Source organism: Panthera pardus, unplaced genomic scaffold (genome assembly GCF_024362965.1).
Source record: "Panthera pardus isolate Hobbes unplaced genomic scaffold, ASM2436296v1 HiC_scaffold_11, whole genome shotgun sequence".
In the NCBI taxonomy this organism is placed as follows: domain Eukaryota; kingdom Metazoa; phylum Chordata; class Mammalia; order Carnivora; family Felidae; genus Panthera; species Panthera pardus.
This window is the reverse complement of record NW_026526666.1, coordinates 93,454,601-93,737,277: the sequence shown is the minus strand read 5'-3', so window position 1 is coordinate 93,737,277 and position 282,677 is coordinate 93,454,601. Positions and strand designations below refer to the sequence as shown.

Below are 282,677 nucleotides of genomic sequence, written 5' to 3'. Positions count from 1 at the left end.
GTGTCCTCCCTCTCGTGCCAGGCACATGTAGTAAGCACTCAGTAAATAGTCACCCAATGGATTCCTTCCCGCTTCTCCTTGGATCTGCTCCCTGGGCTTTGTACTGGTGAACTTTTCCTTCCAGAGCCTCTCACGAATGATTCTACTTCAGCGTCTCAGCCTTGCTGTGCAGCCAAGAGCGTGGGGGCTGAATTGGCCTTTGCCTCTGCCATTAGCGGTCTTCCCCTCTCAATTACATGGTAATCCCTGTTAAAATTACAAATTTATTTATAGTTTCTTTTCCCCCCTTTCTTTTTTTTTCCCCACCCGGCAATTTTTATGGCTCATCGGCCATAACAAATTCTACTTCATAAAGCAAAGGCGCACGTTATTATTACCTTATGGAAATAGGCGGCGGCAGCTGACTCCATTCCCGGCCGGCGTGTTGTCTCCACGAATCCGTAATGGTTTCAATCAATACCCCTGTGGGATTTGTTCCGCTCTTTGAGGCCGAGAGCGTTTGGACCTGCATGTGGTGTCTCTGCCTCCAAGCCAGCTGGCGGCAGTAACCCCTCCCAGGGACTCTGGATTTGGTGGTTGTCCTGGTGTTTCCATTTTGTCCAGGAATAAAGAGATCACACTTGGCGTGTGATATTTACCGAAAGCTCTCCGGAAGCATTGTTTTGGTCACCATACGAAGCGGGGGCCGATTATGACCCCAGGGTACAGGTGAGCAGAGTATGGCTCAGAGAGCGTATGAACCGAACTGAAGGTCGACGTGACATGAGCAGGGGCCTCTCTGAGGGGAGGCACGGGCCACCTTCTCCCATCCGCTTGGCTATGGGAGGCGCTACAAATGAACCCTGCTAGAACTCTGCTAGTCTGTCGGCTTCTCCCTGCCTCTGTCTCCAGACCTGATAGGACTGGGAAGAAGACACATCCTCAGAAAATGACAAGGCATCCTGACAGTTGGGCACAGAGCTAGAAATGACTAGCCTCTTCCGGCCTCACTCGGATGCCTCCGAAGACAGGGAACTCACTAACCGAAGGGCTGGCTCCCTCCTGAGAAGTCCCCCTCGCACATAGCTTTCCTTCCATGGGGACCCGAGCGGGCACTTCTGTAACTTGTAGCCATAGGTCCTCGTTGGGCTTTTGGAAGCCGCAGGAGCTGGTTTAATCCTCCTGGATGGAACATCAGAGCTGGAAGGGGTTCGCAGAATTCATGCCTCCCCCCTCACCGGGCAGTGGGGCTGTGGTTATCGCAGCCCCAAGCCAGTCGACGGTGCCTCACTTCCCTCACCCACTGGGCAGGCCCTGTCACACACCACACTTGTCAGAGACCTGACCCCAGAGCTGGGGCTCGACCCCCAGCCTCCAGTCCCCTCATTCACTGCCTTCGGTGACCACAGTCTGCGGAAAGTAGAGTGGAGCCGGGGTGGGTTTGACTCCAGCATTCGCCCCTCCCCCTGGAACCCCTGGTTTACCCCCCGCGCACACAGCGTAGCCCCAGCCCGGCCTGTGCAAAATGTCCAGTGCTTTGTTTCAACCACATCTTTACCCTCCTAAGTCTGGTGAACCTGGTGGCTGGAGGGGGTCCAGCGTGCTGGCTCTGGGAGCCTTGGGAGCCATAAGGTAAACGTGGGATTTTGCTCCGGGATGCGGAAGGGGCGTGCCGACTCCCAGGTCCCGATCACCCCCCAAGCCAGGCTGGGAGCCCTGCCGTCCCTTTCCCGGCCCACAGAGGAAACCCTCGTTGAGTCCTGAAGGCGGCCCGGCGGTGCAGAAAGGAAAGGCAGGGACTCCCGAGATAGAGAACGCCAAGTTCCAGCTCTGGTTCTTTCAGTCGCCAGGTGTGTGGCCTGACTCGAAGCTCTCCTCTTCTCTCGGTCTCCATTTCCACCCGTAAAAGAGAGAGAGAAATATCCCAGTCGAAGGGCCGCCGTGGGGCCTCGAACAAGAGAAGTTAAGGGGTGCACCTGCTATGGTGTCTAGAGCACACCCGGCTCTCCCGAGCGGCACTGGCCTCCCCCCTCCCGGCCCCCGACACCCGCCCCCTCGTCCTCGCCGCACCCCCTCAGACCTCGGCCTCCTCTAGCTCACACGGGAGGATCGCGGTTACCATGGCAACCCGAGGGCAGCTCGGCTCCTGGTCCCTCTGGGTCCCTGCACCCAAGCCTCCCAAACCCAGCTCGGGCAGCTGCCAGGGCAGGGGGACAGCGCCGGGGGCCACGGGCTCCTCTCGGAACAGACCCTCGACTGAGAGATTTTAAGGGGTATTGGACTCAGGGGGGCGCTTAATGGCTTTTCTTACTTGGCACAGGCCCTCCCGCCCCCCTCCCTCCCAGATCCCACCCGGATCCGCTTTGCTCCCTCACGAGGAAGCCTGGCCAGGGTCCGGGCTGGTGTTCAGAGAGCTCTTTCTGGTGGCAGCCCCCTTACCCTCATGCCCTGCTTCCTCTAAGCATGGGCTCAGCAAACCCTTTCCTGGGCCGGGCAGGCTGGGTCTGGGTGAAGACATGTCTCAGCTCACGGAGTAGTGGCAGGAACTGAAATCGGAGAGGCCTGGGTTCAAGTCCTCACTCCACATTTACCAGCTGTCTGAGCCGCCATAACAAAGCGCCACACGCTGGGGCCTCAACAGCGGACTTTTGTTTCTTACAGTCTGGAAGGCTGGAAGTCCAAGGTCGGGGCACTGGTTCCCTCTGAGGGACCGGAGGGAGAATCTGCTCCAGGCCTCTCTCCTACCTCCTGGGGTTTGCGGGCAACCTTTGGTGCTCCTTGGCTTGTGGCCGCGTCACCCCGATCCCTGCTTTCATCTTCAGAGGGTGCCCTCCTTGCATGGTGTCTGTGGTCAAATTTCCCCTTTTTATAAGCATCCTGGGCATAAAGGAGTAGGAGCCCTCGCTTCTCCGGGCTGAACTCATCTTAACTAATGGGGTCTGCAACGACCCAAATAAAGTCACCTTTGAAGGTAGTAGGAGTTGAAACTCTGACATGTGCATTTTTGAGAGACACAGTCCAACCCGTAACGCTAGCCAGGTGGCCTTGGGCAAGTCACATCACCTCTTGGGGCCTTAGAAGGGCTCGTCTTGAAAATGAGAAGAAAGGGGCGCCTGGGTGGCTCAGTCGGTTGAGCATCCGACTTCGGCTCAGGTCACGATCTCGCGGTCCGTGAGTTCAAGCCCCGCGTCGGGCTCTGTGCTGACAGCTCGGAGCCTGGAGCCCGCTTCGGATTCTGGGTCTCCCTCTCTGTCTGCACCTCCCCCGCTCGCACTTTGTCTCTCTCGCTCTCAAAAATAAATAAGCGTTAAAAAAAATTTAAAAAGAAAAGAAAATGAGAGTCGGCGTGGCGAAGTCCTCGTGCAGTGGTTGAGAGGACCGGATGGGACAATGCGTATACATCGGTTAATCCAGGACTAGAGGAGGGTAGAGTCGGTGACCGGTGACCGTCGCTGTTGCTGTGAATTCCGGTTTGGGGGAGGGTTCCTTGCCCCAGGGAGCGCACTCATTGGTCCCTTTTGGTCCTGATTCGGGGAGCAAAGACACGCACTGGGGTCTCCTCACTCCCATCCAGCCTCCAGGCGACCTCCGTGGGGCCACACCGTTGGCATTCGGCCACCAGTTAACGCCACCAAGGCCAGGCGCTCTGTGCCCATTCTTTCATTTCATCTTTACAAAATCTTTGCGTTTTCCTCTTTGTATTTTGTTCCCATTCACTGGATGAGGACACTGAGGCTTGGCCAGGTGGTGTGGCTTGCCCGAAGTCACGCGGTAAAGGGAGCAAATGGTGGGCGCCGGGCTCACCCGTTCAGAGCCCGCATGCGCCTGGCCGCGGGGGGGTTCGTGCCTGGCGCGGCTTCACTTTTCTCTCCTGCGTGAGCGCTTCGCGGGGCTCCTGTGGCCCATCCCCGGAGGAGCCCTCGTGTGCTCCCATGCTGTCATCAGCCCGCATGCAGCCCCTGGTTATAATTTTTTGTATTTATATCTTTCCTTTGCTTGTCATCAGGCTGTTTATCGGCACGCAGCGATGCACCGTGTTAAATATATATGCGTCTGTGTGTGTGTGTGTGTGCGCGTGCCTTCCCAGTTATATTTATGCAGCTCCTCGGAGGATTAATTTAGCCAAATAACCGAAGCTATTTAGGTAGTTGACATTCACACTGTGAAGGAACGCGGGCGCTAAGTCAGCCAGGCACTGGCTTTGCTCCCAGGCCTCCCGAGGACTCAGTTTCCTTAACTTGGGGTGAGCGTGGCGGAGAACGCAGGAGCTCAGCGAGTCCAGGGTTCGAATCTTGACTCCGCGATGGGGAGCTGCACGACCCTGGGGGAAATCCAGCACGGGCCGCAGTCTATTCAGCTGAAAAAGAGGTCTTCTTCTCACTGAGCTGTCGTCGCAAACTTGAATCAGTCCGATGAATTTAAAGTTCCTTTTCCACAGCAGGTGCTAATTTGTTGGTGGTTAGCGTCCTTCTCTTTTTTCTCCTTTCGAGCCCTCCGTGCGGCTCCAGGAGGCTTGCAAGGTGCAGTTAAAATGCCCTGGCTTGGTCCCTGAGGCCCTCAACCTTGTGGTCTTTGCTGATCTTCCTTCCTCCAAAAGGTACCCTTTCGCTGTGCCTGGAAGTGTGGTTCAGTTGGGGTGGCTGATGCTGTTCGTGACCTTTCGATCTCTCTCCGGTGCTCACCGTTCCTGTGCGTGCCAGCCTCACAGCGACCCCCGACCAGCATGCAGGAGGCTTTTCTCTGGGTTCCAGAGCCCATTCACTGGCCGGTGGGGGGGGCAGGTGGGCAGGGTGGAAGGGGGTGGGGCAGGCCAGAGGTGGGAGCAGCCCTCAACCACACACCAAAGGGAAGGGGGCGTGTAAATACCCCAGCTCCCTCGCCCCTTGGTCGGAATAACTCATAGGTCTGTTCTACATCCTCGCACACTGTGCCCCAGCGGGCTGGACCCCTGCTGGCCCACAGCAGACGCCGGCTCCACAACACTCCTGGCTGGCTCTCTCCTCTTCCTTTCCCTGTCTCCCTCCCTCACGCTCCTAGAAGTATGTGTCCAGGATGCCCTTCAGAATAAATTCTATGCACTCCAACTGTCCGAGGGTCTCCTTGTAGTAAAACCCAACCTAAGAGCAGGTGGGGTGGTGGGTGCTAAAACCTGGGCTCTGGGGTCCCCCCGCCTGCCTTTGAATCCTAAGCAATGACTTAAATTTGCTGAGCCTCACCTCACCCGTCTGTGGTGTGAGGGGTGGTGGTCCCAGTGCCTGACCCCAGAGGCACGAGGTGATGGAGTGAGATGAAGGCTGCAGCTTGGTCCACTGCCCTCTTCATCCATCTTCATGGAGCTTCTACTGTCGATCGACGTGCATGCGGTCTTTCTTCAAGGAGACTCCCTACCCGTCCAGAAGATCAGCTCCGTGGGCCTCTGATCGTGTTCCAGCTGTTCCCATCACCTTGCATGGCCATGCTGTCTAGCTCTATCCATCCTTTAGGGCCCAGGGGGCTTCTCAGGTCAACTGTGGCCCCTGATTGGACCCTGCTTCCTCCCCGATTGTTCGATGAGGCCCATCCTTGGGGCGGTGGGGGGGACCAGGCTGAGGTCTTGGGCCCCCGGCCCACATCCGCTCAGTGTGCCTCGCGTGGTTCTCCCCTCTCTCCCTCCTTGTCAGGTTCCAATGAGACGCACCCAGGGCACCTGCAGCTCGCGCCCTCCCTGGCCAGAGGCGGCAAGCGAGAGTCCAGCTGACGACCTCTCCCGACCTCACCACGGCTACGTTCACAGGCCCCCTCCCCTCGGCCCTGACTTCCTGACACATGGTGTGGACTCGTGCCCAGCCTGCCTGGTGCCGTACCTTCGCGTCTTCGGGCATGTCCGGCCTCAGATGTGGAGAGCAGCATTGTGGCCGTGGCTTCCTTTGAAACCTCCCTCGAAGTGACCGAGACAGTTCTGGACGCAGCAGGGGAAAATCAGAGCGTGTCGAATTGAATGGAATTAGGAACCAAGTGTCAGGGGGCGGGGAGGGGAGGGTGGTCAGGAGACCCCAGGCCAGGCTGACTTGCCCCATGGCCTCAGGGAACCCCTTGCCCTCTCTGGACCAAGCTTTGCCCATGCACACTTGAGAGGGGTGGGCCGGGTGACCTCTGGGGAGCCCCGAGCGGAGCAGAAGGGGCCTCTCACGGAGCATCTAGCTTTTGCCGATGTGTTCAGAGACGCGGTCTCATTTCACCTCGGTCCCGCCAAGTGGTTATGAATTTCCCCATTTTGAAGCAGAGTTTCTGAGGCCAGAGTGGGTGGGAGTGGGGTTTGGAAGGCCTGAAAGTCTCTGCCCTCCAGCTGGGCCTCTGGGAGAGGCCGTCCTGCGTGGGAAAAGGCAGGAATGGCTGGGGGTGTGGGGGTTGCACAGCAACTGGGCCTGAGGGAGCCCCTGCAAGCAAAACCCTTCCCCACCACCTTCCACTGCTGTCCTGGTGAGAGCTCTCGCTCACCCTGCGCCCCCCCACCCGGTTTTTGGGTTTTTTTCTAGGTTGCAGATAGGAATAATAATGATACCTACCCCACTGCATTAACGTGAGAATTCAGTGAGTTAACACCAATGAAGGACTCAGCCTTGGGACTCAGGCTCAATAATTACCAGGTGCTATTATTATTTAAGTTTTATTTCTATCATTCTCTGCCTTCCTCCGCATTGCATTCTTCCCCACGAGTGCGGGGCCTCAAAGCTGCAGTTTCCCCCTGTACCTGCCCGAGGTCCCCCAGCCTACAGCAGGGCCTGTCCCCCAGAACCAGACCCCGTCCTCACACGGCTCAGCTGCCCATGGAGTGCCCGCCGTGCACCGGGAGGGTGGCTGCACTCAGGTGGGGCGCTGGGCTTTGCCCCACGGGTCCCACACGGGGTCATGGCCAGCTGGATCTGGGGTCAAGGCCGGCATGAGTCTGCCCAGCCTGGGAACACTAACAAACTCGTGTTGACCGTGTCCCGTGCATCCAGCACTGAGCCTCACGGACGTCCTCTGAGGCCGGGGCTATCATCATGCCCATTTCACAGATGCAGAAACAGAGTCTCGAAAGCAAGACAACCTGCCTCACATCAGGACGTGGCCAGATCCGTGGGACCCCAGAGCAGGCCCTAGGAGCGCACCCTGTCCTCCCCTTCTGGGTGGTGATGAGGCGACAGGCACAAGCACGTCCTCCTTATTGATCCCCTCGGCTCTGAGGACCGCTGCTACCGCACCTGTGGAGAGGAGCAGACACGGCCCAAAACGGTGGCCGGCAGGCGGCGGAAGCCGGAAGCCGACAGAAGCCTCGGGGGCAGGTGTCAGGGGCCATGTGCTGGGCGACAGCGCTTGACGAAGCTCCCTTCTCCGGGAGGCCTGGGTCCACAGCAGCTGGGGCGGCTCTCTGTGCCCCGACGAAACCCAAGCGCGTCTCCTTCCCTTGTGAGCTGAGCGAGCCAACCGGACGCTGCTGTGACCAAAGCACCCGCACGCGGCCCTACCGCTCAGCGACATCGCCCCGGGCCACTGCTGTCCCCGTCCCCGCTCTCGTCCCATGGTGCTCACAGATGACTTCCCACCCTATCATCTGGGCAGAGGGAAACTCCTCTTTACCGGACACACCCCCAGCTTTCCCCCTCAAAGCCTGCCACTGGGTGTGGGGTGGTCTGACCTACTTGGAAATCTTTTACTGCAAAAAGAAGCTGATGCTTTAGCTCAGAGGCAGCTGTATTTCCCCAGAGCAGGAAAGGATAGAAGACAAAGACAGTAGCTTTCCGGAAAAAAAAAAAAAAAAAAAAAAAAAAAGAAAGAAAGAAAGAGAAAAGAAAACCCAGGAAATGCCAGCGGAGGGGGCTGAGGAGAATTCTGGGGCTTGTAAGGGCCCCACAGCCTCTGACCACAGCAGCACCTCCTCGGCAAGACCCTCTTAAGGAAGAACTGATAGGCCCATAAGGGTATGTGGGTGGGGGGCAGACGAGCCTTCATTCTCCGGCTGCAAATGGGCCCATCCATTCACCCACTCGGCTCCCCCCCAGCACCGGCTTCCTCCTGACCCGGCACTTCGGATCACAGAGGGTTCCATCCGCTCCCGGGGCTGGGATTTCTGTAAACGGTGAGTGAGCCGTGTCACCAAAGTGCGTGTTAAGCCATGTTTATTGCAATCAATAAATCACGGTCCCGTATCTGATCCAGAGACGGAAATAGCTCACGAGCCCTGGCTGCAGGGGACAGCGAGGGTGACTGCAGGCCCGGAGATAAGGCGAGCCCGAAGGAGGCCGCCTCTCCATAGCGACAGCGGGAGGCTGGCGTGCCCCACAGCCCGGGGCCCCTCTCCCCTGACGGTTCCTCCCCTGCGGGGTCCCTTGGAGGAACCTGAGGAGAGTGGAGGGCCCCCCTCTCCTCCGCGAGAGCAAGCGTGTGCCGCGGAGGGGCAGGGAGGCTCTGCACAAGAGCAGGACCTGGACGAGGAGTTCGTGGGGTCTCCTCTGCTGCTGTCTCTTCTCGTTGCGGGTGGAAGTCTGGCTCTGTCCCCCGCAGGTCCGGGAGGGAGGCAGGGTAGTGAGTGAGGAGATACAGAAAGTGTGCGGCTTTGGGGCGCCTGGGTGGCTCAGTCGGTTCGGCGGCCGACTTCGGCTCAGGTCATGATCTCGCGGTCCGTGAGTTCGAGCCCCGCGTCGGGCTCTGGGCTGACAGCTCAGAGCCTGGAGCCTGTTTCGGATCCTGTGTCTCCCTTTCTCTCTGCCCCTCCCCCGCTCGTGCTCTGTCTCTCTCTTCTCAAAAATAAATAAACATTAAAAAAAGTTTTTTAGAAGGTGTGCAGCTTTGCCCGGGAGCGGGGGCACACCATGGATGTTTCAGATCACAAAGAGCAGGGTTCAAGTCCCGGCTTCGCCACTTCCTTGATGTGGTTGCCTAGCCTCTGCGAGTGTCCATATCCTCGTGTGGAAAGGGGGGAAATAGTACCCCCTGCCTCCCAGGGCTGTTGGGGAGCACAAGGAGGTCATGTGCATGGACGTACTCAGCACGGGGACTGCAACATGGTGTATGCTCAGCAAATGGCACCCTGTCCTGGGAGGCTGAACGATGGCCCCAGAGATGTCCTCGTTCCAATCCCCACAGCCTGTGGGTGTTACTTCCATGGGGAAAAGGACTTGCAGACGATCTTCAGATGGGGAGACTATCCCGGCTGTTCCAGGTGGCCCTGATGTAGTCACAAGGGTCCCTATAAAGGGCTGGGGGAAGGTCAGAGTGAGAATGCCACGTGCAGCAACAGAAGAGCCAGAGAGAGAAGGTGCTAACCCCCCTCCCGACCCAGAAGGTGGAGGAAGGGGCCCCAAGCCCAGGGATACATGCAGCCTCTAGAAACTAGAAAAGGTAAGGGAACGGATTCTCCCCCGAAGATTCTAGAAGGAACCAGCCCTGCCAGCACCTTGGTTTGGGCTGCGTCCGACTCATTTCCAACTTCTCACTTCCAGAACTGTAAGAGGACACATTTGTGCTGCTCAAAGCCCCGGGTTTGTGGTAACGTATTACAGGAGAAACAAGAGAACTGATACACCTGTGAAGTCAAGGGTGTCTGTCAGTGAGGCTGGTGCCAACTTCCGAGATGCTTCCCAGGGTCCCCTGGGTGGTGCACGTCACCGTGTCAACCTCGGGAGGTGAAATCCGCCTAAGGAGGACTCCGCGTGTGCCTGGCCCCTGGCAACCCCCCTAGCTCGGATCAGGATCAGTCCTAGGCTCCGGGGTACGGTGCGGGTAAAGCAGCCGACCGCCGTGGCCGTGGCCGTGAGCTCCAGCCCCGCCCAGCAAGAAAGGCTGGGGGGTTTGTTAAAATGAGGAGGTTATCTTCTCCTGACTCACGTTCTCCTTCGCACTGATGCATGGGCCCAATCTCAGGACCTACTCTGTTGAGGGAAGCTGCTCCCCCTTCCAAATCAGACAGACAAGCCATCTCAGCAGAATGACTCAGGCTTGTGGGAAGCAGTGGGCGGCCGCTTCCTTTTCCTTCCCTGGAGCTGCCGGGCGCTCCCGGAGGCTCCTTGTCTACACGGGGAAGGACTGTGCGGGGGAGGGCGCATGGGATGGGCACCGGGACCCGCTCAGGGGAGACGCCAGGGAAGAGAGGGATGAGAACATGAGCACAGGCACCAGTCCGGGGTCTCTGCCGGTGGCTCCCAAACTCTGGTACCCAGATCAGCCACGGCAGAGTCACCCAGGGGCCACGACCAAGGCCCGGAGATCTCTGCTCGGTGGTCTGCGGGGAGGGGCACTGCGTTGTTAGGCAGTAGGCTTGGGAGCGCTGGTTTGCACACTGGTTTGGAGAAGCCGTGTCTACGAGGCCCACAGGAGGCTCGGGGAGAGAGAGAAAGGAGGCAGGAGACGTAGACATGAGAAGGAAGCAAGGGAAAGAAGAGGAACCAGAACAGCAGGCAAGGTCTTGAGTACAGAAGCCGAGGGGGCCTCTCTGGACGCCAGACTCCTTTACTCCTCCCGAGCCCCGTGATAGGCATGCTTCCATTTACCACGACTCACCGTTGTTCAGTTCAGGATAGCGGGACCCGAGGAGGCTGTGTGGCTTCCCTAAGGTCAAGGTCACGCGCAGACAGTGGTCTGGGATCTGACCACATTCGTGGTCATCGTGCTTCCTGCGTGGCCCCTTGAGCGCTTCTGTCCCCTACGTACTCGGGCTGGATGACTCCAAAGAAATGGAAACGATTGTGCCCTTGGGTCCCTGGGAGAAGGGACCACTTTCCAGCTGGAGTCAAGGCTGCTGCCGTGGCTCCTGGCCGCCCTCCTAATGGACTTCACCAAGAAGATGTGAAGTGTTATTCTCCAAAACAGAGCACCTGGGGAGCTCGCCAGAGAGCCTGCCCCTCTCTCCCCCACCTCCCGGGGCCACCCGTCCCCAGCTGCACCCAGAACCACCCAGAGCATTGGCCTCTGCTCCCTTTCACGTGTCCCAGACCGGTTCCCCCTCCGAGCCAGCTTCCTTTGGCCGCACATCTCAGCTGTGTGTCCTTCAATTATGGCTCCGGATTTGACATTGGGAATGGCTCTTCCCCATAAGCCTCTGTCCCCTTCCCCAAGGACTTGCCTCCAACCCACCCAAAGGGCTTGTTCTGCTTCAGGTGATGTGCCCAACCAGACCTTCATCCCCGCCTTCCTGCCCAGAGTAGCGTCGAGGATAGACGCTGGGAGATTTGAATTTTTTGTCAGTAGTCCTTGTACCCAGGACGTGATGTGGGAACTTGGGAGGAGAAGAAACTTGTCTTATCCACTCTTTTTTTTTTTTTAATGTTTATTTATTTTTGAGAGAGAGAGAGAAAGACAGAGCCTGAGCAGGGGAGGGGCCAGAGAGAGAGAGGGAGAGACATGGAATCCGAAGCAGGTTCCAGGCTCTGAGCCGTCAGCACAGAGCCCGATGCGGGGCTCGAACCCACGAACTGTGAGATTGTGACCTGAGCCGAAGTCAGATGCCCAACGGACGGAGCCACCCAGGTGCCCCTATCCTATTGGTCCTTATCTTGGGTTTGGTATTGAGGGGTGATTCCGCTCACCTCTAACCTGGAGCTCCCGGCGTGTGACTGGCGGGAGTAGAGCCCATCCAAAAGAGGTGTGATGATATCTCATCAGGAGATTCCAGCGGTGGGGGGGGGGAAATAGGGCTGCTTCTCTCCCTCCCCCACCCCCTTACAAACCACCCTCAGCATGGCAGCCAGAGCCAGGATGATGATGCTCAGATACAAAGATGTCTACCTATTGCAAAGCTTCTCATTGACGTTTGGATGGGATCCTCTTGTGCTGTGGGTCTTTTTCTGTGCGTTACAGGGTGTTGGGCAGTATGTCTGGACTCCGCCCGCTAGATTCCAGGAACGCCCGTCCCCAGTCATGACAGCTACAACTATCTGCAGATCTTGCCAAATGTCCTGGGGCAGAGGCGGGGGGCAGCCCTGTCCCCCAGCTGAGAACCAGCGCCCAAGGACTGCAAACACCACAGAGGCTTCTCCGGCGGATTGCATCGTTGCTCCTAATCCTCCGTCTGGATTAGCTATAGGGCTTCGTAGTCCCTTCCTTTAGAGACAGTGCGATTCCCCGTGGCCGCGATGTGGGGCACAGCCAGACTTGCCGCGGCCCGTGGAATAAGATTGGAAGTGACATCGTGCCAGTTTCCGAGACTAGACCTGAAGAGACGGCACCCGTTCCGCTCAGCCATCGCCTCGGGAAGCCTGTGCCCGGAGCCCTCCCCTGGCCTCCCAAACACGGCGTGTAGTGTGGGGCAGACCCGAGCCCCGGCCACGGCCCGTGCCAAGGCCAGCCCAGCCCAGGCTACTCCCCGCCAACCCGCAGACGCGTGGGTGAGGACAGGCGATGGCTGCTTCAAGCCCTTGGGCGGTTGTTATGCAGCCTTTTGCGGCAAGAGCTGACTCACAGAGCTTCCCGTTGAAACCAGGAGAAACCCTGAGCTCCTTGCTCTGACCCAGGTGGCCCTGCATGATATGACCTCTGCCTAACTCTCTAAGGGGTGGGGGGTGGGGGGCGCACACCGGGCACAGGGAAGGACACACAAAAAAAGACTCTGAGACAGGACCAAGTTCAAGGGACAGCAGCGTGCTCTGTGTCAGCCGGAGACCCGATGACAGCTGCATGCTCTGCCCTCAGAGAACCCGGGCTATTCCAGGTAGAGCGAGAATCGAGAGTCGGGACACTGCACCGTTACGCGCCGTTGGTGGGGAGGGAAGTGGGCGGGGCCGTGGCGGAAAACGGTGCAGAGGTTCCTCAAACAATTAGAAATAGAAACGCCATATGATCTGGTGATTCTGCTGGGGGGTATTTCCCCCAAAGAGAAGGAAAACGCTAATTTGAAAAGATACAGGCACCCCTGTGTGTATTGCGGTATCGTTTACAGTAGCCAAGGTATGAGCAGCTCCAGTGTCCGTCGACAGATGAATGGATGGAATATTATTCAACCGGAAAAAAAAGATTGGGACCTTGGCATCTGGGGCAACGTGGGTGGACCCACAGGGTAGCATTGCTGAGTGAAACAAGTCAGACAAAGAAAGACAAACACCATTCGACGTCAACCGTTTGTGGAATCGAAAAAGCAACAAAGCACACAAAAGCAGAAACAGACCCACAGATTCAGAGAAGAAGCTTGCCAGAGGGAAGGCAGTCGGGGGCACGGCCGAAATGGGTGAGAGGGAGCGGGAGGTACAGCCTTCCAGTTCTGGAACGAGTAAGTCACCGGGATATGAAAGTTCCAGCAGAGGGAATACAGTCAGTGATGCCGTATGGTGACCGGTGACAGCCTACGCTTGTGAGCACAGCGTTAACTTACGGACTCGGCTAATCGCTGTGCTGTGCCCCTGACTCTAGCGCGACCTTCTCTGTCGACCCTGCTTCGGTGAAAAGGCAGACCATTTGAGAAAATAAAAATAAAAGCCAGGACAGGCCAATTGTCTCCCACACCATAAACAAAAATTACTATTATTATTAATTGCTACTAAGCTCTTCGTCTGGGCCAGACACGCAGTATCTAACTCAATCTTCTCATGCTAATGAGATTCTATCACTGCACCCATTTTGCAGATGGGGAAATCGAGTCACGGCTTGCCAGAGCTCACACAAGGAGTGGTGACGGGGCAGGAATTTAAACTCAGATCCTGGGGCGCCTGGGTGGCTCGGTCGGTTGAGCGTCCGACTTTAGCTCAGGTCTTGGTCTTGCAGTTCGTGAGTTCTAGTCCCGCATCGGGCTCTGGGCTGACAGCTCAGAGCCTGGAGCTTCTTCAGATTCTGTGTCTCCCCCCCTCTCTGTCCCCTCCACCACTCTGTCTCTCTCTCTCTCTCTGTCTCAAAAATAAACAAATATTTAAAAAAATTTTTTTAACCTCATATCCACCTGAGCCCTGAATTCAAGCTCTCAAGTCCCTGCCTCATCTCTCCCTTGATTAGGTCTGCATGCCCAGACACATTCCGGAACAAATTTCCCCTCAGGGGGCGGGAGAGATCCGTTACTTTTCAAGTGCATGTCACCTTCGGGAGACAAGTGTCACCATGGTGCCATTAAAGCCTTCAGTGACTTTCGAGGCCGGCCACACACTCTCCGGGCTCAGTGTCAAATCCCCTCCTTCTGCGGAGGAGGGGGAGTTGTTTATTTATCTGGGGACAGGCCTCTGGGTTCACCTTATGGGACGGACTCCAGGAAGATTTTTAGACTCTGGAATCGGATCCCCTGCCCAACACCGGCGGAGGGGGGGTAGGCTAGGCGAGGTGAGGGGTTGGTTTTGCAGGAGGTGGGCCTTGGAGGAGAGGTCTCCAGGCGGACTTGAGGGCAGAGCGGAGCCTTAAAGGGTGTACAGGCTGGGCTCCACGCAGCCTCTGATTTACAGCTCGGGGCCGGCTGTGTTAGCTTTCTGTTTTCTTTCATTCCCGGGTGCTTCTGATTTCCACCCCCGTTTAACAATTTCTGCCTTTGTGCCACCTTCCTTTCCGGTCGCGTTGTGCGGTCGGAACCTCTGGGATCCCCTCCTCTTCCAAGACGCCTTCCTGGGTTTATCCGCCGCAGGCGAGCACTTTTCCTCGACGCCTTTCTCCATACCTGCACGTTTGACCCTGGCAAAGTCCCTCAAAACCCACACACCCCAGGGTGGGGACTCATCTGCCCCCCTCTTGAGTTTTCTGTCTTAATAAAGGACATCTCCAAACCTCCAAAAGCCAGAAAAGGAAGGCCCTGCTGATGAAGGGTCGAGGCCCCCCCGGGGCTGTGCGGTCAGGCTCTCGGGTATGCAGCTCGGCTGCACCACCCCCGGCTGTGTGACCATCAGCAAGCCCTTAACCTTTCTGAGCCTGTTTCCTGAACTGTAAGATGGGGCAACGCCCCCGCCCCCCTGCATCTTAGGGGTGTCCTCAGGAGTCAGTGAGACAATACACGGAGGGTGCTTAGCACAGCACTCAACACACCGTCTGCGCTCAATCAATGTTCACTGCGTCCCCCTGGACGCCTCTCTCCCCGGCTCCTTGTGTGCCATCCATCGCTGAGCCCTGTCAGTCTGTCTCCTAAACATCAACCGCATCCGCCTTTTCTCCATCTCCGCGGCCACCTACCGAGTGCGGGTCACTGTCATCTCTCCAGGGCAGCTACACCTGCCTCCTCATTAGCCTCCCTGCTTCCTTCGACCCGCCTTCAATCTATTCTCCACGCAGCAGCGGCAGGGCGATCTTTTCAAAACCATAAATGGAACAGTGGGATCCTGTTCCTTTCCTGCTTAAAACCTTCAGTGGCTCCCCATCGCCCCCCGGGATTTTAGAAGGCAGTCCTTCGGCATGATTCCCTCTCTCCACCCGCCTCGGTCTTCTCCTGACTCCTTCCTGCTCAGCATCAAATCTCCTGGGAGCCCGATTCCCAGGTCAGGTCCCTGGCTCTGTGCCCCCAATGGCGTGTCCCGGGTGTCCGCGGTCACAGCACGGTCCGCACGGGGCCACGATCGTCCCCGCTCCCCCAGCCCCGGGGCCAAACCCTCTGCGGGTGTGACCGGCTCCTCCTAAACAGCCCTGGGGGGTGGGGACTGAGTCACCGCTCCGCTCCCCACGCCCAGAGCCCCCCTGCTCTGGCGTTAAGGCCCCCCCCCCCCACTTCCTGGGAAAGGGCCTCCCAAGCTCCCTGCTGAAGGCTTCTCGCGGGCGTTTGTCGCTCATTGCTGGCTTTGCCTCTCGGGCGCGTGCAATATAGCCTTCCCTTCCGTGCAGTGAACAGTGCCCGGGGAACTCTTTCTGGCCTGACTCTGGGTCCCCTCTTGGTTGCCACCTCTGGCCGGCCAGTGTTCAGGCGGGTGTCCCCTGCCCACCCACAGTCCAGGGGACAATGGAAGAGAGGCTTTTGAGAACTCAGCACTTAGGTGAACACTCTTTTTCCTTTCTTTCTTTGAAAGAGGGAGAGAGGGGAACCTGGGTGGCTCAGTCAATTAGGTGTCAGACTCTTGATTTCGGCTCAGGTCGTGATGTCGCGGCTCATGAGTTCGAGCCCTGCATCAGGCTCCATGCCGGCTTGGGATTCTCTCTCTCCTTTTCTGTCTGCCCCTCCCCTGCTTGTTCTCTCTCTCTCTCTCTCTCTCTCTCTCAAATAAATAAATAAACTTTAAAAAGAGAGAGAGAATGAACAGGACGATTTTTATATGGGGCGATTTTTTGCACCTGTCTGCACCTGTTCTAGAAAACTGTCATCCCTGGCATCGCTGTGGGAAAAGGAAAACTGTCTCTGCCTTGAAGCCACCAACCTAGCAGAGGGGCGGCCAAGGCATGAGACCTCCCAAACGTTAGAAAATCTAGCCACCCCCCCAAAATAAAAAAAGGAAAAGAAAAAGAAAAGAAAATCTAGCCCCGTGTTAGCCCCAAAACACATTTAAAATCCAAAGAGGAGTGTCTTTCAAATGTTCCCGAATGTTTTAAAATTTCCCAGACAACCCTTCCATTCTGAGGACATTGTGGAAAGAGCTGTCTGCTCCCTGAAGGCCCCAGGGAAAACCATTCCCCTCTCCAAGGCTGGAGCCCACGGCGGTGTCCCCGCGGGGAAGGCAGTGTCTCTGTCAGCCTCGGACAAGCTGGAGCGCAGGCCTTGGTTATATATCCAAAGAATGGAAAGCAACGTCTCAGAGAGCTCTTGGCACCCTGTGGTCGTAGCAACGTTCTTCACAGAACGTGGGGGCAATCCAGATGTCCATCGACGGATGAACGGATCCCCCAAATGTGGTGCATACGTATCACGGAAAACTAGTTGGCCCTGAAAAGGAGGGATATTCTGACATCTGCTACAACAGGAGACCCCTGAGGACATTATGTTACATGAAGTCACCCAGTGACCCAGAGACAAAGGCTGCGTGAGTCCACTCCTCCGGGGTTTCTGGAGGAGTCGAATTCTCCTAGCCACAGAGGGCAAAACGGAAGGTGCCGGGGGCTGGGGGAGGGAGAAACGGGGAGTCAAGGAGTCGGTCTTTAATGGGAACAGAATTTCAGTTTTGTAAGGTGAGAGCCCTGGAGATTTGTTGCACAACAACGTGAACATTCTTGACTCAAAGTGGATGTTTAGAAATGGCTACGATCGTAAATAAATCTCGTGTCACAGGTTTTTTTAACCGTAGACCGTACAGAGATTCGATCTGTTAATGTACAAAAATATAAAGAAAAAAGAAAAAAGAAAAAAAAAAAACGAAAGAGGCCCTTAATTCCCAGAGCCTGGACATCCATTTTTGAACAGTTATAAAAATAAATGTGATGTGCCCGAGTTGTTAGAATTACCTACCTACACATTATAGGGGTTCCCTGGGTGGCTCAGGCGGTTAAGCACCTGACTCTTGATTTCGGCTCAGGTCATGATCCTACAGTTCGTGAGATCGAGTCCCATGTCAGCACAGAGCCTGTTTGGGATATTCTCTCTCTCTCTTTCTCTCTTTCTCTCTCTCTCCCTCCCTGTAAGTAAATAAACATTAAAAAAAAAGAATACCTACAGGCAAAGCACGATTTATATCTCCTTGTTAAAATTTACGCAGAAAGGATCTTTTCATACCGTTCTGGGTCTTGCTTTTCTCCGTTAATAACATACCTTGGAGATCTTTCTAAATCAGCACATCTAGCTACAATGTTCTTTTCAATAGCCCACAGTTCCAGGAAGAGGGTCCTTGTCTCAGCCCTTATTCTGGGTCAGGTGCTATTTCAAGCGATTCACATGTGCCCACTCATCTAATTTTCCCAAATGTTCTAAAATAGGTCTTATTATAACCCCCATTTTATGCAGTAAGAAACGGGCCCAGAGAGGTTAAGTTACTGGCCCAGGTTCATATAGCTGGAAACGGACAGAGCAGGATCAAAACCCAGAGAATCAGTCTCCAGAGGTACGCTCTCGGTCACGCTGCTACCCTGAACCAACCGGTATTTTCTTGGACAAATGAACTATGCTTTACTAACCTGTTTCCCTATCCGTGGCATTCTGGGGGTTTTCATTATTTTCCCATTATTAATAATGCTGCATTGGGGCGTCTGGGAAGCTCAGTCGGTTAAGGGTCCGACTCTTGATTTTGGCTCAGGTCATGCTCTCACGGTGGTGAGATAGACCCCCAAGATGGGCTCCACACTGAGCACGGACATGTGCTTTGGAATCTCTTTCTCTCTCTCTCTGTCCCTCCCACTCTTGCATACTCAGAGAGGAAGGAAGGAAGGAAGGAAGGAAGGAAGGAAGGAAGGAAGGAAGGAAGACTACATATATATTTCTGTGTGTGTGTGGTATCTTGAGCACAAATACAAGAATGAGCCTATGGGGTAAATTCCTGGCTATGGAATGGACCGGCTGAAAGGTTTGTGCACTTTAAATTCTGATGTGACCACCAAATCGGCCTCCAAAGGGGTAACATCGATAGACACTCTCGCCACTGACGGACCAGAGGGGCTGGTAAGCATCTCTTTTGAGGCACACAGCTCTCTCCTTCGAAAAGCTGGCTTCTCACACTTCAACAGGATGCCGGCCACCTTGACCAGCTCCTTCTGGAGATCGGGGAACTTGGAGCTGGACCTGATATGGGGTGCCACCCCAAAACCAGGACGGTGGAGAAGCGGTAAGAACCACAAGGCAGTCACTGAATGCAGACACGCCGGGCCCTGTGCTCGGCACAGGACATGCCGTTGCCTGGCTTTCCCTCCCTCAGGATGACTGCGCCCCAATAGGATCCCAAGGTTGCAGAGGATGAGAGGAGACCTAGGTTTGGGTCCCTGCTCTCCCATCAACGTGCTATGGAAGCTTGGTCAAGTGCCCCTTCCCCCTGGGACTCAGTCTACCCATCTATACGATGAGAAGGGGTACCCAGTGCCCTGTGATCTCTTTCCAGCGCCATCATTCTGTGATTCTCTGGTTCTCAACACAGGTGGGGGCTTTCCGTAGACTCCTTCCAGCCTCAGGTGTTTCCACGAAGCCTGGTGAAATAAATGGGGAAGCCGGACGGCCTGGGTACAAAGCCCAGCTCAGGGTCCTATGGCTGTGTGTCCTCAAGCAGATTACCTGTCTGAAAGCAAAGCTTCCACACCGCCGTGCCCCGAGTGTCTCCGAGGGGTGGGGAGACGTGTGTGTGGTTGCCACCGATGCTGATGAAAGGTTTGGGGGTCCAGCAGGGAGAGGGCGCGCTCCAGGAGGCGAAGAGGCAGGTTTACGGTTCCCGGAATCGAGGCCTTTGGCGCCCTGGGAGGCAGCTGCCGGTGGGGAGAGGTGGAGAGAGACGGCGAGGGCCTCCCTTCCTCTGCTTTGGAGCAAGAGCAGGACTCGGGAGAGCTACCGGCCTGGGGCCAAAGGCTAGGTCTGACCCCTCGTAGCTGAGTGTCCTTTGAGCCTCAGTTTCTTCATCTGTAGAGTGGGGATGATAGTTGCTTTGCCAGCTGTAGGAGGGTAGGTCACATGGAAGGGCGTGGCACAGAGTAGGTGCGCAGTCACTGCTGGTGAGCCTTCCTCTTCTCGAAGCTCAGGAAGCCCTGGGAGCAGAGCCTCGGTGTGGGCGCCATTAGGAGTCCGTGGGGAACGGCACGTAGCCCGGGGTCTTGGGGGCCTCCCAGTCCGAGGGGCTTGCCGAGCCCCGCCCTTGCTGAGCTTCAAGGTTTTGGCCATCAAGATGGCACTCTTGCGTCCTTCCCCTGCTCCTCAGGGTCTGGTCCATGGACCGGCAGCAGCAGCATCCCCCAGGACCTTGTTAGAAATGCAGAATCAAGCCCAGCCCGGGCCTCTCGGATCAGCATTCTTGCACTTTAACAAGATCTCCAGGGACTCCCGAGCACAGCCGAGTTTGAGAAGCGCTGGTGTGGGCGCCCAGTCCTCGTCCTCGCTCTCCCTGCTGGGCTCAGCGCTGCCGGGAGGGCTCCCCATTCCTGGGCGGAGAAGGCGGCGAGGGGTGGATAGGGTGCGGCCGCCTCAGACCCACGGACGACGTACAAGATGCTCCCATTCAGGGTCGCAGGTGCACCTTCCAGGATGGACGTCCCCCACCCCAACCTCTGCCCCTGGGTCCAGAGGGCCGGCGGGGACGGGAGGCCGCGTCACCCCCCAGCCCGCGCTCCTCAGAGGTCAGTCTGGCAGGCCACAGCTTCTGCCTCCCCCGGGCGTGTGTCCCTTAAACGTTCTCTCGCTCCCCGGTCCCCTGTGTCTGGGGCGGCGAGCTGGGGAGACTGAGGCAGCCGGGGCCCGCCGGCCGGTAACGAGGCAGACTCACCAAACAGCCGCCACAGAAGGCGCATTAAAGACGCTTGATCCCACTTTAATAACCTGCCAGCCCGCGCGGCCAGACGCGGCTCAGAAGTTGTGGAACAAGAGGGCCATTTCTTATTATTTTTAATAAAGAGCTTTTCATAACCGACTTCGCCGGTGCTATTAACATGCCGTGTGTTTAATAAGACTACACGGTAACAAGGGGACTGTCTTGTTACTCACGTGCCGAAGAAGCAGGAGCAGCTGTGGACGCATCCAGGCTCGCACGGCGGGCCGCACCTCACGCCCGCAGGCAGGTTGTGCCAAGCACGCGAAGCCCGCATGCGTGCGGCCCCACCCACGCAGGCGAGCGATGCCCGGGCACGCGTGAGCACGTCCTTGGCCACACGCCTGCCCTCGCCCCCAGGCGCACTCCCCCGAGTGCAAGTACGTGAACCTAACGTGGGTACCCGTGGACCTGGCCGCATGAGCTGTACAAATTTGCACGTTAAGAAAACCGTGCCTAGGTGCACACGTCTGTGATTTTCCAAGTCGTGGCGTGGAGGGGGGAAAGGCACGTTGGAGAAGTGTTTCCCGTGGAGCCACAGGAATATTCTCCCAGGAGCCCCGCAGAGCAGTAGGCCCGAGGATGGGAGCACCGGGGGCCCTCCTCCCCTGCGTGTGTCAAGGGGGAAAAGAGCGAAGCCGTAACCCCCTAGGAGGGATGTGGTCGGAGAGGAGAGAGAAGCCAGCAAGCAGAGGGCCTGTAACAGCCCCCCAAGTCTGCTGGCCAGGGCGGGGTTCAGGAAGGGGAAGGCTGTGGGCTAGCCAGGAGCTCCGACACAGGAGAGGGAGACGGGCCGGGGGAACGTGGGGCTACTTGTGAAAATTCAGGAGGGTGTCAGGAGGGGGAGGGCGCAGTGGCAGTCCTGCCTCTGTTTTCCAGAGATTCCTGGTCCACTCTCAAGGGTCTGTTTCTGGATTCATCGTGTTCTGGCACACCCACACAGGGGGACACACACACACACACACACACACACACAGAGCGACACACACGGAATGAACGCAGTAACAAGGCTTTTGCAGTACCCACAATGTCCCAGGACCCTCCTCTTAAGCCTGGTGCAGCCATGAGCTCATTCTGGCCTCCCTACAGCCCCCTCAGACGCTCCATGACCACCTGGTTCTCCATTCGAGGAAAACGAGACACACAGAAGGTGAACAGTCACAGGGGCGCCCGGGTGGCTCAGTCAGCTGGGCGTCTGACTTCGGCTCAGGTCATGATCTCACGGTTCGCGAGTTCGAGGCCCATGTCGGGCTCTGTGCTGACGGCTCGGAGCCTGGAGCCTGCTTCCGGTTCTGTGTCTCCCTCTCCCCTGCTTGTGCTCTCTCTCTCTCTCTCAAAAGTAAATAAATATATATTTAAAAAAAAAAAAAAAAAGGTGAGCAGTCACTTGGGGGAAGGGGCGCCCGCAGCCTCAGCCGAGCTGGGTGTCCCATCCCCTCTGACAGCTGAGAGGGGAAAACAGAGGCAGGTGAGAGTGCAGGGCTGAGGATTCCACAGGGAAGGGGGGAGGTGCATGCACGGCCTGGGGGCAGGGGTGGCGCTGAGCCGGAGGGACAGGGACGGGGAGCATGTGAGCACCCTGTGAATTGCACCCATTGCCCCACTTGGTCTTAGCGTCAACCCCGGGAGGCAGCAAGGGAGGGAAGAAGTCGGGGGGGGGGGGGGTGGCCTCCTTTGCACAACTGAGGCCCGGGAAGCTGTGCAGCGTGTGCCCCAAGTGACTTTGCAGGGCAGGTCTGCTGGTCCCCGTGGGCGGGGCGTTCCGGGACTCAGCTCACATAGTGTGACCACACCCCTTCTGGCCGCTGGCCGCCCCTGTCCTGCTCCTTTGTTGGCGAGCTGGAGCACCACGGTCAGCATCTTCCTTGCAGCATCCCAACGCTGGGCCACTGGTAACGAGACACCTGTCAGCCTTCTCATCCCCAGGCTTCCGTGCAGAATGGATGAGAGAAGCTCTTTGCAGAGTCGCGCTGAGCGGGAATAAAGAGGAGGAGAAGGGCAGGAGCGAGGGGAGGGGGTTGAGGACGATGAATAAAACCATCGACGTTTGCAAAAGAACAGACGCAGCGTTTTTTTTTTTTTTTGCCTTCTGATCTGTAAGCCTCTGGAAACTGGGGGTCTGCGGGGGTCCCTCTGTGCGACTGTTTTAATTCTGGCCTCTCTGCTCCACGCGGCTTTCTGGAGCCATCATCGAACGGGCTCCCCAAAGGAGGCATCGATAGGCCCGGGAAAGACAAAACGGTGAATCCCTTACCTTCTCCAGGGGTTGGGGGGAGGCGGCAGGCGGATGGGGAGCGATCGACATTTTAATAGACACAGCCAGCGTGGCACTGGGCAGCCCAGGCCCAGACAAAGGCTCCGGGTCCCTCGCCCCCACCCCACCTTGGCCTCCTTCCGCTCGACCCGTTCAGAGTTGGCCTTGCTCCCACTGGGCCCTCCGAAAGGTCAGAGGCGCCTGCCGCCAGGCTGAACTTGGGCCTTGGACTTTAAAGGGGACAAGAGAAGCTGTCAGGGGGCTGTGTGTGCAGCTGATGGAGAAGGCGAATTGATTCGGGCGGGGATGTGGGGCTGGGGGACACTGGGAGGATGCTAGAGACAGGCCCGCAGAGGCGGTGTGGACCGCAGAGCACTGTGGTTAATCAACTCCGCCGTCAGGTGGCGCTGCGTCGGCCCCTCCGGCTTACACACTGACCCACTTTCCTTGCCCTCCATCTCCCCACTGCTTCCCAGGCCCCGCCCCCCGCCCCCGGGCGCCCCGCTCCACGGACTGAAACCAGCAATGCTAACGGACGTCTCACTCCGACGCAGCCCCAGGACCCCCCATTACTGCCCACTGTTCTGATCCGCATCCCTAACCAGGCTTGGCAGGCCTGGCAGGTCTCAGACAAAGGAAAGGAAACAACGGTCGGAGACGTGCTCTGCGAAGGGGCTGCGCAAATGCGGGCAATTCTAATTACGATGGGAAGGGAAGGGTTTTGAAGGCACATCACCAGCACGGCAGAGGCTATGCTGTACTGAGCACATAGTCCGTTCCAGGTATGCAGGGAAGCAGTTTGCACGAGAGATTTTATTTGGTGGGTACGATGACCCTGAAAGGTAGGCATTATGATCTTCCTTGTACAGACAGGGAAACTGAGTCTCAGAGAGGCTTAAGTGGCTGGCTCACCGTCACACACAGGATGGAGCTGAGTTCAGACTGGAGTTCTGGCTACCCGGGTTCCAGCCATAACACTTCTTTATCTTCCCCGGTCAGTGGCGGTACAGGAAGCACAATGTCCCTCCCTACAGTCTCCCTCCCCTGTCCTGCTGTGGATATCCTCTCTGCTCATCATCTGTCCCCAGACTTGCGCCAGCTCAGTGACCTCCAAGGGTCTCTGGACTCACTGTCCCCTTCTGTAGCGCCAGTTTTCCCAGAGCTCTAGAAGGTCTCCCTGCAGGGCACTGACAGACAGATAACAATGATGATGACCTTGTCGCAGCAGGGCCCCAAATAGCGTGACCCCAGAGCCTGCCGGGAACACTGAGGGTGGCTTTATAAGCTCAGCCGGCTGCTCAGCCATGGACCACTTCCAGAGCTTGGGAGCAGGGAGAGGACAGGGTCTTGCTCTGGGTGGTGGAGGCCAGCAGGAGGAAGGGGCCATCACAGCATAAAGTGGGTGAGCCTCCGCATGGCTTAGAAGGTGGGTGCCTCTCTGGCCCCCAAACACACACGGAATCGACCTTCTTCACCCACCTCCATCCATCTGGAGGTTGAGGGCCACCCACGGGAGACGGCATGGGAGACCCAGAGCCCAAACTTGGGAATCAGACAGACAGGAGTCCAACCCCCATCACAAATCCTATCGTGTATCAGTGGTGGGATTTTGGCAAGTAGCTTCCGCATGCTGGGTCCATATGGGCCTGAGTTTTCCCATCTGTAAAAATGACGATAATAAGGCTGACTTCACAGATATTGCAAAGATTGAGGATGTCTGGTCCAATCTCTGTTCCATCTTTGGAGAACAGGACTGGGAAGAGGAGGTGGGCATTTGGGGACATTAACAACAGGGAGAATGATCATGGCAGGGGGTAGTCAGTGGGCAGAGGCTGGCTGACCCCCGGTACAGGTGCTTTGAAGGGCTTCTTCATAGGCAGAGAGGGCAAGGGAATGGCTTCAGAAATCCCACTCTGTCTTCACAGCCCTGCCCCATCTGAATCACCTCTGTTTTTCCCTGACTCTTCGATGGAAAAGCAGCCTCTGAATGTTAATGTCCACGCAAGTGATGTGGATCGGATTGAACGGAGGCCTGCAAACACCCAGCTGAGGCTCCAGAACGCGGTTGTGTCCACAGTGGGCACTTGGCAAAGACTCTGAATAGTGATGATGAGGACAGACTGACAGAACAGACCAGAATGAGCTGGGAAGAAGCGGCAATGATTCCTCCAGGTCAGTGTAAGAGCAATGTACTGAACCCCCGCCATGTCTCAGCCAGAGCCGGAGGCCCCGGCATGGCCCTGAACGACAGAGTTCTTTCCAGGGGCCAGTGGGACACAGGCATTGTTTGGCAGGTCAAGGTGGTGAGGCTGAATCAGAGGTAGATACGGAAGCCGATGGGAGCCAGAGGAAGGACCGGCCTAAAGGGGACGACCCCTGAGACCGTCTTACAAGACGAATAGGTTAGACAGAGTGAGAGCAGAGAAAGATAAGTAAGGCATTGTTAGAGAAGGAAGAAAAGAGAAGAAGAAAAGAGAAAAAGAAAACAAACGCGTGGCTCATAATCTCTGTTGTTCGCCGTAATACTCTGGCACTCAGCCCAATGCCCGGCGATCGTAAATTGGCTCCGTAGACATTTGTCAAATGAATAATAAAGCTAATGCTACCTACCGCTTATTAATTTAACTGACGCAACAGCTCTATGAGGCAGACGTTATTACTGCCCTTGCTTCACAGATGGGAAATAGAGGCACAGTGAGACTAAGTAACTTGCTCAAGGTCAAGTGACTTCAAGAAGCTAACAGGTGGCCAAGCTAGGATTCTAACGGAAGGAGCCCAAATGCAAAGCTACGCTCTGAATCCCTCTGCTAGAGTGGCCCTACTATAATCCCCTGCTGCTCGACAGTGTACTGTGAGCAGGGACCACGGAAAGGGGTGCGCTGGTCTGCTCAGGCTGACATAACAAAGTCCCTCAGCCTGAGTGGCTTAAATGACAGAACTTGATTTTCATAGAATGCTGGGGGTTGGAAGTCTGAGATCAAGACGTCAGCAGGGTTGGCTCCTTCTGAGGGCTCTCTCCTTGGCTTACAGAGGGCTGTCTTCTCCCCATGTCCTCACATGGTCTTCTGTCCGTTTCCGTCTGTGTCCCAATTCCCTCTTCCCATAAGGATGCTGGTTGTATTGGATTAGAGCCCTTGCCAGTTCACTTTGTTACCTCTTCAAAGACCCTGTCTTCAAGTACAGTCACATCCTGAGGCACCGGGTAGTCAGGATTTCAGCATATGAATTTGGTGGTGGCGGGAACACGATTTAGCCCATCATAAGGGGGTTCGGAATATAGGTGGCAGACAGAGCTAGAGGGACGGGCAGAGTCAAATCCTGCTGGGTCTTTGCATGGAAGGAACACATCTGGACGACATCTGGGGGCACAGCAGAGGGCAGATACGCCGGGATGACTAGGCTGTATCAGACCCTCCCCCCCCCTTCTCTACACAGATTACTCCACTGGGATAGAAGTCTCCTCTGGGTGCCCCCTTTGCAGTTGCTGATAACGGTAAAGCATCACTGTGCATGCAATTCTATACATTTGCTTTGGCCAGGGGTGCCTGGATGGTTCACTTTGAACCGTAACCCGTGCACATCTGGAAATCCAGGAGACTCAACTGAACACGGCAAAATGAACCAAACCTCTAACAAACTAAATTGATAAATGGTGATGTTGAACTAGAAGGCATCGCTAATTACAAAGCAGAAGGAGCAGCCATTGAAAACCGCGACTCTCTGGAGCCCACCCTGCTGATTCGCTGATAACAGGGCATCCTTCCGCGGAGACGAGGGGTTGACATGCTCGGCATGAGCACGAGCACAGTAGGAGCTGTATGAAGCTGTCAAGTGTGTGACGTACCCAGATCGCTTAAAAGAAAGACAAATCTCAGCTCTGAGTTGATGGTCACTGCTAATAACCCACTGAGCAGGTTAGTAATAAATAGATCTTAGTCTCATGTCAAAACACAAGCTCAAGGAAACCTGAGCCATTCGAGAGAAGGAAAGACCTGTGTTATGAGTTCGTTCATGGCCACAAGTGACCCCCATGGGCCCCCAGAGAGCCACAAAGAGTATCATGGAAATCCCCATGGCACGGAAATATCTCAGAGCCACCACACCTGACCTGCACCCCAGGACTGTCCAACATAATACACGTTCTGATACAAACAGGAAATATTTAAATGTATTAAACACATCCTCGGCGAGAGATGCACGCATTTTCCAAAGCCGTATTTAAAATCTCAAAGAAATTGAGCGGCAACCTTCCACAGTTCATAGGCCAGCCTAGAGAGTGCTGGACAGAGAGACAGAAGACCCAAGTAGCATTTATCTGTCCGGTCGCAGCTCAGCTACAAATCAGCTACGGGGATGTATTTGTCTTCCCTCTACATGGGCTCATTCGTGCGGAGTGTGGCCATGGTCCTTTAAGGTCCGTGCTCCTGTAGAATATCCTCTGTTATATGTATACTTCATCTCCTGCATTAATCGTCTACTGCGATTGGTAAGTCAGCCCAACACGTACCGGCTTAGAACTGAATACTTTGGGTCACGGGTTGTGTGGGGCAGGAATCCACGTGCACCTGAAATGGATCCTCTGGCTGAGGGTGTCAGCTGGGGCTGTGGTGTCATTCTAAGGCTCAGCTGGGGATGGATCTGTGTCTGAGCTCCTGCCGCTGGTCTTTGGCAGGAATCAGTTTCTCCAGGCTTTTGAACCAAGGGCCTCAGTTTCTCATGAGCTGTTGTCCTAGCCGCCCCCGCACCCCCCGCCACTGCCCAGTTCCTTGCCATGCGGGCCTCTCCATCGGGCAGCTCACAATATGGCGGCCGGCTTCATCAGAGAGAGCAAGGGAGGGGCCAGAGGGAGTGCCGGCAAGTCAGAAGTCACGGTCGTTTGGAGGCTAATCTCAGAAGTGACGGCGCATCACCCTTGCCTCTTCCGTTTACTGGAAGCCAAGCACCAGGCCCTGCTCACGCTCAAGGGGAGGGGGTTACACAGGGGGTGTGAAGGCAGGAGATGGGGGTCATTGGGAATTACTTTAGAAGCAGCCTAACTCCCCTCTCCACCGTTCTCTGTGCTTTCCTAGGGCATCTGAGACCACTGTTCCCCTCTTAGACTTTCATAAGATGCTCCATTAAAGAGACCACTGTTCCTCTCTTAGACTTTTATAAGACACTCCATTAAAAAGGGATTGAGGTGCTGGGTGGCTCAGTCGGTTAAGTCCGGCTCTTGATTTCGGCTCAGGTCATGATCTCACGGTTTGTGAGATCAAGCCCCGCCTCGAACTCCGTGCCAACAGCACAGAGCCTGCTTGGGATTCTCTCCCTCTCTCTCTCTCTCTCCCTCTCTCTGCTCCTCCCCCACTCACACACTCACTCCTGCACGCTCGCTCTCTCTCAAGATAAATAAACACTTTTTTACAAAGGAGGATTTGAGATGTGGGAGTGGTAACTTGGAAGAAGGTGGGGTTGATGCACCAGGAATAGGACGAAGGGGACGCTGACAGCAGATGTGACCCCGTTACCATTACTGGGAGCTGCTTTAGCCAGTTGTCCCCATGGGAGCTGCACCTGAATACTTTGCAAAGGACTCGAGGGAAAAGGCGTTGTCCGAGGCACATGAGATTTGAGTCTTTCCTATGCCTCACGAGACCCCTTGGCCCCCAGTCCTCCAACTCCAAGTGCCGAGGGGGACATGACCACCAGAGTGAAGCCTTGGTATTTAATCTGTTCTCTTGAGCTCGGTGGCCATTATCACCTTCCGGAAGAGAAAAACCAAAAAGCCAAAGCCTCTTTAAGAAGGTTAATGGAGAATTATCTCCATTCCATCAGAATGTCACTTTCTTGCTGTGGGGAGTTAAGGAAAAGTTAGACGCTTTGTGGAATGTGGAAGGACAAGATGGCACACGTTTCAAGGTCTTGTGTCTCGCCTCGTCTCGGCCAAGCACAGCAAGGAGCCGGGAACTTGGGGCGTGGAAAGCCCGATGCTGGGCGATGGCTGAGTTCTACTTGACAAATGCAAATGTTTCGTCGTGGGTTAGACTCAGCCCCGAGGTCTGGTCTCATGAATAGGGGTTTCACCCCTCTACCCCTCCAGAGGGCAGACCAAAGGTAGTTCCAGGGCTGGGGCTAGTGAGGCATCCAGGGGACGGGGGCCCAATTTACGGGGACCCTCGCTCTCAAAAGTGCGACACGACCCCTGTCCTGGCCCTGGGGTGGACTAATGGGTCGTGTGATTGCTGTTCAATGTCAGGCTCTCCATGTCTGTTTTTGTTCACCAGTGTGTTTGCAATGCTCCCCATGGACTCTGGCACTTATTGGTGGGATGAATGAATAAGTCGTTGACTGAATCAATAAACCCTCCACTGGGTGAGATTCCATTTATCTGTCAAGACCTAGCTCAAAGGCTCTTCCTCTCTGAAAGTTTGCCTATTGCCCAGGCAGCAAGCGGCCACTTCTTGGGTTCCTATCACGCCTTGAGCCCCTCATCCCGACCCCCTCCACCATAGGCGCATTGACCTGCTGTCTTAGGGTGGTGCTTAGAAGCTTGGGCTCCGAAGCTGCACTGCCAGGTTCACGTCCTTGCTCCATCTCGTGAGCTCTGTGGCCCTGGCCAATTAGCTTAACTTCTCCATGGGGCGCCTGGGTGGCTCAGTCGGTTAAGCGTCCGACTTCGGCTCAGGTCACCATCTCGCGGTCCGCGAGTTCGAGCCCCGCGTCGGGCTCTGGGCTGATGGCTCAGAGCCTGGAGCCTGCTTCCGATTCTGTGTCTCCCTCTCTCTCTGCCCCTCCTCTGTTCATGCTCTGTCTCTCTCTGTCTCAAAAATAAAGAAACATTAAAAAAAAAATTAAAAAAGAAAAAAAAAACTTCTCCATCCCTCAGTTTCCCCATCTGTAAATCGCGGCCCAGAATAGTTGTGTTGTAAGACATGCAAAGCACTTAGGATAATGCCAGACACATAGTAAGTGTTCAATAAATGCTGGCTATTCCCTGCATCCGCTCACTTATCACCCTGCACTGTAATTATCTACTTAATTAGACGGTGAACTTCTCAAGGGCGAGGACTTCGAGCATCCTGTCTCCTGGCACACAGTGGGCTGTATGTCCTGACTCACTCAGGGGGCCATCTTGCATCAGGGGGACAGAGCACAGCCTTGGACTCTGAGCCCGGCCTGTGACCTGTGACCTTCTCACCGTCATCCTTCAACACTCTGACCTGGTACAGACCCCTCATCTGGTTCCTAGAGACCCACGGAGGGCTCTGGGCCCCACGTTCCTCCCTCCCAGCCCCTCATTAATCTTGATTAGGGAGTCCTTGCACTGGAGTTAATTTTCTTGTAGATGCATATCAGTCATGTAGCGGGGAACCTCTCCCCAGCTAATGAGGAATCACAGTCTTGCCACGTTATTACTTAGGTAATTAGTACACAGACTTCTTTGGTGGGGGGTGGGGGGAGGTCAGGGAAGGTATCGGGAGAAAAGGAGAAAGTTGGAGTCTCCAGGGGACTGGGCGTGGGCGGTGAGTCTCTCAGGATATGGGGGAAATGCTGGGCTCCTGGCCTCTCCTTCCCCTGGTCTGGTCCACGGAGGTCAGGCCAGGGCAGAGAGGGTGTCCCCGCCTTGAGCCCAGGGCCCGATGTGGGGGGGTGCCCCACACGATCCCCACCCCATCCTGTGCAAGTTGTGAGAGCCTCTGGTGTGCAGACCCAACATCCTGGTCGGAAAGCAGAGGCCAGCGGGCGGTTCCCGAGGACCCAGTGCGACAGGAGGGTTATTTCATGGCAAAGAGAGAGGACAGCCAAGCCCGGCCAGGAGACCAGGAAGCCAGAGCAGAGGCGGGGCCCTCCCTGCATCAGCTGCCTTCTGGAGGAGCTTCGTTCTTCTGTTCAAGATTCAAATGCTAAAGAGGGACTGGGTTCCCTGCTTGTCCCGCAGCAAGTGGAAGGTAGGGTCCTTGTGACGGCACCACGGATGGCCATGTGAATAACTTCTCCAAAGACAGTGGGGCACTGCTGGGGAGGGGAAGTTACTCTGTGTGCAGACAGGGAAATGCTCTCTCCGCCTGTCCGGTGAGCAACTTTTCTCCTTTGTTCAACAAAGATGGATCGGGTAACCGCTAGATGCTGGCGTCTTAGACTGCGCTTCAGGGGCTAGCGGGGAGATCAGAGACCCTCCCCCGTGCATCTCCCGGGCCTGACATACTCTGGAGGGCTCGCTGGTCACACGGTCCCTCCAGGGATGGGAAGAGGCCTGCAGTTTGGGGGTTGTGACACCCAAGACAATTTCAAACCCCAGGGGGGTCAGGACCAGAAAGCCACGCGGATTCATAGGTCCGACAGGTCTTGGCTCCGGGCCGCCTGACGTGGCGGTTGCCTCTCTGGGCCTCAGTTTCTTCACCTGCAAATGGGTTGTTTAACGATGGACTAGGATGATGTGCACAGTGTATAACAGAGGCCCGGCATGTGGTGGGGACCCAGGACTTGCTGGACCCAGGATAGATCCAAGGGGCAAATTTGAGGCCATAGCAGGAACCCGTGCAGAAGATCAGGCTGCAAGGAGCAACCATAACGAAAGACTAGAAAGTGCGGCCCGAGCCAGGAAGAGGCAAGATAGTTCTGGAAGGTCCTTCTGGCGGGGGTGCGGGGGGGGGGGGTGGTGTACTGGCCGACGTCAGGGCGAGTGCAGAGCAAGATGATAGCGCCGTCTTCCCAGCCAGATGGCGGTGCCCTCAAGGGGAAGAGTGTGCCTCCTCCTTCAGACTACGTGCTCTCCAGGGAAGGGATTGGACCTCCCTCGTCCGTGCGGTGTTTATCAGCACAGACTCTGGAGCCAACTGCTTCTGTGTGAGTCTTTTTTTTCTGACGCTTCGTAGCTGTGTGGCCTTGAGTAAGTTACCTAGCCTCGCTGAACCTCATTTTCCTAAAAAAACGGGAACGATGGTGGCACCTGTGCCATAAAATGTGTGCCTGTAAAGCCCACGTTAAGGGCTTGGTAAGTGTTCACGAGTTCATTACTTCTCAGTTGCCTGCATTACAAATGTCCCCCCCCAACTTAGTAGCTTAAACGACAACATTTACTCTCTCAAAAGAATGAGGGGTCAGGAACCCAGGTGTGGCTTAGCCGAGTCCCCCGGCTCAGCGGGTCTCCCGGGTGGCAATTGGCCGAGGTCTTGTGAAGCCCGGCTGGCGGCGGAGCCTGGGGCCTCTCCCAAGGTCACTCCCGCAGTGGCTGGCAGGTTGGGCTCCTCACGGAGCCCCTCAGGGGCCGCCATCCCCCGGTGGGCCTCCCTCGGCCCCTCACCACAGGGGCCTCTCCACAGGGCAGCTCACAATATGGTGGCCGGCCTCATCAGAGAGAGTTCCAGCAAGTCAGAAGTCCCTGTCCTTCGGAGCCTAATCTCAGAAGTGTGACAGCCCATCACGGTTGCCCATTCCGTGCACTAACAGCCAGTCACCAGGCCCCGCCTGCGCTCAAGGGGAGACTGCCCGGGTGTGAACACCAAGAGTTGGCCACCGTACCCAGACTGGGCACCGCCTATGGGAAAGGGCTGGGAGGGGAGACGTGGGGCTTTCCCTTCGCCGCTGCTTCCCCAGAGCCCAGAAAAATGCCTGACGCAGCCATTGTCCAGTGCATCACAGAGGGGGCTCCCTCACGGCAAGGGCTCCCCTCTGTCCTCCCAGACAGGATTCTGTGGCCCAGAGCCCAGGCGAATCCCCGCAGGAGAGCCCTCCCCACGCAGAGAAGGCTCTGGTTGCATTACAGCGTCTCGCTCTGACCTCCCTCTTTGAGGGGAGGCGATTCCATCCAGAAGGAGATGTGCGAAAATTGGATTTGCCGTCAGGGTCAAGTTCCATCCCGGCTGTCACCTGCTTTTGAAACAGAGAGTGTGTCTGTCTCCAAGCGGCACCTCTCACTTGGGCCCTCCCCGCTGGAATGAGAGCCCCTGGCCACTTGCACGGCCGCCGCCCTGGCCTGGCCATCTTGACCCCCCGTGGCCCTGGTGGGGGGGCCCCCCCTCCTGCCCACGTTTCACGAGGCAGCCAGAGACACCCGTCAGAAACGCAAATCAGGGGCGCCTGGGTGGCTCAGTCAGTTAAGCACCCGACTCTTGATCTCGGCTCAGGTCGTGATCTCATGGTTCATGGGATCGAGACCCTCGTCAGACTCTGTGCTAACAGTGCAGAGCCTGCCTGGGATTCTCTCTTTCTCTCTCTCTCTCTCTCTCTCTCCTCCTCCTCCTCTCCCTCCAGTTGCTCTCTCTCTCTCTCTCTCAAAATAAGTAAAAATAAACTTAAAACAAATTGCAATTCAGATCGCACCATTCTCCAGCTCAGAGCCTGCCCGTGGCCTCCCCTCACTCTGAAATAAAATCCTAATGCGACTGTCCCCAGCCCGGCACCTCCCAGAGCTCATTTCCTAAAATTCACCACGGGCACCGTCTGCCATTTCCTGGAACACACAGAGCACGTCCTCAAAGCTCTCCTCCTGTTCTTCCCTCCGCTCTTTGCAGGGCTGTCTCCTTGTGATTCTTCTTATCCAGCTTAATTCCCACCTCTTCAGGGAAGCCTTCCCTGACTGCCCTGTGCTCCCGTTATTACCGTTCACAACATCTTGTTTCTTTATGTCCTGGTACAGATTCTCGTTTCGGTTTGGCTGCCAGCCTGTTCATTGTCTGTTTTCCCCTTGACATCAGCTCCGTGAGGGCCGAGAATCCTTGATGGGTCACGGCTTTATCCCCTGGGCCTAGGAGGCTCTGGGATAAATGAATTCCTCTACCTGGAGGACCGCAGGGCTGTCCCAACCTCCGTTTCCGCCTGCAAGTATACTTCCCCCCCACCCCCCCTGCACACGGCCGCCGGAGGGATCGAGGCAAAGCTGAGCTCTGATCATGGCCACCGCCATGTCGGCCGCCCTGGGTACCTCCCCGTGTCCAGGACACCTGGCCTCAAGTTCAAGGCCGGGCCCAGCCAAGCATTTCCTAACGTTCCCATCATTGTTCCTTCCGCCCAGAAAGCCTTTCTTGCCTTTGGAGGCAGATGTGTGCACTCCTCTCGACTCAAGCCACCTCCTCCAGGAAGGCGTCCTGGCCACCTCTGTCGATGCAGAGGGAAGAAGTTGGGATTTGGAGTCAGGCTTGGATTCATGGCTCTGTGCTACCACTTTCCGGCGTGTGACCTTGGGCAACTCAGCCCATCTATCTGAACACGTTCGGCGGGAACCGTCCCGGCTGCCAGAATTGCCAAAGGAAATACATTATAAGAAAGTGCCTGGTCCAGCGTGGATGCGGGATCGATGTGGGGGGCCCTTTCCAGGCTTACTGGTCGTTTGTACCCTCCTTCACTCTTAATTCTTCCCACAATGCACTTGGTAGTAGACTTGTCTCCCTCTGTCCCCACGGGTCTAAGAGCCACATCTGGGCAGGACCGTACCTTCTCCCTCCCCATTCCCTCACCCTGACCACCAGGGGACTTGTGTGCACCAAGTAGGGTCCACAGACAGTGCGTGGAATGTTCTTGACTTTTCCTCTTCTCTGGATACTCCACCTTTGTAGAGTAAAGCAACTTGATGCAATTGTAGGCCCGTTCATTCACTCCTTGACTCAGCTTCTATCCAGCAAACGCGAGAGCCACCCTTCACCCCCTGTGGAACCTGCTTTCTAGAATTTTGGAACTTGAGTCATTCGTTTGGTCAACAAACACCTGCCCGCCATGTCGTGTGCATATTGGTGACCCCAGCAGAATCTCTAGCTTCCAGGACATTGTTAGCTGCCAGGGACACTTGGGCCTCTCTTCCCTGTAGCTCCAGTTTCTCTGGGCACCGTCCCTCTGAGCCCCGCTCCGTCCCTCCAGGGAGGCCCGTGACACACAGGACCCATGGGGACAGAGGCTATGAAGTCGGCCCTGATCCACGGCATCCGGTCATGGTGTTGGGAGCTCCCTGTCTCCCGGCCTCCCGCGTGCATTCCAGCCTCTCTGACCAGGCTCCCCACCTTCCGAGGTAGCTGAGGGGCGCATGGGGGACGATCCGACCGGGCCCCCGTCCTTAAAGAGGAGCCACCATGTGGTTCAGCGAGGATACCTCCCAAAGAACTAAACGCAGAGTCCCGAGGAGACACTCAGGCTCACCGCAGCGTAGTCCCGAGAGCCAGTAGGCGGACCCACGCTCAGATGAATTCGTGAACAAAATGCGGACTACCCGTGTAATCGGATATCGTCGGCCTTAAAAAGCAAGGGAATCGTGACACATCCCACAACACGGAAGAATGTGAGGACGTTATGCTAAGTCACCAAAAGACAAACCCGCTTCATTGAGGTGTGTCGTAGCAACCGGGAGCGGATTGCCAGGTGCCAGGGGCTGCGGGGAGCGAGACGGGGGAACTGCTGTTTCATGGGCACAGAGCTTCAGTTTCCCAAGATGAAAGAATTCTGGACACTGGTTGCACGACGACGTGAATGTATTTAACACTACAGGAAGACATGGGTGGTAAATGTTACATTACATGTACTTTACCGCAATTAAAATAATTTTTTTTTTTTTAAACAGAGAGGTAGAGGGGAGCCGAGAATCCCTCCCAGGAGAGAACACCGGGGCAGCGGGGAATGTCTCTGTGGGATCTGACCTTGGCCTCTGAGCCCCGCCGCCTCCCGACAGTCCTCCAGCTTTTACGTCCACTCCCACCCGACTGGCCAACTCCGGCCTCTCTCTCAGTGGCCTGAGTGTGGAGGCACCTCCTTTCCCCTCGGTGCTCCTTAACACTGCTGACTAAGGCTAAGGCTGGTGCTTCCCGCTTTCCTGAAAACAGAAATAAATTAGAAAGGAAATAAAGCAAGAAAAATCAAACTGGAAAGAACAGGTTTCTGATCTGGCCATTGCCATCCCGCTTCTCGGGATTTAGAGTCCTGCTTGATTCCACAGGGGCCACCCTCTGACAGCCTCACTTAATTCTTCATTTACAAATCAACATGGCTTTTCCCATCAGCAAGCTGTGCCTGGCCGTTGCTCAGTATGCTTCTCACCGCCACGGTTCCTCTCCTTCCACAGACCACCCCCTGCCTCAGGGGTCTGCCTCTCCTTCCCTATCTTGCCCAGGGCTCTCCCTTCTGACACACTGATGTCAGGGGCTCTGGCCAATTTCCTTATCCAATCCAACCTGGCCTCTGGGCCCTTAAACTTGGTACTTGCCCTCATGGGCCGTGCCTCCACTGGACCTTCACAATCCAGTTGGGGAACGTTTCCTCATCAGATGATGGGGGCCGGGGCGGGGGGAGCCCTCTGGGGAGAGGAAGGCAACAGGCGCCCAGCCCTGGACCCTTGGCCCTCTGGCCGGCCTCAGGGGTGACCTAGCCCCTGGGAAGAGAGCCGTTGGCTTCCCCTCCGGGTCTCCCATGCTGGGATATGAGTTCAAGGGATGAGAGGCCAGGGTCGGCATCCTTTGACCTCCCTCCCCTGACCTTGGCCATCAGAGAGTTATAATTGCTCTAAAACCCACCCATCTTCTATCGGGACACATCCCCACCAAAGCCTTGGTTTCTTCCTCTGACTCTGGGGGCCTGGTGGATGAAAGCCATCCTCTCTCTGCTTCAGCCTATGTGTCTCTGCCTCAGTCTGAAAGCTGGATCGGGTTTCACGATGGCTGTAAGGTCACAGTCTCACGAGCGCCCTTCGGGACCACGTGTTTGGTCTTCCGCCAGGGTCACCGTGGTGAGGCTGCTTTGAGGGACACACCACAGCCTGGCACACCCCCAGGCCCATCTCTAGGGGCAGGCAGTCAACCCAGAGGCTGCCATTCCCTGTGGCCACGCTGGGCAAAGCTTTGCACGGCCCCCGCCTTCACACAGGGCCTCGAGGCTCACTCACTAGCCTCGTGACCCTGCACACATTCTGCAACCTCTTTGACTTCAGCCTCCCCATCAGCGAGCAGGAGTGGTGGCCCCCCCCCCACCCACGCGGTGTTCCGGTCATGTTCAAATACAATAACATATGTAAAGCCCCAGCCCTGGAGCAGGAGGTCAGTAAATGCTGCCTCCTTCCTCCTCTCCGTGATGGGTGAGGACTCTTGTAACACCTATGGCATCCATTGCCTGTATTACCAGATCCTGTCTTGTTCCTTCACGAACCTGCTCCAAATGAACGGCTGGGGAGGAATAATGATAAGTCTCTCACGGTTGTATATGACGGCTCTCAGAGGCCATTTCAAATTCTTCAGCATATTTGTGCTTTTAGGGAGACCCGGGAGGCTGACGGGGAAGGCACGATTAACCCCATTGTATAGACAGAGATGCCCGAGACCCAGAGGAAGAAAGGGCCTCATCTGAGGTCACGCAGCTGGGAAGTGGCAGAGATAAGCTGGGAACCCTGAGCCATCCCTTGTTCGTTTGTTTGTTTTTTTAATCTTGTTCTGGAAAGTTTGCCGAGGCGCCACCCTGTTCTAGGAGCCGATGGGGGCAGATGTAACTCCAGGGAGAAGAGAGCCAGTGATGCTGGGGGGTGGGGGCAACACCCTCAGACCTGCCATGGCCTGCGTGTGCCCTGGTTGAACTAATTGCCATGCTCCCTCACACTCGCGCTGAGCCTGCCTTCCACAGAGACCCTAAAGTGCTTCTGAGCTCCTCGTACATATTTATATGCCTGCTTGCGTGATAAAAATAAAACCACTTCACCCACCGCTGAAATGCAGCCACTCGGGGTGTGAAATATGGGGCTTATCGAACAGCCGCGAAGAAAAGCTCTCGGGGAGAGGCTCCTGTCCCTCCTGACATTGCAAAGGGGCAGCTGGAGGCAGGTGGAATTTAATTGTCGTGATAAGCAAGCCTTGGACTTGGAAGCAGGAACCAGAAAGAGAACGGGTCCCCAGGCTCCCTCGGGCCTCCCGGGGATGGAGAGATGGTCCGGCAAAGGAGACAGCAGCGTCCAGAGGGGAGTGTGAGCCCCTCAACATAAACGTCCTCACGCGCACCCCTGAACCTCACTCCCTGAGACCCGGCCTCCGAGTATGGTGGACTCCGGCCCTTTGTTCTCCTAAACCCAATGTTCACCAGGCACCACTTCTTTCTCGAAAGGAAGCTGTCAGGAGCCTCCAGCGATCTGAATATCTCGGAGCGAGGACGAGCCTCTCTGCCCGCGGGCCACTCAAGGCAGTCCTAGTTAAGAAAGGCGTCGTTCTGGAGGAACTGAGCATCACTGGCGGCCGTTCCGACCTTCCAATGACTCTGTTCTGATTCCCGATTCTGAGCCTTGCTCTCGATTGACATTCCTGGCCCCCTGCCTCCTGCCCTGCCTCCCTCTCCCGGGACTTTGCACCTCCTGCTGCCATGCTCTTAATTCTCTGGGCCAAGCACAGACAAGGCACCTAACACAGACCTCCTAGACTAGCTGGACAGCGAAAGCCGAGCCTTGGGGCATGAGCGGGAGCTGGCCCGCCTCCAGACCGTGCGTGGGGTACAGGGGACAGGGTGAGGGGGGGTCGGGGTGGGGGAGGACGGAATTGGGGAGGGGAGAGGGGGGAAGGGGGTTTCAGGCAGAGGGAGCAGCACAAAGGCCTAGAATTAAGAGTGTAATGAGCACTAAGGCGGAGGCAGGCCCAGAGTGGCGACAAAGACCCTGGGGCCGTCCCAACCAGCCTGTCACCCTAGTGTGCCCAGGTGACCTGGGGGTGGGTGTGGATAGGTGGGGGTTGCACTTTACGTGCTGAATAAAGTCCAGGGAACTGTGCCATTTTGGGTTGTCATGCCCCCAGTGCCTGGGCGTCTTCTCCTGGAATCCTACAAAGCTTTAACAACACCCGGGTGTTTCCCGTGGTCCATTAGCCATCAGCGTCCCTTCCAAGGGACAGATAGCTTTGAGGGTTGAGGGGGGACTCTCCATTTGTGCTTCCCAGTATCCTCCAGGGCCAGGGCAATACAGCAGCCTGATTTCCCAGCCGCCCTCCTGCCATAGTAAATGGAAAGAAGGATGGGAGGCTGGGCACGGGCAGAAGAGAGACAACCCAGGAAAGGCAGGGAGTCACGCGGCCGAGGAGGGGATTGAGGGGTCGGTGGGATTGTTTCCTCGGTCAGTAGTTGGGGAGAGAAGCAGGAGGAAGGAGAACACCTCCGCAGAGGTGCTGCGGCTCCGATGATGATAACGTTCCCTCTGGGGGTTGGGAAGGGACTGGTCAGTGTAGGAGTCGCAGAATCTCCAAATGGGGAGACGGTCGCTGTGTTCACTGCGGGCCCTTAGAGCAGTTTCCGTTGCTCTCCCTTGGCATTCGTTGCCTTCTGGGATCGACGAAGACCCTGCCTTGCCTCAAAGTTTCTCCTCCCTTCACGCCCCTGGCCCCAGCCGTCCGAGATCACCTGCTGCCTCCCGGGGACGCAATCTCCACCGTGTGTTTGGATGACTGCGCCCAGAGGCTCTGTCTCAAACGTCCAGGGCTTCAGGTCTCACCTCCTCCAGAAAGCCCGTCTCCCAAGGCTCAGCTCAGTGCCAGCTAGCTCCGCCAAAGGCACGGGAAAGGAAAGACAAGAGGAGAAAGAAGGCGGAGGTGAGTGTGTGCCCAGGTAAGACATCCTCCTCTGTCAGGAGCCTCAGGGAGCTAACCAGCTTACAGGTGGGGACTCAGAAGCCCAGAGTCATGAAGTTGGCTTCCTATACTGTGTGAGTCAAATTGGGACTTTCTCAAAGGTTTGGGGAGCTAGAAACTCCCAAGACACTAACAAAGCAGGCTGATGGGAAGAGGAGGAAAGTATCAGTTGTCATCAGACGGCTTTGTAATTAACAAAATCTGTTGCACTTTTGCAACAGATGCTTTTCCGCGCCCTGCTGAAGGACTAGTCTAGCTACCTGGACCTTCCCTGTTTGCTTCCTGGCCCTTTTGGAACCATGAAACCCAGGCCTGAGCAGGATGGCATTGGAGGTGCCAAGGGGGAAAGTGAAATGCTTTTGTTATAACCTGGGAAGACAAGGCACACAAGGGAATCACCTGGAGAGACCCTACTTCACCGTGTGGTACAGACCGCATGCACCTCCAGCAGTGAGAATGCAGGGCGCTGACCATCTTGCTCTGGGTCTCAATTTCCTCATCTGTAGTACTATGGACCCATCACCCAACCATGACTCACTAGGGAGTTTAAGCGCACATGTTTTCCGACAGCGTGCCTGACTGTGAATATACTAACGCTTAACAAATTGGCAAAACAGGAAGCCGGTTCCTTTGACGGAATATAGGCCCTCAAGCTTAAAGGCTGTAAAAATGGAACAAATCACATATTGGATGGCGCCACCTGTTGTCTGTGGATGGTATTGCACTTTGGCAAGGAGAAGAGGAAAGGGGCGGCTCCAAGGGTGACCTCAGAAGATCCCACCACCAACTTGACAACCGTGGACTCAAGAGTCCAAAGGCAAGAATAGACGGATTGATGCTGTAGAATGTCACAAAACAGAAGTGAATCGCAGATCCAGGTTGCACTGGCCTTTTTCTTTGGTTCGTGGTCACGGCAACCATCGGCCGAATCCCTCGAGATCTTGACCCTGGAGTCTTCATCCACCCCTCTCCTTCAGAGCGTAGGAAGCTAAGGATGAAAACAAGGAACCGCAGCACTGGGGTAACTATAGCATTGTGTGGCTGCCTCCGTGGGTAATAATTGTTACAGTTAACATTTATTGAGTGCTTACAGCATTTAAAGCACTGCCTTATTTAATCAGTGCAACTCAGTGAGGTTGGTACTCTTATTCCCATCCCCATTTTACAGATGAGGACATCAAGGCACAGGGAGGTTAGATGATGGGTTCAAGTTCTTACAGCAGTTCCTCCCTCCTTTCCTCACTGCCTCCTTCCTTCCTTCCTTCCTTCCTTCCTTCCTTCCTTCCTCCCTCCCTTCCTTCCTTCCCTCCTTCCTTCCCTCCTTCTCCCTTCCTTCTATCCATCCAACAGTCATTTTCTTGAGTGTCAAAGCTGAGATTTGGGTCTAGACAATCCAACTCGAGAGCCCACGCTTTTAGCCACTGTGCCCGACTACCTTTGGTGGCACCTTTTAACTATGACTGATACCCATTAGTCCGGGTCTCTCATACTTAGCAAATTCAGTGACACAGGAGAAAGTTAAATCTTACTGATACTTTATTTTTTTTTTTAATTTTTGTTTAATGTTTATTTATTTTTGAGAGGCACAGCACGAGTGCGGGAGGGACACTGAGGGAGAGAGACACAGAATCTCAAGCAGCTCCAGGCTCTGAGCTGTCAGCATAGAGCCTGACGTGGGGCTCAAACCCACATACTGTGAGATCATGCCCTGAGCTGAAGTCAGACGCTTAACTGACTGAGCCACCCAGGCGCCCCCTTGCTGATACTTTCTAATCTTGATTCATTTATCCATTCCTCCATCCATGTGCTCATCCACCCATCAGTCTTCTACACACTCACCCACCATCATCCATCCATCCACCCACCCATCCACCCATCCATCCATCCACTCATCCATCCATCCACCCATCCATCCATCCACTCATCCATCCATCCATCCACCCATCCATCCATCCACTCATCCATCCATCCATCCACCCACCCATCCATCCACTCATCCATCCATCCATCCATCCATCCATCCATTCATCCATTCATCCATCCACCATCTACCCATCCAGCCACCCATCCATCCATCCACTCATCCATCCATCCATCCATCCATTCATCCATTCATCCATTCATCCATCCACCATCTACCCATCCAGCCACCCATCCATCCATGCACTCATCCATCCATCCATCCATTCATCCATTCATCCATTCATCCATCCACCATCTACCCATCCAGCCACCCATCCATCCATCCACTCATCCATCCATCCACCCACCCATCCATCCACTCATCCATCCATCCATCCATCCATCCATTCATCCATTCATCCATCCACCATCTACCCATCCAGCCACCCATCCACCCGTTCACCATAACTCAATAACTCTCACTTCCAGCTATCCATTCATCCACCCACCCAATCATTCTCTCAGCCATCCATCTTTCCATTCATCCATTCTTCCTCCCTTCCATGTATCTAGCCAACGCTTTCATGAACACCTGCCACCTTCCAGGCACAAGCAAATGTGGAGACAAATCAGCTGTGGTCCTCATCCTCATGTTGGCTGTAGTCTCAAAAATACACAAAAGCAGTGTGATCTAGGCAAGAAGCTTCACTTCTGTGCCTGTGTCTCTTTGTCTTATTCTGTTGGGGTTCAAAACAGAACCTGCCTCATAGGATTATGGAAAATGTTCAATAAATTAGTTCAAGCAAAACACTTAGAACAGCCCCTGGCAGCTAGTAAGCCCTCAATAAATGTCATCACGTGGTGTGGTTGTTATTGTCCTTCGTATGATTATGGTTATGATTATGAGTGCCACCATTACTACGATGGCAACCCAGGACGCTTGTCCAGGACGGAAGCAGCAACTCCCTCCATCCATCCCGGGTCTCCACCACTCTTGCTTATGAGATGTTTATAGGTATTTATGCAAAGAAGATTCCAAGGCCAAACAGTTTGGGTTTCAAGGAAATAAAACTGAAAAGCTCTGCAGGATTTCTCATAGCCTTTAATATGCTCATGTGAATTGTAAATCTCCAAGAAGGGGGCGGGGCATGACCTAATATGCAGCATTTCAAGAAATGTTTCTTGCAAACTTGCAAAACAAATGGTTGGGGGACCCAGCCATTGGCCTCCTTCTCTCTGCCTGAGCGGGTCCCTGGGCCTGCATTTCCTGTCCCTCACTCCTTCACGAGGCCCCTGAGTCTCTGAGCTTTTAATACTGAAGCCCGTTCAGCAACCCACAGCCTCAGATTCCCCACGGAAAACCCTCTTGGGTCCACCTGGGGCAAGAGTTGCCAGGGCGGGCGTTTGAGAGTTCAGGTGGGGCTGAGGTGCATTAAGGACACAGCGTTGAAGTTCATTCCGAGCCGCTGACTCCATATCGATTTGGGTCACCAGTGTTAAGGCGTCACTTTCAGTGGCGTTTAATTTAAACAAACAATAAAAAACTCAGCCCTGTCTGACGGATGTTTAATTCCCAGCACGGAGAGGCAGAGGGCAAGGAAGGAAGGAGCCTGAGGATGTCGGGCATGAGTGTGTCGGGCAGGGGGGAGGGGTGGGGCGAGGAAGAGGGAGAGAATGTGTGGATCTTGGGGTGGAGGCTGGGGATAGCCCACCCTAGATGTCTGTCCCCAGAACCCAGCATCCCTCTACCTTGGCTGCTTCAGAGCGTTCTTTTCACCGCTGAGTCTCAGTTTACTTATCCATAAATTGGGCATAACCGAAGCCGCCACAGAGGGCTCTTATGAGGGACGAGGGAGGTGGAATACTCTGGGCTCACGCATCTCATTTCCCAGCCAAGTACCGGCTCCCAGGGTGTGCGCGCGGGTGTGCGTGCACGCGCACACGTGCGCCTACGCGTGTCTCGTGTGCACTCGTGTCACTTGGCCCAGAAGGGCTTCGAAGCGCTCTGGCCTCTCCCTGGGTTCACATCCGGCTCGACAACGAACCTTGTTGTCCTGGACAAGTTGCTTCGCCTGCTCGTGTCTAAGTTCTGTCATCTGTAAAGTATGGATAATGATAGAACTCACTTTGTATGTTACTGTAAGCATTCTTATGCTCCCTGATTACTTTAAGGGTGCTTGGCTAAGAGAAGCACTTACATAAATGCTTACCACCCTCACAGTTACTACAAATGCCATGCGGTGTCATTCCCCAAACCAGCAGAGCCCATCCCCCTGGAAGCCAGGCTGGGGGAGGAAATGATACGCCGTGTTCCTCCCCCGCTCCTGGAAATAAACAAGCTAGAGGTCACAGAGGGGTCTCTTTGACCTCTGGGGTTGTTCCCTAGGGTCAGGAGAAGAGAAATTTGCTTTGTGCTGCAGTGCCCTCTGTTGGGAGAGCCTTGATCAGTAACCGTGGACAGAGGGAGGTGGCTGCTGAGGGAAGTTTCTGGGCTCCTGCTCTGCCCAGGGCCCAAGGAGGAGGCATGTCCCGTCGTGACTCATGGGTCTGAATGCCAGGACTGCAAAGTGGAGGCTTCGCGCTGGCAGGCAGTCCATTAAGAGTCAGGAACAGAGGGACGGTAAGTGAGTTAAAAGCCTGGGGCTGCCTTGGGTGAGTCACCCTGTGCCCTCTGCTAACCGTGCCTCTCGGTGCTTCAGATATGCCTTTCTCTGGGGCGAAAGGAAAAGCTCCTAAACTGTGTTTATGAAACAGGAGCTGGAGGAGTGGGCTTCCCCAGGAGAAGGTGTGCAAAGGTAGCGGGATCATTAGGAACAATTACCATATGGTAATAAACACACACTTCGCAGCCCAGCCCCTTTGGGAAAACCAACTGTGCACGCGGGCACCATGTCCTGTCTCTGAACGCACCATCCAGGGGGCTGTTGGTTCTTTGAAAAGATTCACTGCCACAGGATGCCTCCTAGCAACTGCTAAGTGCCAGCCTCGTGCCCGAGGAGCTAAGGAATAGAGCGGATCAGACAGAGTGCCCTGTCTTCATCCATTGGTCCGTCCGTCTGTCCATCCATCCATCCACCCCTCCATCCATCCTTCCATCCAAGAAATATTTATTCTGAGCCTACTGTGTGCCAGGCCCTGGCCAGGAAGACGAGAGATTATAATAATACAGGGTGATGTTACAAGAGAGTGGAGATGATTTGGAAGTTCTGGGGCTGAAGGAGGATTAATCGAAATCTCTCCCACTCTGCCCCAGCCCAATCCTTGGCCCGAGGAGGCAACCCTCCCTTGGCTCTCAGACCTCCTTTCCAGCCTCTTTCCAAGTATCATTCACAGCTGGCATAACGGAGGTGACTCCGGACCCCCTTCATGCTGCTCCCTGGGGATTTCTCTCCCAGCAGGTATGGGCCAGGGCTGGAAAGACGCATCACCCAGGCCGGTACAGGAGCTGGATCATCACTGATCCCTGGATCCCCTCTCTAGTGGCTGGGCCCACAGTGAGTGCAGACAGGAAACCCCACCTATTCAGGCTTTCACCTGGCCACCTGCTGCCAGTGCCCCTGCCTGGCTGTGCTCTGATCTGCTCTGGGCCAGCAGAGCAGGAATGCCCACACGGTGAAGCCTGGCATTCATGCCCCGTGGGACTCACGGCAACACGCCAACGTGAGGATCCTTCCAGATTGATGCTGCTCCCCAGCCTGGAAAGCTCTTCCATGGGAGGGCTTAGCACATGGGAGGGAGTGGGTTTTCCTGGCTTTTTCCTAGGCCAGAGGTGGGGAGGTAGAGGGGAAGGCAGAAAGCAGGGAGGGACTGTGCCCCATGGCATGGCTGGGCCAGCCCAAAAAGAGGGTTTGGGGGCGAGGTGACCTCAAGCTGACTCTCAGCAACTCGGAGAAGAGGAGACCTGGGGGGGGGGGGGCGCGAGACAGAGCGAAGAACAGCCAGCCAAGGGAGAAGGGTCTTAAGACTCCAGCGCTGGAGCCATATCCAGCCCAATCAGCCCGGCAGCCAATTAGTCTGATTCAAAAAAAAAAAAAAAAATACCCACGTAGGGACAAACTGTAATCAAACACCTATTTATAAGGGTTTATTACGATCATTATTATTATTTTACTGAGAGGATCATTCTAAAGCCTGTCAGGTGAACGTATGCTTTCAGATCTTCATAAATGCAAATCGCTCCTTCCCCTGGGCGGGTAGGCGTGAGCTGCAGCGAGGTTGCCTCGGGAAGCCCTGTAGTGAGGCTTCCAGAGGGCAGATGGAGGGAGCCGCTCCCTGCCATGGGGCATCGCTGCGAGAGGCTCGCCTAAGAGACAGCTTAGCAACCACCTACTGCCCATCTCACTCCCTACATGCCCTCGAAGGGCTGCTGGAGATACACCTGGCTGTATACCCATTGCCCATCCAGGTAAACAGAGCAAAAGCCTTATGCAGCAGCCTGACAAAGCTGGGAATTCTCTACAGAAATGGCAGCTGGAAATTCTCCATAGAATGTCATAGAAAGAACACTGGATCAAGAGCCCAGAGGCCTGAGCCCCAGTTCTGAGCCCCAGTTCTGCCCCTGGCTGTGATGACCTTTCTGGGCCTCAGCTTGCCAGGGGTGAAATTCCCTGCCAGATGCCAGGTTCCTTGCTGGGAACTTCCCCATCTAACCTCCACCCCCGCCCCCAGCCCACTCCAACAACTGGAGTACCTCTCCCCTCCCAGGAGACCTCAAGGCTCATAGCCAGGCCTGAGGCTCAATGGTGTGTGTGTGTGTGTGTGTGTGTGTGTGTGTGTGTGTGTGTGAGAGAGAGAGAGAGAGAGAGAGAGAGAGAGAGAGAGAGAAGATACACAAATCCCGAACCGCACTCCTCGGGCCTGGAGAAAAAGTGTCAGGCCTGCCAAAAAGGTGAAAATGTGGTCTCTGCCAGGAGGAAACAACCAGTTCCTTAACCATTCCTGGCTGGATTCAAGAATGTAGCTATTTTTGGAAGAAGAGAAAACACAACATTCCTGTCGGTACCTGGGGGAGGCCATCCATAATTTGGGAAGTTTCAGATGACTGATGCCCCTAATGCTTCCCACTGAGAGCATTAATAGGTGGCAAGGCCAGTCCTCTGGGGCCACACCCTGCCTGCTCCTCTGGGGGGGGGGGGGGGGGGGAGGCAGGGCTTGCTCTCAAGGGAGGCTGCCTCCCTCCATCAGGCTAGGGGGTGGGGGGTGGGGGGTGAGCCCAGGGACGGGATTAAGTGGAGGGGGACCGGGTGGATCCCACTTCTGGAGGGCAGGGGTGCTCGGTCAGCTGGGGGAGGGCTGCGAAGCTAAGGACTGCGCGGCGAGTTGCGAGTGAGGAAGGGAACCTGGGGTAAGGAGAGGGGGTGGGAGACAGGGAGGAGGGGGCGGGGGGCGGGGAGGGGGTGAGCTCTCCTTCTCCCCGCAATAAATCGGCTTAGCGGACGAGAGCCGAACAGCCCAGAAAGGATTAAAGAAAAGTCTGTATAATACAGCGGAGAGCGCGGCGAGGGGGAGGGAGGGAGGGAGGGCGGGCGGGGGGCGGGGAGAGGGGGAGGGGCGGAGGGAGGGCGCGGGGAGGGGGGCGCTCGCGCCGCCGGGAGAGGCGAGCGCGAGGCAGAGGGAGCGCGGTTCGGCTCCAAACTCCGGCGCTGCCGCCGATCCGACTCCGGGGCCGCGGTGGGCGCCGCGCGCAGCCGGGGGAGCCGGGAGCCGCGGCGCGCCGGGAGGACGCCCGGAGCGCAGGGTCGCGCGGCACCCCGCAGAGCCCGAGCCGAGTGGAGCCCGGCGCCCCGGCGGCCCGGCCGCGGCGGCATGGGGGCGCCCCCGCGGCGCCCGGCGCTGCCCGCCACCGTCGCGGCCGGCGGCCGGAGGCAGGAGCGCGCCTGAGCCCATGGCGAGGGGACCCGCCGCCTCCGCCACCGCCTCCGCCTCGCCACCGCCGCCAGCTCCCGGGCACCATGCGAGCCGCCCCGAGCCTCCGCGGCTGCGTCTGCCTGCTGCTCGCCGCGATCCTGGACCTGGCGCGCGGTGAGTGCGCGGGCGCCCGGCCGGAGCCCGGGGTGGGGGACGCGCGCGGGGGCGGGCCGCCGGGGAAGGGCGCGGGCCCGGGGCGCCCCGGAGAGGCTCGCGGCGCGAGCACCGGTCCTGGCGTGGCGGTCCGCGCGGTCGGTCGGCTCGGCCACGGAGGGAGGAGGTCTCCTCCGAGGAGAGCGCGCGCGGGTCTGTGCCAGGGTGTGTGTGTGTGTGTGTGTGTGTGTGTGTGTGTGTGTGCGCGCGCGTGTGTGTGTGTGTACGAGCGTGTGCCTTTGTTGCGTCTGTGGGTAAGGGTGTCCGGGAAGGAGCTGTGTGCGCAGAGGGTGCGGGAGTGTATTTAGAGATGTGAGTGTGCAGATGGGCTGTTTGAGTGTCTCTGTCAGTTCCACGGAGAAGGTGTGCGTGTGAGACGGAGTGAGCCAGAGTATTTGGGGGTGTGAGCGGGTGCCGGCTTCTCGGTGAGGTGTGAAGTGTGAAAGCTTGTGTCATTGTATGTGTGAGCGTGTTAAAGGGTGGTGAGTATGTGAGGTGTGGCGTTTCTCGCGGGTCCCAAGTGTGTGAGTCTCTTCAGGGGTGTGCGGCGGCAGATGACTGTTTCGGGGGGGGGGGCGTGTGTGCATAGGATGGGGGGGGAATGTGACACTTGGGCAGGAGTATGCGTGTATGTGGGATGTGTGGCGGTGCAGGCGCGTGGGGGTTGTGTTGCTTCGTGGTCCGAGAGCGTGTGTGCCTGCGATGGAGCGTGTGGTTTCAGTGAGGAGGCAGGGATGGAGGCGCCCGGGAGCCCAGGAGGTGTGACCAGTCGGGTGTGTGTCCCGCAAGGACTTGGTCCTGGCTGAACCAGCTCAGAGAAGCTGGAAGCTGAGCGGGGTCCCCAGAGCGAAAGATGCGTGGCTCCGCAGCTCCAGGGTCCGGGGCTCGCGGCCGCCTTCGGTGCCTCGCGCCCGGCGCCGCCGCCTGGTGGGTCTTACGTGCTACCGGAGCCCATCCTGGCGACCCCGGCACCTTTCGGGCAGTGAGCCGACCCACGGGCTAAGAGCCCAGCAGGGGGAAAGCGGGACCAGCGAACAGCCACGGGCGCGGAGACCAGAGGGTCCGCGTCCTCGAGTCCCAGCCAATACCAAATGCTAAACCTGGGCGCCCGGAATCGGCCCCTCTGGAGTCACAGCCGTGAAGGGGGCGGGGGAGGGGGGGTGCGGGGTGCCAAAAAGTAGCCATTGTGGCCAGTAGGATCTCAGCCCCTAGCCCAACTCAATAATGATGGTAGGGGTCAACTCTGTTTGCCTTGCCCTACCGGGAGGTGCCTCGCCAGGCTCTGAGAGTGCCTGCCAGGAATGGGTGCTCTCCCCCCACCCCGCCCTAAAATAACCCCGCCCACGAGGTCTCGGAGAGTGCTGGGTCTGCAGATGGGAGAGGCTGCAGAATTTGAGCCTGAATGGTGGTCTCGCTGGCAGAGAGGGGGAGGGGTTGTGTGTGACCCAGAAGAAATGTCAGCCCCATACTTTGTCCCCTACCCTTTGGAGCAAAAGACTTTCCAAAGTGGATCAGAATCTCCCCCCAACTTTGGGGTGAGGGCTCCCTCCGTCGGATGCCTCTAGAGGGAAAGGTTATATGGGAGGGGGGAGGTGGAGGGGGTGGGTCCCGGTTCCAGCGCTCGGCACTGGGCTTTGTTGAAAGGCACTGGAGCCCTCACCTGGACATTGCAGGGAGAAGGGATTGGGGGTTGGGGGCAGGAGGGGAGCATCGTTTCCCCCACCCCGGAATGTGCAGAACTGACGCGGCAGGGGTGGGGTTGGCGACTGATGGTTTAAGCCAACGTTGGGGAACCCGGCTCCGTCAGGACCCCACCCTGCGAGCTCTCCCCAGAGCCCGAGAGCGGCGTTCTTCGGGCTGCCGGGCTGCGGAGAGCTGACCCGGCGTCCTGGCGTCTCCGCTCCCCTTGCCCGCCTCTGCAGGCTGCAGGGCGCAGTGGGGCTCGGGAGCCGCGGGTGAGCGCGTCTGGGCCGGGGGAGCCGGCGTGGCCTAGAGCTCGCTGCTCAGGGTGAAGGGAGGAGCGCTGACTCGGATCACGGACGGGAAACTTTCCGAGCCTGGGGCGCAGGCAGGGTTCCTGGGCCGCCGGGGGGCCCTCTTCTCCTCCGCAGAGGAAGCGAGCGTGCGCGAGGGTGGGGTCCCTCTTTCCCGGTTCCAACTCTGTGCCCACGAGGGGGCGGGGGTACGAAAAGGGTCAGCGCGAGATGTAAGAGGCTCTCTTGCCGGAGGAGGGCGCCCTTCCGGGATGCGACCGCAAGCCGTGCACCTAGCAGTTGGCTTAACCGGGCCACCTGCCCGGGGCCGCCCGGGAGGGCGGAGAGGGTAGAATCCAGGGCAGGCATTCCGAAACGCGCCTGCCAGTAGTGGTGTGGAGGGGGCGGGGAGAAGGCGATGGCGGTCTCTGTTAGGTAGGGGCATGGCTAGCGTCCCCTTCCCTGTTGTACCCCTAAGGATCGCAGACAAAAGCGTTCAGCTTTGCAGAGGTGAGTCTGTGCCTTGGGAGAAGGCACTCCGCTGCACACAGGCCTGGCTGGGCCATTAGCCCCTGCCCCTAACTACCCCCCCCCCCCCCAATATCTGACTCTGCATTGGAGAAACCCACATTTCTCCGGCTTTCCGGATCACCCAGGAGCGCCCCGAGGCGTCTTCAAGTCTTCGGGCCCCAGTTTCCCCTGCCTGGGCACTTCTGGGAAGGAAGTCCTGCGGTTGTCCCTGTGCAGTGGCCCGGGAGAGGGGGCACCGGGGATGGGGGGTGGAGGTAGGGAAGAGAGTGGTTCTTGGTCCTGCCTCCTTTGGCCCCAGGAACTTCTCCTGGAATTGTAGTGGGTAGGCAGGCCCAGGTAGGGCGAGCCAAAGGCCCCAGCCAGCGGCCCTGCCGTTCTCTCTCCGCAGCCGCGTGTCAGCAGGTGGGTGGGTGGGAGGGCTGCCTGGGGAGGGCCGAGGCTGCCGCAGCACTGAGACTGCGGGGGCTGCGCGCGCGAAAGCTGCTGTGCCGACTTTTAAGTGTTTATCCTTCCTCCCCACCCCCACCCAACACTCTGGGCGCGGGGCGGGGGGTCGGGCACCGCTGGGTTCCTTCTTAGCCCCCGCAGGGCAGTGACGGGCCGAGCCGAGAGCCGGCGGCTCCGCCCCTGCTCCCCCAGCCGCCCCGCCCCCAGCCTGGCCCCACCCCACAGCCATAAGCCCCACCCCTTTCCCACCCCAGCTGCACACTAGAGTTTTTCCTGAGAGGTTGAAGTAATTTTTTGCCTTTTGAGCGCAGAGAATGTCGGAGCTGGAAGCGACTTCCGCGATCATTTATTCAGTGGTTCTGAAACTCCTGGTTTTTGTTTTTAGCAGGAGGACCCTCTTAGAGTAGGAATTGATTCCCACCCCCCCCCCCTGCAATCCTAACGCCTGGGGCAAGACGACAGGCGCAAAAGGAGAGCTGCCCGGGCTCACGCGGGCGAGGAGGCTCCACGCCGCGCGATCCTTACACACGAGAGTCTCCCGAAACAGCCTGAGATTGCTCGTTTCCTAGTCTCTGGCTGGGATTCTGGTTTTTCAATAGCCACGATTGTGTGCATCAGCTGCAACGTGTCACGCACGTGCTAGCCGCTTCACAGGCCTCATGCAGCTGCAAGATGGGTTTAAGCTCCTTTTTTTCACGGATTAGGAAACTGAGGCTCAGAGTGTTAAGATTTATTGGTGGCAGGACATCTGGCTCCGACCAGCTCCCACCTGGCCCAGCCCCAGGCTCCCTCCTTGTTTCTAATGTTCCCTCTATGTGGGGCACAGAGAATCCCTTGGGCAGGGGCCGCCGGCCACCGGTGAGGCCTTAGGTTGGCCTGGCTAACCCGACTTTGCAGAACATCTGTCGCATGCATTCTTGGGCCACTTTAAGTGACTTTCTCGGGTTTCTGGGTTAGCAGTCATGAATTGGAAGGTAGAGGCCAAACAAAGACCGAACAAAGAAGAGACTGGTTAGTTCTGTTAGCTGGGTTTCCTGGGATCCACGCAGGTGTCTGACTTGCCTTACCACCCTACCCACATCTGCAGCATCCCCAGGCTGCTTGACATGTTTACTCGGGTGCCCAACAGATGTTTATTGTATAGCGTCTATGTGCCAAGCAGAGTGCTAAGCACTGGGAACATGACCTTGAACACAGTAGAGAGTCCCTTGCATGTATGGTGTTCACAGCTTAGCGGAAAATTGATTTCTTCACTCAGAGGGCAGGGGCTGTACCTCTGACCCTCACCGAAGGCTCACTGTGTGCCAGCATTCCTCCCTGAGCTTCATCATTCTTGTCCCGTCTAATCCTTACTAGCACGCTGGAAGGTAAAATTAGCCCCGTTTTGCTGATGAGGAAACTGAGGCAGAGGGAGGTTAAGTGACCCGTCCAAGGCCATCCAGTGAATAAGTGAATTGGCGATTCAGACACAGGACTGACTCCTTCCCTCTGTGCTCTGGTGTCTGCTGATGAGAATGGCCGTCAGGCACTTTCTCAGCTCCGGCCACGTGGAGGGTTGCAGGGTATGCAATTCCCTGTCTGGATGTTATCCTCATTGAGAGGGAATTAGCCAGTGTTATTCCGCACAGATGGCGGAAGGGATTGTCCCCGAAAGCCCTCGCCATCATCAAGACAGTGAATGGTCATCCGTTGTGGGCAGGGCATGTCAGAAAAGAGTAACACCGGGACCCTCACCCCCGCAGGCCGAGAGGTTGGGCAAGTTCGTGGAACACTAATAGCTATCCAGGCGGACATGTGTCCAAGTGATTGACATCCCCTCCAGGAAGTTCTTGAGGAAGCGTGATTCCTTGGGGGTGTCAAGGGGAGGCTTCAGAGAGGAAGGAGAACTCGAGCGAGACCTTGAAGTAAAGAGAGGACATGAATAAGCCAAGGGCTGAGGAAGAAAATGTGCCAGGGGGGAAACCTGGCTGAGCAAAGAGCTGGAGGTGAGATTGTACATGGCAGGACTAGCTCAACTCAAGACTGGTCTCCCCAGAGTCTTTTTGAGGACTGGGAGAAACGAGAGTGATATTACGGATAGCTACCATTTATTCCACACCTATTAGATGTTCCTGATGCATTAAATGCTCTTAGTAATCTGGGAGGCAGTGTCATGAGCCGTGTTTTGCAGATGAAGACGAGAGGCCCGGGATCTTTCTCTTTCTCTCTCTTTTCCTTCTTTCTTTTCTTGTCTTTCTTAAATAATGAATGAGGCTCAGGATCTTTTTTTTTTTTATTATTATTAAGTGGAACAACTGGGAGTTTCAAACCCAGGTCTGAAGCAATCTGGAGACACTGCTGCTCCCGGAGGAGAGGAGAAACTATTTATTTTTTCATCACTGGAAGAAGGAATACAACAGTCTCTACCACTTGCTAGAGGATGCAGAGCCTTCTGTTTTAAACGACAAATGTCGGTGGTGGCAAAACACACGCCATCACTTCCTAAGGGCTATCTGTCTTCAGGATGAGGTTCCTGGGAGGCAACAGGGGATGGGGGATGAAGTTCTGGGACCCACTTTACAATTTCGCTGGGGTCCAGTAGCAGAGGGGGCCCGTGATCACCAAGACCTACTGGCCAGGATTTCGTGGCTGGAGTGAATAAATCCATGGGGCTGGAGGTGCACAGAGTCGCAGCCCAAAGGAACAGGAAAGGACATGGTGGCACCCAGGCAAAGAATCTGATCTGTCGGTCCTTTGTACATCTACTGTTCACATACTGGATTTGCTTTGGGGAATTATGCATGCGCCCCGCCCCTCCCTATGGTATGTCATCTTGGTAGGTGGCATAGACAGGTAAGGCATCCCCAGACGAGCCCATCAGACACTCTCCCAGGGATCTGAATCCAGAACAGAGGAAGACTGAGAACCACCAGAAAGTACTCCTTGCCACTGGGGGCCCCCGTGAAACTGTACTTCCCTAATTCCCTGAGGCCAATAATGACAGGACCTACCTCCCGGGCTGTTGACGGGATGGGACGAGTCATTACATACATGCAAAGCTCTTGGCTCATTCCTATGTGCTCTGATGATTACCAGTATGAACCGTGGTTATGCCAGAACTGTTACAGCACAAAGGCCGTGGGTCCTTATAGCGCCTGGAGCTTCGGCTTGCCCTCCTGTTCCGTGAACTTCCAGAATGTTCCACAAGTTACTTTTTTGGGGCTTGAGTTATCCAGAGTTGGTTTCAGTTGCTTGAAAAAAAAAAAAAAAAAAAACCCTCGCTAGGCATGGGGAGCCTCATAGTTGCCAGTAACACTGAAGGTGACTCATGGTCCCCTAGCTCGAGGGTGACTGATCCCCCCACCTGTGCCCTGACTTTCCCTGGAGGCCTAAGGCATGGCCAGCACCCCTCCCCAACCCTGCGAAGCCCCATGAAGGCAGGGGCCCTGGCCGGGTCTGCTCGCTGGTGAATCTTCCCCACAAAGCCCATGGTGGGTGCTCAGTAAACTTGGCTGTTAAGATGCAGGAACCATCTTTGGCCTTTAGACGTGGGTGTCCTGGTTGAACAGAGACTCTTTGCAGAAAAATGTATGGAAAGGCTTACAGCGTGTGGAATTTAGGCTGGATTCACAGGTGGACTTTCCGTTGGCTCAGTTCTGCTCGTGGACCTACACTCTTGCGTTTCTCGCGGATAATCAAAGGGCTGGAGGCTCGGGCTCCAGATGCTCCCGTCTACCTGCCGGTCGTCCTTGAGAGTTGACACAATGCTTCCACACCCATCATGTCATCGAGTCCTCCCTCACATAAGACACAGAGGCAGCTACTCTTGTGCCCACAGAACAGGGAAACAGGCGTGGGGAGTGAAAAGACGGGGACAGGAAGTGGCAAGAGTGGAATCTGGGTTTGGTGGCTGCGTGCCCAGCCTTCCTTCCATTCCCCCTCACCTCCCGCCCACCCAGTGTTGCTCCATTCAGCTTACAGGGTTCTGGAATGGGACAGGCCATTCAAAAGACCAGGCAACGGACCAAGAAGCATACACTGTGGACTGGGTGCTGTCATGGCCACTTTGGGCAGCACTCGGCTAGACGGACCCTCCTCTGGGGCTGGAGAGGCTCGAGAGTTGGTCTCCTACCGAATTGAGAGCTCTTGAGGGCTGGCATCCCTGCTCCCCCAGCCCTGGACAAGGCCTGGCTCTGGGCAGATCCTCAAGACATGTTTGTTGAACGAATGAATGATTCCCACCCCCACCCCCACTCCCGCCCCCACTGAGCCTGAGGTTCAGTCCGGACACCAGGCCTGGGCCTGTTTCCCGGCCCTGACCGGTCACCTCTGGAAGCACGTCCTGGTGTGAGAATGTGTCCATTGTCCAGCACTGCTCACCATCACTCACACTGGCATCACGGCTGGCATCTGGGGGACGAGCCAACAGGGGGATGTGGTAGGAAGACCAAAGGGTTCCCTGTTCCCTCTGGCTTCTCCTTGTGTGTGTGGGAGGGCGGCCCTTGACTGGTGATGGGTGGGAGCTGGGGAGAGAAAGGACGGAAGGAACCAAGGAAGGAAGGAAGGAAAGAAACATGCTTTGAGCTGCTCCTATGTGTCCAGGCCTGTGCCAGCCTTGTTCACGTGTGATGTCCTGTTAAATCATCCCAGCAACTTTGGGAGGTGATGGTCTGTCCCATGTTATAGATGAGGAACAAGGCTTAGAGAGATTGTGTGATTCGCCCAAGGTCCCACTGCTGGTGATGGGCAGAGCGGGATTCATACCGAGGCGTTGATTTGCACCTCTCTTTCCAACTCTGAGCTGATCCTGTCTGTGGCTTGAGAGTGACCACGGCAGGAGCATTTACACCGCGGAAATTGGCAAACACTCCGGATCAGAGCTCCCTGCAAACCCGGAGCAGGTTGTTCACATCGGCCGACACGGCGCCGGGCGTGCCGGTCCTTCCTCGATCACTGCCTCCGTTGGACAGCCACCTGCTGTTAAGGGACTTAGGTTTCCATCTGAACTGGGTTCAAGTCCCAGCACAACGACTTCCCAGCAGAGCACATTTGAGCCAGCTGCCACCTCTCTGAGTCATGGTTTCCTGTCTCTTGAAAGTGGAGGGTGTTGTGTGGATGAATAGAACGATGCATGACAGCACTTGGCCTGAAAGTGGTCCCCAGCCACTGGCGCCTCCCTTCCTCCCCACCCCCGGGGGTAGGATCATTTGGCCTTGGAGTCCCTCTGATAGGCCAAGTGGGCTCACACTTTCTTCTCCCTCTGCTGGAGGCCGATGTGGGAGCCAAGTCAGAGGATCCATTAATCGAGCGGCGGCCCTCACCTCAAGCTGGACCAGCAGAGACGTCCCTCGAGGAATTTCAGCCCCACACGACACAGACTCATTTGAGAACAATAAACGATCATGTATAATAAATGGCCAATACAGGGATACCAAGGATAAATCTTTGGGGATTAAAGGAGTGGCCCAGGAAGGTTCTGAGGGATTGAAACACTCTGGGTGGGTGAGGAGGGCATCCCGGGCAGGGGAAGAGCTCATCCAAAGGGTGGGGGAGGGAGTCAGAGTGCTGTGTAGGTGTGTGAGGGGTGGGAGGCAGTGAGCCAGCTGACCTCCCTTGAGCAGAAGGTGCTCATCGAGAAGCTAGGGATGAACCTGGCTGGAGCTGTTGGCGGAGGCCTGTGTGCCCGGGGCCAGGGGCCTGGATTTGAGCCCGGGGATTGTGGGGAACAGTTGAAGAGGGAAAAGTGACACTCCCAGGGCAGTGTTCTAGGAAGATGAATTGGTTTTTCGGGGCCACCTGAAGCTGGCAACTGTTTGGAACCTCCACTGGGTTATAAATGGCTGTTCTGGGTGCCCCCAAAGACGCAACGGCCTAAAGGAAGAGATGCCATAATTTGGGGGCTGGTATCTCACCCAGAGTGTCACCCAGAGTGTCCAGACCCGGCGAGGGGGAAAAGCAGTTATGGCCGAGACGGCAAGGCTGCCCCTAGGCGGAGCGTGTACCTTGGGCCTGAACGGAGAGCGATGGGGAGAAGCTTCTAGATCTCCAGGGAGCATGGGCTCCGGAGTCTGACCAGGGTTCACCTCCCCTTGCCACCACCCCTCCAGCATGTGAACCCAGGTAACCTCTTCATTGCTGTCAGCCTTGATTTCTCCAGCTGAACACGCAGCTCGTCGCTGGGGCCTGGTTTGGTGAGGGCAGCTGGGCAGGGTAAATCACCTACTAGGCGGGGTCCACACGCACGGTGCCTAGCACATGGTAGGCATGTGAGAAGGGGCTGCTGCTGTTCTAATGAGGCCTGGCTCGCGCAGCACCCCCGAGCGTGAAGGGGAGGGAGTGTTTGCAAGCCTCAGTGCCCCGCTGAGGGGGCGCATTATAGGTGTCCCCACGTAGCGAGTCCTCAGGCCTGGAATTACAGAGCATCAGAGCCAGAAGGGAGCTGAGAAATTATGTGCACGATCTCCTTCCTCCCATTGGAAGTCGGGAAAAGCGAGGCCAGAGAAGAATCTCACTGCACACCCTGTGTGTGATGTGGGGGACTGGTCTTCTCCCTCCGAGTCCTGGGGGCCATCGCGGGGGCTCAGTCAGGGGGACCCACCACCCTCATAGCCTTCCGTGGGGAAGCATCAGGGTCCCCCGGACTCGGGTGGGGATCTCGGCAGCACTCCAGTGGGAGCGACCCCCCCCCCCAGCCTCATAAATCACGGGAGCAGCTTGGGAGGCGCCAGGGAGAGAAGCAGCTGAACCACTGGGTTTCTTGTTCCCTTGCCAAGATGTTCCCTTTGCCCTTTTGTTTCTCTTTCTGCAGAGGCACTCGTGCCCCTCCGATGGGGTTGTCTGTCACCAGTCGTCGCCTCCTTTATGTCCCCAGCGCCATCTCCCGAACGCTGCCCCGGAGGAAGGCGTCCATCACAGGCTGCCCTGGCGTCGCGCTGGGCTGGCAGGGAGGGGCCACGCGGGGGGCTCGGAAGCACCCGCAGGGTGAGGAAGGGCTGGCACGGCCAGAGGGTGGACGGCGTCCTCACCTGGAGCTGGTGCTCGCTGCCCCGGGCACACAGGTTGTTGTCAAGAGAGCATTCAGGTGGCACAATAACCCAAGGCCAGGTGCCCAGTTAATACACGCAGGTGATAAACTAACTGTTCGTTGTCACCAGGCACCTAATGTTGCAGGTGGGGGCACGGGGTGGGGGTTGCGGGGCGGAGGGAGCCAGGTGGGGGGCGGGGAGCGACAAAAGCAGCCACATCACAAAGACTTCTTTGTTCGCTGGGGCAGCAGAGAAGTGGGCTGGGGCCCAGCTCAGAGGAGAAGAGGCTTGGGAAGGCGAATCCCTGGGCCCCCGTTGCCCGACTGAGGGGCCTGGTCAGCGGAGAAAGGCAAGCCCCGGCAGGAAGGGTGCCTAATGGGGAAGAGTTAGTGGTTCCCAGGATGGTTTGAGTTGCAGAGAGGGCACGCTTTCATTGCAGGATGCAACGTAGTTCATTCATTCATTCATTCACTCACTCACTGACTCCGTCACTGGTGCAGCCAATGGTAATTGATCGCTTCCTGGGGTGGGGGGAAGCCCTGTGCTGTTCTAGAAATCCAGAGCAGAATGAACAGGCAAGTTCTTGCCACCCCTCCCCCCTACCCTGGGGCTTACCGTCTAGGACTGTACTATTCACTACTCGGCGGCCCGTGGCCGTGGCTGTGACTGAGGACTGACATTTACATTTACAACTAAACAGAGTGTCTCCGCTTTTATGTAACTGAATTAAACAGAATTCGGTTCTGCAGTCACACCAGCCACATTTCAAGCGCTCCCGTATCGGACAGGACGGATGGAAACGGGACGTCGTTACAGAAAGTTCTGCTGGACCGAGCGGACCTGGGGCCACTCTTCCGGTGGGGCCTGCGCATTGGCCACAAGTGACAAGGAATCGGGGAGGGAGGGTCTCTTCCCCTGTCTCTTTCTCATCCCGTCCTTCCAGTGGTGCCAAGGAGAAAGCCTCAGGCTGATGATATCATGTCTTTAATGCCCTCTATCGCGTGCTGATCTGCCTTTCCAACAAAAACAGGTCTGGGGCAACAAACCTTCAGTGAGCCCAAGGGAGCCAGAGCCGTAGTAACAGCGTTTTGTTTTCATTGTAATTCTCTTTCAGTTACCCTCTGTTTAAGGCGAGGAAGTCTGGTTTGCCATTTGGGGCAGTGATTTAAATTCTCTCTCTCTCTCTCTCTCTCTTTTTAAAACGGCTTATTTAAGTAAAAAATGAGTCGAGTTAAAGAAAAATGTTAAATGCGCTGCAGAGCAGGTGGCACAAGGATAAGGCCAATCTGTAAAGGTGGCGGGTAAGCATGTCAGCCGCGGAGCAGCCCCCGTTCAGATGGGACAACGCAGGCTTTGGAGGCAGAGGAGGGTTCAAGTTCCAGAGCCGCTGTGTGTGTGTGTGTGTGTGTGTGTGTGTGTGTGTGTGTGTGTGCATGTGTGTGAGCTCTGTGACTTTGGGAGGAGTGACTTCCCTCCACATCAATCAGGTGCCAGTTGGGAAACACCAAGCTCAAGCGGGGAGTCTCGGAGGAGGCGGGCTTATTAAGGGGACAGTGTACATGGGGGTTGGGGCAGGCAGCAGGGACTGGTGTCGCTCTGGGCTTGGCGCAGTGGGTGGCCGTTACCACCCGTAGACTGGAGAGGGCCACACAGGGGGGAGCTCGAGGGAGAAGTACCCACCATTCCCCCCCCACTCTTGCCTTTGAGTGTTTTCCTGGTGCCGCCCGTTGGCCAAACCCAGTTGGAAGCCCAAACAGGCGGGTGTCTCTACGGAGCGAGCGGAGAAGGGAGGAGCATGAGCCCGAGTGCAAAGAGCAGAGATCTAGCACCATCCCGCTAAGCCTCAGTTTCCCCATCTATAAAGTGGGGATTGTGCTTCCTGCCCAGTAGCGTTGCTGTGACCACGAAGGGGACCACGTGCAGTGCTAATGATGGGTGGCTGTGTATACCAAGGACCATGGCAGTAATAAAATGCCCATCCTTGTGCCCAATCCTGGGCTGGATGCTGGATTTTCCTGAGCTGAAAAGCAGCATATGAGCATGGGGGTCTTCGGGAAGGCGGAACCGCCTTTTCAGGAGCACGTGGGCTTGAAGCAGCAGGTAACGCGGGGACAATGTCGCAACTTGTAAAGAGAAACTGCCCGCATTCTCCACTGCGGGTGTCGACCTTTGCAATGCGTCATCTCTGCCCTAGACTATTCAGTGTCCCTACACCTCCCTGTCCCCTGGTCCAGCTCGCTGATTGATGACTCCACCCCAGGGCACACCGATTCGTCATTCTCCAGTCTATTTTCCACCCTATTTCCCACGGAGAGGTGCTTTCTCCTTACATCCATTTAGGTCATCTTTCCTGCCATCCGCACTGGCTCCTACCATGGGCAGCCTGCTTGACATCCATCATGAACGGGCTCAAAGCTCCCTGCTTCCGAGTGGAAAGGCAGGTGCCCTCCGACTGCCAGCCTCTCTCACCGGAGGCGGCTTCTACCCTTGCAGGTGGGGGAGCGGTGGGGCGGGGGGAGCGTTAACAGTGAGTGAGTTAGCCCTCTGGACCCCCAGCCGGATCTTTATCCTTCACCCGAAGGCTCAAAGTGCCATCGCCACCTTTAGAGACATCTTCTCTGTGGGCCGTAGCTGGAGTTCAGGGAGCACCTGGCTTCAAATCCGATGACTATTTCCTGGGAAACCTTCCACCGACAGCCCCCCTCAGCTCACAGCTTCCCGGTTGGCTGAGGTGGCTTTCTTTAGGCCCCTCGATTCTCCTTTGTCTGGCCCTTTTCCCCCGTCTACCTTGACTGCTCAGAATGACTTTGATGGGGACTAATTCTGCCAGTTGAAATTCATGCGACGCTTACACATTTGGCGCTTTGCTGAAATTGCTGTGACAAATACCAGTGGCAATTTCTTCCCTGGCTCATTCTCTAATGTGCTCCGGGCAAGACGGAGGGCCCCTGCCCCTCGCCAGCGTGCCATCTGTCAACACTGCCATCGTCCGCCAGCCCCTCGGCGCCCCCTGCCCCTAGGCGCAGGCCGGTCTCAGCCCTGCCTACTGGCTCCGCGGCAGAGTCACCCTTCGGGAGGGGACAGGTCGCTCCCTGGGGTTAAGTATTCATCAAGAAGAGCTTCACCAACGGCCCCCTTAGGCCTCGGTTTCCACGTTGGCCAGAGTGACGTTCTTTCGTTCTGGCCCCTTCTCATCTACCTGACTGTCCACGTGGGCTTTGGTGAGGACTGGCTTTCCAGCTGAGCTTGGGGCCATGTCCCACAGGCTGGGTCTTTCTCTGTGCGGGCCATATGGCCCCCACCTTAGCCCCAGGATGTCTGTCACTCTGCCTTCTTGGGCTGGCCCCGGGGTCTCAGAGGTAGCTTCTGTCACCCATGGGACCTCACTCCCTGGGTGCTGGTGCCTCCTGGCCGGCTGGCTCTGAACCTCTCTCTGCCGTGATTGCCCAGCCCGTCACCCCCTTCGCGATGTTCGTCGTCGCTGCATCCCATCCCTGCCATTGTTTGCGTTGTCGTTCTCTTACAATCACATTTGAATTGATTTCCTCTCTCTTGACTTGTTTCATGTAAAGATACACTGTCTAGGTTTGTGATGGCGAGTCTATACTTTTTTCTTACTTCATAGTAAAATAAAATAACATGGAACTATTTGAATTTTTAAAAAGCTTCCCCATACGACCCAGCATCGTCACGAGCCGCGGTGGAAAAAGCCAGTTGGGTCAAAGGGGCACCAGCCTCAGCCTTAACGAGCCACGGGATCTGATTTCAACGCTTCCATTAACTTACTGTGTGACTGGCTTACCCCCTCCTCTGAGTCTTGGGTCCGTAAAACAAAGGGGTGGGTCTGGACGGTTCCAGGTCTCAGATTCTGGGATTGGTAAAAGGGTTGGGAAGGAGGGTCTCATCTATGTCCAAAATATTTCCTTTAAGACGTGTCGTTACCCTAAAATTCCCACCTTTGGGAATTTGGAAGCATCCAACGGAGCTTACTAAGGACCAGCGATGTCAATGATGAGGGGCCCCCCACTGGTTACTCAGTGTGGGGTCCACACTGACAGCCTCATTGTAACTCCGTGCAGCTGCCATTTGCTAAGCGCCTGCTCTGGGTTGGGCCCCGTGCTGAGGCTGGCACTACATGGAAAAGTAAGACCCAGTGCTGGACTTCAAGGGGTTTGCAGCCTCCCGGGGCAGAGAGGCAGGCAAACAAATAAATTGTGGTTATGACAGTGGAGACTTTACAATTGAAATAGCTGCCAAGTCCTTGCAGGAATGCAGATCAGGGGATAACCCATCTGTCTGAGGTTTGGGGGAAAGTTCTATATCACGAGAAGTGGTGACACCCAACTGGGTCTTGAAGGATGCGTAGGAGTTTGCCGGGCTAAGAAGGAGATGGAGAGATTTTAGGAGGAAGTAATAGTAGGGACAAAGATTCATAGGCTGGAAAGGGCCTGGGTCATCTGGGAGATTCTGGGAGACAGTGGTGAAGGGGTATGAGTTGCAGGAAAGAAGCGAGGCTGGAGGTGACCCAGGGGATCGATCGAGTGCATTTGCCAGAAGTGGGTTAGTCCTGCAACGAGACAGATTTTCCCAGTCCGGACCCCCAGGTCCCTGGCACTCACAGTGGCCAGGAGGAGCCTGCTTTCCAGTTGAAAACCCCCATGGGGCCATTTGCCCCCTACAGCTAGGGGAAAATGCTGTGGGGGGTAGGGGAGGGGACAGAGCCGCGTGTTAATCTGGCTTGATCTCTTTAAAAGATGCCCCCTCCTGTAAACCTGGGACAGCCTCTGGTTACAAAGTGGCCTCTCTCAGCTATGTGGATCCAGGGAAAGACTCCTGGGCTTGAAGTCAACAGAGCTGTGTGGTCAGGTCCAGGCTCTCTGCCTGGGCCTCCTGGACGTCACCTGCCAAGTGGTATTAGTAGGAAACGTGTACTGAACGCTTGCTACGTGCGTGCAGGCACTATGGGAAGCTCCTGCTTGTGTGATCTGTTCACTGCGCCATCTGCATAACCCCTCGGAGGTGTGCGCCCTAGCACCCCCACCTTACAGCAGCAAAGACTGAAGCACAGAGAGGTTAAGCCACTTGCTCAGGGTCACACAGCTACTAAGTGGCTGTGCTGTTTTGAACCCAAGTTGTCTCGCATTTTACCCGCTTTCTGTTCTCTCTGCTTTCTTGCTTCTCTGCCAGAGATCCCTTCCTTTTGTGCCTCCGGGACTCTCCAGACCCCCCATCGTGATCCTACACAGCTCTCAGGGGCTCGGGGACTCCAGCTGCAGCCAGAGCTGGGCCCGGGCCCCATGCACGGCTGCACGATGACTGTGAAGGCCACGGGCCCGGCCCCTCCCTGCCCTGGCGGTCACGGGGTGGCAGCCAGGCTCTGCTCTGGTGTTTCTGGCCTCATTATTATTATTCTTTCTTTCCAGCGTGCCGCTAAAAGCTTCCCGCAGAGAGCACGCATCCCAGCTCTTTAAAATTTTAAGGGCTTTACTTAATGTTATTTCCCTCGGAAAGGAGACAGAAGAGGCATATGTGATGGTTATATTTAGTGCAGTGTGTGGGTCTGAGCACATGAGTGTTCAGTGGGCCTGGAGGTGACGAGGGAGATGTGTCTGTGGCGGTGGGCGGGTCTGCAGCTGGTCTCCCCTCCCTCCCGTCTCCCAGCAAGTGTGGCCTCGGCGAGAACCTATCGTGTGGTGTTCTGGAAAGAGGAAGATGGATGCCACCCGAGGGGAACCACCGAGGAGACAGAAAGCTGGACCGAGACCCCCATCCTCGTGCCGTCCCCCTCGGTACTGAAGACACGGTGGTCCTAGCTGCCCCAGGGCCTTTGCACATGCACATGCTGTTCCCACTGCTGGAACCCACCTCCTTCTTTGGACTAAGCCCTGTTCATTATTCAGGTCTCACTTGCACGGCACTTGGTTTATTCATTCCACAAGCATTTTCTGCGTATCTACTGTGTCCACAGCACTGGGGGGGCACGCCGGCCATTGGTGACCAATCTGGCACAGGTCCTGGTGCAGAGAAGGCACCGGCAAGTGTTCACGGAACTAATAAAAGCCGCACAGATGCTGTGGGATCTGGAGAGAGGATGCGGTTGCCCTCCAGGAGCTTACAGCCTCTGTTGGAATTCATACCAAAGACGCTGTGAAATGCGAGTGAGCCCCTTGGGCCTGGCGGAGCGGTACCCGTTCGGGCCAGGAAGGGAGACCTCACTCCCTTTTGAGCATCCGTCCGTCCGCCTGACAGATTGGGCTCTTGCTGTGCTCCAGGTACTGTGCGAGGCCCTGGAGACGGGCTGGAGGAGGAGCGATGGGAGTAGAGACGGAGCCCGCCCTCCGGGACCTTCTGCAGTGTGCGACTGGCACAGGCGTGAGGAGGAACGTCCGCGGCGAGGCAGGGCGTCATAACTGCAGTGAGGGGGGAGGAGGCTTGGAAGGAGCCATGGCTACCTTGCAGAGGTGTGGGGTCAGGGCGGGGACATCTCCTCCGGCCCGGCCCTGCAAACAGGGGAGATGCCTCATCGCCGACGGCAGTAAACGCTGACATGGAGAGAGAGCCATCGTGCGTGTGGCAGTGACCGGGGGAGCCCCACGATCAGCAGGGCCCACACTGAGGTTCTGGGAGAGAAGCTGGGGCGGGGGGGGGGGGTGGTTTTCAAACGGTGTTCCGTGGAACCCCAGCCTGCCACGGAGGTACCCCCGGCTTTGGGAGGCCGGAATGTGGGTCGGAGTGCGAGTCCGGGGGGCCCTGCTTTGCCCGTTCTGGGTGATGGAGGGAACCATCAGGGCTGGAGAAGTTTCTGGAGCTTTCCTGTTTAGGTTCAACCCTCCTTTCCCTCTACCTGTGGGGAAACGGAGGCCAACGGGCAAGTGACTGGTCCCCCATCGCCAGCAGGAGGGGGCCAGGGCTGACGTGTGTCCACCCAAGCTGGAAGAGAGGCCTAGGGAAAGGCCACCCTGAGCCTGGCCAGGAGGCCTGGGGCTCCTGCCCCCGGCTTGTGCCTGCCCGTCCCCCAGCCCAGCCTCAGGTCACCCCCCCCTATAAACCTGTCTCCTTTGCCAGCCCAACGGGCCTGCCCCACCCTCGTGAGGCCGGGAATTAGATGAAATAGTTTACGATCCCACGCTTCGTTATGTTTTATTAAAAGTGCCCGTGCTGGCTTCCGCTGGCACATCTGCTGGGCTCAGTCCTGGGGCTTCCTCTCCCTCCCCGCCCCCACCCCTCGCTGCCAGAGGAGACAGACAGCTGCCACCCTCCCCCCCACCCCCTTCCCTCGCCGAGCAGGGCCCCAGCCCGGCTGTCAGGTGTCTACGAGATAAAGGGGAATCCCGCAGGCGAGGACAGATTGGGGGGATGTCGAGCTGTAATCCTGGGTGTTCACACATCCCCGACCCCATCTGGTCCCACAGGTGCCCCTGGGGGGGATTGGTGCGGAGAGGGGGAGGGGCAAGTCCAGAGCTCCTCACGCGTTCGAGGCACCTGGGCCTCTGTTCTTGGTTCTCCCCGTGTGCCCTGTGCCAATGCAAGATCGGGCTGACGTCCCTCCCCAGGCTGGCCGCCGGTGACCACAGGGAACGGCTTGCTCTCAGCAGGCTGCCGGTTTCAATCCGGGTGCCAGAAGGAAAGCCCGGGCGTCCGGGTGCTGCCAGTAGAGAAGCAGCCCTCAGGGTCCGTCCTGGTGGGAGGTGCTGGGCCGTATCAGGGGGGCAGATGGAGTGCTTCGAGTGTGGCCCACCTGGCTCTGAATGGCACCTGAGTGACCTGCTGGATGTGTCATCTGGGGCGAGGCATGTAAGTGCTGTGAGCCTCAGTTTCTCATCTGTAAAATGGGAGTGATTGTATCTGTTGCTGAGAGGGTCTTACACCTCGTAGACGTTTCGTTCACGGTGGCAATTTTTTTTTGAGCTTATTTATCTATTTTGAGAGAGAGCGAGAGAGCAGGCACGAGTGGGGCATGGGCAGAGAGAGAGAATCCCAAGCAGGCTCTGTGCTGTCAGCGCAGAACCCGACTCGGGGCTTGAACTCACAAACCATGAGATCACGATGGGATTCCCCCATTAAAGGTGAGAAGGCATTTAATCAGATCTTCATTCGAGGAAGAAGGACGTAGTAATCTTGCTTATGACGATGATGATGGTTAGCAAATGCTACTGGGGAACTTGTTATTCATTTATTAAATACTTACTGACCTCCTACCGTACATTTGAAAAAATGCCATCGAACAAGACAGAGCCGTGCCCTCCTGGGACTGACATCACGATGGGGGAGGCAGAAATGAACAAGCAGATAAGTCGCCTCACTCCGGATGGTGCCGTGCTGTGAGGAGAATCCCACAGGGTCCCGGTATACTGCGGGGCTTGGGAGCAGAGTGCTTTCTCTAGGTTGAGTGGTCAAGGATGGCTTCTTGGAGGAGGTGGCCTTTGGTGCTGGAAAAGGAGGGGAGGAGAAGCAGGGCGAGTTGTGTCTCCCGGCCAGTCCGTACATTTGTGTTTGACTCCTTCTCCTGACGGGGCCTTCTCTGGAACCAGGAATTGGCCACCCGCACTCCCTGCCACCAGCACTTGCCAACTCAGCTGGTCCATGACCGTACCCCCTTCCGCCCGGGCCAGAGACCCAATGAGGCAGGAGGCAGAGGCCTGCGTTCGGCACCTTCCTGACCTGTTCCTATTGAATTGTTGCCCATGTAGGAGGTGGGTCTGTGGCTCTCTGCATTCTGTGGGTGACGAGCCTGAGACTGGATGAAAACCTCATGGGTGGTTTGAGGAGGGGTGGCCTGGGTCTGTCCCTCCTGAGTTAGCCACCGCCTTGTGCCCGCTGGCCGTATGCGTCCGTGTCTCGTGGAGGTCGAGGATTGGGAAGCTCACGCCCCTTCTCCTGTTCCCCTGAGGCCCCAGAGCACCTCTGGGCTGGGGCTGGGCTGGGCTGGAGCCTGAGCCAGTGGGGTCACGTGGGCTTGGGGGGCAGGGAGCCCAGAGTATTGATGGCCCTCAAAGCTGGCGGGTGTCAGGAGGCAAAAAGGTATTAATTAGCAGTTATTCCCCGGCAGTGAAGAGATGGATAGAGATTAAGGTGGCAGCCCGCGCATCCGTTTTGTAGCAGCTGAGAAGTAACAGTAAATCAGTGCTATGAATCGATACTGTAAGAGGGAGATACGTTTTAATCTTATTAGCAAGGAGGGAGAATGCCTCACTCTCCAGGCTGGGTGGGAAGTAGGGAGTGAAGAGACAGGGGCTTGGACCTGCGGGGGGGGGGCACCATTGGAAAAGGCAGGGGCTGGGAGGTGGGGAGGCAGTTCTGAGTCAGTAGAGGGGGGGACCCCTGCCTTCTTCCCAAGGCTCTCTGCCATAGGCGTGCTCCCCTCCCGCCCCTCCCTGTGAGCCAAGGGCTCTGGGTTGGACAGCGGTTCAGCTGCGGGGCACGGATGGGGCTGTGATGCCATCGCTCAGCCTAGCCACGCCCACACCGTGGGGAAGGTCCGGAGGCTGGGAGCCGGGATAGCACCTCTGGGCAGGTGTGAGCTGTGAAGAAGACAGAGCTGGGCGGCGATCAGGGGTGCCGTCTGGCGAGCACCCCCCACGGCTGGCACCGAGCGCATGGCTTTCATTCCTCCAGGCGACGGCCATCAGGATGGGCGCTTTGTCCCTACGCACTGAGGGGGACAGGTGCAGGGGAAGGGGCCTGCTCAGGAATGGCCATGCCGGGATTTGACCCCATCTCCGGGCGGCCAAAGCCTGTGTCCTTCCCACTGGAGCACCAGACCTCCCCCAGCCAAAACTGTGGGAAAGCCCATGAGGTCCAGCCTTTAGTTGTGACTAGAGGCTTAGATTCGGGACACCTTCTTTCTCCTTCTCTCCCCGGCTTAGTCCCACTCTCCGCACCAGGACAAGAAGCGCCTGTAGGAAGGAGCCAGGGATGCCGAGGAAAAGGTGGAAAGAAACAAAGCAGTCAGGATAACTCCTAGCACCCACCTTTCTGTTCCACCCAGGGCAAACAACAACTACTCCCTTTGGGCCTTGTTTTCCCCATGAGATCCTTCAGGGCCCTGCGAGCTAGAACGTTCTCAAAGGCTGTGTTTCTCCCTCCTTGAATGATCAGTTGCCTACTATGTGATTTAATCCCCTCCAGAGTCCCTATGATGCCAGCATTATTAGCCCCATTTTACAGATAGCTAAACGGAGGGGCTCGTCTCTGACGGCTTCGATCTGGCCAATGGGGATGTCTTGGAGGTCTGCCTGGGCCTGCCAGAGACTGGACTAGGCCTTTGGAGGAACCTTGTGCCTCCCGGGGGCGGTAACCTGGTATGTCTACATCCTTGTTTCCTCTTGTCCTGGGAGGAAAGAAGGGGGCTCCTCGTATGGATTGAGAAAAGCCCCCCAGAAAGATAGCAACTGCCAGAGGAAGGAGGCCCCGCCTGGGGAGCTCTTGTCCCTGCTTGGGGAGGGGAGACACCAGGGGCAGGTTTTTTTGTTTTTTTACAATTTTTTAATGTTTATTTATTTTTGAGAGAGAGAGAGAGAGAGAGAGAGAGAGAGAGAATGAGTGGAGGAGGGGCAGAGAGAGAGGGAGACACAGAATCTGAAGCAGGCTCCAGGCTCTGAGCTGTCAGCACAGAGCTGGACATGGGTCTCGAACCCCCGAGCCATGAGATCATGACCTGAGCTGAGGTCAGACGCTCAACTGACTGAGTCACCCAGGTGCCCCACCAGGGGCAGATTTTTTGTGTTGTGTGTGTGTGTGTGTGTGTGTGTCTCCATGCATCTTGTAACAGAAACCATACTGATGGCTCAGGGATAAACACCCAGTCCCAGCTTCTTCACCCAGAGGCAGACAAGGACTCCGCCCCCTCCTGTCCCACCCTGTGGCTCCCTGTCTGTTTCTCCCAATGAGAAACATATCGCCTTGTAAAATAAGTGGATGTCAGGGTTCAAATCCCGGCCCACCAGCTACCAGCTGTGTGACTCTGGGCAAGATACTTCACCTCTCTGAACCTCGGTTTTCTCCTCCATGAATGGGGGCAACAATTACCTACCACATGTGGTTATAAAAATCAAATGACGTGATTCTGTGCCTTCATTCACCTACAGAAAAGTGCTTTGTCAAATGTTATTGTATCGGGGCAGCACTTGATGATGTAACAAGCAAGCCCCCCGGATTTCACGGCACAAGCTCAGTAGAAAGTTGGTTTTAGCAGACGCTGCAGGCATCTTTCTAGGCAGGAGGCTTTCCTCCATGTGGAGACTCAGGGAGCCAAGCTCCTTCCGTCTCCTGGGGCTTCGTAGTCCTTTCCAGCCAGTGGGAGAGGAAAGAGAAAGTAGAGAAGCATCTGGGAAACGTTGTCTATGGGGAGGTGGCATTTGCATGCTGGAGTCAGCTCTGTGTTGTGCGGCGGGGCCGCTGTGTGTGTGTGTGTGTGTGTGCACGCGTGTGCGTGCATGGAATTTTGGTAGCCGGCTGCTGTCTCTGCTTTAATAACTGTCCCATTTACTTACCTTCCTCACTTACTCCCTGAAATCAATAAGGATAGAGTTCTTGTTTATCTTATTTATCCTGTCCTATTAATTTCTGTAACAGAATTCTGTGAGCACAGAATGCATTTATTAAATATTTGGATTGATGGATGGATGAATGGAAGATGGCTGTATGGAGAATGGATGGATAGATGATGGGTGGGTGGATGGATGGATGGATGGATGAAGAATGGGTGGGTGGGTGGATGAAAGATGGATGGATGGATGGATGGATGGATGGATGGAAGATGGATGGATGGAGAATGGATGAATAGATGATGGGTGGGTGAATGGATGGGTGGATGGATGAGTGGATGGATGAAACATGGGTGGATGGATGGGTGGGAGAGGGGATGGATGGATGGATGGATGGATGGGTGGATGAAGGGTAGGTGGGTGGATGAGTGGCTAGGTGGATGGATGGGTGGATGAAGGATGGGTGGGTGGTTGGGTGGATGGATGAAGGGTAGGTGGATGGGTGGATGGATGGATGAAAGATGGGTGGATGGATGGATGGGTGGGTGAAAGATGAGTGGATGGGTGGATGGGTGGGTGGATGGATAGGTGGATGGATGAAGGGTAGGTGGATGGATGAGAGATGGGTGGATGGATGGATGGATGGAAGATTGATTATGGAGAATGGATGGATAGATGATGGGTGGGTGAGGAGATGGATGGATGGATGGATGGATGGATGGATGAAGGGTAGGTGGATGGGTGAGTGGGTGGATGGATGGATGGATGAAGGATGGGTGGATGAGTGACTGGGTGAGTAGATGAGTGGGTGGGTGGGTACATGGATGGATGAAATGATAATTAAAAGTCAAACCACACTGACCTATGACTAGGGAATCCGAAGATTGATGGTCAGTCCTGTGGGGCATTCCTGCTTTGTCAACTGTTAGATTCCCATCTCTTAGCGTTATAAGTGGCAAATGGTTTTCAGTTGAATGGAATTCTTAGAAATCCTCTGGAAGGGTCACTATTTGAATCTGGGCAGAGCCTTGGAAGCCTCAGCAGGCAGGCAGAGGGATGGCCAAGTAGACCTGTGTATGCACTGACTCCCCAAGTTGGGAAATGACTGCAGAACTTTGCCCCAGCAGTGGATTTTGGGCCCCGACTGCTTACTGGAAGGGAGATTTTGCAGATCTCCCCAGGGATTCGTTGAAAAGTGCCCTGCCCTCACTTGAGTGGCCCCTGGTGTTTCCAGGCCTCATGGTGAGGCCCCCGGTGTTTCCCTGCTTTCTCCCCTGGCAGAGTCTGGGCCTGTGAAGCAGACAGGGAGGCTCTGAGCAGACAGAGGAAGGGCGACGGGGAGTCCACTGAGACAGGGTTAAGTGCATTTCTCTCTTCTTGCCAGGCCAGTGAGAATTTGGCTTTAAATTTTTAACCTAAATAGAGTTATATTCATTCTCTCTTTCACTAGATGCAAAGCGCTCTTTTGGAGCAATTAAGGAAAAGCATAAATCAGTCCGTTTTTAAAAGCTCAGGCTGACTTTGTGGCTGCCTAAAATTAGTGTCTCCATAAAGGAGGAGGGGGGGGGAGGAGAAAGCTGGATTTGGCTTCAAGACATCCATTCACTGAGGCTGGGGGTGAAGCCAGTCCTCTGCCCTGCGTCGGCCAGATCACGGGGAGCCTGGGCCTCCAGCCCCATCTGGCTTCTGCCGACCAGCACACCCTTTCTGCTCCAAACCCTGTCTCGGGTCTTTCCCGCTTCCCGGATACAGTGGAAGGAGAGTGGGTTTGCAGAGCGGCTGGGCTTGAACTCCAGCCCCACCACACACCCGCTGTGTGGCCCTGGGAAAGTCACCTCACCTCTCTGAGCCCCCAGTTTCTGTGGCTGACAAATGCCACCTTCTCATCCTCAGACCTTCCCTCTTCCACCTGACTGTGGATCCACACAGCCCAGAATATGAAGTAACAGCCCTCCTCCCATGACCCCCATCTCACTTTGTACTCACACACGGTCAGGTCAGGGTATTGGCTGTTTGACCACAGCCCACTCCTCTGCTGGGCTGGGAGCCCCTGAAGGGCCTGGTCTGCTTGCTCATCATTGTAGGTGCACAGCCAGGATTTATTTCTTGATGAATGAATTCATAATGACCACACGGACCTGTCCCTTTACCTCTCAGAGCCTCACTTTCCTCACTGTAAAAGGAGAATAAGAATTTCTTTTCTTTGCGGGTGAGTGTTAAGTGTGATAAATCCCATATCTGGGAGACCTTTGTTAAGCTCTTATTACATTCTGGGCTTCGGGGAGAGGGCAGCGAGCGGGACAGGTGTGGTCCATACCTTCCAGCATCTGCCAACTAGTGGGAGAGGTTTTAGCACCTAGGACAGCGTCCCGCCAGATGCTCTTTGTTGAATAATGAGCGAATGAGTGAACGAATGAATGACTGATGGAAGGAGATTCCTCTCCCACCTGTGGCACTTCCACTACACATCTCCTGGGGAGTTGCCTTTTATGCTGACAGCCTAGAGACTTGGTTCCACTCCGGGGTACCCGGCCCTCTCTGGGCCTCATTTTCCCATCTGCAAGGTGGGGGATGGGGCACTCATCTCAAACTCCCTTTGACTGGGGAGGAACCGTTTGACTGGTTCCTGTAGATAGGACCTCCCTTCTGGTCCGGTTCTTCCATAGGTCTGACTCTGACGCCAGCTCGGTTCCCAAGGGGGAGGGTTAATTACTCACGGGCACTATCTGCACATCTCCCGGGCCTCTTATCTGGGACATAAGCGTTTAGGCAAACACATTAGGCCAGGCCGGGCCGGGCACATGGGAACCGGAGCCTTTTGATAAACATCTCTGGGCTTCTCTCGGCCGTGGAGGACGGACGCGGGTGCTGGCCTCCGCTCCTCACTTGCCCCTGACCCCGAAGGCCTCTCCGGCACCCACACCTTCAGGATGGACCCACAGCTCCTGAAACTTCCAGGCACCCGAGTTCGGTCCTCCCCCGGGACCGTGTTCAGCAAGACTGAGCTCTGCACCGGCCCTCTCCCCACCAGCCCGCTCAGCTAGACAGCTCAGCTCCAACGGGGCCTCAGTCCATCACGGCGAGGCAGAGAAATCCTACACAGAGCTCCACGGCCATGCCTGGGAGATTAGGGGATTCTCGGTGATTTAGATTGATCAACCGATTTTCCTGGAGGAAAGCAGGGCTGTCACTGAACATATGCCGTCCCCCAGGCCTGGGCTCAAACTCTCACGTGTACCAGTCTCACCCATGCTCCCACCAGCCAGTGAACTGGCGTCTCGGGCTGGAGGAGCTGAACCCCAGAGATGCCAAGTGACTGCCTTTCGGGGATCTGGGGAAGGAAGGCCGTGCTGCCCGGGCCCCTTGTGGGCAGACCCTGGGGCAGGTGGCTCCCTTCCCTGTCTTCCCCGTCATGTTCACCTGACCCTAAGAGATGGATGCCATTATTACCCCAGAGGCAGAAACTGAGGCTCTGAGGTGTGAAGGCGGCTGAGGTCCCACGGCGGCTGAGGGGACAGCACCGTATCTCCCACCTGCTGCCGGGGGACTTCAAAGTCCCTTCTCTGTGTTCTGCACTACAAAGCCCGCGGAGGGAAGCCCCTTTGGGGAAATGGAGATAGAAAGAGAATTCATAACTACGAGATATTTGCGTGGATTTCTACCACGTACAAGGGATCTTCACATATTTATCGTCTTGTGATTCCACCACAACTCTTTGGGGTAAACAGTATAGGTGTTTATTTAACAAATATTTACATAGTACGTACCGGGTGCCGGGCATTCTTGTAAACGCCTTATAAATATTAAGGTGTTTAACCTGCATTCAAAAGCCCCTGAGTTAGGCTCTATTATTTTCCCCATTTTGTAAATGAGGGAGCCGAGGCACAGAGGGGGTGAGTCACCCACTTGAAGCCACACAGCGAGTGAGTGACTAGCTCCTGGCTCTTCCCCCTTGTTCTGAGGCTCTCTTGTCCCCATGTTTTCAGGTTGGGGAGGTTTAGCGCAGAGCAGGGAGGGACCTGCTACAGGTAAGTGGCAGGGCTCAGCCTTGAATGAAGCCCCCGGGTCCCCAGCGTGGAAGGGCCTCTTTGTCCCGCAGCGAGGTTGATGCGCTTAGATCTGTTTTGGGGAAGCTTTCCTCTGCCCCAGGGTTGAGGCTGAAGAGAATGGGGCCCTAAGTGACAGGCAGGGCCGAGCCGGGATTAATAGAACTAGAGACTGTGCCTGAGCCTCACACGCCGGCTGCAGAATCAGTGAGCTTTAAGACCCTTATCTCACCACGGAAATATAATAATCCCTCCCAGGACATGTGGCCTCGCTTTCTTCTATTCCTCATCTTTGTCCTGCTGTTTATCGCACTCAATCCCCGAACGGCCTGAGAAGTAAGCAGGAGCAAGGGCGTTATTGCCTGTCGTGCACTTCTCAGGTATTTAGTGCTGGGGGCTGTATCATTTGCTTTGGGGGTTCCCATCAAGGCAGAGCCTGAGGCAAGGATTCGGGTGCAGGTAGTGTATTTGGGAGCGACCTCAGGAAACACCAGCGAGGGAGGAAAGGAGCGAGACAAGAAAAGGAAGGAAGACGGTACAAGATGCAGCCAGGCCGGCCGAGAAGCTGTGCAGCACGTACCTCAGGATCGCCCCCCGCCCCCCGCCCGCCTACAAATGTGGAAGCTGGGGTATTTATCCACCAGTTCCCTTCCCTCATTGAACGAACATCTCTTTGGGGCGTTGTTGCTCTGGTCTACACATGTGGGCCCAGTACGGCCATGGTGGGGTCTCCTCTGCAGTGGGGATGCCCAGGATGCCAGCCCAGCATCCACTTCCTCACCCCATTAGTGTGTTCCTGCTCCTGCCACCGCTGTTAACTGAGCACTTATTATGAGCCAGCCTCCTGCTAAAGGCTTTTTCTGAATTATGGCACCTAAATCCCCTTTCTGTGGACTGTAGGACTGACAGGTGAGGAAACTGAGGCACAGTGAGGGCCCCTCACAGAATCTGTGGGAGGGTAACATTCAGACCCAGACACTTCATTATCAAGCACTTGAGAAACACCTGTCGTGTGATCGGTCCTGGCTGGGACTACAAAACCCACGTCCACAACCGTTGACCTTGGCACCTCTCTGTGTGGTCCCAGTCTCGTCCCTCCAGGGTACAGAGACTGTATTTTCTAGATTCTCTGGGATGGCCCCAGTTGCAAGTACTTTTTTTTAAATTCTTTTCAATAAAGACAATTTGTGAAATATAGAATCAAATGCATGCTAACGTTTAAACCTTTGTAAGACTTTTTGCATGAATAAATACACTCTTCCTTCTCCACGGGGAAGCCGTGTCTAACAAGAAATTCTAGTTTGGGCTGGGAAAACGTGGCCATCGAACCAAAAGAAAGAAAGCCTAATTCAGCCTCAGAACGTAGGGGTCCAGAGAGCCCCTGTCTGGGCCTCACTGACTGAGGTCATTGGGGTTCCCCAGCCCCTCCCTAGGGCCTGGAACATCTCAGGGCTCCCTAGGCAATGTACCTCACCCCCTCTCCTTCCAGCAGTCTCGGCCTTCGGTGCCTCCTGTCAGGAGTAGGCCGCTCTTGGGCATCGTGGCTCCATGCTTAGGATTGCAGGCCCCGGGTTTGAGCCCCACAGTGTGCTGGCTTGTCATCCGGCCCTGGTTACCTGCATGCTTCCGTGCTGCCGTCTCGTCTCGTCTCTGTGCCTTTGCTCCTGCTGTTCCCTCTGCCTGCTCTGCCTTTCCCTTCCTCCTGACCTGGCTCGTGCCAGGCTGTGCCTCCGGATTCCGTTCAGAGGTCCTTGACCACCCTTTTATTTACACTTGCCCGGTGAGGGGATTCCCTACTCTGTGCTCCCACAGGCGTCCTCCCTTCCTGGCGTTTACACCCGGGATTATAATCCTCTGCGGACTCTCCCTTCTCGCCATCCATTCTTCGAGGCCAGAGACCACACGTCCTTGCTCCGTGGTCCTTTGGGGAAGGAAGGTGGGCATGTGTGCATGTGTCTTACACACTGTCTGCTCCTGGCAGCCCTTGACACGTGTCTGCACAGACTAGGGACCCAGCAGACACGGAGGGACGGTGGCTTCCAGCCCACACGGGAAGGACTCCGGACCCTCAGCTCCTCTCCCCCCGCTTCCCCCCTCCCCACCACCTCCTGGGGTCACCATGAGGGACAGGATGCTGGGGCAGCCGGACCTCGGAGAAGAGACGAACATCCAGGATGATGAGAACCGGCTTTGGGGAGGAAGGATCAAGGACCTTAAGGTCAGGGCGTCCTCTGGTGAGGAAGCCGGAGAGAGAGAGACAGGCAGAGAGGGAGCCGAAAGCTTTGAGGCCTGCTTTGTTTCATTTCTATTTTGATGATAACAATGGCTATTTAATGAGGGGGATGCTGAGCCAAAGTTTCCCCCATCTGCCCAAGATAAAAAAAAAAAAAAAAGGATACAAGTTGGTTTTAAAGCAAGAGAAATTGCAGTCGGACACGAGAAGTAACTTCCCGCTCTCTGGTTGGGCGGGACTGGCCGTCGCCACGTCCTCCGCAGGCAGTCAGCAGAATGGCATACGCAGCGACAAGAGGGCCTGGAACAGGGAACGTGGGGCAGGATGACGGCCTGAGAGGTGCGAGAGAGGCGGCAGGGAGGACGGGGCCCAGAGGGGCAGGGTGGGTGCCGCGGCTCCCCGCCAGCCGCCGTGGCCAGAAAGGGCACGAGAGGGAGGGGCCTGGAGACCGAATGCCCCTTCCTGCTGCCAAGCTGCCGGATGACTTCGGGCAAGTTGCTTCACCTCTCTGGGCCTCAGTGTCTTAATCTGTGAAATGGGGACACGCCCCCCCAGCCAGCTTCACGGGCAGTTTCCTAAGGCGTCGGGGTAGAACTATGCTTTACGCACAATTTAAAACACTGTCGAGATCAGAGACGAGCGAAACAAAACCCAGCGGAGTGAGGGGAGGAGAAGCTGGAGATAACCAAGTATATGCTTCTTGTTCTGGTGACAAGGGGATGCCTTTTAATGAGCAACGATTCTATACCTGTAGCACTTCCCCTCCAAGGACTGGCTTTTTTAAATGTTTATTTATTTATTTTGAGAGAGAGTGAGCATGAGCCGGGGAGGGGCAGAGAGAGAGAGAGAGAGAGAGAGAGAGAGAGGGAATCCCCAGCAGGCTCTGCAATGTCAGTGCAGAGCCCGATGTGGGGCTTGAACTCACAAACGGTGAGATCGTGACCCGAGCGGGGATCAAGAGTTGGGTGCTTAACCGACTGAGCCACCCAGGCACCCCTCTAAGGGCGCTTTTACTCCTCTCAAGGGCCTGGCGGGAGGCATGGCCTCCATTTTACAAATGAAACTGCTGAGGCCCAGAGAGGTCAGTTAACTTAGCCAGAGTTACACAGCAGCAAATGGTATAGAGTGAGGATTAGAACTCAAGCTTCTCCGAGTCAAAGCCTCAGCTTCTTCCCCTTTGCCGTATTTGCAGAGCTGGGATGGTTGCACGTCTCGTGTTCAGTCCCAAGATGGCCTTCTCCCTGTGTCCAAAATAAAAGATAAGAGGCCAAGAGCCTTGGGCCCTCCCTGCCCCTCTCCAGAAGGCCCTGCACAGGCTCATTTGCCCTCTGGAGGGGAGCATCAGGCCCAATCTGGGACTTGATCACCTATCCACCCAGCCGGGCCTCAGCTGAGAAGAAGCCAGGCTCCGAGCCCAACAGATAAGATCCCAGGCACTGCGGCCAACCCTGGTGGCCTGGCCAGGCAGTAGGCAATGCTAATTGCTCTGTGGACGGTGGAGCCTTGTTTGCATATATGCAAATTGGGGGGCTTATTAGCTGTTCTCCCAGATGGGTCAGTTCAGGCCTCGGCCTGACCCCTGCACGGCCCGGTCTGAAGCCTTTACTAACCAGTGGGACGAATGCCCAACCAGATGGAGGGCCCAGCAGGCAGGGGTGGCCCGTGGCCTTGGCAGCTGAAGGCTCCAATCAGGACCTGAGGATTTGGATGCGGGAACCAGAGGCTGTGGTCTGATGTTTCTCTGGCTCTCCCAATCCGGGGGACCCTGGGATATCCTTGTCCAGCTTTGAGGGCTCCCACAGACCAATAGGCATCCACAGAGGAGGACCCTGGGCCTGTGTCCTTGAGTCCAGCCAGGCAGCCGTGCAGACGCAGTCATGGAACCTCATCACCCCTCTGTCAGGTGGGGCTCAGGGGGCAGAGCTTCAGGACTTCTGTCCAGCGTCCCCCACCACCAGGCCCTCGGGCTAGTCCCTGAGTCTCCTGCCTCTCTACTCCTCCCCATGCCCTCCTCCTCCTGGCAGCCCAGCTGATCTTTTCAAATCACAAATCTGATCGCTCTCCCCCCTGCTTAAAACTTTCCATGGCTCCCCAGTGCCCAGGCGTCAGGTCCAAACTCCCAACCTGGCCTGTACCCATTACATGGCTGTCCAATCCCTGCTCTCCTTGTTAGTGTCCAGCACCCTCCTCCTCCACACGGTGAATTCCTTGGGGGACAGGGAGCCAGTCTTGTTAGCTGCCATCACCGGAGAGGCTGGAAGAGCCGGGTTGGACTTTCAGGGGCCGGAGAAATCCCCTTCTCAGGGAGGCCTTCCTGGATGCTCTTTGTGCCTTTCCCTCTTTCTGGGTTTTGAGTCCCTCAGGAACTCAGTAAAACAGATACTCCAGCGGGCCTATGCCTGCATTTCTGTGTCTATATTAAAGATCTCTTTTCTGGATAAGGGTCTTCTCTGTTAGATTGGAAGTTCTCAAATGGTAGAGGGACACGTCTCCCCCATCAGACTCGGGACCTCCCGGGGAAGGGTTGTATCTCTCCCATCAGACTCAGGACCTCTTCTGGAAGGGCTGTGTCTCCCCGATCAGACACGGGACCTCCCCAGGGAGGGCTGTGTCTCCCCCATCAGACTCGGGACCTCTCCAGGGAAGTGTGGTGTCTCCCCCATCAGACTCAGGACCTCCCAGGGAAGGGTTGTATCTCTCCCATCAGACTCAGGACCTCTTCTGGAAGGGCTCTGTCTCCCCAGTCAGACACGGGACCTCCCCAGGGGGGGCTGTGTCTCCCCCATCAGACTCGGGACCTCTCCAGGGAGGGCTGTGTCTCCCCCATCAGACTCAGGACCTCCCCAGGGAAGGGTGGTGTCTCCCCCATCAGACTCAGGACCTCCCAGGGAAGGGTTGTATTTCTCCCATCAGACTCAGGACCTCTTCTGGAAGGGCTCTGTCTCCCCAGTCAGACACGGGACCTCCCCAGGGAAGGGTGGTGTCTCCCCCATCAGACTCAGGACCTCCCAGGGAAGGGTTGTATCTCTCCCATCAGACTTAGGACCTCTTCTGGAAGGGCTGTGTCTCCCCGATCAGACACGGGACCTCCCCAGGGGGGGCTGTGTCTCCCCCATCAGACTCAGGACCTCCCCAGGGAAGGGTGGTGTCTCCCCCATCAGACTCAGGACCTCCCAGGGAAGGGTTGTATCTCTCCCATCAGACTCAGGACCTCTTCTGGAAGGGCTGTGTCTCCCCCATCAGACTCGGGACCTCTCCAGGGAGGGCTGTGTCTCCCCCATCAGACTCAGGACCTCCCCAGGGAAGGGTGGTATCTCCCCCATCAGACTCGGGACCTCCCCAGGGAAGGGTGGTGTCTCCCCCATCAGACTCGGGACCTCCCCAGGGAAGGGTGGTGTCTCCCCCATCAGACTCAGGACCTCCCCAGGGAAGGGTGGTGTCTCCCCCATCAGACTCGGGACCTCCCCAGGGAGGGCTGTGTCTCTCCCGTCAGACTCGGGACCTCCCCAGGGAAGGGTTGTATCTCTCCCATCAGACTCAGGACCTCCCCAGGGAGGTCTGTGTCTCCCCAGGGAGGACTGTCTCTCCCCCATCAGACTAAGACTTATGATGTCAGGGGTTCTGTCTCCCCACATCAGAGTGGGAGCCCCCTGAAGGTAGAGTCAGCCCTCCAGCACCTTACCACATTTCAATCTAAAGAGAACGTGAATGTCCATTCTGTGTCCGGTCCGTGATGTTTTCACATGGCTGTCTCTGGGAGAACGCATGCAGAGGAAGGAGGGCTGGATATGAGGGGGTCTCTGTCCCCCAGCCCAGGGTCTACGTCATACCCCTTCCCTGGGACAGGGCAACATCCCAGGAAGCCTGAATTGACTGGGGAGGACCGGGACCCCCAGGAAGCCTGAATTGACCGGGGGTTCCAGTCCTCCCCGGTCAAGTCACAGACCACACCTCCTCTGGACCCTCCTCCAGCCAGACCCTGCCCAGAGGTGGGGCTGCTCCCCATTTCCTCCCTGCCTAAGCTGCCTGCACTGAAGCAGCTGATTTGGTGCCACTCCCCATCCCTGAGGGCATCTGACCCCCTTTTCCTTCCACACCCAGCCTCTGCCTCTGCTCAAACGTGACCTGGCTTAGCCTGGGTCTGGAACCTTCTGGAAGCATCTAGATCCCGTCCCCCATACCCCTGAAGACACCACCAGGTTCTAGGTGACCAGAGTCACGAGTCTGACCAGAGAAACCTCTGCTAAACAGCCTCTCGGACCACCCAGGGAGAATGCCAGGGGCCCTCCAAAGTGAAAGCCCCTCACCCCATCTGAGGATTGCCGGCTGCAACCTCCCGCCCCTGGGCCAGCAGGGAGCCTGGACAGAGAAGGGTGAAGGCTGTGCTGGGAGGGGAAGGGTGCTGGTTCCCGTTGGGCCCCTTTTTCTGTGTGACCTTGAGTAAGACGTTTCGATCTCCGTGCCTCGGTTTCCCCATCTTTCAAGCTGGAGAATCGTGTTGCGAACAAAATGAGGTGCCCGAATAGGAGCCCCAGGGATGGGTTATTACTGTGAGCGAATCGTGGCTGCCTCAGAAAACCTTCCTTCCTGCTGCATTGGATTATCTGACTTTTAAAAACCACTTTTTTCCTCCCATTACAAAAGTAATACCCGAAAGCTGGAAATAATTTGGAGCATTTAGAAAGGCACAGAAAAGAAAATACCAGCACTCAGAGATGACCACCATTAACTCTGGGGTGATTATCCTGCCGGCCATTTCTCTGCCCGGAGGCACGGAATTTGGGGGCGAAAACATAAAGGAATTTATGTGAATTTTTCTTTTAAGTTATCATTGGAATGGTTTTTGTGGCAAGATGCTGCCTCTTTGCCTTTGTTCCTTGACCCTCGTGTGAGTGTCTGAAAGCCGCCCATTACCCTGTTTTTGCCACCAATTTCGTCGATTCATACTCCCTATAAACCACCATGGGGAACTTTATAGACCCACAAAGGCATTCAAAGTTAATGGTAAAACCAACCATGTGAAAAGCCACCATAAACCCCGCCTCCCTCCCTCCCCGGTGCCCTGAGTGCCCCAGCACCACCCCCCCCCGCCCAGTCCCCTTGAGGCTCCGGTTCCCTGCTGCCCCAGCAGGCCCTGGGCCCCAGGACAAGGACTGAGGCAGGGAGAGAGTCCTAGGGGTGACCTTCGCTCCGCCAGGACACGGAGCGCACACACGTTCTTGCCAGCACAACCCAGAAGCAATAAATATTGGGGCTATAATTTATGTAGATGTTTTGGAATCCAAACAGAGGGGTGGGGAGGGCCTAATGAAATGGCATCTCTCATGTCGGCTTCTCAGGGCAGAGAACATAGCACGTTCATAATCTGCAGGGGCACTCGCTAGCCTGAGGACGGAGGTTAGATAAATCCCCCCGCTGGCTGCCCTTGGGCTCCCCTGCCAAGGTCAAGGCTCTGTTGTGGGGGGCGGGTGCAGAAGTGGGAAGGACTTCAGCCACTCCTTTGTTCGCCCCTTCAGTAAATATTTGCAGGTTGTGTTCGGTCTCTTGCCCAAGCCCACCCGGGCAGAAAGATACAGAAGCCCAGCTTGGTCTTTAAGTGCAGATATGTGTGGCTGCTGCTAGGGCTTGGCGCGGAACCTGGCTTTGCTGTGTGACCTTGGGCCATTTCTCGCGTTCTCTGATCCCATTTAGACCCCCATCTAATGGACAGAAGGAGAGTGTTTAAGGATTGGGAGCCATACGGGGCAGAGGGGGCCTGTATGATAAATGATAGTTCCTCCTCACCCTCCATCATTTCCCAGTGGCCGGTAAACGGTGAGGGAAGACAGATCCCAGGTTTGGAGACTGCCCCTCGCTCTTTTTTGGCAAGTGACCTTGGCAGAGTCCCTCCAGAGAGCTTGGCTCCAAGGCAAGGAAGGGCTGTGGCAGCCGTGAAGGGCCAGGCTGCCCCCCCCCCGCCCCCCGCCAGCCCAGCCACACCCCTGCCACCTCCCCGTACCTGCAGGGTAGAAGTCCTGCTTTGGGGCCAGGCCGGGGTGGGTCCTCTAAGCTAGAAGATCATTCCGTTTCAGCCTCCTTTGCTGGGCGAGGGACCTAGAACTGGTTTTTGGCCAAAGTCAGAGCCACCGAGGGTCCCAGGTGAGACCGGAATCCGGCCCAACATCCCTGCCCGCCGCCCCCAAGCCCCCTCCTCTGCTTCTCTGTTCAGAGCCTTTGCATCTCTGTGCCTTAATCTTGATTGATCCTCATAGCAAGCCCTGTAAGGGCCCAGATAACATCACCCCTAATTAATAAATGAGCAAGGCAAGGCTCAGAGAGGTTAGGTGACATGCTCGAGATCGCAGAGCGAGTTCATGGCAGGGTCAGAAATAAAATGTGTGTCTCCTAAAAATGTCAAGACAACAACAACAAAGAAAATGGAGTCAGCCTTGATTCCTCTCTTTCTCTCATTCTCCCAGTCCAGCCAGAGACCAAGTCCCGGCCACGCTTCCCCCAGCGCATCCCGAGTCTCTCTGCTTCTGGGCACTGTGGCTGGTACCCCTGGTCCAGGCCACCGTGGGTCTGCACCTGCCGCGGCCTCCCCAGCTGGTCTCCGTGGCCGCCCCCCCTCACCCTCCAGCGCTCAGCTCCTCTGGTGTCCAGAGAGATGTTATTAAAATGTAAATCAGATCAGATTGCTTCCAGGCTTAAAACCCTTCAAGGCCCGTCATTGTACTTGAAGCCAAATCCCACTCCTTACCCTGCCTCCTCCAGCTGTGGCCGCCCTCTCTGACCTCACCTTGTCTCCCTCTCCTGTATGTTGACGTTGTTCAGGCCACTCTGGCCTCCTGCTTTCTTCTCCACGGGCTAGGAGCTGTCCAGCCTGCAGGCCTTTGAACTTGCCCTTCCCTCCGCTTGGATCACTTGTAGCAGGATCTTCTCACGGCTGCTTCCTCCCCTTTCTGCAGGGCTCAATTTCAGTAAAAAAACCTAGGAGATGTCCTTCCTCCCCGGCCACCCCACCAAAATGCTTTCTCTCTCTCTCCCTCTGTCCCTCTCTTTCTCTCCCACTTTCTTCCTCTATGAACACATCTGGGCCATCCTTTAGGGCGCTTTTTGCTATCATTAGTGTTTTGCTTGGTCATTTGTCTGTTGTTGATCATCTGATTCCCCGGAGAGTTTGTTATTATTATTGAAAATGTTCTCCCTCCTACGTACCAGGACTGTTCTAGGCATGGATACACATGACTCGTTTTAAATTCACAACAGCTCTGTGAGAGAGGTACTATTAGTATATCCATTTTACAGATGAGGACACTGGAGCCCAGAGAGGTTAAGTAACTTGCCCAAGGCCACACAGCTAGTTAGTGCTCAAAGTGGGATTCGAAGGCAGCCTAGCTCTAGAATCCTGGCGGTGACCACACCTGAGTATAAGCCGCATCAGGGCAGGATTCCCGATCCCCGTTCCCCGCCCTGCGTCCCCGGTGCTTGGCACAAGGTCTGGCACGGAGAAGGTACACAGCACAGCGGTGGTGGTCGGGTGAAGCTGTGCAGGCCACAGCGAGCAAGAAATCTCATATTCCAGCTTATTTCATTGCTTAGAAGGAACAGGGAAATACACGAAGAAGTAGAGAAAAACAAGCCCGTATCATTTGAAGAATGAACGTTTTATCCTTGAGTGAGTGAGGTGGTTTCTATTCAAGAACAGAGTGGCCCGTCTGCCCCTGTGCAAACGAGTTAATGTTTTCTGCCCATTAAAAAAAAAGCCAGCGCGTAAACCCAATGCCTGAACTACGTGCCCATGAGCTCTTACAGCGACAGGACACACGCTCAGCATCCCGGGGACCCACGACGGGCCGTGCGCGTGGAGAGGGTTCAGGGGTCTGTGCGCTCCCTGAAGCACCCCTGCACCCCGCCTCACCTGAGCCCGCAGCCCGGCCAGCTGTGTACCACCCACGGGCACCCGCACCCGTGTGCCCGGTCTATGGCACAGCCCCTGTGCCAGTCGGTGCTGAGGACCGGTGAGCCTGTCGGGGAGGTGTGTGGACATAGTGGGGAGCACTTGGGGTTCAGGGGAGACCATGGGGCCTGGGACGGTCCCTAAGGCCTCAGGGCGAGGGACAGACTCGAGCGGGCCTTGCCGGGCAAGGCTGACACGCACAGAGGGAGGGGGTGGGCATTCCGGCACGGTCCGGAGGCTCAGGCTCATTGCTGTGCTAATCATTAGCGTCAATACCGTGAGTGCCTGAGAATCAGGAGCTAATGTTGCTAGTAATAAGGGGCGATATATCCTGCCTCCCCCGCCTTGGCTGGGTGCCCAGGGACGGACCTGCCTCCCCAGCGTCACTCAGCTAAATAGCTGGGTCCACGCACCGTGGGCTCTCGGTGGCTGGCCAGCCCCCGCAGCTTGCCCTAATGATGTGGGCGGGTCATGGAGATCTTGGGCGTCTTTGTGAGGGTTCTGCCGAGAACCTGGCTTCATTTTCCCATCTCCCCATCCTGGCTGCATCATTTTCTGGCTGTGTGACCTTGGGTAAGTCATGCTCCCCTTCCGTTCCTCATCTGTAAGATGGGAAATGCCCGTGGCGATACGCGTGTCCGTTACTCAGTGGCAAGAATGTAGGCTGTGGACCCAGGTTGATCTGGGGGTAGAGTCCCCCCGCTGCCACTCAGTCTGAACGTGGGCCTCTCTGAGCCTCAGTTTCTTCATCTGGAAAAGGAGGATAACGGCTGCCGCATGGGAGATTGGGAAGATTAGAGGTAGTGCATCTGTAACACCCAGCACCAGGGCGTGGGGGGAAATCTCGAGATACTTACGGTGGCTTAAAGCTGGGTTTCTGCTGGGCACCACCCACTGTGCCCAGCGCCAGAGATAATTGTCCCAGGATTCCGTTTTAGCTCCGGGCGTTGGAGGCAGTGTGGGGACAGGAATGCTGGCCTCCTTGCAGACTTGTGTGGGACGCTGGGTGGGGACAGGTGCACAAGTACCTAGTTCAGGACCAGGCGGTGCACAACCATTTGGGCCTTCCCTTCTCCCCGGATTCCAGAAGGGTCACAGTTGATGTCTCAGCACTTCCCAGGGGGCTGACATCCCTGAGTTCAGAGTCGGCCGGGTGATCTAGTTCATCCCATCCGGGCCAGCAACACCTTCCTGGGGCAGGTGTCACTTCCCCATGGTCTCAACATGTGGAGTCACGATGCCAGCACATTCTGGGCCATTCAAAATGGAGAGCGTCTGGTCTGCTGGCTGAGGCAAGAGCGGCCTGCCCTCAAAGCCCCCTCGCAGCTGCGACCACATCAGCCCCTCCACCTTGAACCTGCAGGGGACAAAGCAGGGGCGGTGCCTGTCCCGGTTAATGCCGGCGAAGACAAATTTGTGGGCAGGGTGTATAATCCAAGCAATGTGGCCAGATGGTGAAGGATGAGACTAAGCACTGTGCGTCACTGGGGCTTCTGAGTCCCCAGGGCCTTTGCGCGTGCTATGCAGTCCCTCACTTCCCTGAGATCTCTTTTCCCATGTTCTGTCCTCTGAGAGGCCTTCACTGACGGCTTATAATTGTCAGGGTAATTAATGCCAACTGCTGTAATAAAAAACTTCCAAACTCCAGTGACCTAACTCAGGAAGTGTATTTCTTGCTCAGGCAAAGTCAAGAGCGTTTATGCCTACTCAGAGGTTTACTCAGAGGCTCCCCTGAATGACTCACCTCTGAACAGTGGTTCAGGGATCCCAGGCTCTTCTGTTTTGTGTCTCTGTCTCCCCCCACCCGCCCCGTCACCCCAGGCCTCCTGGGGCTCCCCACCAGATGCTTTGCATTCAGCCGGCTGCAGACTCAGGAGAAAGACTACAGAAAGGACCTGGAAGTGACACACGACGCTCAGGACTTCTTTCCGTTGACCACAAATAACCCAGTCACCCGCTCTCCTTGACTGCAGGGCAGCTGGGAAACACTTCTGTCTGGATCCTGGTGGACACGAGCCGTTTCTGCCCCACGACCTAATCCAAGATAGCCTGGTAGTGTTTCCTATCACAAGGGTGGCCGTGGAAATTTGTCATCCAGACGGGACAGTGTTAAGGGGAAAGGGGTCACTAATGGTTATCTGCCAGACACAGGTCTTAAACCACAGTCGGCCCAGCTACCCCGGGATGTGTGGCCACCCTGCTCATCACTCCGGTCTCCTTGACCTGCTTTATTGCTCTTTGTCACCTTGTCTCTACGTGACGTCTCCCACCCACGTACCTGTTCGCTGTTATATTATCTGTCTTTCCCCCTAGGGTGTAGGGTCAGGGAGGGCAAGGATTTTTTTGTGTATGCTTCTATCCTCAGTGCCTGGGCCTGGGCCCGGCACATAATAGGTGCTCATCACGTGCTTGTCGAATGAATGAATGCGTGGATTTACTCGATCATCCCACAGATTTGGTTTGAGGACCGGCTCTGCATTCGCCCACAGTGTCCCTGGCCCTCCCAGAGCTGAACTCCACTGGAGCAAACAGACTTTGCATCGGTGGGGGGGGTGGGGTGGAGGCAACATTCAGGGGCTCCAGGAGGGGTCGCAACAGCCCCGCTGGGGAGGTGATGTTTGAGCAGAGGGTGTCTAGAAAGCAGATGCCACGGACGCCGTTTAGATGCTGTGTGAGCCTGAGTGAGTTGCTTGGCCTCCCTGGCCCTCAGTCTCCACCTTTGGAGAGAGTGAGGCCGAGCATCTATAGCTTTGCAGGCTGGAGGTGATGTCTGAAGGCCATCTTGCCCGAATGAGCCCGGCAGGCTGGTTGGGACCCAGCAAAGTGTCGCGAGTCGTCGCCGGTGTTTCTCTGGCGCAGATTTCAGACTTGGCTTCCATCATCGTGTGTTTTGGCTTTGGGCCACGCAGGGGACACGGAGGTGCTGTTCTGCTCGTTAGGCGTCCCCTCAAAACCCGCCAAGGACAGCTCCCAAGACCCCCGTGCGGGAGCCTTTAATGGGGTCCCCTGCAGTGTCACTCGGCCAGTTAGCGGCTGTGTGCGCCTGCACAGACCCAAACCGCAATGGGCCCAGCCACCCCAGGATGTGTGTCTTACGGGGCTAAGGCGAGGGTTAAAGAGATCATTCAACGCAAGAACCCAGCACGGCTCTGTCCCATAGCTTCAAGGTAGCACGGGGCAGACGTGCCCCGATAGCTGCGATGTTATCTCCAGCAACATGACAGCGCTGGGTCTGGGGATCCTGGGTGAGAGCCCCCGGGGGGGCATAAGGACCCCCTCCCCCAGAAGTGGCAGTAGTAGGGCCGTGTGGCCCTGGAGGGAGAGCGGCACCACCCCACGCGGTGTCTGTGTAACCCCCCATTTACCCAGGGAGCCAGCGTTTATCCCGTTTCATTGGCTACTGACAGGTTAGCAGCCCTCACATAGCATCAGGCCTGTGTGTTCATCTAACAGATGGGGATACTGAGGCCCAGAGAAGGGGAGGCCCTTCCACCGCCGTGTGGTGAACGAACTGTAGTGCCCGTCGGTTCCTAGGTCCGATGGCTTTCAGGTCACTGTTCCCACCCTCTGAGCACACATTCCCCGTTTCGCCCCAGTCCCCACCACTCCCTAATGCCTCTCCCCTGGCCTGATTCTCTCGGTCATATCTCCTGCCTGATAACCGTCTGCTTTTGCCTCCCGGCCTGGGCTCTCCTTCCGGTGGACTTTGATGGCATCTGACCTTGTGCTTTTCTCCCTTACGCTGAGCACACTGTTGCCCTCAAGGCCTGCCAGCCCCAATTTCCACTTTATATCTTTGCTCAAACCTCCCTCTCCCGCAAATACCTTCCCATTCAAAGCCCCCACACCCCACAGCTTCCTCAGATTCTGCTCAGGGATGGAGGAAAGCAGAAGAGAGAAGCTAACGGCCACACAGGCTTCTCTTCTCGGACCTTAATACCTGGACGGGGGAGGCTAGGGTCAGCCCTGTCACCTCCCTGACTCTGTGCTGGGTCCTGCCCTGAGAGAACGTACATGCATTTCTGACCATGATGCACCTGGTGCTGAGAATGCCTCCCTTCTAGGGAGAGCTGAGAGAGGGACTTTGTCCCCAGGGAGGGCCAGCTGTGAGGGGCTGGTGGTGGGCAGGGGTTGGGCAGATGCCCCCTGCAGGTCCCAGCTGAGGCTGTTAGAGCCAAGAGATCAGGACTGCTAGATTTACTCTTCCTCCAGGCAGCCCTCCAGGACCTTTGCCGCTAGATTTACCCTTCCTCCAGGCAGCCCTCCAGGACCTTTGCAGATTCCAACTGGTCTCGGGAGTCTCCAGGAGTCCCTCCCCTAAGGAAGGGAGAGGACAGAAAAGAAGAGAGGAAAGGGGATGGGAGAAGAAGAAGAGGAGTGAGCACCGGGGAGGGGAGAGGCATTTTCTTTGGGCCTAAGGGGCTGAGCTCAAGTGCTCCTGCCTGGAACGCACCCCACCCTAACCACATCCTTCAAGTTCTAGCCCAGAAGCTGTTGCTCTGACTCCCTCCTCCCTTCCCTCTGCTCCCTGGTCCCACGGCACGTTGCCTGTGCCTGGATTTCATCCCTTATCTTTGTCGTCTGCCTCCTCACGACAGCGGGGCCCCTGGAGGACAGAGCTGACCCCTTACCCCAGCACCCAGCACAGGGTTCCGCCAGGAGAGACCCTCACTCGCGCATGGGAGCCGCCCCAGGAGTGATCAGAGTTTCAGTCCCGGCTCTGCCACGTTGGGGTCCTGTGACCTTGGGTGGACTGTTAGCCGCTCGAGGCCTCTGCTCCTGCATCTCTAAAATGGGGATAACAGTACTTACCGGCTCTGTACGGTTGCCGTGGCAATAAGATCTGGCGTCCGTGTGCCATGAGCTTGGCACTTCAGGATTCATGCGGCAGTAACTGTAGCAAAGAGGGAGAAAGCAGACCCGCCCCGGGCCAGCTCCCCCCCCCCCCACTTCAAGGGCGATTCTTCTGGGCCCCCAAAGGGGGAAGGGCACAGGGCATGTAGGATCCAGGCTCTTCGAAGAGCTGGGGTCCCTCACGGAGGGACTTAGCTCCACCCCAAAAAGCAAGGGATAGGGACACACGGGTCATCCTAGCAACCCTGAAATCAGGAAAGACTGACCGGCCCGGGGGCCGATGAGCAGCCCCGGGGTGCAGCCTGGAGTGTGGCGGCGGTGGTGGGGGGCGCGGGCCGGAGCGGGGCAAGCCAGGGCCGGGCCGTAACCTTGGGTGAGCCCTGCTCCCAGCCCCCTCCGGGAGGAAAGAGAAGCTAATAACCACAGTCGGTCGCGGAGGCTGGAAGCTTAATTGATTAATGTTGGTTCATGTTTTGACGGGCCCAGATGCCGTGCTGGTGAAAGGTGAAGTATTAATACATATAATATATAATTACGATGTACCACTGGCCTGGCAGCCTGTGTAAATAGTTACCCAGCTGGGAACTAATCCGGGTAAGTGGGCAGGCCGGCTGCCATCCTGGCGGGAGGGGCCGGGCTCCGTGCACCGCCAGGGGCCATTCTGCCTGGGTGGGGAGAAAAGGTGGTTTCTTTCTCACCGACCTTTAAGAGGCGGCAGCCGGGTTGGCAAGAAGAGCGGGTGGGTTGAACGCTCACTGCTGGCTAAGCGCTGTTCGCACCTGACCCCGCTTCCTGCTTTCTGCGTCCCATCCCTTCCTCTCTGCCCAGGAGGAAACACTTTCAGAGTGTGAGTAACTTGCTTAAGGATGCACAGCCCATGGTAGGGGGGCGGAGCTGGGATTTAAATCCAGGCCCACCAGGCTCCAAGCCTGAGTGCTGTTTCCTGGGGGAAGACAAGAGCAAGGCCACCCCCGCCCCCGCCCCAGGACCCCCTGTAATGAAGATGCTGAGGGAGGTCTGCTGCATCCTGGGTCCTTCTCCCTAACGTAATGTGCAAGCTCAGAAACGAGGTGTCAAAGAGGGAGGTTGAAGGCAGACCTCAAGCCGCTCTGGCCTCCCCGACTAGCAGGCTGCACGGTTCTCATCTCCGAGGGGAAGCACAGCATGGCCAGGAGGCCACAGTCATTGGTGTGAGGGACAGCAGGTGTGGGGCTAGGAGGGGCTGGGTGGGCGGGGCTGAGGCCTTGGAGGGGGTGTGCCCAGAACAACATTCAGATTCAAAAGGACCTTCCTGGCTTTCCGGCTGTGCCTTCCTAGCCCGGAACTCCCCAGCCCTCCAGCCTTCTCTGCCCCTCAAGGACTTTCTGGGGTGTGGAAGGTTCTAGCCTGGTCTCGGGAGCTCCGGCACTGCCTGGCTGGCTGTCTCCTGGCCTGGGCTGAGCAGGAACCTGGTCGCGGTGAGTCCTCTGCACAGTGAGCTCGGGCGGTGAGCTCTCGTTGTCCTTCCAGCGCGCCAGGGCCTTGCTGGGCAGCCCCCAAACCGGGCACTCCGCGGGCAGGCGGACTCACCCCCCGTCCGTGGTCTCCCGTCGTCTTCTGGGCGTGTGTGCGCCCCGGCTTCCTGCCTCTCGGCAGGCCTGGTACTCAACACTGAGGCTCACCTTCAGGGATGCTGCCTGCCGGTCGGGCCCTTCTTCCTCTTCCTCCCCCGGGGGTGCAGCCGAGAATGGGATGCTAAGTGCCTATTTTGCAGATGAGTATATTGCGATTGAAAGAAGTTAAGTAACTTTCCCGGGGTCACGTGTTCACTTTGTCGGCCTCCACACCCCGTGATTTTCCCACTTGCTCAGGTTGCCTCTTGGATGGATGGATCTTCCAGGGGAGGGATGTTTCTCCCAGCCGACCTAGGCTCCCTGGGGAAAGAGCTGGGTCTCCTCCATAGAACAGGCATTTGCTCGGAGCGGGAACTCCGTCTCTGCCAGTAGATTAGAAGTTTCCTGAGGGCAGAGGCTGTGCCTCTCCAGTCAGCCTGGGACTCTCCAAAGGCAGGACCCTGTCTTCTCCGCCGGACTGGGCATATCCTAGTGTGGGGTCATTGCTTTCTCAGCAGACTGAGATCTTCCTAAGGGTAAGCTGGGTGCCTCCTGCATCCGACTGAGAGCTCCCTGAAGGCAGGGGTATGTCGGAAGTCCCTCAGTGTCTCCGCCTGTGCCCTGTCCCCCACCTCACCCCAGCCCGAGGACCCTCTGCCCGTGACTCGCCCTCGGCCCAAGCAGAAGCTGCCAACGGGCCGCTAAGCCACAGCTCACCCCGGGCATTAAGCATTAATTAGCGTTGCCGCTGGTAAGTGTTTCTTCCCATTTATGCAGATCGGCGAGGTAAGAGGCATATAATGAAGTGTTTGTGGTTTAATACTGTGCAGTAGGAAGGAAGATGAATTTTAATTACTGGCTCCTAATTGGATGGACGGCTTGTTAATATCCTTCTGATGGGATGTCTGAGCCCCGGCTGCCCACCCAGCCGGGCCCAGGTGTCTGCCGACCCATCCCAGGGCTGTGCCTCTGGGAGCCTTCCTGCCTTGTCCTTGTGCAGGGGTCATGCCGGCCATCCCTCTGTCTCTGCCTTTGGAATTCTACTGGAGGCTTGTCCTCTCTCCCCCACCCCCCCTCCACGCCCCTTCTGCCTTTTGCAGGGCCCTGGGGCTCAAGCCTCGATCCCCACTGTGCACGTCTTCCCTCTCTGAGCCTTGGCCAAGTGCCGAAGAGTATGGATGAGGGGCAGTGGGAAACCTGCAAGGTGGTGCGGTTAGAAGAGGTTTTTCAGAAGGGTGGAGATCCTGAACCATCAAGAGATGGAGAAGGGGACAGCCCGGGTGGAACCTGGAGGAGAGGGAAGTGTGGGGTGTGGGGCGCGTTGGGACATGGGCGCTGCCCGAGTTAGGGGGGTGCTGGGGCCTGGTTGAGGGTCCCTGCCCTGGGTTACTGGAGAACTCTTGGGTCTGATGGCCTCTCTGCCTGCCCCCTGCCACCTACATCGTAGTGTCTGTCACGTGGTGCTGTCACTGCACGTTTTGCATCCACCGTCCAGGTGTGAGCTCCGTGGAGTACAGGCTGCTCTGTTTGTTCCCCCTGTGGCCCCGTGTCCAGTGTGGCTCTGGGACCCTCTGCTGGTCCAAGGCAAATTTTGCCCGATGAAAGAATGAGCAGCAAATTGGGCCCGGTTCAGGCTGGATCTGTCTGCTGAGGGTGTCCCAAGGCAGGGTACCCTTGGGAATCTGGAGAGGGCAGGCACTGGGGAGCCATGCAGGACTCTAAACAGGGAGCGGACGAAATACTGTGCTGTGGCATCTCTGTGGGCTCCCTCTGCCTCGTCTCTCACCTCCCTCCGCTTTGAGCATCTGACTCCTGACATGGTCCCAAGTCTCCAGGTGACAAATTCGGAAGCACTTAGGGATCCTCTAGGCTGGGCGGAGTGGGAGTGAGAATTGAGAAGGGCAGAGCTCAGCGGGGAGAAGGAATCTCTTCTCACCGGGAATTCTGCTGAACTGGCTTCAGAAGTGTTATCAACAAGGAGAACTGGAGACTAGGTCCCTTGTAAGACAAGGAATAGTCTCCTTGGAAGGAGACGCTGCCATTTGAAACCGGCTTTGAGACCTAGCCAGCTCTGTAGTCTTTCTGAGCCTCAACAGGCTAATCTGTAAAATGGGCTAAACTTACTTGGCAGGCTGTGTTGAAAGAATAAATGACGTGAAGCATTTCCAATCCTCAGGACATAGTAGGTGATCAATAAATGAGAGGTGTTGTGACTAGATCTCGCACAACACAGAGAGAGAGAGACAGACAGACAGACAGAGACAGAGACAGAGAATGCTTACTTAATTCCTGGGAGTCTGGGCTTGCTCTCCTGGGTGCAGCTTCCTGGGGAGAAGCACAGGTGTTCAACTCAGGGCACACCTACCTGGCTCTGTCACGTGCTAGCCCGGTGACCTTGCCTGTTTCCCTCCCCACGTCATAATGTGTCTGTTGATGAGATGGGAGTCCCGTGGCACATACTCACGGGGTCTGGGGACGCTTAAATAAGGAACTAACTGCCCAGGAAGTGCCTGATGTTCGGTGAGCTCCTGTGGCTTAGAGGGAACGAAGCAAGTCGCTTTCCCGTTGCGAACTCCGGCTCCCTCGTTCTACCCAGGATCAGAGTCCCTGCCTAGACACTCGCACGGAACCCTCGCGAAGACCGCAAAAGCAGTCACCATGCAGTCTCCTAAACTGTAAAGTGCCAGGTGTGTGGTTTACCGGGCTCAGGTGGCCGTCCCTGGCAGCCGACTGTGCTGGCTGGCTGGGAGGTGGCTGTGCCCTCCTGGGCCCCCTCCACCCAGCTGGACACCAAGAAGTGATGGTGGGCGCAGAGCCTCGGGTTCTGGCTCTGCTCCCACCACCTCTGCCCTCCGTTTCCCACCCACAGTCCCCGGGGCCCTCCGAAGCGTCAGGAGGGAGGGACAGCCAACATTCACTGAACACCGTCCGTGGGCAGCAGGCGGTAATCGGCAGATAAGGAAACTGAGGCAGCATGTCTGAGGTGGTACAGTGATGAATCTGGAGCTGGGGTGCCGGCCCGGGCCCGCTGACTCCGGCGCAGTGCTCTCTCCTCTGCGCCTGCGGGCGCCTGCTCCGTGGTCCTACCCGAGTCCCCAGGAGCCGTATTCACCTTCGTCGCAGCCCGCCTTCCTGGGGCTTATCAGGCAGAAGCCAAGGCAGCTGCTCGCGTTGCAAACACTTGTTCCAGATGCCCTGCCGGTGACAGGAGAACAAACGAGGCTGAGCCCCTCAGGAGTCCCCTGGCTGAGAGGCCTGCCAGGGTTTTTAAAGGCTAGAAAAGCCATGAAACGGGCGTTAAAAGAAAACGTTTGTTTGAAAGGAAAGCAGATGCCGGACAGATGTGCTCCCAACCCGCACTACAGCCATCTAATGCGGGGGTGGGAACGGGCTCCGTCCTTGTGCAAAGTGGCCAAAGATTCATTAAACACTCGCGGCCAGAGGCGAAGCGATGCGGCCAAAGGCACAGAGACTTCAGGGCCAAGCAGATGAAGCAGGCGTGGGGTTCAATCCCAGCCTCCCGTCTGAGTGCTGTGTGGCCTTGGGTATGTCACTTAACCTCTCTGAACCTCGATTTTCTCAGCTGTAGGAGGAGAGTCATCAGACCCGTCTTATAGGATTTATTAATATATAATAAGGACCTAGCATAGTACTCGGTAACGCACTCGGTACATGTGTGTTCCCTTCCCTGTATTACAGAGGCTTTAGCGATCTGAGGGTACGACCCTATAGACGAGGCTGATGGAAGGGGGGCACGCCCCAGGAATGACGGCGCAAAGTGGGATCCAGGAGGCGGCAGGGCTATGGAGCAGGCTTTGGACTTGGGGTGGCCAAGGCAGTGAAGGTGAGGGCTCGAGAGGACCTCTGATGGTGTCCCGCCGGGGGAGGGGCCTGTCGGCGTGGTAACTGGAAGGTGGGCGTGCAGGAAGTGGACGTGGGGAGGCTATCACTCTGGGGTGACTAATGAGCTGAAGAGGTCCGTCTCCAGGGGGCCGGACGGCATCGCAGCAGAGGCCGGGTGCCGCCTGAGCTCTGAGCTTGCTGGTGGCTACCTGCTGACCTTGGACAAGACCGCTCTAGGTCTCCAAGCCTGCTTCCCAAACTGTGAAACGAGGATAGTACGACGAACCTTGTAGGGTTGTTGCAAAAAAATAAAGAAATAAAGGAGGAAAGGAAAGAAAAGTGCCAGGTGGGCGGTAAATGCTCCGAAAATCGTGGCTATTAGCGTGTTGCTGGTGTTTGATGGCCCCGGGGGGCGGGGAGGTCTGGCACATGGGCTGGTGGATGATAGGGGATGAGTTTCAAAGGGGATGCGGGAGGACGAGGATGTGGGGGGGCGGTGTAGCTGGGTGTGTGGGAGGGTAGATGGGTCTCTGTTAGAGCATCATTTCCTTGGCACTGGAGAGGAGATCCTTTTATGTGAACCCTCGCTCTGGACAAGCCTGCACAGGTCACGCACACTGGCGTCAGTCGCCCCAGCGGGAGGCAAGGCTCCTGAGACCAGCCCCCCTGCTTTCCATCCACTTTGCGTCTGTGTTGAGGGCCGGCACGGTTTTAGTTCCCCTCCAAAACCGCCCGTGCAGCCAGCTTTGCTGTGGGAACTGTGTCCTCACCAGCCACTGCCCCTTTGTTGGGGGGGGGGGGCGTGGAGAGGGGGAAGGAATCGAAGTGTTCACCAAGGTCTTAATTGACGTCATCACCCGAGGAGAGACCGGGGGCGCTTCCTGGGGTTAAGCGTGGAGATCATAACTTCCGGACCCCAAATCGGGGCTGGGGATCTCACGAGAAAAGTTTTATGATTCCTGAAAGTCCATTTATATGGAGAGGGAAGCACAGTGATCGACGTTATTTTTACCAGTTCAGTGTAGTTACGGATTTGGGGAATCACTCTACTGAAAAACAAGCCAAGAAGGTGAAAGGAAGTGCGGAGCCCCCGGCACGAATACCCAGTGATGGCACACAGAAGGATCGTGACAGTGACAATGATGGAACCGTACCAGCCCCGTCTGTGTGGAACATACTACCACCGTTCCTTTATAGATGGGGAACTGAGGCGTAGACAGGGTCAGCAACCGCCCAAGGTTAAACCGCGGCAGGGCTGGGATTGAACCCAGGTTTGACTGACTCCAGGACCCAAGTTTTTCCCTTCTTTTTCTTTCCTTCCTTCCTTCCCTCCCTTCCTTTCTTCCTTTTCTTTCCTTCATTCTTTCCGTTCAATACTGCCAAGTCGCCATCTACAGGCTTGCACGCTTTGACTCCTGCCAGCCACGTGAGCCAGTCCCTCCTTATCCCCCCACAGTCTTGCCAAAGGGGTGTTAGCAGATCTTTGGAAATCAGGTCCACCTGATAAGAGAAAGATGGCATCTCGCTGCAGTTTTAATTCATCATGAATGAGGTTGAGCACCTTTTCGTAGGTTTATGAGCCATTTGTATTTCTTTCTCTTGTGAATACCTGCCATATTCTTTGAACGTTTTTAACATCAGCTTGTTGGTCTTTTTCTTATTGATTTCTAGGAACTCTTTATATATTAAGGCTATTATTCGTAATAGGAGACTGTATTAGTTTGCTTGGGTTGCCATAACAAAATACTGCAGATGAGGCGCCCTCAACCACAGAAATCTATTTTCCCACAATTCTAGGGGCCAGAAGTCCAAGTTCAAGGTGCCGGCAGTTTCGATTTCTTCTGAGGCCTCTCCTTGGCTTGCAGATAGCCGCCTTCTCACTGTGCCTTCACAGGGTCTTTCCTCCGCACACACGCATTCCTGGTATCCCTTGTGTTCCCATTTTCCTTTTCTTCTAAGGACGCCAGTCAGATTGAACTAGGTCCCACCCTAATGGCCCTACATGAACTTAATCACTTCATCTCCAAATTAGTCACATTCTAGAGGACTTGGGGTAAGAGTTTCCCCAAATATGAGTTCTGGGGGGAACAAAATTCAGCCCCTAACCGTCCTCCATTTTTTTTCTGTTTGTCTTTATATATGACCTTGTATATTTTCCCTTACCGTGTTGTAAAGCCTCCTCAAATTCCTGAATATGAGTGTCTGACATCAGGACTGATCCAGAAAAATGAGCGTTCTCTTTGCCTGTTCCCTTGATCTGTCATCCCAGGGAGCGTGGCCCAGGGAGAAGGGTGTGGCAGATTTGGGAGCCACTCCGACCTGGTCTGAAGTCCTGGCACTTTGCAGGGACAGAGTGACCTTGGGCAAGTCACTTCTGCTGGGTCTCAGGGTCTCACTTGTATAAATGACGCTATTAATCGCCAGCTGGCAGGGCAGGTCTGAGGATAAAATGAGGTGATGTCTATAAAACATGGAGCTCCGTGTCTGGCCCAATAACGGAGGTTCGATATACTGTAGCTGTAGCGACTTCCTTTCTGAGGAACAATCCCTGTTGATGAAGCAGCCAGGACATGCAGGGCACGGGGAAGGGCGCGTCTGGGTGACCGGGGGCTCCTGGTCTGGGAGGGGGCGCGTGGGGAGGGCAGCTGGAATACCTGGGCAGGGCCCCGCTCTTCTCCAAAGCTGAAGTGGGGAAGGGAGGCATTCAGGGGTGTGAGGGGTCACATCTGAGTCTTGAAGGTGGGGGAGGGTCTCTGCAGGTGCGAGGGGAAGGGCCCAGGATGCCCACGAGCAGGAAGCAGGAAGGTGGGGATCACCCCTAAGGGGTCGCGTCTCCTTCCACTCTGGGAGGGATCTGGGAAGAAGAATGGGAGTGGGGGCGTCTCTGGGGGAAACAGAACCCCCTCCTCCTGAAGCAAGCCGACCCCACGAGTGTTTGATGGAGTTTGCTTGCTGAGTAAGCAGCCACGTGAGCGAGCAAATGTCTAAGTTGCACATCAGTGCTCAGCATGTGGGCTCGGCGTCCCGGCTGCGGCTGAGCTAACGGAAGGGAGGGCACAGCCTGGCACCGGCCGCTGAGGACCCGACAAGGGTGTGTCGCCCCCGGAGGAGGGGGTGGCCAAAGTCATGGGCAGGAAGGTCGGAACTGGTCCCAGGGACCACAGGGGAGTGGAGGTGGCTCAGCGACGCCGTGAGACGGGACCCCAGTGCCTGGCACTTTATCTCCTGTGATTCTTGCTTCCAACCTGCAGAGTGGATGTCACAATGGTCCTGTTGGACCAAGGGGGAAATTGACACAAAGATCAAATAGTTGCCTACCGTCGAATTAGGGGACAGGTAGGGCAGCCCGGCTCAGAGCCCAGGGTGTTTGCGTTCACTCCGTGCACCCCCGTGCCGGTTGCATCGGGGGTCTCAGACAGGGGTGACTGTCAGGAAAGCAGTCCCCATGTCAGGGTCCAGTGCCCCAAACCATAACCATCTGTCGTGCTGAATCCCCTCCTTTCCCACGGAGAGTGGATCTGGTTAAGCAAGTACGGGGTTATGGTGGGCCCCGTTCGGCTCCCTTCTTAGGCGAAAAGGACCCCTTCCTTTCCACCCGGAAGCTCACCTTGTACCTCCACCCTCGTGACCTGATGCGGGGAGCACGTGCTGGGTCCCACCTTTGCCCCCCACCCCTGCTGATACCCAGGAGAGGAAGGGCCCCGCTCCCTCCATTCCCCGTGGCGGGAGGAGCTGGGCGGGGGCACGGGGAACGCTCTCACTGTCCGTGGGGGTCCCGGGTACCACTCAGAATTATTTTGTTTGCCTGCGGACCCCAGGGCCAGGTCTTCTACGTGTCCCTTGCTCTCCCTGCTCCAAGCTGGCCGAACATCTTTATCCCTTGTATTGTAGGGACATCTGCTCTCCTTCTGAAGCTCCCATTCCTGGTGGGAGGCCCACCCGCTCGGCATCGTGGGCCAGAATGTCTCCCAGGGCTGGCGGAGAGCTTGAGAGTCCAGCGGGTTCATCATGCTGCCTTTGGGACGGGGGCGGGGCGGAGATGCCATCCATGCTCTGAACCCCAGTGAGGGTCTCCAGTGCTCCTGCCGGAGCCCCTTCCGTGTCCCTCTGCCCGCCGTGGAAGGGCATCTGGCCGTTAACTTATATATAATAACCCTTAAACACTGCCATTAAGTCACCTCTCGTTCTCCTAAACTACCCAGGAAGGGAATTCAGGGTGATATATGGAGGCTTTTATGGCTGGTACTGGGCAGCTTAAGGACTTAGCAGCACGCTGAACACACACATTGTTGCATAAATACGAATCGCTGTGATATCAAAGCATCATTCAACTCTGTGTCAGGGCTTCTTAGCAGCACCGAACCCCTCCCTGTGCTCCGAGGCACTGCCACTTGGGAGGAGCCACACTGAGGACAGAGGGATTGGCCCAGAACTGGACCCCTGGATCCCCATGATGTCGCCATAGCTGGACGCACCAGGAGACCCCGTTCCTCTGTCTCCCCGCTCCTTGTTCTCAATCACCCTGCCTGTTGTGTGACCGGCAGGGGATGGAAGAGAAAAGGCATTGACTGTATCGGAATCAACCCAGTAGATGCCAGGCCCCGTACATGTGTCATCACAGCGGACCCTCACTTTTGCACAGGAGGAGAGCTGTCCAGTAACATGGCCAAGGTCACCCCGCTCGTGAGTGGCAGAGCTGGGATTTGAACCGTGCCTCCGTGCCTTGCCTGGAGGCGGTCTGTAAGAAACACGAGGCTCTTGGGCTTGGGCTGGGGTGGGGACAGGCCCCGGTGGACAGCTCAGGGGCCCCAAGGAGCCCCGTGGGGGTTATAAAGGCAGGACGGGAGGGCGGGAAGGGAGAGTTCAGGGCTTGTCAATGGCTTTGCGGCCGAGAGAACGGCTTGCTCACCCGGCAGGTGCACTCACATACAAGCGAATGGACAGTGTTAATATTTAATGAGCAGCGCTGGCTGTGGGAAGATTGCTGTGTACTCAGCCATCCTCTCTGACCTCCCTCCGTGGAGGGCTCAGGGCCCCACGTGAAGGCGTGTCCGAAGGCAGGCTGAGCACTGGGGGCGCCTGGCCCGGAGTTAGTGCTGGGCGAGGGGGTGGGGGGGTGGAGAGCAGAGAGCCGAAGTCCTGTCACCATGCTTGGGGACTTCCGTCTCCGCCCAGGAGCCGCTGAAGACAAAGCCCAGATAGCGTTTCTTCCTTCTTGCTTTCCCGTAACCCCCCCCCCCCAGCCCTCTCTCCGACACCGCCGGAGACCCCAGCCTTTGTGCGGGGGTCTCCCGCTCTTCCCCACTCACAAAGGCAGCACAGGGGTTCAAGAGCTCATTGCATTTTGTCGTTAAGACCTCAGGGAAACCATCCACCTCCATTGCTATTCCCGCAGTCCTGAGGGCGGTGGCGCAGGTGGCCACGGTGGTGAGTGTCTTTGCTTATGGCCGGGAACACCTTTGCCCCGGCCACCGCGGCCCCCAGCCCAGGGGGGAAGGTCTCACAGAGACTTATAGTTACTTCTGATTGACAATCAGGGAAGACAAGCATATTGCCAGGGAGTATGTGCTGTGTCTATCTGGTGGGGGGGACCCAGCTTTGCCGACCCCAGAGTGCCGGGGGATGGGGAAGGGACTGTAAATGGGGTTCCTGGTGCCGCAGAGTTTTGGGGTGAACAGTGCGGGTGCTTGCTGCTTGTCTCCGTAGGCCGTCTGCTGGGTGGCCGGGGGTGTGTGGGCTCTAAGCCAGGAGAGGGGCTGGGTCTCCTTGAGTGGGGCTGGGGAGCACCGTTCTCTGCCGACGGGACCGGGAGAGGTTCAACAGAACAGAGCAGACGTCACGGCCGTGTAAGGCGTCACAGCCATGGCTCGGGGCTCGGGCTTTGGGGCCACACAGCTCTGTGCTCACACCTAGGCTGTCACAAGCCTCGGCACTCAGCAAATACCCGCCAACTGGTGCTATATGATGCTGTCACAGGAAAGGCACGGTTAGAGGGCCCAGCATGGGCAAAGGCGTAACCGAACCTACGTGCCGCGTTTGGGGAATCCTATTCCAGCATGAAAGGATGTGAGAAAAGGGCAGGGGGTGGGGGTGAGGTGGGATAGAGAGGTTGGGGACCAGATGTCTAGCTGAGGAATGGGGCCTTATGGCCAAAAGGGAGCCAATGACCACTTCTGGGGAGGGGTTCTAGAACAAGACAGAGCGGTGGGTTTCTGACAGCCAACCGTGAGTCCTTGCTGGCCGGCCCCAAACAACCCAGTTGGGACAAGACCTAAAAATACAGAGTGCAGGGTTCAGAGAGTCGGATTCAATCCGTAAAACACCTACTATGTATCAAATGTTTTCTAGTTGGGAGAAGTGGACCCTCTTCTTCCCAGGACAGGGTTGTGTCTGCCGGCGATGGCTGGAGTGGACGCAGCCATCTTGTAGCCATGAGGGGAATTAGGCTAACAGGCAGAGGAGGGCAAGAAAGAAAGGTAATGAGACCTGGGACCTCGCTGAGGGCCTGGGCCACTGAGTTAGTCAGCCCTAGGAGTCCCGTCACTCAGGATTTCTTATGTGAGGTCATCTGTTCGCAACATTGTTTCAGCCAGGTCAAGTTGAGGTTTCCTGTTCCCTGAGCCAGCAGCATCCACCTGACACCCTGTATTAAATAAGCCCAGGGGTGTCCTGGCCAAAGGCACTTATGAACACATAGTTTCATGGTACCCTCACGGTGACACAGCAGGATTGGGTCCCTTAGCCGTAGTTAGCGTGGGCTGCCTTAGCGGAACGCCGCAGACGTTGGTTTCCTCAGGGTCTCCGGTGCGGCCAGTTTCCGGACAGCTGTCTTCCAGGCTCGCAGATGGCCACCTTCTCTCTGTGCGGCCGCCTGCCCCTGCCTCTGCGTACTCTCGGGGCAGAAGTCTCTCCGTGTCCCTACGAGGTCACGAGTCCTGTTGGATTAGGACCCAACCCTACGGCCTCCTTTGCCCTCGATCATTTCATTGCCTGCGGAGGGCCTCTCGCCAGGGACGGTCGCGCTGCTGCTCAGGGCTTTGGCGTCAGTGTTGAGGGGACCCAGTTCAGTCCACAGCAGTACCGTGGGCACAAGAACATCTAGGCACAGGGACGTGACATGACGTGTCCCAAGTCACACAGCTTGCGGGGGGACGGAGCTGGGATTTGAACATAAATCTGTCTGAATCCCGAGGTTTGTGTGCCTTCTGTACTAGTCAAGGGCGTGTGGGGCGTGTGCCTTGATTCCCAAGTCATCCCACTCTGAGATACGTTGGGTTTATTTATTTTTCTTATTTCGAGGACTCATTTACCTACAGAAACGTCACCAGCCTGAGCTGCTCAGTGGCAGGACTTTGGACAAGCGTGTGCGTTCGCGTAAACGCCACCACAATCAAGACACAGAAAGAGTCCCTCACTCCCCCCCCCGCCGAAGTCCCCTCATGCCCCTGTGTCCCCACCCCAGGCCCCGCCAGCCTTTCCCTGCTCCCAGTCACTGTGCTGGAACCTCCTGGAAACAGCGCCCGACGGTCTGCATCCTCGGCCACTCGGCATACGGCCGAGAGGTCGCGGTAGGCGGTGACTACCCGCCGTCCTCCCTCTTTACTGCCGAGTCGTTTTCCACGATACGGACGCACCTGCTCTGCGTTTACCCGAACATAAAGAGGGTGCTCGCGCGCGTGGACACTCCAGGAAGCTCAGCCCCGCTTGTCCCGTGGCTTCGTGGGGGGCTCGTTCCCGCAGGGGCCGCCCGTCGCGGGCAGGCAGGCCGGCCGGGGGCAGTGGGGACTGTGCCGCGCCCCTTCCGCGCCCATGCCCTGAGTCTCATCGGGGCTGGCTCCCCGGTGTCCCCAGGGAGCCCCTGAGGCGCTGGGGGGAAGGGATCCCACCCGTTCCCCAAATCCTCCCAGCCGGTGTGTGAGCATCTTCACCGATGGGCAGGTGTGTTTCTATCCGGTTCCGAACCTCCGTGCTCCGTTACCATCCTCCCTGCCGCGGGCAGATGGGGGGCTTTGAAGTGAGGGAAGCGTGTGGGTCTGGAGGCGGGAGGGAAGGTGCTGATAAGCCGAGCCAGGAGTCCCTCCTCCCGTCCCTGGTGAGGCGGAAACTGCTTAGCGGCCTGACAGGTCCCCCTCCGTCCCCCTCTCTGCTCCCTTCGGGACACGCCGCCCGCTTGGGCCGCCAGCTGGTGCATTTCTCTGCCCGAGGGCTTTCTGTGCCTGGCAGGACCCGCTCTGCCCACGCGGTACCCCACCGCCTTTGCCCCTGGGGCGTGGTGACTCTGAGGCTCCCAGCGTTTGCCGGGGGACTGAGCCCTAGTCACCCACAGCGGCGAGCCGCCTGGTAACACGCTCGTCTGGCTCCCCCAGGGCTCCGATGGTGCTCCCGGGAATCGCCCCTCGAATACACAGCATGCGCTCGAATCCTCGTCTCGCTCTGCTCCTGGGGGCCCATCTGGAGCCGAATGGTATCTTCCGCTGAGCCCTTCTGGTCTGTGAGGCTCGGGGCTACATGCTCGTGGCGTGCTCATCACCCGCGGAGAAGCCCCTTGAGGTGGGACCCCGTCCCACGACGGTCATTTTGCAGATGATGTCACCGAGGCCCAGAGAGGATGACGGACCTGTCCAAAGTCACACAGTCAGCGGCCAAGCCAGGTTTCAAGCCCCCAGCACTCACCTCACCCCTGAAACAGACACTCAGGATGGCTGTGTGCGCCCCCGCCTGGAATTCTGGGTAAGGCGCTCTGTCTTGGGAGTCCAAAAGTCAGAATTCTGTCCCCGGCTCTGCCACACATGTACTGTGTGGCCTTGGACAAGTAAGTCACCTGCCCTTCTGGGGCCGGTCTCCCCATTGCAGTCTGGAGGGATGGGATTGCTTGATGTAGACAGGTTCTTCTAGCTCTGGCATTGGGTGAAATCTAAGGCTGGAGAAGGTGATTCCAGGACAGATAATAGGGCCCCTGTTTCACCCAGTGGGAAGTACTAAGTAGAGTTAGTCCCAGCAGGTGGTAGAGAGGGAGAAGAGAGTCTTGAAGGATGAGGGGAAGTTGACCATGGAGTAAACCAGCGGCCCCTGGAGACACAGCAGGGGTGGGGGTGGGGTGTAGAAGGCCAAGGTGAACACAGGAGGGTCAGCCTAGAACCTTTCCACCATCCTCCCCTTGGGCTAGAAGTATCCTGGAGAGACCCCGGGGAAGAGGTCTCTGTTTTCCGTCCGTTCTGTGGGGTCCCTGGAGCAGAGGCTCCAAATCCAAATCCTCCTTCCCAGGGTGGCCCACTCTCTGGGGGGTCCTCTCCTCCCACCACAAAGGAGTGGCGGATGAGGTGGATAGTGCCACGTTCCCTCCACCTCCGAAAGCAAAGAGCAAGGTGGAGGGAAGAGCTGGGTGAATTATGCATGTGCCTCTTAATCATGCCCTGATTAAAATGATTGTGCTAATATTAATTCTCCCAGCCCTCTCGCAGGAGAGGTGCCGGGGGCCCTGGTGGAGGCCATTGCCCACTCCCTGCTCCTGCTGCCAGATCCTGCCCACCAGACCAGTGAATCTGTAGGATGTTGGCTCTCTGTCAGTCCCTGAGCACCCCCTGGGTATGGGCTCACCCCCCAGGCATGTGTCCCCCACCTTGTGGAGAAGGAACGATCTGGTGATTGACCTGGCCCGAGGAACCCGCAGAATGAGACTCAGAAACATCAAAGGCCCCGGGTACCTGGGTGGCTCAGTCAGTTAAGTGTGGACTTCGGCTCAGGTCATGATCTCGCGGTCTGTGGGTTCGAGCCCCGCGTTGGGCTCTGTGCTGACACCTCGGAGCCTGGAGCCTGCTTCGGATTCTGTGTCTCCCTCTCTCTCTCTGCCCCTCCCCTGCTCATGCTCTGTCTCTCTCTCTCTCTCTCTCAAAGATGAATAAACATTAAATATATATATATATATATCTCAAAGACCTAAATGATGGGCACGCAGCAACGGGTTGGTTAGGAAGCAGGCTTCTGCTCCCCAGGCTACGCGCTATGTCTAGAGGAGGGGACAAGGAGGCTTTTCAAGGCAGTGTCTCCCGGGGAGCTGCTTTGGAAAAGAGAATTTTCTTCGTTTGGTCAGACAACTGCAGGAGGAACACGGGGGGACATCCTCAGCTTGCAAATACCTGAGTTGTGAAAACCCAGACGTGTGGGATCCATTTTCAAGAGCGTTAGCTGAGAGCACGGTCTCTGGGAGCCGAACAGACCTGAATTCTAGCCTGGCCTCTACCAGCTCTAAGGGGTAGACACTAACTGACCCTGCTTCCCTGAGCCTTAGTGGTCCCATCTGAAAAACGGGGTAATGATGCCCACCTCCCAGGTATGTCATCGAGATTGAAGCACCTCCTTGCGGATGGTCTGCTAGCATGAATCTCCCAAGGAGAAATTCTTCTCTCCATCCATATGGAAGGTTTACATGTAACTGATGTCTGGGAGTTTCTACCCCACCCCCCACCTTTCTCCCCTGCCCCCAAGGTTCTGGAGGACTATGCCTCCTTTTCCTGGCCAGGGGGGAGGAGTCCCAACAGAGAATTTAGAACACAGCACAATTCCTCCCCAGGACACTGTTTTCAGTCATTGGTGACCACAGGCACCAACAGCACTTTGTCAGCTGCCCTTGGCATTGTGAGGGCTTGGGGGGGGGGGCATCCTGGGACTCTAAGAGCCATCCACAATGACAGTGGTGCAGCTAGAGTGATTCCAGTGGCCGCACCCACGGTTTATTGAGTACTTACTGGGTGCCGGGCACTTGACGTGCATTATGTCGTGTTTTTTTTCCAACCCATTTGAGGTTGGTGGATATTTTTGTTCTCCCCCCTTTTATAGAGGAGGAAGCGGAGTGGTTCAATTATTTGCTGAAGTGTGCCATTCTCAAAGTCTGTGCTTTTTCACCGTGACCTTGTTTATTGCGTCCGCTGACACTGTTTCTCTGGGAAGATGTATTGCTTAATCCAAGAAGCTGACTTGTAAGTCAACCTTGGGAACAGACCCTTCCATAAACTGAGGATTGCATGGGCTCTGGTGGCCCCGAGGATCAAGAACCAGGAGCAGTCCCATCAGTGGGCACTTTCTGAAGGGCCCGGGTCCCAGGGCAGGAGGGTTCTAGGGCTTGAGGTTTTGCCTCTGCCCAGAAAAGTCCAACAGAGCTCTGAGCGTGTACCCAGAGATGGCTGGTAAGAACTGTGGGGGGGGGGAGTGTGTGTGTGTGCGTGCGTGTGTGTGTGTGTGCGTTCGTCCATGCACACGCACGTTGGTGCAGATGCATGAATCTGTCTGTACTTGCCTCACATGTGCATCCAACTTGCAAGTTTGCTGGGATGCAGTGTTTTTCCCAGCGGATTACTGCCTTGCCCTGTCCCCTCATCTCTCGTGGGTACATACACTCACGGATGGGGTCTGCGTTCGCTCAATTTGCAGAGGTTTGCATAGCACCCGAGGGCTTATCGTGATGTCTTACTCCCCTCCCCTCACTCCCGCTGGCAGTTCCCTCCGCTTGGAGAGCAATGACCCTTTGCAAGGGAGGGTGCCTGCATCTTAGAGATTGGACGGGGGGAGATGGCCCATGTGCTTTGGAAAGCAAGGTTCCATAGGCTGTTGTCTTCAGAATATGTCCTCCAGCAAATCAAGCTTCTTGGTGGGTGGAGAAGACAATGAAAGTCTGGATTTGAACCTGCTGGGTGGGGAGGGGTATTGTGTGGACAGAGGAGCCCCTGAGGTCGGTGAGTTTAGCTGCGAGGGAAGGGGTTATGGTTGAAAAGCCTCCCGGAGAGTCACAGGCCAGGAACTGCAGCTCGGTGACGGGCTGTGAACAGAGCCACGGCCGCCGGACAAGCCTCCTTTGTGTGGCAAGCTCTCATTGGCCAGTTTCGAAGAGATCACTTAGGTTTCAATCAGCGGTAACAGATACAACCTTGAAGTGGCAAGTTTGTTGGGAAAAAGCAAAAGCAGCCGGAAAGGAGAGGGGGACACCGGCTGGAAAGAGGGAGGGCGAGGCCGTCGCCTGAACCCCTACTATGTGTCCAGCCATTTCCCGGCAGCCTGCTGAGGGCCAGGCCTGCTACCCTCCTCGTAACGCCCTGCACTTTTGCAACGAGGCAGGTAGAAGCTTAGAGAGAGGCCTCTTGGCCACCCAGGGGGAGACTCACGTTTCAACCTCACGTCTGTCTCCCTGGGTTCAAATGCCCGATCCGCCTCTTACTGGAGTGTGATATCAGATGAGTTATCTAACCGGTCCGTCGTTGCCTCAATTTTCTCCCCTGTGAAATGGGGACGATGCTTCGGCACTCCGCTGGGGTTGGGTAAGCATTAAATGAGTTAATACATGTGACATGCGTGGAACGGTGCCAGGCACACAGTAAATTCAGTACAAGGATTGGCTATTAGTCTATTATTGTTATTCTATGTGCGTAGTTTGTTCAGCACGGCCCCGAAAGCCCTTTTTCTCTCGTTCTCTCCAACCCCCTTCCCACCAGCGCCCCCTCCCTTGTAGAGGCCAGCCCTGGTGTCACCTTCCCCAGCCCCCCAGTGATGTGGGCGACCCCCAACTCCCACCCGGGGGCTCAGCCTCAAGGAGGACTGGTCTGTCCATGTTGCCCAGACCCCTCGTGGCAGGCGGAGCCGTGTGGGTGGGGGGTGTGCGGGGATGCGGGTCCCCCACCCCTCCTCTCCGAGAATCCCAGGGCATAAGTTAGATAACCGTGACACCTGTTTTAAATTAGCCTTCAGAAGCCTCCGACAGCTGAGAAATTATTTAACAGGGAAAGAATTGAGTACATGAATAAATATTAATATTAAATCACCGCTTCCCTAGATTTAAGGGGAAGGAAGGGGGACTCACTGAGAAATGGAGGCAGCGGCTTTCCCAGAGACACGGCTGCCCGTGGCTCGGAGAAGTGAAACATGAGAGCGGCATTGGGGGCATCAGGCCATCGGTCTCGGGTTCCTGTCGCCAGGCGGGGGCTCCATCTGTCAGGGGGGCCGGGCAGGTGGCAGAGACTCGTGGCATCTCAACAGGTAGCTCATTTGGGCTCCAGCCTTCCTGGTCCGAGGTCCTGGAGGGGAAGAGGGGCAGCCTGGGGGCGGCCAAGCGTGGAGCAGGTGTCCAACCCGCCCCCCCCCCCCCGCCCTCAGAGAGGAGCCACATGGGGACTTTCGCAGGCCTGCCTGGAAGTCCTGTGGCCGTGGGCACCTTCTTCATAGAAGACATCTTAAAATGTGTATTTTGTGGCCACATTGGCATAAAGGCAAATATGACCCAGGCTGGGTTCGTGATTATATATTCATTATTCTTCTGTTCTCTCTCCCCTCTCCCTCGTTGTAAAAGAAATCAAAGCCGGGACATTTTCGTGGGCTCTGGGCACCGCCTGCTGGTCCTGGCCGGGGTGGGGCTGCTGTTTGACCCCCAGGGTGGGTACTGGTGAGGAGGGCTCGGCCTGGGGGTGGGGGTCCTCCAGGAAGCCAGAACCAGCTGAGGGTGGTGAGGATTGGGGAGCTCAGACCCTATCTTTCAGGTCCAGATCACGTTATATTAAGGGATAGTAATAACTTACCGTGAACAACGAAAGTCATCATAATGATAATTACGAGCAACTCATTCTGCATCGGCTGCCCCAACTTCCTTGGTACTCAGGTGCTGACTGCGGGCTCAGAGCCTTGGCATTTGTCTCCGTTGGCCGGGAACCTTCTTTTTCTGCTATCTGCGTTATTCCCGCTTCCCTCACCTCCTGGGGGTCTCTCCTCTAACATTGCTGCCTCCGCGGGGTCCTTTCTGACCCACCCCTTTTCCTCTGTGTCCTCGTACCCTGCTAAATTTTCCCCGTAGCCCTTTTCATTCCTTATATCACATTATGTGACAGGTAGAAACCTAGAATACGAGAGACACCATATATAACACATGTTGTCTGTGTTTACGTGGCTGTGGTCCTCCAGACTGTGTATAAGCTCCTTGAGGGCAGAGGCTGTGTTTCATTCAGTCTGTGTCCTAGTATATAGAGCAATGCCTATTTTCCAGTGTGTGCCCAACAGATGTTTGTTGAGTGACTGAGTGAGTGAATGAATGAATGAGGCATTTCAGGCACAAGTAGGTACCAGACAACAATCATGGCGCCTGGCAGGTTGGAGTGTTAGGTCCTCACGACTCCATATGTTTCACACCCTTCGGGGAGGCTCCTAGAAAGACCAACAAGGTTGCCCCCAAAGCAACCATGGTTAAGCATCCTTCGATAAAACAAAGTATGGAAAGTCCAAGGTGTGGGAGGTGCATTTAGGGAGGGGTGAGGCATGAGGAGCTGGCTTAGTTCTCCCACCTCCTCCAGAATCAGCATTTCAGTCCCTGTCTGCTTCAGAGCCTTCCAGGCGCTCTTTTGAAAGTTGGGGATGCCGGGGTGATCAGGAGTCGGGAGCCTTGGTAGAGCGCCTGCCCCATGGAACCTGCCGATCTCTGGTCTCTGGGCCTCACTCCCCACCTGTGACTCCTGCACTGGCCATGGGCTCAGTGCTCCCCTGTCACCAGGAAAGGGACTGTGCCTTCTTCACTTCTTCCCCTTCCTCCTGGTCTGTGCCATGCCAGGCACCCCCATTTACCGTCCTTTCAAAACCTTTTATTTTGGGGCGCCTGGGTGGCTTGGTCGGTTAAGCGTCCGACTTCGGCTCAGGTCATGATCTCACGGTTCGTGGGTTCGAGCCCCACATCAGGCTCTGCGCTGACAGCTCGGAGCCCGGAGCCTGCTTCCGATTCTGTCTCCCTCTCTCTCTGCCCCTCCCCTGCTCACACTCGGTCACTCTGTCTTCCCCTCTCTCTCTCAAAAATAAACAACATGAGAAATGTTCTTAAACCGTTTATTTTGGGAGACAAAGCCCTGAGCGTCTGGCAGGTCATGCTTCCTTTCTACCAGAAAGTGTCTCTTGAGGGCGACTCATTCCTGCTTCCCCTGGGCTGGTGGCCTGGGTCCCGTCCACCTGCTGCAGGCTGTCACAGGACACCTGTATGTTCCCTCAGAGCAGCCGTCAGAGCTGTGATCAGGTAACTCCAGAGTCTCCCGAGAAAAGACTCCGTATGTCTGTCTTCGTCGTTATTGTTGAATGAGTGCACGCACGCACGAGTGAATGAAACGTGGGGCTCATTCCTGAAATCCTTCCTCTCATCCCCCCACCAAGCTGCCCCCCTCGGTGACGGCCTGGGAGGGGGGTCACCAGTCCAGAGAGGAGGGACCGGGGCCAGTGTGCCGTACGGGGTTGGAGTCCTTTCCATCTGGCAGAATTGCCTGTGGACGCACCGCTGTGCCCATCTGCGTGACCCGTGCTCCCGGCACCCATGCCCTCATTTCTCGTCCTTCCCATGAATCACATTAGTGCTCGTGATCTTATCCAGCAGACGCACCATCACCCTTCTTCACCCGCTGCCTCCTGGGCCCGAGGCATTGCGGGAAGCTGCCCCGCCCCCTCCTCACCTGGCCTGCGGTCCCCCAGGTAATATCCCTTTTCTAATAGAGTGACCTGAACCCTGTGTGCTGTGTTAAAGGCAGCTCGGAAGCCCCTGAGAGAGGCAGCCAGGTGGTTCCTAAGCTGATCTTCCGTGGCTCCCCGTCTGGGCCCCTGCTGGCTGGCTGAAGAGGCTTCCTCCCCTGGCGGTCTGACAGGAGCTGTGGGGGCAGGGCGCTGACCTAGGAGCCAAGCCACCCAGCTCTGAGCTTTGGGGCTCTCCTTTTCCCCCGTTAGATCGCACACTCCGTGAGAACAGGTCATGTCTGTGAATTGGTGAGTTTCACTTTGCAAAAGGTAGGCCTCAATACAGCTCGGAAAAAGTGAAGGCGAGCGAGCAAGACATAGGGCGGTAAAAAGAATGTTATGGGAACCCCGAGAATCTTGAGTACGGTACCAGTGGGCACGAGGTCAGAGATGAGCCCAGGAAGCTGGTGCGAGTCCTGGTCCCCGGAGGCCTGGAGCAGCATTCGACTCTCGGGAGATCCGTAAGAGCTGCCGCTGTGGGATAGCCAGCCCCAGACTTGGGAGGCTTGAAAGCATCAATGCCCACCATCAACTGATCCCGATAACCATGGATCGATGGCCGGGGGTGGGGGTCGCCTCATCTGGACCGGCTCCTCGGGCGATTCTGTTTAAGCTGCGGGCCCAGCTGGGCTAGGCTCCAGGTTGCACTTGACCTGCCCCACGTGGGTTCATTCTGGGGTCCCCGCTGAGGGGGGCAGTGGCTCCTGGGGAAAGCTCTTCCCGTGGGGAAGGCGGACGTGCGAGAGGTTTTGCGGACATCTACCACCCCCCCTGGCCAAAGCAGGTCGCGTGACCGTGCCCTGGCTTCACGGGTGGGGAGGTATGTTCTGCCCACAGAGCAAGGAACAAGGGATCTGCTGAATAATAGTCCGGGTGATTCCAAGGTAACTCGGAGTAATAGTTAAGAATGAGGCCAGCTCGGGTCCACGTTCTGATACTCATCAGCCGTGTGACTTGGGGCAAGTAACTGTCCACTTGTCTGTGCCTCAGTTTCCCCCTCCGAAAAGCAGACGCCGGGCGTAGCCCATCGAATTACGTAACGGCCATCAAGCTTCCTGGCTCTGGCTTCACGCACAATGAGCACCTACGTCAGCCGTTGTTTCCGAGATGATGAGAGATAGTCCAGTTCCATCGCTGTTATTGTCTCTGGTGCCCTTTGCCCCCACTTCCTTCCTCTGGGCCAGACCATCCTCTCCGCTCCCCCTCCCCAGGGTCTCTACTCCGCTCTCTTCAAATATTTGGAAATGTTCCCAAAGTCCCCAATCTCGGTCATGGTTAAGCCAAGCTACACAGATTTAGTTCCTTTAATCTTTCCTTGTAAATTAATCCCTCTGAACCTTTAATCATTTTCCTCGAACGAGATTCAAATGAGACACATCTCGGAGCCCCCACCGTACACAGGCTGCAGCCCGGTGACAGGCTGTCAGCTTCCTTGCTCTGCAGGGAGGGCGCACCAGGCTGCCCCCAAGATAAGAGGATCGGGGCCTCGGGAGCCTTCCCCCATCCCACGAACCAGCCCAAGGTTTTGCTGGGGTCCTGCCACAGGCCAAAGGGTCATCTGGACCTGTGTGTTCTCTGCGGGGGTGGGCGGGGGGACGCCACCTGCTCCCTCGCCTAGCCCCCTGTGGCAGTCGGCCCCCATTTATCCCTCGCAGGTAATGTGCGTCCTGTCTTGTATGCAACGTGTCTGATCTTCCAGTTTAGCTCTGAAATGGTCAGAAACCATCTCCTTGTCCAGCTCCAAAGCCTGGAGAGGTCCCACCCCCCGGTTACCCTTGGAGAAAGGGAGCAAGGCGTCCCCACAGACTGGACAAATGGGTGGGACTGAGAGGCCCGTCTGGGCCCTGCACCCGGGATCGGGGGCCAGCGGCACGCCACGTACGCGCCCAGTCCCCCGTCCTGTCTTTCCCTGAGCTGCGGCTTTGGAAGCTGGCTGCTTATTTCTACAACCTTCCAGGAAATATTCCCCTGACTGAGCTTCGACACGGTTTCCAAAAATAAAAGCCAGTGATCGAGGAGAGACACCGACACATGGCTCGCGTCTGCCCCGGGGTTCTTCAGGCCGCAGCAAAACCCACACAGATCTGTGATTCCCAGTGGCCTTTCTCAGGCGTTTAACACACGAGCCGTGTAGCCCACGGGCAGCTGAAGTATTGTTACACAGACACTGGGCAGGTCAAGCTGAGTTCCTCCCTCCTGGTTGTGAGAATGCAGAATACAGATCTCGGGGTGAGACGTCCTGGGTCAGGATCCCAGCTCCTCCGCCACTCGCTGGCTGTGTGACCTCAGGCGAATACCTTTGCCTCTGTGTGCCTCAGTTTCCCCCTGTGAAAATGGGGATTCGTGATAATACCTGTCTCACAGAGTTGCTGTCAGGGTGAATGAACGAAATGTCCAAAAGTGTCTTTACGGCACGAGGCACGGAGCAAGGGCTTGCCGCTGTTATCGTTGTGGCCATTTCGCTGGGTCTCCCCATAGCCTGGCGGGTCATTTCCCATGTCTGAGCCTCAGTGTTTCCATCTATAAAATAGGCATGCCACCACCTGTCTCCGGCGGGGGGCGGGGGGGTGGCTGTCGTGAGAATCAGGTGACATAGAGTATGTGAAAGCTCTTTGCAAAATGGCAAAGCGTTATGCACGTCGAAAGTTTGTTGCAGAGCTGACGGTGTAAATGTGCTGGCAGTGAATTGGGTGATGAGCTGTGATATTTAAATGAGAACTTCTAGGCTCCCCAGAAGCCTTTATTCCCCCGTCCCCAAACACGTATTGTGTTGGAACATCTCGTAGCTTTCTGTTCTCTACCTGGGAGACTGGTTCTCTGGAAATTGGCAGAGAGGTTCGGGGCAGGGCAGGAGCGAAGGGTTTTGACTCTCTCAGAGCAGGGAGTTGCCGGGCGCTGAGGAGACGGGTTGTAGGATCTTAGTCTCACTGTCTTTACCCCCTTCCTGCCTCCGCTCCCATCCTTCCCGAAGCCAGCTGCCTGGAGGTCGCTCTATGTACATTTCCCGTAGCCTGTAAAGAGCCTTCCAGAATGTCCCTCGGGGCCGCCCCCCTTATCCCCCTCCTCCGCCACAGAGCCCAGCGTCTCTCCCCTGAATGTTCAGTCGCATCCTAGCGGGGCCCCTTGCTTCCTTTCTGCCCTCCTGGAATCCATTCTCCAAGCAGCGGCTAGCAGGCCCTTTGAAAAATGCTAATCTGATCCTTCCCCAAATCGTCGGGAGGCTTCCCTTTGTTTATAGGAAAGAGTCCAAAATCCTCAGCAGTAGGTACTGTTCTTATCCTGCTTGACCGGTGAGGAAACCGAAGCCCAGCCCAGCTGAGTATCGCTGGCCCCAGGCGCCTGAGCTGAGAAGTGTCAGGCCTGGGTCATTATCCCAGCAGCATGGGTCCGTCTGCCTCTCAAGCCAGTGATCTTCTCCTGTCCCTCGGATCGAACAGGTTCCACCTGACCTCGGAGCCTGTGCGTATGCCTTTCTTACCACCTAGAATTCCCTTCCTTCCTCTCCCGGTCTCCCTGACCCCACCTCGTGTCATCTGATGTATCTGGGTGGTTCCTATGCCTCCCCCACCGGTCGCCATTCCCAGGGCGCGTGCCGAGGTTGGCCTCCCCGGCTGGGTCTGGGGTCCACACGCTCACAGCCTCTCTCTCCGTGTCTTCAGGGCACAGATCCTAATACAGCCATCATCCCACTTGGGACTGTGTGCTGCGCATCTGCCTCTCCCAGTACAGCAGTCTCTGGTGGCAAGGGAGGTGGCCCAGCCAGCTTGGGAGGCTGTGTGTTCTTGAGGCTCCAAGGCCACGGTGCCAGACGATTCAGCTCCTGGTGAGAACCTTCTTCCTGGCTTGCCTTCGGCCACCTTCTCACGGTGTTCTCTCGAGTGACAGAGACAGGGATGGGGGAGGGAGCTCTGGTCTCTCTTCGGTACGAGGACTCTAATCCCATCATGGAAACCCACCTCAGGACCTCATCTAAACCTCATTATCTCGCAGAGCCCCCCCCCCCCGCAAATACTATCGCTGTGGGGGTTAGCATTGCAACATAGGAATTTGGGAGGGAGGGGTCACAAACATTGAGCCCAGGCAGGTGGTATATATATCTTGTTCCCTCTGGGTCAGTGATTCCAAGCACCCAGCAAGCACTCAGCATTTGTTGAAGGAATGAGTGAATGGATGAATGAAGGAAGGAATTGTAGTGCTGCCTGGACACTGAGGGGTGAGACGGATCCTTCCCAGATGCGAGAGGAACCTGCCAACCCACTTACGTCCCAAGAGGTTTTGGTGACACCAGAGAGGGCCGGACAAATCCCCACTTGGCAAAAAACAAACAAAAAAACAACCTACCGTTTATTAGCAGTGACCTAGCCGTTGGCAAAGTTGGGGCGTGCTAGGATACTTTCCCTTTTCCTGAAACATAAAAATATACATATATTTTAATGTAGAAGGGTAAAAAGTCACGTTGAGCATCTCTGATGCCCCAACCATAAAATATACGCCTGGGATTAGATCCCCGCTAGGAAATATTGCCCCGTGATTAGATCTCAAGCCATGAAATATACCCATGGGTTTAGATCTCCACCTTGGAAATACAGTTTGCTGATTAGATCGCCCCCATGAAATATGGCCTTTGGGTTAGTGCATGCCGGTAAAATATGGCCTTTGATTAGATCACTGCAGGGAAGGCTGGGTCGCTAGCTGGGAGTGGGGAGTTTTGCCACATCCTCACGAAGTAAAATATGAATATACGGGGAGGAAGAGAAAGCAGAGAAGGTAAGTTAATGACCGTGACATTTTGGAACTTGGGCTTTCTTGGAGGTCGTCAGTCAGAGGGGCGGGGATGGGGACCGACTTAACGTGGAGACCCCCCCCTCCCCCACTGGCAGCATCCTCAGCCAGGTGACGATGGTGGTGGTCATGGCTGGTGCACGGCGGGGTTCCCACGTGCCAGGCACCGCGCTGAGTGCTTCACGAAGGTTGTCTCCTCCGGTTCTCGAGAGGAAGGTGATGTATTTACGGTTCCCAGTTCCAGGTGGAAACTGAGGCACAGGGCAGGGAAGCCGCTCGCTCAAGGATGCATGCTAGAATGTGTCAGAGCTGAGATTTGAACCTGGGTCATCTGCCCCTCGGGACTTTATCCAGAACCACTGCCCTTTGGTTGGCCAAGCTGATGCCATCCTTGGCCTGTGGTGCTGGGGACATGTGGCCCCCGCAGCCTCTCTGTGCCGTAGGGGTGAGGGGTGGGAGTCCCCACGAAAGTCAGAGATACGCTGGTGCTGTTGGATCACCGCGGTGACGATCGGGACAGAGAACCCTAGGATCAGAGCCCAGAGAGGCATGGGGTCCGGCTGGGCTCATCCCCCACCCAATGGCTGCTTGGTGGGACACAAGGGTGCTGTCCTCTTGCCTCAGTTCAGGGTCATCTCAGCTCCGGAGCCCCCAGGGGGCCAGCTGAGGACCACAGCCCGCTCCCCTCTGCCTGCCTTCCTTCCCACACTTCCTGCGCTCCCCTGCAAGGCCCCCTGCACGCAGCTCTCGTGGTCTCATGGTCTGTATCCTGGAGCCCAGCAAGGGCTCCCTAGGCTTTGTTGGAGGCAAGCAAGTGATGGCGTGTGGTTCCCGGCGCCCAGTGAGTGAGCGGTGACATTTGCCCAAACCCCCAACGGGCGATCTCAGGGAGGAGCAAACAGCTCCGCCCCTTTCCTCTGGGGGCGGGGCCGGTGCTGGGGGGCTGGGGAGGGGGTGCGTGGGGGCCACAGCAGGCTCTCCCCACATGTTAGCTCTGGCTGCATCTTTCTTCCCTGCGTGGGTGCTCAGCGGGCCAAGGGAGGGAGAGGTGGGCATCTCCTTATCTCGCTGGAGCCAGCCGACTGGCCAGCTCTTATCGCGGATTTGTGAGCTTGTAAAACATGGCCGGATATCACGCCATCTCCCCGAAGCAAGGGTGCTCTCAGCTGGCCCTCATCGTGGGGTGATCTTGGCCTGTGATTGAGGGGAGAGCTGGGGTTGTCCTGGGCGGGCAGCGGTCAAATCTGCCGGGGGGTGGGGGAGGTGGCATTAGGCTGGCCCACTGGGGGTGATGCTGTGGCAGGTGGGTGTAGCACGTGTACCAAGCCCCCTTCCTTATTCCCTTCCCCGCAACAGGGTTTCAGGCTGCGGGGTGACCCCGAGAAACTCTAGGAGCCCAGAAGGAGAAAATTCCGAGGGGAAAAGGGAGGGACTGCATCAACCTCAGCGACCCCCTTCATTCTCCCCTTCCTGGCTGAGCACCTGCTGTGCGCCAAGCACTCCTCTCGGCTGGCCAGGGCGCTGGACTGCAAGGGAAGTGTCTGACGTCCTGTCCTGCCTCTCACGGTTTCTAGCTGTGTGGCCTCAGGCCGGTCACTTGCCCTCTCTGGGTCCCATGTGTCCAGTGGGAATAAGAACACATCTGGCCGGGTTATTATCAGGGCCTCGGAGGCAGCGGGTGGGAAAGACCTGCCCTGAGAACTGATGTCCTGTGCCCACGGGAGCCGTGGGATCAAAGGATAAGCTTGCACGTGGATCACACACAGACGGGGATAACGGAAGTCCCGGGAACCAGAGCGGGATTCCATGAGCGGGAGCAGATTGTGCTAGGGTTTGCCAAAGACTCTGGGGTGGAAGAGGGAATAAACAGAGAGGGGCATTCCAGGCAAAGGGAATGCTCTCCACAAAGGCCGGCTGCGCAGGGGACACACGGGGCGGGCCCTTGCCAGTGGTGCCGGAACAGGCGGCCTGAGCCGTGCTGGCCTGTGACAGCCTTGCTGGCTGGGGAGGCCAGGCCCATCTGGCTCTGTTTTTCTCCTATCATTTAGATGCTTTTGTGCTGAGTTCCCCATTTGTCACTGCTTTCCTGTGATTCTCTTTTGAACACAGCATCTGCTGGGGGCTCCATCCGGTCCCCGCCTCCCATGTCCTGATGCTCAGAGCCGTTTGCAACCTGGGCCTCTGGTCGCAGGACAGTAGGTGGTTCTGGCTCCCTCAGTGGGTCTTGGGGATGGAGGAGGGGATGGGCGGGGCCAGGGCAGAAGGCCTGTGTGGCAGGAGCTGGCCGCGTCCGACCCCGGGCATGCGGCACCTGCCTGTTCTGAGAGTCGGGTGCCACCGTCCCTTCCCCTGCTGCGTCCTGGGCCAACGGGCGTCCCTTTCGCTATCGGTTGTGCATCTGTCTGTCCCTCCCCAGGCTCCAGGCGGCAGAAGAGCCCCCACCATCCAAGTACTTGCTTTGGAGCCGAGCAAGCCTGGGTTTGCCCCTCGGCTCTGTCACTCACCAGCTCAGTGTCCTGGGGCCTGTTTCCTGCCTCTGTGAAATGAGGATGCTGTCACCTGCCCGGGGCTCCTGCAGTGCTGTGGGGAGAGCACAGCCCTGGGCCGGGCCCCTGGAGCTGCATCCCGATTCTGCCGGGGCATGTCAGTTAACCTCTCTTTGTGCCTCAGTTTTCTCATCCACGAGATGGGAACGAGAACCGCCTGATAGAGTCGATGGGAGCAGTCGGTGAGGTGACGTATCTGTGAAGTCTCTAGAAGAGCCATGTCTGCTGCAGTCACAGTGACCACCCCTGGACCATTGTCCTGTGGCTGCCCTGGGGCCCAGAGAGGACAGAGGCCACAGCCCGGTCCGCAGCGGGGACACTGAGGACCAACAACATTCAGCAACTGGACTAGGGTCATACTGCCCGTTAGGATTTGAGTGTGTGTGTGTGTGTGTGTGTGTGTGTGTACACAGGCACATGCAGGGAGGGTATTTGTGCGCATACGGACACGGTGCCGTGGTTTAGAGGACGTTCAGGAACCGGGAGAGAACTCGAGGAGTCAGCCTCTGAGATACTTTTTGACCCGGAGACTCCGACTCGATGTAGAAACGATCCTGTGGCTCGTTTTCCGAGTCCCCGGACCGGGAGCGCGTGTAAGATGATGGGAAGAATTTAGGAAGAAGCCGGGTGTGCACCGAGCTGCGGCGGGCAGGTCGGCAGGGGAAGGCCAGGAGGCCTCTGCCCCTGGAGGAGGGAGGGAAGGGAGGCGCATCTGTTGGATTAATAAAAAGCAACGAGCACTAACGTGTTGGGGGCGTCCACTCGGTGCAGGCTCCTTGCTAACTGCGCGAACTCCGTATTTTGGCTCTTATACCCCCCCTGTCCATTTTCCGGGGCCGCCCTAACAAATTACCACCACCCGGGTGGCTAAAAACAACAGAAATTTATTCTCTCACGGCCGTGAAGGTGAGACTTTGAAATCAAGGCGTTGGCAGGGCCGAGTTCCCTCCAGCGGCTCCAGAGAAGGATCCTTCCTTAGCCCTGCTGGTCCTCAGTGATTCTTGGCGTCCCGTGGCTTGTGGACACGCCCCTCTCTGTCTGTCGCTGCCACACGGCACTCTCCCTGTGGGTCTGTCTCTCCTCTTCTAGTAAGGGCTCTCATTGTAACTGATCACCTCTGCAGAGACCTTACTTCCAGAGAAGACCACATTCTGATGTGCGGGGTGGACGCGAATGTTGGGGGACCCTGATCAACCCAGGACGCCCCCTCTTGAAGGGGGATAATAACGTCACTCCAATCTCAGGGAACCTCCTGAAGGTTAAACGTCCTACTCAAGGTCACATGGGGACAAAGTGGCAGGGCTGGACTCGAACCCAGGAGCATATCCGGCGAGGGCTTGGTCCTGCACAACACCAGACTGTCTCCCGTGGAGGGCCGGGCGCCCCCTGCCTCCAGCGGCACAGCACCAGGAGGCTGGAGGTGGGCGGGGCTCCAAGGATAGATGGGAGGCTCGCAGGGACCCCTCCTTTCCCTTCTTTGTTCACCTTCCGGATCCCTCAGCACCTACCAGGGACCTTCCCTGGGAAGCCCCCCCAGACGCCCTCACTCCGTTAGGACGTGTCAGCCCCTGCGCCGAGCTGCCCCCGCCCTGTTGCCTGTGTCTGTCTGGAACGAATTCTGTTCTCTTTGCACCTTGACGTTCTCTGTTGTTAAGTTGCGTCCACCCTGGTGCTCAGTCTTGACCTCCCCCGGGCAAGGTGCTAGGCTTGGTTCTTCTGTGTTCCCAGTGCCTGACACGGGAAGCAGCACATAGTAGGTGCCCCGTGGATTCTCTCATTCCACACGTAGCTACTGAGCACAATTGTGTGCCAGAAACCGAAAACACAGCCTGGGATGAGAGACCGTCTGGAGGGGTGACAGGCACGCAGACGGAGACCGTCCATGGGGGAAGCGCAGGGGACCGTGGGAGCCAGCGGGGAGCCCAGTCCCGAGGCAGAGAAGGCTTCCCACAGAAGGTGACAGGTGAGGCAGTGCGCTGATGCGGAAGGTGAGGGAAGGTCGCCGCACAAGGAATAAGCAGCAGGTGCCAAGCCCTGCCAGCAGCCGTGAGAGCTCAGAGCCTTCCAGAACTGCAGGCACTCGCTGAGGCTGGCAGGTGCGTCCAGAGAGAAGGTGGGCAAGGGGAGCTCAGATGAGGAGGCTGGGGCTTTCTCCTGGGGTGGCCTTCCCCTTGACACAGACACTGGGGTGGGGGAGGCATTGAAGGGGCTTAGTGGGGACCGAAGCTGGCAAGAGCGTTCTGCTCTGCGAGGCTGGAGGCAGGGAGGCAGGAAGGAGGCTGTCCCGTGATCCCAGGGAAAGGTGCCAGCGGGCTGAACAGATGCCGGGGTAGTGGGGGGGGGGGGGAGAGAGGGGAGAGGTATGGGTATTACTAAATGCTCACCGAACCGATTCTATATTGACCTTCGGGATTCGATTTGATCTGCACACAGGGAGGAGGGGCCATGTCTTGGACAGCTCCTGAGTCCCTGCTGAGTGTAGGGGGCATCGTTTCTGCTGTGGGGGTGCGGTGGTGGCACACAAGGGGAAGAGAGAACTGGTCTGTTTGCCGTTTCCTGGCCGTGGAGCCCACCCACCGTGCCTGGTGAGGTCCGATTCTCTCCCTTGCCTGCCAGGCCCAGAAGTGTGTTGAGATATACACTGCCTGGCCCAGAGATCGACAGCCAATACACTTAGACGTCAGGAAGAGAGCCTGAGGCCTGTTTTCACAGCCACAGCTTAGCACGGGGCTCCACGGGTCCTAAAGTTGCCGCCCCCCCCCCCCACCAAACGATCCAAATCAGAGCTGACATTTATCGATGGCTCACTATTCACCAGACTCTGATGCAGGTGCTCGCGATGCATTATCTTACCTGAGCCGCATAACAGCCCCGTTATTATGCCCATTTGTCAGAGGGAGAAACTGAGGCGTTGGGAGGGGAAGTGACTCGCCCGAGGTCACTCCCCTAGGAAGCGTCAGAGCTGGGACTTGAACTCTTGTTCTCGTGATTCCCAAGCCCAGGCCTGGGCCACCACCCCAGGAAGGCGCTGTTTTCCCAGGACGCCGATCTGTCCAGAAGATAACCTTCTGCCCCCGCCGCAGCGCCGAGTGGGAAAGCTGTGCCACGTCCCATCCAAATGAGTGAAGGAAGGCTGACGGGCTGGCTTCCTCTCTTTCCCCAGCTTCCCGGTACCAAGTATATATTTTTTCTAATCGGCCTGGCTGCTGATGGTTATCTGGCTTCGCGAGAGAGCGAAAGAGACTTTGTGTCAAATGCTGAAAAATGACTTTTCAGGCAGCCTCTCTGTCTCCTGAAAGGAGGTGACGTGCTCCAAGCATACAAATCACTCAGTGCTCGGGTGTCTTGATGCGAGGAAGGAGTGTGTTTAGATTGCTAAAACCACTCCTGTCCCTTCCCAAGGTCATGGGCAGGCAACCCAGCCTCGTCAGCACCTGGAGGGCAGCGAGGCCTAGAGAAAAGAGGTGGTGTGGCCCCGGATGGCAAGCCTGGGGGACCGTGGGCTCGGGAGGGATCCCTTGAACGCAGGAGGTGTGAGAGCCCAAGACCTGGGATTCCGGAACCCAAGACCGGAGACTTCGCTGTGGGTCTCCGTCAGCCCACAGTAAGCTGTGTGACCTTGGACAAGTTACTTAACCTTTCTGGACCTTGGGAATCCTCCTGCACCCATAGTCCCCCCACAAACGCTGCCTTCAGCAAGGCCATTCATCCAGCCAGATGTTCTAATGAATGAGCTTGCCTGATGTCAGCTGATGCTCAGAATCCCAGACTGGCTGCAGAATTTCCTGAGAGGCCACTGGGTGTAAGGCAAGAGGGTGGGCTTTGGACCACACCAGGTGGTACTTGAACCCAGGATCTGGATTGGGCAGCCTGCCTGGGTTCCAGTCCTGGCTCTGCCACTCCAGCTGTGTGGCTTTGGGTTTGTGGCTTACCTACTCTGAGCCTGTTTCCTCATCTAGCAAGTGGGGAAATAACCAAGATTATCTCAAAGGGGGGCGCTGTGAGGAAAGCAGAGGGCTTAGAACAATGCCCAGCAGATGAATCTGCTCTTAGTAGGGGTGGGTATTGTTGGGGTGGCTGCTTCTTAGCTGTGCTTCCTGGGCAGACCTGCCCACCTCCCCAAGCCTCAGCTTCTCCATCTATAAAAGGGGATGAGAATTTAAAAAGTCCAAGTTAAAATACTTGGCACAGAGGAGGCTCCTGATCCCTTACAGACATTTGCGCAGAGATGGTTTTTAATAAAATTTCAGTTTTTCAGCGTAGATGATGTTTTGCTGTCTTTTGACAATTGATGACGAGGTATCTCAAGATCAACATGGGATTGAGTAGAATGTCCCGTTTTGTGCGTGGGCTACGGTCGGGGTCGACTTCGCGGGGTGGGGAGGGTGTCTGTTTACCAGAGTAAGAGCCCGTGGTGGTCAGGGCTGGGGGAGAGCACCCAGAGCGGGCTCCGGGGCGTCGCACGTGCCCCAGTCTTGGGTGCCAGCTCCAGTGCCCTGGGGCAGGTGTCTCGCCTACCGTTTTTCTCCTGGACTGCCAATGGGCGGGAGGGTGGCCCCGACCTGTGCAGGGAGGGAGGCGGCTGCCAGAGCGAGACCCAGGAGAGCGCGGGCCAGGTCCGCAGGCTACTGGGGGAGGACATTCCTCATTTGTCTCTCCTTTTTTTATTTTCCTAGCTATAAAACACGGACAAACCACCCTGCCAGGGCTTGAAAAATACAGACGGTCTCCAGATGAGTTTGTGATGTTGGATAAGGCGCGTTCCTCATGCTGTAGCAAAACCAGTGGTCCTTCCGGGCCGGGAAAATTTCTAAAATTAGGGAGTGAGGCCAACCGTATAAAATGTAGGGGTCAAGAAGGAGGGCAGAGTATTGAAGCGAAGGTACCAGGAGGAACACAGGCCTGGGCATCGCATCATAGCTGGGTGACCCGAGGCCGGTCACCCTCCCTCTGGGCCCCACTTAACTCTTGGGGTGTTGCAAGGATCTAAGGAGATCATGGAGGTTAAAGGCTTTGTGGTTTGCAAAGAACTGGCATAAAATGACAGTGGGAAGGCCTCTGTGGTCCCTCTGCCCTCGCCACATACACACACAGGCTCCGTGGGACAGGTGGGGGTGCTTCTCTCCCTCTCATCTGCCCAATCCCTCTTGTTGGTGGGTCTGGGACTGAGGCTGGGATGCCCCAGGCATGGGGCCAGATGCAAGCTGGTGGCCTGTGTGGGGGTTAGGGGGGGCAAGGAGGACCCTGAAAGAGGGGCATCTTGGAGAGATCAGGAACGCAATCCAGGTGCAGTACCCAAGGGCTGGACAGAGAGGGAGCAGCGGGCACCAGGAGGTGGCACACAGGGCAGAGGGGCAGACGGGGACAGTGGCCAACAGGGGACCGACGGTCCTGGCATCGAGGAGAGGGGCCCTGCAGCAACTTTCTCGGGGCGCGGGCTGCAGGGAGGGACGAGGCTCCAGGGCGGTGGCTCCAGGGCTCGAGGACTTTACTTGAGGCGCATGAACCAGACCAGTGTCCTCCCAGAGCACACAGCTTTACGCACAACTTTGTGTCAAACAGGTAAAAGGGGACCTGCTCCAGTTAGAGCAGTTTGGGGACTCTGTGTCCCATTGGCGAGGTGCCCCCGAGTTCAAGTGCTGTTCCTGATACTGACTGGCTGGCCAGGTGATGTGTTTACATAACTTGACCTCTCCGAGCCTCTGTTTCATCATCTGTAAAATGGGGATAACGTTAGAAGTCCTCTCACACAGTGAAGATTAGATAAGACAGGCAGGGTGTCCGACCCGAGTAAGACCTCCATGAGTGTCCCTGTCACAGCAGTGACTGTCCCTGGACTCCCTCATGCCCCGGCCCCTCCCAGATCGCTCAGGTCTGCCGAGCGCAGCGTGGGCACCACCCTTCCAAACATCTCCCAGCGGGACGGTCGCATAGAGCGTCCTCTGCCCGTAGAGCCCTCAGCATCCCGGACCCGGCGACTCTGTGGGTCTCTGATTTGGCGACGCTGCCCTTGCCTGACGGGGACTGTGCCTTCTGTTACCTTGCCCGTGGTGGTGGTGACGGAGCCTGAGGGAGCCAGCAGCCACCGCCCCCCCCCCCCCGCCCCCGGGCGCCCTCGCCTGCATTGTCTGCTCCGCGCCCGGTAATCTGGGCTTGGAACACATGTTAACAAATGGGCAAAGTTTTATCGGGAGCTGCGCCCCCCTTCCCGCTTCGTCAGGTGAGGTGGTCCCGCCTCCTGGGCTCATGCTCCTGGGGAGTCAGCCCCCCCCCCCCGGGCCATCGCACAGCCTGCAGAGGGATGATGGCGGGGGTGGAGGGCTGGGGGGCACCCCTGGGGAACTCCCCCTCAGGGCTTGCGACCCCCCGAGACTCTGTTGGCCATGGGACTGGGGGTGGGGGGGACCCGTGCAGGGGACCTGGGTTCGAATTCTCCCTCTGCCTCTTCCGGCTTCTGGTGTGGCCGGCAGTCTGCGGCAGTCCTTGGCTTGTCGATGTGTCCCTCCAGTCTCTGCCTCCGTCGCCACATGGCATCCTCGTGGGTCTGTGTCCACATTTCCCAATCCTTATAAAGGCACCAGATATTGGGGCTGGGCCCTCCCTCATCTTGACAGCGTTTGCAAAGACCCTATTTCCAAGAAAGGCCGCATTCACAGGTGCCAAGGGAAAGGCATTCACATATCTTCTGGGGGACAAGTTTCACCCCACCTGCTACCCTTCGGCCAGACCTTCCTCACTCGAATAGTGGGGATCATTAGTGCCCTTGGAGGTGACCTCTGCCACTAAACTGGCCCTGCTCGGAGTGTCATGGGCCTTATCTACCTTAGCACGCCCCCGTGCAGGGTGTTGCTGAGATGGGACCCCCATCCCGTCCTCGACTGCCTCATCCTCCTCTAAGCCAGGCATGGGTGTGTAAAGAGGTGACAGTCTTTACATGAGACGGGGACCCTGCCAGAGAGACGAGCATTTATGGAAGCAAAGATACAGTGTTCCCCTTACACCAAGGGGAAGTGAAATTAGGAAGGCCCTCAAGGGACCAAATAACGGAGCCCAGAAGGATACCGAAGGACGAGGAGGGCATTCTGGGCAAAGGGAACAGCAAAATGTTGGAGGAAGGGATGTCCTTGAGCGGCCCCGGGTGGCTGGGTCAGGGACTGAGCGTGTACTGGGAGGGGGACAGAGCTCCCTGGAGGAGAGGCTAAGGGGCAGCTGGACTGACATCTGGCAGGGCTGAGGAGTGCAGACTTCAGCCTCCGGGGCACTGGGGAGCCAGTGAGGGTTGTGGAGCAGGAGAAATGGTGGCGTCCGGACTGTGGCTCAGAGGACTGATCCAGCAGCAAGAACATTTTAAGGTTGTTGCTGAAGGGAAGGCTTTCCTACCTAGGGACACAATTATCCCTGGAATATTAAAGAGCTAGAGAAATCTTTCGACCAGAAATTTCCCAGCAGGTCTGTAAGCCACACCAACAGACTTCTGGTCCCAGCTCCTTCTGCACGTTGGTGATGGACATCAGACTTGATCCGGGATATCCAGGGGCTGGGACCCAGCTATTGTCCCTCCTCAGGGAAATAGTAAGGGGGGCACCTATCCCTGGGGCCTGGCCCCCTTTGCCCCCAACTAGACCATGAGGATCGGCCCTTCTTCACAGGCCTCCCTCCCCCATCCCACTCCCAAGATTTTAAGTTTTACATCCGAGCCTCAGCGTTCTGAGTGGAACCTCCCAGAAGCCAGCGGTAAGAGCTCCAAAGCACCTGGGCCCGTTTCTGTGCCCTGTGCGTAAGTGGAATCATTTATTTCCGTCCTCCAATCTTGATTAAACCCACCTACAAATGAGCCAGATATTAAATCTGTGACCTCAGTCCTCCCTCCCCCTGACCTCCCTCCCTCTTTCCACCTCAGGAGTGGCCAATTTAGTCCCGGGGAGCACTGAGCGACTGGAACATTCCGTGCCGGGCCTGCCGGGCTCCTTCCGCCCAGCACCCCCCCCCCCCGCCCCCCGCTGCCTCCCGCCTGCCCGTTTCACTTTTAACTCCATTCACATCCTCCAAGCATGTCAGATTTCTATCGTGCACTTTCCCAGCGTCAGTTTTCCCACGACGAGAACAAGGCTGTAAACACCCATATTTTCATAAGCCTATTATAGCTCTCCATGTATTCAAAGTAGATTGAGCGATGCTATCTCACACTCCTCGGGCCGGCAGGGGCTGGCGCAGGAAGCTGGCCCACGGCGAACACCAGGAGCCTTTATCATGCCCTCGATGATTGGACGACCACTTTGATTACACTCTGGTGGCCCTTCCTCCCTGCCTAAATCGGCGTATCCGTTTCCGATCGACACCATCAGAACCTGCTGGACGGCGAAGTCAAGGGAAGGGAGAAATGTCAACAATGACACTCAATGAGGGCACAGAGCAGGCATCCGCTAAGCCCTGGCCGCCCCGGGGAGAGGCACCTTGGGCCTGGCCCACTGGCCCCACGCGGGGCCGCGTGGTACGTGAGAGACACCACTCCTGATGCTCTCTAGGATTCTAGGGCCCTGGGGAGGAACCGAATATGTCGGGCCAGCGTGCGATGGTGGGATTTGAAATCCCTGAGCTTCTCGGGGTGAGTGGGGAGGGCGGCGGGGGGCTTTCCCTGAAGGTCATAACCTATCAGCCACCAGAGGAGATTCCTGGTCAATCCAGTTTCAGTAGAGACCCCAGAATCCTTCAGTAGAGACCCCAGAGCTCGCATATGGCAAGGCTCACCACAGGCGGCCCTAGGTATCAAGTGATGTAAGGCCCGTGAGGACAGGCCCATGGCTGGCTCTGCCTGTGGGCCTTGATAAACAGCCATTGAACGAGTAAATGAGTGAAAGGTGTTTGAATCTCCTTCACATGGGCTGAGGGGGGGGATACGTCTGCTAGAACGAGGACAGCAGGGTCTGTCTGAAAAGGGACACGTTTGGGACTCGGAATGCCACCCCCGGCCTGTAGCCCTTTCTGAGCCTGGGGTTACGCTCTCTGAAAGAGCCAGAGAGGTTTCCAGGCCGAGAGGTAAAATCAAATATGTTACATGGGTACTTACACAGCCATTTAAAATGCAAACCATTTACAAACCTAAAAATCATTCTGAGCTGGTGGGCCCTACGAAAACAGGCGACGGGCAGGATTTGACCCTGGGAGGGCCTCAGTTTGGCGTGTGCCTCTCTAAGCCTTGTGTCCTTTATCTGCAAGCTGTGACCAGCTCTTGTCTTATCGGTGGTTGTGGAGAGTCCATACAGCAGATATCAAGGTGTCTGACAGGGTTCAGCCCATGATAACAACAGCATCGTAAAAGCTCTGTGGTCTGGAGGGCTAGCCAGGTACCAAGCACTGCTCTGAGAATACGAGTTCATGAACTCCTCTGACCCTATGAAGGACTGCTGTGGTCTCCATTTCACAGATGGGGGAACCGAGGCTCAGGGTGGCGCAGTCACTTGCCCAAGGCAGAGCAGGGATTCGAACCCAGCTAGTCGAGCCCCAGGGTACGGGCCCTTAGCCGCCGCGGTCTGCTTCCTGCTGCTGTCGCTTCTCATTCATAACCACCTGAAAGGCACCTAACGTGAGCCAGGACCCGGACGGCCTCCAAGCAACGGGTGACACCCAGGTCCCCCGATCGGGGGGTGGTGTCCACTTCTTAGTGTTATGTGCCAGCTGCTTGGTGTGACATCTGGGCTCAGGGACGGAGGGGAGTGAAAGGGAGGAGGTCCCGGGAAGGTCGGGTCTCGGGGAAGAGTCGCTCAGATTTGCAAACATGGAGACAAAGCGGTCCGCGTCCCTTTGCCCTGGGAGCACGAGAATCGGTTTCCCTCGGTCCTGGCAACAAAGACGCAGGGGGGGCAAGAACGGAGAGAAGGGGGAAGTCGTAGAGGAATGGGGCTCGCATCCAATTCGTGGCCTGGTTGCAGCCTGGAGGCAGGGGGACGGACAAGTCTCAGGCCATATCCTGCCTCCCTGTTGAGCTGGGCAGCGGGGTGGGGGCTGCAGGAGAAACTCCTTCATAGTTGCAAGTGCTCTCCTTACAGTTTAGGTGTTCGAGACCCCCTTTGCGATGTTGTCTGAGACAGCCCGAGGTTGGAAACACAGGATCCGAGAGGACTTACGAGAGCTCCCCTTCTCTGGGCTGGTTGGGAAAAGTTTTAGATTGTGATGGTGTTGCTGTGACGGACTGAATGTGTCCACCCCAAATTCGTATGTTGGGATCTGAACCCCCAAGGTGATGGCATGAGGAGGTGGGGCCTCTGGGAGGTGATAGGTCACGAGGGCGGAGCGCTCACGGATGGGATCGGCGTCCTTATGAAGGAGACCCCAGAGGGTTCCCTCACCCTTCGAGGACACGGAGACAAGAGCCCATCTACGCGGCAAGAAGGGGCCCTCACCAGACCCTCAATGCGTCAGCGCCTTGATCTTAGAATTCCCAGCCTCCAGAACTGTGAGAAGCTCATTTCTGTGGTTTATAAGCCCCTCGGTCTGGGATATTCTGTGAGAGCAGCTCCAATCAGAGTAGAGAGCCAGTTCCGGAAACGCCAGAACCAAGCCAGAAAACTCATCCCCAAGATTCTCTCCCTCTAGACCCCACTCTTGGGTCTAGGAATCTGTGTGAGTCGGGGCTCTCCAGAGAAACAGAGGCGGAGAAGTCCCACGATCTGCCGTCTGCGTGCTGGAGACCCGGGAGAGCCAGTGATGTGATTCGGTCCGAGTCCAGACGCCTGAGAACCTGAGAGCCAGTAAAGAAGCAAATTCCTCCTCCCTCTGTCTTCCGTTCTCTTCCTGGGCCTCCATGGAGTGGCGGCTGCCCACCCACGCCGGGAAGGATAAGCTACTTTGCGGAGTCCCCTGATTCAAACGCTAATCTCATCCAGAAACACCCTTCCAGACGTGCCCGGCAATAATGTTTAGCCTGGGCCCCCCATGACCCCTTCAAGTTGACACGTGAACTTAACCCTCATGGGGCCACCTGACCTTTGGTTTCAGCTCAGGTCGTGATCTCCCAGTTCTTGGGATTGAGCCCCGAGTTGGGCTCTGCATGGACAGTGTAGAGCCTGCTTGGGATTGTCTCTCTCCCTCTCTCTCTGCCCCTCCCCTACTCGCTTGCATTCTCTCTCTCCCTCTCTCTCTCTCTCTCTCTCTCTCCAAATAAATAAATAAAAAAACCCACCTTAACCCTCATTATTGGGCATGAGACAATTTGGGTTTACATGTCCAATGATACCATGTCACTGAGTCCCACTAAAATGTTGATGGGGGGTGGGGGTGAGGATTCCAAACTATCAGCAATGCCTTTCTCTGTGAGGACAGGGTGTTTTTTTTCTTTACTGTTACTGGTATTATTTATTTTCTGCAATAAACAAATATTCTTGAAGTCACCGATGAGAGAAGTCATTAAAGATAAAAATATTGATAAGAGCAGGCTGGGTCTCTTCTTCCAGAACCCAGTGGGACGTTGCCTTCTCCGTGGAAAAAAAACCATCCCATGCGTCCAGGGGACATTTGTCATCCTTGGTCTTAACCCGACACCTTCTTATCTTGCCGACAGGGAGAAGGATGGAGAAGGGGGCTGTGAGCAAGCGAAGCTTACAGGAGCATGACTCAAACAACCCATTGTGAAGGGAGCTAACCTCGAGAATCGGCTTTGGAAGTAAAACACGAGGCCGGTCTCGTTTCAGTTTGGGTGTTCAAAACCCCCTTTGCGATGTTGTTTGAGACAGACTGAGGTTGGAAATACAGGATCCGAGAGGACTTAGAAACGCTCCCCCTCTCTGGGCTCGTCGGGAAAGGTGTTAGATTATTACGGTGTCGCTGTTATGGACGGAATGTTTGTGTCCACCCCAAATTCATATGTTGGGATCTGAACCCCACCAGGGGGTGCCTCCCGAGCCTTTTGCCTCCAAATCTGCTGAAACCTTAAGAGTCCCAGCTGTGCCCCCGGGACAGCTGACTCAAGGTGCCCTATGCACAGGATTCTAATCAAAAGGGAGCCCAGAATCAGAGTCAGGGAAAACCCTGGAAGCTGTCAAGGATTCGTGAGCAAGCACAGAATCGTGCCTGTGGGATTTTTCTTTTGGAAGCTTGGTCTGTAGGATAATCTGTCGTAATGTCGAAGGATGGTCGTGTTGACTCGTCGTTTTCCTGAAAGTAGTAAACGGCACCTAATACAGCACCTCGCTCACTATAAGTACTGTATGGTGGTGATGATTCCCAGATGCCGTCCCCAGTGCTGGAGACACTGCAGTGAACAGATAGACAAAGCCTGTCCCCTTGTGGGGCTGACGTTCTGGTCAGCGGGGATAGAAGGGTATCCGTAATTGTGACTAAATCCACATAAGTTAAAACACAGTGTCGGACAGAGACGTAGGGTTATGCAGAGTAAAGCAATTTCAGGGATAGGAGAGAAGTTAGGTGGGCATTTTGGAGAATTTTAGATTGGGCGACCAAGGAAGGCCTCCGGAGCCGGGGGGGGGGGGGGTGGGCGGGACGGTGGGCATGACAATGAGCAGAGATCAAAATGAAATGAGTAAGCAAGCCATGCACATAGGCTGGGAAGATAGCGTTCCAGGAAGAAGAAACAGCAGGTGCAAAGGTCCTGAGGTACAAACGAGCTTGGGGTGTTTACGGAAAAACAAAGAGGCCAGTGTGGCTGGGACGGAGTGAGCCAGAGGGTGTGGTAAGAAGCAAGGGAGCTGTGCTGGCCTTCCGGACCACAAGAAGGCCCTGGTTCTCACTGTCCAGCGAGCTGGGAGCTGCGTGAATCCTTGGAGCAGGGGAGTGGTGCGGTCTGCTTGGCGCTTCAGAAGCCACCGGCTGCCGTGGTCCCAAACAAGCATGTCGTATCGGCGGCTGAAAGCAACAGCCGTCTCTTGGCTCACGTTTCTGTAGGCGAGCAGTCTTCGTGGGCTAGCCTCATTTCCCTGCTCGGGGCGGTTCCTTGTGGGTGTAGGACCGAGGTCTGTGTCTGCTCGCTGGCTGGCCGTGGGGACTGCTCTCTGCCCCTGTAGGCTCTCTGCCTATCCCCTCTTCAGCCAGCAAGGGCGTGCCGGGTCCTTCTTGGACCTTGACGTGCTTTGCCCCCCACACACGCGACACCTACTTGGGGGAGGGCTCTTTGGGGGTGAGCAAGCCTCTCTTAACGCACACTTGGAAATTCAGAATTACACCGTCAGGTCAACAATTCCACCCTCCATCGTGCGCTTCAGAGCATTTATTAGGCGCTTCTGTGTTCCTAAGGCTTGTTGTGGATTATGGAAGGATCGAGGGGGGAGAAAAGCAACCACAGAGAATTGCCTCTCACCGGGAGCCGAGACTAATGGTGCAGAAAGCAGGCGGAGGGTTTGGGAGAATACAAGGGCGCCCGGGGCTGAAGGATGCAGAAGGGGAGACGGTCTGCCGAGAGGTGTGCTTCTGCGTTTACGCATCTCCCACCGGCTTAATTCTTGGCTCTTTCCAGGTGCGTGGGCCCAGCAGCTAACAGGGGTTTCATAACTATTTGTCTCATAAGTGAGCAAGTAGATGAATCCGTGGGCTTCAGTTTTCCTCCCTGAAAAATGGGGATATTGGCCCTCCCACAGGCTTGTGCGACGATGAGACACAGAAGGACTTGTCTGCGTGCGACGAGCAAAGCAGTTTCAAACGCAGTGCCATCTATTTGGGGAGGGTTCGGAGATTGGCTTTGACGGGCCCCTAGGAGACGGTGACAGGAGGAGGGGCGGGAAGAGCCCTTCCCATCAAAGGCAGTTAAGTGGCCAACATTCTCACGGGATATCCCGAGTGCCCCTGAGAGGAAGGGCAAAGGTCCCAGAGGGCTGCGTGGGCACGTTGAAGGCAGCCTTTGTCTTCATTACCCACCCGTGGGCCTCCCCACCAGGACCTGGCTGAAGACAGAGATCAGTTTCCCCGGGAAGAAAGGGGTTGGCCGGTTGTCCCCTTGGGCTAAGATTCATATTTCCGTGACACGATCGGCTTTATTTATAATACGCCCAAACTAGAAACCACCTGAAACATCCCTCAGTGGTAGAATGGGTAAATGGATCGCGGTATCTCATACAACAGAATATTACCCAGGGATCGTATTTTTAAGGCACACACTACTGATAAACGCAACTCATAGATGAATGTCACACGCACCGTGCTGAGACAAAGTGGCCGGACACACAAGGACGCGTCTTGCGTGATTCTATTTCTGTGAGGGCCAAGAAGCAAAGGTAATCGGTGATGGCGAAGCCAGAACAGAGGGTACCCTTGGGGTGGGGGCAGGGGCCTGGCGAGGAGCGCGAGGGAACTTCCAAGGCTGCTGGGAACGTTCTGTGTTTTGATCCGGGGGGGGGGGGGGGGGGTTGCGTGAGCGTGTGATATGAAGACATTCATCGAGCTGCTCACTTGAGATTTGTGCATTTTGCCATAAATTCTGCTTCTAAAAAGGAATAGAATCGTGCCGACCGTGCTAGGGTCAGCCGTGTATTGAGTGATACATTAGCGCTGTGCATGTATTCTGTCCAACCCCGGGAGGCAGGCATCAGGATTCTTGCTCGATGGATTACGAAGACTGGAGCCTCGAATTCCCAGAGCATGGAGTTAGGAACGGAGCAGGATGCCGGCCGGTTTTCACGGCCCGCCTCAAGCCCGTTCCCACCGGAAGGGCTGGCTGGCCTGCTCAATGCCTGCACACAGCAGGCTTGCTGTTCTTGGGTAAGTTGAGCTAGAACTATCATGGGAGTCTCATTCCTGAATTTTATCCGGCCCTGGACGTGGTTCGTGCAACTCTTCCGTCGAGGTCCCATGCCTTTCTGTCCTCCCTGGGAAGCAGGAAGCCTGGAGCCTCGGAGGATGGGAGTAAATATCTCCGGCTCACCCCGCACCGACCCACTTCCTCCCCATCTCACCCCCGCCCCCCACTTCAATCTGTCCCTTGGCCTGAAGCAGGAAGAAGTTAGATGGTGAGCAAATCAGGCCCGAATAGCCTTCGGGTGACAAGAAGGCGCTCTATAACTGAACAGCTGTAATAGGCTGATGTGTATCTTGCACGACGCGTGCGTTTAATAAAGTATTAATATGAGGACCAGATTGCTTCTGCCGAGCAGGAAGAGCAAGATTGGCGAGGAGGGAGGCGCTGAGTGCTCCCCTGGGAGGCAGGAGCCCTGCAGACTCTCCCCTTCGTGAGCTTGGGCTCCTTTGCTTTGCAGAATAAATGCATTTGGCCAAGGGTGACCGTGAGAGAACTTTCTCCTGGGATGCTTGTATCGCACAATCCAAATAGGTTCTGGAGGGCAGGAGAGATGCTCTGATGGAATGAGTTGATCCATTTCGGTGGTAAAGAAGCTCGGGTGAGAGGCGTTGGGCACAGCGGGTGCCGGGGTCGTGTCGAGGGGGAGGTTTTCAAGAATCCACCTTCCCGGCTTCAGACAGCTGGTTCGGATGTGTGCAGGTTCTCTCGGGCTCTCGTGCCTGCAAACTTCTGAGCACACATTCCTACCTTCCAGAAGTTTGCTCTCCTTCGCTGTCGGAGGCACGTTTGGGGCCGGACGGCTCTCGATTGCCGGGCTCCTCCTGTGCCTTAAAGGATGTTTGCACATCCCCGGCCACGACAGGTAGATGCCAGTTGTGACAGCCAAAAAGATCACCAGACCCTGCCAGACGTCCCCTGGGGAATGCAAAAATTGCCCCTGGTTGAGACCACTCTGCTTTATGGGACCATTTCTTGTTTTGTTTTTTTTTTTAAGTTTTAGTTTATTTATTTTGAGAGAGAGAGAGAGAGAAAGAAAGCGTGAAGAGGGGAGGGACAGAGAGAGAGGGAGAGAATCCCAAGCAGCCTCTGCACTGCCAGCCCAGAGCCCGACGCGGGGCCCCAACCCACGAACCGCAAAATCATGACCCGAGCCAAAACCAGGAGTTGGACGCTTAACCAACTGAGCCACCCGGGTGCCCCCATGGGACCATTTCTAGTGGTTTCCAGAGTGAAGGTTGGAGGTCGCATGGACCGTAAGGCTTCCTCCCTAACGACTTGAGTCGCCCTGCTTTAAGAGCCTTAACTCGGGGGCTTTGATTCTGCCAAGCGAGCCCATCCCCTAAATCATCAGTGGGAAACTCTGTCATGTGAGTTTATTTAGCACCCGCGCAGATCCAGTGAGCAAAGCCACACTTCATCGGGACCATCCGAATCACAGATGGGAGGAGACGATGGCTACTGAACGGATTCCCTTTGCAAATTTCCAGATCCGTGGGTGCCGAAGTGAAGGAAGCCTAGTGTAATGCAAGATGCCTTTTTGGGAGAGAAAAATAAAAGATCCAAAAATTAAGGATTCCTTTATCATGCCTTTAGCTTCCGAGTCCAACAATTAATTCTTATAGGCTAAAGGACCTCTGTGTTTCTGAGGCATTATTATTTAATGTGGGCCTATTTTAAATTGTAATTTTTTTCATTAAGTTGCCTCGTTCTACTGATTAAGCCCAGTTTATAACCTAGCTTAGACTATGTTCCTTGAGTAGTAACTATTTTTCTTTTAAAATATTCCTTCATAACGTGTGATCCATATTTTAAATTTTATTCTAAGTCAGAGAGGCCTCCCAGTGGCTCACGAGTCTGTCCTCGTGCTCTCGAAGGAAGGTGAAGGACACAAGTCAGCCAGGCGCTCTGTGTGCTCTGTAGAGGGTACAAGGTGGGGGAGGACGGTGCCTGTTCAGCCTCTGTGCTCCCAAGGCTTAGCCCCAACGGCCAACCCAAACTGGGCCGTCTGCCCCAAAGCTTTCTAGAAAAGTCCTTTGAGCAGTCTTGCTGGTGCAAGAGGGGAGCCCGTGGGGAAGCCGGGCAGCCGAGGCAGGGGAGTGATGGCCGGGCGGTCCACACCTGCACCCGCCCCTCGTGAGGGGCACGGCAATCAGTTCCCTGTATCTGCCTTGTCCCCAGCCCTCCCAGCCCTCAGAAATGAGGATAAGTATCCCCATACAAAGAAGGCGTTTTGATGTCACCATTGCCCTGAGCAGTGAGCACCATGAGCCCCTCTTTCAGAGGAGACCACTGAGGCCTTGGGAGGCATGGGGACTTGCCCTGTGTGTCCACGGCAGAACAAGCCAGGGCTTTGGCTTCAAGGTCGGAAGCTGTTTTCCTTTTCTTCCTGCCACGGCCTGTGGCTTCTGCGTTGTCGGCTGCACAGCCAGCCCTGCCCGGGAGGGCCCTGGCCCTGGAGAAGGCCCTGCAAGGTGGCCAGGGCTCGTCGGGCATTTCGTGGGCATCCCGCATCACAGCCTTCTGCCTCCCGGAAGGCCCACCTGTTCTTGGATGCTGGCCTGACCCAGGGATAGAGAAACAGTGGTTCCCCTCACCCGCCCCCAAGGATGCAGAGAAAGCTCCAGAGGGCACGGCAGGCTGTCCGATGAAATACAGCTGGAAAGAAGCCGATGGGCTGGCAGAAAGGGCCCCAGGACTCTGCTTCAGGAGACCTGGGTCCTGGTCTTAAGTTACTTATCGATTGTTCCTGTGACCTTGGCCACGGCTCTTCCCTTCTCTGGGCTTCAGTTTATCCATTTGTAGAACAGAAGGGCCCCGATTCAAGATCAAGAAGGCCACTCCCGCATGGTAATCTGTGGTTTGGGAGCCCAGCTCAACGACAATGTAACCAGAACCATTGACTGATCTTGTGGCTTATTTCTTCATCTGCCCGCTCACTTTGTTTTCACGGAGACCCTTCTGAGTACCTACTGTGTGCACGATATTAATGGAACGTATTGGTAGAACCACTGCTGTGACAAAATCTCAGCAGCTGGACACAGTAACGTTTTATTCCTCATTCGTATCCTTGTCCATCGGGGACCGCGGGAGGACGTCATTCAAGTACCCAGGCTCTTTCCGCCTGACGGCTCTGCCCCTCTCCAGGTCCTCGGCGGCCCCTCCCTCCAGGCAGCTGGCACAGAGAGACGGTGGGGAGGATGGCACAGGCCGTTCCTAGGGCCCAGGCCTGGAAGCCACACTCCACTGCCAGGATTCAGTCATATGGCCCCACCATCCCGCAAGGGAGGCTGGGAAATGAGCCCTCGGGGGAAGAGGGATAGGGTTTGGGGAGCACGCACACACAAAGAGCAGGTGCCGTGTACAAGATAGAGCAAAGACAGCTTCTGCGCCCCGGATGGACTCGGGCGAAGGAGCCTGGGACGAGCAGAGCACGGGGTTCCAGATGGAGACGAGCATCAGCCTCCTGCAGGAACCCAGACCCTTGGCCCTCTTGTCAACTCAGGACACGCTGCCTAATGAAGCTTTTCGCCCCCCCTCACCTTCCCTGGTATACAGCTCAGAGGCAAGGCGACTGACTGAACGAATCCCGCCCTTCTCTGTCCTCAGTGTCTCCCATCCACAAAATGGGAAGAAAGACGACCCCCTCCCCGTCTTGGCTCGCCAGGGAATTGGAGCAGCGTCAGGCGTCAGCAAAGGGTCACAGCACAGCCTTCCCCAGCCTTCTTATTAATAGTATAACCACGTCATTATCAATAATGAAACACAAATTAATAATAAATAAACAAACTAATGATAAATAATGCATACGTCATGAATAATACATTAATACTACGAGGCTTTTGAGCGTCTATGAGGGGAATTTGATTAGCTGGCTGGAGATCACAGAGTGGGAATATTTCACAAGAGCCTGGAGATTGGGGCAGGGATGGATGCCGGGAAGTAGCAGGCACGTCTCCCTGCAAAGGCTGGGGGGGCTCAGAGCTGAGCTGGGGGAGGTGAGAACCAGGAGACTGAGGGTAGGGACCCCCCCCCCCAGGTGTTCTTTCATGGCCTAAATTTAGGGTAGAAACCCATAGCCCATTAAGGCAGAAAAACAAAAACTTTTCAGCCCCAACAGAATCGGATGTTATGGCCAAGGCTAGACCAGCTGAAGTTGGCTGTAGAATTTATTTGTTCGGCCATGAATTCATTCGTTCGTTCGTTCGTTCATCCATTCACTAAGTATGCCTTTCATGCCAACAGTGTAGCCAGCAGCATGCTAAGCCCTCATGTTGCAGGTCATGAGACATGCTTTTGGCTCTTCAGGAGCTCACAGTCCGCGGTAGCGGGAGACAGATTAGCCAAACGTGTTAGGGCTATGATAGATGGTAGGAGAGGGGTACTTAACTCCGGCTTGGGGTGCTGGGCGCGGGGTAGGTGAGGTTGGGGCTGGTGTCAGGAGAGGCCTCTGGCGTGAGTGATGTCCAAGCTAAGCCCTGAAGGCTCTATCGAAGCCATGAGGGTAAAGTGATGGCAGGTGCATAGACCCAGGAGCCCCACGATGTCTAGTATATATGGGGAGCGCTGAGTGATTCCGACGGCTGAGGCTCAGCCTATGGAAGGCAGAGGGACAAGCGATGAGCTGAGGAAGAGGCAGGCCAGGGGGGGTGAGGGGAAAAGGTTTGGACCTCATCCCAGAGGCAGTGGGGAGACGACGAAGGATTTGGACCCAGTGTGTGACATCAGGACACCGGGCTGCAGCATGATCCTCATGCGTCCAGGGCACCACGGCCACCAAGCACCATCATATGCCATGTCCGCGCGATGGCTCGTTCACTACCTCCTCTGTGCAGCGTGCCGGCTGAACACCCACCACGTGCCAAACGTCAGACAGGAAACCGGACAAGCACATCAGGTCCCCGGCCTCAGGAAGCTCCCAGTCTGACGGCAGAGACATACACAAAGAGCCGTGTGTGACATTACCGTCGGCGTGGACGGCTATGATGGAGACGTTTGCAAGGGTCCGCGAGCTCAGAAGAGGGAACATCAGACTCAGATCAATCAAGGAAGGGGCGACTGTTGCGTTGAACCTGGAAGGGCATGGACAAATTTCCCTAAACGACCTCAGAGAAGGGCATTCCAGGAAGAGGAAGCAACCCAGGCGAGAAGAACAACCTGAGGGGGTGTGGAAGGGGTGGTGGGTGGGTTCCACGGTGGCACAGACGCGGCGTGAGACTGATTGAGTTGGAGAGGCTGAGAGAGGCGAGATCATTAGGGACCCGGTTGGCCATGACAGAGTCTGAACTTGATCCTGAATTGGAAGGCAATGGGGTAGGGAAATTGCGTGGCATTAGCCAGGGAGGTGGCGTCGTCATATTTGCATTTTAGAGACATCACTGAGACCCCAGGTGGGGCTGCGTTGGAGGGCCATGGCTGGAGGCTGTGCAGGGTCCTGGGGAGGACTTCTAGGGGCCTAAACCAAGGCAGGACTGGTGCGGGGCAGAGACAGTTTGGAGAGCTATTCAGCAGGAAGAATTGATCCATCTTTGAGACAGGTGAGCTGGTAACCTCTCCTCTTCGCTCAGAGGCTTTTCTTTTCTTAAAAGGCCCCCTCCGCCCTCTGCGCCACCCCTCACCCCGGTCCCTGGCTGGGAGCACCTGTTAGCCCAGCACGGAAGGTGTATTTCACAGAACCCTCTGTACCTGCCTGAAAGATCTGGCTGCAATAATTGTTTTGCTGTAATAATATTTATTATGCTAGTAATTACGCGGCACAGGGAGCCCAGGGAGGCTGTCACCAGTGCCATGCTGTGGTATTTATCTTCATGAGGTGGGGTGACCTCTTTTCTTCATGAGTGGTGATGCACGGAGCTCCCGCTTTCACATGGAGATAAATCCCAGCGCCACAGAAAGGGGAGGGCGTCATCAGGAACTGATGTGACCCCGACCCCCAGGGTCGAACCCCCCAGCAGGGCCTTAAATCCAGCTGGTGGGGCTGTTGCCAGCATCCGACTGTCTGTCTGCTCTGAGTCATGTCTTGGTGAGTCCAGGCTGATTCTCCCCAGGGAGAGGGGTCCTGGAGTCCCTGCCCGCCCACAGGGAGCTCCTAGTCCAATGGGCACTGCTTTTGATTCCTCTCTCGCTACTTTGCCTCAACAAGTGATGACTTCAGTGACACAAAACAGGCACTTCTGGGCCAAGGTGACTGTCCAGAGCTGGGATCGGGGGACCGTATGTCAGGGATGCGATAGAACAAATTCATCCATCTGGCCTCGGGTCTCTTGCCGTCCTGGGAAAGTTATCAGACACATTCCCCTGGCCTTCCTCGCATCCTCTGCTGGCTTTGAACTTGAACGTGGCCTCAGCTACCAGTCATCCTGCTGCCCCTTGTGGAGGTGTTGTGTCCTGCTGACCCAGCCCGGTGTCTGATCCCGCCGGCCTGGAGCAAAGCTTCTTGTGTCCTTCTGGACACCTGCCCCTCCTCCTCACCCCTGCTATCCCCTTGCTTCCCATTGGAGGGCAATGGTCAGGGGGCTCTGCAGGAGGGATAGCGAAAGAGTAGAGTCAGAGGGCTGGCCTGCCACGCCAGCTTCTGGGTGATCATGAGGAAGTCATTCTGTATCGCAGAGCCTCTGTCTCCTCACCTGTAAAATGGGGATGCTGTCCCACAGGGTTGCTATGGTGACCAGTGAGATAATAATTACAGATATGCTTTGAAAACTGCCCAGCACCAATCACCTGTTTTTGCTCAGTTTGGGGCTCATTCAACACATATTTATTGAATTCCTATTAAAATGCCAGGAACGGTTCTAGTTTCTAGGGATAAAGTCGTGATTAAACACCACAAAGTCAAGGACTTTGGGCTGAGGCTCCTTTTACCTCCTGCTAACACAACTGTGAGACCTGGACAGAATGGATGGACACCTATTTGAAAAATCTAGCACATAAATCCTTGCAGGCGGTTTGGGGAAGAAGCCTGGAATTTAAAGCACCCCCTGAAAGAATGAGTATAAACACGTCCATAAGCCAGACTCTCGTAAGGTAATCCCGAAAACGTCCAAGATACAAACCAAAGTCACAAAAGGACTGTGAAAGTCTCAATTCACACGAGGCGACAATCAACAGGCCCCACTGATAAGATGGCACCTGGCTTGGAAGGGATCTGACAAGGACAATCGCAAATGGTCTTGAAACAAGTATTAAAATAGAAAGTCTCAGCAAAGAAATAGAAGATATAAAGGAGAACCAGGCAGAAACTTTAGAACTGAAAAATACAAGAACTAAAGTTAAAAAAAAAAAAAAAGAAAAAGAAACCTCACAGGATAGACTCAGTAGCAGGAATGAGATGACGGAGGAAAGTCTGTGAACTTGAAACAGATCGATAGAAACCATCCAATCTGAACACCAGGAAGAAAAGATGGAAATACACACACACGTGCACACACGAAATCTCTGCTCTCATGAAGCTTCCAACCTGGTTGGGTAAGGGGGTGGGAGAGGGGAAGATCAGTAGACAAACAAATAAATGTGTATCAGGCAGGAATAAATGTTTAAAAAAGAATAAAGCAGGGTAAGGAGCAAGAGAATGGCAGGGATACGATTTTATATTAGATAGCTGGGAAGGGCCTCTCCAAAGAGCAGAATGGAGGGATTGAGCCACGTGGGTGCCTGGGGAAAGATTGTCTGGGGAGGCGGGACCAGCAAGTGCAAAGGCCCTGAGGTGGGGATATGCTTGGAGTATTGAGGGGCGGGCAGAGGTCATTGTGCGGGGGGTGGAGGAATGAGGAAGAGAGTGAGGGGAGATGAAATCAGAGAGGGCAGAGGTGGGAGCAAGGATCCCAGCTGGGAGGCATTGCAGTGGACCAGCAACAAATTGTGGTGACTGGGCCCAGGGGGTGGCAGCGGAGGGGTGAGGGAGTTGGATTCTGGATGCATTTTGTAGAGAATGCAGGCCTTGCCTGAGCCAAGGAAAAGTGGGGGGAAGCATCACTTCCGTTTGGTTCGTTTGAGGTGCCTGCAGACGTCCAAGCGTGCGTTAGGCGGTAACGCAGGACCCTAGGTTCGGAGTTCCTAACCCACCTGCTGCAAGGTGCCCGGTCACCTCTGCTGGCAGGAAGGGACACGGGACACCAGCTCAGCACAGTGCCCCCAGGAGGAGTGGGACGCTGTTCAGAATGCACCAGTCACGCTGTCCCCTAACAGTGAGCCTGCTACTTCTGGTCGTCCCCCCCCTCAAGTGGACGCACGCTATTTGATGCTCTGGGGTCCTGCCGGATGGCGGTTCAGCAAGGGCCATTATGCATGGATGCTGCTTCCTCTCCACGGCTCATGCTGCCTGTGCTCTTTGCTGTACCCACTGTGCGGTCTGCTGACTCGGCTGGTCTGCCTTACATCCTCCCGTGACCGATGGGGTGGCCACTCACCGCCCAGGGCTCATTTCTTCTGTTGGACAGAGTCCTCCTGCCTGACCTCCATGAGAGGCCCCTGGGTACTCTAAGGCGGCACCAGTGCCTGTCCGGGCAAATGTGGCCAGAGAGTCAGGTGCAGAAGGCACCTGAAGCTAGGTGACACAACCTGGCCCAGGCTGTGTCACACAAGGCCACCGGGAAGGGGTGCTGGCTCGAGAGCCCTCCTGGACACAGCACCCACTCTGTGGAACAGTCCAGGGCATGGGCCAGAATTAATCTGTTCCTTCACCCAACAGAGACTCCGACGGAGGCACGTAGGTAACACGGCACCTGGTTACAGCCCATGGCCTCACGTCGTGGTGACCATTCACCAACTACACCGTCACAAGTCCTGTTCCGTGATCTAAGCAGTAGGGGACAAGGGGTGTTTTGGGGACTGTGACAGCCTGGGGAGTCAGGAAAAGATTTCCCGAGGAGGTGAGATTTCCATTAATCCTGGAAAGATGGATAGCAATTTCCCAAGCCAAGAGCGAGGGCTCAGGACAGAGGGGACCATCTGTGCTAGGACCCAGCAGTGAGGGACGGGGCTGCTCTTGAGGAAGAACAGAACGCAGAGGGGCCTGGACGGGGATTTTGAACTAGGCGTGTGCCAGATGTCCCCGAGAGGATCCGCAACATTTCCTATGCGCCGATTCGAAGCTCTGAAGGTCCCTAAGAAGGCCAGAGGCGTGCCTTCTAGAGAAAGCAGCCTGGCTGCTGGTGGAGGATGCTAGAAGGGCATGAATGGATGCAGGAAGTCCAAGCCAGACCCCGACCTCACGCTACTCCGTTAACCACCAATGTCTGCTGAACCCGTATGGGGTCGAGCACCAGGGACGAGTTAGCCTTTACTCTGCCAGTCCTCGAGTTGGTCAAGGGAGGTATGGCCGCCCTCGCTGTTGAACTAGGTAGGGAGAGGTCTAAGCGCTGCACCAGGCCAGCCATGGGCCATGGTGGAATTAGAACTCACGTGACCACCTTGTTTTGGTTTCCCAGGGACTTTGTGATTTGGTGTTAAAAGCCCTCGTCCCAGGAAAGTTCTCGATCTGGGCAGACTGAAACATCCACATAGGTCACCCTGAGATGACTTCTGTCTCTTTCCACTGCATCAAGGCAGGCCTGCACCCCTTCCAGGGGGCCAGACGTGAGCCGGCCTTCTGGAAGCGTCCCCTCTGAGCTGGGAAAGGGGAGAGGAGGGGCGCAGGGATATCACAAGACGAGTTACCGGACGCAGGAGCTATTCGTCATCCACCTTGTTGGGGAGGGCGCCTGGTACCTACACATGGCCTGTGATTTTGCTAAACGTATCTTAACAGGAGCGGTATAAATGATGTCAGAGATAGAGGGGGAGAGTGATGGCCGCATTCGGGATAATGAACTGCTTCGTTAAGATGAATCCGGCTCCCCTCCTGATCCTGCTTCTTGATACTGTGCTCGGGGGCTCTCACGCAAAGGGCTGATGGGTGGCAAATTTAATGCCGAGAAAGACAGAGCTCCGTCTTTAGCCGGTGGCGGATTAATTGACGGATGCGCTTCTCGGTGAAATGGTGTTGAGTTGTACCAGGAACCAAGGTGGCAAGATTTGGGCTCGATTAACATCCGACTTGGGGTTGATTGGAGCTGGAAGGCCTCCAAGATCTAGTTCATCCCTCAGTTTGCAGACGAGGAAACTGAGGTACAGACAGAGGGACAGCCTGCCTGAGGTCGCAGAGCTGGTGGGCAGCACAGTGGAGACCAGAACTCAGGTCTTTTAGGCTCTTTTGACTGTGCTCCCTGCCTCCTGGCTGGTGGATGAGCCTCTCTCCCCTGACCCCTGCCTGCTCAGCCTTCCCTTCCCACCAGCCCGATTTGGGCCGTGACGGCAGGGGCGAGGTGGGGAGGTGGGGAGGAGGGGTCCTGGCAGTAGGGGGCCTTCGCAGATCTCCTCTCTTTGCTTTTCTGTCCTCCGCCTCGGGAGAAGGGTGCCATGTGGGTCTCCTGGCTCCGGATCCCCGGTCATCTCTAAATCCTTTACTCCTTGACCAACTTCCGGATATCAGACCCCGCTCTTCCCACCTCTATCCGGGACCATCTTTCTTCAGCCAGACAGTGGGAAGTGAGAAGGAATGATGGTCCGGGAGGCCAAGAAGCATGGTGTCACCTCACCCTGTCGGGGGGCACCCGCCCTAGGTGGGCTGTGGCTGGTGAACAAAGCCCTAGAACCCTGTGATGATTCCCATCTCCACATTACACGTGGGGAGACTGAGTCCTGTGGGGGCCACATAACTTGCCCAGGTCACTACTGAGCAGTAGAGCAAGAAACTTGAACTGGATAACTGACTTCAAACTTGTTGGAGGCGTGTGGGCGGGAGAAGCAAGGAAAGTGAGGGAGGAACTTTCAGACAAAGAACCAATGTAAGGCATTCGGAAGGCGATGGAATCTTTTCGAACAGCAAGCGGAGAGATGTTAGCCGGATCTAAAGGAGATCTTCTGTGCTTTCCTTTTGCCAAAACCTCCTTGACCATGAACCCTCCTGTGTGTGCCTGTGTCTGGGAAGGTGAGTTCTCACCTGTGGTGCAGGTGCTGATCGGCACTGACTCGGTCCGCTCCTGGTACAGGTGTCAGAAAATTGCCTTGTCACCTGGCTCTCCCTCCCTGCCTAGCTAGCGACCCTCCCTCCACACCTGAGGCTTAGAGCCCACAGTCACCTGAGGGCTCGTCCTGGCCTTGGACAGGAACCATCTGGGAGCCTGCAGCTCGTTATGAGGCTCCGATGGCAAGCCTTGGGGGGAGTGGGCCGTCCCCTCCGCCCAGCTTCCCTGATCCCAAGCCCAGGCCTCCCCGTTCGCAGTTTCCGTCGCTCCACGTTGGGTTCCCCGTGTGCCCTTCTGGCCCCTGCACTGGCCGTCCCGCCCCATCTGAGAGCCAGGCCTCTGTGAAGACACAGTCAATGGAGTGGCGAATCGGGGCTACCCTCCCCGAAACCCCACGTGACCTCAGCAGGTCACGCGACTCCGCTCCGGGTACCCCAGGAGGCAGGGGTAAGAGACTGGCCTCCAAAGGGGGCAGATCTGGGTCCCAGCTTTTTCTGCTTAGGTGGTGGTGTCACTGGACAAGGCCCTACCCGCCCCCACCCCCGCCCCCGCCCCCACCCCCATCCCCACCCCCGCCCCCGCCCCCCGCCCCCACCCCCACCCCCGCCCCACCAGCCCCGAACCTCAGTTCCTTCTTTACGACAGAGAAATCCTCCCGGGGCCGTGGCGGGATCGTCCCCACCTGCTCGTAAGAAAGCTCCAAAGGCAGCACTTGTCAGATCTCATTTTAATACTCTACTGATATTAATGGAGCTCGCATTCCAGAAGGAGAGGCAGATGTGCAAACAGACAATTACACTCCAGCGTGACACACGCAGCCAGCACGGCATCTTATGTCGCACAGGTTGTTGCTAGAGCTGAATGGGGGCCAGAAAGCGCCACGGGCCCAGGGAGATTGTAGTCCCTGCACGGTGGCCGGAGCCCCCAGTGTGGCTAGGCTCAGAGCTGTCACCCCGCCCCCGCCCTCCGAGCAGGGGGTCCTGGGGAATGGGAGCCACAGTCCCTTCCGCTTCCGGTTAGAGTCCTGTTCCTGGTGTTTGTTGCAAAGGGCTCTAGCAAGGCCAAGGCCAGGAGGAGGGGAGGCAGGCGTGACTCAGGGGCTGCGGAGAAGGGGAGTGAGTGCCTCCCTAGCCATCTGTCTCACTTGTCTCCCCTCGGCCCCTACCCTGGTTCTAGTCTTGCAAGGTGCTGAATCAAAGATGGGCTCCCGGGGATACAACGTTATGAACAGATTTCCTACCCGGGTCCACCTTGAGTGAACACCCTGAGCGCACTCCAGCTTCAGGCCCTTTGCCCACGCGGCGTTCTCCATCCGGAACGCTTTCCCCCTAGAGACCTGCATGGCTCACACTTGCCTTTATTCTGGATCCCATCCGAGAGGCCTCCTGGGGCCACCCTGTCCAGAGGGGCCCCTGCCCCGCTCTCTGTTCCCTGGGGCCGCTTTACCCTGGTTTACCTTGATTTCATGGCATTTATCAGCACCGGCCGTATTTCCTTCCCCTCGTTCGCTTCTTTGATTGTAGCCTCCTTTGCCGTAGCCTCAGCTCCTGGAGGGCAGGGCTTGTCTCTTCTCAGCACTGTATCTCTAGGGCCCGGAGCGGTGCCTGGTACTGAACAGATTCCCAATTTTTTTTTCTTTTTCACGAATGAAGGCAAGACGCAAGAAGGGAAAAGAGAAGGGTTCTGAAGGAGAGAAGGGTGCTCCATTTTGTTTAACGCAGTGTCGGGAATAGAAATCCTGTTGCCTGAAACATTTATCAGAAGCTCCCTGTTGTCTACACGCCCTGCGAAATGCTGTCTTAAGGTGTCACAACCCCCCCCCCCCCGGACCCAGGTGCCCCCCTTCGAAATCTCCTCTTCGGGAGTCCCACCCCCCCCCACCCCCTTCCCCCGCTGCTGTGCAGAGGGCTCTTCCCTGCTCTCACCCTGCACGCCCCTGAGCCCTGTTGCCCCGGACACCGGCTATACCTCGCCGTGTGCCTGTCGCACGACCCCTGGTTAGCCGAGCTTCACGTGTTCCCCTCCATCCCCACCGATTCACACCTGTAATTCCGCCGGGGCTTGCCAGCCAATGGCGACCCTGCAAGCTGGCACCTGTGCCCCGCCCTGGCCTGCCTCACACGCACACACCATCTGCACTCACCACAGGCCGGCTGCGAGATTCACCCATCCGAGAACGTGTCCTTCCCGCCTCCTTGCGGTGGGAGGGGGGCCCTTCTCTGCTCTTGAGCTCCCCAGCCATCTGGCTCGTCGTTTCAAAGGTGAGACCCCCACCCCCGCAAGGAGGGCAGCCACGCTGGAAAGGTGAGCCCAGGGGTCGGCCCCGAGCCAGGGAGCGATCAGCGGACAGGATCGGGTCCTGGACTCCTGTCTCGGCCCCCTAGCAGCATCTCCCACTCCTCCCCTGTGCTGGCCGGGAAAGGTCTGCCGACCCTTTCCTCTCCTTTCTCATCATTAGAGAGGCTGTGTGGATAGCATGGCGGTCAGAATGGAGCAGTCGGTGGGGCTTGAGTCCCAGCTCTGTCGCTTAGAGCTGCGGGATCTCGGTAGGTTACTTTGCCTCTCTGTTTCCCTTCGGAAAGCTGGAGGAATGCGGGCTCTTCTCTCCTGGGAATTCCATGACAGCCGGTTGAGTGAAGGCGTGTTGTGCACTTAGCCTGGAGCCTGTCTCAGAGTAGGTGCTGTGGAAATGTGACCCGTTATTATTTCCCGCTCGGGATCAGCTTGCCCAGAGTCCTCTCTGTCGTGGGCCTTCCGCCTCCTGAGGGGCAGCCTCCTTGTTTGTCGTGGTTTGGGACCCAGCTGGGCTTGGGGACTTCCCCGATTGTCCAGGCCGGGAAGGCTTCCTTCCCCCTCCTTTCACAGCCCCCACTGTCACCCGCCCACTGAGTGTGACCGTGTTGTGAAACTGTCCCCAAAGTGTGCGTGCCTAGAGGACAGGGCACTGCTAGAACCACCCTGCTTCGTGGATCACGGTCCTGCTCAGAGCAAGTGGGAGCAAACTTTGGGGCTGAATGAATGAGGAAAGGTGGGAGGGGCACTGATCCTTCCAGTTGGTTCCAGTCACTGCTCGCAAGGACCACGCAAGCTCCGTGGGGCTTCCTGGGAGCCTGACCTCCAGCCTGAGGTTGAGGCTACCTAGAGGTGAGCCCCCTGCCTTACTCCTCACCCTGGCCATTGGGACCTGACGCCTGGTGCCACGCAGGTCAATTCTGACTCCAGCTTCCCCATCGATCCTGCGGAGGTCGATTCTTATTTCTTCCCACCCCCCCCCCCCCGCGCCCCCCTGGCCCCCCGGGAGTGTTGTAACCATTAAGCTGCAGGCAGGGGTCAGGTCCCTGGGCTCGATCCGCTCAGGTTGCCTGCACAATTGAAATCCCTGAACCCATCCTGGCTAGTTTTCTCATTAAGACAATTGGACTGGATTGATCCATTAGATCAATGGCCGGACATCAGCCGGCGGGAAGCCAATCAGATGGGCCCCGGCGATCGCCCGAGAATGAGGCCCCCTGGCGAGCTGGAATGGGGCCTGGCCCTTGGGGATGGGGCTCTGCGAGGCAGCGGAGAGGGTCAGAGGCCCCCCCGAGCCGGACTTTGGTGTGGAGACAGGAGTGTTCCCCTGGGTGTGACTACCAGGTTAACAGTCCTAGCTTCTGGGGCTCCAGGGGCGGCTGGTGGGCGAGACGCATCACCTGGTGCTTGCAGAGGATTGGACTCCTTCCCAGGGTGGTCAGCTCATAACCACCCCTCCCCACCATGGCCTCCAGGGGGTACCAACTCTCCCCTCGGATGGCAAAGTGTGTGAGATGGGAGATTTGGCGGGGGGTGGGGGAGATTTGGGGGTTCAGGAAGCAAACAGAAGTTCCTCAGGGAGCTCTTCCCCTTTCATCAGGAGTGATTTGGTTAGAAGGCTGGGAATGGAGGGATCCGGGCACCTCGGGCACCATGTCCCAATGTGGGTTCCATGGAACCCTGACTGCACAGGAGGCTGAGGACTTCAGGGATGGCGAAGAGACACGTAGTCAAATAGGTTTGGAAATGCTGGGTTAGGTGCTTCTCGGCGGGCTCGTTTCCCGTGAGACTTAACTGGCTAATGCATATCAAGACCCTGCAAAAGGGGGGAAAGAGGTATAGTGGTTGACCGCAGGACCTTTTCTCCGGGCATCTTGTAGAAGTCCATTGAGGCATGACCTCCAGCTGTCGGCAGGTCCTACTTTCAAGGGAAAATTGATCCCAAGAAGTGTTTCAGGACTAGAGGGATCCACAAGCTCTCAGGATGGAGACACCAATGACAAAGGAGAGCAATGACCTCCATTCAGGCCGGGCGGGTACCGATCACACAGGCTCCAGTGTGAACAGCACCCCTGCAGACGGGTCAGCTCCCTCCCCCCCTCCCCGGTCGGCCCAGCCCTTCCACTCCTCCCATGCCCTCACCTCCCCTTTCTTCTTTTTCCTGTAGGCTACCTGACTGTCAACATTGAACCTCTCCCACCCGTGGTGGCTGGTGATGCCGTGACCTTGAAGTGTAACTTCAAGACAGATGGTCGCATGCGTGAGATCGTGTGGTACCGGGTAAGTGATCACAGTTGTCCCCACTGTACCACGGCCAGGACTGAAGGTAGAGTCCCCAGAGCCCCTCTGGAGACCCTTGCAGGCTTGGCCATGTCCTCAGTCCTAACGCAGCCCCGTGTCGTCCGGTGCCCTCTGCCAGGCTCCCATCCTCTGCCCGAACCCTCCTGCAAGACCACTTTGTTCAGCCTTCTCTTTTGTCCTCAGGAACTATCTCGTTCTGGTCTCCTTTGTGTCCCTAATTTGCCCCTTTGCTCAGGAGACCCCAGCAGTACCAAGTATGAGTTAGTAAGAACACTGCTGTGTAACAACCAAGAAACATCGGAGGTTGGGATTTCAGGCTGGGGGCTTTGGGTAATCCTCTTGGCGGAGGAACGAGAACAGCAGCGTGGCATCCTGCCCTCTTAAAACGAATTACAGAGATGGTCTGCCTTCTAATTCAGTTACGTATGGGACTATCCTGGTGACTGGCACCTGATCTGGGTCTGAGAAGGGGCGCCGTTAGAGACACAGAGAAGCTCACTGGTCCAGGGCCCAGCTGCTGGCAGCAGAAGGACCCGCTCTGGCTGTTGGGCACAAGTGTTGGCCTTTCCAGCCACCGATAGGAACCTTCTCGTGTCTGGACGGGGCATTCCGGCCCGGTGTCCCTTGGCCACCGGGGAGTCAGGGCTGGCCGGGCTCAGGAGAAGGTCCACTGGGAATTGATGTTCCTGCCACACTCAGGATTGCACAGAGCAAAGTACCGCCATCTTGGGAACAGGTTAGGCAGAGAACTCCCCTTCCGTGATCTGAAACAGGCTTTGGCAACACTTTTCGCTGAGGTCCACATAGTAAATGTTTTCCTCTCTGGGGACCGTATGGTCTCTGTCACAACTACTCGGCTCTGCTGTGCTAGTGTGAAAACAGCCACAGACAACGTGGCGATGGAAGGGCATGGCGGGGTTCCAAGAAATCTTTGTGCGTGGACACTCAGACTTGAATTTCATGTAGTTTTTATATGTCACAAAACACTCTCCTTTTTTATTTCTGTCACCCATCAAGAGAGGTAAAAAGAAAAAGAAAAAACCATTCTCGGTTCACGGGCTGTACAGAAACAGGCTGTGGGCTGATTGGGTCCACCGGCCGTGGTCCACCAACTCCCGATCTAAAGCCACACTTCTTTAACCTCTGTCTGCGGCATTGCCCTTTCCTCAGATGAGACCAGTAGATGACACGGTCAAGTGCACCTGCTCTGGACAGAGCTGGTGGAGTGGGGGCTGGACAGAGCTGATGGGGGGGGGGGGCAGGTGGCACGGGCAGGTTGATAATCACACATCTAGAACTGGTTCCTTTGCCCCTTTACACGGTGCGGTGCTTGGAAACCCTGTGTTCGAGGATCCCACTGGGGCACACTCACCATTCAATGCCCTGACCCAGAACTCCGCTCCTCAATCTCCTTCTTGCTCTCGCGCCAGTCTTTGGCGGGACCCTCCTGTCCTTGCTCTTCCTTCTTGCAGTCTTGGTCTTTGATTCATCATTTGCTGGTCGCTGCTGTTGACTCCGCCTTGGGTTCCTTTTAACCAAGATCATTGTTCTCCAAGGTCGCGTTGTAGCCCCTCCCACTTAAAATTGCCCCTAGCCACCCCCTCACCTAAGCTCTTCAGGCAGCCTGGGCCCCACAGGTGTGAACCTGATGCTCTCGACACCCCTGGGGGCCCCAGCTTTAGATAAGATTTCCATCCTGGATAGATCAACAGGCCTAGAGAAAGTCAAGGCATATGTTAAATAGTGCCATGAACTGAATCACTGAGAGGCGTATTTACATGATATGGGAGCTGCTTGGCTGACACACACAGCCAGCATCTCATTAGCACCTGGCAGAAGGACTGTGCTAAATTGACTGCAGCTCACTGCTAACGATGGGACTGTCTCTCCCCCAACCATCCGTAGATGGGATCGGAATGAGGGGACGTGAAAGACCCGCCCGGCTGGCAGAGAGAAACGCGGAGACCCAATGGGAACGCTTAACGGGAGGTGAAGGGGGGAGGGAGCTTGCAGACAGGGAAATACCAGTGGACGACACCTCATTGCCTCCCCAGCCCTCGAAGCAACCATCCTCACTCGTGTTTGAAATGGAATTTTTCTGCGTCGGTGGTGAAAGTCTGCCTGCAGAGGTGGCTGCCGACGTGGGGACAGCACGAAGGCCAGGGCCAGGTGTAAGAAACCGGGCGCAGGCTTCCACGTGGCTCCGCGCTATGTTCTCTGAAGATGAGGGAGACGCGGGCTTTCCCTTCCCATCTCTGCACCCCCCCCCCACCGTGCTGGGACTCCCCCGTCGCCACCGCCCCCATCTCTCCCCCCCCGCCGCCCGCCCCCCAGACTGCGATCACGTTGATTGCCTTAAGAATCAGTTACATCTCTTACGGTGGCGGACCCTGTGTGCTGGGCTATGGTAGGCTGCACTAATGAATTTATTTTCCTTCATTTCACATCCTTTGACTCGGTGCCTCTGGAGTGGGGAGGGTATATGCAGATGTATGCAAATCACATGCAAATTGCCCACTGGAGCCAACTGTTTGGGCCCTTGTGATTCTGTAGCTGGATTGAGGTAGCAGGCTCAGCTGACTTGGAACTCTCCTTGGGACCAGGGGAGCCCCGCATGCCCTGTCTGTGATGGTGAGGATGGGGGCAGAGGCCGGTGGCAGGGCAAGGGGGTGGGGTGGGGTGGGTGGGGAGAGCTCCAGGGAACTGGCTCCATGCTTCCAGTTCTCTCTGCCTATCGCCACTCTGGCCTTCCCTCACCGATCGCCTCTTTTCCCAGGGAGCCAGCTGAATGGAGAGAGATAAGAGCTTACCAAGATGGGGGCTGCAGAAGCCAAGGCTCCTTATGCGGGGTGGGGCTTCTGGAGGACGTGAAAGAAGCAGCAATGGGAGCCCCGCTCTCCTTCTCCAGTCAGAATCCCCCCACACACACACCCGCTCCAGACAAGTCCCTACATCTCTATTCTCCCACCTCCATTTCCCGGCAGCTCCTGCCCCCCACCCCCCACCCCCCACCAAGCAGGGAGCTGCCCAGCGTTGTTTGTTTTCTGTACGTCTGTTTGCTTCCCCGGCTTCCTTCGCCCATCCTCTGTGAATGAGCTTACAGAGCCCGGCTTGGAAGGAAATGAATAGATTACACAGGCCCAGCCAGGGCCGTGTCTCCAATCTCTTTAGAAGGGAAAAGCAGGGCATTGTGATGAGGCCACCACTGCCCGCTCAGCCCAGTGGGCACAAAATGGCCCAAGACCTGTGAAGCCCAGCAGCCTCCCCTCTGGTCCTAAAGACATGATCTTAGCAATGGAATCATCCTGAGCTTTCGGAAATGGAATGAATGGGTTGGATTCTTTGGGTAGATTGGCAGAGCTGATGACGTTGCCTGAAGCAAAAGGGATCACTCCCTCGGGGTTCACAAGATCTCTAGCTGGACATCGGGGAAGATCTTGCCATGTGGGTGTCTTAGGCATGGGGTGGGGGCAGGGGATAGGAGGAGGGGGCCAGGGCCTGCAGCTTGGACACTATGCCCCATAATCTTCCCAGTTCATAGCGGGGGGGGGGGGGGGCGGGGGAGAATGCCGAACATCTGCCGAACTATAGAAGAGATTCAAAAAAATATATGTGATCAGATCCCCAGGCTATTAAATATGGCAGCCATGGCTAGTCACATGTGGCTATTCAATCTGAATTCAATTCAATTCAAATCAAATCAAATCAAATTAAAAATTCATTTCCTCATTCAGACTAGCCCTATTTCAAGAGCTCACTAGCCACATGCAGTTGGTGGCTACCATGCTGGACAGAGCAGGTATGGAACATTTCCATCATCACAGGAAGTTCTATTGAATATCCACTATGGCTATTTGCAGTGTTTTCTGAGGCTTCTGGAATATACTGTGCTTTCCCGGCAAAGGAAAAGCCACTGCTCACGGGGCCAGTTTTCCAGGCAAACTTGCTCTAAAGTGAATTTCCGAAAAATGAATTTTATTTGTTCTGTAACCTGCCATCATTAGATTGGGGAGGGATGGTTGGAGGGTTGGAGGGATGGGAAGAGGGACCATCATTCTCAAAAGACCTCTTTGAAAACAAAGAGAAGGTGTCACGAAGGTCATCAGGCACCTGACTGGGTTTCCTAGCTGTCTATAAAAGCCCTGTCCAACTTTAGGATGCCTCACAGCCCTTCTCCCCATCCCCTCATGCTTTCCCCACTTTTTCATGGCTTCCTCTCCCAGATTTGAGTTTCCCAGGCTCCGTCTCTGCAGCTCATGCTTTTTTTCCCTAGAAATATTCAGTGGCTAATAGAGCAGGGGTGCAATTTCATAGTTGGACAGTAGGGGGCTGTCATCTAAAAAGCAAACTACCTTAGTATTAAAGTCAGGACTTGGTTCCAGAAAAAAAATGATTGATAATTTCCCCTTAATCATTTCCTACTTAATCATTTCTATCCATTTACATCTATAACTGGGGACTCATTTAGTAATGCTGCTAATTCTAATCTGAGTGGCTTATTAGCCAATAATATTTATTGAGTCTTCACTACGTGCCAGGCACTGCATACGTGACCACATTTCATTTTCACGCTGGCATTGTGAGGTCGGGTCTATTGTTGTGCCTGTTCTTCAGACGAGGAAACTGAAGGCCGTCCACGGAGACCGCGTCTCCGCTCATGTCACCTTCCCTGACTTCTGCAGAAAGTTCTAGACGCTCCCTCCTCTATGATTCCACTTTTCGGATCTACACCCCAGCTCTTATCTCTCTGTGCCAAAGCACCCATCTGTCCACCGGACTGCGAGCATCTCAAGTGCAAAGGCCACGCCTTTTCCCCCCACTGTATCCGTAAATGTTTGTTACGTGCACAAGTGATAGAGCTGTGAATACAAAGGCATGTGCACGTTTTGATAGACCGTGGCACGTGGCCCACTTCTGTTTCAGGTGGGCGTATGTGTGCGGCCGACGGTATCTGTTGGCAGGGGAGTGTGAGTCATTGTATGCTCAGGGGGCTTTGTGGATGTGGGGAAAAAAGGAACATTTCTTATTAAGGAATACTGTCTAAACTCATTTAGTTGGAGGTCAGCTGCCCAGCAGGCAAAGCCAAAGGTCTGTTTATATCATAGAAATCCATTAAACAGCCACAGAGAATCATGGGAGCTTAGCCTTTCACAAGTTTTTATCATCTCTCCTTTGTTTTGTCCCTTTCTGTCACAATCTGTTCCCAAGAGCTGCGCTGGGCCCAGGTTACAAGGCCACAGAAAAGAGAGCCACGGAGCAAGATAGAGAAGGAGATTGGTCAATAGTGATAACGCACCGCTTTCAGGAACCCCGTATCTCACTTCTGTCACCTTGTGGGGAGCGTGTGCCTGGGTGTTTGTTTTGTGGTATGAATGCCTCCTCCATGATGCTACCTGGCTGGGGCGAGCTCCCGCCCTGGGGCCTTGCTCGATGCCTCCGGGGTAGGGGTGTGGCTGCTCTGGACCGTGAGACTGGGAAGGGTAAGGTAGGAAGATAGAGGGCTGGGGCGTCAGGATACGCGCATATGAGTTCGGGGTATGTGTCTGGGCAGTGACCTAACCTTTCTGCATTCTAGAAACCTCATGTGGAATTGGGCATGCAAACCCCTACGTTGTAGGCTTCAATGAGATGATGTCTGCAAGCAAACAAGCCCAGGGGTTGGCTCTGTTGTGGCACCTGTTCAATAAATGGTGGCCGTTGTCCTCCCATGTCTCGTGGTAGCTTAAGGGATAAGGGATCGAGAAAGGAAAGTCATAAAATGAGGGTGGCAGGTCTTTTCAGAAGATCACCAAGGATCATCGGATTCCTTGAATTCTATCCTACCACCTACATTCCCCAGGCAGACAGGCAGAGGCGATGTAAATTGGTAGACTCTGTTTCTGTGCAGTTATGCTGGCCAACTCACTGGATTTCAGTTCTTGGAAATTGTCATCACACAGCTAAGCCCTTTCAGTGGATCTTAGCTCTTCTCTCCCTGAAACAAAGAGTTATTTCAAAAGGGTATTACCGGCATTGGCTCTCTCCTAGTGTAAGTCCTGGACGACGTTTTGTTGTCCGAAACCAAAATAGAAAGCGATGATCATAAGGGGACATAACAGTCCAATGATACCAGCAAGGGCAAGAAGGCAGGTGCACTCTTGGTGATGGGTAGAGGCGGACCTAAGTCCTGGAGAAGTGGGCTGGACCACCCCTCGGGCCCCTCTGGCCTGGAGCCAACCTGGCCCTTCCTTGTTCCCGCCCTGGACCCACAACCTGATCTTACAGCTCCTGAATCTGGACGAGGAAGGGAGTAAAAAAAGCAAGACACGTTCTTCACAGAGCCGGAGCCAAGCTGGTCCGAACTGCCTTGTTTAGGCCCCCCTCCCTCGCCCCTGGCCTTCCAGAGGGACAGGCTGTCTCTGATGAAGAATGCCCCATGCCCTATCTCGTCACCCCTGTTGCATAAGTGGAAGGAGGGCCTGCCAAAGGACAGCTGATTATAGAACAACTCTAATCACCCATAAAGAGGAAGTCAGAACACATTTCCAAGTCTAGTCCCATTGCAATCCTTTTATTCCACCCTCAGGAACAGGTTGAATCCATCCCAGACCCTTTTCCCCCAAAGCTCAGGCTTCTGGGGGTGGAGTGATGGAGAAACCGTCAGCTCCCCCTAGAGGTAAGAGTGTGAATTGCAGTTATTGCGGCCCTTAATCCCAGGTCTTCAACGATGGCTTGGCTCTAAAAGGGGCAGGGGTTGCCCACTCCAGCATCTTGTAATGCCCTTGGCCCAGCCAGGGACCATGTCCTGGTGCATGGTAAACTCTGATAGGAGCTAGCTGCCCCATTCAGTCATTCGACACTAATTCAGCTTGTAGTTACTAAGCAGGATGGTCTTAGGCACTGGGCATGCATCAGGGAACAGGGCAGCAAGATCCCGAACGCCTGTGGTTTAGCTTAGAGGCAGGGGGAGGTAAAAAGATAAACGAACAGGAAAAACGGCAGGTAATGATAAGGGCAGTGCATATAATGAAAATAATCTGGCGGGGTAGAATGGGATTGGGTGGTCAGGAAAAGGTTCATTTAAGCTGAGACCTCCAAGGCAACAAGGAACCCGCCTTGCTAAGGGATGGAGGTGGAACATTCCAGGCAGAGAGAAGAGAACATGCGTTGGTGACAAGCTTCCCGTGTTCAAGGGACAGAAAACGAGTCCACCGAGGGGCTGGAATGCAGCCGGTTGTGGGGAGTTAAGAGATAAGGTGTGACAGATAGACGGGCAGGACCACTGACGCCAGGCCATGTGCCCCAGGGCGCTGGGTCTGGAGTTAATTCCAAGGGCAGCTTTGGAGGGTTTGGAGCAGGCAAGTAACGGGACCTGATTCACTTTATTGAAAGGTCACTTCTGGGTGGAGGATGGGTTGTAGGGGAGCAAGACTGGAGTCAGAGGGGCCACGCGGAGGTTGTTACAGCTGTAACAGGAAAGAGGTGACAGTGGCTTGGGTGGGGACCGGGATGGCAGCAGTGGAGACGGTGGGAAGGAATGGAGTTCTTCCATAAACTGCAGGTGGAATCTAATGGGCTTGCTAACGTGTTGACGGGAGGGAGGCAAGGAGCATTTGGGGTGACTCCCGGCTTTCAGGCTCCAGCAGCTGGGGCGGGGGGAGTGGTGCTATTTCCTGAGGCCAGAAGGATGGGAGGGGAGGAGAAGGCTGGAAGGGATTCTCTGTCACTTGTGTTAAGTTACAAGTGCCCCTAACGTGGGGCTGGAGTTGTTCAAGCAGCCGCTGGGGCTACAAGTCTGGGGTTCTGGACTGAGGTCAGGACTGGAGATTTATGCTTGGGGTGGGGGGGGGGTGGCGTCAGATACGAACGGTGGGCCTGGGTGAGATGACAGGCAGAAGGGGAGGGGGGGCGGGCAAGAGAAGAGCACACAGTGCTGGGTCCTGGGGAGCTCAAAATTTAGAGAAAAGGAGACTAGGGAAGAGGCTGGAAGGAGCAGCCGGCAAGATGTGAAGAAAGCCAGGCGAGTGGATGTCCCAGATCCCAAGGGAGAAGAGCCAGCTGTGTCCCATGCTGCAGCAAGATGACTTAGGACAAGAACAGAGAAATGACCATGGATTTGCAACATGGAGCCCACTGGGAGCCTGGCAAAGAGCAGTCTCCTTGGAGTTAGTGGGGCAGAAGCCTGCCGGGAGTGGGCTGAAGGAAGCACTGAGGCTAGCTGTGGCACGCCTCGAGGTTTCAACCATTCAGGGGATTTGACCTTGACCTTCTGGACAAACCTTTGCAGTAACATAAAGACAATTGCTTCTACCTGGTCCCTCTCCGTCTGTATGTCTTTCATAAGCTACCAGCTACATTATCTATTCCAAACTTGCCGAGCCTTGCAATCCAGACTTGCTCTCCTCCCAGAATGTTTGGGGGATCCTGGAGGAACTCGGCGGTGCTTTTGGCATTTGGGGGAGAGATCCCGGCTCTACCAACTGATTAACTCAGTGGCCTTGGGGTGAAAGCCGTTCACAAAACCTCCCTGAGTCTCTGCTCCCTGCTGGGCACGATACTCTGGGCTGGAGAGAGAAAGGGTGAGGTGGACCCGCTTCCCCCGAGGGGAGAGCTCCGGGTCCAGCTTCATTAAGTTGTAAAGATCTGTTTCCTCCTCTGCCCAATAGGCTTGCTCGCCTTCCCGCCCCCCCCCCCCCCCAGCATCTCACAGGGATTTGTGTGAAACAAAGGAGATGTCTTGCAGACAAGCCAGTTTCCTTCACCCGCAGAGCAGGGAAATAGGGCTGCACTTAGCTTACTAAATCCTCTCTTTCCGCCTGGCCAGGCCTTACTCATTCTTTCCTTTGTGAGGCCTCTGACCTCGCCTACCAGGATAGAATTAAGAGATCCTCCTGCGAAGTTCCATAGCATTTTCTACGCACTTCCATTAGAGAGGTATCACTTGGTATTTTAGTTATTCATCCGGCCTTTGCGTCTGTTGCTGAGTTTTATTTATCTGCTTCTCCGGTAGGCGCTGTGGTGCTGGCCGACTCCGGGCCAGCGTCCTTATGTGGGATCTTTGGATCCCTACGGAGGAGGGAGATAAGCTTCTGGGGCTTCTGCTTGAAACCCCAGAAAGTATGCCTAAAATGTGATGTGCGTTTTGGGTGGGGGGGGGGGGGGAGGAAAGGGGTTGAATATTCTCAAAGGGGTCTGTGCCATCCCCTTGTGACCACAGTAGCAGGTGTCTAGGTGCTGGTGAGTGTAAATGAGCAGGGGGTCATTATCTCCACCCTTGGGTCATCAGGGCCGCCACTCAGGGTGGATCTAGGAGACCAAGGGGCTCCAAGGGTGGGTCAAAGAGCCCGTGATCCACGAGCTTTCCGGGGACCTGGCGGGAAGAGGGAGCTGTACGTAGTCAAGCTTACATGGGAAGGGCGTCGGGCGGGTGGGCTCAGCCCAGACGCCACAGGACAGTCAGCCTGGACGTGTGCACAGATGCCCTCGGGTGGGAGAAGGAGATAAGGATGCAAGAAAGGAAAGGCTGGCTTTGGCAATAGATCGCTGTTCTCCCTGGCACAAGGGAAGGTGTTTTGACCGGAGAAATCCATTCTCTTTGGGGGATTAAGATCAGGTTTCTGATACTGGCAAAAAGACCGAGTTCTCTGCCTGGAGACTTTCATACAAGACTGATAAGGGCGTTTGGCTCCCAAAGTGTCGAGAGGGACCCCCAGATGACAAGACATTCTACTGGGCCACACTTGGACCCCTCCTCCCCCAGGAATAAACTCTCACATTGGATGGACATGAAAGATACGGTAGACTGGCAAGTCCAAGGTGAACATTTTGATGACTTAGCTCGGTCTGGGGAGTTTGCCCCTGCTTACCAAGGGCACAGAAGAGAAAAGAGGGGGATTCCGGGACCAAACATCCTGCTGTGTGACCTTGAGAAAACCAGTTTCCCTCTCTGAGCCTCAGGATCTTCAGTAAAATAAAAGGGTCGAAGTGAGATGTGGCTAGAATGTGTTACCCCTTCCCCGCCTTGCAACCAGCCTCTCTCCTTCCCCCAGGGGACCCTGGGCTGGGGGGAAGAGGCTGGCACTTCTTGCTCGGGGCGCTCTCAAGGTGAGGCTGGGACACTCTTCCTCAGAGGTGGAGAGGCCCCGACCTGCTGTCGGGCCTCTGAGCCTGTGGACGCTGGGTGCTATATTGGGCCCAGAGTGTGATTTCCAGCAGGCTTGGCGTGACTTAGCCCTGCTGGGTTTAAGTGACAAGGGGCTGACTTAACTTGTCACAGAAGGATTAAAGGTGAACTTGTGCTCCCGCCCGCCGTTGAAAGAAAGTAATGTGACTGAAATGAGGGATGTTTCCGAGAACACCAGCCCGGGGTCCTCCTCCCCTTCAAGTCCTTCCTGCTCCTCCTCGGCCCATCTCCTAGTTGGATGTGTCAGGCTCGTGTGAAGGGCCACTGTGCCCTCTTACCAGGGGACTCAGAGACACCCGTGGCCAATCAGACAGTCTCTCTGTTGCAGACAGGCACAGCCCGGCACTTTTCTAGAATGCACAGCCGATCACCGATCATACGATCATACGTGACTGCACTCCCACCTCAGACCCCGCCCTTTACGAGAGCGTCCCATCACCTTAAGGATCACGTTCAAGGTCACTGGCCCAGCCTACTAGGTCCTTCGTGATTCAAGCTGTGTTAGCTGATTTCTACAGCACTGCTTCCTACCGAGTTCCCATCGCTCCCATCCTAAGGCCCATTTGCAGTTTCTGGAATGTGCAGACGCTCTCTCCCACCGCCGTGCCCACGCACGTGCTGCATTGCCCTCCGCCTGCGCCATCTGGCAAACTCCACTTGCCTTTGAAGGTCAGCTACAAGGTCATTCCCAGCAACCTCCCTCCCCCCAGCCCGTTTTCCCCTTCCAGCTGCTTCCCCATTCATTGAATCACGTGACCAGGCTGAGTTAGAGTCTCGCGATGCTCTCAACATGCCGAGAAGCCTCCCTCGTGACTTAACGCGCTGGGCTCATGTGTTCATCGATGGGGCAGGTATTTCTTGGGCACCTTGTGCCAAGCACTGGGAATAGAGCACCGAGTAAGAACAACATAGCCTTGTCTGTATGATTGTTGCAGCTAAGCAGGGCAATGGCTAGTACATGAAAGGTCATCAAATATATGCTTGGACACTGTGGTAACTGCCCCCCCAAAGGACTGGCATCTGCTAGCCGAGAGTTCTCAATGGGGTGATTAATTATAATAGTGGAATGTCTTTCTCCCAGAATGGGACCCCTTGTTGGTAAGGATCCAGTGTCCTTTGTCTTTGTGTCTGAGCACATAACCTAGACAATGAATAAATGAGTGAGTGAGTGAATGAATGAAGGAAGGAAGGAACAGTTTATGTGGCTCTGAGGGACAAAAGGTAAACTCTTAGTGGACGAGCTAACAGATTTTGCCACAATTAAGAGCTTATCAATTTTGGATGGGGTGTCTTGGGGACTGGAGCGTCCCCCAGGCCTGGAAGCGTCTAAGCAAATGTTAGAATGGTCACCGGTCAGAAATGCAATACAAAGGATTTCTGGGCTTCCTGTGGCCCAAGTGAGCACAGAGCAGGGTGATGCCGTTCACTCCAGCTCTGGAATATTCTATGCTGTGTCAAGTCCAGCTGCCCAGCAGTGACATCATGACGAGGTAGGGATGGAGGATCCGCATCAAGTGTGGGACGCCAGCGTTCCAGAAAGTTCTAGATTCCCCAGGAGAGCCGTGGATTGTGGGTGTTCTGAGAATCTCACTCATGTGGGTGCCCCACCCTTAGGTGAACCTTCAAAGGGGACGAAACGGCAGACCCCTAGGAGCCAAGAGGAGGCGAGAACCTAAAGGAAATCGGTAAGATCGGATCCAGAAGGCCACTCTGCAGCCAAAGGCCTTTGAAGACACGCCTGTGTCCGTGTTCCCCTGCTTGAAACACATCAAGGAAGCATCCCTGTTGTTCTCAGGATGGAAACCAGAATCCTTGCTGTCACCGTAAGCTGTGGCCCCTGCGTCCTCTGCGGGCTCACCTTCCTGTGCTGCCGTGAGCGAAGCATCTTGGGGCATTCAGAGACTCAGGGAGCCTTGGGGGAGGGCAGGACGAACCCTGCAGCCCGGACACCATCATTCCCACTTCGGAGCTGGGGTCCTGACGCTAGGCTGCGTAGCAGTTGTGCGACCGAAGAACGGCCGGTCACGCTCCGAACCCGGCCACCTGACTCCAAGAGCAATGCCTTCTGGAAGGCTCCACAGAAGGCAGAAATGCCATACTGCTGGGTGGGAGGGACTTCCCCAGAGTGACAGGTGACCCGAGGGCTGGACCCTCGGAAGGGGTGAACCCCTGTGGCCTGGGGAGCCTGTCTCTCCCACTTAATCCCCATTGACACCATCCCTGTGGCACAAGGCAAGGCATGTGAGAGCCGTTCAGAGTCACCTCACTGAATTCCCATAGAAACCACTGGATGCGGGTACTGTTGTCCACTTTAGCGCTGAGGACACTGAGGCTCAGGGACGTTAAGTAATTGGCCCCCGGCCTCCCAGACGGTAAGGTGGAGCGGGTTCGTATACCAGCTTGTCTGACTTCCCCTACTGCCCGACCCTCTCAGCGCCAGGGCAGGTCCACGGGACTGACGGGGGCCGTCTGGATCCCCTTTGGGGAAGCTCGGAACCCCCGCCACTCGGAGAGGGCGGGCTGGGTGGGCACTGTCTGGGTCAGGCTGCCTGGGGCTGTTCTCATGGTGACACAGCCCAGGGCCCGTCTGCAGAGCCATGCAGTGGCCGTCAACCTAAGAGGAGGACCCCAGGGAAAACAGCTTCCACCCGCAGGGCTGAGGCCACAGCACACTTCCCCCACCCAGAGACCAACGCACGGAGCAGACAGGTGGAGGGGACAGGACCTGCCCCCACCCCGGGCTCTTCGCTCACAAAGGGCGGCTGCCCCGGGTCCCTTTGGCAACTGTGGGAAAGCGTTTGGTGGCTCCGTCCAGAAGAAGAGGGGTCTTCTTCGAACCGTGGCGCAGAGCCCTCGGGAACCCTGCTAGTGAGGTTAGATGGGCAGCCCAGAGGAGCAGGAAGTCTGAATTGGAGACTCTAGTTCAGGGGATGAAATCTGAGTTGGATGATTGTGATTATTTTGCAGGCGGTGGAGGGATTCAGATGTGTCTAAACAAGTGTTGAGTAGTGGTTCTTGGGGGACCCGCTTTAATGGCGATAATAATCACTTGAATCGGCACATTAATTATATGTGAGCAGGTGCTTCCAAAATAATTGAGGGTGTTAGAAAGCTGCTTATTTCCTTAAGTGGTTGAAACATCTCCCTTTGACCCTGTTTACTCGATGAATATCCCTTTGTGCGGGACGCGGGCGCCCCGCAGGGGTGAGGTCCTTGGCTCACCCTGTGCTGGGAGAGACAGGATGTCACAGAGGCACAGGCGAGGGGCCCCCATCCTGGTCTGGAGCCGTTCTGGAAGGAGGAGGGGACTGAGGGAATGGCGAGCTGAGGAAGGACAGGTGCAAGGCCCAGAGGGCGGCCCACTGGAATCCCATCAGGCACTGGTGAAGGATGGAGGGCTGGAGCAGGGGGAGGGGGCTGGTGGCAGTCAGGGACTCAAGAAGAACGTTCCACATCTGGGGTCCCATGTAATGGAGCTTGGATGATAGCCGCAAGGAACACTTGAAGAATTTTAAGCAAAAAAGCCTCTCGACACTGCCTTACAAATATCGGATGAGCATCTCAGACCTGACAAGGCCGAGGGAAAATTCTGGATTTCTCCTCCAAATCTATTCCCCCCCTATTCCTCCCCATCTCAATAGATGACATCTGGTTACTGAGGCCAAAAACCCAGGGGTCTCTCCTGTCTCCTCCCTTCCTTTTCCTCCCCCCCACCCCCATCCTACAGCCCTCTCATTTTTCCATTCAAAAAATTGCCCTGAATGCACGTGTTTCTTCCTATGTCCTGGCCGCCCCTCTCTCCCCAAGCCTCTATCCCCACCAAGAATCGGCAGCCCCTAACTGTACTCCCTGCTTCTAATCTTCCCCCCCTTCTCCCCCACCCCCCGCCCTGCCCCGTCCAGTGTCCGCACAGTGGCCAGAGTGCCCTTTTAGAGACAGAACCAGCTCGAGTCATTCCTTAGCTTTAGAATGAAACTCCCGGGGCCCTGCTTTGGCCCCGCCCCTCCCTGACCTCCTCCCCCCTGCAGGCTTCCACCACCCCAGCCCTATTAGTGTTCCGTAAACACCCCCGCAAGTCCAAGCTGACCCGACTCGATCTCCTGATGTTCAAGACCTTGTGTCTGCTGGTGTGTCAAAGAAGAACAGCCTGTGCCCCCAAGGAGTATGTGGACCAGAGGTGGAGAGGCCGCTGAGCCTGAGGGATGCTGGAGGCAGAGAGATCGGAGGTCAGTCCCAGGCTCCGCCTCTCCCGCTGTCACAACCTCTCAGCCTCCACATCCGCGCTTGCAGAATGGGCTCCGACCTCGTCGAAGAGCAGTGAGAGTTGCCGTGCGCCCCAGTTTGCCTGGAACAGTCCAGGCTGTGCTTGCTATCTGAGGGCGATGGTTAAGAGCATCCCTCTTCCAGTCTCAAAAGTATCCTGGTTTGGGTGATGAGTCGCGCGGTTGCCAATGTGGCATGCGGGAAGTGCTTTTCCTATGTTAGCTTGATATGGGCACAGCTTTCCTATGTTCCTACGATGGCCCTCCGCCTTTCCGTGGACACAGGCTATGGGGCAGATTCAAGGACAGCGCTCCATGCACTGCCAAGGGTCGAAGAATGCCCTGGGCATCGGTGGGGAAAAGGGAGGGGGCCTGGCCCGCTGGATTAAGAGCGCTGACTTGGGCTTTCCAGCAGGGACAACAGTGCCCTGTTCCCGCCCGGCTGTCGGGCTGAGACGGGACAGGGACGGCCTCACTGGCTTGAGGGGGTTGTTGCGGGGACCCTAGAGGAGGCCTCCTCTGCATCTAAGAGCACGTGCTGGAGGGGGACCAGCTGGAGGCTGGAGGGAAGTCCTTCAGCGGATCCCTCTGAGAAACCCAGCTGCGTCGCTGACCCAGTTTGCCGTCATTCCAGATGACGGCAGACTCTCTGTTGATTCAGCTTTCAGCAAATAGTTCTTGGGAACCCACCATGTCCCAGGCAGGGTGCTGGGCGCTGCTCTAGGCGTTCTTCCCCTGGTGGAATTCAGGAAACTGTGATGTGGACATATTTGCCTTTTATGCAGACGTCTTACTGACTTGTCAGGCTTTTGAAAAAAATTTCAATCTTCGGGATTTTTTTTTAAGCTCTGCAATTATATGATCTGCAAATAACAGCAACTTTTCTAACACCCAAGAGACAGTGTCTCGTGATGTATAACAGCACATGTCTGGGGCGCCCGGGTGGCTCAGTCAGTTAAGCATATGACTGTTGATCATGGTCATGATCTCCCAGTTTGTGGGCTCGAGCCCCGTGTTGGACTCTGTGCTGACAGAGGGAAGCCTGCTTGGGACTCAGTCTCTCTCTCTCTCTCTCTCTGCCCTTCCCCCACTCTCTCTTTCTCAAAATAAATAAATAAACAACAACAAAAAAAAGCACATATCCTAGGGGTAGCTGGTGGCTCAGTCGGGTAAGCGTCTGACTCTTGATTTCAGCTCAGGTCATGATCTCACAATTGTGAGATCGAGCCCTGTTGTGAGCTGAGAGTGAAGCCTGCTTGGGATTCTCTCTCTCTTGCTCTCTGCTCCTCCCCCACTCATGGGCTTTCTCTCTCTCTCTCTCTCTCTCTCTCTCTCTCTCTCTCTCTCTCAATAAAACGAATACACATTAAAAAATTTGGGAGGCACCTGGGTGGCTCAGTCGGTTAAGCATCCGACTTTGGCTCAGGTCATGATCTCACAGTTCGTGGGTTCGAGCCCCGCGTCGGTCTCTAGGCTGACAGCTCAGAGCCTGGAGCCCATTTCGGATTCTGTGTCTCCCTCTCTCTGCCCCTCCCCCGCTTGCTCTCTGTGTGTGTGTCTCTCTCTCAAAAAAAAAAAAATCAATAAACATTAAAAAAAAATTTTTTTTTTAAAGCATATATCCTGGGACCTGATCACTTGGGCTCAGACCCTAACGCTGCCACTTTGAAATGGTGTGACCTTGGGCAAGTGACTAAATCTCTCTGTGCCCCAACATTGGCACTTTACCTAATAAATTAGGACAGTGCCTGGCATTACTTATAAAACTTATTATAATTTCTTGCCTTATTCTAGTGTCTAAAACCTCCAGAATGCTTGTAAAAATGTTTCCTTCTCTTATTGATATTTTTCATAGGACTGCATTTATTTTAACAGTGCAAATGATATTTGCTGCTGGTTTCTGATAAATACTATTACTGTCATATAAAGGAAGTTCACTTCTATTCCAATTTTACCTAGACTTTTTATAAAGAAAAATTAATTAAATGCTTCTTAAGGATCTATTGAAGTAATCATATGTTTTTTTTCTCCTTTAATTTAAGAATGTAATGAATTACGTTGATGGTTTTCCTAATATTGAGTCTCTATTGGGTTTTTATAATTTCTTTACACAAATATCTTGTGTCCCCAATTAAAAGAACTCTTAGTATTTATTTTTTATTATTATAAATAGAATCTTTTTCATCGGATTTTCTTTGGGTTTCTGGGATGTAAGAATGCAGAGCAATTGATTTTTCTGTGGGCTTTATCTTGTATCCTACAAATTAGATGAATTCATTTATTCTCTTTAATAAGCATGTGGTGGCTTTCCTTGTATTGTCTGGGCGTTCAGTCTCCCCACCTGACATTTTTATTTCTTCCTTCCACGTATTTTTCAGACATACTGCATTCATCAGTGAACAGGTACGTGTTAAGTGCCTACTGTGTGCGGGGCACCGAACTAGTCTCCGTCCCCTCGATGCCTCCATGACTCTTGTCACTGTTTGGCAGGATGAGAGGGTCAGGGTACATTCTCCACTGACATGTTGAGAACAGAGACCCGAGGAAGGGAAGAAATCCCTCCAGGTCCCAAAGCCCCTTCGGTTGTGATCGGGATTCAAACCCCATTAACCCTCAGGCCAGGCTGCCTCCTGACTGATGACTCTCCCGTTTCGTGGGGGCAGGAGTAATTAACCTTGACCCCCAAGGGGCAGCCAGACCTGGGAAACGCACTGGTCATTTCTCGCAGATAAAGTGAAGACAGGTGCCCTTACACTAACACCTGGCCTTGAACGGGCCAGCCTGCTGTCCCTCTTTTTACCGTTGGATCTGGGACTGGCCTGGAATAAAAAACTACAGGGTCTCAGTTCTAGTTTTTACTCCCGGCCAGGAGGGGCGTGAGTTGGAGCCACAGCGTGCCTCGGTCCCAGGCTTTCCCCCTGCGCCTGTGGACCATGCTCCGCGCCATCCCCCCTCCCCCGCCGCCCCCTGCTCCTGAATTCATGTCTCTAAGAGACTGTTGGCATCTCGGTCCCCAGCGGGCTGCACTGCCAGCCCGGCTGGCCTCTTGTGGCCCCAGGCCTCACACTTCCTGCCTGCTGTCTTCTCGCTCTTGTTTCTAAGCTAATTACCCCATCTCATCTTGCACAGATGGCCCCCTTCCCGCTTCCCCGCATCTCACATCCCCAGGAGCACGTACCTCGAAATCTCCCCTCACCTCCACCGGACAACCCCTTCATCCATGCAGAGCCCTGGTCCTGCCCTCAGACTCACCCTCTGCAGTCTGACCCCCCACCCCCCCACCCCGGACGTCATGCTGTGGACGCCGTGGACTTGGCCCCACCCATTGCCCCACTGAGAAGGCAAAAGGGCCGACTCAGCGTGGGCCCTAATCAGCGAGCCCCATGCTCTGGACACTTTCATTAATTCACACCAAACCTCTGTGTGGGTTTGTGACAGCCTGTCTCCCACGTGGCACCGAAGAGCTGTCCTGCCCACACAAGCCACAAGCTTGAGAGCCTCCTGGCGTCCCAGGCAGCCCTTGGGCTCAGTCCCCAACCCCCACCCTGGGCTCTCAGAAGATTCTAGCAAATCCATCAGCTGCCGAGGCTGGCTTTGGAAACTCCTTGGGACTCAAGGAGGAGTCCCCCCTCCTTGAGTCCCCCCTCCTTGAGTCCCCCCTCAAGAAACTCCTTGGTTATTCACGCCGTGCCGGGCCCTAAGCTGAGAGCTGTCTGTGTGCCACCCGAAGCAGGAGCTGTGAGCGGCTCCATTGTACAGAGAGGGAAACTGAGGTTCAAATGTGTGATGTGAGTTCCCCAAAGTGGCAGGGCTGGGCCTCGACCCCAAGTCCTTCTGACTCTGGAGCCATCTCTGTCAGGCTTCCGGAGACGTGAGATTGGCGCTCCAGCCTGTGCCTTTCTCCTCATCAAAACCCCGCCCGGCACCCACCTCCGCAGCCCCACCCACTGCCTGTCTTTGTCATCCTGAGTGCTGGTGGCAGCGAAGGAGGGCATCGCCTTTGAGAGCGAGCTTCCGGACCGCCTGGTGGAGGTGGGTCCCGGGAGATGACGGGAAGGAGGGAGGGAGTTCACGCGGGCTGCTCCCGGGCTCCGGCCCGCGAACTGTCAGCCGGGAGCCAGCCTACGTGGCTGGTGGCAGGTCACCGGCCCCTCCTGGAAAATGAGGGAAAGAATAGCCCCCCTGTGGGGTGTTACGGGGCAAAAAAATGACATGTTTCGGCGAGCGTTTGCTGAAGTGTGTGGCCAATAGAAAGAGAAAGAGAAGCTAATATTTCCTACAGGCCACTGACTCTAGGCCAGACGCTCAGCGCCTCACACATGTTGGCTCATTCAGTCCTCCTAGCAGCCCTGGGGGTAGGCACCGCCCTTGCCCGGCTTTCTAGAACGGGGACTGAGGCTCAGGAGCAAACACTTGCTCAAGACCACGCAGCTGGTAGGTGACAGAAGTGGGATCGGCCCCTGGCGTCTCGGCTTCGGCGTCCACACTCCTCTTTAGTAAGTACTTCAGGTGCTGGGACCTCCCCACACGCTGCCCGCCCAGGCAGGGAAGAGTCAGGAGCCGGGAGAAGTAAACCCTCAGATGGAAAAGCCCAAGAATAGAAGTGCCCGCACGGCAGGGAGGCTCGCTCCCCAGCCCTGGAGAGAGATGCCCACGTGACACCGCCCGAAGGGGAGGCAGCCAGCTCCCTGGGGTTACGGGGTTCCCCGCAAGCTGAGCTGGCGTTTCCTCCCTCGCTCAGTCCCTTCCGTGCTCCCCACGCGGGGCCTTGCGCGCACTGGGGTCCCGCCGATGCCGGCTAACTTGACTTTGAAGGCGACGCTGCAGCTCATCTCAGGCTCTGGGATAAACCCTTCTGTACATCTCCAAACTTTGCAGGACGTGGACGCGGGGGAGGGTTTGGCAGACGCTCAGAGGCTGACTTCTGCGGGGCTGGTACCGTTCTGCAGCGTGATTTATAGATTGCCTTTAGAGAAAAGCGGTGATGGGAATTTCCATTAGAACAGGGCGGCTTGCTGTTGTGGCTTTCTAGAAGGTCAGAGGGTAGGGGGGCTGAGCAAATGCTACCGAAGCAAACAGACAGCCTCCCCCGTGGGGCCTTGAGAATTCATTTAGGGTATTCACTTTTGCCTGCCATGGTCCCTGGGACAGGGGTGTTGGTAAGACAAGGTCCGATGATGCCACCTGGTACATTGTCCCGTGCAAGGTCCTCCGGACAAAAATCATTCACTATTCAACACCCCCAAGTCACTCACTTACTTGACAAATATTTCTGGGTGCCCACGAGGTGCCAGATGCTACGAATAGGATCCCAAACAAGGCAGACAGGTTCTCTCTGCTCCCGAGGAGCTGACACCCTGTTGGGAGATGGAGAAGGCATGGACCAGAATCTCTTGTCAAATGATAGGGACGTAGCATGGACCCCTCCCTCCCCCGCCAACCCCAGCCCAGACTCGAGTGGTCAGGCTGGCTTCCTGGAGGAGGGAAGCATAAGCTAAGGTATGAAGAAGGAGGAGAACTTAGCCAAAAGCCTGAGGTGCAGAAGCGTGGCACTCCTGGAAAAAAGCGGGCCGTCTGGGGTGGAGCCAGCCAGGGAGAGGCGAAGAAGCAGAATGCAGCTGGAGGGGTCAGTGGGGCCTGGGTCAGTTTGTATCTATTTAAGATGCTTGAACTTAACCCCAGGGGCAAAGGGGCATCCCCGCCGCCCTATTTGAATGCCGTCTGCTCTGAGGTCAGTGAATGAGGATTGGGGGAGGCTGGGGCGCCCGGGGCAGGTGAGGGCCCCAGGTTGGAGGCTGGTGCGGTAATCCAGGTGAGCGACGATTCGCCAGACAGAGACGGTGAGGGGGATGGAAAGGTGGTCCGGGCAGGGGGAGCCGCATGTGGGTGTCCCGGGCAGCGTCTCTGAGCTCAGAGGGCTTGGCCGGCAGAGCTCGATCGCCACTCCAAAGCCCGGGCCCATCTCTCCCCTCCCTGTGCCCCTAAATCTCTCTGGCTGACACCGGGGAATGGGCCCAGAGCCACGTGGCAAGAGAAGAAGTTCCAGCCTTACAAAAGTAAAACCTGCCATCGTGTGTCCTCATCGTAGATTTTGCCTCCCCTTCCCCACACTGGGCAACAGAGGAGGGGCTGGGGCAGCCGGTGCCGTGATGGAAACCCGCGGGCGCATGCGTTGGTGACGGTCAGAGCCTACCGCCGGACCCCGGCTCCCGACCACCTTCCCTTTGTGTCTGGAGACTCACTTCTGTTGCCAGGGCGGCCTCGGCAACGCAGGCTCGCCCAGGACACGGTCTGCTCTGCCCTCACGGCGGGGAGGGGACACCCCAGTGCTCACAGCGCTCTCTGTCTCTGTCTCTCTCTGTCACCGTTTCTCTGTCCCTCTGGCTGTTTCCCTCCATGTCTCCTTTTCCTGCTCTCTCTCGGTTCAGTCTGTACAGATGAGACTTTTTAGGTGCCCTGTAAATTCGCACGTGCTCTGTCCATCTGTCCATTTACTCTCACCGACATGTTGCTTTGTAAATGCTCTGATGATTCATTCAGGAGCTGGGACGCTGCCTTCAGCCTCAGACTGTGTGTTCTTTCGGGAGAAAAGGACCACGTCTCCCCCATCAGACCGGGAACCCATGAGGGCAAGGACTTAATAAAGAGAAGTTATGGAAGACAGAGTAGACACCCTTCTTTGTGTTGGGTCATAAACTCCACGTAATTAAAATACCTTCGAAAGAAGCAACAATTATGGTGTAGAAAGAGGATGTCCGTGGAGTTAGAGCCAGGTTGAAATCTGAGCTCTGCCGTTGACTGGTGTTAACCTCTCTGGGCCTCAGTTTCCTCCTGGGCTATGCGGGAATAGTAACTCCCATCTCACAGAGCTATAAAAATTAATGTTCCCAGTCCACAAACACTTACAAAGTGTCTACTGGGTGCCAGGAGCTATGCCAGGGACTGGAATATAATGGTGAATAAGACAAATGATATCCCTGCTCTAGGAGGGGTGGGGTGGGGAGACAGACCATTAATTCATCAATTAGCAAGAAAATATCGGACGGTGATAAGTATGGTGTAGGTAATTTCGGATGATGTGACAGAAAGTAACCACGGCTTCTTAGATTAGATAGTCTGAAAAGGTGCCTTTTAGGAAGTGACATTGGAGCCATGCAGAGATCTAAGAGAGGCAGGGAGGACACGTACGGAGGGGATGAGCTCAGGTGCACTGCCCCGAGATCAGACATGTGCCTGGGACATGGAGGGCAGAGGGAAAAGAGAACACGAGTCAGAGAGGAGGCAGCAATATCTTACACAGGGCTTTGTAGATTAAAAAAAAATTTTTTTTTAATTATTTTCTTTGAGAGAGAGAGTGTGAGCAGGGGAAGGGCAGAGAGAGAGAGGAGAGAGAGAGAGTCCCAAGCAGGCTCCACGCTGTCAGCAAGGAGCATGACGCGGGGCTCGAACCCTCGAACGGTGAAATCATGACCTGAGCTGAAATCAAGAGTCGGACACTTCACCGACTGAGCCACCCAGGCACCCCCTAAATTTCGTTTTAATTGAAGTATAGTTGATGTACAATATTATGTTAGTTTCAGGTATATAGCAGAGTGATTTGACACTCTATACGTTACAAGATGCTCAGTGGTTACCCCCTTCACCTTATAAAGTTATTACAGTGTTACTGACTACATTCCCTGTGCTGTACTTTTCATCTCTGGAGATTTACTTATTTTATAACCGGAAGCTTGTACCTCTTATTCCCCTTCACCTGTTTCACCCGTCCCCCCCCACACCCCCCTCTTTTGACAAGCACCTGTTTGTTCCTCTGAGTTTGAGTCTGCTTCTGTTTTGCTTTACTTGCCCATGTGTTTTGTTTCTTTAGATTCCCCATGTGAGCGAAATCATATGGTATTTGTCTTTCTCTGTCTGACTTCTCTCACTTAGCCTTATACCTTCTAGGTCCATCCGTGTTGTTGCAGACGGCAAGATCTCATTCTTTTCTGTGGCTGAGTAATTTTCCATTGTACACACACACACACACACACACCACATTTTCTTTATTTGTTTATTAATGGACACTTAGGTTCCTTCCAGGACTTTGTAGATTTTCTTCATAGTATAATGTGGGACTTGGAGACTTTCAAGTAGGGGAACATGTTTGGTTTTTTTTCATGTTTATTTTATTTTTGAGAGAGAGCGCGCACACGCAAGCTGGGGAGGGGCAGACAGAGAGAGGGAGACCCAGAATCCGAAGCAGGCTCCAGGCTCCGAGCTGTCAGCACAGAGCCCGACGCGGGGCTCGAACCCATGAACCGTGAGATCGTGACCTGAGTGAAGTTTGATGCTCAACCGACTGAGCCACCCAGGCGCCCCGGAGAGCAACATGTTTTGAAAAGAATCCCAAATTATGTTTTGAAAAGAACCCTCTGGCTATTGCACAGAAACTGGGCTAGAGGAGAGTGTATGCGGCCGGACAGCCTTGGTTATGGTGCATTAACAGAATAACCCCCCAGGCTCTGTGGCTAGATGCAGCAAATGTGGATGTGGATGTGGGTTGTGCCTGTCCAGGGCAGCTCTTCTCCGCGAGATGACTCAGGGATCCAGGCTCATTTCATATCATGGTCCTACCCTCTCGTCATGCATGTGACCACCAAAAGGGGGCACACGGGCAATAGAGTCATGCAGTTGCTCTTATGGGCCAGTCTGGGAGTGGCTTAGGTCTTGTCTGCTCTCATTCCACTGGCTGGCACCCAGCCACACGGCTGCTGCTGCAAGAGAGGCTAGAAAAGGTAGCCTTACTGGCTGTGCAGGAAGAGGAGAGCACTATGGGATTTGGCGATCGTCCCCCACTGTCTCTGCTCAGGACACGTGCCAGTAGAGAGAAGGGTCGGGAGGGTCTCACAGCCTCCCAGGGGAGGAAAGGTGGTGGCCTGGACAGGGACGATGGTGACAGGGATGCAGAGAAGTGAACAAACTGTAACACTCTTACAATACCTGGCACTATGCTCGACCCGTAGGCTCCCACTGAGCGATCGCTCTTACTATAATCCCTTACAGTGAAAACATGTAAATGTTCCTTCTCGGGATGGAGTCCGATTCCCCCAAGTGGCCTTTTCTCTGATTCCAAAGGTCCATGGGTTGAGGCACTCTCTGACCGACGCTTTTAAAAGACCTGGTCTTAAGACCCGGAGCCTTAGCCTTGGCATGGCTCTTAGAGTGGTCCAAGCCCGCCCTCCGCGCTTGTCAGGTGGGAAGAGGGGCCCAGAGGAGTCTGTGGACTTGCCCCAGATGTGGAGGAGGTTACTAGCTAAGCAGAGGCCAGGGGTTGGAGCCAGAGCCCGGGTCTGCACACTCCACGTGCCTCTCTATGCAATCACGTGACATCTGCATTTTTTTCTTCCTCGGCAAGTTTAAGAGTGGAGAGGGGGAGGGGATGGGGGGGCTGGGGCTTGCTCACCCAGGCCTGCTGCTTCTCTCCTCCCTGTCTCCATGCTCCTGAGAAACAGCGTGTGGGGTGTGAGAAAGGCCACAGGTTCGAATCTACCCTGTGCCACCTTCTCACCATTGTGTCTTCAGCTGGTTACTTAACCTTTGATAGGGAAGGGGGCTAATGAGATCGTGTAGGTTAAAAGGCCTAAGCTCAGAGCTTGGCACCCGGGAGGTAGGTGCTCAATCGATGGGAATAATCACTGAGAGCTTCTGCCCCAACCCCTCATACCCACAACCCTGGGTGCCGACTCTGTAGCATCTTGTCAAAGCTCCTCTGGGATCAGGACAAGTTTAGGGGCCCGCTCTGCCATGGTGAACGCTTTCTCCTTCCCCGAGAAGTAGACAGACTTTCCTGGCATCTTCATCCACTGTACAGGGTCCATGGGGCCTTGCAGCTGAGTATCCTTGCCACCGTGTCTGGAGATCGGAGGGACCACAGCAAACCCGAACCGTCCCGAGTCGTCTGAGGGGCTGCACTATTTTCTGGCAGGCAAACATCCTTAAATAGACTTCTGTTGTTTGCCTTGGATCAAATTTAGAAGGTATAGGAGCCTTGTGGCAGGTACAGGGACCCCTTCATCTCTCCTTGGTCCTGACCAGGGAACCTCCAGGCTGGATCCTGCCAGTCCCTGGGATCCAGCATGGGCTCTCAGAGGTAGTTCAATAAGGAGAACTTTAAAGCCTTTTAATGCTTAGCAGGAAATCCGTCCTTTGCCAAAGCACCAATTAAAGGTACAGGCCAGTTCAACATGACTTTATTACTAGCATTTTATGTTTGAAGAGAAGTCACGGGGGAGGTGTGGACACTGAAGGATCTGGGGCCGTCATCTCAGCTCCCCTGGACAGGACAGGTGTCTATAGTTACTGGGTGCTTCCCACTGAACACTCTACGGAGAGGCCGAAGGACCCCTTGACTGTTCCCCTGCCCTCAGGAGCTCGCAGAGCAGTGGAGAGATATGACACAGTGGAGTGAGGTTGGTCAAGGAGGGTGTCCTGGAAGATGCAGGCTTTAAACTGGGCTTTGAAGGGTAGGAAGAGTTAGGGCAAAATGGAGAGAGGCCCTGCAGGGGGAAAGGCAGGGTTAAGGGGCTAATTGATGACATCGGGGGACCCTTTCTATGTCCCAGGAGCTGTGCTGTGCACTTCATAAAGAATCTCTAATCTCGGCAACAACTTGGTGACGTGAGTTCTATTATTGTCACCATTTTGTCGATATAGAAACTGAGGCATAGGTACGTCAGCCCAGTTCATGCTTCTGGTAGGTACTGGAACCTGGACTAGATCCAGGCAGATGACCTGTGTTTCTGCTTTTAACGCCTCAGCTAAGAAGTGGGAGAGAAATGTGTTGGGGTCACGAGTATGGGATTCATGAAGCTGGTAGAGTTTATGTTTATCTGAAGCTCACAGGTCTTCATGTCCCTCTTTCTGAGCCTCCCAAGGACCTCTATCCACCCATTTATTTCTCCATCCACCCATTCACCAGATCTGGATCTACCACCTAAACTGACCTGGCCTGGGCCCCAGCGCCTCTTACCAGCTGTCCCTTTCCCTGCTGTTCTAACAGGTGCCTTTGAAAACTGTGTTACTCCCAAAGGAGTGTGTGTCACATGGTTGTAGCTGATGGCCTTGGAATTTGTCGTCAACCACCAAATAGACAGATGCCTACACTACTCCTGGACATAGGTGCCTAAGGCCAGTGTCTCTGTCACACTTCTGCAATCTTCCAAAGGGAATTTGTCCATGCCTAGAGCCCATAAGACTACGGTGATCATTCAGGTGTTTGACCGTCCATTCACCTCATCCATCTGTCTGTCCGTCCATCCATCCATTGTTCCATCCATCCATCCACCCACCCATCTACCCACCCATCCATCCATCCACTCACCCATCTAACCAGCACATATTTAGAGCCAGGGACTTTGTCTTCCTTACGCTGGGCCCTTGGCACTGTAGACCAGGACTTTCTAGAAAACGGAGAAGTTAGTTCAGAGCCCATCTGCCTTTAGGCTTTGTCAAGTGATAGATGTTCTGAATCCACAAAGTAAAATATACTGACTCCAGGACAAATGACAAGCTTGGATCTGCTCAGACTGGTCTTTCAGTCTCTAGCCCTTTCTGCTGTAGAGAATGGTCGAACTGTCCCAACACTCACGTTACAGAGTGAAAAACTAAGGCTTGGAGGAGGGGGCTGAGCAATCAAGAGCCAAACCCCACTCTTGGTCCCCTGGCCACCTGCTCCGTGCCCACCCAGAGTGGTGCCCCTGCTGGGCTTATGGGGGTTCCCTTGTGCATCCAAGCAGAGTAGCTTTTGTCAGGCCCAACATTGCCCACATTTCTGTGCGGTCCTGCTGCGAGGCTGTGATTATGGACAGACGCCGTGGCGGGGTACACGGGTGATGGAATAAAGACTCGAATCCCTAATCCTGATGGTGCTGTCATGCCCCACACTCTCTCCTGACCCTCCCCTTTCCCTGTGCTCCTCACTCTCATTTCCCTGTCCATCTCTGTTCTAAGTCACTCCACCTCTCTTTCTCTGTACCTCCCTCTTGATTCCACCCCGTTTCCCTTTTCTGCCTCTCTCTTCTTATTCACGCTCACACACACTGACACTTATCCTTAAGCCCCCTCCTCCTCACTCTCCACACCGTCTACGCCTTGCCGATTCCAATTCTTTTTTTTTTTTTTTTTTTTTTTAAATTTTTTTTTTTTTAACGTTTATTTTTGAGACAGAGAGAGACAGAGCATGAACGGGGGAGGGTCACAGAGAGAGGGAGACACAGAATCTGAAACAGGCTCCAGGCTCTGAGCTGTCAGCACAGAGCCCGACGCGGGGCTCGAACCCACAGACCGTGAGATCATGACCTGAGCCGAAGTCGGACGCTCAACCGACCGAGCCACCCAGGCGCCCCATGCCGATTCCAATTCTTAAATCTCTCTCCAGTGTGCCCGCTGCCCTCCATCCTGAGGCCCCACCTGCTAGCCCACTCCACCATCACCCTGGTCAGAATGATTGTCACTTCCTGACATGCCCAGTGGTGTGGGCTTGCCTGGCCCCAATCCATGCAGCTAGAGAGAACTTTCAAGATGCAGATCTAAGCATGTCATTTCGTCGCCTAAAGCCCTGAAGCAGCCTGCTGTTGGCCTCAGGATGGAGTCCAGCTCTGTTCCAGGCCACAGAGAGCCCTACGGAGTCTGTCCCCCGCCCACCTCCCCACCTCATCTTCCACCAGCCCCACCAGACCCCCCCACCTGACCTCCAGTCCTAGGGAGCTTCTTTCAATAAGCCATTGCCTCCCTTGCCTCTGGGCCTTTGCCCGTGCTGTTCCTCTCTCTGGAACATACTCACTCTTGTCTCTTACTAGGGTTATTCTGACTCATCCTTTAGTTTGGCAGTCTCTCCTCCCCTCCCAAATCTGGGTTAGATGTTCAGTTCTGCATTTCCACGATCCCCTCCACTTCCTCTAAGTCATCGCACTTATCAAAGCGAATCTGAATTGCCTGTTTAGTTGTCTGCCTCCACCGCTGAAGCCACAAGGGGTTGGGGTACAATAGGCTTCCAGTTTCCCAAAGGAAAGCCTAAAGGCTGATCCCTAAGTCAGGGTCCCAGGTCACCATGGGAGCCAGGCTCTTAAAGGCATTGCTGGGAGCTGTCCACGGTGCTGCCGGCTCCCATGTTTCATTGAGGAGCGGCCTTCCTCAGACATCACCTTGGAGGTATCCTGTGCTCCCAGATATTTCCCACGGGGGAGGGAAAGGCCTTGGTCTGACCTTCTGAATTCTCAGTCTGCTCCACTGGTGAATTTGGGTCACCTTTATGCAGTAAGCTCAGTGGGAAAGCTTCAGGCCTCCTGATACCACACCTAATTCTTGGCATTCGGCCAGACTTGGGAGAAGGGACCATCCCAGCAACAAATAATTTAATAAAGAACATCTCCATCCACTAGCTTAAGCCCCATCTCCTTCTCTGAGTATCGGGGAAATGGAGACCAGGTCCCCTTTCCTACACCCCTAGCTCAGAGGCCAGCAAGGGCCCTCTCTCCCATCAGCCTGTTGGCCCCACACCCTGCCAGGAACCAGTTTGCTATCTCTGTAACTCACCCATCTCAGTTGCCTCCCCTTTTCCTCTCAACTCAGCCCTCTTTGTAATATTGGATTAGCCCACTTTCTTGAAAGCTGATTTCTATTTGCATAATCCTCCCCTCTTGGAGTTGCCAGGCCCTCAGTGATAAGCCGATGGGCCGGGGCAGTCAAGCAAATTATACACTTTACTCTGAACAGCTGCTAATAGTAGAGGAAGTTATTATTTTTTTTTTTAAAAAGAAGGCACACTTTATTTTAATCTCCACATTCCTTTGGACCAATAGTTGCCATCCCAGTTTTGGGTGCACTAGCCTACATTTCCTGGAATACATAGATCCTAACTAAACAGGATGGAAGTTAGACCTTAGGAAAGACTTCCTAACAGTGTTAGAGGAGAGAATGCACATGAAAGCTGCTGGGAATGGCCACACATTACACTTTATCTATATAAAGGACATCTAATTTTTCCCCCAGGAGACACTATAGGCACCCAGGACAAGCATCTTTCCCAAGTGACAGTCTAGACTCCTAGACTACGTTGAGAGACCTATGTTGAGGTGGGGATGGAGGAGAAATAGAGAACCCGATCTCAGTTTTCACGATGCCTAATTCATGGAGCTCAATTCCAATCAACAAACACTCACTTCCTGCTCTGCGGCAGAGGCACTGAGCCTACGGGCCAGTGAGCCTTTTATCGAGGGCCTACTGTGTGTCAGTCTGCAAACTAAAGCCCTTGGGGATTCAGGCAGGCCAAGCAGAGGGGAGAAGAGCTGAGAGGAAAGCCCCTGTTATCTCTTTGCCCAGTCCCAGAACAGAGGGCACAGGAGCCCTCTGGACCCTCCCCATGAACCCTTCACCTGTTCATTTTGTGAGGCAGTCTCCCACTCACTCACAAGTGAATGACACTCTTCATTGAACTGGGGCTGTAGACTGCTGAGTTGTATTTGTACAACTTGTAAATCAGCACGTCTGGCTCTCCTGCAAAACCCAGGGACCTTTTGTGTAGGGAGGCAGCAGCTCAGTTGGTGGTTTCCAGTCTCCCCAGAACAGCCACGCTCCTTGACTTGCCTTGAACCTGCCAGCTTCCTAAGGTAACACATTCGCCAAAGATACAGAAGCAAAGACAGAAGGGATGGAGGGGGAGGGAGCTTCTTTCCTTGCATTGGGCTTTGCTCTCTGCAAAATCCTTTCTAGGGGATGTTTGGGTATTGAAAGGATTTCTCTCCACCACACTCATTGTTCCCTTTCTCTTTCAAGGCTGGCTGATTAAGGAGGAGAATGTGCCAGAGGCGGGAGAAGGGATTTAATGACCCTGAAGGGCCAGGTGGACCTTGTGGTCTTTGGGGTTCCAGATCTTGGCCTGTGGTGCCTTGGGCAGAAGCAGAAAGGATGGCAGAAAGAGCACAAGACTGGCAGCTAGGAAACCTAGCCTTGATCTTTGTCACAGTTTGAGCTTGGGCGTGTCCGAGCCTCAGTTTCCCCACTTGTGAAGTGAAGCCGCTGGTATGGAGCGTGTTCTGCAGGAAGAGCTCAGACCTGCATTCGAGTCCTGGCCATCTGCTGCTGTGTGAGCTCAGGCAGTTTGTTCCACCTCGCTGAGCCTCAGTTTCCCCATCTATAAAGTAGGGAGATGCGTCTTTCCATGTGATTTTGTGAGGACTGGGTATATACTGATATCAGGTTTCTGGTTCAGTGCTTGGCACCTACTAAAGGCTCAGTCGTCCCCGTCTCTCCCCTTCTCATGAATCCGGAGAAGCTTTCTGCAACGAAATCCCACAGAGTGCCCGAACCTAAGTGTTCATCTGAGTTCCATGGTGTACAGAGCCAGGCATGGAGCCTGGCAGAGCCCCTTTCTCCCTCCTTCTCCCTGCAGCCTCTGGTGGGGTCCTTTTGAAAGCAGGTAAAACACTAATAAGTGTTGAAAGAAAGGAAATGGGTCTGGCTGCTGAGTCTTAGGATGAATAAATAAAACATCAAAATGGAAAAGATCGCCCCGGAGTTGGGTATCTGCCAGATCCCCTGGAGGCCGGGATGCACTGCCGAGGCCAAGCTTATGAGAGAAAGTGTGGCTTATTGCAAAGACCAGGCACTGTGGGGCCAGGCTAGCTTGAGTTTGCATTCTTGATTCTCCTTTTGGGCATCCCCGGGATGGTGAAGGGGACCGCTCTGAGCCTCGGTCTCTTCATCTGTGAGATGAGAAGATCCATACCTACCTTACAACGGTCAGGATTAGAGAGAAAGTATCTGGCAAAGTTCATGACATCCAGTGGGTGTTCGATACAAGCTGGTATTTCACCATCTCCCAGGAGCCCCCAAGACCACGGAACAAAAGAGAAGCTTTTCATTAATGAAATCATCTGTGTTAACTTTAGGGGACAAAGAGGTGGTCTGAGAAAGGCCAGTGGGCTCGGTGTCATGAAGCTCCTGGTGGAGACTCACCCATGAGCTGTCTTCACTGTGTCTTCATCTTCCCAAAACCTTCTAGCTTCCCCCGTGCTGCTGGATAGGGTCTTCTCTTTTGACATTTCATGTTAAAGAATAGGAAGAACAGAGAGTCAGGGTTCAAGGGGGTGTGTGTGTGTGTTCAGGACGGGGAAGCCATCCCCACAGGCTGGGGAGAAGGAGCCATGGATGGGAGAGTTTGGTGGTGAAGGTGGGAAGGGATTAAGAGACAAGGCCCCAGCACGTGTAGGAAAGGGCGGGCTCAAGCCCTCAAGCGGAGGGGTAGCCACGGGAAGGAATTTGCGTGCACGCGTGGCAGGGAATGATGGCGCTCTGGGCAATGCACACACTCTGGTGACAGACAAACCTGGGTCCAGGGTCCAGCTCTGTCACATGCCACACGTATGGCCTTGGTCAGATCTCTTCATCTTTGAGCCTCTGTATCCTCCCTTCTCCAATAGATATAATAGCTGCCCCCTTATCGCTTTGGGGTGGGTTTAAAAGAAGCTTCTAGTATGGTGCTTGGCATTTGGAATGTTCTTAGCAAATATTAGTTCCCTTTCCTCTCTGGGCTGGAGGAATACAGAGAGGGTGAGGGAAGAATCAGGGAAGGGGCGGGAAGGAGGGAAGGAGGGATGCTGAAGTGGTCCCAGGAAATAAAAGTCCAATGTGCTTTCCCAAGTGACTCCCTGTCCGTGTCAAGGGAAGGGCCAGTGGCTGGTCCTGGGACCTAAGGCCTGTCACGAACCAAGAGGCCCAGGGACGCTGGCGGGGGCTCTGCCTCATGCTTGGAACTCGCATACACAGGCTGGTCTCGGCTAGCGTGGGTTTTGACCACGCGATGCTCACTGAGGTCACCTGCGTGAGGGAATGTGTGGAGGGTGAAGGGTGAGTATATGGGGCCAAGGTGAAAAGATTGGGGGCCATCCCTTTGCCTTCAGGCCAGAAGCAGCCAGAGGCAACTTCCTGTCGAATCATCGCTTCCTCGTGCCGATTCGAATACGAGGTCAGACTGTCCGGAGTTCCCGGCGGGGGGACCCTAGGCCAGCCAACCTCACTTTGCCTCAGTCCCTTCCTATCAGGTGGCTAATCCCAGCGCCTACTCCAGAGAATTGTTGTCGCAGTTAAATGAGATGATACGTGTCAGAATGGCCCAGAAGAAACGCCCCGTAAATGTCAGACGTGAAGGAGGAGGAGGGAGAGAAGAAACGTCCATCGGGGGTCTTGGACCCGGGTATTTGGGGCCAGAAGAGGAGGACCTGGCACTTCTCAGAACTCACCCTCCACCCCAGCACCCAGAAGGCCTCTCCTCACCTTTGCCTCTAAGATGCCATAGAAGGAGCTGGGGATCAGGTCTGTCCTCACGAGCCTGAACCGCTGCGCTCCTTCTTCAGCACAAAGATTTGACTCTGACTCCTCTATTCCGGAGGTGACCCAGGAAGCGTTTTCGGAGAGTGGGGACGTGACACGGGGAAGGGAGGCCGGCCGGTAAGAAGGGTGCTATCCAGCAGCTGGGGACCGAGGCTCGACACCCACCTCCAACTCCAAGGGGCTTCCGGAGACACTGTAGGGCGGGACCTGCTACAACTTAGGTGTGCGCCAGGATCCCCTGACAGGGTTTTTAAAGGAAATGTCTGGAGCCCCGCCCCCCCCCCCCCCCCCCCCCCAGAGATGCCGGTTGTCTAGGTCCGGGCCGGGGCGCCGAGTTCACACTTCTAACCACCTCTCAGGTGATGCTGACGCTGCATAGAGCGTGGCCCTTCCCCAGCCAGGGTCGGGGGGAGGGGGGCTCTGGGCACCTGTCTGCCATTACTGAGGACAGCTTCTGGGGTGGGGACACTCTATTATTTGGGCAGCCGAAGACCCGGGCCGGGCAGAGGGTGGTGAACGGGGGCGGCAGATTGGGCACGTGGCCGTGGGTGTGGAGTGGGTGGGCACCTGTACCAAGTCAGAGGGCTCGGGTCTGAAGCTTGGCTCTCTGAAGTCAGCAGGACTCAAGCCAGGTCTGTAATCCCTTTAGTGCCTCCTCCAGAAAGTGGGGCTGGTAATTCCAGTGACATTGTCACCATGGGGACTTCATGGGGTCAGTCTAGCATGCGTGTCTGGCACATAGTAGGTGCACAGTTTGTTTGCTGGGTCTGTAGCAGCATGGTTCCCGATTGGACGTGCGCGAGCTTTGGATCCTAGAGCGGGTTGGGGGCCAGAAACCAGTGCAAGTCCCATCGGAGCACTGACGTGCCTCACCGCCTTGAGGACCAAATCGTGTGTTGAGGGAGGGTCTTCTTTTTGGCTGAGAGCCAAGTCCATTCCATCTCAGGAGAGCTCTGGCAGAAACCTGGCCTCGTGACCTGTTGTGCTTTCCAGGGCGGGGGGCTCCGGTGGCGAGTCTGTATCCGGTTGGCAGCTGTAACCACACAGTGAGTGATGCGGCAAGGGGACTAATCAGCCCCCTCCCCTCCCATCCCAGGTCAGCCCACGGCCCTCCTTTCCCCCTCCCTGCCCTCTGCATCTCCAAGACATCAAAGGGAGGGCTCAGCACCCTCGAGACACCAGCAGAGGTGTGGACTGAGGAGGGGGGTAGACAGTACAGAGAACCCAATGCCGGCATCCTCTGCGGGACGCTGCTGAGAACCCACCTCGGGAATGGCCCTGATCTGATGCCCAGGATAGGCTGCGCTTTCCCAACTGGGTTCTTGTCCTCACTTGTGACTCTCCTGCTGAGATGAACCCGAGGAAAGAGAAGGAAGGATTTGGGGTTCTTGCAGTCCCCCTGCTTCCCGTCTAGGCGTCATGGTGTCGTGGAACCAGTGTGGCCCTGAGCATCCGAGTTCTGGCCCCGTTCAGCCTCTTACTTGCTATGGGACCGTGGAGCTCTGGTTTCTACCCGCGATGTGAATGTATCAGATTATCTCTGAGCCCCGTTTCCTGCTCTGGCAGCTTCCAAATCTTCATCTTCTAGGCGTCTCTCAGAGCCGTACCCAGTCCCAGCCAGGCAAGCTTAAGTAGGGCCCAGAGCCACAGCCCCCAGAGCCCCCGTGAAAAAGTGCAGATTCCCAGATCCCACCGGGGGCTGCGTTGTCTTTCCCTGCCTGCCCATCCCCCATCCCCGGGACTCTCACACACACTGCAATTTGGGGACTCCTGTCAAAAAGGAAAAGGCAGGAGACCGTCCTCACCCTCCCTCTCTTCTGTAGCCAGTTAAGCAAAGCCACCCAGCCGGGCCAGGTCACCCGACACCAGCGCATGTAATTTCTAAGTGGGAACAACAACTCATCAAACGGAACGGTTTGCAATTGCCTGGGATAAAACTATTTTCTTTTCAATCTTCTCTGGAAAGTGACAGATAATAACCAGCCTGGAGATTGTAATATTATTAGGGCCAAAAATAAAATAAAACCCCTTTAACTGCTTCTTCTTACAGAGTGAAACCAAATATTCCTCAATTCATTTAAATAAAGTGATTGTTTTCCTTGCTCATTTATCTTAACATTGCCAGGAGCCTGCACTGCCCTCCCTCCCTCTGAATAGGGGGCGGTCCTCTCCCCTCTCCCCGCCCCGCCCCGTTGTCTCCTGGGGTCTAATCTCTGATCTGACTCCAGCTTCAAGAGCGTCCCGTTCACACCCACCAGCTAGAAGCCAAGCATTTATAAAGCGCCTTTAGCAAACTTGCTTCCAGTCCAGCCCCACAGCTTATATTAAATGAGATAATACGCATAAAGCACAGAGAACCAGGCCTGGCATATAATAAGTGCTCAAATAATGCGTAAGTGTCATTATTCATAATATCATATGTGGCGCATTCGAATGCCACGATTTTTGTCACGCTAAGACAACACGGGCCCTCAGACAGGACACTGCACTGAGCCTCAGTTTCTCCAGCTGTGAAGTGGGGAGAGAAGGTACGGACAGAGCGAGCCCAGAGGAGGGATCAGTCTGCTGGCATCTCTTTCCAGGAGGACATCATGATAGGGAAGCCCCCTGGGAAAAGGGTCAGGTGTCCTTAAGGCCTCGTCTTTCTCTTACTCTGTATACAAACAGAAACAGACCACAGGGTGCAAATTCAGCTGATGAGCCATTTAGTTCATACTGAATGAACTCGCTTCCTAAGTACGTCATTCCAGATGATTCTCTGAGTACATCTTGCTTCTTTTATGCCCCTGCCTCCTCTTACCAGGTGTGGTGACTTAGGTGCTCCCATAACCTTGACAACCTTGCCTTTCCCCTTCTCCACCAAATGGAGGAGGCCACGCCCATGATTTAGGGCCATGATGAACATTCCAGCCAGCCTGTGAGCCGGGCTGACCTCCTGGTGGACGACCTCACACATGGACTCAATGGAGGGGCCGCCGAAAACCATGCCTTCATTCTTACTTCGTTCTCACGAATCCACAACGCAACCTCTTACCTGCAACCCCGAAATCGGAAAAGATCTGACAATTGAGATTTTCAAAACAAAAAAAAATAAAATAAAAAAATTTTTTTTTTTTGGTGATCCATTTGGTGGCCAGACTGGACCCGACTCGAACTGATTTGGTGGCAAAACCCAGCCTGAGCCGATGGGAGGTTATTTATGGTGTTTATTTATCTCACTTAGTGTTTCTGTCCAGACGTTTCGCTGCAGAAATATCGATGTGGGTGATTACGGAGTGATCCCTCAGCCCCGCTGGCGGGTGATGTAACACACTGGGCAAGCACCATATAACCCTCCCGGAGAGAGTGAGGCCTGGCTTCCAGGTTCCGGACGGGGACTGTGGGGCCGGTGTCACGGCCAGGCCCAGATTCTCTCCCCTGTGTGTCCCTGTGTGCCTCCTGCGAGCCTCCACACCTGGCAAGTCGGGATTCAGACAGCTGTCTTCTCGTCTCAGACTCGTGCACGGAAATCCAGTTCAGGGCACGGACCTGAACGGAGCTCCTCGCCACCCCACACGCACACGCACACGTGCGCGCACATGCACACGCACACGCACGCGCGCGCGCACACACACGCTCAGCGGCCGCTTCCTCGGGATGCTGAGTCTCCCTTTTGCCACGCTGCCTCATCACTATTTCTAGGCCGATGTCCGCGCCCACCAGGCAGCTGGAAGGCGAGTCCTCCGCCCTGCCTGACGTCCACATGCTTGCCTTCCCCCACGCTGCGCTGCTGGCCGAATTCTCTGCTCTTCACGCAGATTTTTTGGCTCTGGGTCCACGCGGCCCGGGATCTCACCACCGAAGTGTGCGTTTCCGAGGCAAAGCCTGCTCCTTCCTTAAGCTCCCAGGCGGAGGAGCCAGTGGACGGAAGCCCAACCAATCGGCTCTGTCCAAGGTGCTGGAGCGTCTTCGGCTGGCGTCTTCTCCAGGAGGCTTTTCTCCTGAGCCGCAGAGATTAAGAGCTCGAGGCAGCCACTGAGGAAAGAATCTTTAGTAACTCACAGTAACTCTGGTCGAGCCAGGAGCGGCAGGGGGTGGGAGTCCCTTTCTATCAGACTGTGCAGAAGTGGGAATGGCCCGGAAATGTATCCCTGCAGGTTCTGGTCCAGCTCTGGAACGGCAATATCGAGTTGGTATTTCTTGACCATCTGCCATGTGTCAGGCTCTATTCTAAGCACTTGACATGACCTATCTCATTTAATTCTCTCAACACTTTACGAAGTGAGTTGTATTATTACCTTTCCCTTATAGATGAAAAGACTGAGGGCCAGAGAGGCTAGGTGACTTGCTCCAAGCCACACGGCTAGTATTTGGTGAAGCCAAGAACTGATCCCAGGGAATTGGACTGCAGCGTCCAAGTTTGTAACCATAAATATATCAGCTACCTATTGTGGTGACAGTTCTGTATATAACAAATGGCCAGGAAGTCTCAGTGGTTATAACAGTAAGCACTTTTTGCTCACATATCTGGAGTGATGAGCTAGGCAGATGTCTGTCCTCTTGGCTGTATTTGCTCACATGCTCTGTGTGTTGGCTGATTGTTGGTGGTACGGACACTGCCCTCACCCTCATGGGAACACGGGCCGAGGTGGGGCACTCATGTAATCAGGAAACAAATGTCACTGTGTGTGGAGGGCCGGCTGATTCAGAGAGATACAAGAAAGACCTGATCCAAGAGACTCAACCTGGGTGGGCATCCTGTAGGAGGTGAGACTTGGCCACAGAGAGGCAGAGGAAGCTCCAGGCTGGGCAAGGGTGAGAAGGTGGAGTCAGGGAATACAGGGGAAGAGGCTGGAGGAGGTAATTTCCCAGCACCTTGGCCTGTTGTGAGCTTCCTACGTACCCTGGCCTGGCCTCCCACTCGGGACCCACTCTCTGAGGGTCTTCTGTATTCCCTCTACCTCCCTCTCTCCACGGCAGCCACTGTGGGAAAGGACATCCCTGGGCTCAAAGGGGGAGTGTATAGGGGGGTTGGATAAGGAGGTCCCAAGCCCCTTTGTGAAACTTGGAGAAGGGAGGAGAGGAGGGAGGGGAGGGGAGGGAGCACAGGTCCCACAGCTGGAAGCTGCTGGTTTTTCAAGGCACGAGCTCTCGAAGGGCTGAGGCTCTGTTCTTTGGGCCGTGTCTGGCTCCATCATTAGAGACAGAAGAGCTAATGTTCCAGGGTGGGTCCCCTGGAACAGGCCTCAGGAATAGATGGAACGTAGGCCACATATGGCCCACGACCCGCTTTTGTAAAGAATATTTTATTTCAACACGGCCATGCTCACACATTTTTGTACTGTCTACACTGATCAACAGCAGAAGTGAGTAGTTGTGACAGAGACCATGTGGCCTGTTAAGCTTCCAATAGCTTCAATCCGGCTCTTTACAGAAAACTCTGTGACCCTGCTCTAGAACGTGAGCTCCGCAAACCGGGGGCCGGCGGGGGTGGGGGGGGTGTCTTTGTCTGTTTTGTTCACTGCTCTGTCTCCGGCGCCCAGAAATGCACCTGGCAGGGAGTGGGTGCTTGATCAATGTGTGCTGAACACAGAAATGGCCTCTTGTCTGTCCGCCTTCCCCCACCTGCTGATGATCCCAAACACGCACTGCCCGTGGTGGGAGAAGGAATCCCCTTCCCCTCCCACGAAGCAATTTTGTTCTGGTCCTTGGTTTAATTCTGCCCGGGCTGATAATTTCACAGTTGAGGAAGTAGAACTTGAAGAGGACAAGGTGAACAGCCTTAGTCTTCCAGCCCACCAGCAGCGAGCCGGCACTGAGACCCAAGTCTCCAGGCTCGCATCTCAGGCCTCTTTCTGGAATATATCCTCAAAGCTTCCGAAGCTTCCCTCCCTGCTGCCTGAATGATCCGCTTTGAGGTTTCCTTCTTTGGTGTTTCGTAGAGGGTGCCCAGTGGGTGCACATACTGTGGGGTTGTGGTGGGGGGGGGTGGGATTAGAGACTCCAGGTCCCTAGGGAGTGAAGCAAAAGCAGAGATGGGCTCCCAGCTTGCCTGTGGCTCGTCCAGAACACCGTTTGCACTCAGGTGGGAGGTCCTGAGGCCCGGGCTGTGATTTGTCTCTCCTCCAGCCCTGCTTAGGGCGGCCACCCATATGGCTTGGGAGGAGAGGAAATTACTTGTCACCAACTTGCAAAATAAACAACGAATTAGTTCTTCCCGGAGCTATAAGCAGATGAAAGTCCAGGAGACATCAAGCCTGGAGCTAGCCTCAGTCCTGGGGGACTCGTGCAGAAGGGGCCAGGGAAGCAGCTGGACAACTGTCCCGCAGGTCGCTCTGGGTGGAGGAAAGTCATTTGTCACCCCTGGGCCACACGAGGCAGGAATCCCCACCCCCGCCCCCCCTTAGCCCTGTCGATGGCAGATTCTACAGGTTGAAATGCACACAGGTTTGCCTCACGTTGCAATTGCTCTAGGGCCTTGTGTACCCTGAATCCTTCACCTGTGTCAGTTCAGGGCGGTCTCTTTCCTGAGCCGCTCGATTGTTCTTGATGTCCCCAGCCCCCCCTCCCCCGAACCTCCTAGTCCAGGAGCAAATGGGCTGTAAATAAACATGTCAGAGTGTGAGAGAAGCAGCTATTTCTGGCACAGTGAGGCCTGGGCACCCTGCAGAGGGAGGGTCTGGTGGCAGGAGGGTGACTTCAGCTTCTGATGGGCTCTGACATCATTCGCAGGTGGGGGAGGCCGCCTCAGGCTAATGGGACTTGGGGTGATAGGCCAGGGGAACGCCTAGGACAGGTAGGGCACCCCGAGGGACTGCTGGGGCATTGGCCCAGGCTTTGGGGTGACTGTCAGTCCATTCCTGGTGGACAAAGGAGGATCCAGGCCGCCTACATCGTGTGTCGAGGGTGGGATGCAAGTCTTGAGGAGGCCTTCCTGGAAGAGGAGGAGGAAGAGGGGGAGGAGGAGGACGATCACCAAGCTCTCAGGCAGCGTTCACTGCAGGCCTCCTCTCAGCCTGGAAGCTTCCCCGAGTCCAGAGTCCGCACCTTTTCACACAGAGCTCTGTCTCCCACATCAGACTGGGAGCTCCATGAGAGTCAGAGCTGTGTTTCCCCCATCAGTCTGGCAGTTCCCCAGGACTGGGGAGGACATGTGTGCCATCAGACCAGCAGCCCCCAGAGGGCAGGTGCTGAATCTCCCCGGTCAAGGATGTGTCTCCCCCATCACCCGGCAGCAAGGAGACTCCCTCCTTGCTCTCCGAGGACAGTCCCAGGCCTTCACCTCCCTGCAGGGCCCCAGGACCGTTGGGAAAGAGCAGAGGGCTTCCAAGAAGCCAAGGACAGCCACAGAGTTAGCAGCTGTTTGCCGTGTGACCTTAGGCTCGTCCCCTCCCCTCCCTGGAGCTGGGTTTCCCCCCTACGTAAACCAAGAGGCTTCCCAGCGTTTCAGAAGCATATTGCTGGCTCTGTGCGCCTCCTGCCACTCACCTTCCAGAGGGATCCTGCTTCGGCGCTCGCCCGCCATCCTCCCCCTTCGGGCATCTCCCCCCTCCCTCCTCAAGGACTCTGGCTCCGAGGCTGAGGCCGGCTGCACGTCTTGTGCTGGCTGGCGGCAGCTTCATTGCCCGTCTCTCTGTGTGCCAGGCATTCCTGGGGGCTGAATTACCAGCCCTGTAGGGAACCAAAATCAAGAGACTCCGGACCCCTGCCCGGCCACCTCACCTCCTCCCTCCCGCAAAGCTCGGGGAAGTGGCTCCTTTGAAGACCTCAGTTCAATCCAGAGAGAAAGCAATTCTGAGAAAGTCCACTCACTCGGCTAGGTCCCCCCGATTTGTTTCTTCCCCGGCTGCAGATATTCTAGGAAGAACGGGAAGAGGACTTGGGGGGGGGGGTGGGTCCCCAGATGATTCATGTCCCCCAAGCGTCTCCCAACAGTCGGCACGTGCTTCATTCGTCTCCAGGGAAGCCGGGAGCAAGAGGGGCCACATCAGCACGGAGCTGGCACCTAGTAGGTGCTTTGCAGAGGCAGGCCCCCTCCCCCGCAGAGAGGGCCTGAACCAGGTCCCCCTTGAGGCTGCTCCGTGCCCGCCACTAACCAGCGACCAGATTTGTGATCATGACCGTGGCTATTACAAGGCCAGGCCAGGTGGAAACTGGGCTTCCCGCCCTCGGGGCAGACTCCACCACCAGAGGGGGTGGGCTTCCGTCTCCTTCGAATCGGAGTCTATCAGCCATTTTAAAAGGGAAGAAAAAAGAAACCACCCAACTACCCGAACCGGCGCTATTGAAACTGCCAATCACTGCTCCCCACTCTTGGGCTGCGTGTGTAATTTGACGCACTAGTAACATTTCTGCAAATTACACATCATTCTCCCCACCGAAGCCGCACCTTTGACTGCTGTAATATTTACCTGACCGTGCAAGTAATTTTCAGGCCTCACTTAGTGGGCCGGTGAGGCGTGGAGAGAGGCAGGGATGGAGTCGGGCTTCAGACAGCAGGCCCAAGAGAAGCTCAAATGGCTGGGGGGGGGGGGGGGGGGCGGTGTCCTAACAGTGCCTCTCGGCACAGAGACACGACTTCTCTGCCCGCTTCACAGACACAGGGACGGAGGATGGACTTTCGGGGGCTCTCTACCAAGCATCCTCTAGCTGTTGTTTACATGCCCCCGACGACGGGGAGCTCACTACCCGCTGCACATACTCCATTCCATCTCTGAGTGCCTCCGTCAGTTAGAAAGGGTGGTCTTGACATTAAGGGTATCTGTCACCTGATGACGTCAGCACATTAACTCTCTTTCTGCTTCATGAGTGACAGAGACAGGCGGGCCCTTGCTCAGCGAGTCACTGTGACGGGAGAGGAGGGCCTCCCGAGACACTGGCAGGTGAGGCTGTGAACGCACTCCCAGGGTCTGAGTGACAGGTCGGGCAGTGCGGCTGCCCTTCCAGCCTGAGCTCCAAGCCCGGTTCCGCCAGAGCCTTGCTGCATGACCTTGGGCCAGTCACTTCACCTCTTGAGGCCTCAGTTTCCCCATCTGCAAGGTGGGAAGAGTACGAGCCCTACTTAACAGGTCCTGGAGGACCTGCTGAGCAAGTGACTCAGGCACCGAGCACCGTGCCTGGCGCCGAGTAAGCTCGTGGGCCGCAGCGCGTCTCAGCCCTTGTCATTATCGCTGTCATGTCATCGCGACCCTGAGGCTGCTTGGTCCATTGCCCGTGTGACCACGCCAGTGGCTTCTTGCATTTTCTGGTGTTGGAATGTGTGATTCGGAAGAAATTGGATCTCTTGCTGGGGGGGGGGGGGGGCCTGGCTGCCTGGAGTCGGGGAGGGGCCTTCCCGAGCTTCTGAGTCTTGCCAATGGACAAAATAGGCACTTTAATCCCAAGCTACCCCAGGTCCGAAGGTCCTCAGGACCTTCTCCGTTTGGCCCTCAGGTGTACACTGAAACTTCTCAGACGGCAGGAATGTGCAGGAAAAAACGACACCACCAAAGGAAGGGATCAAGGGCCTCTGTCCGCTCCATCCTCAGATGGCACCTGCTATCTGCATCGTGACTGAGGAGGCTCTGGCCAGATCTCCCAGTTCCCCAGGCCCCACGGTCCCTTGTCCACCAGCAGCCAGGGGGATCTTCTAAATTTGTAGATCAGGTCAGATTACTCCCCTGCTCAAGGCCCTCCTGTGTCTTCCCATTACAGCAGGAAAACCATTCAACCTCCTCACACCAGCTTGTTAGGTCTTATGTGATCTGGCCTCAGGTAGCTCCCTGAACAGAAGAGGGTCCACCGCTCTCCACCTTACTCACCCCATTTCCACCCTCCAGTTGCCTTTCTCTTCCCTCGTAGAGCAAGCTTGATCCATCTCAGGGCCTTTTCATTTGCTCTGACCCCTGCGTGGCATTCTCTTCTCCCTGGCCTCTCCAAGGCTGGCTCCCTCTTATCATTCAGCTTTTAGAGAAGCCGCCTCTGGCCTTTACGGAATCCGCAGGTCACCTTCTGGCCCCTCGCTGTGGCTTGTTTGCTTCGTAGCCACGAGCATCACTCAAAATCATCTTGCTCGTTTGACTTGCTTTTTTTTAAGTTTATTTATTTTGAGAGAGAGAGAAAGAGAGCACGGGAGGGGGACAAAGACAAGGGGAGCAAGAGAGAATCCCAGGCAGGCTCCCCACCGTCAGTGCAGAGCCCGATACAGGGCTCGAAATCAAGAACCGGGAGATCGTGACCTGAGCTGAAATCAGGAGTCGGACGCTTAACTGACTGAGTCACCCGGTCGCCCCCCTCCTCTTTTGATTTTCTGGTGTCTGTGGGCATGATCGGTGTCTCAGTACAATGTATGCTCCCTGAGATCAGGGGCCCCGTCTCCTGTATAGGTGCTGGGCACAGCGTGGCAACTATCGATTACATCACCCTTTCTTCCTTGCCTCAATCCTGGGAAAAAGGGAGCAATATTCCCATTTTATAGACAGGAAGACTGAGGCTCACAGCAGTTAATGAATGATCTAAGTTTCTCAGTGACTCTATGGTCAAGCTGGGATTTGGACCCAAGATGGTCTGACTCCAAAGCCCACTTCCTTTTTTGTTTTTTGTTTTTTTCCTCTTTTTAATCACCCGGCCGGTGAAATCCTTGCTCTCTGGGGACCAGAAAACAAAACACAACCAGACCTATAATGAAAAGCAAATGGGATTTTGGGGGGATGTAATAACACCAAGTGTTCATTCAACACCAGGTAAAGATTTTTCTTTTTAATATACTGGGTGATTTTTATTGGACAGTTTCCTTGTAATAAAGACCCAGCACCAGACTTCAATTTTCTTTCCCTCAGAGGAAATAATCCAGCCCTCCTGCTGACCCAGTGGGGAGAGGAATGTCCTTCCTTGAGACCGGAGATAATAGCTGCCCGTGTGGCCCTCCTGGCTCTGTTAGGAAACCAGTGCCTAAGTCCAGCCCCTGACGATGGTTGAAACGGTCCTGACCTAAGAGTCTGAATCCCACCTCTGTCGCTAGCCTGCTGCTGTGTGTCTTGGGGCAAGCTGCTCAACCTCTCTGGTAAAGACATCAACTAGGTCCATCTCAGAGATGATCCAGGGGCTCAAGTGGTCCAACTCAAAGGAAAGAGTTGTAAGCATTTGGCCATGCATTTGGGTATCGGTTCACTCGTGTTGCTAACACATTATTATGCTAAGATTGGAGATGCACGGTATTGAACAAATTGGTCCCAGCCCCGCCCTTCGGCAGGACTCCCCAGGCGTTTACCACAAAGCTCCGTGAAGGCTGAGGCTATGCTTCCTTGCTCACCACGATGGCCCCCGTGCTTAGCACGGAGCTTGTTTCTTAGCTCAGGCTCAGTAAATAGATATGTACAGGTGCTGGTGGCGGTAGGGGTGGGGGGGATTGCTGAATAATCCCCGAAGACCTTAGGGAAAGCTTTTGAGTGGAGTCATAAAGAATGAGCCAGAATCAGACAGGCAGACAAGGAGAGGAGAGGCTCGCAATCTAGACCAGGGCTTGGCTACCGATGACCTACAGGCCAAATCCAGCCCATCATCTATCTGTTTTTACAAACAAGGTTTTGTTGGAACATAGCCACGGCCGTTCATCTGTTTATAGATGGTCTGTGGCTGCTTTCCTGCCATAACTGCAGAGTTGATTGGTTGTGACGGAGACTGTATAGCCTGAAAATTCTAGAATATCTACAAGTACGGAAGATTTGTGGAGTCCTGGTCTAGTTTAAGGAATCGGGCCAAGGGAAGGCCCAGAAAACTCTTGCTTGCTTGGACATAGGCTTGACTAGCTAATTGGCATGGCCCGGTACGAAAGGAAGATGTGGGGTCCTTCCCTCAAAAATGGTTACAAATTTCAAATTTCCAGGAGGCAACAGCAGAGCATGAAGCCCTGCACGAGGCCGTCTAAGACAGGGCCCTGTGTGGGCACACAGACGGCACACGGTGGGGCTGACCCCACGGTGGGCGGCCTCTCCCATGGAAAACCGGAAGACTATCCTGGGAGCGGTTATGGGGAGAAATGTCCACCCGGGGCTCTGCTTTGGGGCTCAGAGTCTCCAAGTCCCAAGCCAAGGGAGTGGAGAGCCAGCCTTCCTTTCTCAGCTCCCCTGCCTCCCCACCTCACAGGGCCCGGCTGTGATGCAAAAGCGGGGAAGGGCCCAGCCCCGTCTTTCCGATGGGTGCAGCTCGGTGATCAGACGTGAGGCAGCCGTGAGAAGAAACGTGACAGTCTATGGGAATCTCTCTGACAGTGCTGTTTTCCGTGTGCTCATCAGCAGCCGTCCAATGAGGGGAGCGGAGGGGGCAGGGACCCCGCTCTACCCGGCTGGGAGAGAGCCAGATAAGGTGCAGCATCTCATGGAAACCCCCAAGCGAGGCAGCCACTCAGGCTCAGCCTGCTGGATCCCTAGACTGACCTCCATGCCTTCTGTCCTTCTGTGAACATCTTCCCTGACTCACCTCATCTTTTTCCATCCTTCTTTGTGCCCAGAGGCACAAAGGACCAGTGGCATCACTAGGCTTCCTTGCCCGCCGGCTTCCAGTTGCGTTTTGGGCTAAGAGGAAGCACCTTCCAGGGTCTTTGTTGCACCGGGTCCCGTTCATCCTGACGTTCTGTGCCTGCTTAGAGTTTTCAGAGCCCCAGACCCCTGCCCAGGCTGGGGTCACTGACACTTAGTAGGTTCTTGGGGCGGGGAGCGGGGGGCTAACACATAGTAGGTTCTCAGGCAACGCTTGTTGAATCAAATTGACCCTTTGGCCAACAAAGCAGTAGCAGGTGAAATAAACGCATAGGTCCATTAGGTCCAAGAGACCACAAATGGGGGTGTCTTCTTCCAGCGGAATACTACTTGTGATAAAAAGGAACAGACTGTGGGGCGCCTGGGTGGCTCAGTCGGTTAAGCTTCTTATTTTGGCTCAGGTCACGATCTCGCGGTTTGTGAGTTCGAGCCTGGAGCCCGCTTCGGATTCTGTGTCTCCCTCCTTCTGCCCCTTCCCAGTCTCTCTCTTTCTCTCTCTCTCTCTCTCTCTCTCTCTCTCAAAAATAAACATTAAAAATTTTTAAAACAAGGAAAAAGGAACGGACTATGAGTGCACGCAGTAACATGACTCGATCTCAGAAATATGCCGGGAACCAAGAGCTTTCGCCAAAAACCGCGTGCCGTAATCCCATTCTATGAAATACTAGAACAGGGATAAATGGGGTGAGAAATCTCGGAATCACGGTCGCCCTCTAGGGGAGAGGACTGACGGGGCAGGGGAAGAAGGAACTTTCTGGAATGATGGTGGCGTTCGACATCGTGAGAGGGGTTTGCGTTACCTAGATGTATGCCGCTTATCGTTGAGGTTTGTGCGTTTCGTTGCACGCAAGTTCGAAACCTCCAAAGAGAGAACCGTAAGTAAACATTGAACTCTTAACGGAGCACTTAGGGGTAGAGAGCACTGATGTCCACGACGTTCGGATGCCCGGCAGGAACACAGGCAGGTGGATGGGGAGGGAGGAGGAGAAGGAGCAGCGTGTGATGCACTGGTGTGGCCAGACAGCCCTTGTGGAAGCTAGGTAGCGGGTGTGTGGCTGTTGGTTTTGAAATTCTTTATGCTCCTCTGTATGTTTGAAAATGTTCACGATCCAACACTAGACGGAATAAGACATGAAGCCCTAGGACCAAGCCAGGGAGTGGGACACTAGCGATCTGTATAAGGTCACTCAGCCTTTCGCAAACATTAAGACTGGTTTTGAGGGAGCCCGGGTGGCTCTATCGGTTAAGCATCCGACTCTTGGTCTCGGCTCAGGTCGTGACCTCACGGTCTGCAGGGTCGAGGGATCGAGCCCCACGTCGGGCTCTACGCCGACAGTGCGGAGCCTGCTTGGGATGCTCCCTCTCTCCCTCTCTCTCTCTGCCCCTCCCTAACTTGCGTGCACACACGCTCGCACTCTCTATCTCTCCAAATAAATAAACTTAAAAAAAAAAAAAAAAAAAAGACTGGTCTTCGGGAAAGCGAAAATCGGTTGTGAAGACACAATAAAACAAGGGTTGTAGATGCCGGGCTGCGTCTGGACTGAGGGCACGCCAGCGAATCCATTCACCTCTCTGAGACCTGTACCCCCATCTGTAAAATGCAGGCAGCACTGCCCAGAGGGGTGTCGTAGGGATTAAAGGAGAAGCCAGAAGCTTGAACAAACAGGACTTCACAGGGAGCAGGTGGGAAGCAAGACCGACCCTGCCTCCTCATTGCAGTGGCAGCTGAAATGTGGCCTCCTGAAACGGGCCGCCCCAGCCACCTAATCTGCCGTGGCCCCCACTCCGTCCATCCGTCACTCTCCCTGCATTGTCTGCACGACACATATCCCAATCTGATACATGTCTTCGATCTCCCTTCATTTGATTTGTTATCCGTCCCCTCCTACTGGAGTGTGGATTCCAGCAGAAGAGGGACTTGGTGTCGTTCGCGGCCTTATCCCCTGCACCTAAAACAGCCTCCGGCACATGGCGGGGACACGGCGAGTCTTTACTGAAGGAAGGAATAAATGAACACCACTGGATCGGCTCTGGTGTGACCGCTCAAGTGCAGAATTCTGCCACCCAGCATTTGCCCGCTGCCAGCCCCACCTGCACGGAATACCGGGAAGCGAGCTTAGAGATGGGCCATTCTCCACCCCATTTAACAGATGGGGAACCTGAGGCTCGGAGACACAATGCAAATTTCCCAGCATCCACTGCCCGTGAGTGGCTGAGCAGGGACGGGGTCCAGGCCTCCTGGCTCCCGGCTCAGTGCTCTTTCTCTCTAGCAGGCTGCTGGGGCTGACGGGGCTGCTGCAGACGGACGGAAGGACGGGCTCCACCGGGGCTGGGCTGCCCGCACGGCCACATGCGAATGGCAGTGGGCAGGATTCGCCAGCCTAGTAATATTCACTGGCACACTCCGCCCTTGTTTAGCAGGTGGGCGGGCTGGCACAGGCAGCGGATGGGCCACGTCCACGGTCCGCGGGCAGCTGATGGTGCTGACACAGGCCGGATTGGCACGGCGGGGCCCCTCCCTGAGGGCTGGCGGCCCTCCTGACTGCCGTGGTCAGCCAGACGACCACGAGCTGGCATCTGTCCCCCCACAATCAGCCCACAGGTGTGCTCGCTGACGGGCAGCCCCGGGGGTGGTGGGAGCACCGAGTGCCGAGCGTGGCCCCTGAGGGACATCACAGGGGTGTCACAGGCGGGGGGGGGGGGCCCACAGCCTCCCACACAGATACACAGACACCGGAGTCAGACAGGACACGCCGGCCCCACTGGCTTGTGGGACCCGAAAGCCTAGTTGTAACCCTGAAAAGGGGCCTGGGGGGAAATGGTCGCTTCTCTTTGCATTCAAGGCCTCTTCCCAAGTCCAGACCCGCTGGCCCCTGGATCTGTCGTCCACCCTGCAGCCAGAGGGGCTTTCTGACCCTGATGGGAACTTCCCCTCCCCTGCCTGAAGCCTTCAGTGGCTCCCTGTCTCCCTCCCACGAAATCATAGCAAAAACAAGATCTACTATGTACAATATACCGTGCTAAGCATTTTGCCGCTGATAAGCTAACGCACAATTATACCGTTTACTGTACGTCAGCCACTCTTCGGGCACTTTCCCCGGAGACGTCAGTTCGTCCTCCAGCCACCAACAGGGTGGCGCTACTGTTTATCCTCATTTTATAAAGAGAAAACTGAGGCAGGGAGACGTGAAATGACTTGGATGAGATTCAGACTGAGGGGCTCGACTCCCGAACCCAGATTCCGTCGGTGTGAAGCACGACCCTCCACAATCCTGCTTCCGCCCCCACTCCCACCAGGCTCCGAGTCCCTGCACCCCCACCGCACCCCACGGATCCCAGGTCGCATCCTCGGTCACTCTTGTCTGCTCTGGTGCCTTTGCCTGGCCGTCTCCAGGGCTAGACTGTTCCGCCTCTCGTCTGGCCCGCAGACTCTCCCCATCCTCCAAGGCACCGCTCAGCGCGCCCTCTCGTGCGGGGCCCGCCCTGAGCCCTCCCCTCACCCCTGCGCCCCAGGCTGCTGTGGCCGAGGCCGGGTGAGCACAGGTTGCCTGTGTTTCTCTCTGCGATGCCCCTGCCCCGCCCTTTCTGTGAGCTCTTGAGGACCAGGACCCTGTCTGATGCCACGATCTGGCCACAGGCCCGACCCCCACGAAGCGCTGAATGAACCAACGAGGAAATAGACCAATGAGAAGCTGAGGTCACTTGAGCTGGAGGAATGAACGCAAATGGCAGGAAGTGAGGAGTGACCTTCGGGGAGAGAGAGATGGGACAATCCCTCCTCCCTCCTCCGTCCCAGCACCATCTCTAATGCTGGGGCTCATCGTCAGGAGGCAGGGAGCAGGATACGACACCCCGATTGACAAGAATGTCCCTGGTGCCACAGCTATACGGCACTCAGTGGGGACGCGTGGTTTCTGGGGTCTGGATTGCAAGCATCAGAGGTGTGCAGGGCCAAGAGGGGGTTCTTCAAAGCCAAGGACCTGGTTCCCCCCACCCCGGCCCTGCCACCTCCTCCCTGTGTGACCCTGGGCATGTCCCTCTCCTGGTTGGACCTCAGGTTAGCCTTCTGTAGAGAAAGGGTCTAGAGGGGCAGTCAGGGGTCCCTCCTGCTGCCAGGGCCTCCCAGGACATCCAGGGTCTGGTAGTTGACAGCCACCTGGGAAAGCTGCAGAGAGGCCCTATTTGGGGGTGGGGGGGGGTGCCAGGGGCTTAGGGCAGAGTCTCCCTCTTGTGGTCCCCAACCCCTGCATCCAACGGACCCAATGGGGCTTGTTAAAAAAATGCAAAACCCAGGTCCTGCCCAGGACTCACTGAATTTGAACCTCTGGGGTGGGGCTTTCAAAGAAATTGACATTTTTAAAACCCTCCTCCCACCTGGCCAGGTGATTCTGCTGCGCGCAGAAGTTTGAGCATCTAGCATCTGTATGCGTCCTCCCGGTCTCCCCAGCTTCTTGGCCACTAGCCCCGCAGTGTGGGTTTGGGGGTACACAGGATTAGAAGAGGGAGGTCTGAGAGCAGCCCGCGCCTGGTGGAGTCTGAAGGGCTCAGGTGGTTGGGCCCTGACCTATGGTTTTGCATCTGACTGGCGGGGCTGGGAGATTGCCCAGGGCCCAGGCTGGCGTGATGGTGCCTCCCAGGCTGGCATTTCTCAGAAACATATGGGCCGGGGGTGCCTGGGTGGCTCAGTCGGCGAAGCGCCCAACTTCATCTCAGGTGGTGATCTCACCGTCCATGAGTTCGAGCCCCGCGTCGGGCTCTGTGCTGACAGCTCGGAGCCTGGAGCCCGTTTCGGATTCTGGGTCTCCCTCTCTCTCTGCCCCTCCCTCCCTCTCTCTCTCTTAAAAATAAACATTAAAAAATTTAAAAAAAAAGAAAGAAAGGTACAGGCCGCACACGCACGCCCTAGCCGACATCCCCTATCCCCGTGGCCCAGGGCAGGGAACAGGTGTATAAACTCTCACACTGTGGGTGCAGGCATCATTCGTGCACACGCTCCACGAACCCACAGACCGACACACACAACCCTGAACGCACACACACACACTCTTACACACCCACAGACCCTCGCATTTGCACACACAGGACACACACGCACATGCCCGCACAGGCGCCCGTCCTTACATGCAGCCCCAGAGCGCACAGATTTGCACACTCAGCCCTGCCGATGCGCACCCGCACCCCCACTCCCAAACCACAGGTTTCCTCATTTGCACCGGGGCTCACCCTCGTGAACCGGCCCTGGGCTCACGCCAGTGGCACACACACGTCCTCACGCTTGCACGAGCACCTGTCCACGAGTGCGGAGCCCACGAAGCCAGCAGCCGCGCTCCTGCCTGCCATTCTCACCAGCCCCCCGGGCCCTCGGCCCGCCCCACTCCCCATCCCTGAGCTGCTGTCTGCCATCCCACAGTAAGCAGATGAGACAGAGCAATTTATGACACCAGCTGTCTCTGTCAAAACCGGATCTGCCACCCACACACGGGGGAAGCCAATTACCCCGAGCCCGTCCCTGCCGGAAGCCTGGACTCACAAGGGAGACAGAGCAGGGGTGGAATCAGGCCATCCGGGGAGGTAGGTGGCGCCTGGCTCGAGGATGTCCCCCCCGCCCCAGGTCTGTCCTTGGGAATCCAGCATTTTCCTCCCCCAGGCCCTCCCTGGGGTGGCTCTGGCCCGGCTCTCAGGCCCAGGAGCTTCAAGAGCAGACCCAAGGTGGAAAGCAGGTGGGCAGGGGTCATCTAGGGGAAGATGACCGACCCCAGTCACCATGGCAACCAAGAAGCCGGGAGCCCTGTGCCCCTGCCCTCCGCAGCAGGCCATGGGGAGGCTGCCTCACCGGCCCTTCTGCCTCTTGCCTTCTTTTTCTCCCTCCTCCCTGAGCAGATGGCCTCTTGCCCTGCGCCCCTACCCAACTTACCCTCTGCCTAGATGCCCCCTGCCTTCCATGCCCCCTGCCCGACACTTCATCCGACCCCGCTGCCTGGATCACTTCCTATCTGGACCTTGGAACCAGACCCGGGTTTGAATCTGCGCTCGTCCGCTTACCGGCTGGGGAGCCTGGGCGAGTGGCAGCCCTTCCCTGGACCCCATTTCCGCGCCCGCAAACAGGGTGTTCATTTCTAGAAACATATGGACCGAGAGTCCGCTCTGCACCAGACTCTGCTCTGGGAGCTGGGGAACAGCACCGAACGAGATGATGAAACCCCAGCCTCCTGAGCTCGCCTTCTGCTGGTGGAGGGGTTAGAAAACACCCGCCGCAGAAATGTAAGTGAGGCGGTTGCGTTTCTTCACCGTTGCGCGGGCTGTGTTCCCAGCTGTGCTCCCGAATCAGGCGCGGCTCACAGAAGAGCTCAGTCGGTAAAGGAAAGCGCGACGGCTTGAGCTCTGCTCTGGGGCTGGCTCGATCTAAAGTAAGCCCGTTAGGAACGCTAGTGGGTCTGCTGTCCTCTTTGCATGTGGGGCTGCGTGAGGCGGGAAGGGGCTTCTCGGTCGTGGCTTCACGGCAGAAGTTTCTAGAATGCTCATCGCCTGTCACAGTACGAGGGACGGAGCAGTAAATTCACATCTATTCTTCCCTTTCTTTGAGTACTTCTGACAACTCTGGGGCATGGGTTCAGCTACTGTCTTTCTTTCGTTTTACAGATGAGGAAACTGAGGCTCAGAGCCAGGCAGGGACAGCGACCACGGCAGACCTGAGACCCGAGGAGGCTCAGGGTGGGCGCGGCACTCCGCCCACCTGGGCTGTCCGACTAAATGCCCCTTTCCCCCCAACAAGAGCCTTTCGGGGCTGGCATGGTTCTTGCCCGTTGGACACCAAGGGCTCTGCCTGGAAGCTGCCTGGGCTGGGATTCGAACCCGGGTCGCCCATCTCGAGAGCCCAGGCGCCGTCCGTCTTCCACGTCTAATCAGTTCATTAAAACCTTCCTTGCAACAACACCCGCCCCCCCTCGCTGCCCAGCCCCAGAGACCTTAGCTGCTCCATTTCCAGGAGAGCAAATTCCTTCCCGGCTGGAGAGGAGCCGGGATAATGTAGGCAGGCAATTTAAACAGCTCCGGCAAAATATACCAGCAGTTTTCGCTCTCTGCCACTATTACACTTTCCAGCCGCGGCGGGATTGGCCCATAAGTGGGATATCAAGTTTATTACAGCTATTTCCAACCTGTAATTGGTTTTGTGGAACACAAAGAGAAGGGGGGGGAGGTGAGTTTTTTCCCCCCTTTCTTTCTTTCTTTTTTTTTTCTCTCTCTCTTCCGGATGATGGCACCCGGGGACGTGGGTGAGGAGGTATACTTGGAGGCATTAGTTTCTCAAATGAGAAATCCCAGCCGGCCGGCCGTGCGACTGGCTGGACTGAGCCCGTCTGCCACGCTTTGGTGGCTTCGCTTGAAAATCAACCCAACCTAGCTGAAGCCAGATTTGCCGGATTTGGGGGACGGCCAGCACCCTGGGACAGGGTCTGCTGCCTCGGGGCCTGTGGGCGGCTGCCGAGCCCTGGAGGGCAAGGCTAGAGCAGGAGTGGCTGTGGTCTCCAGGGCGGGCTGTTCTAGCACCAGAGCATTTGGGCGTTCAGAGTAGCAATGGTCCTCAGAAGTCACCCTGCACACGTCCTCGTTGAGCACTTAAGGAAACTGACGCCCAGAGAGGGGAGCAGTGCAGAGGCCAGCCTGTGGGAGGCAGAACCCGGGTCTCTGCCTCCTACGTCCCTTCCGAGCAGTACAGCCAGGCCGGGTACATGCCAGTTCGGACTCGGATTCTTTTGCAGAAGTGTGTGCACAGCCTCCTCTCTGCGGTCCAAGTGGGCCCTTTGCACAAGGAGGATGCTTTCCTGTAGCAGGTGGACGTCTGAGAAACCACAGCTCAGGTTCCTGCTGATCCCCCTGGGATCACTGCCTCGTGGTCGGTCCGAGGCCACTTCCCGGCTGGACCAGCCCGCTCCCACCAGGCAGCCGCGGTCGGATCGGGGTGTGGACACAGCGGGCCATCCTGGGGCAAGGAGTGTTCTCCTTGTTCTTCGTGGTACCCCAGTGCCTGGCACGTGGTAAGGACTCAATTCCATTCATTCATTCATCCAACAAATATTTATTGAGCAAGTACCATGTTCCGGGCTCTGGGGACAGAGCAACGAACGGGACAGATAAAGGCCTGGCCCTCGTAGGGTTTATGTTCTAGGAGTAGCTCACATGCAAAGACCTATTTACTGATTCGGTGAAAATCTGTCGCAGGAGTGAATGAACACTCAAGCATTTCATCCTCCAGGGAGGGGACACACACACATTGCTTGGGCCTTGGCCTTCCAGGACAGCACCTCGTCTGCTCCCACCAGCCTTGCCTTCCTCTGCCTGCCATGATCTCACGGTCCCAAGCCGTGATGGCACCAGAGGAGCGTGTCAGAGCCCCAGGGACCAGCCTGCCTCCAGGTGCTTGCTCGGAGTGTCCTTCATTTTCTCTCTGGGCTGATCTCATGAGTGCGGACAAGTCTCTGGGCCCCGGCTCTACGCGCCCACCTGCCCACCGGGTCTCCAGTCCGTGCTTGCCAGGCAGGCCCCCTTCTGTCACATACTGACATTCTACATCCTCGGACTTTCCAGTAAGAACTGTTCTGCCTTCCAGCCCCAGCTCTGGATGGTGGGAAGGGACCCAGAAGCAGGGATGACCCGGAAAAGTGTTAGCATGCGTAAAAATAACCGTCTGTACGGACGCTTACCACACACCAGGTGCTGTTACAAATGTCATCTCATTTAATCCTCCTGAGAGGGACAGAGGTAGGTTGCATTATCCCATTTTACAGATGAGGAAGCTGAGGCTTGAAGAGGCGAGGCGCAGAAAGTTAGTAACAGAAATCAAGAATTTGACTGGGGGTGGAGAAAATCAGCCTTGCTTCTTGCCCGAAAGCCTCCCACAGGCCGGGAGCACCAGGCTGGGACTAAGCACCCTTTGAAGAGGCCCACCTCCACCTGGAAGCCTTCTGTGATCACCCCTCCTCCCAGAAGAATCCTTGGCCCCTCCATGGGTGTCAGGTCACAGTTGGCAAATGTCTTTGCTACAGCCTCACCTTCCCTGGCTCTGCTGTCTCAGGTCCTTGTGGGCTGTGTATCCCCACCAGACGGACTGCGGCCACATCTGAAATGTGGTTCGTCCTCTCCCCCGGGGCCTGGAACAGTGCCTGAAAGTCTTAGGCCTGGAACATGTTTCCAGAATTAAAGAGAAGGTGTCACTCATCACACCCGCTGCCCACCCATGGCCTGTGATAACCCCTCTCCCCCCACCCAGCCTCACCTCAGGGACTGCTGTCACCAGGAACCACAGAATATCCTCCTCGCAAATAGCCACTGGCCCATGGCCTGGGGCCTGACGGTGCATTCCAAGGCAGTCCCTTTCCAGAGCCTTCCCTGAGCCCCAGGGAAGGGACATCACAAGCCTCGGGCTCTGGCTGTCCCAGGCTGCTTTAATGGGAAGCAGTTATTTCCTCCTAGGCTGACAGGAAGGCCCCAGACTTGGCCCCAGGAAAGAAAAAAAAAAAAAAAAAAAGATGTAAATAAAACCAAAGGAAAACTAGGTGCGTCCTTGAAACTCCCCTGTCCCTCGGCCTGAAACAGTGATTTACGACTCAGATAATTCTTCCGCGCTTTATCTGGGGTGTGTGGGAATGTGTGGACGTGTGGGGTGCAGGTGTATTTTCCTAGTAATAAAACCCTCAGTCCCGGCGAATAAATTTGTGGAGACAGTTTTACCGACAGGTTTTTTTTCTCCTTTGTATAATAAAAAAAATGGAGTGAATTTCGAGATTGGGACGATAAGGGCTGCCGCATTTTAGGAGGAGATAAAAAGCAGTACCTGAGAGAAGAGGCAAGGCTGCAAGTCAAATGGGCAGGACGCCTTCCACTTTTATGACTTCGGGAGAAAATTCCTCAAACCTCCGCTGGGCTCCAGGCATCCTCCTGCTGACAGCGGAGGGTCGTGGGGGCTGGGGGCGGGGGGGGGGGGGGGCTGGTTTGTCCTCAGCCCCTGGGGGCCCGCCCTGTGGGAGCCAGAGCCTGGCCAGGGGCCCAGCGTGGGACCGTGGCTAAATCTCCTTTCCTCTCCAAGCCACAGTTTCTTCATCTGCAAAACGGGCCACCTGTTGTCTCTGCCATTCCCTCCGCAGGACCCTGTGTGCCAGCAGGAAGCAAAGGCTTAAGGCACATCTCTCATGGGGGGGCCAGATCACCTTTGGGGCCGTCCTGCACATTGTGGGCTGGTTACAGCATCCGCGCTCTCTGCCGCTAGATGCCAGTACGAAACCAGCGCCCCCGCCGGGTTGTGATGACCAAAGATGGTTCCACCCGTGGCCAACTGTCCCCTGGGGGTTGGGCAATATCATACCCTCTCCCCCACCACCACCGAGGGTCCTGGTTTGAAGGTTCTTGGCTCCTCTTCCTCCCTGGTCCTTCAGTCTCGGCCATCCCTCTCTGGGAAGCCAGGCCCAGTGCTGCGGAAGAGGCCAGCGGGGAGCACACAGCCTCAGAGGGGAGCACACAGCCCCCAGAGGGGAGCACACAGCCCCCAGAGGGGAAGATAAGTGAAAAGTATGAGCTGAAGGAAGATAAGCCCAGAGGAGAGTCAGAGAGACCTGAGCTTGGCAAGGGGTAAGCAGAAACCCTGCAGAGGGGAGTCCCAACGCTGATCCTGCACCCCAGGTTCCGGAAGCTTATCATCACTCTGACCCTGCCTATGGGGCTCCCTGGGGGTCCCGGGACTGTCAGGGGCCTCCTGACTCCTCATGAGCTTGCAGACCGTGGCGGGGGTGGGGGTGACACGCACTGATGTGACCCGTGCCTGGCACACAGCTGGCGCCCCATAAATGCTAGCCAGCTTGCCTTGAACCTGTGTCCCCTAAGCCAGTAACGACACCAGCTGGGCCAGACAGATGTGGTCCAAGCCAGATGTGCCCAGAGGGGCCCAGCTGCACCCAGGCCGGGGCTCCCAGGAAGGCTACAGATCCAAGCAGCTTCCAGGGTGCCCCCCAGCCCAGCCCCTTGGAGAAAGCCCTCCCAGCCGGCCCCCCCTGCCTCCAGCATGCAGAGCCGCGGGGAGTTAATTCCACTTCTCCAGGCCCAGGCATGAGGCCTCCCTGGTCGCAGGCTGTTAGCGCGGAGCCCAGCTGAGCAGCGAGAGGCTGCAAGCTCCCGGTCTATAATAGAGTTGCTGACGCAGGCGGAAAACTGTAGGGAAAACTGCAGCCGAGTAAACAGATAAATAATTGAAACAGTGACAACACATACCTTGCTGCTTTGTGGAGTAACACTTTCATTAGCTGGAGGCAGCGCAGGCGGGAGGATGTGCCGGGCGGCGAGCTGGAGCGCGGGACACTTGGGTCCGGCCTTCAATCAGCCGCGAACAGCTGGGCACCGGAACAGCCTTTGTTTTCCATTATAGGCTTTCTTGTCACCTCCGGAGGTCCCCTGACTTCTCTGGGCCTCCGTGTGCTCGGGGAGGTGGGGGCCTCGTGACCTCCCTCCCGTCCCGAGGGCAGCTGGAGGAGAGGGAGCCCCCAAGCTGTCCTCTTCCCTCCGCCCCGTGACAGCAGAGTGGGTTCTCCCCAGCCTTCTTAAGAGCCCCCTGCCCCCAGACAGGCCCCTCCAACCATCGTCACCCTACGGCCTGAAGGAACCTGTAAATGGAATCCAAGGTGACCCCCTCCACGTTGCCTGCAGGGACAGTTGAGTTCCCTTGCCTACCCGGCACGCTGAACACAATCCTCTTTCCCTGAGCATACCTGCTCTTTCCTACCACGGGGCCTTTGCTCCTGCTGTCTCCTCTGCTTACAGAGCTCTCCCACCTTTTGCCAGGCTGCCTGCCTCCTGTTCTCCCTTCAGAAGGCAACTTAGACATCCCTTCCTCTAGGAAGCCCTCTGTGACTACCCCGTCCCCAGACGGGGGCTGCCTGGGCTCCCCTGCCATTCTGTGCCTGCCCCTTACAGAATTTACCAGAAATGATTGCCAGAGAGGAGAGCCAGCTGTGCTCCTTCCCGGCGTGGGACCTTGGGAAGTCACTTTGCTCCAGAGCCTCGGCTTACACATCAGCGGAGTGGGGATGACCTGGGAGCGTTCTGGTGATGGCGGTGACGTGTCTCCTGGCGGCCTCGCCCAGGGCCCCTGGGGGCCGGGCGTCCTGGCTCTGCATCTCCAGTGTCCCTGCGTCCGCGCTCTGTCTGGGGGAAAGGGGCGAGGCCGGCCGAGCGCTCCCCTGTAGCTGCCTCTGTGCTGCCTTGCAGGTGACGGACGGCGGCACCATCAAGCAAAAGATCTTCACCTTCGACGCCATGTTCTCCACCAACTACTCGTACATGGAGAACTACCGAAAGAGGGAGGACCTGGTGTACCAGTCCACCGTGAGGTGAGGGGCCGGGGGCCGGGGGCCGGGGGCCGGGGGCTGGGGATCGAGGCCGGGGGCCGGAGGTTGGGGGTCGAGGCTGGGGGCCGGGGGCCGGAGGCTGGGGATCGAGGCCGGGGGCCGGAGGCTGGGGGTCGAGGCTGGGGGCCGGGGGCTGGGGGCTGGGGGCTGGGGGCCGGGGGCCGGGGCTAAGGATTGAGGCTGGGGGCCGGGGGCTGGGGGCCGGGGGCCACGGGCTAGGGATCGAGGCCGGGGGCCGCGGGCTGGGGATCGAGGCCGGGGGCCGGAGGCTGGGGGTCGAGGCTGGGGGCCAGGGGCCGGGGTCTGGGGACTGGGGGCCGGGGCTAAGGATTGAGGCCGGGGGCCGGGGGCTGGGGGCCGGGGACCACGGGCTAGGGATCGAGGCCGGGGGCCGCGGGTTGGAGATCGAGGCCGGGGGCCGGAGGCTGGGGGTCGAGGCTGGGGGCCAGGGGCTGGGGGCTGGGGGCCAGGGGCCGGGGTCTGGGGACTGGGGGCCGGGGCTAAGGATTGAGGCCGGGGGCCGGGGGCTGGGGGTTAAAGGTTGAGGCTGGGGGCCGGGGGCCAGGGGCGGGGGACTGGGAGCTGGGGGCCAGGAGCCAGGGGCTAGGGGTCGAGGCCAGGGGCTGGGGGCCGGGGGCTGGGGGCCACTTCCCCAGCCCTTTCCTATCTGCCCTGCGATGCTCTTGCCGATTCTCTGGATCACCTTCCATGGGCTTGGAAGGCAGGGCTGGGGGCTGTGCTGCAGAAGGGAACCCGGTGCCTAGAGGGACGTGCCCTGGAAGGAAGTGCCCCAGAGGCCCCATCTATCACATGTCTGTCGAATGAGCCTCAGAATCCAGAACTTCCCAGCTTGGAATTGGCAGTAATTCATTCCTTCCGAGGACGTTTTAATTGAGCACCTACTAGGAGCCTGGCATGGTAGAAGGTGTCTTGGGGAATCCAGCGGGGAATTAAACGTGCCCTGGAAGGAAAGGGGTCACGTCCCCACTCTGCCACGTGCCCCTCGACGTCAGCCTCCCCAGCCAGCTCCTCCCAGCAGTCCCTCAAAGTGGGTTTTCCAAACCCTGTTTCCAGGTGGGGACACTGAAGTCCAGAGAGGGTGAGCCACATTCCCCAAAGTCCCGCAGCCGGGAAGGACAGAGCTGGGATGTGAGCCAGTTCTGCCTGGTCCTGAAGCCCGTGCCATACGCTCTCCCAGTCCCCACAGGCCTCTGCCCGGCAAGCAAAACCGACCCCAAACAACTGGACCCCAGGTCGGAAGCGGCAGCAGGTTGGGGAGGAAGAGCCCCCGGGGACAGAGACACTTAATATTTCTACCCCTACCCTCTTTCCGGAAGGAAGCAGATCCCATCCCATGCGCTGCCGTGTTCTAGGTGTGTGGGTGCCACGCCCCCACACGCTTCTCATGCACTTTCCAAAGGCCCCGGTCCTGTTTTACATCTCGGACCCTTAACGCTCACTTCCCAGTATGCCTCTCCCTCTGGCGACCTGGTAAACTCCCCACCAGGCTTCAGGACCCACTCAAGCAGACGCCTTCCTTCAGGACACCTTGTTCGGACGACCCCCCCCCCCCCCCGCCGCCGTAGCAGAGCGAATCTCCCCCAAAGCCGACGGCTCCGCGAGAGGGGTGGGAGTCCCGCTGCATTGATGAAAAGCTAAAGACTGGCACTGAACGGGCATAGTCTTGTGCACACACACACACACACACGTGTATGTGTGTTTTTCCACACAACACAGGCAAATGCATTGCCCAGTGCCCAGGCAAGAAGGCAGCAGTGTGCAGGGCTGGCACGTAGTAGGTGCACAGTGAAATCTGCACCTTGGCTAGGTGACCCTGCGTATGCTCCTCGTCCCTTTGAGCCTCAGTCTCCCCGCGGGTAAGATAAGAAAACGGGACGGGAAGGTTGGCCAGGGCTCACCCAGCCCGGCACGGGGATTCTGGCAGGTGATCATCTGCTGCGCACTTTGTAAGCCGGAAGGTGGGACCTTCCTGGGTCCCCCTCCTCTCCGGGCTCTGTGCCAGGAGCTGAGAACCAGCCAGCCCTTGCGGGGGGAGGTCTGGTGAGCACGTGGGCGCGAAGGGACACGGAGGCGGGGGGCAAATGGCCGCACAGATGCCTTTATTGACGTTTATGATTTCCCCGGACCTGCTTCCAAAAAGGATTTGGGGCACCTTAAGGTATTAAGGCACACCTAAGACAAGCCAGTTACAGTCCGGATGAAAAACTCATTTTGGACAAGAAAACAACTATTCTGGGAACCACAGATGATGCTGGGGCAAGTGCACCTTCAGATCACCCCCCACGGTTCCCAGACCCCCACCCCCTCTGCGCCCTCCCCACATGCTTACCATCACCCCACCCCCACAGACTGTCCCATCATTTCCAACCCCCCCTCCATCTGATTCCTACGCCCAGAAGGAAGCCCGGGACCACCAGAGCAGCCCTGACACCCCCACCCTCTCCCAGAACACAGCTCAGCCACTCCCGACTGAGTGACCTTGGACGAGGGCCTTCACCCCTCTCTGTGTCAGTCTCCTCACCTGTCAACAGACTTCGTAGGATCTGCTTCGTACAATCCTCGTGGGATTTAAGGGAGAGTTCTGTCCCACGGCCTGAGTTTCCAATCCTTGCCCCTCCGCCCACCTTGCATTAGTGTCACCCGGGCTTGGGGACTCTGCCTGAGTTTCCCCAGTCTCTAGAAGGCAATGACAACAGTAAGAAGCTCGCTCCAGCCTTGGGAGGGTCCCCGCGTTAATTCACATAAAGCGCTGCCTCAGTCGCTGAGCGATGGCTGTGTGTTGCTGTTCTTGCCCAGAAAAAACCCTCCTTCTTCCACCATCAAAAAAAAAAAAACAAAAAAAACCCACCTTTCTTCACATCTCATAAAGGCGCCTTATACGCCCTGAATCTCTGCTAATCCCCGCGAACAACCCTGTACATGCAGGCAGATTTGCTAGCAGTTTTCTCTAGCCCTGGTTTACAGACGGGGTCGAAGTTGGGCAAGGCCCAGGGTTCCCTGCTGGAACGACACAGACCCCATCGGATCCCAAGCCACCTCATCCTGTGCCCACACCTTGCTGCCCTGCCCATTTCACGCCTGACTGAAACGGAAGCCCAGAGAGGGAGGTGGCTTTTGCCCGAGGTCACACAGCAGTGCTGACTCGTGGCCAGTGTTCTTTCCTTCCCCAGCCTCGGTTCCGGCGGTGGCCTCCCAGGTGGAGCGCACCAAGGAGCCTGGGGGAAGCGAAAGCAGAAGGGAAGGAAAGAGTCTAATCGGATCACGGAGAGCAGCCGTGCCGAAGGAGGCTGCGTCTCCAGGCTGCAGGGCCCCATTAGGGCTGGCGGAGGGGCGCGGGGACTCCGCATTTACATATAAATGAAGATATTTACAAATTAATGCATTTCAACTAGAGAGAGTCCCAGCTCCACAGCTGTCTGAGTTGCTTGCTCTTCAGCTTTTGGGAAAAGTAGGGGGAGAAGGAAGCCTGGATGACCAAGAATTGGCAGAGAGCAATTCTCAGGCAGCGGAAGGAGCCCCAGGGACTCCCAGAGCGTCTCCGCCTGCTGGTGGGGTTCCCGGAGGGGCGGGCATCCGGTGGGGGTGACGGGGCTTCTGCCGCCTGGGGTAGCACCCCGGTTCATGACCTTGGACAAGTCACTGCCCCTCCCAGTGCCCCAGAGGCCCCATCTATCACATGTCTGTTGAATGAGCCTCAGAATCCAGAACTTCCCAGCTTGGAATTGGCAGTAATTCATTCCTTCCGAGGACGTTTTAATTGAGCACCTACTAGGAGCCTGGCATGGGAGAAGGTGTCTTGGGGAATCCAGCGGGGAATTAAACCTTCGTGGGGGGGAAGATAGTAAACAAGGGAGGGGTGAGACGTAAGTGAATGGCTCAGCACACATTCCACAAAGGTGTGAATTTGAATGAGGGGCGAGCGGGGGGTGCAGACCCGGGAAGGACCCTCGTGCTGGGGTGCCATCCACATGGTTGGCCAAGGCCTGAGGGATGGGAAGGAGCCATCCCAGTAGGGACGAGGGCGATGTGGCAGGTGTCCGCACCCACTCACACCCTTGACCCCTCGACAGCCTTCTCAGGCAGCCGTAGCCCCACTCAGCTTGCTCAAGGAGTGGGGGCGGGTGTGCCAGAGAACTAGCATCCCCAGAGCAGCCTCGGCCGACGGGAGATATTGGATGGATCTCCTGGCCCCCCTGCACCTTGGCTGGGACCACTCAGACAGGTGCTCGCTGTCCCCTCGAGCTCCCCAGCAGGACTGAGGCTGAGAGGCTGCCCACAATACCCTCCGGGATGCACCTGTATCGGCTTCTTCCCTCCCGTCCTGGCTTCCTGGGACACCCTCCCACATAGGCCACTGGCTCCGGAATCCCTGGTCACAGGGTCTGCTTCTCAGGGGCCGCCCTGAGTGGGTGACAGTCCCACCAGCTGGCCTCCTGCGCGTGGCCATCCTCCACACCTGCCCTCTCAGGCCCTGCCTCGGCCCCCGTTCACCCGTTCACCCGTCCCACCAGACCAAGAACAGCTGGACCAAATGGGTGGATCCCCCCACCGAGGGGAAGACCGCGTGGGCAAAGCTCACTAATCCCTGCAGAACGCGCCCACCCATGCCCCAGCGTCTGCTGCTTCCCCTGTCCCGTTCTGTCTGCTCAGGATGTCGTGAGGAGCGCCAAGCAGCCTTCGCTGTCTAGGAAATCTAGACTCAAGGGGTTGAGTGTGCTCCTGCCCCTCCCGCACCTCGCCCACCTCCCTTTGCCAAGGCCCTGAGCATCCTTTCGGGTCCCGCTTAAACCCCACCTCCTCCAGGAAGCCAGTCTTGACCGCCCAGACTGGGTCGGATACCCTAGGGTGCTCCCCACCCCCATACACTCCCGGCCCTGACAACTAGGAGTTCAAAGTCTGCTTCTGCCACTAGACTCGAAGCCCCGTGGACAGGGCTTGGGTCTGTGGCCTTCCCCACTGTCTCCCCAGCCCAGCGCCCCCACCCCCACCCCACTGAAGACAGTTTGTAGACGCTCGTGGAGTGGGTGAGTTCTTCTGGCGTTCTTCCACCGCAGCTGTCCCTGCTGCGAGATGAACGCAGGAGGGAGCAGTTCAGGCCCCCGTGCCTTCTCTAACGTTTTCGCCCTTCATTCATCACCAAGGAATTGAGCAATTGCTGTATGTCAGGGACAGTGTTGGGGATAAAATGGTGAGCAAGACATAATCAGACCTGCTCTTGTGAGGTTTACGGTGTAGGGGGCAAGGAGAGACAGACCATAAAAATACGTTTAAAAGAATGAGGGAAAATATTGACAGCTGGCGAGGAGTGTGTGAAGGAAATCAGGTAACGTGATAGAGGAGGACGGGAACAGTCTACGGCCATACCACCCTGAACGCGCCCGATCTCGTCTGATCTCGGAAGCTAAGCAGGGTCGGGCCTGGTTAGTACTTGGATGGGAGAAGGACGAGAATAACGGACTATGTGGAGGCGGGGCTACAAGGTGTCTCATAGGAGGTGACATCGAAACAGCGATCTGCAGGACAAAAAGAAGTCACTGGCAGGGTTGGGGTGGCAGGGGGAGCATTCCAGGCAGAGGGCACAGCAAGTGCAAAGGTCCTGAGGTGAGGAAGCGTGACGTGATCTCGGGGCTACTGGACGGCCGGGTGACCGGAGTTAGGGGGCAAGCTGGCATTCATTCTCAGTGTCCTGGAAGCCGCTGAAGCGACCAGAGGTCATGATCTGATGTGATATGTATCTTGTAAAGCTCACCCCCATTGCCAAGTGGAAGGCAGGTTGGAGATGTCCGGGAAGGAAGACAAAGCCCTCCCCAGATGAGCCTCTGCTCAGGACTAAGTTCCCAAGTCTGAGTGAGCTGGGAGAGGGCATGGGACTGGCAGGGGCCAGGAGGCAGAGGGGTGCCAGAGAGCCAGCTCTCCTTCCAAGGGTTGCTTACCATTCCCGTGAACCCGTGCGCCATCCCCTGGAGCTGCAGCAGGAGGCGGAGAACAGCTGGGTGGGTGGGGAGGAGCCTGGGGGCTTCATGGAGAGCGCGAGTACACAGTTATATCTCCCTGATTCATATTTATCAGAGGGGGGAGATGTGGGAGAAATCAAGTGAATGCTAGAAGACCCCGGAGGAGAAAGGACGCGGGAAGAAATGCCACTTCCTTTACGACTTCGAGACAGCGCGTATTGAACATTTGCTGCATCCAAGGCACAGAGCTGGGGCATGGCGCCCAGAGGCGGTCAGAATGCGGCCCCAGCCTCCTCGGAGCTTAAAGCCTGCCCCCTGCCCCCACCCCCACTTGCCCAGAAGCTCCCCCAAGGCTCCGCTCTGTCTTTTCCATCTCAGTAACCCCAGGCCCCCACCCGGCCTTTAGAGAGGAACAATAAATATTTGTGGAGTGAAGGGAGAGAAAGGGGAGATAAAACATGGAGATAAATAGCTAACAATTCGCGTAATAAAGTGATGGCTGTCATAGGAAAGATTCCGATATAATGCGGTGATGAATCAGAGCTGGAGAGACCGGGGAAATCACAGAGAAGGTGGCGTTTGAAGTGGCCCTAGAAGCAGAAGTAGGTTTTAGACAAAGAGGAGCGGGGAACAGACACTCCAGGCGGAGAGCACTGCCTGGGCAAAAGCGTGCGGGTAGGGGAGGCGTTGGACCTAAGGACTGGACCACTCGAAGCAGGCAGGCAGAGACCGCAGAAGAGAAGAGGCCCCCGGGATCTGTTCGACGGAACACCGTGCTGGTTTTTAGACACATGCACGGTTTGATCCAAAGAGCAGAGGGGCTTGCTTCCCTTTGGGAAGGTAACTGGCCCTTCTGCAGACTCATCTCGAAGGGGCAGGGCAAGCTCCTCCTTCACTCTCCGTACAGAGAAAAGGGCCGTCGGACCCTGGTTGATCTGAGAGTCTGAGTTCCGTCCTTGTCCTTTTCTGCATATCATGAGCCGTGCATCTTTTTTCGCCAGGATTCACATAGCACACGAAACGGCGGTTCATTTGTTCGCTCATCTGACCACTCGGCAAATACACACCGAGTACCTCACGTGCCGGGCTTGTGCTAGGTCTCGCCCCGTTCTTGACCCACTGGAAACCCTCTCCCCTCTCCTACCCAGGGAGCCTCTAGGAATGCAAAAGAGCCAGAGTGACGTGAGGATAACCTTGAGCCCTTTTCTTCAGTTTTTTTCAGAACAGATCATGCCTCTTATCCGCATCTGGATTGAACAGCCCAAGCGGGAGCCGGGTCCCCATCTGAAACCCAGGGGTTCTCCTCCCGGCCACTGGGGGCGTTTCCAGCCGCGAGCCCCGCGCTCGGAGCCTGGGCTGCAAGGTTCCCTCCCCCCACCCCCCGCTCCTCACCCCCCACCCCCACTCAGCCCCAGCAGCAAGCTGCCCCCCCCCCAGACCACCTGCATTAGGATCGCCTTGGGAGTTGCTTAAAAATACCAATTCCTGGGTCCACCAAGACAGAATTTGATTCAAGGCCTCTGGAGCGGGGCCCGGGGAATCCGTCTTTTTAAAAGGCTTCCGGATAAAGTTTCTGGCAGCATCTGTTCCACACACCTTCCACCTGCTCCGATATGCAGACTGGGGCCAGAGGACTCAGGGGGAAGAGGCAAGGCACAGACACCTCTAGGTCCTGCTGATAGCCGGTGGCCAGCAAACGGTTGTCCTAAGGCCCCCGGGGGCCAGGCTCGTTCAGGTCGAAGGTGACAAAATAGTCGACCAGCCGGTGACCTCACAGGCACCCACCAGTTCCCGAGCCCGGGTCATACCTCCATGCCCAGCTGGCACAGTCACCAGGGGAACGAAAACAGCTGGTGTGTGCGTGGCCCTGTGCTAATCTTCTCAGAAAACGGGGCTTTGGCTAGAGAACAAGGGGGGCCCAGGAGCAAGGTGCCCTCCCTATAGCCCCCTGGCACTTTCCCCAAAGGAGCTCTACTGACCCAACCCCAGGCCTCTTGCCCCCAGTGTACCAGTCAGAGTAGGAGTTATTGGACCCGTGTCCGTGTCAGACCCACAGGCAGGGCCCTCAGCCTTCCCTCCCGGGCCTGTCTCTCAGGGCAGGCGCCCTCCCTAGTTCATCTCTAGGTCCTCAGTGCCTGGCACAGGGCCTACGAGGGGGACCCAGGGCCTTGGTAAAGGTTTGTCGAATCAAGAGACTGACAGCTTATCCAAATGTGGAATTATCGTTTCAAACAGCAAAACTTTTTTCCAACCCAGCATCTGGTTTAACTCTAACAACCATCCCGGGGAGTACAGATCTCAGACTCATGGAATCCTGTTGTAGTCGGTGGTGGCACAGAAGAACAGAGAGGTGTGGTCACTTGTCCAAGGTCACACAGCATACACATGGTGAAGTCTGGGTTCACACACCAGGCCAGATTGGGTCTCTGGGCCGTCGGGGGCAGGCTCGTTCAACACAGTCACGGAGTGCCTACCCACTCAGGACCAGCACCAGGCATTCCAGACTGAGGAACTTAGTAAGGACATGCAACCTTGTGTGTCCATCCCCCCGTGCACATGGTGAACATGCACACACACACACACACACACACACAATGGATCTGTGGCCCAAGGTACTGGGTGCCTCCAGGTAGCAAGCTGCCAGAGTCAGTCTCCACTTTAAAAATAGCTGCTGCCTGGCAGTTCCAGGCCCCTGGATGCCCCCGCCAAGGACACCAAGTGATGCCCAGTCCCGGCTCCAGAAGTGGGTCTCCAGGAGCCGCCCGTCCGCTCAGCTGTTGGTGTCAATCCCACTGACTGGCAGAGAGATCCGCTTAACCTGCGTGTTTCCACGGCCCAAGCGGGACACGCCTCCTGCCCCCCTCCCCCCCCCCAGGTCCCTCCCCCTGCCCTGTGGCCTTCCTCCCAACACCCGCCCCCGCCCCCACCGCCCCTCGTCCTGGGCGTCACGCAGCTCCCCACTTCCCTCCTCTCCCAGCCCTGGCCAGTCCTGCTCTGGCCTCTGGGATTCAGGCTCCTAAGGCCTCGCACAGCCCTCCCGGCACCGCCCCCAGCCCCTTCCCTCCGGCAGTGGCAGTGCTCCCGGAGCACGCTGGGCGGCGCATCGCCGCTCTTCCCGCGCCAGGGGGCCCTGGGCGGCTCACACAGATGCCCCCGCCACCCAGGCCCCGAGGCCCTCTCGCCACAGACGCGTCCTCAGCTCAAGCCTCCCCAGGATCCTCTCTTCCGGCCTGGAGGGCCCACCCTCTTTTCTCTTGTTCCCTGACAAGGGCAGGAGCACTTCTCCACGTTGGGTCTGGGGTTGGTGGAGAGTTGATGCGGGGGACCGAGATGTGCCCTGCCGAGCAGGCAGCTAGCACTGGGCAGCCTCCTCCACCCGCTGCCCCCACTCTGTGTTTGCGCCCAGACCCTTGAGGAGGCCCCTGGGGCTCCCAGGACGCGCCCTTCTCTCAGAGGTCGGTCCCCCTGGGGAGGGAAATGCTTGCAAAGCTGTCTGCTGCCCTCTGGTGATGCACTGGGGTATTGCAATAGGGGGTGCCCCGCCTGTGGCCCCTCCAATCACCCAGGATGGGTCTTGTCCCTTAAGAATAGGGAACATTCCTTTCTTCATCTCTAGAGCGTCAGTGCCCAGCACGGGATGTCAGTAGAGATTTGTTAAATTAACGATCTGACAGGTTATCCAAATGTGGAGTTATTATTTCAAACGGTCAGCAAAACTCTTTCCCATTCATCATTTGCCTAAACCCTAACGACAACCTATAGAGTGCAGATCTCAGACCCTATTTATGGGGATTAAGCTCAGCCCAGAGAGGGGGGGTGACTAGCCCAAGAGCTGGGAGAGCTTCCCCGTCAAGCAGAAATTTCCTCCCCTAGAGGCTTCCCCAGTGAATGGGGCTGAGCCCCTGTGCCGGTGGAATGGGGGCCTCTGGGGTAACCCTCCCCTCTTCCGGGAACAAGCCGTCCTTACCAAGGGCCTTCCAGAGTCAGTGCCACCACCCACAATCAACCACAAGGAGCTGCAGACTCACATCACACAGACCCTGGGGCCGGAGGCAGGGGATAGTTCCAATGACGTGTCCCACGCACCGCGATAACGTTTCAACCACCTCGGGTACGGCTCGCCCTAATTATTCGTTTGCCGTTTGAAAAGTGTTTCTTTGTGACCCGTGGACATCAGGAGACAGAGGTGAACAAGGGAGGTAAGGTCCCTGTGCCCATGGAGCCCACATTCCCGGGGCTGTGATACAGGGAGGGGTTGGGGGAGAGGTCTCTCTGGGATCCGGAAGAGAGAGGAAGCCACCACACGAAGGTCAGGGAATGAGCATTCTGGCAGAGGAGGAGAGCAAGGCCCTGAGCTGGGAGCCAGCTTGATGTGTCATTGAAGAGGAGAGAGAAGCCGAGTGGCTGGGGTGCCAAAGGACTCTGCAGGGAGTGTGGGAGATGAGGCCACATCTCACGGAGCAGGCCTCTTGAACTTGACTGCGCACAGGCCCTGCTTGGTCAAATTCAGTGGAGGGGCGGGGTATGGGGAGCCCTGCCATCCTGTGTTTCTGGTCGTCTCCCAGGTGACCCCAGTACTGCGGTCTGCAGCCCCCATTACAAACACCCAGGGAGCTTTGCACACTCCTGACCCCAGGCCAAGCCCCAGCGGTTGAATCAGAACCTTGAGGGCAAGAGGGTGGGGACACAGACATCAGGTTTTCAAAGTTCCCCAAGGGGATTCCCATAGGCAGGCAAGTTTAAGAACTGTCGTAGAACATTCTGGGTCATTAGCGTTTGAATTGTATTCCGGAAGTGAGGAGGAGTCATTGAGATTGATCCCTTTGCTACTTTTGGGCTGTGGGAAGATCTGCCCGGGCTGCTGGGGAGGATGCTGGAGTGGAGGCAGGGAGCTGAGGAAGTGAGGGGCTGGGCTGGCCAGGCCGAGGGGGCGGAAGTGATGGGGGAAGGGCTTGGAAACCCAATGGACTGGAAGTGGAGGCCGTCAGAGGGACAGGAGCTTGAGCGTGGCCTCCAGGACCATGGCCAGAGCACGTAGGTGGAGGGGCTCCTTCCCGAGACGGGGAGACCAGCGAGGACCAGCTTGGGCTGGGGACAGGTACAGGATTCCTGAGTTCTGTTTGGGCCAGGTGAGGCATGTCTGCGAGACCCCTGAGCAAAGACGGCAAGTAGGTGGATGGAAGCACAAGGCGGGGGAGAGGTTTCCGTCAAGAGGTACAACTATAGGAGCCACAGATGCCATTGAAAGTCACCGTCCCCTCCCAGACTCCGGGCAGATCTGCCAGGAGCCTTCGGGCATCACCCAGCCCAACCCCTTCATTCTCCAGGTGGGAAAACCAAAAGACCAGAGACGGTGGATGACTTCCCTGAGGTCACACAGCTTTGGGCAACCAAAGCTCATCTTCTGACGCCTAGACAACCGTGTCCACAGCCTAGACAACCGTGTCCACAGAGCTCAGCGCAGCTTTCCCCGACCCCAGCCCTTGGGGCAGAGTTGCTGAGATAGCAAATCATTTCTATATCTGCAGTCAGACAACCAGGGCTGTTAGAAATTATCTACACACCACACACACACACACACACACACACACACACACTATCCTTTTCCTTCTAAGTAAAAAATCAGTAACTGGGCTGTCAGCTTTATTACTAATTATGCAACTACATTATTACTGGTATTAAAAAAAATTGAAGGCTAAAAATGTCCAGGAAAGACTTAATTTAGTAAACGGTTCAGAACAAAGTATTGAGTCAGACCTCCTCTTTAATATATTATTGCAGCCCTAATAAAGTTCCCAGGTTCTGGGAGAATCTTCTTTGCCTCGGAAGGTAATTTTGTTTCAGGAGGTGAGGATTGGGGGGGGATTGACGGTGAATGGAAGGTCTGGTGAGCCTAAGGGTCCTGGAAGTTCAGTCAGGCAAGGAGAGGGCAGGAGACGTGTGCGCGCTGCTGAGCTCGCAGCGGGCTTGAAGTGATGGCAGGTGCCGGAATGAATGGAGGAATGAATGAGCGAGTGAGCGAAGGAAGGAAGGAGGGAAGGAAGGGAGGGAGGGAGGGAGGAAGGAGGGAAGGAAGGGAGGGAGGGAGGGAGAGAATGAGTGAACGAAGGAAGCGTGCCCAGCTGGCTCCCTGGGTGGCTGTAGACTGAGGGAGAAGGCGTCACCCAACACCTGCCAGGGAGAGAACTAAGTGAGAAGACGGCGGGGGGGTGGGGGGGGTGGGAGGGGGGGCCTTGGCCTTTAGTAGGAAATAGACACGTGTCTATTTGCAAGTAACACCGACCACAGCCGAGATGAAGGAGTAGCACCAACAAGGCCGCGGGCCAGGGAGGTCTTTCTCATTTCAGAAAAAGCCAAAGAGACAACCAGAGAGGTTGAGTGACTTCTTCCAGGTCACACAGTCCAGTAGCAATGAAGGAGCCAGGACCCAGGCTTCCTGGCGTCCAGTCGAGTGCTAGCTTCTTCTTCCCGGCTCCCGACAGCTTGCGTCCCTTCTCTGCGCCTCTGGGCCCCTCACTGCCCAGGTGCCTTCTACCCCCAGCAGCCAGAGGGAGCTTTCAGATCATGGCACCTGCTACTTGGATCCTGGCTTCTTGTCGCTTCAGGACTGCAAGATCCCAGGTGATCCCAGCCACATGGCCAGCCTCGTGGCCCACCCCTCTTGCTCCCTGGCCATCCTCTGGTCACCTCGGCCTTTCCTACCTCAGGACATTTGCTCAGGCTTTTCCTCTGCCAAGCACACTCTTTTCCCATGCCAGGTCTCAGATCAGATGTCACCTCTGCATAGATGTCTCCCTGATCCGCCATCTGAAGGGCTCCCCCCATCCAGTCCTTTGTTGCCCTTTGTTTGCTCTTTGCTCTTCATGGCTTTGACTACTCTCCAGTGCAACTCTCTCTTTTATGTATCTGCATACGTGGTTTCACTTTTGCTTGGTCTTTCCAGCTCTCCTCTGTTCCCGCGGTGTCCAGTCGATGCCAGGCATCTGTGTAGTCAGCGACCAATAAATAACTTCTTATACAGAGACGTGAACTCTTGGTCAGAGGGTCGGGTTATTAGACCACAGCCCGGCACTGAGACAAGAGCCCAGGAGCCTAGTCGCACGTCTGCAGTGGCCAGGGTCTCGGCTTCTCTGAGCCCCAACGTCCTTTTTCCAGCGCACAAATGGGAGGGAGCACTAGGTGATGGGCATCCCTCCCAGCTCTATCCCTACCTGCCGCTTCCTTGCTGTACTCTCGGTGGGAACAGGAGGGGGACCCAGTCCGCAGGGTGACTGGTCTCCGTGCACAGCCAAGGCTGAGGCCCGGGAGACAGGAAGCCCAGAGTCCTGAGAGGTGCCGGGATCCCTCCTCGGCACCCAATGGGTCCTGCGTTTTCTCGTCCGGATTCTCAGGGGAGCGACGGGCCCTTGCAATGGCAGTTTCCTTGTGAGCTGGGCTGACAGTCCTAATTATTATTTGGAGAGGTTTGGGGAGGCTCGGTTAATTGATTACGTATTTCCTTCCTTGACAGGGCATTTGTTTGGTCGTGTGTGTGTGTGTGTGTGTGTGTGTGTGTGTGTTTTCTTTTTTCTATTTCCCCTGCTAAGTTAATGTTCCTGGGCATGTTGAGTGTTTTGTGGGCACCATGGGACCAAAGCCAGTCATAACTCTTCCCCCCCACCCCCACTCGCCAACCCTGCCAGGGGCTTTCGAGCACTTTAATTTAACTTCCCTGGACCTTTGCTTCCCCCACGAGAGTGATGATACCGCCAGAGCCCTGCGATCTGAGGACTAATAGTGAAGCTAAGGCCAGTGTTTGTCAAGCTCTGACTGCTGTAAGCACTTCACACACGTTGACTTGCAAATCCTCAGTTTGGCGGGGGGCGGGGGGGGGGGGGCTATTACTATCCTTATTTGTAGGTGAAAGGATGAGGCTCAGAGAGGTTAAGTGACTTGCCCAAGGTCACACAGGAGGTGAGTACCCGAGCCTTATGAGAGGGGAGAAGCAGGCCACTGGGCTCTCAGCCAGTGCTCTGTAAATGCCCCAGGAGGCTTGGCATATGGGGATACGGGACCCCATCACCCTTGGCAGTGGGGAGGGTTGTAGGGATTCTCTTTTTTTTTTTTTTTTTTGAGAGAGAGAGAGAGAGAGAGAGAGAGAAAACATCAACAGGGGAGGGACAGAGAGAGAGAATCTCAGCAAGGCTCCATGCCTGACGCAGGGCTTGATCCCCCAACCCTGGGATCATGACCTGAGCCGAAACCCAAAGTCAGATGCGCAACCAACTAAGCCACCCAGATGCCCAGGTTGTAGGAATTTTTTATTTGTTTGTTTAAGTTTATTTATTTTGAGAGAGAGAGAGAGAGAGAGAGTGAATAGTCTACATGGATTTTCTCATTCCAGCCTCACATCACCCCGGGAGACAGGCCGTGTGCCTCATGCCCCATTTTACAGATGAGGAGACAGGCCCAGGCAGACATGAAAAGAGACCATTCCAGTACCGCGTGTGGGGCCCTGGGATGGGCAGGAGGCCCGACGCATGCAGGCGGGGGCTCTCTATGCCCAGGCTGCCCATATGCCAGGGTTGCAGAGCGAGTGTACGAGAGCTGCCTGGGTCTGGAGGCAGTGGGAGGGGAGGGGTCAGAGGCCCAGCCCCTGGAGCCTCCACCTGGGTGCTTGCTCTCTGCCTGGAGGGTGCTGTCTCCTCTACACCCACAGCCCCAGCGCCCCCCTTCCCACCTTGCCTGGGGGCCCTCCTCTGGAGATTCTGACAAGGGGCAGAAAAAACCCGCTTTTCTGGCTTGACATGAGTGAGGTGAGAAGGCAGGGGGATGGCCGATATGACCCTCTGAGATCTGTGGACCCAGCAGAGCCCAGAGCCACACCCGGGACCCATGCAGCCTGCAGGGACGGCCCAGAATTTGAAGCAGGCGTCAGGCTGGGCCAGGGCAGCCGCGAATGGCTGGAGCTCAGGCTTAGGGTCCCCCTTGGTGCCAGATAGCGACGACACCCCGCATTCACGAGGCCACATTGCAGCTAGGCTGTGTCTGGGCTCTGCCTCAGGGCCCCGCCAGCATGGGGAGGGGCCCCTCTCTCTGCTGTGACCCCTGAGCCGCCACCCTCCCCCACCCTCACCGAACCCTGCTCCCACCCCCAGCTTCTCCCCCTCATGAGACTTTGAGAAAGAAGAGACACCCACAGACTCTGTCTGTGGGTCTGAGGTCCTCAAAGGGCTCCCGAGCAGAAAGGTGACTTTTGTGGCCTTCGTCTCTGTAGCCACCACACTAATTACGACAGCAAGCACTTGGCTGGGGCCGCCTGGGTGCCAAACCCATGCACGTTATTGGTAAAAACTCACAGCTTTGGAGAAAATGTTGCCACTGGTCCCATTTCCCAGATAGGATAACCGGGGGGCCGAGAGCGCTCAAATGTTTTGCCCCAGGTTAAGTACGTGCCGGGATTTGAACCCAGGCAGTCCACAGGTGTCCTTCCAAACGAGACCGCACCACCACTGGCCTGTGAGTTCATTCACTCATCTGAGCGCAGCCTCTGGGGAGGGGCCGGGCTCTGGGGTGAGGCTGGCCAGAATGGGGGGCACAGAGCTGCCTGCCCCTTCAGGGCCGTGGGCTGTGGGGCTGTGGGGCCAAGCACTTGCCACCCTTCCCGTGACAGGATGCTCAGCCCCACGCGGGGTGGTGTTCCATCCCCTGCCTCTAGCCAGCTGCCGAAGGCCTTTTTGCCCGTGGAGGAGGCTCGTGACAAAGGCTGGGTCCCAGAGCAGCCAGCGGGCGGGTGCAGAGGTCTGACGGCAAACCCCAGGGCGCCCTGGGAGGGAGGGATCTGATGAGCACCGAGCGGGGCGCAGCGGCGAGCTGATAAGGAGAGGCTGGCAGGGGAGGGAGAGAGCCCGGGCTGTCTCTGCATCATTACCTCTCTCTGCTCTGTTTCTCCCCTGGTCGCCCAGGCTGTGATGCCAGTGGGGTGGGGACAGGCGCATAGAGGCCCTGCCGGCTGCTCCAGCTGATTCTGGGCCAAGTCGGAGGGGGGGGGGGGGGGCCTGGACGCATCAATCCTCTCTCGATGCCACTAAATGCCCCCAGTCCTGCCCACGGCTGCCTGCACCTCGCCCTCTGCTCAGCATCCCTCTATCCCCAGCCTCTTGGAGACCAGCAAAACCAACTCCAGAGGCCTCTGTAAAACTTTTGAGGCCTTACCCTGGGGATCCCCATCGCTTTCTTTCCCTTTTACGTGAAGACATACACACAGTAAAGTGCTTCCTGTAGAGGGTCCAGCTCAGGGAATCACACACATGTACCCCGCCGCCCCGCCCCCGGCACAGATCAGGACGCAGCACATTTCCAGCGTCCCACCGGTATTCTTCCAAGAGGGAAACAGGACTCGAACTCTCGAATGACCTTCGGCTAGTTTCTCCCGCCCTTGCTTCGCACGTAAATAGAATGACACCTGCGGCGTCCGGCTCCTTTCGCTCGGCGTGACGTCTGGGAGGTTCGTCTGCGTGGCTGTGCGCGTCGGCGGGTGACCCTTTCTCGCTGCTGCGTAGCGCTCCGTGGCGCCGATCGATTACCGTCTCTTGGTCCGTCCTTCCGCGCAGGGACGTTGGGGTTGTTGCTTCTAGGTTTGGCAAGGGCAGTCGCTTTGAACGTGAGAGTTGGGTTTCTCTCGGACGTGTCCCCAGGAGAGGAGATTCGGGAAGGTCGGGAAGGCAGGTGTTCGATTTCAGCGGAAGCAGCCTGTGTCAATTTGCTTGGGCCGCGGTAACAAAATACCACAAGCTGGGTGGCCGAGGACAGTAGAAATTAGGGCCCACGCTAATTAGGGCGGGTTCCGGTGGGCCCTAACCCGGTATGACTTCATCTTACTTTGGTTACGTCCACAAAAGGCCCTATTTCCAAATACCAACTCATTCACGGGTACCAGGAGTTATAATGTGGACCTATATTTCGGAGAGACGCAGTTCAGCCTACAACACTGCCCCTTTCACAGCCCCACCAGCAGGGAAGGAAAGTTCTAGACGCTCTACATCCTGTGTGTTCCTGCCCTTGGTCCAGCCACAGGGGTGACTCCATTTCTTAAAGCAGCCACCGTGCCTCTCCTTCACCTGACTTCGCAGAAACGGCACCCACCACCCCTGCCTGTCACATCCCCCACAGTCCTTCCAGGCCAAACTCATCCATTTCTGCCCCTGGGAACCTGCCCAGGCCAAATTCAGTAGGCCCTCCCTGGTCTTCAAACCCAGGGGAGCCACTGCGATCAGTTTCTTTGCCTAGAACGTTCCAGACGTCCACGTGGCTCCCTCCTCCGGTCCATCCGAGATTCTGCTCAGCTGTCACCTCTGCAGAGAGGCCTTCCCTGACCACCTTGCCTAACACAGCATCCCCATCACCACCTCTACTCTGCCTTTTTCTTCCCCCCATAGAATATATCTATGTAACTGCCCGGTGCTGTGATACATACTTCTAGGTTTGCCTGGTTATTGTCTCCCTCGTCTTCTAGAAATCACGGTTCCTCTGCTCTCTTGCTCACCCTCTCCATCCCCGGCAGCTGGAAGGTTCCTGGGCAATCGATAAACACCTGTTAAGTAAACGAGTTAACTGAATCTATAGAATGGAGTGAGCACCCGCTTACCCCCGAGAGGGTGGCCGCTGGGAAATGCAACGAGATCTCTCTCTTGGTCGGGTTTTAACGCAATAGCAACTAACTCCATCCATGTGGCTGTTACACTCCTTTCCTACTGTCTCTGCCACAAATCACCATAAACCCAGGGGCTTCAAATGCCACAAATTTAGGATCTTACAATTCCGGGGCTCAGAAGTCTGGAATGGGTCTCACCGGGCTAAGATCGGGGGTCAGTTCCTACTGGAAGCTCCGGGGAAGAACCTGTTTCTTTGCCTTTTGAAGTTTCTCGAAGGGCCCACATTCCTGGGCTTACGGTCCCCCTGTGGCAGTAACGTGGCTCCCACCTGCTCGTCTGTTATCACCTCTCCTTCCCTGAGCCTGACCATCCTGCCCCTCTCTGATAAGGACTCGTGATTTCATAGTCCAGGAGAACCTCCCCATCTCAGGATACTCAACCCCATCCGTGAAGCCCCTTAGACCGTATGTAAGATGCAGGGACCATCCCTTCCGGTTCTGTATCTCCAGTTCCCTCTTCAGGGTCTGGCGCACAGTAGGTGCTCAGGAACTTGGGCATGGGCTCCTTGAGAGCAAGAAGCTTTGCTTTCCATCCCCCTGCCCCCCCTCCCCACACTGTCCTGGGCTGGCCCAGCAGGCTGAGCGGCTCAAAGGCGTTTGTTGAACTGAGTGGACCTACTGGGTGCTGGGTGGGGCCGGCGCAGAGACTGCCTGGGTAGAGAAGTGGGGGCCTGGGGAGGAGTTCGGAGGGAGAGAGGAAGCAGAAAGCATGGCAGCTGGAGAGGGAAGAGGCGGCCAGCTCAGGCGGGGTTTGGGCTCCAAATGAAAGGGTTCGAGTTCGACACCCCCAGGGTGTCATGGAACTGAGCCTTTGTTAGAAATAATCAAGCCAAAACATAAGGAACCCTGAAGACAGGAGATGGCATGACAGGGTCACCCTAGAGGTAGGCTCCTGGCGTCTGAATCCCAGCCCTGCCACCCTGGCTATGGGACCCTAGACAGTGCCTCAGTTTCCCCCCTCTAACGATAATAACAGTACCTACCTTGTAAGAATGCTTCCAAGGCTTAAATGAGCTCAGAAAGCTCTTAGAACTGGCACAAAGCACCTGAAGCAGGAGTGGGGTGACGATTGTGGGTTAAGCACCTTACACGGACGTCAGCCATTGCCACACTCACCCAGCAACCTTTACTGAATGCCTGTGATGACCACGCATGGTGCTGGGCTCTAGGGAGACAGTGGTGACCAACCCCACATAGGCCCTGCTTACACAGGGCTCTCCGTTACCATTCAGGTCGGAATCACTATTGGTCCCATTTCAGAGGTGGGAAAACTGAGACCCACGCATCCCAAGTGCTTGAGGTCACGTGACCGGAGAGCCGAGGCGCTGGCATTTAAAAACCAGATGGTCTGCGCTCTGCCTGGACCCGGGTCCTCTGTCGCTTCCTGATTTGCATCCTTAGTACCCAGAGGCCTGGAACTCTGCCCTGCATCTTTCCGGAACACTTGGAAATGGTTCCGAAGCAGGGGTCTCTTGCCTTATTACAGCCATCTCGGGAAGACGTGAAAATTTGGCTCTGATCAAATTAGACCCGTGTTGTGGTCTAACTTTCTACGTTCACCATAAAGCTAATAAACTAATAAATTAGACAGAATGAAAATATCATCGGGCAGGACTGCACTAAAGTGTTGCCGTAATTACTCTCGCGGCCGGGGCCAATTTCTCAAATTTCGCCTTGGCCAAGTTTCCTCAGCTCACCGTGTCCCTAATAAGGCATAACTCACTCTATACACATTAAATTGACTTATTTATTTTAAATTACAGTGGAACTGAAAACCACCTTGATAAACCTATTCTCATGCATGTGCCTTCCCGTGAACGTAGCCCGATTTTTTTTATTTTGTATTTTTTATTTTTTTTAACAAAGACATTGTCTAGTCAGCCTCAGCCCGCCTGCTCCTCCTCCTCCAGCCCAGCCTGGATGCTGTCTCTTGCCACGTTCCACCTTTAGAGACTTGACTCATTCTCTGGAGGGTAGCAGGTCATCCGTCTGTCAGGGACAAAGATGATTCACACCTAATTAATAGTGATAACGATACTAACATTTATTGAGTGCATGTGACCGCGACTGTGGGCTGGGCCCTCTGCTCCGGGTGGAAGCCCCATAATACGCACGTGAGGGTCATCCTTCACGGACCCCACGTTGCAGACGAGCAAATGGGGGATCCAAGAAGGCAAGTGCCTTGCCTGAGGCCACACAGAGAATGACTTCTGGCAGAGCCATGACCAGCCGGGGCGATCTGAGGCCAAAGCCTTGGTCCTCACCCTCTGCCGCCCTATCTCTCTGCAAGCTTTTGCACAGACGCCAGTGATGCATCAGGCCCGGGAGAGCGGCTTGGAATTCCGGCTGCAATGAGACACATTTCTTGAACTGTGGGAGGCACTCATAGCCTGGTGGGGACCCTGGGAGTCCCCAAGCAACCACCTGGCCTGGCTGACAGAGGCGCAGGAGGGGGAGGGGCTTGGGCGGTTTATCAGAGGCCATGCTTGGTGGGAAATGGCCAAAGAAACAGGAGGAAGGCTTTCCAGTTGGGGGGCACAGTAGGGGCAAAAGCCAGGCGGGCATCCAGTGGCTGGAGTGAAGGCAGGGGAGTGTGAAGCACCGTGTGAGAGGGACCTCAGTGGTGGGGGATGTTTGCTCTGGTCCGTCCACACCCTAGGCTGACACAAGCTGGCTCACCTGGAACCACCTGGAACCAAGGAATGAGGGAAACTCTGCCTCCAGCCAGCAAGACTGGCCACACTTGAATCCAGGGTTTGATAATGTTGTTCTCGCCAGAGATGAGCTTGGATAGACCCAGCAGCAAGGCACATTACATAACTTCCCTGAGGCCTCTCCTCATGTGTACAATGGGAGTGCTAGTGCCCACATCAAGGGCATTGAGTGGCACATGGTAGACACTTAGTGTAGACTTGTTAGATGGATGGGTGGATGGATGGATGAGTGGAGAGGTGGGAGGATGGATGGATGGATGGATGGATGGATGGATGGATGGAGAGGTGGGTGGATGGATGGATGGATGGATGGATGGAGAGGTGGGTGGGTGGATGGATGGATGGATGGATGGATGGATGGATGGAAAGGTGGGTGGATGGATGCATGGATGGATGGAGAGATGTGTGGTTGGATGGATGGATGGATGGATGGATGGATGGATGGATGAGTGGAGAGGTGGGTGGATGGATGCATGGATGGATGGAGAGGTGGGTGGATGGATGGATGGATGGATGGAGAGGTGGGTGGATGGATGGATGGATGGATGGAGAGGTGGGTGGATGGATGGAAAGGTGGGTGGATGGATGCATGGATGGATGGAGAGATGTGTGGTTGGATGGATGGATGGACGGATGGATGGATGGATGGATGGATGAGTGGAGAGGTGGGTGGATGGATGCATGGATGGATGGAGAGGTGGGTGGATGGATGGATGGATGGATGGAGAGGTGGGTGGGTGGATGGATGGATGGATGAATGGATGGATGGATGGATGGATGGATGGATGGATGGATGGATGGAAAGGTGGGTGGATGGATGCATGGATGGATGGAGAGATGTGTGGTTGGATGGATGGATGGATGGATGGATGGATGGATGGATGGATGAGTGGAGAGGTGGGTGGATGGATGCATGGATGGATGGAGAGGTGGGTGGATGGATGGATGGATGGATGGAGAGGTGGGTGGGTGGATGGATGGATGGATGGATGGATGGATGGATGGATGGAAAGGTGGGTGGATGGATGCATGGATGGATGGAGAGATGTGTGGTTGGATGGATGGATGGATGGATGGATGGATGGATGGATGGATGAGTGGAGAGGTGGGTGGATGGATGCATGGATGGATGGAGAGGTGGGTGGATGGATGGATGGATGGATGGATGGAGAGGTGGGTGGGTGGATGGATGGATGGATGAATGGATGGATGGATGGATGGATGGAAAGGTGGGTGGATGGATGCATGGATGGATGGAGAGATGTGTGGTTGGATGGATGGATGGATGGATGGATGGATGGATGGATGGATGGAAAGGTGGGTGGATGGATGCATGGATGGATGGAGAGATGTGTGGTTGGATGGATGGATGGATGGATGGATGGATGGATGGATGGATGAGTGGAGAGGTGGGTGGATGGATGCATGGATGGATGGAGAGGTGGGTGGATGGATGGATGGATGGATGGATGGAGAGGTGGGTGGGTGGATGGATGGATGAATGGATGGATGGATGGATGGATGGATGGATGGATGGATGGAAAGGTGGGTGGATGGATGCATGGATGGATGGAGAGGTGGGTGGATGGATGGATGGATGGATGGATGGATGGATGAGTGGAGAGGTAGGTGTATGGATGGATGGATGGATGGAGAGGTGGGTGGATGGATGGATGGATGGATGGATGGAGAGGTGTGTGGATGGATGGATGGAGGGATGGATGAGTGGAGATGTAGGTGTATGGATGGATGGATGGGTGGATGGATAAATGGACAGACAAACGGATGGAAGGATGGACTGGTGAAGGGATAGATAGATGCACCGAAGATTTAATAAGATCCTATGTAGAAGCCCCCAGCATAGTGCCTGGAACAGAAAAGTCTTTCAGTATTTCTGTGGTTGGAAACACAAAGTCTGGCCATGCTGCTGTCGGCCTCTCAGGCTCACTTTCTGGAAGTCAGAGTCCCTGATCAGAAACCGAGACCCAGGGTCAGCCCGAGACAGAAGTATGACAGGAGCCAGTTGGGGTCCACAGCCTGTGCCAGTCACCAGGCCTGGGCTCTGCCAAGCAATGATGCAGAGCAGTGGGGGTGGGATGCCCTGGAGACCGTGGGCCCTGTCAGAGCAGAGCTGTCATTGTCCCCTCCTCCTCAGAGCCAGAGACTGAGTTTCGGTGGGATCTTTGGCATGTTGCTTAACCCCTCTGTGCCTCAGTTTTCTCAGCTGTGGAACGGAGATGATAAATGTGCATCCTGTAGTAACTGCATAGTCACAGCCACAGGGTTGTTAGAAGATTCGAGGAGCCACTAGGCGGAAGTATTTGGCACGCTAAGCGCTGTGTGTTCTGCGTTATTATTCAACAAATAGACATTGAACACCGATACGTGCCTAGCAGAGTGCTAGATGCTGGGGACACAGGTGGACAGATTGGCTCATGGAGTTAACATCAACGGGCAGGGCCCACCCCTTGTTCCGCTTTGCAGGACTGATGACGTGTCTACCTGAGGCAGGTCCTGTAACCCAGAGCCCCCGGTTTCCCGTGTGTACAGTACCCGCCCCTCCGGGTCTCAGTGAGGATTCAGCGGTAGAACGAGTGTGGTGCTTAGACCCAGTACCTCCTCAGTAAATGGTGGTTAGTCTTATTCATGCCAACTTTTTCCAGGACTGGCACCCACCCCTCTACTCCAGGGTCTAAGAACAGGGAGAGAACATTCCATCCTTCCCAGCCCTATTATCGCACTCCTCGCCACGGTCCTGACAAGGCAGACACGCACTTTCACAGATCAGGAGGCATAAGCATAGAGTCAGCAACCTGCCCAAGGTCACGGTGCTTCCAGGTGGCAGAGCTGAGAGGTGACCACAGGTGACCTCTCTCAGAGGCCCCCGCCTGTGCTTTTGGCCACTAAGCCACTCCTTAGCTCCGAGAATCAGGACCACCAGAGTCGCGCCAGGACAAAGCCTCGAACATCCAGACTCATTGGAAAAAGTGAATTCTCACTGTTTGGTCTTGAATGGGGTCAAGGGCAGCCCCCTCCCCCCCCACATCTCTCTGTGCGCACCCTGGCGGCTCCAGGACCCCCTGGTCCTTTTCCTTCCCCCACACAGGCCCTGGGTGCGAGTCCACATCCCTCCCCAGGCCCCTCAAGGGACAGCAGAGGACAGCTGGGTGACTTCCAGGCAGTGTGAACAGCAGTGCTAATGATGGTGGTAAAAATGAACAGGCAGCTTCGGGGCAGGCAGTGCGCTCCGTGCTGTCCGCGTATTATCTCACTTAGTCCTTCCAAAAGCCCAGAGGGAAGGTATTGTTATGGTCCCAGATTTGAAGGTGAGGAAACAGATGCGCAGAGTGGTGCAGTAAGTTGCCCAAGGTCACATAGTTCGTCAGTAGAGGAGTTGGAGTTCAGAGCCTGCTGCTCTAAGCACTGCCGTATTTTTTTTTAATATGGAATTTATTGTCAAATTGGTTTCCATACAACAGCCAGTGCTCATCCCAGCAGGTGCCCTCCTCAGTGCCCATCACCCACCCTCCCTTCCCTCCCATCCCCCCATCAACCCCTTAAAAACCCAGTTTTTAAGAGTCTCTTATGGTTTGCCTCTCTCCCTAACTTTTTTTTTCCTTCCCCTCCCCCATGGGTCCCTGTTAAGTTTCTCAGGATCCACATAAGAGTGAAAACATATGGTCTCTGTCTTTCTCTGTATGGTTTATTTCACTTAGCATCACACTCTCCAGTTCCAGCCACGTTGTGACAAAAGGCCATATTTCATTCTTTCTCATTGTCACGTAGCATTCCACTGTGTATATGAACCACAATTTCTTTATCCATTCATCAGTCGATGGACATTTAGGCTCTTTCCATCATTTGGCTATTGTTGAGAGTGCTGCTATCAACATTGGGGTCCAAGTGCCCCTATGCATCAGTACTCCTGTATCCCTTGGGTAAATTCCTAGCAGTGCTATTGCTGGGTCATAAGGTAGACCTATTTTTAATTTTTTGAGGAACCTCCACACTGTTTTCCAGAGTGGCTGCACTCCCATTTAATGCTTATTTATTTTGAGAGAGAGAGAGAGAGAGAGAGCAAGAGAGAGCACACAAATGGGGGAGGGGCAGAGAGGAGAGGGGGACAGAGGATCCGAAATGGGTTCCAAGCTGACAACAGCAAGCCCAATGCAGGGCTCGAACTCATGAACCATGAGATCATGACCTGAGCCGAAGTCATACGCTCAGCTGACTGAGCCACCCAGGCGCCCCCTGAACTCTACTATCTTTGGTGTGCACGGTGTCCACACGGGCATGAGCTGTGGGTCTGGAGAACGCCCAGGACAGGCCACCTGTAAAATGAAAGGCCTTCCCCAGAGCCGGGGGGTGGACATGTTGACTCTAGATGGCTTTTCCCAGGCCGGGATTGGGGACCACCCCACACCCCACTGCCGGCACTGTCCCGGGTCGAGGCAAGCATTACGTGACGTTGCTGTGGGCATAAGGGAGAGCCCCTGCCCCCTCCCCCCACGCCCACAGGCGGGTGGACAGTTACTCCATTCCTCATTCTCACTTTCCAACACCACCACCAAGAGCACATCTCCTCCTTACCCTGGCAGTTAGCAGAAGGGGCAGACAGTGGAGCCTTTGGTTGAGAGGGACGTGTCCCTTCAAACGCACCAGCCGGCCAAGACAGTGCTCACTTCTGGGGCTTTGTGTCCACTGAGAAGGGGTGTGTGTGTGTGTGTGTGTGTGTGTGTGTGTGTGTGTGCTTGGCTGAGCAGAACTGTTTCTGTCTGGCCTTGGTGGGGATCCCTGGTGCCCACTCCAGGACTCAAATTCAGCAAGGCTCATGGACGCTGCCCACGCAGGTGACAGCCACCTTAACTCTTCCACGGTAGGCTCCAGCAAGCACCTGGCGGTCCCAGCTCTGCCACTCGCTTGCCCGTTAGGTTTCTCCTGTAAGTCCTTCCTCCCATGGGGTCTCGCTCACAAACTGGGGGCACACAGTAAAAGGCAGTAAAAGCCAGCCAGTAAACAAGTTGTTTGACCAGCACTGAGGGGGTTTGTGAATTTAAAAAAAAAAAAAAGTTTTAATTACATCAATGGGAAACTTTTGAAAACCAAGAGATCGCACATCCGTATCCTCATTTTCGACATTTCTTTAAAAAGCTGAAGATGTGAGGCGCCTGGGTGGTTCCGTCGGTTAAGCGTCCGACTTCGGCTCAGGTCATGATCTCATGGTTCGTGAGTTCGAGCCCCGTGTCGGGCTCTGTGCTGACAGCTCAGAGCCTGGAGCCTGCTTCGGGTTCTGTGTCTTGCTCTCTCTCTGCCCCTTCCCTGCTCGTGCTCTGTCTCTCTCTGTCTCTCAATAGCAAATAAACGTTAAAAAACTTTATTTAAAAAAAAGAAGCTTATGATGTGGCCTTTTTACCAGTTATTTCCAAATTAGAAATAATTTACCAGTTATTTCCAAATTAGAAATCCAATTTTTACCAGTTATTTCCAAATTAGAAATCTACTGCCATCAATAGTGGCTGGATTTAAACAAGGGCATCCTGTCTTCATTCCCCACCATCCACCCACTTTCTGTTGTCTGAAACTGAATCAGTTAATATTTGTTTGGGCTACATGCAACCAAAACCCAAAGTAGATGCTTCTTAAACTAGATCAAAGGTTATTCTTCTTTTTCCTGAGAGGCCGTGTAGCCTGTCCAGAGCATGGGGGGTGTTCCATGGTGTCAGGGGCTCAGGCTGCTTCACTCCTGAAGCTCCCCTGTGACTGGCTTCCATTCTCAAGGTCGCCTCCAAGTCCAAGAAGGCTGCTCCAGCTCCAGCTCTTGGGAGCACATTCCAGCCAGGAGGACCAGGAAGGGGAAAGAGAAGGACACGCCCCCTCCCGAGGATCCTTCAGGAAGTTGTAGGTAGTACCTCTATTTGCATCTAAAGCCCATTGGCCAGAATGGAGTCACGTGGCCAGCTGAGCCACTGCTTCAGGGGTGGCTGGGAAATGTAGTCTTTATTTCAGGCAGCCATGCGTTCAGCTGTCAGGGGTTCTCTTACCATGAAAAGCGAGTAGCTGGTAACTTCCTTACACGGAAGGTAAGCCCGTGAAGAGGACACTTTGTCTTTGACTTTGTCTCTGAGCTTCTGTTACTTCATTGGTAATTTGCATACTGTCCTTCATCTTGTAAAGTCCGTCCGAGGAAGTCACAAGGAGATGATGGATGGAGCCGTGCCTAGCAAAATTTGTGGCGCTGGGTGTCAGTGATTTCCAATCACATTCGTTCTTCCCCCCAGATGCCCACACGGCTCACTCACTCCCGTCCTTTGGTCTCTGCTCAAGTGTCCCCTCCCCCCGACCACCCTGCAGTTGAACACTTAAAACGTAAGCTCCAACCTCCGCTCCCAGCACTCTTTCTCGCTGCCCGTCTATTTCACGCACATATCACCACCCACATGCTGCCTCTTTAATGGCTTTGTCTGTGGCCGGTCTCCCTCATCTGGGACTGGCCGGTCTCCCTCATCTGGGACGTCAGTACCACAAAGACAGTGGTTTTCATCTGCATCGTCCACAGCTGCATCCCAGCACCTCCGTCAGGCCCTGACACGTAGTAGGTCCTCAGTAAAAACACATCGAGCGAGTGTACCAATGAACGGATACTTCTAGAATGTCCTCTGGGTGGGAGACACGGCGCTGGGGTGAGAGACCGAGCAGGGAACAAGATCCCTTCCAGTTTCCACATCCCCATGGCATCGGGCCTAAAGCCGCACACACTAAGATAAATACCTATTACCTTGGATGGGATCTCGGTGCCAGCAAGAGTCCGGGCGTTTTAATTTTGTTTTGACAAAGAGGCTGATGGGAGAGGCTGGCTGGCTCCACCGGCTCCCATCTGCCGGCAGCCCCAGGCGCCCTGGCCTGACCTTCCCCGCACTCAGCCCCACATGCTCAGGACAGTAAAACATAATTGGCCTGCCCTACTTTTTAAGAGAACCCAGATTGAAGGATTGGGTTTTTTGGTGGGCTGACCTGTTTAAGAGCCTTAAGAGGAGGCTGGGAGTTTCAATTTCCCCCCCGCCAAAGCAAGGCTGTTTTCAGCTCAGCTTTGACGAAACAGCAGGAATCGGGTTCGGCCCCGGGTCGCCCGTCAGCTGACCTGGATGGGCCAGGCCTCCTGCAAGGCCCCAGGCCTGGCTGCAGGTTTGCGGGGAAAGTTAAGGCTTTCTTCACTCAACCGGAGTAATTGGTCCTGCTCTGAAGCGACCCCCGGGGCCATCCCGGAGGAGAAGGGGAGCTGCGGGCCACTGTCTCGCGTTTCATCCTCCTGATGGACACTTGGGGCCCCACACACCTGCCGTTCCGCCCCAGCTCTTCCAGACATTAGCCGCACACCTTAGACAAGTTGCTTGGCCTCTCTGGGCCTCAGTGTCCTGATCCGCTAAGCGGTTCGTCATTTGATCGCGCGGGGCGGCTGCAGGGACTAAATGAAAGAATTTCGTCTGGCTGCTGTGTCCATCTCAGACCCCGGAGAATATGTCCCCCAGTCATCTCCCTGTAGGAGGCTGGGCTGCTTGATGGTCGCCCTGGAGGGCCGACGAGGCTTCTGTGAATTGCAGGGCTTTGGTGCGCCACCCGCCTGCCCGTCTAGGGGTCAACAACCATGTCTTTGAGCCTCTTTTCTGATCCCTTGTTCAAACTGTGGTTGAAGAGATCGGCCTCGGGGCCACTCCGGTCCCGTATTGGAGGGGGTCTGCGCAGGTTTGTCTCCGCGCCCCCCCCCCCCGGCCCTGACCTTGCAGAAGCCTATATCACTCTCACCTCTAACAGCGATGAGCGTGGGGGTTCAGGGCCTCACCTCTGGGGCCCAGCTGCCGGGGCACGGGCCCCATCTCTGACATCGTCTGGCCGAGTGGGCACCAACACGTTCCAAACAGCATCCCCATGCCTTGGTTTCCTCGTCTGTGAAATCGGCATGATGGCACGAATACCCGCCTCGTGGGATGGTTGTGAGGATTGGGTTTTACAGATGGGGAAACCGAGGCACAGACAATGACTTGTCCCGGGTCACTCAACTCAATGAACCACTGGTGTGCAGGGACGAGGCGTGCACCGTTCCCTAGAACCCTTGGTCCAGCGGTCCAGTCCCGCCCCTGCACACAGCGGGGGTCGGCTGTGTTCACCGAACAAGACCAGAGTGATCACTGGTGCCAGGAAGTGTGGGGAGCCCGAGAAAGGCCGCGTCCCACGCCTTCCTGCTCCTGCTGAAGGCAAGCTCGATCCTAAGGGGCTTGGGGGTCTCACCACCGCCCAGCAGGGAGGCAGAAATTTCTGTTAAAAAGCAAAGCATTCACGGGGCGCCTGGGGGGCTCGGTCGGTTGAGCGTCCGACTTCGGCTCAGGTCATGATCTCACGGTCTGTGGGTTCGAACCCCGCGTCGGGCTCTGTGCTGACAGCTCAGAGCCTGGAGCCGGCTTCGGATTCTGTGTCTCCCTCTCTCTCTGACCCTCCCCCGTTCATGCTATGTCTCTCTCTGTCTCAGAAATAAATAAACATTAAAAAAATTTTTTTATTAAAATAAAAAATAGGGGCGCCTGGGTGGCGCAGTCGGTTAAGCGTCCGACTTCAGCCAGGTCACGATCTCGCGGTCTGTGAGTTCGAGCCCCACGTCAGGCTCTGGGCTGATGGCTCGGAGCCTGGAGCCGGCTTCGGATTCTGTGTCTCCCTCTCTCTCTGACCCTCCCCCGTTCATGCTATGTCTCTCTCTGTCTCAGAAATAAATAAACATTAAAAAAAAAAAGAAAGCAAAGCATTCACAGGGACAGAAAGGGGACAGCGGGCGCAGACATGTGGCACCAGCCTTTCCGCCTCCCATCTAGCTGCTCACCACCCAGTTTCCTTTGTCTGGGTTCCTTTTGGCCCACTGCCTGCTTTCTGGTTCCCCACCGTCCAATGTCTTTCCAGGCGGCACCTACCCCACACCCTGTGCCTGCCGGGCCTGGGGTGGGGCACGGGGTGAAGCGGACAGAAGCATCGCCCTGAACCTTTGGCCCCTCCCGCCCTTGCCTGCCTCCCCACCCAGACCCTGAGCTGAGCCCTGACCGTGAGAAATGGATCAATCAGGACTTGGAGGAGGAAGAGGTTTCCATGGCAGCAGCTAGAGGCTGGGGATGAGAGGCCAGGAGAGGAAGGGGAGGGGGAGGAGAGAGGGAGGGTCAGAAGGGGAGACCCGGGGAGGGGGAGGTGGCAGACCAGAGAGTCAGGACAATGGGGTCCACAGAGCGGGAGTAGGGGTGGGAGTGGGCTGAACGGGGTGGGAGAGGCCGGGATGGATGGCGCAGCGACCCCCACCTTCCACCGACCGGGGGTCAAGGAGGCCAGAGCAGCAACGGCCAGTGAGCCCCCATCTGTCATCATCCAGGGTCCCAGGTACTCACTTCCCAGGGTCTGGGTAGTCTAAGGATCCCAGGCGAGGCTCTTCGGTTTTTCCTTTGCGAATGCATCGTGGGAGGATAAAATCTGATTTCTGAGAGGTGTTTTCGCACCTCGGAAACAGGTCACTTGCCGTGTGGCCCCTGGGAAGTCACAGCGGCCATCCTTGGAGCACTCTTCTGGGCAAGGGTGAGGGGCCTTCCCCAGAGACCTCATATGAGCCTCAGAACAAAGGCTCCCCCAGATCCAGAAGAGGGTAGTGACCTGTCTGAGGTCATGCGCCCCTAGGAGCTTGAGCCAGATTGGCATGAGCGCCCAGCACCTTCCAGTCCAGGAGGAAAGGGAATGAAAGGCTAGAATGTAGGGGGGGTGCAGCTCAGGGGGAGAGCAGAGGAAGATTAACAATGGAGGGGCCGCCTGGGGCCTCACCTGGGGGCTCACCCTTCACCGCCCACTGCCTGGCCAGACCCCTGCAGCGCTGGGGCCCCAGTTAAACCTCCTTAACTGCTCAGGGGCCGGGATTGCCAACCCACAAAGTCTGGGGCCAGGCAGGGCCTGAGGTGGGTCCTCCAGGCTCCTTGGACTGGGGAGGCGAGCTGGGGGCAGGGCCGAAGGGGGCTGGCATGTTCTGGAACTCCTCCTCCCCCCACCCTTTGCCCTGCTTCCCCATTATCCCTCCCTCCCAGCCAGCAATTTGATTGGGAGCCACAGATGTTTTGCACCCACTGAGCAGTTTTATGATGGAAACCATTTTCGGATTGAAAGGGGGATAGAAATCGCTAATGGCTTTTCAAAGGCCCCAGAAAGAAAAAAAAAAAAAAAGAGTTCAGGCAGTTTCTGGAAAGAAAGGGGAAAACACACAAGGAAGAAGGTAATGAAACTCTCAGTGCTGAGGGAGGGGCTTGGCCCTTAGCGAAGGGGCTTTTCCGGCAGTCCCAACCCCCCCTCCTCCCCCCCCCCCCCCCCCCCCGCCCCTGCTGCCTCCCTCTCCTTAACCCACCCCTGCCCCCTGGTCCCTGGGCCTCCCCCATTCAAGACAGCCTGTTCGCCCCTAATTGGTGCCGGCCCTAATGTTCTCAGGTAAGCCCACCACGTTGAGGCTGGACAAAGCCTTGACTGGCTCCCCAGCTGGGGAATGGCCGGAAGGTGGGGGCGGGGTGCTGTGGGCTTCCAGCCCCCAAACAGCAATTCTGACTCTTGTCCTTCTCCTGCTTGCTTGGGGGCAGGAGAAGTTGGCCCCAAACTCTCCAGCTTTGTGGTACGAAAAGAGCCCCGGGTATTTCAGGCTCGTTGAGCCCCCGACTCACTGAGGCTTCTGGCTGGGAGCGGCCGTGGCTCCAGAGCCGATCCTCTGGGCCCATGCCAGGGGTCTGTAACGCTCTCACAATCCTCAAGGCACGCTGCAGAGGGGCCACCTGTGGCCCGTCTCCCTCCCGGGTCCCTCTTGGATCAGCAGGCACAGGCAGCCTGGCCTCTCCATCCTTGATCCGCTGCTGACTGCTTTCTGGCCCGGGGCGGGTGTCTCGTCTGTCTTTAGTTTTCTCGTGTATCAAATATAAGGCGACCAGCAGCCTGATTTGCCTGGAGCTGAAGGACTGCTGGGACGTGGGTATTTCCGTGCTAAAAGGGGAGAGTCTTAGACGTAGCAGGGCTAGCTGGTCGCCCTGGTGAAGACCAGGATGCACTGGGAAATCTGGAGCAAAAGTCCCAGGCTCCTCCTCGTATACCCTGTGCCCACGGGACACGTCCCACCGCGTAAGGGAGGAGAGTCTCCTTCCTCCACCGGCGCCTCTGCCGGTGAAGTCCCTGTGGCTCCACACCTGCCCAGGGCAAACGTCTCCCCAGTCCGCTCCTCTCGAGGGCTCGCTGGAGGAGAAACTCCAGGAATGGACCAAAAGGAGGCGAGGGAGTGGTTTCTGGGTTTCAGAATGTTCCATTCCCATCCCACTGGGGCTGAAACGTCTCTCTCCACGGGCAGCTTCCCCGGGGAATGTATTAATGACAGGTGGCTCGCGTCTTACCACTTTAGGTGACATTAGCCGAGTTCCCACCGAGTGGAAGGAGACACAACTTGGCCTTGATCTCAGCCTACGGTCTGGGTTCCACTTTCCAGGGTGAGCTTGAGTTTAGACTCCCCTGCAGGGGGCCAGGAAAGCTTGAGAATTTGTCATCTCAGAAGCGGGAGGACAGGGAGCAGGTGCAGGATGTGGTCCGGGAGGGCAGAATGAGGGGGACAGAGGCCATGCTCTGTGTGTGGCCAGCTTTGTGGCAGCCCCCATGGGTTGTTTTTTTTTTTAAGTTTATTTGTATTTTAGAGCAGAGAGAGTGTGCAAGGTGGGGAGGGGGGGCAGAGAGAGAGAGAGAGAGAGAGAGAGAGAGAGAGAGGGAATCCCAAGCAGGCTCAGCACTGTCAGCACAGAACCCAACGAGGGGCTTAAACTCATGACCATGACATCATGATCTGAGCCAAAATCAAGAGCCGGATGCTTAACCAACTGAGCCACCCAGGTGCCCCTTGGTGGTTTAAAGGACCCACGTAGAGGGGCAAAATCTCTCCTCAAATAATGTCTACTCAACAGTACTCACTAACAGACACACAGGTGTGCGTCTGGCCTTCCAAACTCTAGGTTCTGGCATTTGGGGTTTGGTGGAACCGATGGAAGGGACCACCCAGTGTGTCTGGTGGGGGAGGGTAAGATCAAACAGACGGATGGACCTACTGGGGTTGGAGAAGGACCGAGAACCTGAGACTTGGGGTTTGCTGGCCAGTAGCAACAGGGTCCCCTAAGAGCTTGTTGGAAATTCTGAGGCCCGGCGCACACCTACCAGAATCTGCATTTGAGCCAGACCCCCGGGGAGTCTTGAGTACGTTCGAGTTTGAGGCCTGTGCCCCCGCACCCTCCCAGAGTCTCCGTAGAGGATCCCATCTCAAGACAAGGCGCTTTCTCGCCTGTCCCTGGCCGCTTTCCCGGGTCTGCCGGTTTCCTCAAACGCTACCCCACCCGCTGGTAGCCAGTCCATTTCCTCGCACTGAGGGGTTCACGCAGCCACCCAGGGTGGCGAAGGAAAATCCAGAAGCAGCAAGAGCAGCTGGGAAGGGGGAGCAGCTGGGGCTGGGGCTGAGCAGGTGCTCACCTGGGCCACTGGGCCAAACAGACAGACCTGAGCTGCCCTCGGGCTCCCAGCCAGGCTCTGCAAATTGCACAGGTGCGAGGGAGGGGGCCTGGGCCCATCCCTGCTCTCCCCCACCGCCCTTGCCCTTTTCCAGAGAGCAGCAAACCTTTTCCACGTGTCTTACTAGCAAACATCCCAATATAGCCCCCATGGCTGCCAGAGACTTTATGGCCATTTTTATTAGTCCTGCCTCAAGGCTCCACAGAGACGCAGTGGGCATTCTACAACAGTTGCCCCAGCATTGCAGGGGCACGGCCCTGAACTTGGAGAGTAAGCAGGTGTCTGAGAGAGGGAGAGAAAAGGTCTGGACCTCAGGGGCTGTGCAGCCAATGGGGGAAGCGTGGCAGATGTGCGAACAGTGAAACTTTATTACTTCCCACTTGAGATCTTTCCAGCAGGGGTGACAGGGAGCAGCGCTGAGGCAGGCGCTAGGCTAATCAGATTGCAGGGGGGGTGTTTAACCTACTTGCAAGAAGGAAGTATCTCCCGGCTCCTCAGAAGCTCCGTTTCCATGCAAACAATGGCTACACAAATGAAAAGGTTCTCTCCTCTCTTCATTAAAGCAAAGCCTCAAAGGACCAATCGCTACCTGAATCTGCTCCATTAGCCCAGAATGAGGCACTGTGTATATAAATGAAGACATCTGAATTACAAAATGCTTTTTAAATAGGGTGGATTATAAAAGTTTGGTCCTGACAAGTCTTCTTATTTAATTGGGGAGTTTTGGCGAGGGACGAGAGGCCACACACTCCTTTCCCTCCCTCCCCCCAACTCCCTCCCGTCCCTCCTTCCTCTCTGGGTCCAGATCAGGGAGGGTGTCAGTGTCACTGAGTTTGGACTTGATGCTCCAGTGGATGGAAGCCAGGGGAAGGTTCGAAGTTGGAAAAGGACCCGCCAGAGCTCGCTGTGTGATAAGGTCACTCTGGCAGCAGGGTAGGGAGGGGATGGCCTGGAGAAGCCTCGGGCAGCGAGAGCTGGCAGAAGCGTGGACAGGTGGAAAGGTTCCGGGCAGAGCAGCACCGGCAGAATGGAGAGAAGGAAATGACCAGGTGTCTGTGACCTGCCCTGTAACCAACCCCCCTCGCCTGAGAGATTAGAGCAAGAGAGGGCCAGAAGCACCTGCACAAATGCCATGCATACTTTTCTCAGAGAAAACCAATTGACCAGAAATCCTAGGAAATGTGAGTTACAGTAACAGCTCATCGGTGGTTGCCTGGGGCTGGGCAGCTGGGGGGTTACGCACGGACACAGGGAGACTTTGGGGGGTGCTAGAGCTGTTCCTTATCTTGATTGTGCGAGTGCTTTCAATGGTGTCCGCATAGGTCAAAACCCATCGAATATGTAGCCTTTGTACAACTTATTGTTTGTCAATTATACCACAAATCTTTTCTTTAATTTCTTTAATGTTTATTTATTTTTGAGAGAGAGAGAGAGAGCACGTGAGCAGGGGAGGGGCAGAGAGAGAGGGAGACACAGAATCCGAAGCCGGCTCCGGGCTCTGAGCCGTCAGCACAGAGCCCGACACGGGGCTCGAACCCACGGACCGTGAGATCATGACCTGAGCTGAAGTCGGACACTTAAACGACTGAGCCACCCCGGGCGCCCCTAAACCACAATGAATCTATAAATGAAAACAAATATTTTTTAAGAGGCACAGATCCCAGGAACCTGTAGTACAGGGACAACCTAACCTGACACGCTGCTCTACCCCTAGGATGTGGCGAGATGAGACTGATGTTTCTCATGATGACCTTGATCCTAGGGCAGCTGCATGAATGTCCAGCGCTCTTCTTCCAAGAAGCTGGGAGGCATAGGTGCAGGCTGGATGGAAAGGATGTTGTTACAGTGTTGCTGTTGAAACTCGACACCGCAAACCGTGCCTGGGATCTGGGAGGCACTTAATAATTTGTTTAAAAATTTAATCATTTGGGGCACCCGCGTGGCTCAGTTGGTTAAGCATCTGACGCTTGATCTCCGCCACGGTTCGTGAGTTTGGGCCCTGCATCGGGCTCTGTGCTGACAGTGCAGAGCCTGCCTGGGACTCTCTCCCTCTCCCTCTCTCTCTGCCCCTCCCCTGCTCGCTCCCTCTCTCCCTCAAGATAAATAAATACACTTTAAAAATGTAATCATTTAACGGTGGAGGGGGAAGAATCTGACAAGCGCCTGCCACCCACCAGGCTCTGGTCTAAGTATACTTGGGTCCAGCTCATTCATTCAGGCTTCCTTTTGCTGTCAGCCAAAGTCCCTCGCCCGACCACATGATTCCCCAGCGATACAGGACAGGGAAACTCGGAGATGCATTCGGATTGCTCCCAGTCCTGCCCCCTGTTCCACGTCCACCACCTCCATTCTGTGAGAATCTGGGATTCTTCCCAGTGGAGAGACAAAGCACGCAAAGGAGAGGCGAGCGGAGGCTGTGAAGTCGGGTCAGGTGTGGAGAATGTGAGCACAACTTGTTCAGGGAGCCGCCGTCAGCGGAATTAAGGGGCCCACTGGAAGCTGGAGGAGGGGAATTTAGGGAAATAAAAGGCCATCCTGTTCCTCCCAGCAGGGAGGAAGCAGATGGTTCTCGTTACCTGGAGAGTGGTAGGGCCCAGAATAGAAACGCACTGAAGAGCCGTGGAGGCGAATCCTGGCAACCAAGGAGCCTGGATTCACCTGCCAGTTGGTAAAGGAAGATCCGAGGAGCAGCCGGGGGCGGGGCGATGGGGCCCGAAGACACGTCTTCAGCTCTTGCTTCCAAATCATGGCACCCACCTGGTACTCTCTGTTACCTCTTGGGTGGGTGCCTCAGTTTCCTCATCTGTACAAGGTAGGGACGATAAGATGATGATGGCTCTCTAGTATATTTGGGCATGCTTTGTGTACTGCGTGACAGCAAGGTCCCGTCGAGGATTCGGTAAGATGCGGAAAAAGGCTGAGCATAACTCCTCTCGGGAGAAAATTACCCTGTGATCCCACAAGACCGGTATGATCACACCCATTTATCAGATGGAGAAATCCAAGCTCAGAGAAGCCAAACGAGCTTGTCCAACCTCACACAGCTAGTTGGGTGCAGAGCCCAGACTAGTCCGAGGGCACCCACCTCCTGGCCTAGACTGCTTCCGCCGCCTTCATCCGTACGGTGGCTCTTCCCTGAGCACCCACCGCGTGGCCAGGCTCACGTTCAAGGAGCTTCTATGCTTCCCTGGGAGGGAGGACAGACAGGTAACAATGTAGCGTGTTGTGGACAGGTAGGTGCCCCCAGGCATGCAGCCTTGGCACAGGGAGCAGGCAGTCAGGGCAGCCTGCCTGGAAGAGGTGGCATTCGATGTAGAACCTGAGGATTGCGGTACGTAGTGATTCTAGTCCATTGGTCTCTCGCGCCGTGTCAGCTCTGAGCTAAACCCAACTCTGATGGGGTGAGATCACAGGTGGGGAAAGTCAGACCCACCTGCTGGGCTTTGAAAGACGGCTAGAGGCTTGCCATGTGGCCAAGAGAGGAAGACGGGTCCAAGCAGAGGGAACAGCCCAGGCAAAGGCGGGGGAGCAGGAACCAAGTCCTTGGCATCTCTGCATCGGCCGCTCGGCCCCTAGGCTCGGCACGAGGCATGACACACAGTAGGTGCACATACTCGTGCTAGCCCTCGGCCTGACCCAGGGACCAGCCCTTGCATGGCCTAACCCGAACTCCGGCGGCCCCCGGGGACAGCCAGCGGGGCCCCCACTATCTGGGTCTCCAGTTTCTCAAAAACACAATTACATGGCTTTCGAAGCTGCTGTCAGTGTTGGTAAACTCCAGCCGCTAAACTGCATTACACTGATTTTGCCAGAAACCTTTGCAGTTATTAATAGTTTATTGATCGGAGCCCAACGCTGATGAGAGTTGGTGTTCTTACCCCAGCCCCCTCGGGGCCCCGCTATCTGTGCAAGGCCTTTTATGCAGCATGCAGATCAATGCCGCTCAAATCTGGGGAGAGGGCATCTCTGGGCTGCTTAATCCACTTTAGAAGGACGGCACTGAGCGCACAAGCTCAGATGAGGCGTTGGGTCCAAATCAAAGCAGCTCCCTGGAAGCCCTGGGGTCCGCAGGTAAGAATTAGACTCCGTGCCTGCTCTCCAGCACAGGGGGAGATGGGGTTCTCCGTGCTCGCCCCAGGCCACCCATTTACTGAATGTTGACTGGGTACCTACCATGATGGCAAGTGCCCCACGAGGCCGTGGGACATGCCGGCGACCCAGACAGGGGCACACCCTACCTTCGCAGAGCTTACCGTGCGTGGCAGGGGAGGAGGGTGATCGAGAGTCACAGAGGAAAGTCATCAAGTTACAGTTTGGACCAGTACTGCTGTATCAGTCAGCTGTTGCCACATAACAAGCCATCCCAAGCCTGGATGGGCGTCAAGCAACAACCATGAATGATTGCTCATGAGTCGGGGTTGGCTAGGCTCACTGTTGAGTGTGACCTTGGCTGGAAAGGCTGGGCCAGCTGGGGTCTCTTTCCGTGTCTCCATGCGCTCTTGTCCACATCAGAGGCTTGTTCTCAGGAAGAAGCAGGGAAAGGGAGAGAGAGTGAAAGGGGGAGGTGGGGCTACAGAGAGAGAGAGAGAGAGAGTTCTTTTGAGACTTAGGCTTGGAATTTGTACACCGTCACTTCCGACCTTATGACCCGCAGGTCATAAGGCCAAGGATAGGGAAAGAGACTCCACTCCTAGGTAGGAGAAACTATCGAGGCTGTTTGCAAGAGGCATGGATGCAGGGAGGCTATTAATCAGGGCCACCAATGCCACCAATCCCCCACACCCACCTGGTCCGGGTGGTGGCTAAGAAAGCGACCGTTCCTTTGTAATCGGAAGGATGCAGCCAGGGAAAGAAAATGAAGCAGCCCCAGGAAGAGAGAACATTGCAAGCGAAAGCACTGAATCAAACAAGGCACTGGGCTAAATGCACCTGTAAGGGTCACCTCTGAGGGGTCCTGGATGGGAACCTGGAACGGAAAAAGGACATTAGTGGAAAAACTGGGGAAACCCGGAAGGAGTCTGGGCTTGAGGTAACAGTGATGTATCAGTGTTGGTTTCTTAGTCTGACAGCTGTACCGTGGTCTTGGAACAGGTTAACCATGGGGGAAATCGGGTGAGGGATGGGCGAGAATGCTCTATTGTCTGGGCAACTTTTGTGTAAATCTAAAACGATTCCAAAATTAAGTCTATTTTTTAAGAAGGCACTTGGCGCATGAGAGGAATGGAAAGACAGAAAGCCATCGTAGCTAGAGGAGGACGAGGCTAAGAGGTCGCTGGAGATGTGGCAGGAAGCAGCCACGCTGGCCTGGTTGGCCAAGATAAGGATTCCCGTCTTCATCTGAAGAGCCCAGAGAAGTCTCCCAAGGACTTTAGGCAGGGGAGTGCCATTAATTCCGTTTGCATTTGCAAAGATCTGGGTTCTACCCGCAGAACGGATCTGAGGAAGATTAGCAAAACCAGTTGGCCATCCGGCCCTCCTTCCAGGTGAACAAAGATGGTGGCCGTGGGGCTGGAGGGAGGTGGATACAATCCAGGGTGCATTTAGGAGATAGAGCAGGACCGGGACGTGCTCAAGTCCCTGAGTGGTGGCGGAGGTGGACGGTGGTGCCCAGCAGCAGGACCGGGACCCGCTGGGAGAGCTAAGGAGCCCCGTGAAGGACCACACGAGTCTGTAGAAACAGTCCCAAGTGGGAAGCCGCTTTCTTCACGAGGCGCCAGTCCAGGCGTCACGTCTTCGACCACCTGTGCTGTGTCATCTACATGAGTCGCCCACACACACCGCTTATGTTCCTGTCACCTGAGCGTGCCATCAGCGGAGCAATGGCCTAAACATGTCACCTGTGCTGCTGTCACATAAACGCATCTGCGTGTGTCCCCCACATGGCGGTTACCTGCGCGTCTCCACCTGCGTGCCCGCCATGTCACTGTTACCTTCTTACATCACCTGGGCGCCTGCCAGCTACGTGCGTCTCCTGAGCCTGTGTCTTTATGGGGCTGTCCCCTGAGCGTGTTGCCTGCACACAAGTCACTCAAGCAGGTCGGCCCTATAACTGATCCCTATGAGTGTCACCTAAATATGTCACTCCAGGCGACTGTGGCTCAGCACCAGTGCCTGTAGAGGGGCTGATTTTCCAGTCTAGCCGGGTTACAAACAAAGGAAATCGCTCCCAAGGGAAGACAGGCCCCCGCTGTTCCCATCGACGCGGGTGCCCCCCTGAGCACGGAAGGGAGGGGAGGAGGGCAGCCTTCTCCCCGCAAAGTTTCCCTGGTGAGAAGCTCCTGTTCTCTCGGAGTCCTTTTATGACAGTCGGTAGACCAGATGTCAACCTCTGGTATTCTATGTAAATGAAGGTGTTTGTTTATGCTAATGCGTGCTGGCTCAGAGCGGAGCCAGCAGCAGGAACCCAGGCTGAGAGCCCAGGTGTGGGGGGCAAGGTGCAGGGAGGTGGGGGACACTGAGTCAGGAGGGAACCGGAGCTCGGAGGCAAAGCTGGGGGCGGGGGGGGTGGCAGCTGACATAAGGGAAGAAAGGGAATCTGAGGTTAGACTGCCCAGCAGAAGCAGATCGCAGCGGGCGGCTTCGCTGAGTGGGGTGGAAATGTGTCCACGAGGGGGTGGGAACAAAGAGTTGGATTGAAGGAACCCCCTTCTTGGGGGGGGGGGGGGGGCGGGGCGGGACCCACACCCAGAGCCTGTGCTCTTAGCCACCACCCTCGCCTTCCCCGGCCGGGGCCTCTCTGATCAGACCACGGGGCCAATTTGGTGGGTAGGGCGCCACGCTGGCCCTTTACTACGGCTGCCGTGACCGTGACCTTGACCGTGAGCGTCTTCCTGTGTCGTGCTGTGGTGCAAGGACCTCTGAGACGGAGACCCTGCTTCTTCTGAGGTGTGGCCAGAGAGGCTGTCCTTCGGCCGCATGATTAGGCCCAGAGAAGGTTGGCACTTGCCAGAGAACCCCCCAGGTTTCCCTGACCCAGCAGCGGGCGGCCTCCAGGTCAAGGCTCCCTCCTGACGACCTCAGGCAGGACCAGCTGCTCCCTGCTCTGTGCTCAGAGAGGCCCCCCCCTTTTCCACGTGCCTGGCAGTGCGGCTGCCTCCCTGCCTCCTTGTCCCCCAGGACAGGGGCTCCTTGGAGATGAGAAGTTGGCTGTGTTTCTTCTCAAGCCCCCAAGACTGGGCGTGAAGGGACAGCAAAGGCAGTGTGGGAAGAGGAATTCAAATTCCCATCCTGGCTCTTATGAGCCATATTGCTGGGGTAGGGGGGAGCTACCCGTGCCCCCTCTGGAGCCTCAGTTTCCATGCTTATGAGATGGGAATGGCGATCCTCTGTGGAGGGCTGAGTGATGTGATGCCCTAGGGCAGTGTTGAGCCTGTACCACACGCCGGTCCTACTCGGGGCCCTCTAGGTGTGGGCACTGTTACCATCCGCCGTTCATGGAAGCACAGGTGTAACTCCGGCTGAACACAGCCCCCCACCCCCTTCACCTCCTGAAGAATAAAACACAGGGACTGGCATACAGTCGGTGCTCCATAAATGTTGCTGCTCCCCCCGGCATAGCGCATGAGCACCTGATCGATTCAGAAGCGTTTGTTGATCCGAGGCTGAACAGTGGGGTTTGGGGGTTGTTTTGGGGGGCTGCGCCTTCCAGCCCCGGACGATGGGGCCTCATCCTGTCCCTCTGCCTTCCCCCAGGCTGCCCGAAGTCCGCATCTCAGACAACGGTCCCTATGAGTGCCACGTGGGCATCTACGACCGCGCCACGAGAGAGAAGGTGGTCCTGGCATCAGGCAACATCTTCCTCAACGTCATGGGTGAGCACAGGGGCCCTGGCCCCGGGGTCCCAGCGAGGAGCTTTGCTCATGTGCGTGTGCACAGGGGGGCTGTCCTAGGAACGCTCTTCTTTCCCACTCCTGCCTCCGAGGGGAGAGGAGAGTGGCCTTGCCGAGGTGTGACAGGTGTGGCCTTACCACCCAAAGGTTTCCTCTCAGGAACCCCTTCTCCGACCTGCACTGATATACCCTGACCTCATGGACGCAGGGCTGTGGCTCGTCCCCAGATCCTCGTGGCCTGGGCACTTTGGAGGGGCACAACTGACACGTTGACTGGGACAATTGAGGGACTGAAGGAGGAGTGAGGGCTTCCCGAGGGGCAGCAGACCCCAGCGTCCACTTCTGTAAGGCAGGGGTGGGATGCAGGCCTGATGGGTCATTCATGGACCCCCAGCTCTGGGCCCTGGGACCCCATGAGGACACGGGGGGGAAGAAGCTGGACACTGTGGGGGCACCTGTGGGAGTACCTTTCCAGGCGGAAGACAAGAGCCACGTTCATAGAAGTGCCTGTGGGGACGGTGCAGGGGGGTGAGGCCCCCCCCGCCCCCCCGCCCCAGGGACAGGACAATCTGGGAGCCTCCCTGGGGGAGGTGATACACACCTGCTATAGAGAATGATTCTGATGCTGGACCTCCTACGGCCTTTCCCAGGACATTGAAGCATCAAGTGACCAGTGAGAAAGTGGGTGTCGGGACTGGGTTTCGGGGTGTCCCGCCTTCTGACCCTGTGTCTGCCTCCATCTGCAACACGCGGATAGTAATGCCAGCGCCCGTCTCTGGGTGGCGCTGTCCACCACCCCAGCCTCGGTTTCTCCCCTTGTAAATCAAGGGCCTGGCTCCAAGCGGTCTCAGGAGCCCCTGCCAGTGCTGACGTTCTCGTCAGCCACACTCTCCGATTCTGCTGCCAGAATTCTAGGGACTCGGCCCTGACGCCGGGCCCCAGGGTTCTCTGATTTTCTTATCAAATGATATTTACCAGGGAAACAAAGCTTGTCGTACTCAGGCAATCAGTGAGAGCATAAAGGCCCCGTGGAAAGCCACAGCTTCTGGGGAAATGGAAAACCTCCAAAGGCCAGACCTCCAGAGGGACATTGATTCCCGCAGCGGCGGCACGTGGGGTGTTCTGGCTTCCTGGAGGATGGGCCGCGGCGGGGACGCGGCGACTCCCTGAAGGAGACGTCTTGGTGCTCAGCCCAGGGCTGGTCGCCCCGGGGAATCTGGTGAAGAACAAAACTCGGTTTGCACCGTCGAGGGGCCCCAGTCCGATGAGGGACATGCACGTGACCATTTATTTATCGGATGTTTATTGAGCACCTACTACGCGCTAGGTGATGGACACGCTCCTTCAATAGGACGAGGTCCTTGGGGAGCTGTATCCAGTGCGCGATGCAAACATAAAACGTGCATAGGTGCACACACAGGTGTGGAGGCACAGAGAGGGCAAACCACTTGCCTGAGGTCACCCAGCCAGGATCACAAAATCTTCCTGTGATAGCAGCTCGGTGCTGGGGCCAGAAGCCAGGCATCTGGACTCCCACACCCCCTTTTGCGCCCCTGAAAACAGGTGTAGATGCTCCAGGTGAGGCTTCTCTCTATGTGAGCAAGGACAGCATCCTCAAAAGCCACCTCCTCCAGGAGGCCTACGCTCCCTCCTTCGTTCACCAGAGCGCCTTGTGCAGGTGTACTCTCCCTCTATGGCCTCAGTTTCCCTCTCCTTATGGTGAGGGGGTGTAACCAGACGGTCCTCAGCGTCCTCCTAGCTCTGACATCCGTGAGTCTGTTACCCCGTCCGCTAAGCAAGCACCTGAGGCACAGAGAGACCTCGTGGGGCCGACCAGAACTGCACGGCGGGCCTGATGGTCCTGGCTGAGCAAGGCGGTATACTCCTGGCCAGCATGAGCCAGCTGAGAATCCTCTCCTCGGGTCTCACTGTCCGGGCAGCAGGGAACGGTGAACCTCTGGGGTCCTCTCGATGCAAGGTGGCAGCCATCTGGGATGGGACAGACAGATGATGTGATCCCAGTTACTGAACAGGAGGCTGAAGGCTGGCAGGGGTGGGGGGGGGGGGAGTGGGGACCCGGGAGGGGCAGGACCACGCAGTGGCTCCCAACCCAGGGAAAGGCTCTGACCCCTGGAAATTCAGGGTGTTCCCCGGGCGGGGTTCTTCCCGAAATAGCACTCACTCATCTTGGTCAGTCCTCTGACTGACCCACTGCTCAGAGGTCATTGTGCTTGTCAGCGGTCGCCCCTGCCCCGTTGTCCCCCGGATGCGGCAGGTACCCCCGTGCTCGCTAAGCCTGTAGCTGAACTGATAACACAGCTACTGCCCATCCCTGGCCTGTGCCTGACAGGGCGTGAGCTCCTGGCTTCATGCACATTGTCTCACGGAATCCCGGCCACAGCCCTGGGAGCCAGGAGATCTTATAATCCCTTTATACAAGTTTAGGACACGCAGGTTTCGGGCTGAATCCCAGATCGGTCATTGCATTCGTTAGCCTCCCCGGGCCTCAGTTTCCCATCTGTGAAATAAGGGTAAGGGTGGCTACCCTCCAGAGTGGCTGTGAGGTTTTTTTTCTTATTGAAATAAAGTTTGCAAAGCACCAAACCCAGACGAGGCAGCCACAAGGTTCATCAGGTTAGACCTCAGCATCTTTAGGGTCATTGTCGTGGGCCCTGCCCCCTCTTGGGCACAGCGGTGGCTGCTTCTTTCTTGCCCCTGGAAGTCTCGTCGACGATTCATGACTCCAAGGAGCTTCAAGCCAGTCTGAGAACGGAGTGTTCACAGCTTCGTGCGCCGAGTCCCTGCAAAGGGACCCAGGTCTGCCCTGGTTCTGGGAGTGGCAGGACAGCGGGCCTCTGCCGACCCGTCCTCCTGGCCTCTTCCCAAAGGCCTAGGGGAGGAGCCAGCACATACCCCGACCTTGATAACGACAGCCACACCTCCCACTCAGCCAGCTCTGCCAATTGTAAAGTGCTCTCAATGGAGGGGTTTGCCTGATCTTGACAAGAGCCCCTCGGGATCAGGATGAGACTGGGGCTGGGGAAAGGGAAAGGATTTGCCTGGGCCCGCGGGGCTGTGGCTGTCCCCGTCCCAGAGCAGCATGCCTTCTTCCTTGGCTCACCAAGGTCGGGAAGGTCCTGGGCGGGCTGGGAGAGACAGGGGGCTGAGTGTGAGGTTGTCCCCCCCCGGGGGCAGCTCCGGGGCTCCAGCAGCTGCGCGGGCCTGTGAGGCAGAAACTACACTGCGTCCGTTGCCCAGACCCAGGCTCAGAGAAGGCAGTGGCTTGGCCAAGGTCAGGCCATTCAATGAGATGATCCCCAGAACAGAGTGTTCTGAGCCCAGCACCTGGCACGTTCCAAGTGCTCAGTAAATAGCGCCTCTCACGACAAATAGGCCTCATGTCATTTACACGTCAGGCACAATAAGGGACGCCTGGGTGGCTCAGTCGGTTAAGCAGTTCGGATCTCGCCATTCGTGGGTTCGAGCCCCATGTCTGCTGTGTGCGGGCAGCTCAGGGCCTGGAGCCTGCTTCGGATTCTGTGTCTCCCTCTCTCTGCCCCTCCCCTGCTCACACTCTGTCTCTCTGGGCCTCTCAAAAATAAACAAAAACATTGAAACAAATTTTTTAAACATTAGGCACAATTAGAAAGACTTGAAAATTGTGTGACTCCCCCCTCCTCCTCCTTGACCCTCCCCTTTCAATATGTTTCAGGGAAGTTTCGAACACTACGATCTGCTCACTGTTCTGGCCCATCTGTGACATACCTTAGACCCTTTCTGGTCACACACGCGCGTGCACACACACACACACACACACACACACACACACACATGCACCAAGACCCTCCAAGTGAGTGGAGGCCTTTGAAAGCCGGGGTCTCCTTTATGCACCAAGGGACCCTAAGGACTGTGGCGGCCAATGGTGGGGCGAGACAGCCCCCTCCCCAATTTGGGGGTCAAAGGGAAGCTTCCTAGGACAGCAGGGGGGGAGGGAAGGGAGATGAGGCGCAGGGCACGTTGCACAGCCCCACGTGCATCAAAAGCACGGAACAGTTGTGCTGGAGAGCCCGCACCCAGGCTGCCTCTGCATCTAGCACATTCTAACGCGCCGTTTCCACAGGCCTCGGGGTGCAGATCAAAATGCGAGAGCGGCTGTAATTTCACGCCTATAACATCCCCGCTATGTGGTGGGAAAAGACATTTGGGAGCCCCGTGGGTGACACCGAGGGTTCATGCCGCACACAGTCATTAAAATGTTTTTATCCGAGCTGCAGATAAATTGTAAGCCAATTTGAAAGTCGCGTGCTGGGCCCCAGGAACGCATTATACACAGTCACGGAAGGATTGCCGCGGCTCTTCTCAGGGGTGCAGGTGATGCGGGGGAGCATGTTAAGGGTGCGATGTTACAATCAATTAAATGTGAGCCCGGACACCCCACCCCCACCCGCACCAAAGCCAAAAGACGCTGCTCTCCTGTTCCCACCGGAAGAGCGGGAGACCAGGTTTCTCTGCCACCCCTTGGACCCACGGCTAATGATCAAGGCCGCTTCCCGTCAAGCATTGAATGTGTGGCTGTGTGCTGAGTGTCCAACCCAATCGTGTGACCTTCACGAGGCTCCTCCAAGGCGGGCCCGGTCACCCCCCCTGCTTCACAGACGAGGGAACGAGCCTCTGAGAGTTTAAGGGGCTCACCCATGGGAGCGAGAGAGCCGGGGGTCCCGCCAGGCTGCCTGAGATCAGAGCTGGAGAGCCTGACAGCCACTCTGAGCCCCCAAGGGACACGTCCCCGCTTTGACACAAAGGCTATTAGTAACGCAGATGTCAAGAGAGTGCGGCGGGGTGCAGAGCTGAGGCGGTGGGGGCTCCAGGACACTGAGGGGATATGAGGACACTGAGAGACTATCTTCTCTCCTAGTTCTGGAGGCCAGAAATCAAGGCATTGGCGAGGCTGCGCTTCCTCTGAAAGTTCTAGGGAAGAATCCTTCCCTGCCTCTTCCAGCTCCTGCCGGTGACTGGCAATGCCTGGCCCTCCCTGACTTGTAGATGCGTCCCTCCATTCTCTGCCTGTGTCCTCACGGGGCGTCCTCCTCCATGGGTCGGTGTCTCGGTGTCCGTGTTCCCCTTTTATAAGGACACCAGGCATTGGATCAAGGCCCACCCTGAGGCAGTATGACCTCGCCTGACCTTAGTTACATCGACAAAGACCCTGTTTCCAAGTAAGGTCCCATCCACAGGTACTGGGGGTTAGGATCTCAACACATCTTTTGCGGAAACCATTTGACCCACAAAAGTAACTGAGCCAGGAGGGGGCAGAGTGGAGGAGTCACCCTCTGACTTTGAAGGCGACACTCTCCTCCCGACCACCTAGGTCACCCTTCACTGAGGATTTACTGCCACGCCAAGCACTGTGCTGAGGTCTTCATAGACTAACATCAGATCATCTCAAAAGCTCCGAAAGATGGGTACTGCCCTTTCTTCGCCAGGTGAGGAAACGGATAGGTACACCGCTTGCCCAGCACACCCAGCTAGCCAGCGGCCAAGCAAGGGTAAGGGCATCCCACGTGCTTAACCACTCCGCTCTACCAGAAGTCACGACATATTAATAAGCATTCGTAAAACGTTCTACCTCGGGAATCCCTGTCTGTCTTCCGTAGGCTTCCAAATGAGGTCAGCAGATAAAGGTAGAATTTTGGCACCCAAGACCACAGTGGCACCAGACCACACCAGATGCTTTCCAAACGTGGGGCCAGGGGACACAGGTCCCATCCCGGGGAGCAGTTGCTAATGAACTTTGCATAGCTTGCTTGCTATTTATTTGTTTTTTTGTTTGTTTAGGTATGTTTTGCTGAATTTTTAGAACCAAATTTTTAATGTTTATTTTTGAGAGAGAGAAAGAGACAGAGCACAAATGGAAGAGGGTCAGAGAGAGAGGGAGACACGAAATCCGCAGCAGGCTCCAGACTCTGAGCCATCAGCAGAGAGCCCGACGCAGGGCTCGAACCCACAGACCGGGAGATCATGACCTGAGCTGAAGTTGGACACTTAACTGAGCCACCCAGGCGCCCCTTTACTAAATTTTTATTACGTGCATTCGGTGTGCTTTTTTCTAAAAGTTATACTGTTGAGCTGTCATTCGTATGACGTACAATTCACTCGTTTAAAGGATACAACTTAATGGGTTTTACCATAGTCACCAAGTTCTGCAAACACGTTTAGTCGTGTAACCAATTTCAGAAGATGTTCACTGCCCCCGAGAGAAACCCCGTACCCATCAGCAATGACTCCCCTTCCTGCACCCCTCGCCCGGTCTTAGGCAATCACTCATCTGCTTGGTCTCTCTGTGGATTGGTCTGGACGCTTTCTAGAAATGCGGTCATACAAAACATGGTCTTTTGTCATTCTTGGGACTTCTTACACTTAGTGTAAGGTTTTCAAGGTTCATCCACATTGGAGCACGTATTGGGACCCCGTTCCTCGTCGTGGCTGGATGATATTCCATTGCACGATGCATGACATTCGGTTTGTACATTCACCAGTTGATGGACATTTCCACCTTCCAGCTGTTACGAATGGTGCTCCTGTGAACGTTTATGTGCAGGCTTTTGGTGTGAACGGATAGTTTCCAGATCTCTGGGGGGGGCGGGGGGGGGGGGTGCAGACCCAAGCATAGAATTACTGGATCGAGTGAGAACTCTGTGCATGGCCGTTTGAGGGCGGGCAGGCAGCTGTGCCCTTTGACTTTTCCTCCAGCGGCATAGGGTCCCCGTCTCTCCAGATCCTCACCTGCACCTGCTGCCTGTCTGTCTGATGGCGACCGTCCTAGCGCACGGGAAGCGGTTCTCATTGCGATGCGATTTGCGCTGCTCTGATGGCTAATGGTGTTGATGGTCTTTTCGGGGGCTTTGCAGCCCTTCGGAGATCTGCTTTGCAGAAATACCGTCAGATCGTTTGCTCGTTTCAACCAGGTGATTTGGCTTTTCATCATCACGCTCTAAGAGTCCTCTATTTCAGATGTGAGGGCCGTATCGCTTGTCACATTTGTGTACATTTTCCCCTTTGGTGTGTTACCTTTCCCCTTTCTTGCTGGCGTCCTGTGAAGGACGGAGGGTGTTCGTCCGGGTAAGGTTCACTCCATCTACTCGTTTTCTGTTGCTTGTGTTCTGGGTCTCCCAGCTGAGGAGGCTCTGCCCAACCCAAGGTCACAGTTCACTCCTGCTTTTCTTCTAAGAGTTTTAATAGTTTAAACTCTTACGTCTAGGTGTACGATCCATCTTGAGGGAGTTTTTGTGCGTGCTGTGGAGGAGAGGTCGGCCTCCCTCAATTGCACGTGGGTGACCAGTTGTCCCAGCACCATTTTGGAACACATTCTTCCTTCCCCACTGAATTGTGTTGGCCTCCTGGCCAAGAATCAATTGACTATAAATGTGAGGGTTTATTTCTGGACTCTCCCTCCTATTCCATTGACCTCTACGTCTGTCCTTACATACTTCTGATGCTTTGTAAAGCCATCTGGCCATCTCCAGTCTGGCTCTGTTGCTCCCCTGCTGTGTGACTTGGGGTGGGGGGGTCCCCAGGAAGTCCTCCTGGGGCCAGTTGCTCGAGCTCCCCTGTGACAAGAAGCTCACCCTGGGCTGGCCGGTGCTCTCAGAGGAAACGAGACTGTGGCACACTGTGGGTGATGGAGCTGAGCTCACTTCCACGAGGCCAGGCCAGAACCTAGGATTTCTAGAGGCCTGGAGCTCTGCTTTCTGGGACCGGATGCTTGAACTCTGTTCTCTGGACATCCAGCCCAGTGCTCCTCTCTGGAAGAAGCAGCACATTCCCAGGGCCAATAATTGGAGTGTCAAGGACCTCTCCTGACCTGGGAAGGAGAAATGTCCACGGCTCCAAAAGTGATGGGGGATCTGAGCCTGCACCCCTCAAAGGCCTGGTGTGGCCGCCATAGGCCTGAGCAAAAAGGAGAAACACAGCTCTTTCTCTCTGAAGGACGCGAGCGGAAAAGCAGGCGGCGGTCTGCAGACCCCGTCTCGGGAAGCCTGCCTGCGTGCAGGACAGCCGTGGGGAGATGTGTATCTCCCAGGCAGATCCAGCTCCTGCTCAGAGTATATGGCGGTCCAGGGGACAGCTTAGGTCAATGAAGGGAGGCCGCTGGTCTGAGAATCCCTGGGGGACCCCAAGCAGGGTAGCTGGAAGGCGAGACTCAGAGCTGCCGCGCAGCCCCCTCCATAGCCCACGATGCCTGCCGGGTGGGAAATGATCGGCTCCTTCCTTGCCTTGGAGCCTGAGCGGATAAGCTGCCTGCTGGGCTTACGCTAATTACATGAACTGGCCCCAGGCGATTGCAGTGGCCACAGGCTCCAGGGAGCAAGGCTGCTATGAGGAGGGGGAGGGGGAGAGGGAGGGGGAGGAGACGTGGCGGGTTGGGATCCAAGCCAGAGCCGCAGAGGAGTTTGGGGTGCTGACGGGTTGCAAACGCAAACCCCCACGTCCCACTCCCGAAGCCCCCAGGGTCCTGAGGACCAGGCCTGGGCACTCTCGTCTCCCAAGCCAATGTCCATCCAGGCAGGCCCCCCTCCAAGCCCCCTCCCCTCCCCCACCCCTTCCCCCCCCCTCAATCTGGAGAAGTGACAGTGAGTGACCAAAGTCCTCCAAATTGAAACCAGGAGAAGGCTGGGAGGTCCCCAGTGAAGAATGAGCCCTCTATCCAAGTAGGTTGACGAGAAACAGTGTTTACTCCCTTAGAGAGCTGGGGAGTATTTAAGGGGATGAACCTGAGATTCAGGCAAGAGGTTTTAAACCCAGTTCTGCAACTCCCGATAATAAAAGCAGCAAATGTTTATTGAGCATTTGCTGTATGCCAGGCACAGTTCTGCCCCGCACCTGCTAACTCATTTAATTGTCCTAACAGCCCTCTAAGGAGGCCCCACTATTACCTTCCGCAGTTGACAAGTGTGAAAGCCGAAACCCTAACAAATGGGCCCGAGGGCACGGGCCAACTAACAGCTGAGCTTGATCCAGACCCGGGCAGGCTGGCTCCAGAGCCCTCAGCTGAGCCACCACACTATGCTAGCAGGTGGTTTATTTCCCCGCCTGAGCCTCAGTTTCCCTGTCTGCTAAATGGGGTTACCGTAGCACCTCCCCTCTTGGGCCCGTGTCCCAAGCTCCTAGTGAGCGCCCCTAAACAGGACCGTTGTCGTTTTTACCTTCCACCCATGGTGTCCTGACCTCCCCCCTGTAAGTGTCAGTGAGGCCAGGGAATGGAGTCAGAGCCGCAGGAAGACACCAGGCAGCGACTACCATGGCGTCCCACGCTCGCACTCGTAGAGGAGGGCAGGAAAGAGCGGGGTCACAGCTGTGGTCCCGTCCCACCCGCTCCCCAGTCTCGCTGTGACTTGTCCTCTCCAAGCCTCTTTTACGTCTTCTGGAAACTGGGGCAGTGAAGGTCACTACTCCCACAGGGCTGTTGTGAGGGGTAAACGAGATGACGAATACGGACGGCACCCGGCCTGGGTCGGAGGGCAGGGCGGGCAGCCGCAGCGGGTGGGACGGCACCAGTCAGCTCGGGCCTTGGGTTTCCGAACAGAAGCCAGAGGACTTGGGGACCCATTGGAAAGCTGGGAGCAGATGTGGAGGAGACGGCAGGACCCGGCACCGGATGGAGATGGTCCCTGAGAAGTCACCAAGGAGACCTGCGGTCCCGCTTAGCAGACGGTGACCTCAGGAAACGGGCTGAGGGGTGGAGAAGCCGGGGCCGCCATCTGAAGGCTGTCTGCAGGCCTCCGTCCCGATTGCTGGAGCTTCCGAGGGGACAGCTCGAGAGGCAGCAGGGGCCTGAGACAGCTGGCCGGGCTCGGCTGCTGGAGTGGGGCTGCGGCCCAGAGGGCCGGGGCCAGCGCGGCCAGGGTCTTCCAAGATGGACCGCGGAGCATGTTGGGAGACTGCGCACGGCCGTCTTGAGCGCCTCAGCCTGGCCGGGGACCTGGAGGAAGGATGCTTGCCCTGGCCACCCGCCCACCCACAGGCCTGCAGCTAACTCAGGTCACCGGCCGAGAGCCCCTTCAGAGAGGGGCCAGACAGATGGGTTTGGGGCTCAGAGGAGCACTTTGGAGCTAACTGGGTCATCTACCAAGGACGGTCGCTTCCCAGCGTCAGCCCCAAAGGCCCGAGCCTGCTGACCGCCTCCTGGACAGGCTTCTAGAACCCTCCGTCCCTCCCTCACTGAACACAGCCCTGCAAAGGAGGCACGCCCTTGACCAAAGCTCACTGTGTACTCGGCAACGGGCCCAGCACGTTCTGTTACCCACTGCCCCACCTCTGGTCTCCCCGCCCCGGATGGGACCTATGCTGCCTCAGTTACAGTGGGTACTACATGCCCTACACAGAGAGGGCAGGGAAGCTTCCCAACGTCGCACAGCAGTGAGTGAGATGGGATTTGAGCTCAGATCTGCGGGAAGGAGGAGCCCCCCCTTTTCCCCGCTACACGAGGCTGCCAGGAAGACGGAGGGACGCCTCTCCTCTCCGAGTGTGGGGCCATGGGGCTGCCACAGGGGCCTGGGCCACGTAGCCTCTCAACAGAGACAGCAGGGAATACCTGGGCTGCATCATCGGCCGCTCCTCCAGCCGTCTGGGAAGTCAGCAAGATCAGTGTCCCCATTTCACAGAAGAGAAAACAGAGCCTGCTGATAAAGGGAAGCCTAGAGTAAGAACCCAAATGTTATCTGACTTCTTCCTCTGGGGGGGTGCCCGGAGCCCTGGGCTGGGGTGGAGGCAAGGCCTCTGAAGTGCACCCCGGGTGTGATTTGGAAAGCTGTGTGACCTCTCTGATCCGCAGACGAGGCTAGAAGGAGCAGACGGCTTAGCCAAGCGTCCTGTGCTGCTTTGCCCGTCTTGTCCGTAGGGCCGTGGAGCTGACGTGACCGGCCTCTCCCTGACGGAAACGGACCGTTTGCCCATTGATTCCTTATGCACACACGTCCCGCTTCACCCAATATCATAAGCCCCCACCATGTGCCTGCCTTGGGGGAGCGACTGAGAGAGATTCGTGTTCATGTAGGTCGGCCAGATCATACTAGAATGAAGGTGAATTTTGCAGCCGCCATATGCCACGCTTTTTCCAGTATGTTAAGTATGTTAATTCCTCTACTCTTCACTACTTTAGGAGGTAGGGACTTGTAGCATTTCCATTTTGATAATGAGGAAACAGGCCCAGAGAGGTTAAGTAACCTGCCCAAGGTCACCCAGCAAGCGAGCGGCAGACCTTGTTATTCAAACCCAGACCGCCTGGCGAAGGAGCCTGTCTGCAGCCTCTCACAGAATGGCCCTCTGTGCCCTCTTGAGCCAAGCAGTAGAGAGTCACCTGCTCCCTGAACCGTCCAGGCAGGTGGCTGCCGCCTCCAGAGACCCTCACCAGCTCCCTGGACTTCCTGTGTCTCGCAGACCAGGAGGCTCAGTTCTTGTTCTGGGGTCGTCTCTCTCCACCTACTGCCTGCCCCTCTTGGCCGCCCCCCCAGGTCCCGCCAGCGCAGGCCCGCAGGCGCATCATTAAACCTTGACAGGTGTTAGGTCAGTGCGATGCCTTATCCCCTCCACCACCGGGAGCTGGATTTAGTGTCTCCGGCAGAAGGTAAACTTCGCGTCCCTGGGACAGGCCCCTTAATTACAAGTGATATGTGGCCGTTGAAGCTGCGGTGCCTCGGGCCCAGTGATTTAAGGAGCAGGCATGAGTCTGAGGGTACAGGAGTTAACAGAGCTGTATCGGAGCTGGGAAAGAGGGCAGGGGCGCCGAGGGAGGCAGTGAGCCGGCTCCTGGAGTGGGGTCTGCTTCCTGTGGACAGACGCTCCTGGGAGGGACCTAATCCCTCCCTGTACAGAAGGGGACACTGAGATCAACTCCGCAGGTTGCTTTGCCCTGGGAGTCAGCGGTCCTGTCTCTGCCGCCAGCTTGCAGGGCGCCCCTGGACTCAGTTTCCCCATCTGTTACCTGAGGAGGCAGGAATACCTCACGCGCGCTCTAGGAGTGATCATCTTAAAAGCAAATAAGTCCTAATAATCACAATAACCTTCACAGCAGAAACTAGCACCGACCGAGGGCTTATTACATGCCAGGCGCTGCCCCGGGTCCTTTACGAACACTCTCGTGGTTGATTCTCACCGGTGCCGGGGGGAGAGCAGTTGTACGTATCCCCATTTCAAAGACGAGGAGCCCGAGGCTCCGGGGGAGGAAGCAACTTTCCCCGAGATCCCGCGGCTAGCAAGTGATGAACGGAGACTCTCAGCCCCTGTCTCTGCGTCCAGAGCAGAGTCCCTGCAGGATAGGGGAGTCCCTGAAGGAGTCACCGAAGGACAGGGGAGACAGAGAAGAGTGCAGATTTCCAGAACCGAGCAGAAGGCAAGTGAAGGTAAGGGGAGGGCTAGGTTGCAAGCTGTGGGCGTGCCCAGGGAGAGGGTCTCCTCCAGGAGGAGGCATCAGGAAGGCTTCATGGAGGAGGTGGTATACAGCTGGGCCTCGTAGGCCGGGCTGGGGGCAGACAGGACAGGGACATTTCAGGTAGAAGGAGCCCTGTAGGCGGGGCTGTAGGAGCAGGGAAAGCTTGGCAAGTGGAGAGCATTGCTGTGTGGCAGGACCCCAAGGCCGGGGTAAGGAGGGGACAGTCATGACAATGGCTGACCTCTATTCAGTGCCTGCAGGTGCCATGCCAGGGCCTAAATACCTTACAGAAGAACCTGTCACATAGATACGATGATCCCCATGCTACAGATGAGGAAACAGGCACGGTGGGGGGAAGTGACTTGCCAAGGTCACCCAGCTCACAGGTGGTAGGGCCAGGATACAGCAGCTTGGTCCCCGAGCCCGTATGAGGCCAGCCACTGTGCCCGGTCTTGGCATGTCAGGCTACCGCGGGCCCTGCCTGCCCTCCGTCCACCAGGCCTGGCCCCGGGCAGAGAGGAAAGGCGAGGCCAGAACAGGGCCCTGAATCCAGGGACGTGTGTCCAGGGAGACCATGGGAGCCAGATGGGCCTGGGGTTTGAGAGCAGGAGTTTGGGTAGAGAAGGTTTTCGCTGGGAATGATGGCCCCCGCCACACCCTCCCAGCTGACTCTCCTGTGGACCCCGGGCCCATCAGAGGACAGGCCCCAACTCCTGAGGGCCGCCGTCAGGGAGGGGCCGGCCCCACTCTGCTGACCAGTCCCACTGCCTCACACACAGCTGCTCAGGACCGTCTCCCCCTCTCTAATCTCCAGCCCTCCTGCTGTAGCTTCTGCCCAGATCTGAGCCGTAGACCTCAGCAGTGACCCAGCCCAGCCCCGTTACTGCCTCACCAGTGAGTGGAGATGTTGGTCAAGTGCTCTCCCCACCCCTCACCCCCACCCACTGTGTGCCTGGGGACCCCGCGGGCCCTCAACTCTGGGTGCAGGGGGATGCTCACTGAGCAAAGCCTCCTCCCAGTCACCCCTGCAAACATCAACTCATCGCATGCTCGCTGAGGGCTGCCCTGTGCCCCCCACGCCCGGGGCCCCCGGTCAGCAGGATGCACAAGTGTCCCCAGCGTGAGGGCCTCTCAGGCCGGTGGCCAGAGTGAGTGGTGTAGGCAAAGGCCAGCCACTGGCCCAGGCCAGCGACAGAGGCTGCTGTTCACACATATGATGGCCGGTGGGGGTATGGTCTCACCAGTACCAGGCATCCTGCAAAGCACGAGCTCGGTTCACCCTCACGATGGCCCCGTGACGCCCAGGTACTGTGACGAGGTACCAACACCTGTGACTAGGTACTATGGCAGTCCCCGCTTTACAGATGAGAGAACCAAGGTGGGAAGGAACCTGGGGAGGGACGAGGTTAGAGGGGTCAGAGATGAATAAGTGGCCCTGGCCCCGCCCATGGGGCCCTGGTGAGGCTGCACGTGCTGCCCCCCCCCCCAAAATCGAGCCCCTCCACCCCAGCCAAGAGTTGGTCCCGTTGGGAATGAAGCGTGGCTCTGCCTCACCCAGCTCTTTAAAAAGACACAATCCTTGGGGCGCCCGGGTGGCTCAGTCGGTTAAGCGTCCGACTTCAGCTCAGGTCATGATCTTGTGGCTTGTGAGTTCGAGCCCCTGCGTCGGGCTCTGTGCTGACAGCTCAGAGCCTGGGGCCGGGGCGCAGAGTTGGGGCCCTGCTGGGAGCTTGGCTGGGGTGGCACCTGCTACGTTCTTCAGTCCCCACGAGCACCCCGCATGGGCCAGTGACTCCAGAGTCACCCTTGCTCTATGGGTGAGGCCAGGAAACTAGCAAGTGCCTAAGGAGGGCGGTGGCTTCAGGCCAAGTGCCCCAGGCCTGGGTGGGGAAGGCCAAGGGTGAGCCCTGTTCTGAGCCCCCGAACACAAAGGCCCCGGTTCTTGGGGGTTCAGTTCTGCTGGAAAGGACAGAGGCTTTTTGGGGGAAATGGGGGGGGGGGGGCTTCCTCCAAATGTTCTCTAAGCTCTAGCCCACTGCTCTCTAGTGGGCGTGGGGGTGGGGGAGAAAAGTAGAGAGCAGGCTGAACTTGAACTTGAGCAGAAAGAACTTGAGCTGGATGCCACTGCCCCTGGCCAGATCTCGAACGTGCTTCCCCACCAGCCAGGGCCTCCCCAGGCTTCTGCAAGCTTCCACAGGCGTTTTTCATATAGCTGCAAATATGGCACCTGGTGAAATCGCCCATGTGTGTAATATATACCTCTGGGATACATTGAAAACATCCTCCGAATAGCCAGCCTTGCTGCTATTTAAAACGGACTCATGTCACACCCCATAGATTTCGTCTCTGCAGAAATGGCACCTATCATGGGCCTGAACACATTTGCTCTATTGCCACATAAACTACAATGGCGTGGCTGCAGACAGGCTGCTGGGCAGAGGCTGCCTCCAGCCAGGAGACCCCAGGCAGGGGGAGGGTCCACACGGGACTGGTGGCCTAGGAAGCCAATCAAAAAAAAAAAAAAAAAAAAAACGGGGAACATTGCCAAGCAGCCAATCAAGGCATGAGCCTGAAGTTGAACTGCTTGTGGGGTGGGACTTGGGGGTTTTGAGGCCCTTTGACTCAGGGCAGAGAGTTCTACCCTTGCCCTGTCTGCTGGGTCCGGGAAAAGCCGAATAGAGGTTCTCTAACTCTGCCTGAATCTTGCTGTCCCAGCCAGCAATAATTTTCTCTGTTCACCGAGCACCTATTGTGGCCCAAGTCTTTGGTGCCCCTAACATCACCACCCAGTGAGTCTTAGTACCCCTAACTTAGAGATGAGCAGACCGGGGCTCACAAGAGTCAAAGAGTGGTTCTCACACTGAGCTCGCATTAGAATCTCCTGGAAGGCTTCTTAAAACCCGGAAGCCCGGATCCCACCCCGCCCCCGGGGGTTCTGTTTCGGCCGGTCTGGAAGGGGGCTCGGGAGTTTGCAGTTTACAAGTTCCAGGTAAGGCTGATGCTGCTGGTCCGGGGACCACACTGTGACAGCGACCAGGTTAAGCGCGTCGTGTACGATTCTGCACCTGGCCTCCCCGCCGCCCCTTCGAGTGTGTCGGAGCGTGTGCGTGTGCGTGCGTGCGTGTGCGCGTGCGCGCGCGTGCATGCGGGCTTTTATTTCTCCGTCAGCAGTAACCCGAGTTGGGTCCTGCTTGTCCCAGCCCCACCGATTCTCCGCCTCACAGGCTGCGCCCCCCCCCCCTCCTCCGGCACCCCCCCCTGCTCCCCCAGAGCAGTCAGCCAGAGCCTCCAGTTGGGGTTGTTAATTTTATCTTCCGCCACTGCGAAAGCACAACAGCTGGCAGGGGAGGGCCGAGGCAGGTGAACCGATGCTGCCAGCCAGCTCCCGCGGAGGGGGGAGGCCTGGGGGCGGGGGGACGGATTATGCCCGCGGCTACTAGAAGTCCCCTGGTGACCCCATCCGCTCAGAAAGGCCCCCACCCCGGGGCAGGAAGGGTCCCGGGCAGGGCCCACCCACACTGGCAACGCCCTAGACCCAGGTCCCCATCCGTCGATGGCATCGGCGCGTGGGTTTCTACCCAATGTCAAGCTGGAGGGGGTGGTGGGTTCGGCTGAACAGCTGTCGCGTGACCGAGCCCCCTCCTGCCGCCCCTAGAAGCACAGACGCGGCGTTTGTCTGGCTCCATTCGGGGGCTTTTTGTCAGGCCTTTTTTTCCCTGGGCTGCTATTACTCCTCAGTTCGATATTTAATTTTCCCATAAACCAAAGAGTTGTGCTTTTCTCCTCTCTTTTCCTGCTGGAGGCCCCCGCCCACTGGTGGGGTCTCCCTCCTTCTTGGGTTCCTGCTAGGAGGGAGGGCCTTGGGCGGGGCCAGAGACTTCAGCCCTTCCAAATGGGGCAGGGATGGGGGGGCACGACCCTTGGGTCCCTCCCCCCACTCATTCGTTTGACCAATAACTACTCAACAAATCCTTGTGTGTCCGGCCCTCGGGATGTGACCTTGGGATGTGACCATAGATAAGCGTCCCTGCCCTCATGGTGCTTGCATTCTAGTGGGGGTGTCAGATGCAGAGGCCTTGGGGTTAGAAGGAGCTTAGGGTGTTCACGGACCTCCCCCAAAATTCTCAGTGTGTCAGAGCATGGCGTTGGGGAAGGTGGCCTTGGTCAAAGCAAGGCAGGGCCCACAGCATTCCAGGGTCTCGAGGGATCCCTTCCACAAACGGGCTGTGTGCTTGCCTGGGCCGGGAGAAATGAAGGAAGGAGGGAAGGAACAAACAAAACAAGAATTGAACTTGAACTCCTGTGCGGCAGGCCTGCGCCAGCTCTGAGGTTAGGTGGGCAAAAGACAAAGCTCCAGACGTCCGGGAGCACAGTCTCCTGGAGAAACAGATGTGGACCCGGGACAGGATGACGGGCACCTGTGAGAATGACAGGTGTACAATGCTCCAGGAACCCAGAGGATAAGCCCTGACCGAGTCTGGCAGCGTCCTAGAAGGCTGCCGAGGGAGGCAGTCCCTAAGGCCAGCCCTAAAGGATGAGGCAGAGTTAACCAGCAGAAGGATCGCTTTGTGCAGGGCACGGAGGAGGCGAGCTGCAGAAGGAACCTTGGGCAGCTCAGTGTGGAGCAGGGTGGCTGCCTGGAGGAGGTGCTCCTTCGAGCAGCGTCTTGTAGAAGCCGGAGAGACCGGTGGAGAGGATGGAAAGACACTGTGATGGGAGACCCCCCTCCCAAAAAAGGAAGAAATTAAAAAATAGGGAACGTGGAGGGACATTTGTATTCACGCATGGACACTTTTATATATTAAGAGGGTGGCTTTCTTTTTCCTTGAAATTCGGGATAATGACTGGTTGCTGATTGAAGGGAAGGCAGTCAATAGAGCAGGCATGCTGAGAGAAAAGAATGGATTTTTTGCAAATAATACAATTTTGAACTTGTCTCCCCCCCCCCCCGCCCCTCCCCACGTCTAATTGATTACCACCCCGTGATAAATGACATTCAGAGCAGGAATGTGCCCAGCACCGTCACACAGCGGTACCCAGAGAACGACGGATTATCCCTCCCTCAGACAAGGGCCACTCCTGGAAGAGAAAGAAATTCCCTCAGCCCAGGAAGGGGCGTGGTCAGTCAAAGGGGTAATATAAATAGTCCCTTTCTGTTCCTGCAGCTTATAGAAGGTTTGTGTCCATTTTCTCGTTTGCTCCTCCTCTCAAAAATCCTGGAAGCAGACACGTTGGCAGGGTGTGTTTTATTGAACCCATTTTATAGATGGGAAGACTGACATCCGGTGGGTCAGCTGACTTGCCCGTGGTCCCATGTGATGTTGGTAGCAAGCAGGGCCTGCACCGGAACCTCGGTGTGGCTCTCTCGGAGCCGGGACCCCGGCAGGCGCTGGAGAGGACCCCACGGGCGGGGAGAGAACCGGACTCTAGGAGATGCAATTAGACACGGGCCTGCTGGGGTTTGTATGAGGACAGGTTTGTGTTCCCGAATTTCAAAGGCCACCAGACGGTTTACAGAGCAGCGAACGATCGCATTATCTTCAAAGTGAGTTACGATGACCAAAACAAAGTTCTGCTTTCAAGATAAAGACAGGCAATATTTCAGAGTTAATTTCATAAAACTGATCACCCGACCGTTACCTCACTGTGTCGATGTTAACTGTGAAGGAGAAAATAACGGCATCCCTGGATGGCCGTGGGACAGAGGCAGCAGAAGTTGTTCTGTGGCGGCCGCTGAGACGGACGGGCAGGCACACTTTACCTGTCCCGATGCTGGAGAAAATGGGTCCAAGAAACTTCCAGCAGCAACCCTCTCTGCTTAAGACAAAGAAGTCAGACAAAACTGAGACGTTGACCGGCTGGACTTGGGGACAGGGGATCCGGGGGAGTTTGGTGGTGGCGGTCTTTGTGTTGACCATGGACGTGTAGAGCCAGGCGGGGTTGGGGGGCGGGGTCTTCCTACAGCCCAGGGCCGGCTGTGCGCTAACGTGTCCGGAAGTGGCTTGTAAACCCTGAAGCTCCGCCCATATCCGGGCTCTTACTGCCGTGGCCGCAGCCATGCGTCCGATCCAAACACACCTGCTCGGTGTCTCTTCACCTGAGGACGGTCCTTTCAGGTAAACGGTGCAGGTGGGTGCTCCCCGCCCCCCGGGGGAGCCCTGCCTCGGCACAGACACCTCTGAAGACGCACCCTCAGATCCACAGGAATGAGACACTCCTGGTGGGTGCACGGGACCCTGGCCCGGAAGAGTCGGGGGAGAGACTGCTGAGCCAGGGGTCTTGGTGGATTCTTTGCCATTCTATGCCACGTGGGTCACAGTCAGGTGGCCTGCTTTATCGTGCTGATTCCAGAGCCCAGCTTGGACCTCGGGATTGTTCCTGTCCAGGAAGCTGCATGGAAGTTATGCTTGGGCCGCCGCTGGCCATCTGCCTTGGGCTGGACAAGTGCTCCCGGGGCCGCGGGGCCAATCCCAGGGGGCGCATTGGGGGCTGCTTGCTTTGACCTCGGCCAGAGATTGTAAGAGGGACAGGTGTGGGGATGAGCGTGGGGATGGCGTTGGGGTCTGGGAAGGGATGGAGGCAGAAATGAGCGTCCACAGTTATTACAGCTCTGCTGTGTCATCGGCCGTACAACCGAAATCTGTTATTGTCTTAGGAGCTTGATTAACTGTACACATTGCTAACACCTGCTCGGAAACATAACGAGGGACAGGGACACGTCTCCCAATCAGGGTCTGTGTGGGCAGCATGCGTGACGCGGGTGCAGATCTCCGGAATGGGGATGTGGGCAGGCACGAAGGTGCGTGTGTGTGGGCGCGCGTGCGTGTGACTGGGGACAGGGGCGCCCATGCTCTGCAGAGAACCCTGGCCAGGCTTTGGAAGTGCTGGGTGCCAGTCTGGGCTCTGCCAACGGACCTACAGTGTGACTGTAGGCAAATATCTCCCTCTCTGACCTCAGTTTGCTTACCTGTAAAATGGAAGGTCTCGACCAGTGTTGTCCAACAGAGACCCCATGCAAGTCCCGTATGTAATTATAAGTTTTCCAATCACCACATTGAGAAAAGCGTTGCAAGGTGGATTAATTTTAATAATATATGAAGTCCAGTAGAGCCCAAATATAGCTTCAGCAGATAACCACTATAAAATATTAGCGATACCTTTGACATTCTTTTTAAAATGGCTTTCGAACTTCAGTGGGTATTTTACGCTGACAGCACACAAGAACTCAAAAACGCCTTTCGAGTGCACAACAGCCACATGGGGTGAGTGACTCCTGCTTTGGAAGGTGCCCCGTGGCACCTTCTGGGCTTCTCACTTACCTGTGAATGCCCCCGAAGGCAGAGACCTTTCATTCTCCTGCCCAGTAGCCGGGAGCCTCCAGAAAGAACGTTAGTAATGAATCCTGCTAATGAGTGCCGATGACACGTACAGGATGCACTTTCAAAACACCTTTCAGGTACTATGTCACTGAATCATCACAGGTACCCTGTAATCCCCTTTTGTGGAGGCAGAAATTGAGGTTCAGAGAGGTTAGGTAACTGGCCCAAGGTCACACAGCCTGTAAGTGGGACAGCTGGTCTTTGAGCTCTAGGTAGGCTGATTCACAGCCCACAGTTTTAACCACTGTCCTGTCCTACCTCCTGATAATAGCGATGCAAATAATAATGAAAACTGCTAGACTCCGCCCCCCCCCCACCCCAGGCATCTTGTAAGAATCATCTCTGCTCCCCAGAGCAGTCCAATCGAGGAAGGTTCTAAGGGTCTCAATGAAAGTGAGAAAGGATGAGAGATATCGAAGGTGCCTCGTGTCATTTCTGAGCCTGTCGGATTCTTGGAGGGTATACTTACATCCGTGCACACGACCACGAGCGGTGCCCGAGTTTTACGCCAAAGCTCTGATTGGCGTGGTCCCTTCATCTCCGGGGTAGCCGAGTTAAGTAGAGCCACCCACAGGAGAGCTCCCGAGGGATCTGGGTCACGAGGCGTCCGTGAGGGTTCCCCGTGGCTCAAACGTGCCCACGTGGGCCTAAAGGCACCCACAGAAACGAGCTCTTTTCTTCTTTCCAAAGACCACGGAGGCGCAGCCTCTTGTCAGAGCTGGGGCTCTGGAGTCGGGGCGCTCAGGTTCAGATCCTGACTCTGTGAACCCGGGGACGGCCTCCCGCACCTCTTCAGTTTCCCGTCTGTAAAATGGGAGTAAACACACCCACCTCGTAGACTGATGGGGAGGATTGCATGCGTTCACCCAGGCTAAGGGCTTAGCACAGCTCCTGGCTGCATCGTGGGTTCTTGCTGTGGGGCCCCAGGTGTTTCACTGGAGTCTTAGAGTAAGTTCGATGGCAGAACCTGGGACTTCTGGGTAATTGAAGCGCTCCTTGTATGTTTCCCCTCGCGGAATTCCTACCCCACTTACCACCTGCTTTATACAATCTTACACTTAATTACAATTCTGCATCTGTTGTTTTCCCATTGTTTCCTGTTCATGCCGCTTCCCTTGCCAATTGCACAGCGCGTGGTGGCTGCGCGAATGAATGAATGGCTCATACCTGGCTTCCTTTCACCAGACCTCAAAATAGAGTGGCCAGGCGGCTGTCACCCCCACCCCCCAGCCTGTGAGCTTCTCTGTTTTATCACCGGGCGCCTACAGCGGGCGCCTGGCACCATGCCCGGCACCTAGTAGGTGTCAGGAAATGTTCGTTGAGCTTAATTAAACTTACCTGGAGTGAAAACCCCCTGCAGGAAGGAAAGGCCCCGGCTCTTCATCCTCTCCGTTTCCCCCTGCCGCGCTTGACCCCAGGCTGGGTAAGCCAAAATGGACAGCCCTTCCCAAGTGAAGTCCTCAGATCCTGGCTCCTGTCCTCCTGAATGCAAGGGGACTGCGGAAATAATAGTGTGAATCCGAAGAATAGCAGATTCCTGGGGCGCCTGGGTGGTTCGGTCGGTTAAGCGTCCTCTTTCGGCTCAGGACGAGAATGTGGTTCATGAGTTTGAGCCCCACGTAGGGCTCTGTGCTGACAGCTCAGAGCCTGGAGCCTGCTTTGGGTTCTGTGTCTCCCTCTCTCTCTACCCCTCCCCTGCTCTCTCCCTTTCTCTCTCTCTCTCTCTCTCTCTCTCAAAAATAAATATTTAAAAAAATTAAAAAGAATAAAAAAGAATAGCAGCTTCCTACCATGTGCTAAGCCCTTTCACACCTAGGAGCTGGCCCCTCCTTCACCTGCATCTGCCAAGTTTTACTCCCATTTAGCAGATTGGGGAACTGAGGCTCAGACCTTTGGTAACTTGCCCCAGGACGTGGAGGTTTGGCGACCTGGCTGAGATTTGGATCCAGAGGTTCCCAAAGGCTCCACGGGTGTCCTCTCCACTACCCCACAGTGCCCACCCAGGAGCCCTGGCTTTGTCACACCAGCCAGTGATTGCTGAGCAGAGTGAGCCAGTGGGAGGCGGGACCGGCCAAAATACACCAACTTCCAGAAAGAAAGGAAAGAGGCAGCTCTTGGCCCTAAATGCCTCTCAAAGTCACCTCCTCTCTGTTGCCCTCACCCTGCTCTAAACGGACAGCCCATCTAGCCTGAGTCACACTGTGTGTTTTCAGCGTCCAAAATGCAATTCCGATCGTGGCGCTGCTCTTGCTTAAAACTTTCAATGGCTCCCCACTGCTCTCAAGACAAAGAAGAAAACACATGACCAGTGGTGTGCTGGGAAACCCCCTCTCGGGGGGCTGGGGCAGAGAAGAGAACACACAAAAAGCCTTGATTTGTGGTGGTGGCCAGTTTCCGTGGCGTAAAGCTGCCTACTGTGGCCGATCTCAGGCTACCAGAGCAGTCCTGGAAATGGCACATGTGGGTCTCAGGCGCTGCTAGGAACCGGCCCTAGCGCACCACTGCAAGCGGTAACCTACGGTCAGCGGCTCTGCTTTGCACCCCGCACACTTCCGAGGGCCCTTCCGCCCCCATCCCCAGCTCCTTGCCCTCCCCCTGCCGCCTGCCCCGGGCTGACATGCTCCAGACCTCCGCATATGCTGTTCCCTCCAATTGCCACACTTGTCCTTTATCTTGGGTTGCTTCCTCGGGTCACAGAACTTGCTCAGACCCGGGCAGGGGCCCCTTGCCTCCTGTTACACCTCCCGGCACCTGATGCACTTCCCACGTTTAACTGTATGGTCCCTTGATTCGTGCCCTTCTTCCCAGCAGGCTGTAGGCCCCTTGAGGCCGAGCCCTTGTCCGTGTGCCCGGCAGGGACATCGTCCCGACTGCAGTTGGTGCCAGTAACACCACCTGGAGTCACGCAACCCTCCTCCCCTTCCTGCTCCCCGCACCCAGCACGGGACCTGGCCCATCTCAGGGGATCTCCTCCTGAATCTTCCACTAAACCTTTGTTTCGCTGTCCTTCCCTCTTGGGTAGCTCCCCCCACCTCCATCGAAGTGATGGCCGCAGACATGCCCGCCCCCTTCAGCCGCTACCAAGCCCAGAACTTCACGCTCGTCTGCATTGTGTCCGGAGGGAAACCAGCGCCCATGGTGAGTACCTCTGGAGTGCCCAGCTCCTCCTCCGTCCCTGCCGGGCCACCCTGCTCTGTGACTTGTCCAGGTGCAGAGGTCACCGTGGCCTCCACTTGCAGAATAAAGGGGAGAGTGTGGGAGCCCCTGCCTTGAGCCGTCTGCCTTGGTCTGACCCCATCTACTCATCTGACCCACCGAGGTGTCTGCTTTGCTCCCAAAATCCCAGCACAGAACCCCACTTTTCCTGGACCCTGGGGTCCCAGAACTGCACAGTGGGTCCTTAGGGAAGCCCAGCATCAAGCAGAGCCCTGCCCCACTTATCGGACAGAATGGGGACAAATGAGGCCCAGAGAGGGGAAGGGATGTGTTCGGAGTCACCTACAATGTTCTTGACAGACGTGGGACTCAAGTTCATGCCCTCCAGCTCCAATTCCACTGTGGAAGGAGGGAAGGGAGGAAGTCCGGAAGGAAGGTAAGAGAGAGAATTCCTGTTTGGACCAACTCCGACCCACCCTAACTGCTTTGAGGTCCGCCAGCCCAGCTCATGCATTATCGTCACGGCCACTTCAAGCGGTGGGGGCGCTAACATAGAGAACTGGGTTCTAGCCCCTGCCCTGCCTTAAGCAGAAAGATTCCCCTCTGCTTCCCAGTTTCTGCAAAGAGGCTTAGGGAGTGGACAACATTAACATTTTCAGCTTTTTTTTTAGCAGCACCAGGACCTCTTTGGTCCAAATGAAATACACGAAGCCCCACGTGTAAAACATGTAAGAGTGAAGGAAGGTCAGGTTGCCCTTATGGAACCCCGAAGCATCTGTGTGGAACCCTTGATTCCCTGAACCCATATTGAGAATCCACACGCTACGTGCTGTGAAGGCTCCCTCCACGAGAATTGTATAATACACTTGACACTGTGAGTTCAGGTATCACTAGGATTAGTGAGGGGCTGGGCTCGAGCGGAGGATAGGTAGGGTTAGAGTTCAAGGTGAGAGACAATGAATTCCAGACTCTGTCTCATAGGCGTGATGCAGTGGGGTTACCTGGGGACCCAGGCCAGTCTCACCCCAGAATCTAGACCTAGATAGACCCAGCTTCTCAGGGCAGGGCAGTAAACAGGTGCAGAGAAACCCAATACAGGGCAGTGGCCAGGTGCACACAGGCGCAGGTGGGGCCGTAAGCAAGGTTGCATAGGTACAAGTGGGGCAGTAAGCAGGTGTGCAGAGACACAGGTGGGGCAGTAGACAGGGGTGCTTAAATAAGGCTTTGGTAAGGCCCATCTCCCTGCACCCATACCTCATGGTCCCAAGGAGACAGATAGATAAAAAGGCAACTTCAACCCCAGCGATTGGTGAGAGCAGGAAATGGTCCCCAAGTTTCCCCCTTTGGAGCCCATAAAGAGGTCTGGCCTCTCTAAAATCAGACAAGCTGGTCTTTTTCTCCAAAGAACAACTTCTTTCCCAGAGGACACAAAGAAAGTCTCCCCACGGCCCTGGGGCTGCAGGAAGACTCCCCACCCCCAACCCCTGCCTGCTCCTGCCATTTAAGATATGGCAATAAAATATTCAATATTCATATACACATATATATAGTTGCACATAGATGTAAAAGACATTTCTCTCTCTCTCTACACACACACACACACACACACACACACACACACACACACACACACACACAAGATCCTTAATTCTCCGCATTCCAGGCATCTTACGTTTGCCTGGGACATCAGAACTTAAAAGAATTCTTTGGTATAAATTACAAACCTGCTTTTGAAGCACTTTTCAAAAGAAAACGAAAGAAAGAAAGAAAAACCCAAAGCAGGCTATTATGTGCATATGAGATCCTTCGCTGGAGCTATAAACTCTGACAGATTCTCTGGGTCCCACATTTCATCCCCCCCCCTTCCCCTCTCCCGCAGCCCCCCTCCTCTCCTCCCCCACATCCTCCTCCCTCCCCTCACCTGCACCAGCATCCTGAGAAAGCTGCTTCCTGCCCTCCTCTCTCCCTGTCTCCCATCGATTTATTTACCTGATTTATTAAAAAATACACCCAATCCCCACAGGCCTCTGGGCACACGTACCAACATAAAAGACAGCAAATTAAATTAAATGCCGCCTCTCAAAACTTGGGTTCCCCATTAGAGAAAGCGAGAAGATGTTTGCTTTCACCCCATCCCCACACCTCGCTGTCTCCCACACATGCAGCTGTTTCCTTCCTTCTGGTTGCAAACCTCCAAAACGCGCCCACGGAGATCCCTTCCTCTTCATTCTTCTTCGGATGGCTCACTTCCTCTCAGGCGCCTTCCTACCTTCTCCCTCGTCCAAATGCTGTCCCCAGGTGGGCACAGACCTCTCCCCCGCAGCCCAGGTGGCTGCTGGGGCTGCGCCCTGGGCCCCTGTTTCAGTACATTGTTTCATTGAAGCATCCGACAGCCCCCGGGGCAGCTGTCCTTACTCCCCTTTACAGGTAAGGAAACTGGGGCTCCAAGAGGCTCACCTGCTGGTAAAGACGGAGGTGGGCTTGGCCTCTGCCACTAGGAGCTGTGTGTGTCCCCCTCGACCTGAGCTGGCTCAGAGTACTTGGGGTGCTGGAGGGAAAGGAATGAGGGAGAGTCCATCCGGAAGGAGGAGGCGGCCTTGGAAGAACTGGCATTCTGTGGCCAGGTCCTCTGAGGTCCCACCGTTGGTCATGAAATGCTTCCCGCACCCTCCTTGTAATTTCAGGTTTATTTCAAACGTGATGGCGAACCCATCGATGCCGTGCCCCTGACGGAGCCGCTGGAGGCAAGCTCTGGCCCCTTCCAGGACAGCAGGCCTTTCCGCAGCCTCCTGCACCGTGACCTAGATGACACCAAGATGCAGAGGTCGCTGTCTCTGCTGGACGCCGAGAACCGGGGCGGGCGCCCCTACACAGAGCGCCCCGCCCGCAGCCTGACCCCGGACCCCGGCGTCCTCCTCCAGCCGACCACCGAGAACGTCCCAGAGACGGTGGTGAGCCGCGAGTTCCCGCGCTGGGTCCACAGCGCCGAGCCCATCTACTTCCTGCGCCACAGCCACACCCCGGGCAGTGACGGCACCGTGGAGGTCCGTGCCTTGCTCACCTGGACGCTCAACCCACAGATCGACAATGAGGCCCTCTTCAGCTGTGAGGTCAAGCACCCAGCGCTGTCGATGCCCATGCAGGCAGAGGTCACGCTGGGTAAGACTTGGTGGGTGCCGCTCTGCGGGGACCCTGCAGAGCTGGGGGGCGGGGAGCCTTGGGTCCTTGGGTCGCCGGCCACCACGGACGTGGGGAGGGGTGGGGCAAGGAGGCGTCCGGGGCAGGCCCAGAGATCAGGGCCGGGGTTCTTAAGGAGGTTTGCTGAGCTGGACTGGGGAACGTGGGTGGTCACAGGGAGGTCAGGAGAGCTTGCTGGACGGGGTCAGGAACACTAGAAATCAGGGGAATTTGGTCCGTCAGTATCGCGAATATGTGAGTCGGAGAAGTTTGCTGAGTGAGTAATTAAGCAGAGGAGGGTTCAAAGGTGGACACTATGGCCCCAGAGCCTCGCTCTTAGCCTCTCGCTGTGCCACATCCGTGGTCTCGGGCCCCCGAGCACTTTCACGTGTCATTCCTTGGAGACCTCACGAGCTCCCCCTACTGCCCGGCCCTGTGCTAGGCCCTGGGACCTCATCAACCCGCAGCCTGCCCCTACCACCCTCTCCGGACCCCCGCGCTTTCCACTGTCCTTTGGCGAATGTGAACCTCAGGATGCCATCTGCTCCGGGCTGGGAGGCAGAGCAGCCTCACCCCTTCGCTTTTCCCCCAGGAAAGCCGTCCCCTGCCCCTCTTGCCCAAGCAAAGCTCGGCTTCCCTGGGATGGTGCCCTGCCCCACCCCCACCGACACGGGGAAAGGACGCGTCAGACAAGGACTTGAGAGCAGCTGGAAAAGTGAGTGTGCAGCTCACAGATAAAATCGCAGTGATGAGGGCGTGCTGCCCCTGGCCTGCCCCACCCCCTTGCCCTCCCGCACCCCAAGCCAGATTAAGGACTCGCCTGCCCGCTCCCTGACCGCAGCAGGTTCCCTTGACCGGAGCCGTGCTGGCGTGCACCCCACCGCCCCCCCATCGGAGCCAGGGCAAGGCCCCTTCGCAGGCAGTGGGCATGCGCGGTCATGTGTGTGCACCCCCGGGGGAAGCGGGGAGCGGGGGACACTGCAAGGCTGCCAAGACGCAGGTGCCAAATCGGGGGGATGACACAGACCCCCGGGCTGGCTTCCCATCCAACCTTGGCTGCCGTCTGTTGGTGGGATCTCAGGCCTCAGGTCCCCGAGCCTCAGTTTTCTGACCTGTTGAATGGAGAGAATAATTGTAAGCTCATAAATATCAGGAACCAGGCTCTCCGCAGGATGATTTGCCTACAAGTTCTCCTGGCACAGGTGCCGTGAGCTTATGGGGCAGGGAGAGACGCTGTCATTATTCCCGTTTCACAAGTGAGGGGAGCCAGCCAGGCTTGGAGTAACTCTCCTTAGGTCAGCCAGCCAGGTCCGACCCCAGGCCCACATTCTTCACCACTGTGCCATCTGCTGGGGCTGTGGCCAGGGGAGCGTGCTGTGAGCTGGGGGGCGGGGCGAGGGAGAGTGGAGGACACCCCGCCCTCTGGCCACGGCGGGGAGACAGTAGGATGGGCAGGTGACCTCGGGACACAGAATCCAATCATCTGATCAGGACTTTGCAGGTCAGGCCAGGGCGGACCAGAGCCTCCCCGCGATCTCTGCTGTTCCCTCTGCCAGGATGTCCTCCCCCAGCTCAGACACTGCTCCCCACAAGAAGACGGATGCCTGGTGGTCCCAGAACCCATCTCAGTAGATGGCGACTACGTTCTTCCCATTGGCGGAGCCTGAACCCTCAGAGTCGCTTGCTTTTCCCGCTCTTTTCCCATGCTCCGCGTCTAAGCCAGCCTCAAGAACCTGCCCCCACACCTGCTGCTTCTGGTGGTTTCCTCTCCGACCACCCAGTTCCCACCTGGATTTCGCAGCCGCCAGGCTGGTCTTTCCGCTCCCACCCTCATCCATTCTGCTCTTCGTGCTGATTGATCGGCTTAAGATATAAATCAGATCCTGACACACATACACACCCACCCCAGCCCCTCCAATGGTAGACGAACAGATGCACAAAACAGAATAGAATTCAGAAATAGACCCAGAGAGAGAGAGAGAGAGTCCATCTTGATTTTTGATGAAGGCCCCAAGGCTGTTGAATGGGGAAGGAGAAGTTGTTTTAACAGACAGCCTTGAACAACCAGAGACGCTTAAGGGCAAAATGACCCCAGTCCCCTATCTCACGCACACACAAGAATTAATTTGAGATGAATCACAGGCCTAAACGTGAAATCCAACATCATAAAGCCTCTAAAGCGACACATAGGAATCTGGCTTTGTGACGTCGAGGTAGACCAGGAGTTCTTCTAAAGGTCACAAAAGGCACCAAATGAAAAATTGAACACTGGTAAATGAGACTGAGTCAAAATCCAAAGCTTCTGCTCATAAGAAGGCACCTTCAGGAATATATATAGAGGCTGAGAAGAAATACTCTCCCTACAGATTTATGACAAAGGATTTGTATCTAGAATATATAAAGAACTACTACAGATCACGAATGGTAAGACAACTCCATTAAAAAAAAAAAGAAAAGAAAGAAAGAATACGTCCGAATGGCCCATAAGCATATGAAAAGGTTTATAATATCATTAGTCATCGGGAAAATGAAGATTAGGACCTCGGTGGGGTACCGCGGCACAAGCAATAGAACGGCTAACGTGGAAAGAACGGGTAATGTCAAATGCCAACAGGGACGTGTAACCATCAGAACCTTCGTGCGTCGCCGGTGCGAGCATAAAACCGTGCCACCATGTTGGACGATTAGCACTTGCTTTCCCAGATGAAAACACCCTTACTTTATGACCCAGTAATTTCACTCCTAAGTGTTTACCCAAGACAAATGGAAACATTATGTCCACAAACGTTTGGAGGTGAATGTTCACAACAACGACAATAAAAACTGTAAGGAACCCGAATGTCCGCAATTGGGAAGGGGGGAGAACAAAACCGTGCTATTGTCCTACGATGAGCTACTTCTCATCAATACAAATGAACTCCTGTTAGTCGCAACCACGTGGACAGAGCTCAGAAAACATTATACCGTGTGCAACACGCCAGACGGCACAGAGTGCACACTGCGGGATTCCGTTTATACGGTAAACTTCTAGAACATTTACCAAAACTCTCCAGTGAGAGAAGTCAGAACAGTGTGTACCTATGGGGGGTGGGGGTGGGGTGGAAGGAGGCATAAAGGAGCCTTCCGGAGGGATGGGGGTGTTCTAGAGTTTGATTGGGACGGTGGCTACACAGGTGTTCGCATTAGGATTCGCTAAGTCGTGTTCAGAAGAGTGCATTTCCCTGCACAACTGCCATTATATTTAAAACCAAATCCCAGCGATGTCCGTACGTTACCCCCCTCTGCTCTGTCCGCTCCAGCCACGGGGTCCTCTTAACTCTTCCGTGAATGCACCCAGCTCGGGCCCACCACGGACTTTGCACCGGCTTTCCTTTCTGCCTAGAATAATCTTGCCCCAGATATTCTTAAGCCGTCTGTCCCTAAGGCCCCTGTTCAGATCTTCTACTCGGAAAGTCCTTCCCTGAACACCGTATGTCAGACAGCCTCTTCCTCCTGGCCCCATCAGCTGCTTATCTCACTTTATTCTCTGGCATCACTTTTCGCTCAACCTGCAGGTATATTACGTGTTTCCTTATTCCCTGGATCTCCCACTGGAATTTAAATTCCGTGTGGGCAGGGTCTCTACCTGCCTCGTTCACACGGTACAAGGCTCAGAATGATCCCTAACATATTACTCAGTAAGCACCTGTCTAAGAATTAAGTCATACTTTTCTGGGTTGTTGTGAAGATTAAATAAGGCAGTACATATCCAGTGCTTAGCATAGTGACAGACAGAGTAAGCACTCAGTAAATATCAGCTACTGTTATATTCATTGTTATAGCCCCAGCATTGCCCTGCACAGTAATCGGCACAGTTTAGGTGAACCACAAATAACTAGATGTATAGAGCAGATGAATGAGTGGGTAGGTGGGTGGGTGGATGGATGGATGGATGAGTGGGCGGGTGGGCAGATGGATGGATGGATGGATGGATGGATGGATGGATGAGTGGGCAGGTGGGTGGATGGATGGATGCATGGGTGAGTGGGTGGATGGATGGATGGGTGGGTGGAAGGAAGAACAGATGGATAGATGGACAGAAAGGTGGATGGAGGGACGGATGGTTGGATGGATGGATGGATGGATGGATGGATGGATGGATGGATGGAAGAACAGGTGGATAGATGGACAGAAAGGTGAACAGATGGATGGGTGGTTGGGTAGGTAGGTGGATGGATGGATGCATGGATGCATGGATGGATGCATGGGTGAGTGGGTGGATGGATGGATGGATGAATGGATGGATAGATGGGTGAATGGATGGATAGATGGACAGAAGGATGGATGCATGCATGGATGCATGGGTGAGTGGATGGATGGATGGATGGATGGATGGATGGATGGATGGATGGATAGATGGATGAATGGATGCATGGATGGACGGATGGACGGATGGATGGATGGATGGATGGATGGATGGATGGATGGAAGAACAGGTGGATAGATGGACAGAAAGGTGAACAGATGGATGGGTGGGTGGGTGGATGGGTGGATGGATGGATGGATGGATGGATGGATGGATGGGTGGATGGATGAATGGATGGATAGATGGATGAATGGATGGATGGGTGGATGGATGAATGGATGGATAGATGGATGAATGGATGGATGGTTTTAGTGAACACCCAGAATTCCTGGGGGAAACCTAGAGGAGCTTTTCCATGAGATTTCACAAGGCTGTTCTTCCAGTGGAATCTTCAGGAGAGATAAGAAGGAGGGCAGCTTATATCATCAGGATCGTTTATACTCCCCTAGACAGATGCACACCACTTTCCATTTCACATTATAGCCTCCCATCTGTCCTCCATTATCATTTTCAGAGTAACTCCTCAAAAAGTGTACTAACCTATTGTCCCCCACTTACAGGTAAGGAGACTGAGGCCCAACAAAGTTGAACTGATACATCCAAGTCATGCTGTCAGAGAGCAGAAGGCTAGGCCCCAATCCTGGGTCTCTGGACCCCCACTCTTTCTGTGTATCCAGGGGTGGAGGGCAGGGAAAGCCCAGGGGCTCAGAACATTCCTTTTGGAGACTCTCAGTGCTGTGTTCTAGGAGCAGGTGGGGGTTGGGGAGACAGAGTTTGACTGCCAGGAGCTGCTGGTGGCTGTCGGTAGGGGTGTGAGTGGGGAGGGTGACAGCAGCTGGCCTGGCTTGTGGAAGCAGCATCGGAAGCAGCAGTGGCGGGGGCGGGGGTGGGATCTTCCGCCAAGGTGCTGGTTGGTCAGCAGCTGCCAGGATGGAGCTCAGAGTGAGGGCAGGACAGACCCCTCACCTGCCCCCCTTCGTCCCCCAGGGTCAGCTCCACACAGGAGCCTCTGGGAACCTACAGCTCAGGCAGCCACGGAGAGAGTCTGGCTGCCCGAGTGAAAGACAGCACCCCTCCCTCCCCACCAGCCCTGGCCTCGGGGCCTCCCTCGGAAGACCCATTGAGCCCTGTTCCCATCACTTCCTTGCTGTGCGGCCTCTGGCAAGCTGCAGCCCTCCAGAGGGCCAGGTGTATGGCCTGCAAAATGGGTTTCATGCAACCCTGCCTCATAAGCACCCTGAGGATGGGGCGATAGGCGTAACAAGGAGTCTAGAGCATGTGAGGTTTCCTCCCACCTCACTCGCTAGGCCCAGGCCTCCGCTGGAAGGGGCGGCCGCTAGCACTGGGGGGGGGGGGGGGGGGGCCGGCAGGCCGGGCTGTTCTCATTGTTCCCATCATGCACCTGGGGAAAGCCCCGTGCAGTGACCCAACCAAGGCCACGCACGCTAGACCGGAATCCGCCCCAGCCTCCCTCCCTTCTGGCGCTGGCTGACGGAGGCGGCCCCGGAAGCCCTCCCTGCGCCCCCACTCCTCCCACCCGTGCGTCCTTCAGCCCCACGTGGCACTTCAGACGCCTGGCTCGTGGTTTAATTAATAGTCCTTTCATTTCCTTCTCAGAGAATGAACTTCGCAGTGCCAGGGAGACCACCCGCATCTGCGGGCTGCTCTGATTTCCACTTGGAGAGCTGAGCGGGAAGGAGAGGCTGGGGAGGAGGCAGGGGTGGGTCGGGGAGAGCCCAGGCCAGCCCCAGGGCCTGGGACACAGCTTTTCTCCTGCCGTCACCCCTGGAAGATGTTCGCAGAGAAGGCACGGGGTGTGGCGCTCTAACCAAAGCCTTGAGGCCTCCCTCCAGCTGGGGAGGCCTCTCCCCCATGACCCCTGACCTTCGGCCTCAGTGCCCATGGGACCTGGCTCCTCCTTCCCCCCCGGAACCCTCCTCAGGAGTTTCGTGTCTCAACTGAAATGTCACCTTCCTTGGAGGAGACTCTGGCCGGCACTCACCCTCCGCGTGAGCAGAGCATCTGCATACTGGTTTCCCGTCTGTGCACTTGCTTGTGCGTGGAACGTGTGCCCGACTCGAGTGTGAGCTCCCAGCCGGCAGGCACCTGGCTTGCCCACACTGCGTGCCCCCCGCACCGCCCAGAGCCTGGCACGGGAGTGGCTCGCTAATCGCCTGTTGAATGACTGAATGAGTCTGGGGGAAAGAGCCCCAGGAAACATGGGAAATTAACCGCGTGGGTGGCTTGGATAAGCCCCTTTGTTACTCGTGCACCTCGGTTTCCCAATCTGATCCTGAGGGGACGGGCTCAGAGGTCCCGGTGGCTCTCCCAGCCCTGACATTCTCTTGTGCGCAGGACGGCAAGGCCCCGGGCGTCTTGTCCCCCAAGCTCACGATATAAAGGGCCTTGAAAGAAGTGATACAGGAGGTGAGGAAAGAGGCAGGGAGGACAAGGGCCGATGGGAGGAGATGGTTTCCCCACACACACACCTGTCTACCCCCCCCGTACCTCCAATCTAGGGATTCCAGAAAAACCCCACTGGGCAGATTACCTAGTAGAAGGAGCATCGGGTCAGAAGGGAGACAGCTGAGTCTGGTCCTGGCTCCTACTCACTGCGTGACCTTCGGCAAGTCCCTTGCCCTCTCTGGGCCTGGTTAACCCAGCCGTGCAGGGGGTGATAACGGCAGAGTCCCGCCTCATGAGGATTTAGTGTGGGTGGCAGTTTGGGGTGCTTCAAGCCGTCGCAGCTGCTGGGACAGGCTTCCTGCCACTAACAGCCGAGTCGTTTGTGGGGTAGGCTTCTCTTGGGCGTCCCCACCTCCACCGTCCCCTGGGCTTCTCTGACCTGACCCTGATCAGGCTTGTGCTTGTCTTTCTTTTTTTTTTTTTTTTTTAATTTTTTTTAACGTTTATTTATTTTTGAGACAGAGAGAGACAGAGCATGAACGGGGGAGGGTCAGAGAGAGGGAGACACAGAATCCGAAACAGGCTCCAGGCTCCGAGCCGTCAGCACAGAGCCCGACGCGGGGCTCAAACTCACGGACCGCGAGATCATGACCTGAGCCGAAGTCGGCCGCTTAACCGACTGAGCCACCCAGGCGCCCCTTGTGCTTGTCTTTCATCCACACCGAGAGTGAACCCCACGAGGCCAGGGGTCGCGTTCTGAGCACCACCACTGAATCCCAGGTCTCAGGGTCGGACTGATTGCAGGGGCTCGGGGACTGAGTGTGCACAAGAAGGCAGGCGTGGATGGATGAATGGGCATCGTCAGAGCTCCTGGCTCAGTGGCGGCTCCCCCAAGGATGCTCGCTGCTGGACTGGAACTTTCTCTCCCACTTTCCCCGTGCCTCCTTTTCCTCGCTCAGTCTCCCCTTCTCCATATATACGCATACCTCTCTGACCTGGCCTTCCTCTCCCTACAGTTGCCCCGAAAGGACCCAAAATCATGATGACACCCAGCAGAGCCCGGGTCGGGGACACAGTGAGGATTCTGGTCCACGGATTTCAGGTCGGCCTGACTCCGAGCATCTGGAAGGGTGGTGGGAGGTGACAGGGACACCACTGGTCACCAGTATCCCTCTAAGACACTTCCCTTGACCTCAGTCCCCCAGCCGGTGAGGCGGAATGGCCTCTGGTGAGGAATGGCAAGGTTTTGCTCTCCATCCAGAGCCCAGCGCAGACCCAGCTCACGGACTTCGCATCCTTTCCGGCCCCGGAGTCCTTCTCTTGCTGGGGTTCCGGGCAGCCACTCCTGCCCCGTCGGATGGCAGGCAGCATGTGTCCAGCCCCGGCCAGGCCATGCCTCTGACCCCTTCCTGCTCTGGCAGAATGGTTCCCCCTGTGACCCAACTCTCCCCCCACCCCGACCCATAGAACGAAGTCTTCCCGGAGCCCATGTTCACCTGGACGCGGGTCGGAAGCCGCCTCTTGGATGGCAGCACTGAGTTTGACGGGAAGGAGCTGGTGCTGGAGCGGGTTCCTGCCGAGCTCAACGGCTCCATGTACCGTTGCACAGCCCAGAACCCCCTGGGCTCCACCGACACACACACCCGGCTCATCGTGTTTGGTACGCTGCCCTGAGCGGGGGTTGGGAGGGCGACCAGGGGTGGCGCCCTGGCTGGAGCCGTCCCAAGGACGAGGGAGCGGCCGGGGCCCGGGGCCCCTAAGTTTGCCTGCGAGGATGCCCCACACACAGGCACCGGAGTTCGGTGCTTGAAGCCAGATCTCTGGGTTCGGATCCCGGACGCATCACTTCACAGCCGGGCAACCTGGGGCAAGCCGCTCGACCTCCCCCATTTCTCCGTCTGTGAAGCAGACCTAATGCCACGTCCGCACAGGGGCTTTGGGCTGCCCCGAGAGGGCGCCCGCGATACCACACGGCAGGTGCCGCAAACGGGAGGGTTCCTTTGCGGAGCTCTGAATGTCACCCCAAGCCGGTTCTCTTTCCGTCCTTTCCAACAGAAAACCCAAATATTCCAAGAGGAACGGAAGACTCCAATGGTACGTCCTCACCCTCAGAGCTTCTCGCTAAAACCCAAGGGATCTGCAAGGGTCCGGGCAGCCCCGGTCTCCCCAGCGGCCCGTTCGTGTACCCTTGCCTTTGCCTCAAGCCTCAGGCGGGCGGCTGTCCTCTGGTTCAACAGAGTCTGGGTCAAGGGTGGTCAGGAATGGGTGCTGAGGCACTACGGGGGACTCAGCACCCCGAAATCAGCCAGTGGGGGTTTCCAGGGACCTAGCGTGTCCCCTTGCCACCATCCACAATGACTCTAGCTCGCTCAGCTCAGAGAACTTAGCTGCCCTGGCCCTAAGAGGATGTGTCGCCATTGACCATGGGCTTGCGCCCCCGGGCTCGGGACCACTCCACAGGGCAGCGGGGAGCACATTCAGGTGCCTCGGCTGGAGACTCTTATACCCCCCTCCCTGAGCTCCTGCCCAACCTGAGCACCGGTCCACGGGACCCAAACACCGCTCCCTGGCCCATCAGCCCTTTCCTCCCCACACTGGGCTGATCTCACATTTCACAATGGAGGCCCCCACACCCGGTCCCCACTAGATGGTCCCAGTGGCCACCAGGGAGCCTGAGCTCAGTCCAGCAAGCCCGGGGCAGGGAAGGGGTCACACCCAGTTTGGTGGGACAGGTGGCAGAGGTTGGATTTGAACCCAGGGCATCCCGTGGCTGAATCCAGACTCTGCTGGGGCCCTTTGAAGCTCTGCCATCCGGGATCCATTCCTGCCCCGCCCATCAGGGTCCGCGGCCCTGATCCTGACCCCGCTCCCTGCCGCCCTGACACAGGTTCCGCTTCTGGCCCTGCTGGCGTCCGGCTCACCTTGGTGCTCGCCCTGACAGTGGTCCTGGAGCTGACGTGAAGGCCCGGCCGCCACTCCCGCCACTCCACCCCGCGCTGACTTCGCCGCGATCGGTTTTCTTTTCTTTTCTAAACTATTTCCAGTCTGTTCTTCGTCTCTTTCTGTCTATGTCTTGGCTTCTTCAATCAGTTTAATTAAAACGAAACAATTTTCCCCACCTTAGTCTGTGGCTCTGAATTCGTCTTTTGTTCTGTGGCAGCGACTGGCACTCCCTGGCACCCAGTGTCAGGACAGGCCCTGGGGAGGGGGTGACAGAGGGGACGGAAGGCACGCTCCTTCCGGGAAGAGGAGCGGAGGTGCGGCTTACTGTCTCGGTCCAAGCGACCAGATGCGAGAAGTGGCCGGAGACTCTCAGGAAATGCAAGGCTCTTCGGGGCCGAGTGTAACAGTCAGCTGTTGCCACAGTACAGCTGCGTAACAAACCAACCCAACCTCAATTTACGCAACAACACGCATTTATTAGTATGCTCGTGTTCACGATGAAGCCGTTCCGCTGGTCTAGTCCGAGCTCAGTTGGGCAGCTTTGCTTCAGGCGACAGGTCGACTGGGCTGGACTCTTGGCTATGGTCGGGTTCAGGTCTCCACCACAGGTGTTTGCTCTAGGCCCAGGCTACAGGGGCAGTGGCTCTCCGACATTTGATGCTCTTACGGCGGCTCACCAAAGCTCAAGGAGCAACCCAAACCCCACAGCCAAGGGCAAGGCATCTGCCTGTCGTGTCTATGAATGCTTCTTTAGCCAAAACAAGTCACCTGGCCAGAGCCAACATCAATCACGATCACGCAAAAGCCAGTGGCAGAGGTTCCAGAACTTTCTACCCGACCATGAGAAGATTCCCCATGCCATTCGGCTATTCGCTCAGAGGGAAGGACTGAGAGACCCTGGGGAGGGTTGGGGTTGGCCCCTCTGAGCTGTAGCCAAGACTGAGGGTCATCGGGGGGACCCCACAGAGGACTGTATTAGTTTGGATAGGGCAGGCCATGTTGCAGTAACACAGTAACCCCAGAGTCTCACTGGCTTAGCCTAATAACAATTTATTTGGGGTTCATGCAGGTCGGGCAGCCTCTTGCATGTTGTAGCTACACTAACCAGAACACGGGGCCTCTGGAATCTCCAGGGTGGGGGAGGGGAGGGCCGGAGGCTCGCCGCGGCAGGCAGGACAATGGTCCCCCAAAGATGTCCACACCCTAATCCCCGGAACCCATGTATATGTTACTTCACACGACATAAGTCATTTTGCTGATATGATTAATTTAAGGATCTTGAGGTGGGAAGATTCACCTGGGTTATTCCAGGTGGGTCCCATGTGATCCCAAGGGTCCTTCGAGAGTGAGGCGAGAAGGTCAATGTCCGCAGCAGGAGATGTGACAGCCGCAGCAAGGGACTGGAGTGAGAGGCCAGGAGCCTACCCGTGCAGGTGGCCCTGGAAGCCAGGAGGGCACCGAAGCAGATTTTCCCCGAGAGCCTCCCGAAGGAGCTGGCCCTCTGCGGTCACTCACGTGCCAAAACACTCTTCCGGACTTCCGATCTCCAGGACGCTACGGGAATAAATGTGCCTTGTTTGGAGCCACGAAGCTTGTGGTAATGTGTTACAGCAGCCGCGGGGAAACCATCCGATCACACAGGGTGTTTTGAGGGGCCAGGCCTGGTGGTGCCACGGGCCACCTGTGTCCACTTCCCATCGGCCAGACGTACTTCCGTGGCCCCAGCTAACTGCAAGGAGGCTGGGAAATGGGTCTCCTGTGTACCCTGGGAGAGGAGATGCAGCGGAGAGCACAGAGCATTGTGTCTGCCACGGAGAAGCACAGGACGGGGGCGGGGGGGAGGAGGCCCTGTCCCCAGGAGTGGCCCCCACCTCTGCCCCATGACGTCAGTGAGCTCTTTGTGCCTCTCCCAGGAATTGTGCTGGGGAATTGGGCGGGGGGGGCATCCCTACCAAATCTCCAGACCCCAGACATGCCAGGCTGGGAATTAAGCCGTGGCTTTGCCCCCCTTGCTGTCTTCACGGCCCCTTTGCCTCTGGCCAAGTCAGGACCTGGATGGCCAATTCTATTCATTTCCATATTGCCTCCCAAATCTCTACCCCCCTAACTTCCCTGCAATTCCAGACTCAGAAAGCCAATTGGCTACAATTGGCCCCTCCCCGCATGGGTGTCTAACATGCCCCTCCCACTCCCTGGGGGCTGAAACTCAGCTCTGGATTTGCCTTCCTGTACATGCTCCTCCTCCAGACTCGCCCTTCTCAGAAAATGGTCCCCATCCACCCGGTTGACCTGGCGAAACATTTGGCTTTTATCCGTCCACCTCTTGCCTTTGTCTCTCCACGTCCGACCCGACGGCCTGTTGGGTTGACTCTCAACTCTCATACCGAATTCACTGCCCTCCTTCTCGACTGCCAGCCCTCTACGCAAAGCCACCTCTTGCCTGGGACACTACCTTGGGTTTCTCATCCGGTCTTCAGCTTCCCCTCTTGCCCAGCCCCCCACCCACAGCAGCCAGAAGGATGCTTTTAAACAGAAATCACCCCACGGCACCCTCCAAGTCAGAACCCTCCAATGGTTTACTAGAAACCGCAGTTTCCAGTAACTGCACAGACTGAATGTCTCTACTTTCCCCAAATTTATGTGTTGGTACTTAATGCCCAACGGGATAGTATTAGGAGGTGCTGAGTTCATGAGAGTAGAGGCCTCATACATAGGAGCAGTGCCCTTAGAAAGAGACCCCCAAGAGCTAGCTTGCTTTTTCCACTGTGTGAGGACACGGCGAGAGGTCAGCAGTCCGCCTCCGGAAAATGCGGCCTCACCAGAACCCCTGATCGTGGATGCCCAACCTCCAGAACCGTGAGCGATAAATTTCTGTTGGTTCGTAAGCCACCCAGTCTGTGGTATTTTGTTATCGCAGCCCCACTGGACTAAGGCACCCCCATGCAGGAAATAAATCCAAAGCCTTTACAAGCCACATGGGACGCAGCCCTGCCTGGTGACCCGGTCTCATTCACACACATCCCCTTCCGTTCACGCTCATCTTTCCGTTCCTCAAACTGTTCAAGCCCACTTCTGCCTCAGGGCCTTTGCCCTACCCTTGGCCAGAATGGCAGCCTTTGAGCGTGGGAGCCACGTCTGTATCATTCACTTTTGTGTCCTCAGTGCTTGGACCAGAGCCTCACACATGGCAGGTGCTTAACAACTCTTGAGCCAGTGAATGAATGAATGAATGAATGAATGAATCAGC

The 282,677-nt window shown here is 56.2% G+C and overlaps 1 protein-coding gene and 1 long non-coding RNA gene across 4 annotated transcripts; one reads left to right on the top strand and one right to left on the bottom strand.

Moving 5' to 3' along the window:
* Positions 1 to 46,509: 46,509 nt before the first annotated feature.
* IGSF21 (immunoglobin superfamily member 21) lies at positions 46,510 to 279,610 on the top strand. 2 transcript variants are annotated; one of them, XM_019461546.2, is made up of 10 exons: positions 46,510 to 46,961; positions 145,992 to 146,104; positions 202,663 to 202,784; positions 243,461 to 243,579; positions 266,426 to 266,541; positions 269,244 to 269,718; positions 277,504 to 277,589; positions 277,955 to 278,147; positions 278,543 to 278,581; positions 279,375 to 279,610. In XM_019461546.2, the coding sequence occupies exons 1-10, from the start codon at positions 46,892 to 46,894 to the stop codon at positions 279,446 to 279,448; spliced, it is 1,407 nt and encodes a 468-aa protein (XP_019317091.1). In that variant the 5' UTR covers positions 46,510 to 46,891; the 3' UTR covers positions 279,449 to 279,610. The 2 variants fall into 2 exon arrangements, with proteins under 2 accessions (XP_019317091.1, XP_053754881.1); XM_053898906.1 differs by lacking the exon at positions 145,992 to 146,104.
* Positions 203,369 to 206,111, bottom strand: LOC128775899 (uncharacterized). 2 transcript variants are annotated; one of them, XR_008420863.1, is made up of 3 exons: positions 205,878 to 206,111; positions 205,345 to 205,499; positions 203,369 to 203,577 (listed from the first exon to the last, which is right to left on the bottom strand). It is a non-coding gene; the product is annotated as an uncharacterized LOC128775899 (long non-coding RNA). The 2 variants fall into 2 exon arrangements; XR_008420862.1 differs by lacking the exon at positions 205,878 to 206,111 and adding an exon at positions 205,672 to 205,815.
* Positions 279,611 to 282,677: the final 3,067 nt, after the last annotated feature.

What these genes read in the sequence shown, in the direction of transcription:
- IGSF21 (XM_019461546.2), top strand. Translation starts at nt 46,892, where the DNA reads ATGCGAGCCGCCCCGAGCCTCCGCGGCTGCGTCTGCCTGCTGCTCGCC. An exon ending in GATCCTGGACCTGGCGCGCG is followed by an intron (nt 46,962 to 145,991) that starts GTGAGTGCGCGG and finishes TTTTTCCTGTAG; the next exon opens with GCTACCTGACTGTCAACATT. An exon ending in GCAGGCAGAGGTCACGCTGG is followed by an intron (nt 269,719 to 277,503) that starts GTAAGACTTGGT and finishes CTCTCCCTACAG; the next exon opens with TTGCCCCGAAAGGACCCAAA.